General features: G+C 37.8%; 3 protein-coding genes and 2 long non-coding RNA genes across 14 annotated transcripts; 2 read left to right on the forward strand and 3 right to left on the reverse strand.

Annotated features, from left to right (window-relative positions):
• Positions 1-75,587: 75,587 nt before the first annotated feature.
• LOC116428793 (uncharacterized) lies at positions 75,588-78,385 on the reverse strand. Its single transcript, XR_004235354.2, has 3 exons — positions 78,270-78,385; positions 77,707-77,845; positions 75,588-76,174 (listed from the first exon to the last, which is right to left on the reverse strand). It is a non-coding gene; the product is annotated as an uncharacterized LOC116428793 (long non-coding RNA).
• A 6,572-nt stretch (positions 78,386-84,957) lies between these two features.
• Positions 84,958-130,712, reverse strand: LOC116428655 (unconventional myosin-IXa). Of its 10 annotated transcripts, XR_004235301.1 has the most exons (17): positions 130,192-130,712; positions 128,439-129,348; positions 128,026-128,328; positions 127,329-127,943; positions 126,966-127,264; positions 126,645-126,904; positions 126,241-126,548; positions 125,800-126,137; positions 125,650-125,710; positions 124,370-124,696; positions 122,255-123,181; positions 121,980-122,060; positions 119,266-121,514; positions 117,878-118,888; positions 116,552-116,810; positions 102,013-102,135; positions 84,958-85,419 (listed from the first exon to the last, which is right to left on the reverse strand). XR_004235301.1 is itself a non-coding variant. In XM_031980567.2 (15 exons), exons 3-15 carry the CDS (start codon positions 128,316-128,318, stop codon positions 116,746-116,748), a joined length of 6,834 nt encoding a protein of 2,277 aa, XP_031836427.1. In that variant the 5' UTR covers positions 128,319-128,328; positions 128,439-129,348; positions 130,258-130,712; the 3' UTR covers positions 113,332-116,745. The 10 variants fall into 10 exon arrangements, 8 of the variants coding, with proteins under 8 accessions (XP_031836427.1, XP_031836426.1, XP_076227416.1 ...); XR_004235302.1 differs by lacking the exon at positions 102,013-102,135; XM_031980567.2 differs by lacking the exons at positions 84,958-85,419; positions 102,013-102,135 and having other exon boundaries at positions 113,332-116,810; positions 130,258-130,712.
• Positions 130,713-140,763: 10,051 nt separating this feature from the next.
• On the forward strand, positions 140,764-142,292 carry LOC116428659 (uncharacterized). Its single transcript, XM_031980587.2, has one exon. The coding sequence runs from the start codon at positions 141,609-141,611 to the stop codon at positions 142,290-142,292; it is 684 nt and encodes a 227-aa protein (XP_031836447.1). The 5' UTR covers positions 140,764-141,608.
• Positions 142,293-143,770: 1,478 nt separating this feature from the next.
• On the forward strand, positions 143,771-242,656 carry LOC116428818 (protein unc-13 homolog A-like). Its single transcript, XM_031980931.2, has 6 exons — positions 143,771-143,896; positions 185,034-185,063; positions 193,935-194,037; positions 196,925-197,042; positions 241,225-241,348; positions 242,374-242,656. Exons 1-6 carry the CDS (start codon positions 143,875-143,877, stop codon positions 242,400-242,402), a joined length of 426 nt encoding a protein of 141 aa, XP_031836791.2. The 5' UTR covers positions 143,771-143,874; the 3' UTR covers positions 242,403-242,656.
• LOC143174979 (uncharacterized) lies at positions 212,122-213,902 on the reverse strand. The gene is made up of 3 exons (XR_012999534.1): positions 213,687-213,902; positions 212,606-212,729; positions 212,122-212,507 (listed from the first exon to the last, which is right to left on the reverse strand). It is a non-coding gene; the product is annotated as an uncharacterized LOC143174979 (long non-coding RNA).
• Positions 242,657-268,948: the final 26,292 nt, after the last annotated feature.

Raw genomic sequence — 268,948 nt, forward strand, 5'->3', positions numbered from 1 at the left:
TCCATTAGCACGATTGCCGCGACCGGCAGTCACGCGTTCACCGAGTAGCACGCCGCGCCAGTCACGGGTGTCGGCGTCCCGATGCCGCGACGCGTCGTTCATGGTAGGTAAATATTTGAAATTATTCGCTACGAAGCGACAAGACCTTCGTCGTATCCCGGCGTCGGCCGGAGAACCGTCGCGTCGTGAGCTGACCGTGCGTAAAATCAACGTTTATTCCTTTTGACGTGGCTATCTTCTAGTCAGTTTCGTCGCTACTCGCTTTCCTTTCAACGGAAAGAGAGCGAGGCTGGATAAGAAAAAAACACGTTGGATGGGGAAAAAGCGGGAGGAGGACGGTGGAGAGGACGATATATCCGGAGCAGAGACTCCAACGTCGCGGGCAGGAGCGCCGCATGCACGTGAAAGCCTTTCGCGCAAAACTTTTCCCCCGAATGGCTTTTCTCCTGCGCCCTCTTCGCTCATAACGCGGAACCGGCCACTTTGGAAACTCATTATATCGCCGGGTCTCCTGTCCCTTGGACTGAGGGACGGTGTTCGTAAATATTCCGGGTGACTAGAGCGAAGACTCGGCCAGGAACATTTAACGATATAACGCCGGGAAGGAGGGCGGAGGTGGTTATTACTAATCGTAGCCGGTCCAGCGAGTTCCTTCAACGTTATCGGCAGTTCTCAATGCGGATGATCGTCGTAAATTCGGTTGCCGATCGCCCGGTAGAATAATTACGATCGTGATTCCCTTCATTTTCCCACGGCTCGGATGCTCGGGTCGCGGGGATCCGTTTCGCCGAATAGGGTAGGCGGGGACGATCCGCGAAGAGATCTGGAGCTTGAGTACGCTTCGGTTTTATGGTAAGCTTATCGTGTTGCTGTTCCCGATCCGACGGGAGATCGGGTTTTAGAGCGATTGAACGAAGGGCTTCCTTTTTATCAATTCCTCGCCCGCCCCGCGCGATAATCAAACCCGCGTAAAACGTGGACTACCCGGCACGATATTGAACGATTGCCTGGTAATTCGACGTTTTTCTGATTTTCTTTTATTTGTTTCGTTTCGGTATTTGATTTTCGAGTGTGGCGGTGGTGAAGTTTTATTTGGGAACGCGAGAAATGGATAGATTTGATGATTTTTTCTTTTTAACACGTTGAATGCCGCGGAAGTCACCGGTGACATCCAACCAAATCGAATTTGAAAACATGTTTACATTAGAAATAATGTAAACTAAAACAGTGGCGTTTAGCAAGATAACCGAGCAACAATGGTAACGCAGTTCTATCAAATACTTTGATATTTTATTTATTTCCATTTTGTGTATTTTGCTCAATGAAACCGCTCGCCATTCAACGTGTTCATAAAAAAAAATAACATATACAGCAATGTTTCTTGAATGAATTTCTTTATATGGGAAAATGTTGTGATGTATTGATTGAAGATGAAAGGTACTATTGTATTTGTTGGTGTGTTATAGTGAATAGGTGTAGATGCAATTTTCAATATTTTGTGACTATATTTTTCATGAACTGGGATTGTTAAAACAAAGCCGGGCGAAGGAAAATGGCGGTTCTTGAAGGCTTTCGGCACGATCGCTGTCAGCGTTTTTTGGGGGAACGTGTATTTGGTTTTTAATCAAACTTATCTAACATTATTATCGGAAGCCGAGATGGTATTTTAAATAAGCGATCGAGTCGGTGTTATCATTATTTTACATGAGAACGGTTCGGGGTTCTGGATATACGAGCCATGAATAAGGAAAACTGGTCGATATAAGTTTCTCAGCTCTGCAGTAAAATACCGTACGACTTCGAGCGTTCTCGGACCACTGTCTACAGTCCTATTTTATGTTTGTCAGTGCCGAAATAAAGCAAAGAGAAGAAGAAAATATGAGCATCGTTTCTTCCTCCAATATTTTCCGACTCAGCGACAAATGTCGACGAATGCTTACGATTTAAGGCTGAACATTTCACATGGGATGTCCAACCTTAAATTCACTGTTCTACTGAGAGTTCACTGAGGGTAATTTTCGCGAGCATATATTTTGCGTGATAAGAACTTTTGCGATATGCTAGAAACTTTTATTCTGAGTTTAAATACTAACTTAGTTGCAAAAGTTTATTTATTTCTTCATATGAAAAAAAACAATGGTTTGTACTTACCTTCTACATATCAACAGTTTAAGTAATTATTGTATATTATGATAAATGCTAATAACTTTTAGAACTTTTTACTTTTTTTTATTTCTGTGCAGTGCAGCACTCATTTTCCAGGATTAGATATGTGGATTCAAAATACACTCGAAGGGGAAACCCAGGAAAAACAACGTTGGACTTTTAAACCTCGAGTAAGGTAAGCTTAGCTGTAAAAGTGGTAAAACAGGAACGTCAAAGTATTAAATCCCTCATAGTAGCATGAGATTACAGCTCGAATGGTACAACATTGTACTGGTAGAACTTGAATAGAGTGATTTAAGTTTTCTGGAGACTCAGCAGACTGACATCGGGTTCGTGGAATGCGTAAAGGGTAATTCCAGTTTTGTAAGGGAGTGAGAAGAATGTGACTGGCAGGTGGAGGGGATCGTAGAATTTTAACACAATGATCCCAGTCTCATACTAAAAGGACTAGACAGAATCATGTAGAGTTTAAATTTAATGAGATGTAAAATCATTTCATCGTTCCATTTTTTCCAGAACGTAGATGATGGGTCTGAGACATCATTGTAATTCAAAAGATTCTTGTAACCAGTGGGATTTTAGGATCCACAAAATTCATGAAACTTTTACACTGTAATACCCATTAGGACTCTTAGGACTTCTGAAGTGCCTTAAAAGTCTTAGAATCTCAGTGGTCCATTAGGATTCCTACGATCATCATTAGAACCTCTGAAGTCTATTGGAACTCTCAGACCTTTGAATATCTTAGGACTCGTAGGATCTTAACGATCCATTAGGGTCGTTACGACTTCTGAGATCTATGACTCATTAGAATCTTTAAGGTCCATCACGAATGGTTAGAATTCCTAGACCTCCGATGTTTTCTAAAACTCCTGGGATTCCTTATGGACTTTGGGACTCCTAGAATCTATTAGGACCCTTAAGTTTCCTTAGAATTTAAGGATTCCTAGGATCCTTGAAAGGGTCTCATAGACTCTGGAAACTTGACTCTGGATAATTCTGAGAGTTGAATATTTTGCTTATTTCACTAACTAATGTATTACAATAATAGATTATCAAGGTTTGACTGTATTTTGATTTAGATTTTCGTAGATCTCAATTAACTTTATACCTTTCTATTGACTATATTGGGTTTAATAAGAAAATCGATATATCTAGCAGAGGTACATTTAGAAAGATATTAAAAAAAAATTGTTAACTAAGAATTTTAATATTTCTAAACATCGATGCCTATGAAATTTATAAAACCTTACAAAATTGGAAGCAACGAATTTTCATAGTTCTAAGCATTATCATCTAGAAAATCGTTAAAAATTAGTAACTATGAACTTTAATAGTCTTAAACATCGTTGCTGATAAAAATCGTAAAAAATTGTCTGCTTTCCGCGGATTACATATTGCAACTTTGCAAGGCTAATAATCAAACCACAGAATAGCCTTTGACGAAGAGTAGGCAAGTGGATGGCCGGTGTTTCTCACTCGGGGCACTCCGGCCCGAATAACTCTTCCATCGACGGATCAATGAAATCCAAATAAGAGGTGGTATCCCGGAACAGCCTCATCCGGCCTCTTTTCTTCGACAGTGTCGGGCAAGGGATCGCGGAGGCTCTTTTCCCACCCGGGTTCGAAAGCACGAATGTAGGGCAGCCGGTCGACCAGTCGGAATCTATCAACTATATAAAACACAATGTACTGATGCACGCGTCCCGTTTTCAACACGAACACCTCGTTACATATGAATGCGACTGGGTAAATACCTACTCGTGTAACGCCACACGCGACACAATAAGGCGGCACGTACGCTGGACGTTCATCCCTGAAAAAATGCCCGGGGTTTGTTCAGCGGTGGTTAAAAACGCAGCGATACTCGTCTACAGCAACGGTTCGCAAACTGGGGTACAAGACAAGATTTTTTGAGGATTCGAGTACGTCGTGAAATTTGATATTATAGTGATTAGGTGATTTCTGAAAGTTTAACTACGAAATAGTTTAGAGTTTTTACGACTTTTGTAATTTAAGAGTTAATATTTTTAATTATTATAGTAATAATGTATTACTGATTAAATTTCAAGAAATTAAGTGTATTAATAAATTTACTATTCTTACATTTTCTAAAAGATAATTCTTATAATTTTGTATAAGATTTGAAGGTTTTGTGTAAGATAAGTAATATACATTTAAATATATAAAATTTGTATATCCATTGCTATTCTTTAGTTATACTTATATCTATATAACTGACATAATTTAGTGTTATTTATATTATCCAAATTACCGAAGAGTTTAATTTATGAAAGAAAGGAATGTCTTGCAAATCATTTTGAACATGACAAATTTGTTGCCCCAAATATTGTTTCGTTTGGAAAAACATCTGTTAAGTAACAAGGAAAAGAAAACTCGGCACTGAAAGCTTTCATGAATGAAAGTGAATTTTGTGCTACATTTAAATTTAAATAGCGTTCATAAGAAAATAAAATTGAACATTAATTATATTTTATAAAGGTTGCATTTATGCTTAAATAATGGGGTATTTTAAAAGTTAAATTTGTATGCGTTCTATTCTAATTTTCCTTAATTAATATATGAGAATGGGTATTTGCACAGGCATCCACAATATACTTATTATAGCTTTCATTTTATTATGTGTCCGTCGGTTGCATGTTCATGAATACATGAAGACCTCAGTTCATTCATTATTACTCCCCTGTCTCACTATCGCCATCCGGAAGATAGAGTCGAGAAGCGGGCCACTGAAACGATCACAGAATCGTGACTATTACTATCTAAATTCACTCTACCATTTTCGAATAGTTTGATAATAGAAAAGAAATGTATATACGTGATGTCAAAATGATTAATATTTCACATCAGTTTCACCAATTTTATGAATGGGAATTGTTGATTAAATAAATTACGTTTGTTACAGTAACTGGCAAGAACATTTCTTGATAAATCGTAACATTCTTCTGTAAAACGTTACATTTTTCACGTTTCCTCCAATTATTTTATTCAGAAACGTGTTCAAGTCACGCGTGAACTCATGAAAAAGCAAAATCATTTTGAATTTTCACTTCCACAAGAATATAAGCGTTGCCTCAACGCATACTGACAGCCCGCGCATGCGCGTTACTTTCATTCCTATAATAAATATTTTTTGTTGTTAAAGAAACAAGTTTCTCGTTACTCCGGGAATGTTACGAAACGCCCGGAAAAATTTTGTAAAGCCGACACCTCAACTTCCTACAAGAAATTCCAAAAATTCGCCTCATTTCGTATATTACACGAAATCCGCTTTTTACACAACCATTATTTTCATATAAACTATAACGTGTTCCAATTCGAACAAAATCTCGGCTATCGAGCGTAAAGTGTAATGGAAAGGACGTGGGATAGCTCTTGTATATAAAAATCCGGAAAAATTGCTCGATTGAACAAAAAAATACATGATATTCTATGTGTAACAACGCCAGCCCTGCTACTCGCAAAAAATAAATATGAGGGGAGGGGATTTAAGTTGGCACGTCCGAGGGAAATTTCTGCGCTCGCTGGAGATAAACGTTGAGACGCGTGTCTAATGCTGCACGCCGAGGCTTATCAAACCTCGTGCCACGTTATCACGCGCGGAGGTATAAGTAGGATGGTCGAACATTTTTTTATATTTTTTGTTCTCTCTCTCCCTTCGTGTACACGCAATGCTGAGCGGCGAAAATACGCTGAAAGCTGGAAATCAAATGTTTGCACACAGTTTTATTTTTCCCAGGAAACGATAAGATAAAGTGCTCCTCCATTTATTCGCGCAACGACGGGTTTACATTAATTTTTATTCGGTGAAACTGTTATCATTGACAGAGGAACGAAATATATGCGATGCACGATAAAATCGGAGAAGATAGGTGTTATCTCTCTCTGTAATTGAAGGAAATAAAATGTTTAAATACACTTCAATAGTAATAAGGGAAATGTTAGTGTGTATGTGAATATTTTAAAGTTTTTCTTCAGGGAAGTTGTTTAATTTTCCGAAAATCGTTGAATAAAACTAAGCATTGTTAAATCAATATTTCGACAGAAATATTACAGTCATAAGTCAACGAATAGAAATTACCACAGCAAATGAATAAACCATGTCGTACAACGTAACCTTAATAATTTCTTCCGAGACTATTCATCAGAAAATTAAGCTCCCTTTTAATACCACAAAGCCGTTACAGAAGCCTGGTAATTGGCTTCAGCCAAGTAAATTCACCATTTCATGTTACTTAAAATAATCCAATATTCTGTAAAAAAATCCTTTGAAAACAAAGTTCCGAAAACAGAGCTTCCCAACTAATTTGCATACACGGTAGTTCCCAAACAAACTCATTCCCCATTCTCAACAAAGTAATCATTTCCTGCCTCGATGTATCATTTTTATTTAAAGCAGAAAGCTATCGAGACTTGTTATGAAATGAGCACGCACGCGGGACCTCGCGTTATGTACCTCGATACCGGATGAAACCGGGAACATAAGTTTACATTATTCGTCGAAAATGTTGAATCGAAGCCTGAACTATTGCCGGGATCCCGTTGGAAGTGGCGGAGTAAGGCTGAAATGATTGGGCCAACGGCATTAAACACAGGTAGAAACACATTGCCACGTTCCATTCAGCCGAGGTTCTCGTTAGAAACCCATTTCCGACAAAAGGGAGAGGTTTTTACTGTATGAGGTTCGAAATCGTTCGGTTAAACGTTCGAGTGCTCATCGATTTCCGGTTGAATGGCGATCGTCCGCCCCGGTATATTCAGAACTAATTCCGACGGAAGAATAATGCCGTGGCGGCGACTGGTAGGCGGTTGGCAGGAGGGAGAGCACGACACACGGGGGTAATTGGCCCGAAGGCTTGATCAATGTTTTAAACAATAAACCGAAAGGGGTTGTGCACAAGGGGGTAGAGAGGGGGCGCGCGCGCGCTGGACAATTGTAGCGGCGGCACAGCGAATCCGTACGCGGAAATTTCTCCGGTGATTATGCTTCATGAATTTCAATCGGTGTTCCCCCAGATTAAGATCGTTCAAAATTGACCAGCCGGGACCGGCGCAATTGGCCGTACAGTCGAACTTCAGTCGATTTGCGTATTTATGATGCGCATATCCAACAATTGGACCGATGGTAATCGTACCCACGGTGATGGCTGAAAGATTGACCAAGTGATCGTGTAAATTAAAGGGGGGACCGAGGCTTCGATGCTCGCGTATTTGGACACGATGGGTCTTTGCGATAGGATCGTGGGTGAATTCTGTGATCCATTTGGGGCGGTCTTGGAGTAGAAGTTTGCGGGGGAGCGTGATGGTTTTAGGAGTGCACGGGTGGAACAGGTTGCATTGTTGTGTTTCGTTGTGCAATTGAGCAAATGAGGTGATTGATGTGTAACACATTTTCTTACATCATTTATTTCGTTTTTCATTTTTATCTTTTAATTTTCATCTTTTCATTTTCATCCTTTCATTTTCAACTTTTCATTTTCATCCTTTCATTTTCAACTTTTCATTTTCATCTTTTCATTTTCATCTTTTCATTTTCATCTTTTCATTTTCATCTTTTCATTTTCATCTTTTCATTTTCATTCATTATGTATAAAAAACATTGGGACTATTTTGACTCAATCATTTCTTATCTTTCATTTTTTAGTGCTTATACATTTATCCTTCTTTTGATTTTTCAAGAATACTTTTAAATCCGATGAAAATACAAAAAATTCTTATTAAGATTATAAACTTTTCAAATATTATAGCGGGATTCATGGTAAAAAAAGAAGGTACCGCAAATCAAATCGGAACAAGGTATCAGACGCAAACCAATAAACCTACCGCAGAAAAGGAAGACTACTCCAATTACAAATCATTTTCCGCGTACGATCTCAATGAAACTACCTGACCGTTCCAATTAAACGTGACGCGGAAGTGTTCACGCGAATTCGTTCTCCGATATCCGCGAAAAATCGAACGCGAGTGAAAGAGTCGGTCCGTTTCGTCGGCGATCCCGTCAAAGGTGGCCACGTATGAATTAAATTAAATAAAGAGACGTGAATTCAAAATTATAATAACGAATTTTTGTCCATGACCACACGGCGTCAAATGTGACTTACTTAGAAAACAAATAAAAAACATATTTTTTATTTAATTCTTTTAAATTTCATAAACTGTTATAATTCCGAAACATTAAAATATTACTTTATCGAAAAATAAATGGTAAAAACAAAATGTGGGAGAAAATAGGTTAACCAAAAAATTAGGGCCACCCATAAGTTTTAACATTTTCCGCGATTATCATAGTATTAGAAATCCAAAAAACAATTTAATAATAATGTATTCATCGTATTGTTAAGACTGCAAGTTAAGCAAACAAAATTAAACCTGATTTGTAAACAATTAATCAGATAGAAGTATCAAGTAAGCAAGAGGTTTCGTTGCTGATCTTATCAAAGCTGACATCAATAGCTGTAATTCATTCAGGGAAAAATTATCATTTATGTATCATTAGAAACCGTTGAATATTTTCAGTGGAAAACCTTCGTGTGTTAGGTCTCTGTCCTTTAATTTCTTTTACAATTATGCTTGATAATGCTATTTTATCGTTAATAATATAATAGAAAAAGAAAAAAATTTGATGCTAGTTTTGTATCCACATTTACTCTAAAAGTTGAAGATTCATTGAAGTCGAGTGATATTTGATTTATATGAAAAACAAATAAATAATATTTAGATTCATCAAATTCTGTTAAAAATTCTCATCGCGAGCCTAATTTAATATTGCAGGAGACGGAGTTAAGTCAAAATCGTGTAAAAACAAAATAGGGTGCCATTCTGTAATAGAATCGGTGTCTGTCTAGTGCGACCACTCGACTTCGCGCCTGCTTCCGGCTCCGTTTGGCCAACGCCCCGGGGAGACGGAAACTTTCCGCGTGTCACTCTTAATAGTACTATTTATCGCGGTAATAACCGGCGGCCGGGCACCCGGCCGCTGCCGCGCGACGCCTAAGCACCGACGTAACAGGAATATCGGTGCAATCCTCTTATCTTTCCGGGTACTTACGAAGAATAGCGCCACCTCTAATAACTTTCGCCGGTGGAGAAAGACAAATGCCGACACCGCAGGCTTGTACGCCGCGAGTTTGGACGTTTAAACGTAAACGGGACAAGGTTTTTTGGTGGCGAAGGGTGGGAAGGCTGGTTACGAGCATCGGTTACTGTTTGGTACAGACAGACTGCTAAGTATATCGGTGTGATGGGTATACAAGGGGAATGGGGATCGACTGTGTATGCTTGATTATTCTTGCAAAAGATTTCATCTGATGATATAGATTGAATAGAGATAAAATAAAATTTAGCTTTTGATAAAAGAATAGGAAGAAGCTGAAGTCAAATCAAATTTTGTATCTTTCGAGAAAAGCGAATTTTTAAGTGATTACAGGCAAAACGTAACAACGCTTTAATCAGTTAACTGCGTTTGACGAATATACACGTCATCTTAAAGCTGAAAATGTTACTAATTCTTGTAACGATAAATTCTTTATTTTTTCATATAAACATGTAATTCTTCTTCGGTTTGCTTTGGTTTTTCATTAAAATATACCTTAAGTGCTCTCGTCCTGCGTTTGACGAGTATACACTACATTTCTTGATTTTATTGCGTGCAGAACGACAAATTTTTGAAACTAAATTCCACAGTTAACAGGTTAGTTACAATGTATTTACAATTTTATTGCATTTCAAACATTCCTGTATTTATATAAATTTATATTTTCTTACGAAACCATGTTCTCAGTAATCTGGTATGTCGAGGACTTTTAAATGTTGTCCAACGTTTTACGAGCGTCGAGGATTGAATATTAAAATAAATTCTTGTCCATTTATTCTAACACTAAGTTCAAACACTTGGAAGGAATTCCATGAATATTAATATGCATTTGGCGGTGCGGTGAAAGCGAAATCCCGGTTTGCAATTCCGCTCTCTGCGATGGCGTTTTGCCGACCTCCTCATAATCGGATCACCATTCCTATCTTATCATAGGATTAGCTGATAGTAGGCCCTGCTTCAATTCTGCCCATTACAACTGAAAGGGAGCAAGACAGAAGCCGTCGGCTGATAAAACGATCACGTAATGGCGTTCACTGCTCTCTATAATCACATTCCCGGTCCCAAGCGGCGCGACTATACGAAAGCAATACTGTCAATGACATCGGTGAACTCGACGCTCAGAAAAATTCGAACATTACAAACTCGTATTCAGCACATAAAAATCCTCTAATTGAAGTAACCCTACAAGACTTCATTGCAATTTAGCAATGAGTTTAGAATCGTAGTTCAATTTAATTTTCACTCTTTATATTCCCTATTATAGTATATTTCTTATCAATATTATCCAATTACAATACTTGTTATCAGCGTATTATCTTTTTATATATTTCTTTATTATTGTAATTATATTTATGTTGACCGTTTGAAAATAATATAGCATCTGTTTAAAAAGACACGATCCACAAATGAATCTACTAAAATTCACCATTCGCAAGATCAAGATTAAAAAATTTTATATAAAACATCTCTTCGTTCAATTCCTGCAGCTAAACTCAGAAACCTATGAAGCAAATTCTCGCAATCAGCAATAATGCTGTGGCGGTTTTAATTACCGATCGCTGTATTGAAAGAGTACTCGCAGATCGAACAGACGCGGACGTACCGCATTTCCTGAATGGCGTTCAATGTAGGAATGCAGGGGATAGGAGGATGAGGGTATCTTTCACAGAGGCCGCATGAAAGGGCAAAGAACGAAGGTGTAAGATAGTATGAAAGGAAAGCATCGACAGGTTGGATTCATCAATAAGGCTGCCTAGCAGCCGCGTATGTCTTAGACGGGGAAACGGTCGGTATTTGAGAACGCGATCTATTTGAATAGATCTCGATGGTTAGGTACGGAAACCGGCGGGAAATAGATTCCGTGATGATGATGGAAATCCAACGGTATCAAGTGCGGATTCGCCGTCGGTGGTATGAAATAATGGCTCCTATCGCGTTCGGTATAACCGGGGTCATTGCTATGCAGGATGCCGCTGTTCGCTGGAAACAGGTTACTCTGATATCTTCCGTTGAGTTTGATATTTAAAAATATTAGGCCGGAGGATAACCAATTAACGGTCGAATAATCCGCATTGCTATCTGACGTTGTGTAACATGTTATTCGTTATAATTCCACATTTCCATGGATAATATGTACAATAATTCTATTGATGTCCGAACCGGATAGGTTAATGCTTCTGGTAACTGATCTAGGAGTTTCAGGCATGAAAATCGACGATTTATTGTTTACTAACTATCTGATCGCTAGTTTGCTATGCTAAGAGACAGAGTTTATTCTGTCGAGACAGTTACTGTCGAGAATGACACTTTTAGGTATTCATCGCAGCTTGTGTACTAAATTCGGTAGCTAAGATATTAGTGTATTGGTAATTGATCTTTTATACAAGAATTTCAAACTGTCTATTTAACTGCTCGGCAGTTTTAATGTTAAATGAGATGATATATTTGAACAAACTCTTCGTCGGCGTATTGTTTCATAACATCGATTCAATGGAAAATATCCAACGGATTTTCAGCGGACCATCCGGAACATTCGATTCGAGGATTCCGGACGAGAGCCGAGGTATCCTTGTAACCGATTGGAAAATAATTAAGCGAACTATTAATGCCTGAACTTCGTGCGACGTCAATTATAGCCAGAACTTTTCGCGTTTTTTCGGTGGTCGGCTAGTTTCCCGAAACATTAAAATGAATTGATAGAAAAAGGCAGTAGCATATGAGACTCGCGCAGTAAGTGCTTTCCTATAATTGAATGATTCAATCTAAAGTTCCAGGCCAGTTATTAAAGCTTAACCGGGAGCGCCGAAGTTCCCCAGCCGCTGAACGCATTAAGACCAGTCTTATGCAACGCGCGGAGGATTTCGCGGCAATTTAAGATGGAAGTTACACTCACCATCGTCGCCCGTTTAAATGTATTTGAGCGATAACACGCGTCGCGCTCGATGAAATAATTAAGCTGAATTGAAATAATTGCAGTCGCGCCTAGCCGGAGAATTTACTGAACGCTGATCGAAATATAATGCCGACGCGCGTTCCAGCGCGAAAATCGTCGTTAAAGCTCGCCATTAAATTAAAGCGGGAAATTTGCCGTTCGCGAGGCTCTCTTTGTCGCGCCAGAACAATCCAGTATTATTTCAAATTAATTAAAGGAGAGAATTCCGTAGTAATCGACATCGGCTCGGCATCGAATCAAAGGCAAATTTTTGCGAACGTAGAAATTAAAAGCACCTCCCCGAATCAATTTCAAATGAACTTCAAAATTCATTTCCGCTGATAAGTTTTGCTGAAAAGTACACGACGGCGACGATTCGTTTGTAACGGTGTATAAACGGAGTTGGGTAAATTGTAAAATACGAATCGAACGATGCGGCACGCCACGGCGTGGCGTTGTGCAAACAGGATAAAATATAAGAAATTGAATGGTCAGCGATATCTGTCGCTCGTATCTTTGGTTATCAATAGACTACGAATGTTCGTGCATTTATAGTGTATTCGACTGGATGAATCATAATAAAAGTTTTGACAATTTTTCGATCGTTTCTGCGTGTAGGTATTGAAATTCTTAACAAGGAAAATGAAATTTCCCGTTCGACCTCTGAATTGAGAAAATAAAGGTTTCATTCGACGCCGGTTCTCAGAAACTTGTTTCCGGAAATTGCGAATTTTCTGCGTAGACGATTCGCGGTGTTGTTATGGAGAACGGTTACGGGGGAATGGGGAATCGATCTTCGCCCGTGTAAATTCGAGTGTGACACGATCGAACGACCGAATATGGTCGACAGCCGAGGAAACTATTAGGGGCGACCAGTTTCTTCAGAAGGACGTAAATTATGCCATTCAGAAAACGAAGAGAGCAATCGAAAATAATACGTCTGATAGACGCGGCGCACGGAAGCACGGCGAGGAATGGAGAACGTGGGTGTGCAAGGGCCACGGTCCCGCGAACGAATAACAATTTGATCGATAAGCGTTCCGCACGAAAGAAGAATCGACGCCGAAACGAGCGTGCGAGCGTGCTCGTAGCGATTTAGGGGTTGTTGAGCTTGACAAAACAGATTTTCGTTTCAGCGATTACGTTGTCTCGATCCATGATGTTTTATTTGCTTTTAAAGCTCCACGTTGAAATAATCGTGTTTTCAAATATCCGTGAAATATGAAAAAGAGGGTGGAGCATGAAATATTTTAGTGATATTATCTACGATATATAAGGGACTAGCTACCCGTAACTAAACTTGTCAAATTGTATAGAAAAAAATGTCGATTCGAAATACATATAGACATGAATGTCGAAAAATTATTAAAAGATGACCTTACGCTATTAGAGTTGCTTGTGTTAATTGTAGGAAGCATATACATAGTTAAAAAACAATGTTTTGATAAGTAGAGGTAATATCATGATGCGAAGTCAAATAAAAAATGTTTTCTGGCAGTTTCAATATCCGCACAAGATTCTTTTGAAGAGTACTGAGATCAGGGTGCTAAGAAAGCCACGCTCACGATAGAGGCAAAGTTTCGTGGCGGGATAATCTGTAAGTGAAGCACTGTCACGAATCCACTGCCATACAAATACTACTCGACTAGACCCACCCTACAAGCTTCAATCACACGACACCCTTAGTCTCATTCTTTCATGAGTTTAGATCTTCGCGTGACTTATCGGCTGATTCGTAGACCTTAAAGACAGCTTATGCTTAAGGAAGATATACTTAAATATTATTCCTTCTATATATCTTGAAACGTGTTCAATATGGATGTCAGTTATTGCTGTATCTCCATAAAGTGATTTCGTAAATGTTTTTTGTTAGATTTTAATAAGATTAGGGTTATTCCTATTAAAACGATTAAATAATGACATTGTTATAGTATTTTTTTAATAATTTATTACAAAACACTCGAAATTAGAAAATTACGGACTTTGAATTCTAGCATCAGATAAATATTTTTCTCCGTAAGTTCATGTCGAAGTAACCAATAATTTCTCGCTTAATAGATCATCATTACATAGAGTTACAATCATTCAACCAAATTATATTTAAATGTGAGATGAGTCAGCTAAGGAATCCTTTTACCAGTAGCTTGGTACCATTACTAAAAAGGCAGGCAAGGAAAACATGCCTCCACTTGCAAATATAGAGTCTTACTCGATTCATTTATGCATTCTCAGAGCCAACAAATTCTTCTCCCATCAAACGCACACAATGGCAATTTACATGATCATTTCTCTAAATCCACAAATCTCAAAGTAAAGATTGAAGTTCAAATAAAAGACCAGTAACAACCCGAAAGTCATCAAAATCAGCCTTAATTTACAAGTTCCATAAACAAACAACGTGAGCGATTATACTTAAGTCCTCGTTACAAAGCTGGCTAAAAGAGGTACTTTCCACATGTTGTAGTCTCATCGGGACACTCACCTGGCCGACCTTCGTGTTTCATAGCTCCGCGATCGTTATCGGGCACAAAGCAACTCGAAAGAATCACACGTGGCCAAGAGCAACGCGAAAGTTCTGCGACAATAAAATAACTTCCAAGTCTTCGCTCGGTTAAGCTATTCAAAAAGTTCCTACTGCTCCAAATTGTTCGCAGAAATAGCGTAACTCGCGTCCCAGGCGCCTAAACTTCGTTACGACTTATCACGAGTTTATCAATGCGAACAATTCGACTGGTCTCTAACGAATTCAGTTCCGATAATGGTAACTCCGCCACCGAACTCGAGAAGGTAACGCAACAATCGCGGTCCGTTGGACGTCGACACAATGCTAACGACCCGCTAACAGTATAGCCACTGTGAAAATGATCTTACCGATCCAGTGGACCGACGTTAACGACCGCCATCGATAGTTGTTCTTTTTCTCCGACCCTCTCTCACTCTGTCTATCTTTCGTCCGGTTAATTTTTCATCGCCCCAGGGCGGACGCCGATGCCGCCGGCTCATGGTAAATGAGACAGGAATGATGTGGAGAGCGCCGTTTGACCCATATCTGCCAAAACCCGGTCGGATAATGAGTTTCGGTAGCGCAACGACAACGTCAATTTCCAGTACGTCTCACTTGTGCCACTTTTTGTCGTATCATCGGCCCGTGACGTCGATATGATTTTCAGTTATTCATGACGCGCCGCGGAACTTCCTTTTCGATACCGCCCCTTGACGTTCGCCGGGCCGAGCCTCGCAAAGGGGCTGGCGGAAATGGGACTGAGGGAAGGTGCAAACGGACACGAAAGTTCCGATGAAAATCCCGCGCAACGATTCGCTCGAGAGAAATTCCCGAGCAAAAGAGAAACCGATACGCCGAGATAACGTCGAAAGCGCTCGTTTTAATGTTGATGGTTAAGCTCTCTCGAGTCGAATCGATGGGAAAACGGGGCCGGGAGGCAGGGAGAAGGAAAAGGACGAGAAGAGGAAGAATATATCCTATATATGTATCGAATTATTTATTCGAAGATAAATTTATTGGACGTCGCGCGTGCCGCGAATTTCATTTCTCCGCGGGCACCGTCTACGCCCGGCGGAAGTTCAAAGCGTATTGACTGTCCCGGATGGCGAACGGGAAGGCAAAATACCGGACCGCGATAGCATCTATAATGGCAACGGTGCCGGTTGACACATCTACCGCAGTCTTTACGGAGTCTCGCCAATTTTTCCGCCGCGGAATAGTCGATGGGTGTATAAAGAACTGCTTTCCAGTGGGTTTTCATAGTGATTCATTTTATTGCTGTTACTGTTTTTTGGTGTTTGTTGTCTATACGGCGTATAGTTAATTTGGGGAATAGGGAATGAGAAGTGAAAGTTTTACGTTGCAGATAAGGTGTAATGGGGGAATATTTTAAAACCCTTTCTTTTAAATTTGAATTGATTAGAGTTAATTTATTATTGGTAATTTTCTATAAGAAGACGCAGATTTATGGTGGTTTTAAATATTTGTTCGTTTTAAATTTTTAATGTTGATAATAGAAAAACAGTGTTCTATTTCAACTGGAAATAAATGCATAAGGTTAGATCTTGTTCTGTCAATTATGTAGATTCTTTTGTTCGATGTTCTGTTATTTTTTATGTATAATCTAAAGTTAATTTTGAAAGTCCAAGGTGAAAGAATGATAGAATTTTATATTTACTGATACAGTTAAATATTTTGTGTTGCGTAGATTCGCTGATAGAATGTGTCTCGTTTTTTTAACATACTTCTGATTTGAATGTAACCAATTTACCTTTCAAACGACAAAAGAAATAAAATTATCATAGAAAATAAAGACTAAGGGGTGAAGGAAGTTCACACTATTAGTGATCAAAAGTAACTACGGTTACAAACAAAAAGTAGAATAAATTTATATCTATAAAGACGAAGGTAAGATGCGTTTAAGGACTTTTTATCCAAATGCCAATATTTCTTCTATCGTTCGTAGCTACCTTCAACAAATGACTTTCTGTTATTTAAACACACTTCTAATTCAATCTAAAACAATCAATCTTTCAAGCAAAGTCTAAAACAAAATTTACTTATAAAAATTCAAAGATTTTGTATAAGATTTATAAAAATAGAAACATGCAAACAAATCCATGTTTGAACAATTAACAGTATAATAAACTGCACGTCTTCTTCAAAAATGTCCCCAACACTGTTAATAATACTAATAAAGATAATGCATAAGCGTAACTGTAAAACTATTTTCTGTCATAGAGTGACAAGCGTCATAACATTGCCCACAAAAGAATACTTATAATAAAAATAATAAAAATAATGCATACGCATAACTGTAAAACTATTTCCTGGCACCAAATCCAAGAATTACAACGTTCTCCACAAAAATCGTCCTGCAGTGCGTCACGCCTAATGCACTGTACCGCGAACTATTTTTTAAAATCATAATCAACGGCTGCGAATAGCGACAAAACATAGGTCATATGGCTCATTTCTCTCGCTACTCTTCTCTCGGAACTGAAAAGAAAATAAAAAGCATAAATCCTCAATGCGACGTTATCCGACAATTCATCGGCGCGATATTAACGGTTAGCTTCATTTGCATACCGTGAACAAGGCAAATAAGGGGGACCCGATAAAAATCACGGCCGGCCCTGGAGATGAAATAAAACATGTCATAATGGTTTAATAAACGTCATGTGATAGCAGAGGAACATTATAGGTCATGCAAAACGTAACGTCGGTAATAATCCACTCCGAAGCGGATAAGGATCGCTGGTTTCCCGGGAAGACGAAGTTTGGGTCGGGTTTCGGCGACAAAATTCGCGTCAATACAAACACACCCGAAGGTATGGGGTTGAGAATGTTATATTCACTCGGGAAGTTACATGTATAACAGTGAGAAATTCTCGGACTTTAAACACAAGTCGAAATTATTTTCGTAGAAGAATTTATTGCACTAAAATTACTGGCTTCTTGATATAAACCTGTGAATTATCATAAAGATTTTTATCGAATGCTGTGAACTCGTTCAAGGTATGTCTTGTATAATTATGTAAACACCATGATTTTCTATTTGAAATCAAAATGAAAGACTGTTATTACATATTTTATTTTTGACTGCATTCCTAATCTGTCCTTTACGTTTAATGGTGTTGCATATAATTTTTGTGTTGAATTTTAAAAGTATGTTTTATATGACTATTTTAAAAACCTGGTCGATTACAAATTTTAATCTTTAAATTTTTGTAAAACGAATGCAGAAAGTATGTAAAGTGTGGTGCGTGTTATAAGGATGCTCATACGCTTGAGCATCGTCTCAAGTAAACAATACGTTTTTTTTCTGTGTGCTCGTGAAATGGACACAAAGTAATACAATTGTAATCTTGACATTTTCAAACTAACTGAGGCATTTGAATAATTATGGACGGTGCTGTATGTAAAGGAAAGGAACTTTAATGTTCCATACTGTACTGATTTATTATTAGAACGACGCGTATGTAGTTTAAGTATAAAATTATTCAACGTCTCGACATGCGAGTAACACTCGAGAGTAGGTTTCGTGTGTTTCCATTTGAAAGGAGACCCTCGCGAGTGTTGATTGTACATTTAAAGTCACGTAGAAAATACGAGAAAAGATGAAACACGATCATCTAAAATTTACACTCCTTTATTATTTATTATTAAAAGATCTTCAACTTATTGGGCCATCCTTTAAATGCGTTCTTTTCACACCTCCTTCATTCTTTAAAATCATTACAAACAAAACTTTTTTAATTTAAGTATAACAGTCTAATTTTAGATTAAAAAGCTTTTCTCTTCATTTTTAAAAATAAAGGAAGTACACAAGAAACCCTATATTTCTGGGACAACCCAATATTATTGAAATAAATAAATTTGGGCACTTAAATCATCAAAGAATATACAATGTTATTCATCCATGTCCAATATTTTCAAGAAACCAATCCACATATTCAACTGTTGAGGCCTATTTCCACCATTTCTTTTCACTAAAAAACAATTTCTTCCAAACAACCGCACGTAAAACACTTTCATCTAAACTTTTTCGCCAAGGTTCATAAAAAATCCTTCCCAAGCAAAAAACTTACAACGTCGTAGACAGCGTTAGTGTTTCAAGGGCTAGCAAAGAAAAGAAATTCTATGACAGTTCGGCGCGTGGAGGAGCGCGGAGAGCGTGGGCGCCAATTAATGGCGTTTTCCCGATCGCTTACCGTCAAGTTCCGATCGGCGCGCAGAGGACTCACGCGTTGGAGCGGCGTTAAACGAGGAAGTGGAAGTCATTATCAACGAATTGCCGAACTCCGGGCCATCGGCGCTCACCTCGAGCGATGCCACTGAAGTTGTATTAAAACTTTTTAATTTGAAGACATCGTTGAAGTCTTTCTCGTAACAGGAGCGCGTTCGCTTCACATAATATTCGAGGTGTGTCGAATTGCCGCGCCGATCGCGAGCTTGTGCCTCTTTTATTTTTATCCTCTCGAAACCACCCCCTCCCTTTCGCATTTTATTTCCCGGCATCGCGCGCTCCCTCCGCGTGGAAGTGGACGACAAGAAGAGAGGGGCAAAAAAGTCTGCCGCTCGCGCGTGGAAACGAATTGGCGAGTAATATCGTGTGAAAAGTAAAGTGGAACAAGAAGTACATCGGGATCGGAAACAGAACGCGGAGGGGTCGGTGAATGCGGGACGTCGCGATTGTACCGTACGTTTGCATAAATAATCCTTCTGCAACCTCGCCCTCCCGTCCTCGTCCAGTCCGCTTCCTTCTCTTCTCTCGCCTGTTTAGCGGTTTTTTCCCCTCAGCGTCGTTTTATCGGTAACTTGATTTATCGTTCGTTTAATTTTACGTCGCCCCACGACCATGTGTATTTTCCTCCAACACGTGAAAAGTACTCGCGCCTACAGGAGCCCGTCGCCAGCTTTTGAATACTTTATGAACCATTAGAACCTCACGGCAGGTAAATATGTAACGACCGACGACGGTAATTACAAGCCCGCGCGTTAACTTTGTTCGAAGAAGAAAGGGGAAAAAGGAAAATCCAGAAGTGAAGGAGGAAACGCAAGATCGAAGTTAATTCTGATTAACTTTCTCGTGGTTCGTATACGATTATGTCACAGCGAAACGTGTCCATTGCACGTTGGAATGCAAGGGTTGGAATGAAATGTTGGATCGCGCTGACTGGAGCAAAAATTGGAGGAGAATGAAGAAAAACGGGGAAGAAAGAAGAAAAAAGTAAAGAGGCGCGTTTCATCCCCGTTTCCGTTAATGTCCCGCTAAAGTGGTCTCCGGGTGCTTCCGGTACGCGTAACAATTCCCCGGGCGTTCTTTCGGTCCGCTGGCGAAGCGGTCCATTAATTATCGACGTGTGTCAGGCCGCCTTCCCTCTAACAGCATCCTCGAAAAATCGAATCGAGCATGCGACCGGCCACCTGTCAACGTCAGCCGGCCTCAATTACCAATAAAATACGGATGAGTCGCGGAGTCTGTTGAAACAACACGGAGTTAACGTTGTATCGTGGTGCACCTCGGTGATTCTTCACTCGTAACCTTTAGTCCGACAATAAGACTGCGTTTACACTCGAATTAAACTACATATATTTGTTATGAAGGCGAGCGAACATTCATATACTGCAAAGACACGAGATGAATTACTCTGTCTCGCTTAACCACTTGCCTTACGATTTATTTAGACTCATGTATTTGTCTTTATGCTATTTAATTTTGTCACAAATTTTTGGTCATTGTTAATTATAAAGAAAGTTGAAGCATCATATGTTCAATAAAATTTCTTTGTACAAGTAAGAAAATAATTCTGACTGCGATACGAAGAGAATAAACTGCAAAATCATATTTCACGCGAAAGGTATGTGCGGGTGAAACTCGTCGTTTTCACTCAACGGGTGAAGCATTTGTCTCTAAGGGTACTTTTATAACGAGCTGCGATACTCTATAAAAATAACAATAGGAAGGAAACGAAGAAGTGCATGCCTTTGTTTTAAATGAAAGCGTTCTTGCTGAAGCAACGCATAAATCTGAGTTCAATCAACTGATCAACGATACAAGTGTTGTCAGTCGACGCTTTCTTCGCTTTTATTGCAATCCCGCTATAAACGTACTTTAACGTCGAATGAACATTCGGAAATATTCAAGTAAAGCATTTGTTTGAAAAATTTAATCAAATGCTCGTTTGAATTTACTGACTGATTGCTTCGGGAAAATATTGGGCTTAGATATGAAAATCGATAGAATTCTTAGTAATCTGTGGTTTGTTGAGGGCAACAGATTTGTTGGATTTCTTTATAACGGATGGACAATGGAAAAGTTGTTATATTTTTAGGTAGTCTATAATATAAAAAAGGGAATAATAAGAATCTTATTATAGTTCTTGGGAGTCAATCACTACTTACGTATTATATGGACTACCTTTGTTTTTAAGAAATAACAACAACAACAACGACGATGATGATGATGATGATGATGATGATGATGATGATGATGATGATGATGATAATGATAATAATAACCCAAATGACTGTCCAGCGCTACCTTCAATTAAGAAACAAAGGTGCTCCGCATAATACGTAAGTACCAGTCAATCTTCCCTACAAGTCCATTTTTTTCGGACGACAACAGTAACAAAACAAGGTTCAATGACAAATATGGACGCAACGTAAAAGACAAAATAATTCAAGCGGAAAGATTTTGGCGCACCGATACCATCTATGAAAATATCAGTCGGTCCGTGAAAAGAGTGCACGAACTCTGCGTGTATCGAACACTTCGGCCCCGTGCGACCCTTTTAAATCCCTCCTACAGCGGAGGGAACAGAGCCAGGAGGTCCGGCAGCTGGCGCACAGTGTTTACCGTTTTCCTTTCCGGCGATGCGCGGATGAGAGAGGGAAGAAGTCGTTGATTCCGTGGTACGTGACTGACCTGTGTGTAAGCAGTCACGTTCTAAAATCGTCCTTTTCCTACGGCTGGCTGGCCATCGATCCTGGGGAAAGGAATTGGGCCAACCGGCGCGCTGACGTATGCTCGCACCCCTCTCGATTATTCCTCGTCCTCCGGCAATTATTCGTACATCGTCTCCTTTCTCACTCGCCTTTCAACCGTCCTGTCCCATCGAACCGGCCGTTCGACAGCGATTTTTCTCTCTTCCCTCTTTCGCCCTGTCCTGCATCGACTCTTATAACGTCGTTGCTCGTTACGTGAAATAAGTTCGTTCACGCTTGAGCGTTTCCTCCGCGTGCCGAAGCCACATACGGGACGAAGATTTATCGCTTTAAATCGGTGCGATGAAAACGTGACGCGTGCTCGTTACTCTCCGCTCCCGGACACACGTGCGTAAATCGAGGCGAATGAGGCTGGCGGGGGTGGCTCGGCAAGGGGACGATCCGCAACTTAGCTATTTGTCGACGTCCTCGTTGCGGCAAAGAAGGAATCGAAGCAGCCTCGATAGTCCTGCTAACCGAACTACCCTCTAGCTGCCCCCGGCCTCGCGTCGGCGCGGGACTTGTATTCCTGTCACGGAAGCGAGGTCGCGAGTATTCCCGACACGGAAGCGAAAGGTAACGATGTCTTTGCGGAAAACGACATCGACGTGATATCACACGTGATTCCCGTGTAGCTACATGCGGCACCGGGCTACGCCGCGCCGGCTCCTTTTGCCACCTCGCTTGTATTCCAACGGCGTGATCTGAGACGCCGCGCCCGGTTTCCGGCCTGCCGCTTAATGAACGTATAATGCACCGAGCGCACTTTTAGCAAGAATCTCGCAGGAGTAAATTTGTATAGTTTTGCTCTCGCGTTAGCCAAGCCAGCCACTGGTTTAAAAGTGCACAGAGGTAAGGTGACTCTTCTACTCACGACGCTCGGGCTTCGACGCGCGCTAATAATGATCGTGCGTCGAAAACTGAGCATTGTGAACGCAGGAGTCCCCTTGCCCCTCTGTATTTTGAAACCTTTGGTCGGCTTAACTAACGTGAGAGGCGGATTGTAGCATGGGTTATGCGAATTAGGTTGGTGAGAGTCGTACCAGCAACGAGATGCGTTTTGTAGGTACATAGGTGTTACCATTGTTTGTGGGAATGGTCTGGGTCAGAGGTGGATGAGGGATGATTCAGAGGTTGGGTATCTTATGATGCTATATCACTGTTGGTTGCTTTACTTCGTAGATTTGCTAGTCCCATGAATGCTGTAATACACTGTAGATTGCTGTAACGATGTAATGGGAACCCAGTGGTGCTTCGAAGAATTTGGGCTGGAGGGCAGTGTGACTAGGGAGGGATGAAGTCTGGGTATTGTAAATTAGGTAGAGTTTAGATTCGAGGAGATTGAAGAATACATTTTTTGAAACATTTTAGTTTTTTTCAGAGATGAATTAAGTCTTTTAAAGGAAGTCTTTTAAATATCGTCTTTAGGAACTGACGATGATAATTATAGATTGTGATTGAATTAAGGGAAGTAATTATGAGCGTGTTAATGAAACAGGGTTTACATGTGTGTGATCGTTGAAATTTAAAGTTAGACTAGAACTAAACGTACGCATTTACGCTAATATTTTTAGATAGATTCGAAGCTTTTAGAAAGCCTCTGAGAAATGTAAGCAATATTTCCAAGCGTAAGCTTGACCAAGCGAGTTCGAATATTTTCCAAATACTTTGACCAGAAAAAAATAATGAACTCGCGTGAAATCACTGTCTATATACGTTTCACGTAATATCTGCAGTGTTTTGGCTCTCATTTTCAGGGTCCGAGTGTTATCTTTACGAGATTCGATTTTTTCATCTGTTGAGTTACATGTACATACATTTCCGAATTTATCTTTCTTACTTGAAGCTTCGAAAATTGTGTTGAAAAGTGAAAATTAAAGTTATTAATAAGAATCAAGAAATTATAGAACCACGTTTTTAGAGTAATCTTCGAATTCTTTTTAAACATTTAAATTAATGTACATATCACAAAATTATTTGAAAATTATGCATACTCTATTAGTATATTACATACGCTGCATTGCAAGAATAATTAATAAAACACTATTTCATATAACTAATATACAAAATCCTTAAAGAAAAACTTGGGTCTACAATTGACTCGAATGCACGAGTAAAATATCAAATTTAATGCCATTCCAGGTTATACTAACCAGAGAATCACATCTCAATCAGTGTTTCACTACAGCCTTCTCTTAAATTAATGCCTCTTTTACATCCGTTCTAAAAAATTTTTAAAACCTTCCAGTCAGTACCGAACTCGAAGAATCTAGCTGGCCAGGATCCACAGAAGGTGCTTCCGTTTATTGTTCCGCTGGGTTTACTACTCCGTTATATCGTTGCCTTCACATGTACCGTACTACTGGAACAAGTACAGTGACTTCGGAAAACGCCGCAGGATGCCAAACAGAAGCGCCTCTGGGCATTGAAGGTCCACAGTGCAGGACGGAGCCAGGATTGATCCTTTTCCAGTACCCCGAGCAAGCAAGCAACGCGGGTAGAAAGTCAAATCGAGATACGGGTAACGAATCCCGTGGACCCGCTATTTATGGCACCGATAGCTACGTACCACTTTCCTTGGTACGGACATGACCTAATGCTCCGAAAAGCTGAATTATAGATGTTAATGATCAACGAACCTAGTTTCCCGAATCCGGGCATTTCAAACTTACGGTATAATTAATCTTTGACTTTACCTTCACATTAGCCCTAATACTGTCAATTAAGAAATACGTGGTCTTAAGAAATGATTAAATAACATCGACGATCGTCATATGATCTTAGAAATAACTTGAATTAAAATGTTCATTTATATCAGCATATTAACCTTTATAATTAGGTAGACATTAACTATTATCTAGCTACCCTATTTTCATTTAACATATTCTTTTCTAATATTTTGATTTGAATAACTAAAATTACTTTTTACTGTACCAATATATTTCATTCTAACAAAGATAATTTCTTGCCACTTAAATTGTAAATGTTTTTAGCTTCAAGTGACGCACGCTGTATAGGGGTATGAAAGCACTGCAATAAGTATGTTCTAGGAGGAAAATAACTTCCTTGTCTTCTTCTTCTTCTGGTATGATGACACAAAAACCCTGTCTGAATTTGTGAACCAGTATGAGTGTAACATCAATGAATATTAATATAATAATTAAGTTGTCTTTTGTTTTGCTGTCATGGTTGGCACTTTATCATCGAGCGGTTTCCCTGACCACGTTATTATGGTAGATGAAAGGAAGGTTTGAAGTGGCAGCAGGCGTGCGACGGTCCCTACCGCTGGTGGCTCCGGTATAAGGAGTTCCGTGGACGGCTCTAAAAGTTTATGCAACCTGTCAAGCTGAGTGTATTACTCTTGAGGGTAAAACTTATTAGCGCGTGTATGCCTGAGTGCAGTTCTCCGATAGCTATTATTCTTCAATAAATGTCGCTTCTACTCCTGAGAATATAAATTGCAAGAATTCGTTCTCGAGCGGAGACAGGTGTGCAAACTAGTCTGGAGACCTCTTCGTCTAGATACGTAGCATTAGAATTGTCCCCCTATCTTGTCTGTCGTAACTCTTCATTCTACTTATGTATCTCACCTCGTTCATGAATATTAGACCATTTCCATGAACTGCAGGAATTAATATAGTATATCATTAGGCATATTATATCCTTTTTAAGATAAAATCCTCTATTTACAAAAGTTTATTGAACTGTTTCTAGTATCTTTTTATTCATCTTTCCACGCGTGTATCTATTCTTTTCCTTTTCCGTAATATTACTTTTTTATACAAGAATTAGATAATTAGCGTAATTAATGTAAATTGCGTAATATTTGTTTTGTTTTTTATTAATAATGGATCTCGTATTACTATATTAAATTTCATATTTCAATATGTTGCTTTACTTTTTATCCTTCTGTAATTGAAATGATATCAATCAATGTCAACCAAAATTGCAAAAGACTACTTATAAAGCCTGAAATCCATTAAATTGAAGAATATCATAAACTGAACGTTAAAAAATTATAATCGCAGAAAAAGGCAGTTGTATGTCAAGAATTGCATTAATTGTAATGTTGTTGTATGTATTGACACGAAATGAAAAGGAACTGTATGCCGCGATGTGATTTTAATGAAATTTGCAAAGCCACTGTAAACGTATCACCGATAGTATGTGCATTTCTAGAACTGTAATTAATCAGAAATTACGAAAATTACCGATAATTGTGAGTAATTATCGACGATAACGATACGAATATAATCTGAATGAATTTAGCAAATTTTCAGATCATTTCATGTGCCAATAGAGTTTTCTTTGCACGAATAATAAATTTATTAACTACAAGTCAGCGTAAATGTTATATTTAAATAATATATATATCCTTTGTCACTTTTTCCTGGTCCCATTGTGTTGTTAAATTATTTCATTAACCTACAAATGTACAGTTACGGAATGCCTTTATTACATTCACCAAACGTACCACCAATTAAGAAACATTACAGACACATATGAATAAGTAACAAATTGGATGTAATTAATGTAATTAATTATATTCATTATTTTCAATGTTTATCGCATATTGAATAAATTTTGTTAATCTGCGATGGTATTTCTGAAAATCAGGAAATCATTGATTCGTGTACAATAACGGTACGACATTTCAGAATTGCCCGAATGAAACATGAAGCTTTATAATAAAACATTTCACGAAGTTTAACCGCCTTAGCACGTTCGCCTTAGCGATCTTTTGCCAGGATAAACAGCCTTATTGTTAACAAGTCTTTGGCAAGCAATGAACGTAGGCCCCGACAATAGTTATGGAGTTAACTCTCGCGCTGACGTTCCGGCAGGACTAGTTCGAGAACATCTACGTTCTGTATGCTGCGGATAGCTAATCCCGCAGGTAACTCATACAATCTCTCGCGTCAACACCTAGAATTCGATGCGTTTGCATCTCCATTTTCCCGTTTCTCCAACATATATACAATTCAAATTTCTTTGGCCGTACCTGTTGCTTATCGAAAAAGATGTCAAAAATATTTAATCGGAGATTCAATACATAATTGGAAATTTATAACGTCAAATTAGAAAAAAAATATCGTTAAAGTATCTACGTACAGAGAAAGTAAGTACGATACCGTTAAAATATTTTAGCCCCTCTCACCATCAAAGCGAATTAACTTTCCCGAGCACAATATTGATTCCAATAAAAGAACTCTAAGCAGGACATTATTTAATCGATGGTTAACGCGCACGGCAAATATTTCTCCAAAACGGAGGTACAGTAAAAACACAGCTTCATCATACACGAGGAGGATCGCAAATTCCAATAACGAAAAACGAGAAACATAAACTACAAATTTTTCTCTTCGTATATCGGTATTAATATTGACCCCGTAGTTTGCGATATCGCGCGACGCGAGACTCTAATTAATAATATTCAATGAAATCCGATATTGCCGTTTCTCGCTGCAGTGTTTTTTCATTTGTCCCCGGATGCGCTCGAATGTGATGTCGCGTCGTGTCGCGCGTCGCCCGTATTTATTTCCGTTCGAGTGCAGTCCTGTAATGGCCGCGGCGCGGTAGCGGCCACGTCGTTAAAGCACTGGCCGGCCCGGTCGCATAATTACCGTTCAATTCGAAATCTATTATACATTGTTATTATTAACGCGATCGGCGTCATCGTTAACGTGGGCGAGCGTTAAATTTATTTACGTCCGCCGTGGATAAATATTCATGGTCCCACCGCCGCCGACGCCACTGCCTCTGGTTACACAACAAACACGGGAGGCGTGAATTTGCGCCCCTCGGTGGATCGTCGGTTAGGGACAACGGAAACAACAGAAACGGTCGGACAAAATGTTCGGCCCTGAACGGGGAAGTTCGTTCGCCGGTGGGCTGGCGTGAGTTAAGGCTATTCCAGACTTGTGTGTCACTGTTTTCCGCGAATTGCCTGGGTATTATGCGTTGACAATGGACTTTTATTAACACTACAAATACCGAGCAGTTAAATTGACTTTTTACAATTTCTCCGTAGAAACTTTAAGAGTGCATCTACCGAGAGTTCAATTGATTTACAATTTCTTTAAGAATTTCGCGAAAAAATATCTATTATCTTTTTAACACTTGCAAAAAGAAGACATCAGGAATGGGTCATTTTGACCCGTTTGGAGGTTTAATGTTGATACTAGATTTATAGAACTAATTTGTCGGATATTAAATTTTGTAAATATCGTTTGATAGAAAGTAATGTCGATTGTATTGAAAGCACATTCAGAAAGATAGAATTGTGAGATTTTGGAGGAATAGAGGTAAAATAACAGATCAGTATGGATCATAATCCAAAAACATAAAATAATGTGATTTTAATTTGTAAGGGAAAATGTTGTAAGTAAATTATTGAAAATAGTATTGAAAAAGTAATATAAACAGTAATGTTGAAAGAATCTTTTTGGACAATGTAATAAATCGTCTGACGATGTCGTTCGACTGTTTGTAGTTAATATATGTACCATTGACTAATGACTTCTTATCTAGCGAGACGGTACAAAGACAATAGTAGTTTATTGTTCACTTGTTAGTAACTTCAATTAGTTATGCGAAACTGCATTAATGAATTGCAAATTACTATAAAAAATGAAATGCGAGCAGAACTAACCAATCAGACACATACACCTCAATATAGCTTTTAAGTCAGCTTCTAGCCTTTAACCCTTTGACTACGGCAGAATTTTGCGTCAACGCATATTTCTAAGAAAGTGTATTAAAACTATGAAAACACTCAATTGAACTAAATTAAATCAATTAAAAATAGTCACATTTATATAACACATGACTAACGGAAGATGTAATTGTTGAATTAAAATTCACTTACGTCAAATTTAAGCGAGCTTTGCTGCAATTATTGTCATTAATATTTTCCGGGCGCCTATAGGCGCCAACAGTACATCGAAACCAAATTTTTCAAGCACCTTTAGGAGCCAACAGTAGCCAAGGGGTTAAATCTACAAATACAAGTTAAACATGCTATTAATTCATGCGTGGCACATAAGAATTCATCTTCTTCCAACTCGGCCAAGGGGAACTAAAAAGTTGAATATCCCTGTTCTATGTGACCTCCCAAATGTAGACAGTCTACCTGTTTGGACTAACCTTTACAGGGATACGCCGGTTGGACAGAGTACACGAGCAAGTCTGAAGAAGAAGAGAGAAGTTCATCGTCGAGCGATTACGCGGCTGTCCATCGGCTCGAACGGTTAACACACTTATTGCGAAGGTGTATCGATAATCCCTTGACAAGGTTCGACCGAAGCTGCATTCACCCCTGACAGCGTGCCGCGTGACCTTTTGATCCTCCAAAAGCCATTTTTCTTCCGGCGTGTTCGTACTCCTCTCTCGCAACTCAGTCTTTCATCTTTTTCCCTCGTAGCCGTCTGTTGCTGCCGTTGTAGTTCGTGTCAGTACGCTCCCCGTTAGTTACGCTAGTCAATCCTTCGGGGAATTTCCGGCGCGTACGACCGGAAACATCCCTTTTCCCGCGTCACGTTGTCTCTCTTTCCGTGATCGTTCTCTTTGTTCGCTTTTCACGCACGCGATACATCGGTAATTAATATTTGCACTAATTTTGCCGTTGTTGTCGCTTTGATAGAATTAATGACAACCACGAATTGGCTTGTCCACAATTAAATTTTATATTACCGGGACAATCGCGCGTCAATTAGCGACGCGACGGTCAATTTGCATGGGTTTCTGATTGAAAGTTTTTATATTATTAATGATGTTGTGTAATAACTCGATGATTGTAACGAGTAATGGGTTTGGATCGGTTTGTCTTGATATGTCTGCTGCAGATTCTTCGAGTTTTGTTCTAGGATTCAGGGTGTTAGTGCCTTAGGAAATATTAAGATTCGAGAATGTAATTTCTAATAATATTTTATTATAATTTCGAACCAGCTTACAGTGCGTTTACGAATATAATATAAACCTTTCTATGATTAGATTCTATTACAATTAGATCTTTGTTCGAATTTTCTGTAATTGTTTTTGGAATTTCAATTCAACCACATATTATGAAATAGCTACTCTATGCACGCGAAACGAGATCCAGCAGCCCATTACAACGAATACGATAATGTGCCGGGAGCCATCGGACACAATCTCGCAAATCTCGGGATCAGTGTACCACATATTGACAAAACACAAGCTACACCGATCGTATTCACTTAAAACTTAACAGACACGGTATCGACAAGCTAGAAGTCAGTCATCCTGATCCCATTCAGAGCTCAACAGATACAAGATAGGGACGCTAGCCAACAATATCCCACAGAGGATTGAATAAAATTACGATCAACGCCGATCAAACGGTCTAATCTCTTTTCTCACATATGTTTGAGAAACTTTGTCTGTAAAATTACGATGGTAAACAACGATTTTGCGCCGCAGATTTAAGATGTCTCAAGGAGCTTGAGCCTCGAGTTTACTAGGCCTATCTACGGATTTTGAAGGGAATCTTGGCTAGTCTGGCTGGTCTCGAGGGTTCAGATGGTCTTGGAAATGACCTAACCTTCTCTGACGCTCTTTGGGCTCTGCAGACGTCTCAAAAAGTTTGAGACTAACGTACTTGGGCAGAATTTTTACTAACATGTAGAAGTTTTGTGTACAAGTATTTATTTTACAGGTTCAGACTAGTGTGACTCCAATAGCTCATGTTAAGCTCAATGAATATTTCTAAAATTAGCGGATTGAATGTAGCAATAACTCTCTTATCTTTTATCTTATTTCATATCTAGTATGTGCAGACATTTTTATATTTTCTAATAATTGGTATTTTCAAGAAAATAAAAATTATATTATTTTTACTTCAGAGTTCAATGTGTCACTCAACCTCTTCTCGAACACCTTCGATTAGAATCCTTAAGGTGACTGAATATCGAGACACCTCAAAGCTATTGTAAACGTTCGAGTTCTCGAGACACTCGAAACTTCGGATCTCTCAAACCTAGTTCTGAGACTCCTCAAAACTTTCCAAAATTAATGCAAAGTCAGAGACCTTCTAATTCCGTTGGGATCTTTAAGAGCTTCTAACACATAGGTATATGTCTCGAAACCACATATTTCCATAGTCACCTAAAATTCCCAGTCCTGGAAGACTGAGTACGTGATGAGTATGAAGTCTTCAGCTCATTATGTTTTTTCTGCGTACACTATTTTCTAGTTACACTGTTTCACAAGAAATATGCAATTCATATTATTGCATCAAACATTACTTTATTATAATTATTCTATCTCAAACAAATAATAAACTTAAATTCATGTAAACAATTAAAGAAGAACTTCTTTAGAAGGTGAAAGCAATTAGTAGTGAAGAATTACTCTAGACAGATTGAAAAAATTCACCACTAATCACCACTATTAATTCGAATTCAACTATTCCTAAACACAAAAAAAAACATAGAAAAGGTGTTCAAAGCGAATAATATTTATAATACGAAAGAAAATTTACATTTTCCCCATAACATTCAATGTTATCCATCATTCCTTCAGCTCGTTTTGCGAACAATCCCAATAGATCAATTTGGTAATGCCCCATAACAGTCTATCCTTATCTATTTCCACATTGGTCACAGTACCCCCTAAATCCGCAACGGGATAGTCTGCATAAGAAAGTCACGACGGATCTAACTATCGTTTAAATAATTTCAACTTAAAGCTGGCCACCCTGGTGCGTGACTGAGCGAGCCTCCGAAGTCTGAGCAGCTCTTCCTTAACCCGAAATTTCCATAATCGATCAAGTACGTCTCGCCGGAGCAACGTTAGCTGCACCACTGTGGTCCCAAGTATCTATCCGCTTTGCATGATCACGGGGAAAAAACAGGGCTGCCTTCGTACGCGACTCAGCGCATCCCCCTTACGTTTCGCCGCCGTACACATCCTTCCTCTTCTCATTCGTTCCTCACAGTTTTCTAACCCCCTCACGAGCTCCTCATTCAATCTTCTCTATATCTGCCTCTCATTCAGCTTACCCCCATCTGTATCCTCTCACCCGCTCCTCTGCCACCTTTATTACTCTTTTCTCGCAATCTTTTAAAATTCCATTTCTCCCTCATTTTTCTGTCACATCTCGCCCGCACTGATCCCCCCCTCGCAATTTTTCACTCGTACTTTATTATCAGCTACGGCTGATCTAGATTGTCCGCGCTTCGTAACACTCGCAGCTTATGCACCTACCGTTGCACTGAAATGTCAGTAATCTCGATGTTGATTCATACTGTTTTATTAACCCTTTGTGGGAAATAAATTTTCGCAGATGTTGAAAGGATTTGTTGTTTGTTGAACGTTGTTAGTCGGGGACAGAATGATTAATTGATCGGCTGTGGTAATTTTAAATGTATTTTTCCTTTTATTTAGTAGTTTTTAGTTGTAGTGTTGTCTGAGTTATTAGACACAATAATTTCCTCTCTTTTTATTGAGAAATAAAATTTGCTAATTGAAAGTGTTTCGAATTATCGGGACTTTTAATATTATTGCTACTTCATGTGTACCAGTAATTTATAGTGTTAATATTAACTCTTTATAAGACAAGACACCTTAAATACGAAATAAATTTGCTATTATTAAACATTCTTAATTAGACATTGTACTTTCTATCATAAAAATTTTTCCCTTCATTTACTGGTTTTTAATAGCATCAATGTCTACAATCATTAACGCATTAATTTGTTTCATTTTTATCGACAAGTTAAATTTTCAAATTAAAAAGTAACAAGAACATAAGAATTGAGCGTTTGAACTTATCAATGTTAAGTTAGATCTTCTGACGTTATTAGTGCGTCATGAACTATGTATGATCAACTTGAGCATTGTACTCTACTAAATCAATATCGCACAATTATAGGTATAGGATGCTGCGTTTCTTGCTTACCTACTTGCACCTTGAGTCCTGCCTACTATACGTATAGTTCGTATCTAACAAGTACTAATTAATTCTCGACCTAAATATACCGAGATATTCAGTAGGTAGTAGAGTGGCTGACGGATCAGTAATAGTTCGATATCCTTTATTGAAACTTTCCGACGTATAAGTTCCATGTTAGCAACAAGTTACGTGCGAGTAGAGTATCGGAATTTGAAACCGGTGGCCAATACATCTCTCAGGACGACTGATTGCAACCAATTCGTCTTGACATATGACGTATAAGTCGCTATCATACAGTTTGGCACACCGAGATACACCGTGATGCACTGTGATACACTTGCGCGAGAAGTCATATAATAAACTGGCAAGGTTTTACCGGTCTTCTCTATATTACGTCACGTTATATCATTACGGCCGCATGTTTTGTCTCATCACTGTTATTTCCGCGAGACGGGCTGTGGAAGGACGAACTTTATCTGTCTGAAGCGACGGAATGCTACTTTTCTTTGAAAAATAACAAAAAGGGTAACTTGAATGGGACCACTTGCAAGAATAATCATTTTTAAAATACGGTTTTCTTTAATGATAATAAATGGAAAGAATACAAGTGAGAAAGTAAAAAGACATTCAGTGGAGCGTCAAAATGTAAAAACCGAGATACCAGAGTTCTATAGTGCAGCGTTTTAGTGGCGAGATTTGAAATAACTGTGGACGAAATAAATGATTTTATTACAAGAAAGTATTGCGCATACTCGACATTCAGATTATTATATCAGTAAAATTGGAAAGAGATGTGTTCGATAATTCCGATAATTAATTTAATAGTTTCTTAACTCACTTCTCATTTTTACCGTCGCAGTTGGAAACTCCCTTAATCCATACGCTTAGGTTGAGTCTGGGATAGTTCGAACGCATTTGCACAAAGTTTTACGCGTATTAAGATTGGACATAAAACGTAATTACGATAATTATCTTCACGAGATCTATAATAGACCGATCAATTTGTTTGTGCAAAGAAGACAAAGAGTCCTCTCATGCTTCAACTTTTTCCAAAATATTACCACTGCTCTCTCCTTGTTTTCAGACTATCCCAAACCTACTACATTAATTTTCCACGCCAGTATCGACTAAAAATACTACAATCCCCCAAAATATGTTACAAAACCCTCGAACATGAACATCAACATGTTAAACAATTTTCACTAAAAAAACCTCGAATCCTTTTCATCCGCCCTCGCGCGCAATCTTCATTATTTTTATTACCACCCAAAGGAGTAATTCTCCGATCCCGGTTCATTATAAATACCATCGCGGACGAGCTCCCAACAAGCTCCTTCCTCCATCCAGCTCGGCCCGTCGCTCGTAGTCACGGCCAATATCCCGCGTGTTCCAGTTTGCGTATTTCTAAATCGCCGCGGCAATTACATCGTTAGGTCCATACTGTTCAATTAAGCCTAGGCCAGACGAAGCGGCCAATTAGGCGGCTCGAGGATTTAATTGCGTCGGCGTGGGCAGCACCGCACCGCTTCGCGCCACCGCACCGCACCGCACCGCGCCACACCGCATCGCGCCGCTTCTAGAGGGCAGACATCACGATGGAGGAGGCGTTTTCCTGCGCGTATCGGCCGGCCGCGGCTTTCACCGGAAGTTATCATCGAACGCCGTCAGAGCGACGGTCACCGGCAATGTTTCCCGCACGAACGGGGGAACACGCTCGCTATCAGCGTCCCCGGTGACGTGCGCGCGCGCGCGCGCGCGACACCGCTACGGTGTCGTTGCCGATACAAATTGCGGAGGAACGTGGAATTATTGCCGTCACTGCTGCCAGCACGCTCAAATACACGCACACTAACTAACCGATAAAATGTTTCAGCACGCCAATTACGCGTACGGCGGGGACATAAAGCTCTCTCCGTTAGTTCGGAAAAAGGAGAATAACGAAAGAAGGAGAGGAGAGAAGCGGCACGAAGGGAAAAAAATAGAAACGAGTCGGATGGAAGAATTTCTTGCGCGAGGCAGCGCATTAACGATAAAAACGACGGTTTAACGTACTTCAACGGTTCCCTCTTTTCCTTCCACCCCCTTAGCAGTCATCGTCCCCGGCAGCCCCTCACCTTTAATTTTTCGCTCGCCACCGACGTCGTCCAGATAAGCAAGCTGTTTGTTCTGGGTAAACGGCGATCGTGTCCGTTTAAACTGTTCTTTTTATGAATCGTAAATAACGATGATTTAAGGCAAGCAGGTTATATTATACAATTTCACTTCTCGGTCGTCCTATTTCGTGCTCGCAGTTCGCTTTCTTTCATGCCGTTCTCATCCGTCGACCCTTGCTCCGCCGCTTTTCCGCCTGGTTTCTCCTTTTCCTTTCATTTTTTCGCCTATCCTATTCGCTCCCATTCTACGTCCACGTCCCGGCCCACGGCGTCTCGTTGCGCGCGCGCCGCCACCGCGTTTCTAAATGCACTTGCGTATAAATATTCCGTTTCAATTAAAACGCCATGTACACAAAGCGCGTCGCTGCGTGCACGCGCGCTGCCCGGGAATAAAACGAATCCTAGGTGTTCCCTGTTTTTTCGCTGCGAACGCACAATCCCTGTGTTCGTTAGCAAAAAACGATGGTACCACGGAACCCCCGGGATACGTCGAAAGAACAAAACTACCGCCCCCTCGAGGGGCGTGGGTCGATGGAGGGAGGCGGAAAGCAGTTCACAGCGGAGCCGGTTAAAATATAATTAGTGGAGCACGATTTCTGAGCGCGCGTCGGACTCGCGGCTACAATCTTTCTCCTGTTACGCGATGTTACTAGACACACCGCGGCTGAACGAATGGGGCGCTCCGATATAAAATGAACTAATAAGGGGGAAACAATGTGAATTATTCTTGCTCGGTTCCCGTTTGTTTTAATTAGCACCGCAGCTGAGGAACGATTCGTGTTGGAAGAATTTGTAGAGTCCTTTTTGCAACGGTTGTTTAGGTTTGTGTAACATTTGTTGAAAGGATTTGTTAGGATATATTTTGAATAATTCTAAAAGGATATTGTGCCAGGAAATATCGCTTCTGATCGTTTTCGAATTTTATTTTAAGCATGAGCATTCTTTTGGCGAAAAGTATATTTTCTTTATATTGTGATCATCGATGCTAACGAAATGAAGGAACTTCGTTTGCACAGTCAATGAAATAAATAATGAATTGAGTATATATGGTTAAATATTAACTCATTTGGTTGGTAATGTATAAGTAGGTAGTTCTTTTGAGAGGATCTGGCAGCGGCGTGGAAAAGCGAGGATGTCTTTCGGTAGGAAAACTAGGTTACATCGCAAAGTACTTAGTCCAAAACCTTAAACGAGTACAAATCCGTTAATCTTAATGTTCTACACAATGCTAATAAATCACAAACAATTCTCATACGAGTTACAATTAATCATTTGTTCTTTGCATCGCAATCAACCTTCGATTATCCAAGACCCCATTACAATAACCTTCACCATCCACCATCAACGTCAACTACCTCCAATACCTCCACACGCCCTCAACAAAGAAAATTAATTCCAAATTTACTTTGACTTAATCGCCAACCTAGTGCCTTTAATCCTTTGCCAATTACCGATCGCACGGAATTTTCATCTAGCTAGAGCTTTCTCATCCGAAACAAAGAGCGTTCTCCTCACGCTAGCAGACGACAGATCCAACAACGCAAGCTTCTCGACCAGAGTCCTTTATAAATTCCAGCCGCTTGAAATTTCTTTGCTCGCGCGCAGCTCCCGGCGGTTACCTGCGTTTTCACGGAGAAGCCTGCCACGCGAAAGGCGTCGGAACTCAACCACTTGAGTGCAGCTAACGGAAGTAGACGAGCTATGTACGTACGCCTCAGGTGGATACAGTTACGTAGACCACGTTGGTGAGTGGGCCCAGACGATACCCGGGAAATCCTTATCCTTCTCGGTTTAGCATCCTCCTTCAGCTACACCTAGCGTCCTCCCGCCTCTCCGTCCCTCCAGCAGCGCTCTGCCGCTGCGGCAGCCGCCGCTTTCTCTTCCGCGCGACCCGGACAATCCCTAGTGAGCCACCGGTGCCTCTACTCTCGACGGCGCCCCGGGTCGTAATTAGTTTGTGGCTTCACCGGAGTCCGTCATTCCCCTACTTTAGCCCCTGCTGAAAGAGGAACGAGACGATGGTCTCGTTCAGTCGCGCTCTTTCCCTCTGTCCCGCCCTCTTTCGCTTTCTCTCACTTTCTCCGGGAACCTCGGGTAGCTGGCTGGCTGGCTGGTTGCCTGCCCGACCAATCTACGAGGGTGATGTCGTGCCGCCTAGAAAAGGAACGGGCGAGCGGAACGACCGCGACCGCGACCGCCGCGGTGTGCTGGTACGTTAGGTGTACGTTCGACGTCGCGAAGACGCCGCGAGAGGAGAAGGCGAGAGAAGAGGCTCGAGACGACCGCGTAAGGGAGCTGTCTCTGGAAATTAATAAATGAAGAGGCTGCCTGGGAAGACTCTCTTGCGGAGACGGGGCCGTAAATATCAGGCTCGTCGGGTTCAAGAATCGGACTGGGGCGCGACGCGTCGCCTAGCCGTTTGTTCCGTGATTCTGGGATGGATTGTGCTGTCGAGGATGGATGGTGTGTAGTCTCTGCGGCTGAACTTTGGGTAGTTTTTAACCCCGCGCTTTATAATAACGCGCCAGACTCGGGTGAAGATTCTAAACAGAATTTAGCTGTATAAATTTTGCTCGATTCTGGTGAATTCCAATTAAATATTGTTCTTCTGTTAGCAATTATTATTTGTTACTTTGTTCAGAGCAGACTTGGGTATTGTATGTTTCTAGAGCTTTTCTCTTTTTTCAATGAATTATTTATGGCAAAGCAGTTGTATCAATCTTGGTTAAGAAATAAATCGTAGGGTAAGGGGTTAGTGGTTTCTTCTGAAGATTTTTAATAATAGAGTGTTTAGCTTCTGAGGAAATTGATGTTAATTTTGGAAAGACGAAATGTGTCTTGGAAGTACGTTAGATAATGAGTGTTTATACCATTGCTTGAAAGTTTTAAATCAGTTTTATTATTGAGGATTTACGGGAAAGAACGGAGTGAAGAATAATATGGTGAAATAATATTAGAAAAAGTAATAAATGTTTTATGATCTTTATTAATTTATCCTGCAACCAGGTTTTCATGGTCAAATGGAGTATCTCGAGTTGCGTCGGATGCGAAGAAGGAAATTTAAACGAGCTATTTCCAGTAACATCCCTAATGAAATGTTATGGCCAATTTTGCATCGGTTACACCGCGGACGTGAACAGAATGGTTTCCTCAAGGCGTGTACATGTGTATGAACACATGTCGCACTGTTTCTATTGTGTCGCGACAGTTGTGACCCGAATATTCTACGAAATCGGGAATATAAACTATTAGTTTGCTTCGTATTTCATGCATTCGCGGTTTACGAAAGTATTGACATCTAGAAATTTAGAGGAATTGAAAACGATAAGTGATTATAACCACGGCATACTCCTATCGATCTAAAAGATCAAAAATAAATTAAAAAGTAACTTGTTTTACCATACCACGGATCGTTTATAAATCGACACGCCTCGCCCAATACATACAATTCAAACTCGATACTCTCGACAAAAATCTCAAACGTAAAAGCTATGTGTTCCTCGCAACTACAAATTCTATTCATCATTCCAGAATCAATCAATAATTCAATGCGTTTTAACCAATATACGACGTTCAAACTTTCCATCCCAAAACCACAAACAAAAAAGCTGTACTTTTTCCCTTCGGCTTCTCTCTACAAACAAACTGAACTTCCACCAAATTCTACTCATCATGTCGCATCTATAATTCAACGCGTTTCTCCCAGTACGCAACGTACAAACTAGATATCCCGCTAAACGAAGTCTGAAACGAGAAAACCGTCTTTTTTCCGTCGACTTCCGTTTGCACACAAACTACCCCTCCAAATTCCAGGCATTGTTAGATAAACCATCTATAATCTATTTCCAGCACAAGTTGTTACTCAACATCATCCCCAATCAATGCAACGCGTTTCCACAAACCGAGGGCATAACAATAACTCCCGGCCGGTCTCCCGTAATCAAGGAAGAAAGGAAAAATATACGGGCAGGCCCCGGGGGGAATTCCCGGGGAAGCGTGAGATCGAACAAAAGTATCGACGGCTACCGATACCTCCCCAGGGCAGCCAGGGTAAATTGTTCCCGAAATGCAGCGTCTGTTGCCCGACCACTTTATCCCTTCTCCTCCGCCGCTCTCCGTTTTCCTTTCCTCACGACCGCCTTTTCTTTCAAGCGTCGTGAGATCGAGGGACGCGAGTTGGCAGGATTTCACATATATCGTTGCCCGGTGATTCTATGCAGCTCTAACGATTACCTCTCTCCTGCTACCACCGAAGCTACCTCTTTTTCCTTCTTCGTGTCTCTAGGAGTCTAGCAATATCCTTGATACAGCCTGACGGTAGTATCCTAGTTGAAAAGAGACTGCGAGACCCATATGACACTAGTGATGAAGTAAAGTTAAGAGATCGCTTGATGACTGAACTGAGGGATGCTCAGCTGACTGGTCAGTTTTCATCGTTTCATTTTATTTTCGATTCTGGTTTATTATTCTTCAATACGGTTACACGTAACTAATCAGAGCTACGAAGAAAACAGTTATCGAAAAAAGGTTTAAGAAGGTTGTTAACCCTGTACTGTCTTGTTGGATATCATGTCACCTCCCAAGGGTACGTATAGTCTGCCCAAAGAGACGAGGCAGTAAACATAAATAAAAATGTGTGATGGATATTTACTGCTAGATGTGACTGGAATAACGTTCGTGCCAGTCGCTATGCTTACGTCACGAATGATTTGTTTAACCCTTTGCACTCAAGAAGTGATTTACAATAGTCATTTGATATGAGACAGTGAAATTACAAAATTCAATATTCAATATCAAACTTGATGTAATGTAGTTAAACATGAAATATATTTTACTAGGAAATTCTGAACATATGTAGCCAAGGAACTTTCAACTGTAAATAATTAATGCTTACTGCTTTGTTTCATTGGACAGATCGTAGCTAGGACATTAGCCATGTAAAACAGGATGAAACTTTCTACCTGCATTTTTTTCCAGCTTGCTGGGAACTGGAAACGCCGTCAGCAGTGTATCACATAGATCATCGTCTAACAATTATCTTTTCCGCTATCAAAACCAACCTCCCTCCCCCCTTTTCTCGTATCTCTAAGACCCAAAACACAGTATTGACACTGCTCGTGGTACCGTAGGAGAAAACTGAAACCCACCCGTCCCCAGCGACAAAGAACCTGGCCAGGTACTTCTCCATGTAAAACAGGATGAAACTTTCTCTCGACCGTTTCTTTCTAGCCTCGTGAAATCGTGAGACGCGAGTTGGCAGGGCTTTGCGTAGATCGTCGTCCGGCGATTCCATCTAGGTCTAACGATTACCTCCTCTTCCGCTACCGCTGAAACTAACCCTGCTCCCTTTTCCGTATCTGTGGAACCCTGGAAACAGTCTTGACAGTACTCGACGGTGGTACCGTAGGTGGATAGAGACTGTGAGACCTGCACGACATCGGCGACGAAGTACCTAGCCAGGTCGTTTGCCGTGCAAAACAGGATGAAACTTTCTCGCGACATGGGGAACAAACCCGGGGACGGGAGCGGAGGGATCGAGGAAACGAGCGGAAGGGAGTTTAGTAGGTGGCAGAAGCAGAGAGGCCGGGCTTGGTCTGGTATGGGGTTATATTCATGGCGACAGCGCCAGATGTGCAGTAACGGGCGCCTGGACGCTGAACGTCCCCGCTGCTTCCAGAAGGATATTTATTGTGCCTCGGACACGTTACTCGCTCCTTGCCGAACGTACGTGCCGGCATGTTCCTTCCGCCGACCGAATTCTTCGATGTCCGAGGCCCTTCCCCTTCCCCTCAGTCTTTCCCGCCTCGATTGCAGTGATTTCACGAACTGCTTGACTGATGTCGATCACCCCTCGGACCGCTTCGGCTGAAGGCTGTCTGAGCAATGCGCGAACTGTTTCACTGCGAGCTGGATGAATCGATCGCGCTCATTTGTAGTTGTAGATCCTTGTGTGTTTGAAATGCGTGGAAGTACATGAAACGGGAGGGATGCGCAGCGAGAAAAATTTGGAATATTTTGATGGTGTTGTTAGGAAGGGCTTTTTGAAGGGTGAAGGAGATTTTTGTTGGGTTTTTTTGGAACAAGTGGAATTAACCTCTTGACCTACAATGTCTTGTCAGACTCGTGACGAAAATTTTTAACTGAATTTGACAAATTTAAGTGTTATTTACTTTTTTTTATATCTAAATTAAATATTAGCTTTCTATCATCAATCGCTACCATTTGAAGCAAACGTAGACACAGAGTAAACATCAGAAGTTTTCTTTTTTTAGTAAATTATTGTTCATAAAGTAGTTGTATCGATCATAGTTAAGAAATAAACCGTAGGGCAAGGGGTTAATGAAGAAAGGATATTGCTAGGAGTGTGAGGAGAATAGTGTATAAAGTATAATTTATATATGACGAAACTATGTTGTGGCAATATGTGTGCTATGTGAATAAGAACTGCAATTAAATGCTTTGAGTTTTGATTACCGTACGAAATTATTTGAATACTGTGAAACATTGTTTACTAGTTTTAAAGAATTAGCACACACATGTTCATTGACTTTATTTCTTCCCTGACATACGAGAGTATCAATATTTTTATGATACTTGGTTTTAAAGGATGTTTTCCGACCGGAAACATAACAAAGATAGGTGTACTCCACGAGATCCCAGCCCCCTAGTCTTTCACACAACGACTAGAGGCGCTGTCTTTCTCGGGTTAATGCCCTGAGAGTTGATTATACTCATAGACATGTTTTGTTGCGCTCGGTATCTATTGATTGGCTTGTATAGAAACCTCGATGAACCTCTTGGAAAAAGTAATTTATTAATTATTATTACATTTAATTGCAAACTTAGTTACATAATAAATTATAAATTAAGAGATAATAATGAGAGATAATTATTATTAAGATTATAAATTAAAATTTAAATTAAAATATAAATTATATAATTATATAGAATTATAATAAATATATAATTATACAAAACTATCATATACATATATACATATACAACCGTATGAAAATAAAAAGTATAAAGCATTTAATTGTTCGACCAAAAAGAAACGAGCAAAATAAAATTTAAACGATCTAAAATTGATACTTTTGCAATGAATTGTATGCACTTAATATTTTCAATAATGATTACGTAACTTTCGACAGCAATTTGCTATTTGTTTCTGCTTGTACTGCGTTACTCCAGCTGTCAAAGCAATAAGCGCAAAGTGTTGCAAAACGGTAAGCAAGCATCAACTTTGAAAAGTTCAGATCTCCCGGGGCTTCAGTATTAAAACTTGGTTTTAAGCATCGCGTCGTGCCAGCTCACCGTTAAAACAAAGCGTCGCTGCGTTCCGGAACAGTCAGGTATCTTCCCTACGATTTTAGCAGATTTACGATGCGCGCTTCTTGACAATTGTTACCTCGCAGTCTTGCACCGGATCCGGTGGGAGAACAGCGCAGTTCTTGAATACAGAGTATCTCTTGAACGATACTGTTCCCTGGAACAAACTGATGCGAGATTTAGAAGTCATGGAGGAATAGCAACGCCGCTCGCTGTTAAAACCATCTAACAGACGTACACTTTTAACACCGGTGTACGGAATGCTTCGCCAAAAACGAGCAACCCACTTCTTTCCTTCAATTGTGATTGTATGAGAAATACTAGAATGATGCATGAGGTATGTGGTGTTAAGCAGTGTTGATACATGTTGTTATTGGTACAAACATAAACCGCTGCTTATCTTTTTCAATTGTGATAACATAAGATATATTAAAATTAGAAATATGTAGTGATGTTAGAGTTATAGATAAATATTATTTAATTTAGGTGTATTGTTACAATGCATAGGATATGTTCACAAGAAAATGATATAATCAATTTCTTATTAATGGAGTGCAGTAGTGCAAGTAAATATTTGTACAGTCTACTTTGCAGAACCTTAACCCCTTGACCTGCAATATCGAATGTCATCAAACATACGATGAAAATAGTAAACTCAATTTAAGGAACACGATGATTGTACATTTATAGCTAAAATGTATACAATAAAAGTATCTCTTTTAATAAAGTAATTTTAATAAGTACAACTGTGAAAGGATTCCAAGAAATTTGAAAGAAACTCTTTCATTTTATTTGAAATTCTATCGAGTTTCAAAAATAAAGCTATAATAAAAAATAAAGCAATAATTAAGCTACTCTCAAACTTTGAAACGAAAAATTTATGCAATTAATTTAAACCGTTGAAGTTGGAATAACACTTTGACTGATCACATAATTTAAGTTCATTAAAAAAAAGGAAAAATCGTTTACAAATAAAAAAATTAAAATTATAATTTAGTAGTATAACCATTAGAATTATAACTAACTTGATTTCATTGAAAAATGGACTCAAATCTCTTTCGAAATAAACGGCTCATACGTTCAGTACATTTATCGATGTCCCTAATTCGCGGATTTATCAGGATTCTAATAGCAAGAAACAATTTCTTATTTGGCGTTATTAATCGCGCGTTCCTCGCTCGACCGCATCAGTATTCCTCGAGAGGATACAGTTCCCGTATTGTCTACATGATCGTTTGTCTTACAAATCGCGGCTGAATGTAATTGACCGCGGCTGCTCGATCGGCATTATTCGGTCACAGATTTATTTCTGTCGGTAGATTCAATCTCGTTTTCAGATCCGTTCCATCAGGGGGATAGAAATTGCCGTGAACGCAATAATAATTCTATGGACGGTCCCGCTGTTATGCAATCGAATCTATTGGGATGCACATTTATTGTTACCCTGGGTTTTATCGCGAATTGTGTTCCTCTACTTTTGTTCCACTTATTGGTTGCTGTTGTCATATATATGTACACGTGCAGCTTTTTTTTCATTCGAACGACCAGGTGCGGTCGGCGGCTCGCGTTGTTCGATTTTTCGTGAGCATTGCACGGGATGACACAAAAAATGCCGTTTCTTCTAATTCCTTCAAATAGGCGATGAAACCGTGTGCAAGTCTGCATAGGACTTACGATGCTTGTAAAATAGAGGATTTTATAAAATTCATCGTACCTCATTATATATAGCAATATTAGAAACAGATATAGGTATACAATAGTTGTGTTTTGCTACTTGCATGCATAAAATTAATATAACAACAGAGTTGTGCGACAGTGTAGTTAAACGGTACTCAATTAATTAATGCATTATTATATATTGATAAATAAATATCCTCAGTAATAAATTTTACGTAACATTTTCGGAAACGTTAATCCCTTGCTAACATCGGTTCAAATTCATTATAAAGACTTTAAAACAGTCTAGTAAACGTGGATATTATTCAATTTATTTTAAGTCGAAATAAATACTACTTTTACAATTATCAGCGCTCAATCTTTCAAACACAAACACACATACAACAAACATTTCATTTTCCTCTTGGTCATTTAACGACAATAAAGTAGCCCTAACCCATACAACTGTAAAATAAATCATGGTTTAATAATGAGGCAGGGCGTTAATAGTATTCCACAGCAACTGCGTGACTATAAATACCAACGAACCGTAGCAAAAATCGTTATCGACTAATTCACCCGACTTACAAATTTCAAGTCATTAGGCAGAAAGGACATCGTCGTTTGCAAGTAACCCAGTAACGCAGCGGTAATAGATACACGATACATTAGAGGCATGCGTTAATGGCCGATTCGCGGGTAAAAAAGAATAAACATTTCCATGCTTTTAAAAGGAGTGCCGACTGTACGGGCGCAATTTCTGCGGTGTTATCGGCTGGATTTATCGATACGCGGTTTAACGAGGACCGTCACGAATTTTCCAGCTCTAGCCGCTGCTTGAATTCCCCGCGTTCTCCACCCAGGCTTGTTTGCTACGCGGTTAGACAGACGAATTACGCGGAAGGACTTCACGGCCGACACTTCCTGAACTTTGATGCCTGCGAGTAACTCGCCGGGAAGTTTCCGGGTACAATTGTAGCAGGGATTTGTTACGCCTCCTGCGCTCTTTTCCACGAGAAACAAAGTAAGCGTCAGGACAAACGCGGTCACTGCTCCGCCGTTAGGCGATGACTTGATTTCTAGTGGATGCTTAACCCTGAGGCGGTATCCTGTTATGTATTCCGTGTTGTTCACGAGAAGAGCTCTGGTAGGAGTTCGGGTCTAATTGGTCAGCTTTCATCTTGTCTCATCTCGTGTTCAATACTAATTTGCTAGTCGTCAATGAGGGGTACTTGGGTGTTATACAGATTACCTTTACTTTTAAGAAATGAAATATGAATACCAATAGTAATGATAATGATAATAATAATGATAATAATAATGATAATAATAATGAAGTATTAACTTATTGTTGGCTGGTCACAAGTTAACTCGTGTTTGCACTTGCATTAGCTACTTCAATTTTTTAAAAGCAGGATAATATAGAATATTGCAAAAATAAAATAATCAAAATTATATAAAAGGTACGTCCAAAGTTTCATATCAATTTAGTATGTATAAAAAAGTACACTGGAGTTTATTTAGATTTTCTCACTTTCATAATTAATTACGGAATAATAATCGGTGATGTGGGGTAGCTTCTGCGTAAAATTGCCAGTCAACAAAGTGTTAATAATGTATTATATTAAATAAATACAAAACTAGACCTAACCCAGATGACTGACCAGCGCGACCTTCAGTTAGGAAACTACTAGACGAGTCAAAATGACCGACTCCTTTTCCTCTTTTTACAATTATTAAAAAGGCAACAGATGTTTCTCTGAGAAATAATTAAAGAAGTTGATTTAGCAATACGTACACTGAATTGTAAATCAATTCAAATCTCAATAGAGGCACACTTGCGGTTTCTATAGAGACATTTCAAAAAGTCAATAACTGCTCAATAATTTTAGTGTTAAGTATAAGGATGGTATATGTCGGAATTACGGAAAGTATTTAGACAATACATTAAAAGGGCTGAGTGGAAGAGAGAAAGGCGAGTAGGAATAATAGCCTTCTAGTGGCGAGGGTAAATAGTAATCAATATAGGAATTCTTAAATTTTGTAGAGTAACCTGTACTTATTCATTATGTTTAAAGAATGAGGTTCTATTATTATGTTTAATGCATACAGAGGAGAAGGATAAAAGTGGTCCTCATTTGAGTAAATGAGGTCCATTTATGGGAGACGGAGTCTCTGCGTGAAGTTGTGCGGCTCTCATTTCGGGTAGATGTGGCACTGAAAGTGTTAATGTAGTTCTTTGTTATGTTATTTTTTAAAGGTCATTGTCATGGACGTGGACTTACGGTGTTTTAACCCTACGAGGACGGATATTTTTGAGGACTTAGCGAGCAATAATGTTTTGGAATATTCGAATTGATAGTTATTAATTTCTTCATATATTTTCTTCAAATGTACAAGACGTGTCAATCTTGTTATTTGCTATGATGAATAGCTGAGAAGTTAAATAAAGTCTTTTCAAGTTTGGGTCGAAATAGACCTAAGCATCGTTCGGTCTCAGATAAAGTCTATTTATCTGGATATACATTCCTACGTCACTTTGTATTTACTTAGAGTTTTTTATTCAGATTTAAAATGATCAAAGATATTTATTATATAAGAAATGGCTAACTACGTGTGATAACACACATGTTTGTTATTGAATTCATTATTATATTCTTTTAACATTAATTTGATATTAAGTTTCTAATTGGAATTTAGTATTAAATTCAGTGTGAAATTATTGTGTGCAGTTTGTTGCGCAATTTTATTTAGAGTCTTTTATTTAGGGTCTTTGAAGTGACCTTTGACTGTTAACAGTTAAATTAAACATAGAGTGTATTTCCATTTAGATCGAAGCTTTCAGCAACGACAGAAGAGAACATGGGAATATCCTCATAGAGAATTTTCTTGTTGAATTCTACAGTTTCAGGAAACGTGAAATCTCTAAGATAAATAAAAATAATTCACTGAACACAGTAAATTCAGAATACAAAATAAACAAACCCGATTCACGGAAATAAATAAAATCCCTCATTCCGATTGTTTCTGCGTCATAAATTGAAAATATAACATATCTGATGTATCGTCGGCAGAAAAAAGTCCGTGTATTGTTGGATTTGTATAGAAAGCAATGCCGATTTTTGAACGTTTCAATTAATTACTGATATTTCATTACAACGTAAAAAATTCATAAGAAATTAAACAAGTGTGACAATGAACAAAAATCATAGAATAAAACATTTTTCATTCGAAGCTCAGGTGTTGAACAAATTGTTTTTATAAATTTGCCGTGTACACATTGCGAATAAAAAAATTTTACTGTGTATCTTATATTTATTTCTATCTAACGAGCCTCTTTGTATAAAATATATTTAGCTGAATCCTACACAATCACTTCAAAAAAAGAAATTCTACCACTACAATAAATTACACCTATACAACCAAACTCGAATCCAATATATCGAACTTTGACAATCGGACAACAAAATCAATCACATGAAAATACACAAACCGATTAAAAAAAATCTTCAATTCAATTCTCGATGAACTGAAACTTCCCACGAACTTGTTTGAACAAAACCAAACGATGAACATGGCTGAAATCCCTCGTACCTTTAACATCTGTGAACTATAGCCATGTTGCAGTACCAAAGATTCCACGCTCGTACACACGAATTCTCGAAATCGTTTCTCCAGTGCCTTTATGCACGAGGTACAGCGTCAGATATCGAGCGTACCGTATTGACACGTGACCGCCGAGTTAGTCAAATTTGGATGGCACAAATTTTCAACCATACTCGGAAGTGAATATTTACGATGATTTATTGAATGAGCCAAGCTCACAGATCCTTATAAGATGTAACGAAATTCGGAAAATAACGGCTATGACTGGTAGTCAGTTTTTTTATTCGTTATTTTGAATAACTTCAGTGCAACGCTGCATATAATAACATAAGGAACGTAAATGGCGTTGCTTTACTGCCAGCCGAATTTGAAAATATGAATAACAGATGATGAATACAGTGAAACGAAATCGAATAACAATTAACAACTTGTCTTATAATATCGTGTTATATACGCGATGAAAATTTTGAACAGAGGCAAATGCCATTATATTTATTTGCGTTAAAATTAAATGTGATCTTCCTATTATTATTCGTTAATCATTAAAGTAAATATAGACTCCATATAAACATAGACTTCTACCTTTCTAGTAAATAATTAACACTGTAATTACTTAGCAATTAGATTTGAAGCTTCATGTACTACCATATCTATAGAAATATATAAATTTGCTCTAAAATTTCTGACAGAAGCATCCTCAAAGCACAAGTAATTGTTAACGTTAACGGATTGACTGCCAGTGATATTTTTAGTTGTCAACTGGAGTGTCGACATTGTTTTCTCAAATATTAATTGTTCAAAGTAGTAGGGTATTCAATATTTTTATTAAATTTTTAAAATAATTAATTATTTCTTTATTTCTCAAAGAAATACACTCCGATCAGAGTGAGCGGCATTGATCCCAGAAAATTTTCGGGAGTGTTTGACGCTAGCGAAAGATACTAAAATATTGTTTTTTTTTATATTTGCTAGTTTATAGTTTATATTTGCTATATCAAAATAACAAGGGTTAACACTAAAACTATCGAGCAAATAAATTGACTTCTTGAAATTCCTCTATAGAAACTCCAACAGTACATCTATTCAGACATGAATTGATTTTCAATTCAGTTTGCGCATCGCTACATCAATTTCTCCAATAATTTCTCAGAGAAACATCTATTACCTTTTTAATAATTACAGAACAGAGAAATCAGGAATGAATAATTTTCACCCGTCTGATAGTTTCAGTGTTAAATATCTGTTCGCCACTGTTATTCGGACAAAGTTTCATTCGAATAATACTCAACGCCGATCATCGCCGCTAGTCTCGTTCTAGGGCAAGGGGTTAAATCGATCGATGCCATCGATGCACGAATATTCGACGTGACTGCGGCGTGGGACGACGCAATCCGGCTCGCATCCGGCCGCGGCACTTTGCTCGCAAGAAGTTCCGAGCCGAGGGGCTGAATGCACACGGCGCGGGTCCAACGCATTGTGTCACGATTCACTTTTAACCCACTTTACCGTCTCAGTCGGGGGTCTCGCGTGCGCGCCGCATACGCCGCGCTTATTAAGTTCCGCTGACGAAAAAGAAGAAAGGATGAGAACTAATGCACGCGCGACCAACGGGTTCCGCATTCGAAACCCACGCGAAACGGAAATCTGCTCCTCTATTCCGTCGGCGTGATGCGCCGAGTCGACTTGGTGCCGCGTGCAACAATGCATCAAGCGATGCAAATTAACACCCTTGGAAATGACGCACGAGCGCGAGCGCGAGCGTCGTCGGAATTACTTTCTTTTCATTTGAGAACTCGTTCGCGAGGCCGGTGGCCCCGTGCAATCGAATTAAAATTTACAAGCGGCGCGCGAATTAGTAGAATGAGCACGCGCGTGACTTACAACCGGCGCGCGCTCGCCGCCGACTTGCACGGTGATTATTCGTTTCGTTGGGAAACCACGGGTCGACGACGCCGAAGCATCGACGCGACGGAATTTATTAAACAAGCATAAATATTGAATTGTTGCGGGACCTGTGTCAGAAATAATAAACACGTCGAGGAAATTCCATTTTCTTGGAACCGTGTTTTCTGCTTGGGCGTACGCCCGCGTGTGTGCGGTTCCTGGAGAACAGGGCGAATACGTAATTGCTTTTTGCTGGGTTGTATACGCGGTGATGTATTTGAAACCGGGCTCTTGAATGCATGTCCTGATCCTTGACGGCTGGGAAAATTGTGTTCGATCGATTCTGCTTGGTTTTAAGGGATGTACTACGGTTGAACATTTATTAAATGGTGACGTTGTTGGGAGTATGGACTTATTGGAATGTTCTTAATGGAAACACTGGTTTGGAATTTAATTTTCATTAACGCGTCGAGTATTCAATTTGTTTAGTTATTATTGTGTCAATCGTGAAAGCTGTACCATCGTTTTTGCAGGAAGTGATTTTATAGACCTTTTTGTATATAACGATGTATATGTTTACAAATGTCTTTTAAAGAATTTTTAAAACGAGCGCACGTGTCGAGACAATCTCTATGAATATTTTTCAATTTATTTGAAAGACCAATGGCCTACAACAAAAGCTAACTGTTCTAACTGATAGAGCAGATACTTTCCGTATGGGAACTATCACGAAGAACTATAACATAAATTTTGTTTTTTGATCGATCAAATATTTTTGGAAACATGAGGTGCTGTCAGTGGTTCTCAACGTCGAGGATACTTTGATATTTCGGTGAAGACAGTAACTTTGCGGCGAGGTCTCTGTGGTACTGAGAATGACTGGCAACGTTTTACGTCTTGCGGAAATACTTTATTTTCACACCCTATAGATCTTTACTGTCGAAGGATCACATGTTTCTTTCGGGTCTCAGATTTTTTCGATTTTTTCCCGTCTATATCGGTCACTTGAAATATCTATTGGGCGAAGTTGCAAATTGCTTCCATTTTTTCGAGAGAGGGACTGCCTGAAAAATTGAGGAGGCGAGGAGAGGCGAGAGAAGAGTGTAGGATCGTTTTGTCCTGGGATTACTGCTGGACTCGACGATAACGCCACATGTCCACCTAGGAGTTACTGCGAAGCAAGTTTTAACGCTTCATTTTTTGGGAATCCTAACTTTCGATTAGAATTCATGATATACGAGTGATACCATTATCGTGGACGCTTTATTTTTTACATAACTGACTTCGAAATGTCACCTATGTAAATACATGTTATTTCTAATACTTACAGACATTTCATTAAAACAATTATTTCAAAAATAAAATTACTTTTTGTATAGATTCTCATCTTTCCGGCTGTACCATAAGTTATGGAAAACTCCGTATATGAATTCACGATGAAAATATTTGTCTGAAATTTAACCGTATCAAATGTCACTGTTTTATATCACAAATAAATCTGTACAAAACTGAACTTTTATAATCTAAATTTTTATTCTGATTTCAGGAGCAGCCAGTATTCACGTAGACTTAAGGAATTGCCACGCGTGATTTACGGTAGACTACTCAATTCTCGAGCAATTGAACAAGCACTTCAGTACGGGGAACTTTTATAACTCGCAGTTCCCGTCACCAGCCAGTCACGCTCGTAACCAGGGGTTCTTGGGTACCTAGAAAAACACATGCAAAGCCACCCGCGATCAACAACTAAAGTTTGCCAATACTTCCCCTCCTTGATTTCTATGAACCCCCTAGAACTGTCTGAACAAGTGGAAGCAATTGCAGTCTCTATCTCTTTCCATCGAAACTACAGAACGTCGTCAACGGAGGAGCGTCGTGGTACCATCGTGCCCATTCGAGACAGTACGTCTTCCCAGAAACGTAATTCTGTTTTTGGTTCGTCCGGGGACGAGCCTGGTAGGATATAGTAACGGATCTCAGCAAGTTCACGACCAGCACAGGATTCGCACAAATACGAAATCCTTCGAGCGCCCAAATGTACCCGCATCCGTGGCAATCTGCTGGGTAAGTCTTTCTGATGAACCCAACTAACGGGTCTCGTAGGAATCTTTGTCGCTCCTTTTTGTTCCTCTTTGGACGTTTTAAGGTCATAGCTTTATATAAAGTAAGTAGGTCTGCGGGGTATCACTTTGTTGCAAGTGCTCGTACTATTTTTGGGAACATTATATAAAGATTAACGTAATTTATTGAATAGCTTCTGGTCCTTTCATTATTCCAATTACCTTATTAGATGATTATATAATATTATCTTATAATATAATAATTAAAAATTATTAATTAAATAATATGAGATCAGTAGAAAAAGTCTATTAATAAATTTGCTGATCAACGAAGATTAGGATTTACGGTTTTTTTTTGTTTCTGATTTTATGCTTCCCGAATGAAATTTAATTTATAGTGGAATATTCTTACAATTGACTTGCTCTTTTGAATGTACCTCGAAATTATTAATGATACGACTGTAGTAATATGCTGAGTTTGAAACAGCTTCGTAGAAAGGATTATAAAGGATCGATTGGGTATACAGTCCTCATAAAGTCCGCATAGCAGCCATTGAGCGTTGGCGTCCTGCAATTTATGGTTTTTCGATTGAAATGGATTAAGAAAATAAAATCGAAAGAAATATAAATAGCAAAAAAGATAGGAAATGTTAGAATATTTTGTATTGCTGTAAGCCTGTAACAATATAAAAATAAGCGTTATATCAATAAATATTGAAATTCGAAGAAATTTATTTAATATTTCAAATATAGGATTCGACTGCTGGATAAGTACATTATAAACTGTATTTTAATAAGCCGGTTATTTGAAAAGAATGTGATCTTGAATAAAAAACAAATCGAAATAATATTACGAAGTAAAATTTTTTATATGAAGTTCCATTCTCGAAAAAATAAAGGTACAACGTGTTCTGTCCACAGTTACGTAAATACAGCAGTGCTCGACACATTTTCAAACTGAATTTTCTCGAATATGAAGTTCCAAACGAAAAAATTGTATTCTACATATTGGACATATTTTTCATGTACAGTAACATTCCGTATGTTATATTACCTGTATTCAGTTGAGTCACCTATATTCAAGCACTCTACAAATTTTCTATTTTTCCTGGAAAAAGAAAGTGTCAAATGAAAAAAAATTTATTCTGCGTATTCAACTTATTTTTTTCACGTGCAATCCTCTTCTTTTTGACAGCGCCAGCGGTTACACACTTCCCGTATTCCTTAGTTAAATTCTGAATCTCCGATTTTGGACGAGTCGCAATAAACAATGTATCAAATAAACATATTAATCTAATGAAATATTGAAAAATCAATAAAGTAGTCTATTCGATAATTCTAGTATTCGACAAATTCCGTTCTACAATTTTTGTCTTCGGTTGCAGAAGTATTATTTTTTAGTTGCACCGCAATATTCGAAATAAGTTTATACGAGAGTAGAAAGCTAGAGATTGCGATAAGCGAATATGGAAATTTGATTTTGTCAGTAGCGTATCTCTACACGCAGAAATTTCTGACTTACTTTTGCGCGAGGGATCATCCCGTTTTTCGTTTGCGCCGCGAGTACTGGGACAGGGAATCTACATGAAAGAATTGATCGCGGGCGGGACTCGCAGGAATATGAACTGATAAAAAGCCCTACGGCAGCAAATATGAGCAGCGGCACTAAACTTTCTTTAATTACTTACATTTCTCCAAGAATTCGAACTATCCATCCTCCCCGTAGCACACTTTTCCACCATTTCTCCAATTAACCTAAATTCATTTAATAACGAATCATGCACAACGCTATTTATTATACGAATAATGACATTGTTACGCATCGACATTCTGAAAAGTAAATCTAAAATGACAAATACAGGTATAGAAAACGTATTGTGTTGTATTGTTTCCCATTTCTCTGGTTTCATTTCCCTAACAATTAGCGATAGTTAAATTTAATATACTTCCAGATTTGTTCACAAAGAGCTGCCATATTTATATTTCCACGAAATAAATGCGTGGAAATGCATTAGAAATAAATGCTGAATGTCAAGGTATGAAGGTGCATAGTACTATTATATAATAAATTAAATAGGAATGATCCACGCACTATTATATCAGTAATATTAAATAAGTAATAAGTCGGTAATTTAAGATACCGATCAATTATATTGCAATACCATCTCCCAATACTTAAATCAAAAAAGTAAAGACTAACCCTTTGCACTCCGAGTTTTTTTACATGTTCTTTTCGATAAATATGCATTACTTTAATTATTTTATTTTATATCTATTACGAAAGTCAGTCAATACAAAACGGTGTAAGCAATTCTGTTTACTAATACAACCGAAAGTACTCTGATAACATACACTTTAAAAACGCCTCAACGAAAGAGCACACTTCTAAATAAATCTCACGCCGAGTCACATTCGACACATGACTGCAAAGAGTTAAATACTTAACAACCACACCTTCAGCTTCTAAATCACACAATCCGTATAATTAAATTCAAACTACCGTTTAAAACATTTTACGCCAAGTCTGACATCGCGTTGACCCACAATCTCGCGTCGTCGAGCAAAGCAGATATCTGTTTACCCTCATCGAAATTTCATCTCCGAGCAATTTAAGGGCGACCCTAAAATCAAGTTCTACAGGTTAACCCCCGGTCGCCATAAATCCCGTTTCAATCGTACTATTATCGGGACAAATGATGTAGCGGCGATAGGGCACGCTCCTCTGCCTTTGTTGCGACGACGAAACCGCGACTGATACGATTTATCGACGAGCCGCGAGGCTTACAAACTGCGGAGCTTGTATCGTTCGCGGGTGAACGGGACGAGCGTCAGAAAATCGGTCGGCCGGCGAGAGTTCCACGCGTGACCCCCGTCCCTTCACGTTCTCGCGTGTGTTATCATCTCGGTAGCGTGGTCTTCGTGGCGGTAGGAGTCGGCGCGATTTCAATTTCACGCAATAATTGTCATAAACGGCGCGAATATGGAAATGCGACGCTTTACGGGCACCCAAGTTTCGGGACAACTTCGGGGCGAATAGTCGGTATAATGGCTTCCCATATAGAAAATTCAGTTCCCACCTATTCAACAGTCTAGTTCTGCCGCGCAGAAAATTCCGGAAACACGCATTGCTTTGCATACATTAAAACTAAGTGTGCCGACGGTGTGCCCGCTACGGCTGCCGTAGTACTCGCGATATCATAAGTATATGCGGGACCGGTGAATCGCTCGCAGGGTTCCGAGAACAAGTCTTCCGTGCACGCTGGAAGTCGTTTAAATTGTGTTATTGCGGCGCGATAAATTACGGGTCCGCGAACGGGGGTGGTGAGAGGGGACCAGCAAATTTTTCGTAAGCGAGCGCACAACTTCTCGGCCCACCGACGGTTATAAGTTTCCAAAGGAACGAAAGCGGCCGGGAACCAGGGGCGCACGGGAATTTAACTTTCGTCGTGATCTCTTGAATCTGTTTAATCTTCGCCACCCCCCAACCCCCGTCCCGTCACCACTGCCGCGTTATCTGCTACAAAACAGATACGTACCCAACGGTTGCCTTTTTACGAAATTCACTCGTAATTCATGAAGCTCGCCCTGGGATCTCATCCTTTGCTCTCTGTTTACGACCCCTGAAATATCGTTACATTTTTTAAGGATTCTTCGGGGAACGCGCGCCACGGATTCTTACGGTGGAGGTATTTCGCGTTAGTCGTTTAATATTTTGCTGGGAATGTTACTGAAATGTGTTTACGCTTTGAACTTAACGTTCGTCGATCGAACTTGAATTTATAGGTCCCTTTTCGTAGGTTTGTAGAGGTTTATTCGTGCATTCTTACTTTGTGGAGTGTCACTAGAAGTGAAGGATACACGCAGTGTCGTTTGATGTTATCTGTACAGCAGAGAAGATTTGTATTTTATTTTACGTTTACGTTTTGTCATTTATAACCTTCCTCTAGGTTCAATAGATTCCAACATATTTGATCTTATATATTCTTTATCCTTGACTTTGAGGATTCTTTTCACCCCCTCCATATGAATGATGGCCAATAAAAAATACGCGTCAAAGAATTTTGTAAGAAATACTTCCTACTGATATTTTATCAGAATCGGTGGATGTCACTTCGGTATGGTTTCTTTTTAAGAATGGCGGTCGCCTCGAACTTTCACCCCTTGTCTATTCCTCAGAGACGTAGGATAGTCCCTTTCACAACTTTCTAACTCCAACAACCTTTCCACTTCCGCTTCGAGATATTTCTATATCCCATTGTATCAATCGCAAAACTATTTCATCCGTGAGCGTAATAGGCGTTACATCTGCTAATGTCAGCTGGAACCCGCTAATTAGTGGTAGGACATGCGTAGTTCTTGATGGAGAAGTTTGTCAGCCTTGATCTGAGTAAATCGAATAATTTTTAATCATGCATACAATGGAGAGAATGTATAATAATAATTATTGTTACAAAAACAGTTCGTTTTTCATTAATTGTGTAATTAATATTTAATGTCTCGCGAGTATAAACAACTATATCTAATTTTCCTGAATAGTATTGATCTGATAGAAAATGTTAATTTTTTATTCGAGTAACAGACAATGAATTTTTATTATTAATTATTTTAAGACTGAAAATTTCTGTGGAAAATATGTAACTGATTAAATAAAACAATAATACGTAAATTCAGGTTTGCTTGCACATAATTTTCAGACCGAGCCATGACTATCTCTTGGAATACACTGAAAATAGAATATATTCGAAAGATATAAATTGTTGCGAGTACTATACAATTTACATGTATTTATTATGACTATTATTCCATTTCCCGTGCTCTGTTTTCCGTAGAGTGGCTCGCTGAAACCGAATGTACAGGGATTAAATGATGTTGGATTTCCGATACAGAGACATTAGCGTTTTCGAGGTTTCTGAGCGCGGGAGGTGTTATTAGTTTATGGCCCGGGGAGGTTCAAACTTTAATCAGGATTTTCCAGAATTTGCCTCTGCTCCGCTAAATCGCGGGAGACGTGTCATAACCCCATATTCGGCACCGAAGAACGGTCGAGGGTTAGGATGGCCGAAACGAATTTTGGGATTACCAGGCTGGTTTCATATAATTAGGATTCACCCTGTTTTGCATACTTCGCCGTTTGGTTAACTGCAAGGGTATATAATGCATCGGAGATTATTAAACATATTAACTAGTTTGCAAGCCTTATTGATATTGAAGTTATAAAATAAATTTTGCTTGAGTGATCCTAATTTGTTCTTTCATCGTTTTTAATTAGGGTAGATGCAATAGTCTATGTGTATTATATACATTTTCAATGACACCTTCATCGAAAATTGTATGCACACTCTGTGTAACAGTTTCTATTTGGTACTTTCAACCTGTTTTCATTCGAAAAACATTGTTGCATCTATAATTATATAATTGCAAACATGTGTAATTAAATATTTTGTCGGTTGACACAGTGGTGATAGTGGAAAATGACAAAACTGAATTTTATAATCAAAAAGGATCTAAATTAGTTCATCGTACATTCATAAATACAATAGATATTTATTACTGTTCATAGATAATATAGTGTAATAAAGATTTGCAGATTTATTAATAAGTCTACAAAGATTTTAAGATTCGAAAATGGTTATAAAATTCAGTATACCTTCAAAAGAACTTGGTTAACCCGTAGACGCTCAGTTTGTTTAAACTTTCTAGATCTTTAAGGTACCTCAATAGAAGTATCAAGTAACTTTCTCCTGGTGCTTCATAGTGCTTCATAGTAAATATACTCTCTCAAACTTTGATACGTGTTTCCCAATGTTCTTGTACACTTCCAAACTGCAGTAGGTACAGAAAAATGGATATAATGAAAGTTTAATAGCTTTTTATGCGCATTAAACTTCTATCAAATATTCCATCGAATTAATAAACCTACAAAGTTTGGAATTGATAAACTTTCAAGTTTCCTACACAGAAGAAGACCCTGAAAATTCTTCTCCCCGTACTTATTAATATTCCACTTATCAACATTTCCATTCAATATCCCACAAACGTCTTTAACCCTCGTTTACCAATTCTCCGTTTGACACAGTCAACTAAAAATCAATTTGAAATAATTTATTTCTATTCCAGATATCCACTTGCCGCGACGAAGACACCGAATCATTGGGTCAGAAGTTTATCCCGGCGTCCGGCGCGAGGCGATTCATTAATCAGACTGTCCCGGCACGTGTTATCGAAACGTTACCAGCTACGTATTCGGAAAAGTTATAATCCTAAACTAAATTTGGCACTGCGTCCGGCGGCTGGCGCGGAAGCATAACAACCGGATTCGGGCGACGCGACGCGAGGCGACGGAAAGTTCAGCATCCGTCGACCCTGTAAGCCCGGGTAGCGTGTCAGTGCTTCGGAACGTAACGATCACGGTCGTATAAGTCTCCGGGCTTGATTAACTCTTATCTGGCCGGCGTTCGTCCCAGTGCCAGGCAACTCGATAGTACTAAAAATTGTTTAGGGGAGTAGAAAAGGAAAGGTAATGAGCGGGATAAAGACGGCGTAATAGAACCGGGGTGAAAGGTAATGACAAAGGAAGAGACAACCAGGAGCATCCTTATTTCCAGGTATTCAATTAATGTTTTTACGTCGAAAGAGCGACTCGGCCGATAATTACACTGCTCGAAATAATAGGGAGCGAACGGTGGATATTATAATACTCGCGCTGATAATATTAACCCCTCGATTTATGATTTATTGCTTAACTATGATCGATAGAATACTATTTTATGATCTATTAAGAAACAAAAAATTTTGATGATTATTGGATGTTCACGTTTATTCCAAAAATTAATGGTTGATAATGAAAAAGTAATATTCAATTTATATTTTTAAAAAGTGAGTAACACTTGGGTTTTTCAGATTCGGTTTAAAATTTTCATCACGAGTCCGACACGATATTGTAGGTCAAGGAGTTAATATCTCACTTCTTCGTCCTACAAGCAGGAAAAATACATTCGGAGTGCCGTTTAACCATTCACGACACGTAACTCCTAAATTATGAAAGTCTCTTCGAAAATGTTTAACCCCTCGGTTAAAATGTTATTCACTTTTGCTACCAACCTCGTATAATATTTTACTATCAACAATTTGAAGGAAACGTTAACAAATTTTCCATTCCACTGTTAGGGCAATTTTACTTCAACGATGTTGAATTGGCGATAGCAAAATAATTTTTTCCTTTATCCCGTGGATGGTGAATAATATTAATTTTTGTTAACACTAAATGTACCGGCACTTTGTTTATAAGTACTTACTTCTATAGTAACCAAGTAAATAACTGACTACAAAATAAAGGAAAATAAGTTCGATGACGAATTCTTTTTTAGTGGAAATGGAAAAAGAAGGAAAGACAAAAATTAAAAATCTGATTATGGATTTATATAAAGTTCAATTTGATCGGTTCACGATGAGGTTAGTATAAACACTAAAACTACCCAGCAACTAAATTGACTTTTTGAAATTTCTCTATAGAAACTCCAAGAGTGAATATATTAAGATTTTAATTAATTTAAAATTCAGTTCGCGCATTGCTAAATCAATTTCTTTAACCATTTCTCAGAGAAACGCCTGTTATCTTTTTAATAATTGCAAAAGGAGAAATCAGGAATTTGTCATATTGACCCATCTGTTTTAGTGGTAAATTAATCTAAAAATCTTCGTCACGAGTCTTACTCGTCGTTGTATGACAAGCGGTTAAATAAGGTTTGAAATGTTGTAATATGACATAACAAATATGTATTTTTCAGTTGGAATTCATTATATGGCTCCAGATAATAACGGGAAGTCCCTCGCATAATTAAAGCCACTATGCAGATTGAAATATTGTAGTATTACAAATTCGAGAAATAATAGAAAAATTTCATGTTTACTAACTGCAAACACTTTATTGTAAAGGGTTACCAGAGGAAGACGCCGGAAAGGTATTTTTCTTCGCACGTTTCGTTTGTTTCCTTTTACTCCGTCGATCCTGTCGTCGGCAACGGAAACGATTAAGTTTTATTAAATCGCGATACATAAAGGCGCCCTTTCGTGCTTTTATGAGCGAATAAAAAAATAGAGTTAACCCCGCGCGTTGCCTTTAAAATTGCCAATTTTAGGATCCCCAGGACGGAAGTTTTTCCATTACGCGAACGCGGCGCGTTCTTACTTTTATTGTTGCAGAAACCAAAACGTAACCGCAAGTGAGCGGGCGGGGCGGGGTAAGAAAGCTTGTACCCCGGGCCGCATTCAACGATGTTTTTTTACAGAAATATTAACTAAAAACTTCCGCGCAACAGATGTTTGCAGCTGCAGCGAGCGGTAACTTGAATGGTACTGGAAGTTTCCTGTCCGGTGTTCGCGCGGAATGCGGAAAAAACGAGGGAACGCAGGTTTCAGCAAGTGTAGCGACGCGTGGACACCGCGTAAATAGTTTATTCTGAAAGTTGCTGTAACATTCCGGGGGATATTTTGAATACCTTATGGGACTAGAGGGTTTCGCATGCACGCTGTTGATTAAAGCGATTCCGTTTCACCTAGCGGCGGAACGGTCAGCAGTTCGCGTTCAATCGAATTGAAAATTTTTGCAAATTATATTTCGTTCTCAGCCACACTTCTACGAGTTTAACCCCCTCGGACCGGATTTTTTAATATAGAGTTATGTTCACTTATCCAGCAACAATGGACTGCCATTAGATGCACCATCAGTAACGACATTGTTTCGAATAAAATAGTGATAGTATACTACTTTTCTGATAGAAATAGACTCAAAGCAAAGGTATATATGTGCCCATAATTATGAAAGTGGTCTAAGAAAAAATTGAAAACAAAAATGAATTTATCAGTTATTTCACGTCACATTATTTTAAACCAAATTAAAACAAAGAAAAAAGAAATATGACTTAGACCGCTTTTATAATTATGGGCACATATGTGGTCGCCTGTCACTGTTCTAACCCCTTGGCCTATAATATCGTGTCAGACTAGTGACGTAAATTTTCAATTGAATTTGAGAAATCTAAGTGTTATTAATTCGTTGTAAATATACATTAAATATTATTTTTCTATCATTCATTAACTTTTAAAGTAAACGTAGACATACAATAAACATTAAAATTTGTTTTGTTCTTGATGAATTATTAACGATAAAGTAGTTGTATCCAGAAATAAATAAATCATAGGGCAAGGGATTAATATTCTGTCAGATATTGAAGTAGTAAAAATTGAAGTAAATGTAATTTTGTCAAACAGATATTTCTGTAAGATTCGACTGAATCAAACATTAATTTTTTAGGAGGGAACGTAGGTATTTGAGGGAAAGTAATTGATTATACAAATATTTTTTTTTTAGCATGATCTGAAGTAGATATTGTCTTACCGGGGGGGAACGCCATATTGCAAGGACGTTTTAGTCAGCATACTAGAAAAAAAGTAATGTATAAATTTATTATTGTGTAAGTACTTTTCTAAGAATCATCAGAACTAGATATTAGTATTTTTCAGATGAAATATAATATATGGAAGATATTAGTTTTGTTCGACTTATGGAAATAGAGTATATTTTTACCCGTAGTTGATTGGTGTTAATCGTTTTAATTTTCAGAAGTAAAGTGTATGGACTGTCTTACATTTGCAATATATTCAATCTATAATGAGACACTTTGACCTACTGATACATTTGGAAATAAAATGGAAGATGTAGACCCCAAGTATTATTAGATTGGTAGATTTTAATTCAAGCCGTAGCAGATATTGATTTATCAGTTGAACTGCAAATTAGTTACGTAATAAAATGTAGATTGGCGTTAATAAAACACGATATCTGTATAAATATTTAAATCAAGTTAATTTGAGGAATACGCAAAAATATATTCCTGTAAATTTGGAATTATACGCATACGTGCTCTTCGATAATGAATTGTTTGCATCACTTCATTGGTAGTATACAGAGCTTACTAAAATAAATTGTATAGGAACCAATCAGTCACACATAAATATACAATAAATAATGCTTTGATTACATGAAACAAAATAAACCCTTCAATGTATAATTGAACTAATTGATTAAATTTACGTAAATAATTAAATCATTTAAATATAAAAATAAACCAAATTTATTTTACCCTTTGAGAGATTACCCTTTGAGAGATACCCTGCAGAGATTTTCGAGATAAAAAACGACAACTACAGGTTCAGTTGAGGTGAGTGACACAATTCATTAATTTTGTTGGTGCTCAATAAAATCAAAAGAATAATTACTATGCCAAATCTTAAATTCTCCGTTCCTCTTTCATTAAATAAACTGCCCCGAAATAACTTCATTTAAAACAAACCAAATACTCCAAACAGAATCTTCTCTTACCATCTGCCCACATTGCAAATAAAAATCACAAATCCAAAACTTAAAAAGTATATTAAAAAACTTATCTTCAACAAACAAAACTCTAAAATATCAAGCAACGTTCAACAATTTCCTACGAAACCCAATCAGACTTCGCAAGTGTTCTTCCAGCTCGAAGTACGAAAATCACTTCGTCCCATTTGCCTAATTCAAAATCTCGATCCGCCCCGTAAGAGGGTACCAAGAGAAAAAGCAAAAGAAAGAAAAAACGCCGAAAAAGGAAATCGAAGGGGAGGAGGAAGCAAGAGCCAAAGACAGAGGGGAAGCAAAGAAGGAGGAGCCGAAAGAAGCGGAGGGAACAAGAAGATAGTTAGCTTTCATGAACCACAGGGGCTCGAGAATGGTGCTCACGGTGGCGAGCGAGTGGTTTACGTGTGTGCGAGCTGGTAGCGAGCCACCCCGTTCGGTAAAACGTGTCGAGAGGGGCGGCTGGGGTCGGGAGTTATATCGGGTTACCACCACCAACACCAGCAGCTGCAGCCGGCCGGCCGGCGAACTTCGCTTCGATGCCCGTGTCGTAAACAAGCCGGGCTGACCGCACGAACACGCGAGCGGGATCGACACGACGGAAAAGAAAGGGAGAAGAGGGAAACGCCGGCGAAACGTTTTGCAACCGGCTACTTTCACCCCCGCTTTCTCCCTTTCGCGCTGTCCCGCAGCTATCCCCGTCGCCTCTTCAACCTAGTGCTGAAGCTTCCCGATTCGCGCGACCATAGCCCACAGTAAATAAATCATGGAGAATTTATTTACTGAATTATTGCGACGCGCTGAACTCGAATACGATTCGCGGACGGTCGGCATTCGGACGTGCAGCCCGCCCCGACACGATAAAACGTGGCGTAAAGAATAGGCACTGGGATCTAGTTGCCGCCGTTTATATAAATGTGGAAGGCGTACGGGGAACCTTTCTCTCAGCTGGAGTTACGGACATCGTGAAAGGTATTTGCGGAGCGTATCTTTTGTTTGTGGTGGTTACCGATAAGGTAACGTTGAACGGTGAGTTACTAAACTGAAGTGTTAATTAGTGATTCATACTGAAGTGTATCAGGGACTTATATAGTGTAATGGAAGATGGCAATAGTCGAGGGATGTAAATACTAATTACATATGAATGTTTGTTAAACTCGTGTTTGCACTTGCATTAGACAATATATTATGTTGTCCCATGAGTTCATTTCGTGCTCTGTCGTCGATGTCTGGCCTAACAGAAGCTTTGGAAACATGGTATTATGAGGCGTCCGGAAAAACAAAGGAAGGTAATAGATGGGAATGTATTATGCATAATTCAATGACATGATATAGAACATAAAGTATGTACTGAGGAGCCATTATGTATGAATAAAGCGAAGAAAGCTATTGAGACAGCCTATTAGAATATTGCAAAAGCAAAATATGAAAAGTTATATTAAAGATATGTCCAAGGTTTCATTTCAATTCGTTATATATAAATAAAGTATACTGAAGTTTATTTAGTTTATTTTACTTTCATATTTAATTACGGAATAATAACCGATGACATGGGATAGTCTCTGCGTAAAATTACCGGTCAACAATGTGTTAAGACTACAGGGTGGAAGTGTATATAAATTAAACTGGATAACGACTAGATAGAACACGCAACGCACAACTTCCTGCCGTGACGGTCAATACACGACTCTATACAACTTATTGCTACAAATGCCAACGCACGACTACCCAACAAAAACTCTTTTCGATAATCACTAACCAAAAATCATTCCCTCTCCCATAGACATTCTTCTCACTCGCACTCTCTACAAACTCTCAAGGGCACCCGTTCAAAGCTAGACTGACAACCGGGGACCTGCAACGTTGCGCAGGACACGTTCCTTCGACCGTAACAATTTTTCCCCTTTATTGCCCCTTTCTTGTCCATTCGTTCACACTCGTCTCCACATTCATGATTCTTAAAATTATTGTAAATTATGATAAAATATACGAAAATTTTGGATACTACACTTACATTGAAGTGATATACGTAACTTATGTTGAAGTAACATTTAGTCTTATCAGAATATTTAGGAAAAGGATGTTGAGTATTTTTTTCTTTCAGTGAATTTGACTCGTATCGATGTTCAGAGAGTTGGGAGTGAGAAATGTATGCGATGAAGTTTTATGTTACTTGCTTCAATAAATACTTTTTATATTTATTGTGGCCAATAAAATCTCAGTTTCTGCATATTTGGACGTCGAACGTATATTTACAAATAAAAAATGCGGGTAAATTGGTACTTTTATTTGTATAGTGGAAAACTGATTCCGATGGAAGCATACATCTCGGGAATATTGAATTTGGAAATTTATCCGGCACGAAATTCTTCCGATATACGAGATACACTCGAGCAGTATTTTGTGGTTACGTATGATTATTGTAGGCTACTTCTACTTAAACGGAATGTATCGAAATATGATCCGGTAACTTTATTGGAACTTTGGTAGGAAACTTCTCTTACGAACGTATTTGATATGCATTTTTATATAACTGAAAGTATGAAAGCATTTATGTATTACTTGAAATAAAATTTATACATTTATTTTAGTGTTTACAATATTCTTCTAACCTTTATAATGTTCAGGGAATTTCATCAAATATGTTTCTCATTCTAAGCTTTGACCTCACTCCATGAGTTATGAAGGCAGATAAAAAGGGATACAAGTCGAATACTTTTATAAGAACTGCGTTCGATCAAAGTTACATGAAAATCCTCAAGACATTACTCCGATACATTCCCTTCTAAATAGAAATAATCAATAATGAACATACCTAAAGGGGAAGAGAAATTCAAGTGAATCCGAAGGGGAAGAATTTTCATTCCCGATTTTCGTGAGACTCAAGTGTCCCGCGAAATAAGTTCATTTCACAATTTTTACTTACTTCCATTCCAGATATCATCATCTTTTCAGATCAAAGATAAGAAAAAGAAGCTAAAGCAAACCTGAAACGAACTGCCACCCTCTTTCCAATTCTGATTTTCAGTCCGGAATCGCGCAAGACGGTAACAGAAAATGGCGCAGCGAGAAGAGTTCTTGCTGAAATGATATCCAGAATACAAAATGTCACACCTGTGCGCGGATTTACTAGGCAAATATCGAAGTACACGGAGAATTGTCAATAAATGTTACAAGCTTCGCGAATCGATAAAATATAAGGTACTGCGCAAACGCCATGAAACAGTTAAAAACCAAAGGACGGGAATAAGTAAATGATGATTAAACTTGTATCGTTTTATTATAACCAGAACACGGACATTTATCAAAATTCAAACGTGAAAGAACATAATTAGAAAAATTGAACTAGAGAAGTGAATTATTTTAACTCCCCTAAACCTGATTTTCGTATAAAATTATGTTCGCTTATTAACAACAGAGGAAGGCCATTCCATACTAAGCAATACTATAGTAATGACATATTTCGAATAAAATGTAATATTTAAATAAATATAATACACTATTTTTGGAATAGAAATAAACTCAAAGAAAGGGTGTATGTATGATTGCCTGTCACAGTGTTCATATTTTATCAGATATCGAAGTAATACTCGTAAAACAGTGTACATTATAATGTATGTCAGGTCTGAAGGTGTTAAAGGAGATTATAGCTAAATTAAATATGTGTTTAATCGAACGAATTACAGCTACAATTTTACGTTTCTGTCGAATCTCGTAACCCAACACCTTTTTGAAATCGAGGGTCACAAGCGAGAAACATTGCTTGCAACACCATCGCGCAGAAATAATGTTCAGCCAAGTATATTTCTGTACTGGACGAATATTACGTTTTTAAATGTTTCGAGGTATCGAATCGGACGTGGTCAAGCTCGCTGGAAAATGGACATGAAAGCTTGTAAGTATACATATTGCCTCCAAGGCAGATATGAAATAATCCCTAAAAAAACATCCGAGCGAGAGCCACGAGCCAGGCCGCGGCAGTGCTCACGATTACAATCCGTTGAAAGCTTTGTTTGCGCGCAAAAGGTAAACTCTATCCTGTTTCTTTCTCTTCGCCTAAAACAATGATCACGTAGTAACAATTACGCGCGCATAGCCAGCGAAGTGATTCCCATTCGGAAGTCCGAGCAACCACAGAACAGAGGCCTGCGGTTTCAAAGGAATCTGACGGGCTGAAAAGCCGGAGTCGCTAGGTAATTGAAGTAAGGGCCTACAGTGTCCTCCGAAATTCACGATACTGGATTCGTGAGTTCGTGATAAGCACGAATTTAAATGAAATAGAAGTAGGTCGTTCCATAAGTCGCTCATATTATTATATTCCTCCGGACAACTAAAATATTTTCAGTTGTATAAACGTGGTTGTTATGATATTCTCGTGAAAATGTTTTATTTTCGAAATATAAATTGATATTAAAGCGTTGAAAAAATGGAAAGCGTGAGGAATTTTATAAAGGTTTTACGAAAACCTAAGGGCTGAATATATAGAATGATTAAACGTAGATTTAATTTTCATGGGAAAACATAATCGTCCCATTGTTTTTTTAACTTCTTATCATTTTATTCATAGAGCAATTATTCTATCTTCATTAAACTTTCTTTGTGTTTCTTTAAAATATTTTCGTAAGGGATAATGATACCAACTTTCTGATGGTAATATTTTTCTATTTTTTACCTACTTGGAAGTGTAACGCATGGAATAAATAATGGTCAGAGAAAGAACGTCTTTGGAACATTTCCAAAAGAATGTTTGCTTTAGGGGAAATAAAATTTCAAACTTCAGTATGCTTTGTTTTGGCACTGTGCAGGCTTGTGTCTGACCAATGCTTGTTGTTTCTACTTTTAGTGGATGTATCGAAGATGTCCTGATGTTATTCTTTTCTATTGACGTCGAACCTTCTATATATCAATTCATATGTGAATATTTATCACGACAGAGAATACTGCAACACTTCCTGTAACGTGAAACGAAATAACCGCAAGTAGAAAGAATCAATACTGGTCAAACATGCGAATTAAATAATCTGTGACAATCCTAATCAATTGGAACAATAATAAACTGGAAGTAATAGGATATTCCTCCCAAAAGACTCCTTTAATTATTTAATTAGATAAAATTTATATTCGTTCTATTAGAAGCTCGCAAACAACAACCATCTCGTCACGTATTAAGATAAAATTACATTGAAAAGAGTTCACTTTTAACGTGTCCTCTTCACCTTATTAAAAAAGCCTTTCTATGCAAATGTGTCGGGAGGTCATACATCACTTGGTCATTATAAAAGCTTGCTGCGACTTGGCAAACCCCGAAAACATTATAAAATAGGGAAAATATAAATAAATCAACACACCACATAACTATTGTACAAACAGTTACCATTAATTCCAACAAACAAAGTAAATACGATGCTATAACAACTATAACACCCACAACAAAAAATTGCGTACCCTTTATTGCAGGCCCGGTAAGGGTACACTATATTTCAGGAGTCACATATTCCAACTTCCCCAATAAAATTTCAAACGCGCGAATAACCTAAGAACCATAGCAAACTTAACAATCATATTTAACGAAAAAGGAGTATCAATAAAAGTGAAACTACTTTCCCGTGAAATATCCGATCCCGTGAAGCTCGCGGGGGAAGCGTTCCCGCGCGAAAAGCGTCGGCCGTAAACCGACGGGTCGAGACTGTCGGCAGGTGGGCGAAATTGCGTCATGAGCAATTTGCGAACATTATCCGAGCAGAGGTACGAAGACGTTTGGCAACGGAAGGAGGGACATTCTTTCGAATTACCGTCGCTGTTGTCTGCCAGGGACGGGGCGGGAAATTGCATTATCACGGAATTGGCCCGGTTACGGGGTTGGGGGATGCGAAGGAGGCCGCGGACAGAGCCACGGATTCATTTGCGTGTGTGTCGTCGAGGAGGGGGGAGGTGGAAAACAATTACCGAGCATCAAAAGAAAAGGGAAGAAGACGAGGAACCTAGGGGTTGCAGTTGAAGGGCAAGGGGCCGGTAAGACGTCGAGGGATTGGGGGGAAAACACTTCTGCCGGGCGAGAGACGCACGGTGTCTATTGAAACACGACTGTTCAAAAATTTAGCTAGACCCAGAAAAGAGGTTGGCGAAGCTCGTTCGTTTTACGGGGCAACGGCGCATCCCAGTCTTCGACAGCTGTCGTGTAAACGTCGACTGTGAAATAGTAGCGGCCCTAAGTCACCACCGGTCGAAACTTTCGTCGTCGTCGTCTGGAGAGAGTTCGGGGGATGAAATTCTTGAAGTTCGACTTTAACGCCGGTGACCCTATTTCGCAATAGACCGTCTATTAGCGAGGCCTTAATATTTCAAGGGTTTCTACGGAATTTTTAAAAAGAGTGTCCCAACACGGCGCCGTGCCATCGACACCTACGTATCATCCAACGCGCGACTGAAAAGCCGACTACGAGCCATTTACGTGGATACCGGGCCATATTAAATATTGGATTGGTCGGAAAGTAATGACGGTTTTGGACGGTACTAACGAGCAGCCGTGCCACCAGGTTCAATATGTACTCGAATTTAAAAGACCGAACGATTCGACAGCACACCAGCTTCGGACCCCGATGTTTGAACATGTCTTTCGCGAGTCTGTTATTATTAGCATTAAATGCTGTCGTCCGCGGAGTTTTGTGATGTACGAGACCATCTGCGGTTTTCATTTTGTTTAGTTACGATGGAAATTGAGGTGCTGTGGAGTGAAATTGCTTTGTGTGGGTTTTGTTAACAAAATTGAAATTAATTGTTTTAAACTGCTTTGTGATAGTTATTCATTTTTAGTATCCATTGATTTTTAAAGTATTTTGTGGTTTTCTTATTGAAGTACATAAATGACTAATTTTATGACTTTTTTATCCTTTTTCTTTTTCCTCTTTGGGTAATATTGGTAGAGAATTTTAGCTACTGGATGTTAAATCTTCTATATAGGTTTTTAATATTTTTTGTGTGAATATTTGTGTATACTTTGTTTAAAGAAACGCGTTTCGAGACTGGATCGTTTTACTTTTATCCGTAGATAAAGTTCTTATTAAGATTTTGAATGTTGCTCATAAAGTATTGCAGATGCTTTTATAAATATTTTATAATATTTAAATTTAACCGTAATAAATTCTTGGATACTATATCACGAAGCATCAGAGGATAATATGTTAAGAAAAGAGGCTTTGTTCCAGTTAGCTGATAAACTTGTCAGTGAATATAAAAATATAAGAGAACAATCTTTAACAAAAGCTTACGAGTTGCTCTCAGGTAAAGAGGAAAATATGCCAAGAAAAGAGGTTTTATTTCAGTTAGCTGAAGAACATGTCAGTAAATATAAAAATATAAGAGAATGTTCTTTAAGAGAAGCTCGAAAATTGATGCTTTGAAACATACTACCGAAAAGGACCCGTATATTATTTAATCATGAACAACATAAAACAGAAAAGTGTATAAACATTAAGAGGAACCGTTTCAAAACGACTACAAAAATTGAATAAATTTCTTGAACACAAATAACGAAATGATAATGCAAAGAAAAGATTGTACCACTTAGTAATTATTATATTAAAACTCCGTGTAAAGCGCAGGCAAAAGTAAATGAAATGTAGTAAAAGATTAGAAAAATAACACCTAATGTAATCAAGGTACTAAAAAGACGTAAATCTGAGAGGGAAGTTGGTAACGAGCAGACTGTGGATGTTGCAAATTACGCAAATTTACGCATTTCAAGAGACTGGCATTAAAGAAAATTAAATTTCACTCAGGAATGCTTTCGTAAAATTACAAGAAAAATAAAACTATCTTAAAACGATTAAAGTGTCTACTTCGTCTATCTTTGAACATTACTTTACACCGACAAAGATACACAGCAACCTGTCAGTTGCGATGAGGATGCGAATGTTCATGCAAATTCAGAATTGAAAAAGTTTAAATTTGTTTATTGTATTCCAAATTTCGCTGGATTAAATACAACGTACAGTCTGGTAGAGTATATTTATGATTTCGTTTCACTGTAATTTACATATTACTGCGTGCCACGGATGAATTAAGATTCGCCATCTAATAGTAATACAATTTTATTACATAACGTACAGCTATTTCGACGAAAGAAAATACGAGCTAAGACAGGAATCTAAAAAGGAACCGAACACGAAAGTAGTGAAGGATTAGAATACGAAGAGAACAAGTTGCTAACTGCTAATAGTTGTCTCCTATGAAACTGAATACTGATAATGTTGGATACAACAGGTTAGTTGATATGAACTGATAGTTGATACGAAACTTAATCCGGATCAAGTTGCACACAACAGCTTAGTTACTGTTAATAGATGGTTACTGTTACACTTAATCTTAATGGAGAATACATCAAATACAGCGTTTCCTTGAAACATACCGTGTTGACTTTAAATTTCGTGTACTTTTAATTGCGCGGAGATTAAACACGACAAAATCTAATCCAATTTGATATTCGAACGAAATTCTCATTTGATTTTCAATCTACCGAGAGGTTCCATTGAAATGTAAAAATAGTCTTCTTTTCATTCGCGCATAAAGAATTTAATCTATAAAAATTCGTGTATCGCGTAAACATCCGCATCCCCCGGTTATTGCGAATATTATTGTCAAATGTGGCGCATAATAAAAATTTTTCTCATGTCAGAAATTATTTGTACCTCTTCTGGATTCCTACATACTTGAAGAACAGTGGCGTATACAGCGTACGAGTTCTACTTGGCACACGGTGCGCTTACGTTCCAGAAGGCCTTGCCGTCCCGTTACCTTCCCGAGCGATATAAAGCTGTTCCCTCTCGTAACCGCGCGTTGGTGGTAGATTTTCGTGAACCAACGGACGATTACTGAAATGCCTGCCGACATAGTCATACGAATTGCTCGGCAAAAAGTGAGCGTACATTTTTTCCTTGGCTTGCGAGTTATTATTAAGCTGGCGAGAAATAAATGGTCTATAGCAGCTCTCGCGTTTTGCGTGTTATCATTCACGCGTGATTTATATAGTAATCATAAAGTAGCGCTGCGCGAATGAACCAATGTTCATGATGAATCATTTCGCATGTGGAGGTAACCTTAAGAAAGGCGGGAAGAAAAAAGAAAAATTAGAATATTATCAATTGAATTGCTTTCTATTGAATTTCGTTTAATACATTCCATGCCATTGGAAAATTGGTACCACGAATAATACACGTGGCATGGAAAGAGTTAAATTAGTTTCAACTGTAACTATACACAGTTATATTGTGATAATTGTTAAAATTGTTTGTATTTGGAAAATATGTTATTTTAATAGTCTCAAGGTTTCTACGATAAAGATAATAATAGAAAAATAGGTTTCACATATTTTATAACATTGAAACAACTAATATTATTGCTTGCAGGTAACTAAACTTGCGAATTTAATACTTTTACTGTGGTTGAAATATCTTTGTGTCTTTTTAGTGTGTAATAAAGTAATTATATTTTTATCCTACATTATTGTTATTAGGCCATTATTATATCTCATATTCCACTAGCACGATTAATTGGATAAATCAGGATATTATTTATAGTAATTATTTTGCAACGATTTATGATATTATCGAATCCTTAATTAAATTAACAACAAACAAAACGATTTCCTTTCCTCTCTGGGATTAATATACGATGACGAGCCTCGTACCGCGTACAAATAGAATGGCTTCCAGTATGAGATGCTGGAGAAAAGAAAAAGAAACTGCCGATTGGATTGCTTGTCCGGGACTCTAACTTGGATCTTTTGTTTGCCGGACAACTGTCCTAACAGATTGAGCTATTCAGGCCATCGACGGATTCTTTCCAAGGTTGATATTCAGAATGGCTCTTCGAGACGGTTAGATAAATTTTCTCTTTCTTCTTCACGTTCGAATATCGAACATGGGAAATATTTAATCGTGACGATCAATTTGCTTCTGTAAAATATGTATTTATCAAAATCAGCGAGCGAATATCTCGATACGGATTTAATGGCATTTTTAATCATAAAAGGAATCTTTATGGTACGGGTTTCTACGGTTCACGATGTTAATAGCTAAAGGAATTACTCTAATTTGTATAGGAATACACCTCGTGGATTGTAATTAAACTAATTTCTGTAGCAATTTTATAATAGAATACAATTTTTAACTTTGAATGAAAAGTGAGTTATCCATGTACGGATTATGAGACAGTTAAAGTATTTAAGAATGTATTAAGAATGAAAGGTTCATATCCTTAGTACCATGAAATGGAGATTTAAAAAAGGAGCAGTCAGGTTGTGATGTTCAGTCACTTTCAGATCGATATTTTAAAATATTATTACGCCTTTAATTAGTCAAAGGTAAAAGGAAATGAATACAGTAATATCTGATCAAACGTCAAATTGGTAGTGTTAACATTTTTCGTTTTATTAACAACTTTAAAAAATTGAAATAAAATATTGAAATTTCCGTACGAAATACAGAAATGAAATGAAATACCATTTAAATGGAAATTAAAAATTTTCTAAATGGTGTGTATAAATAACCTGATCTAAGATCATTGTGGTCACTGCCGTGACTGATATGGGCACACCACACCTGCAGATTTGTGCGTGTCCAGCCATGATACGAGTTCCTCGTTTACTCTATCCACCGATGCAGACGATTTATTTGATGGTATCTTATCTCGAGAAGTATATTTTCTGCTACCACAACAGCTTTCTGATGACTAAATAACGATAATTGTAACGGCTGCTCCTACTATCATTTCCACTAGATTGAATCTGTTTCCATGTGGATATCGCAAACTTTTTTAAACATTTTACTGTGGCTTCCTTAAATATGCATATTTAATTGAAACTTGAAAAATAATTATACTTTCACAATTACTTACAATGTAACAGCTTGAGAAAAATTTTTTATTTTTTACTGCGTTATTGCCATATTATAAAGTACTCAAATAAAATGTTTGAAATTGAAAGAGCTTTCAGAAATTCATAATTTGTAAACCTTTGATATTAGACCACTGAAAAATGAAATAATTAAATTTATTTTTAATAATTGTGTCCGTAGCTAATTTACATTCAAGAAGTTTTCCAAATTTTTTAAAAATGTCCTCTCGTTAATGTAACCTTTGCCTTATATTTTCGAATCAGATCTATGATGAAGATTTCGACACAAATTTAATATATATGAATGTTATTCATTTCATTCGAGTCGAAATGAAGTAGTATTTTTCTGTTGTCAATATTTCTGTGGTCAGATGGCGAAACGTGATGTGTCCCCGTTTCGATGTATACCGCTTTTAATATTTATTCGGTTGAGAAAAATCGTAGTGTTCCCAAAATTACAGTTTTTTAATAAACGTTTGTTAATTTGATTTAAATAACTAAATGCAAGTGTTTTAATTTGTAAATTAATTCTTCTTCGCAAATTATATACCATCGATATGACATTCTTAATAAGATAAATAGTGAAAGAAATTGAAAAATGGAAGATTGATTTAATATTATTATTAAAAAGCTGTATACTAACTATAATAATTAGTATTACGTAATATAATATCTAACGTTACTATTATGAATCTCTATGATAATATCTAATTTATTCTTCTCAACTATAATAAAGTAATTTGGTTATAATTTGAGCTACGAATAATAAACTCATATGAATGAAATGAAATTGTTATATTCGATTAATTTAATCGAACGGTAATTATTTTCTTTGTGCCTAGCATTTTTATCGCAGCTTCGCGATTTTAAACCGAACACAATCACTAGATCCTACGAGGGTCAGTGTAAAAATCAATATTTCTTTTTATCAGTCCATAGAATTCGAAAGGAGCGAACAGCGCACGTTTCGCAACAGAGAATCTTAATAGTATCCATTCTCTCAATTGGATCGATTTAAATCGTTCCGGGTTAAAACAGCAACGAACGCAATTCGATAGTGTCGGACGGAGTCGAATGGAATCAATTAAAATCATCCAGTGGTTGGAATGGAGATTTCTTCCTGGCTATAAGCTCGTTTCTCTATATCTCGGATCACGGTGTGTATAACTGGAGTGTATAATCATTAGAGCACCGTACACGGTATTCTGTTTTAATTTTTAATGAAGTCGTTCGCTTTAAGTTCTCTTCGACTCCTGAGCAATTAGTATTGTTACTAATGTTTCTGTCTTAGAAATTAAGTGTAAAACACCGCAACGCGTTTGTAGATCGACGATAATTAATGGTCACGCGAGTTCAAGCGAGACTTGTTTCGCCCGTTGCTACCGAAACTGTTCAACAAATCGCGCCTACTGTTCGTCGTAAATTACGTAATATATATTAGTTGTTAGAAGTACATAAATACAAATCGATCTTTTTCAATATATTTAAATTACAAATATGTTGTAACTATGTTCTTGTAGAAAGTTCCTCTTTTATTAATAATTTTAACCAGTAATGTATAAACTAAATCGAATCAATAATTGATCGAACTGAGAATATATGATTGGACTGTGCATAAAACAATAACGTTTCGGAACAACTTTCGGGATAACCTAACATTGGCTTGTAACATAAGTACGTTCTGATATATTCAACATTTTCCTTGAATTATTAATTTCATGAAGTGGTGATTTGATTTCAGTTATCCGCATTTGCAATAGGGCATAAATAAATTCTCAAAATCAAAACCGGTTCATGTCTGCAGTCGAACTTTTGATATTCATTTACATCGAAAGTTTGATATTCAATGTGAAGCTTCGTATCAAACGTCAATGCGTGAAACTTTCAAACAAAATTTGATTCCGCTTTTGACTCCTTGTTGACTTTTAGATTCTACCTCTCATCACGAAAGATTGAGTATTTTTACTAAAGAAACTTTTGCAGTGCAAAGGGTTTACTCTTTACACCCGAGAGGTAACTTTTACTCGCCATATAGATTGATGTAACAAAATTACAAAGTTTGATATTCAATATTAAACAAACAAAATATCGAAATAAAATACCATTGTTTCCTAATTTACGTATGATTTCCCGTTAACACTAAAACTACCAGACGGGTCAAAATTACCCATTCCGGATTTCTTCCTTTTGCAATTATTATAAAACCAACAGATCTTTCTCTGAGAAATGATTCAAGAAATTGATTTAGTAATATGCAAACTGAATTGTAAATCAATTAAATTTTCAACAGATGCACTCTTGGAGTTTCTATAAAAATTCTATAAAATTAATTTAACTACTTGGTAGTTTTAGTTAAGATACCTTCGAAAAAGAGTCGCCTATATTTTACCACAGAACCTTGAGTATTCCCACCAAATAAGCTTCCGCAGTGCAAAGGGTTAAGTTACTCCCTTATTACACGGAGACCCACGAACGTGCCGTGTTGCGAGCCGTACGCGCGGAGCAAATTTTCGAACGCGAATCAATATGGCACGCGTCCTCGAAGTAGGACATTCGGCCCGGATGCATTCCCCCGTATGTTCGCGTCGGTCGCGGTAAACATCGCTGGATAAAGCGGCGCGTGGCGAGGATCGTCCATCCGGGCGAGATTGGGGGTGGCGGTGGTGGGAGGCATGAAAAAGGAACAGAACCGCGCCGCGCCGTCGTCCGAGCATCGGAACGACGTCGAATTTTATTCACGGACGTTTGTCACTCGGCTGGATCGATCGCGGCTTAAGGTAACACCTTACAGCCGCGGTTGGGAACAGAGAAAGAAACGGGTTCTTCTCGGAAAGAAAGAACGAAAGGGGTGAAGAGCAGGGGGAGAAAGAGGGAAACGGATCGCTCTAGATTTATAGCGTTATCGAGCCGAGGTTTCACGGATTTCGAACTTACCTTAAGACGTCGGTCCCGACTCGGCGCTCACTGAACCCCGAGACCGGTCCCCTTATCCCGATTCTTCTTCTTATATACCACTTTACTCAGCTGCGCTCGTCATCGAGACGCATAACGGAAATTCGATTCGATTCGATGTCGACATCGATTTTCTCGTAAGAGGAGGCCGGAACGGACACTCGAGCGTGCCACGGGCGCCGATAGTCCTTGAATCTCTTTAAAAAATGCTTCTTCCTGCCTCCTTTATCTGGCACCCGCGTCCTTGGGAACCGAATGCTCTCTGGCCTCTTTCGGCCAACCGCGGTGACTGGGTTTATGGTACACGAACGCGCTGCTGCACCGATACTTTTCGAGGCTGTGTACTCTACAAGTTCACGTGTTTTTCTTCCTCGAGGGTTAATCGAAAGCTACTTCGTGTTTTATTTTCTTGTTGGAAGTTGCGTCAACCGGTACTTTGTATCTTTTGCTGAGAGGATGACGTGGAAACAGTAACTTTTCGGAGTAGGATATTTGTTGCGATCACTTTTGCAATGTGTTTGTATTATAGATTTGTTACTGGTTATAGGTGTAGAATAGTTGTTGAATCAACCTCTTTTCCTACGATTCATTTCCCAACTGTGATCGGTACAGCTACTTTGTCATTAATAATTTATTCTGGAAAAGAATAAAATGATAAGCATATTCTATATTAATCGTTATTCCAAAGTATAATAATTGATAATTATTAGGACAACAAGGGGACAATTTTACGACACGGGAATTATTCTTAGAGACGTTCGTGACCATCAGCTTTCCGTCCGGTACTTTAGCAGGCCGGCCTGCAGCCAATATGCGGCACATAAGGGTTCAGCGTAGAAATCAACCATTTTCTAGTTTTTTCACTTCAGTCCAGGTATCGTAAAGTCGTGTTCCAGAGGGTCTGTTAGAATTTTAGAAAAAGTGTTCGTGACAATCGGAGTACTTTACAATAATAGAAAAGTAATATTTAATTTGCACACGAAGGAATCGAGTAATATTCATGCTTGTTAAATTCTATTTAAAATCTTCACCACAAGTTATTAGTCTTCTATTATGTATCGTTAATCCTCACAGCGAACGTAGGCATAGATTAAGTATCAAGATCTTTTCTTTTCTTTTAACAATAAAGTACTTTCATTAAGCACACTTGCAAAAGAAATTATAAGACAAGGGGTTAATATGCAGCTATTTTAGTGTACGTTTGATTTAGAAGTTGGAATCGGTAGACAAAGTTTGGTGATACGGTTTAATGATGGGTGTAACAAATATGTGTTATACTTGTATATGTGATGTCTTATGATTGATTATGTACCGCTTTCCTGTGTGTGCGTTGAAGAATGGATTGAAATGAAAAATCTTAGTTGTTACTTTTTTTCAATAATTTTCCTTTTATGATATTTAGTTCGTGTATTCTATGCTCAAACTTATATCGTTTTATTGTTTTTTAAATATCTTGAGTAAAGTACTGTCTATATATTGTTATGTATCATTTAATGTTATAGTAGACCATTGAGTAAAATAATAATAAAGTTTTAACTAACTAAAGCGTTCCACTAATCATAGAGAATACCGTATCCGAGAAATTGTTGAAACGAACCATCGACAAAACGAATTCACCTTAATCGAACAGAACTTTCGTGGCTTTTTGCAGCTCAAAGATGAACTCTAAATTAGATACAACGGTACGGACAATTTGTATGCGATTTACAACTTCGACAAACGTCGGGCCCGTCGCAATTAGCCGTTATTTAATTACCAGCATTAAATTCCTCAAAAACAAGCGGGGCGGAGTTCGTAACAAATTTAAAGAACATCTGGATTTCCTCGACGCAGTGGATATACTGCAAGAAACTCACCCCGGAGGGCTGGAATAACTTATAAGTACCTTAACGCAAAGAAAACAAACGTCAAAACGCAAGACAAATGTACAGCGCGATATCAAATAAACCGATAATGCGAATGATAAACTTCGAAACGTGTGTGTGCACCTGAATTACGGTATCGATCAATCATTCGGGATCACATATCGCTGCAAGTATTTGTCAAAATTCATACGTTTCTCAGTTGAAACCAGCTGGGAAACGTAATTCGACCTCGCATTCTTTCCTCGAGATAAATTTCATTGCGAGCATTGTTTGATATTTAATGGTGTTTCTTAAATCTCTTACCCGTTTATGTTGCGCAATTCCGAAGTCTGCAGTATACTCGCAGCATTCGTGATTTATGAAAGGAAACGAAATAAAAGATAATCTTGCACGCTGTTCCACGCTTGTTATTCCACCACTTTTCTCCGGTTACGCGAATTAACTGGGAAAGAGTAAAAGCACTGGTTTTCATTTATGAAGATCACATGAAAAATTGTTTAATATGCCTCGCAACGTATTACTGATTTGTTAAAGCAACATATTAAATTGCTGGGAAACATCCGGTTTATTATCAAGACACATACGAAGCTTTTGTTTGAACGCGTTGAGCAACTTTGTATTCAACGAGGGAAGACTAAAGAAAATTTTAAGAAAGAAAAATAAAAGGAGGTTCGTTAAGTTTCAACAGTTACATTCGTTGGATAAGAATGATAAAAATATTACAATTACGGTGTATGCTATCTTTTAGTGTAATAAATTAGCTAACTGAAAAAGGAAAGAATGCGAGAAAAGATACAATATTTGTATGTATTTAAAAATCGTGGTGAATGTATCAAAGAATTTTAAAGTGCTATGTTAGACTGTACATAGGTGTGCCTGCAAGTATTTTAGGAAAAATTAATTCCAAAGACTCCGTTTATAAACAGACTTCGTTATTCCGGCTCGGAGAGCGTTACTATCTTCACCACTTTTAAAAATGACCGGCATCGGGCGACTTCTGGCTGACAGCCAAACTTTAAGTTAAAGATGATTCTCCTTCCTCCGAGCAGCCTTGCGCGCGGTGAAGCGCATAAAAGACTGAATATGAGCACGTGAAAAACAAAGTGATCATACACACAAAGTCCGACAATGAAATTTCCAGACAGTAGCTGGACGCGAGTGCTAATATTTTCAAAGCATATTTGTGCATGTTGACGACATCTTACGCATCCTTCTTCTAAATGCTTTAAACGGCACTAATTTCATTCAGTTGTTTGTATAGTGAATGAAATAAGAGATAGCCTAGCGTTCATCCTGACGTCATGGTCTTAAAATGGAGCAACGAGTAAACATTGAATTGCGCTTCAAACGCGGAAGAACTGTTCCTGAAACTTATGCAATTTGTTACGGTGCTTTTAATATAATTCTGGAAACAGCGAAATTTAGAAAAAAATATTTAAAAAACAGAACGAATTATAAGATGAAACATAAAGAAAATATTGGTAAAGTAATATTTTAAATTGAAAACAACATTTCGGTAAATAAAATAATTCTGTTTAAATTATTCGAAGTGTAAAATAAATAAAATACTTTAAACTTGTATTTTGGCATATTTTTTGGCAAAAAATAAATTGAGCAAACAAATGGTAATAATACATTTTATTTCTAGTTCAAGCATGGCCATTCGTATGCAACAAAATGCATCGCTGAAAACTTTCATGGTTTGAGCTATTCTATGGATACTTACCTAAACATCCGGCAAAAGTAAACACACATATTTCAAAATGTGGATAAAAATATTTGTAGCGCTCATCAAATAAAACAGTGTATATATATAGTACACACACGCGCGCGCGCGCGCGATTTTTAAAACGTAGTGCACAAATAAAGCTTTTTATTTTCATACTTATACGCACGATTTGAAGAAAAAATATTGTGTCTACAATGTTCTGTATAAAATAATATTTTACCTAGCTCTGTCTGAAACTAAGAATCACTCCATGCAATTTTTCACAAAGAGCTCTCTAAGGTTAATATAATGTAACATCAAAAATCAAAAATAGAAACTCTGGTGATCACGTTCTTTGATTATAAGAGAAAAATGTTTATTGTAAATATTGCTCTAGAATACATTTTTATTGCGAATTTTCAATTTCCTGTCATTATTTTTACTATTTAAAAGGAAACTACGCATTATTCACATACCCACATTTAACCACATTACTTACCGTTTTCCCCGGCATTTCACGGATAAATGATAAATAAATTATAATATTTACTCCTTGCAGCGCTCATTATTATTTTTCAAGATTAAATTTCGATTTTAAAATTCGCTTGTTTTCGATATTCCTCTTTTCCGTTAGCATGGTCAACACAAAATTATTAATAAACACACCGTCGGAACCGGGCCGGATGTTTATCAACGAAACGAACCGTATCGATGAGCAGCAATTACCGGGAACGCATTGAATTGTTCCAGAATAAATATCGAGTATCGTTGCTCGTTGTCTGCAACAGAATCCCGATAGTCTCCCGCGAATCAAGATGAAAGTATAAACAAATTCTTGACTCGAGAATTGAACTGTGCTTGTCATCGAGCTGGCCCGGCGAAGTTTCCTCAGCAACGTCGAGTTCATGACTCTCCAAGACGTGCAGAACAAACTATTTTGCGGGCTCGAGATAAATCACGCCCGGGACTCCGTTACCAGGAACTTTAGCCTGCTTGATTTTGCATTTCTGTCGATAGAACCGGGTCCCTGTTTCTTGTTGGTGCCAGCCTCTAAATACGCCGCACAGTATCGCATCCCACAGCGAAATTTCCCGACCATGAAAAACTGTTAACACCTTATTGACTAATTTTACCTGAAAATCGTCTCTTTAACACCAGAATTACTGAGCATTTAACAAGGTCAATATGCAATCCATATAAAAATTGTGGCAACAGATTTTTTTTTTTGGTTTCTTCATGTATTCATTATAGCATTCAAGTGAAATTATTTATCGTTAGAATCATTTAAAATTTTTAACATTTTCAAGATACCCATAATTGCGGAACACGAAAATTGAAATCCACTATTTTGATGGATACGTATTTTTAATGTTAACACTAAAACTATCGGAAGAGTCAAAATGATCTGTTTTAAGATTCTTATTTCACAATTGTCAACACTTTGCATTTGAAAGTGTTTCACTTGAAATATTCCGCATTCTTTTTACGTACATATGACATTTTTTGGAACTTACTTGAAGAGAAATAACGCGTAAATTAATGCACAAAGCTATTTTATTTTGATATTTCATATATTGAGTACTGTGATACCAAATAGTTAATCATTGTTTCTTTATTTCGCAATTATTGATGTCTAAAAAGCATGAAATGTCCGAAATGATTCTAAAAATAAATAATTTCCATCGAATACTATAATGAACATTTGCAGAAACGGAAAAGAATCTATTGTTACAATTTTGATAACGATTACTTTTTCAATCATATTAAATGCTCGGTAAGTCTAGTGTTACATAATATTACATGTATAAAACGCTCAAAATTCTCGTGCCAGTGAACGTGTTAACTCTTTATTTAGAAGAAATGACACCGGTAACTGATTTCGAATCACAATTTCTGGCGCCATGGTTCCGTCGATTACAATTTTTCGCGGGAAAAAGTATTTTCTTCGAGCTTACATTTTCCACTCGAATCACGGAACGAATCAAATTTCGATACTTTGATTTTTGCCGTTTTGCTTTTCGCTTGCTTCGAAACTGTTGCGTAATGAACATTGACGTTTCCTTCGTTAACCCACAATTTTGGAACGGAATGGACTTTGAATTATTTAGGTCGATGATTCGGATTTGATTGGATCGAATGTACAAGCATAAACAGAAATAAAACTACAGTGATATTCTTTCATCGTCCGAAATAAACAGTTTTTCTTATCAGTAAGTGAAGAGTTTGCAATGTGAAAGAAAGGGGGAAACAATTAGCTGACCAAAGTCATTTAATGTATTATTTAATGATTTTATGTAATGTATGATGTATTGGAATTGGAAAAATCTAGACTTCAGTGTTCATATTTACACACATATTTGTTTTACAAAATTATATAGGTAAATGTATTTTATTGCCAAAATTAATAGTAATAATACATAGAATGTATGTACATTGTACAAGGTACAATGTTAAAAGGATCGACACGGTTTGAACAAAATTAAGAGAACGATCAAATTACACAAATACGCAGGAAGGTAGAAGAATAACAAAGTTCTAATTCAGTATAACTTAAATAGTAACGTCGAATGAAATGTAATTATACAAATTGTTTAAAAAGAGTGTGTAAAACGCGGGTCGTAAACTCATTTGCATACGGAGCTGTTGTGCCGTGTAATTAACATAGTTCCTGTACCCCAGTTTTATTATTTTTCTCTGAAACAGGCTGCGTATGAAAGAGAGAAATAATAGTATTTGTCTTGTCCAAGAAATTCACTGCTTTTGTCTAATAATTTGAAAACACTGTTTTCATTGACATCATCATAAAATGTTATTCCAGTTATTATTCGAATAAAATTATTATTTCATTTAATTAATTTCTTTATCTTATTTAATATTATTTGAATAACTACACGTTTGAACAATAAATTACTTTAATTCAAATAAAATTCAGGAATTTTATAACAGTTGACTCTAATTGTACATGAAAATGAAAAAAAACACACCTAACTGTACGAAATTCGTGAAACAATAATCAACTGTTCATTAATATATTTAAGGAGACCTTTCCTTTTAGATAGAAATATGTTTTCCTAACCTAAAATAAGATTCTGAAACAGTTCAGCGGCAACTAGAACACTATACAGTGTGTGCCTTGCGGCGTCAAGAAGGAGCATGTCAATTATAATGTAATTCGTCGAAAAAGCATCCGTCAATAAACGTGATTCGTTTTGTAATCAATCGTTCCCGAGCAACTGGAATGGATTCCGAGATTGACCTCCTTTCATGTCCAACTTATATTTCCTTACGACCTCTCGTTTAATTGGACAAATACTATCTCGGCCGAATACCGATGTGGATAGCGTTTCCCTTCGGCTCCGTCATCAACGTAGAACTCCCCTTTTTTTCAATTACCTTTCGAGGGCTTCGACCAGCGGATAACATTTCAAACGCTGATTACTTCTCCCTACAGTTATCAATTACAACGCACCCCATAGGAAAACCTTCAAACACGAATCAGTTTGTTATCCTCGTTCATCGCACAACTCCTTATCTCGTGTTCGCGTCATCAAACCACCCTGAACTTGTTCAAAAGGGCGTTCCATTAGGGTGTCCCGGATGATATCTCGTCTTTTGACACATTAATTTACCAAGTTATGAGCGTAATGAAATATACAGAGTCATTTAAGAGTTTGCGAATACCGATACGATGAGAAAAGAAAATACGGACTTTTCAACAAGAAACATACGATTTAATGGTCGAATTTGTTTAAATTTGTATTTATATTTATTTAATGTTAATCCTTTTAGAGTATACTATATCCATTTTATAGAAAAAACGTTTCTTTTCCTTGATTTTTGAAAAGAAATAGAATGTTAACCTTTTCTTGGAAAATTTGTTATAAAAAGTTTATCCGATGAAGAAATGAGATCTAATGACTCTTTTAATGCAACAATAATTTCAAGGAAAAAGTATTACTGTTCTCTGTCATAAAGCGCGAGTAAAACAGTGAATTTAAAAACTCTCTAAAAACCATACCGCGGACAAAAATGGTAAATTATATTATTTTTTTATTTTATTTTCTTTCGTGAATCGTGTGTATTCAGCGTGATTCCAAACTTTAGAGTGGTAGTTAATTCCAGTCGTCGAAGCATTTTACATTCCATTTATCGTTTTACGGTCAAAAACGTGTCAAGATGCATACTGAAAGTTAAAATCACAGACATATTTTAATCTCTCCACGTGTACACGAGCATTATTTATTTCAGTACTTTCAACCCGACGACATTTATAACGTTTCACGAGTCCAGAATTCGAGAGAAAGAAAGTGATAGTACACAGCATTAATACAGAAACCGAAGAAAAGGATTTTTACCGTTATCATCATTACACCAACTAACCAAAAAAATCGTAAAGATACTTTCCCACCTAACAGTTAATCAAATTAATCAATCATTTATAAACTACAATTAAAACACGCTGACGATTTTTCCAAAAGCTTCAAAACAAATCACTTCAACTTCTCGATAGTCCCATTACACCCCAGAAAACAAACATCAAAGTACAAAGTAAATATACACAGAATCCAAACCTATACCAACACGAAAACCGTGCAACCATCGAACAACCATAATAAACTCGAAAACAGCCTCATAAATCATCAAGAATTCGCAAATCCCGTTGATAGTCAGACATGTTCCAGCATCCCCCTCGAATAAACCATTCGCCGCGTGACTCAAGGAAGCCCTCTTTCTGAAGCAGCCAGTAGCTCCACAGTAAACACACGATAAGATCCCGGCGTCAGACGATCCGCGCCGTCCCGACCTAATTCGGCAGACGATGGGGGGGGGGGGGGCTGCTGCCATTAAGCCTAAGGATCGTCGGTAATTAATTCGCCGGCGTAACGTAACTGCTAACGTCGAATGGGAGAAGCCCGATGGATCTAGCTACTCGGCGGGCTCTCGCGTCCCCGTCGCCGGCGACGACGGGCGCGTGCCTCTCGCCCCCGTGACGCTCCGGATCCTCTTACCCACGGCCCGGCCTGTGCGCCCCAGACCCGGCAATACGGGCCTTTTCCTCACGGACCATCGGTGGAGGTTCGTTCGCAGAGTTTAACCAGGGCTCGCTATCGACCTAGCCGAGCAACCTCGGCGTCTGCGTCGATGTCTGCGTCGCGCAGACGCCCCGACACGGGCCGGGTGGTTCTCTCCAATCGATTTCAGATTTTCCAGCATAACGAGGCCGACTGCTGCCCAAAAATTCCTGTACGCGCACCTACTCTCTCCCTCTCTCTCCCCTCTCTGTCTCACTCTTTCTACCTTTCTCTCTCTCTCACACGCACTCCCCCCCCCCCCCCTCTTACTCACTCTCTTCCTCTTTATCCATCGCTCATCCCCTCCCACGAGCACATTCCCTCTCCATCTTTCGCTTGCTCGCATAGTTTCTCTCTTCTACCCTGTCCCAGTCGGCTGTCAACCCTTTTTCACCCTGCTACGTTCCAGCTTCGAGCGTTTCTTGCCCTTTTCGTTTCCCTTCTGGGTTTTCTGGTGGACCAAAGTGGCCCGCAATCGATTGTCGATATAGATAATTGGGGTATCTACTTCGCGTTCTACCATTGAAAATTTCGTTCTCTCGCCATTCTCCGTTCCACCGGCGACCTCACCGCACCCCCGCTCCGCGGCCCTCTGCTCACCGTCGTCCCGGTTTTCCTCTACAACCCGGAATCCCCGCACCGTTGCCACCGCCCGCGCTATTCCCAGCTTCACGGGCCGCCGTACGTTTTTGTTTCCGCGCGTTCGGATCGTTTGCGCCCCTTCGTCTGCCTCCGCCTTCTCCCACCCCACCCCTCGCACCCGTAATCCGGTAGATCCTTTATCGAGCACGTAAAAGAAATTTCGCCGGCGGAGTAATGCGATTCATGAAACCGACTGCACTTGTTTCCCGCGCGGCCCGCCCGTTCGCACAGTAACAGATCTAATTTGGACCGTGATAAGCGGCGCCTTCGGGAATATCTTTTGTCTGATTTAGCCGGGCCGGCGTGTCGCTTCTTTTCTTCTGGGCCGTGATCCGATCTTCGGGAGCCGGGATTCCGCTCCGCGCTCAACCGGATCCCCCTTTTTCGGCCACGTTTCTTTATGGTGTAAATTCGCGTCGGCTGATTCCCCGATAAATTGAAATCGAATCATCCTTTCCCCCTTTGCCGCGGAAGTCTTCCTTTGCTGGAATACCGAGTTTTCGTTTCCGGAACGTTATGTTGTATTATGATATTGCGATAGGTGGTTCTACTGACGTGAACGTAGAAGCTTCGTTGAAATGTAGTCCCGATTACCTGAAATTAGTTTCAATTTTATTTTACATTTTTTTGGTGATTTGTGTTGGTTAATGATAGTAGAATAATTATAAATAGTTTATGGAAAATAAATTATTCTAGAATTATTATTATAGAATTTAGATATTTGTGGATTGATTTTGATGGAATGCAAGAATCTATTAAGGAAACAATTATTTATTATTTTGTATAATGTAGAATTATCCAGTATTCTAGGAATAAATCACTCGTTAGAATCGGCTTACTTTCCAAAATCAAATTTTGAAGCTTGTCATACGCGATTATTTATCTTCTTTTTGTTGCCCCCGCGTCAAATAAAACCTGGCAAGCTGATATGCGCGTCAAATAAATTTCCAATGTCGATTTTTTCGAGGAAAGAGCAGCGCATGTTAAAAAAATCGCGCCGCTCAATATTTTCATTTTATTTTCGGCGCGATGGATTAATTCCTACGAGTTCCGCTGCCGTCATATCTGACCCCGTGTATCGTTAAAGTATTGGCTTTCGGCGGCCGCGTTCATAAAGTGTTTACTAAACTTTTACCAAATGAAACGAAAGTTTTTAGCAAACGTATTCTGCCGATCGCATTCGCGGAATGCTCAACGAGGTAAAGGCATTGGGAGTTGTACTGCGACGATTCTTATCAGCCGGATCATAGGCGGGCCGGATAAAAGCGAACTCCTGCAAGAACGGCAAGAATTATTGGAGATCCGTATAGATTAGGGAAAAGGAATTTAATTTGAATAAATTGGAAATATTGAATAGGTCTGGGGTCCTGAGCTTTCCGCTCGAAAAGCTGAACTACACTTCACCGCGAGCGCTGCTTTCGGATTTTATACGTCGCTAATGTAAACGGAGAAAGACGGTCCGCGTAGTGTAACTACGCGATCTGGGTCGACGCGCATAATGCCATCTTCCTTTCTTTTTTTTTCGAAAAGGCATAATTTCTCAATGCGTCGGGGAAAAAAGTGTCCGCGGAAATATATTACGTTCGTAATTAGATCCCGGACAATCTCCAGCGGGATTCGAGATTTCCAATTCCGGTCGAGTGCATTTGAACACAATTAAATTTTTCGGGCCAGTATTCCTGGTCGATGGAAAAAAAATAAAGTGTTCATTCTGCCGTTCAAAATTGTAACGTGGAAACGTATGAATCATTGATAACATCGAAAATATCGTAGACCGATTTGTATGAATCAATATGTAACCGTGAAAAATTAATGAATGCACGCAATGAGTACGCAAACATTTTCCACCTTTTCGAGATGAATTACAGATATGTAACAGCCAAAATAACCAATCACCATGTGTGTAATGATTACGAATTTCCATTATCAGTTACTAGCGAAAAACCAGCTTACTTTGTTGACACACTGTTGACCGGAAATTTTACGTACAAGCTATCGCCCCGCATTTCAAAAATTGAAATGGCTAATGCAAGTGCAAACATGAGTTAACTCGTAACCGGTCAACAATGTGTTAATAGTAGATATTAAAGCCGTGCAAAAATTAAAACTTGTATCCGTTTCCAACTAACAGCCCAAAAAGAGTAACTCACAATCAAGATTGTGAAGATTACAAAAGATGAACAATAATGGTGAAAGCGACAATTCGAAGTCTTAATTCCTAAAGTCAGATTCTCAAACTTAAATAAGTATGTAACACACATTCGAATCGAAAATGAAGAAACCAAGTATTACAACCCACGGAAAGAGCAAAATTCATTTTCCAAGATGAAACCGATCGAGTTCGAACAAACAAACATTCCCATTGTCAATCGGTAACGTATCCAAGAACCCAAATCCGTCGAATATTTTCCGTGTTCCGTGTCAGCGGATTGAAAAAAAGACCGCGATGCAACGGGCTTTCATTAAAATAGCGGCGAAACTCTCGACCAATCAGCGGGATCACACCGATATCCGATGCGAGTCGAAGCCGGAATCAGTACAGAAAGCAAACAGGATCGGTAAATCCTGGGGCACCAAGAAAATCGATCCTTTTTCTCTTTCCGTCCCTGTTCGTCCATATGTCGTGTCCCTTTGCGGCACTTCGTCGTGTCCGCTGTATCATGTTTCGAGAAGATAGTAGAAACGTCCCGATTATGGTCAGACGTGTCCCGCATATAATTCCCGTGCCTTTCACTGGGAGGGTTAAAGTGATCGCTATCGTTTCTCTTTTACCTTTATCATGATCCTGACACGTTTGACCCTGCCGGTATCGGTACATGAAAGCTGTGTGTGTGTATGTGTGTATATACATAGATACATATATATCGATATACATATATATCTGAAAAGTGCCACGGGATTTTCCCGGAAGCTACGGGACTCGGCTGAATTTGTAATACAAGGCAATCGATAGCCGAGTGGGGTCTCTTGACGAGTCAACCGGAGATCGCGTATCGAGTGACACTACCGTTTCTACCTGATTTTCAAACGAACGCGACTCTCACTTAAGAGAACGGGGAGCATATGCTTCCCCCAGCGTACACGCAGGCATGGCTGAACGGTGTACACGTGTTTTCCCAATTTTTTCCCTGTCGTTCGCCCGGCAAAATACGTTCCATAAATCACGGCACATTTATAAAAGGGGCTCGCGATCGAGACTAACGCTCCTTGCGAGCCATCTAACGCGCTGTATGAAGAATAATCGGAGTAATATCGGCTTCCATTACATGTCCGGTGAGCTAACTGTCGCATCATTTAATGGCAACGGTGGAATTTGAAAGTTGAGCTGGATTACGTTAATCTTATTAGTTGCTTTGATCCGAGTCTTCTTTTACCCTATTGTGTTTTCATTTTTTGAAGGATGTTTCAATTGAACGTTTTAAGCATGATGTTTAAATAACAGATCGAATATGTAGATGAATTGAAGATTGCATTTCTTTTGGAATATTGGGTTATTAATTACTATTTTTTTTTATTGTAAGTATATACTGATTGAAAGCAGCTTACACTATTCATTACTCAATTGCAAACTTTTAATTCCTTATCTTACAATATTTTGAAATCAAAAATTAATTTCGGCATGTAGAAGATATTTAACAGTAAAATAAAATTAGTAACACCATTATAATCACTGTCAATCCACACATTTCTCGAATTTTGTAACTTCATATGCGTCAGGACAGTATAAAAATCTTAACACTAAAACTACTGAGCAGTTCAGTTGACATTCTGAAACTCCTCTATAGAAACTCCAAGAGCCTTTACTGGATTTTCAATTCAATTTGCACATTGCTACATCAATTTCTTTAATAATTTCTAAGAGAAACATCTGTTATCTTTTTAATAATTGCAAACAGAGGAATCAGAAATCGGTCATTTTCAACGGTCTGGTAGGTTTAGTGTTAAAGAAGTTACGTTATTAATTGACAAAATTGTTAGTGTAGGAAAGTTACCATGTCCTTCGAAATGTCAAGTGATATAAAAACTTTCCCACTAACCTAATGTATCCGTTATCGATCGAACCTCTCCGGTACGTGCCAAATAATCTTTATCAAAGCCTACAGCTTCCGGAATCTCCCTTCTCCACTTTGCTGGCCGCGTGGTCTTCGTCAAAATCACGAGCCTTTCATATCTATGACGGGGAAGACGAGGGCCTTTATCCCCGTTCAAATGACCGACATCAAATGACTATCAAAATCTGGGGTCGTGATCATCGAGGAGACCGGGTCACTCGAGGATTCGTGGCACGGCCACAATCGTTCCCCTTGGTTTCGCTAATCGAATCAAATTGAATTACCATCCTCCCTTTGTTCGCGGGAACCCCCGGCGGTTCTCGATTGGATCCGTCTCTCCGGGGAGTCAATAAAAATTAACAATTGATTCCGACAAATAGAATTGGTGGATCGAGCATACGTAATGAATAAACTTGCCCGATACAAATTAATACACAATGGACACTCGCGAGACGATGAATATTGTTCCACAACGTGTTTCTATAACTTTTAACGGATTCCTGGTGAAATACGCACTAGGTAATTCATTAAAAATTGATGAAACGAACAAGCTGCAGTGAAAGATGTCTTCCTCTTAGATTCTGTCGAAACGTGATTTATCTTAGAATAAACTTGAAACAATAGTTTAATCAAAAATCGAGCTAGGAATGTTATTTTTCAAAATTTATTGCGTGTATTCACTTCTTAAACGTTCGTGTATTACTCCTTCACCTTCTGTCGCCTTGCTATTAACTATATTTACTCTTTTCTAGTTTCAATCACACGACTCGTCTTACTGCTTATGTAACTATGTTTGTATTAAAGATACCCATAAGTTAATCTTGTTTAGGTAGCTGAGTTAATTTAAGCTGACTTAAATATATTCATTAGCGAGGATAGGTTTTTTGTGTTATTTTGCAAAGTTTGAATGTGAATTTATATCTTTTAGCTAAGTAATAAAAAAGATTATCCTGAAACAAAATGGCGGATTATCAACCTATTGAAGAACATATACAGCATTGCGTGTTTCACTTTTGTTCAGAATTCAATGCAACCACCACAACAACAAAAATTTGTGATATATATGGGGACGTTTTGAAGATCAATAAGTGTCAACGTTGGTTGAAAATGTTCGTTGAAAATTTACCAAAGATGATTTTTACTTGAATGACGATGCTAGAAGTGGAAGACCTAATGAATTCGATAATGATGCTATAAAAGCTCTGGTAGCATCAGATTCCACATTATACATGCAGAAAATGGCTGATAAATTTGGTAATACTTGATCAGCAGTATTAAAGATATCTTCATGAAATTGAGAAGGTTTTTTCTGAGTGAAAATGAAATAACATGAAATACCATATATGGCGGTTAATAAATTGGCAGCTCGCCATTTTCTTTCAGGATAATGTTTTTCTTATTATTCAGCTAAAAAATATAAATTCACATTCAAGCTTTGTAAAATATCATAAAAAATCTAACCTAGCTAATAAATATATAGTCAACTCAAATTAACTCAGCTATCTAAAAGCTATTGCCTACTTATGGCTACGCCAAATATTTCCATTAGAGAAATTCACGATTCGATAACACATCGGAGTAACGCCATCCTAAGGATCCGAAATCGTCCGAAAATACGCGAAGAAGATTCGGTCCTTTTCGACGGACGCGGACAGGAGGACTTAAACTGTTTACGCGGAAAAGATCAATGCGCGAAGAGCGCACACGCGAGCGGACAAACTGTTCCATAATCATAAAGGAGCACAAGATTTCGGCTAACGACCGACGTTACCGCGCGTGTACGTTCGATCCAGCGAAACACACGGTGAAACAGACGAGTGCTCCCCACCGGTAAACAATGATGAAACTACAAAGGAGGTCAGAGACGCATTTGTCGAACCTCAGCTTTATTGTTCCTCCGCGGCGAAGATCTGAAGCAGCGAAAGCTGATTGATCGCAATCAGAATTTCCGTGTTCGGCATTGGTTAGTAATCGTATACGATGGCCGGAGGGCGGAGAACAGGGAGAAAATGGTGGAGGGAGGGATGAAGGGATGGAAAACCAGGAAATTGTAAGGTTGAATCGCGGTCTCGGATGCAAATAAAAAATGCATAAACATGCAGCTGGGATATGATATCGGGATGGGGCGAGAATCTCGGCGTGGCGGATTGGGAACGAAAAGAGGGAGGGGAAAGCTCGGGCGGAGTGTTGGTCGCAAACGCATTTGAAATTCCGTAGCAATATTGAAAATTAAAATTCTAGCGTGATATTTGTTACGCTCGACTTGATACGCTTTAATATTTACACACCGTTTACAAGCTTTCGAGGACCCGTGTACGAGTCTTACCCAAGCCTGCGCGCGCGCAACTGAGCGAGCGAACGGTACCCGTAAGTCAACGTGCACTTACTGCTCGCTTGTTTGGCTGGGTGTGCACCGCGCTTGCAAATATTAGATTGCCACGCGAGCGTTGTCCGCGGATTACTCACTGCATGCGAAGTAAGCGCCCCGCTGTCTTAAAGAAATTACATTGCAAATGCTCATAGGGCACTTGAACCGGCTCGCGCGTGCGCACTCGGAACAAACAGGACTGGGAATTAACCGGGAGACGAAGAGATCGCCGTTTTCCCGGGGATCTCGTCGCCCTTGTAAATATCCGCTTCTAAACGGATCTTGTGAAACAGTTTTGAAGAAATATCGATTGTGGAATTGATGCTCCGGATATTGATAGGTAAACTGCTCTGGGCAGCTACTTGACTCGATTGCTTCGTCTAAGTGGAAATTACATGAACGTTTGTGTGAAAGATTTTTAATACGTGGATTAACGTTGATTAGGATGTAAGGTGTTTTTCGACTCAAATATGGATTAATTTTTGCTGTGATTTTGTTTAAGAGGTGGATGAAGGTTAAGAAATTGAAATAGATTTTTTTTCACTATCTCGGATATTATATTAAACTATTATGAATGTAGTAGTAGTATTTTAGGAATTGAATTATATTTGACGGTAATTTCGAGAGTGAACATTTCTGATAAAATGTATAATTGCCGTGTTAAATTCCAATATGTACCTTATCGTATATTGAACGCGTAAACTCGAGAATATTACCTATAGCAATGATTGAATGAAACAGCAGTCAACGCGAGAAGAACCCGAATATCAATTTTCAGATCGAAACGTTCCTTAAAATTCGCGTTTAGTAAAAGAATCACTTATTAAATAGGTAACAATCGCATCTGTAAAGGATCAGATGCAAATCCAAATGTTCCTAGAGACAATCGCTTTAGTAATACCTACGTAACGAGCACACTCGAGGCTAATTATGGAGATACGCGAAATCGTTGATGCAGCTTGATCGATGAAATCGGATTAAAATCAAGTACGGCTAGGCTGGAAACAAAAACCCTCTGACACCGCGCAGAACGAGTTACCTTGCACGGGATATTAATTTTAATTCTTCGGCCGGCTATTGACTAAAAGATGAAGCGGCGTGATACAGGACAGCCGCGACACAAGGCCAATTAAAATCGCCACCATCCCCCGTCCGACTCCGCCAGCAAAGAACGTTTGACACGACCGTCCCCTCGTTTAAAGTTTCCGCGCGTTGCCCTTCAACGGCGTTCAATTTGATCAAATTAGTGCTTACTTTGAGCGTAAAGACGTGTGGCATCCGGCCGGTTTCTATTTAACTTTCTATTTAAACCTGGCCAGCCGAATTCGTCCACCCACAACATCATCGGGGTGCATCCTTTTAATAATCCAGCACGCGCGTAGTCCGGCCGGCGCTCGCGTAGTAAAGGTAAATATCAGATTGGCACCGGAATACGGCCGCTAACTATTTCGCGGACGCTTATTTGCCGGGAACAAATGGTTTCCAGCTGAATAATTGGCGTGACCCACTTCAAAGGGCTTACTAATTATGGCGAAGATGTTATCTCATTTGCATAGGACACGCGGCAGAGTATGTAACTGACCTGGTCGACTTCGGTTGTAACTAGAGGCTTATCTTCGGACAGACGAAATTTTCACGAGCGTGGCTCCACGCTTGCGTTCACACGCATACGCGGCGTATTTTGTTTAATAACGCTTTCATAAGGTTTCCGAGGGTGAGACGCGCGGCGCTGACAGTATCCGTCCTAATTTCCTCGCCCCGTTGCATCCGTATAAATAGATCACGGTTTAACCTGAGCATGTGGGACGGGGCAAGATCACTTTCCTTTAATTACTTATTCAATTATTTCGAATTGGGTATCGCTGTATCGTCGATCCTTGACGCGTTTCTCTGGCCGAACCGAAAAAATAAATCTGACTGTTGCCGCGTTATCGATCAGTTAGAAAAAGGGTTTTGTTTGCGAACTTTAAAACTGCCCGCCCGTCATGGAGCTGTATTTGTCGTTCTAAATTTAGGAATCTTGGCTGGGTGGAATGTAATGTCGGTTTCTAATTGAATTAAGATCTTACGAATAATTCAAATTAGTTCTGAAATTGATTAGGTTAGTCACGTCGTGCAAAATTCACTTACGCATTCGTGTAACCAATGTTATTTTTACATACGCCGCTCTCACAAAATTTCGGGGACTGCAAATTGTATTAATTATAAGTTGTTAATGTTATCGATGTAAAAAATATTTTGTACAACAATACGCCATTTATAAAGAAACTTCGCGGACATGTGAAGTTTTATAACAACCCATATTCACGTTTAGCGAATAATATAGTTCCCTGGCTGGGTACGAAATTTTATGAAATTTACTGAATCTTTTATCAAATCTACAAAAAGTATTCCCATTTTATTAAAGATGAAAGAAAATAAACAAAATTTATAACGATTTATATCGACTGCTGAAGCAGTAAATATACCTCACATAATTCAGTTACACCTGACCCTCCTTTTATGCGAATGAAAATCGCGTGAATCGATTCCGTCGGTATAAGAGAAAATGAAATACTGGGAAGAAAATCTAGTGTAAGTTCTAGAAATAAATATTCCTACCGCAGAGCCTAACAAAATAATAATAATGACATTTCCAAAACCGAAAGTGAATTTTACTCGAAGTCACTAATTACGGATCGCGTAAATTGATACCGCGCGTAAACAGTACCGCGTGTAAGGAATACCGCGCAAATGGAAAGTCAGGTGTACTTCATCCCCCACAAAAGTCCATAGTTATATTTAAAAGTATCGTTTACCACCCTCGCTTTCCAAAACATTCCATGAAACAGGTCACGCTGCAAATACGAGCGGAACCAATTAAAAAACATGCACGAAAAACCACTCTCGAATTACATGCTCCTTACAAAACCCAAGCCATAAACCATTAATTCGCACGACGAAAACAACGCGCCTCCCGTCTCCGTTGTTCGCTCGGGAGATCGCATATTTAATCGTCGATTCTTTTCGGAACGCAGCTCGATCAGTTTCCATCAATCGAGGCCGGGATTAAATGAAACGTCGATCGCAAATCACATCCAGAACATGGGGGGGGGGGGGGGAGAGAGAGAGAGAGAGAGAGAGAGAGAGAGAGAGAGAGAGAGAGAGAGAGAGAGAGAGGCTGTGCGGAGGGCGCATATTACGTTCCACGTTTGACGAAGCCGGGATAGGCAGATCTCGGCCCGGTGATCACCGATCACTGCCGTCGGTATTAAATCTCCATTGTCCGGGCCACACTGTCGATACTTCTGCATTACTGCTCGACGGTGTGTATTCGCGCCTCAGCCCCACTAGAATTTGTAAAGCATAAATTTACTTTGATCCGCGGCCGATTCCCGGCGTTCGGGCTTGTCTGCCACCGACTCGCCACCCCCTCTAACCACCGCTCATCCCGCAACTTCGCCTCCTGAACCAACAGCTCGTCGCAGCCCCGTTCCTACGGCCAATACCCGGTTATACGACCAATCACGAGGGACAGAGCAATTCGTTCGGCAAATTAGGTTAAATCTGAATCTTGGTGGTCTCGTTTCCCTGCGGGCGCTTCCACCATCGATTATCCCGCGGCGCGCGCTCGAGCCTCTTCGGACCCGACTGCTCCGAAAGAAAGGGACACAAAAGGGCCCGGGGATAGCGGGATGAATAGGGCAGCGGCGCGTGTCCGGCCGAAACGGAAGAGGAAAGACGGAAGAACGGGCGGAGTATGAAAAATTATTTGAAATCCATGAGCGACGCCCGGCTAGTTTTCTTATTGGCGTGAAGAGTTATTAGACGGGCCGGAACTTTTGTTACTCAGCACTACCGGTGCGCCCGATTTCGCGACCGGTGAATGGGCGTGCGTTTAATGGCCGCGGTGTCCCATCCGCTCGCCGCTATTTCCACTCAAGAATAGGATGATTTGTCAACATGCACGCAAGTGTTTATTCCCCCCGTTTGCTCGTAACCCGGCGACGTTCGCGATTATTTCCGTGTTTCTTTGGGTTTCTTTCGAATTTGTTGAGTGCTTCGGGGGATTTTAGTTTTCTTATGGGGAGGAGTGAGGGTACAGTTTTTCGTTAAGGAATTTTGAAATGAAATTTAATGATAATAAATATTGAAAATCGAAGATGTTTTTTTGTTATGGACAGAAGAGTTGCTTTGTATTTGTATTAAATTTGTATTAACTGTAGTTCTTAGTATTGAATAATTTTCTGTATTAATGATTTGATCTGTTAACTGTGTAATTTGGTTCCAAAAAAATTCTCGTTTTGCGCACAATAAAATAAAAAAATTAAGTGTTTACTTGTCAAACGCAGGATAAATGCACCTAGGATAGATCTTAATGAAAAACCAAAGCAAAACAAAAAATTATATGCTTATCTGAACAAATAAATAATTCATCGTTGAAAGAATTAGTATCTTTTCAAGTTTTAAGATGACGCGCATACATGTCAAGCGCAGTTAATTGGCCAAAAGAGTAATAAGTTTTTGTGTTAATAATTTAGTTATTATACGAAGAGTAAGGAAACGCGATAATCATTGTAGTTGAAGAATATAGTCTAAATGTTACTTTCGAGTATTAAGATGTTACAATTATATTTCGTAGTTCAGTCTATCAATTGAAAGAGGAGGTCTAAACTTTCTATGAATGTTAAGTGGAACTAAAACGGAAACTCCATCTTGTCAAATATTAATAGAGCGGAGATGTCCACTAACAGAGTATACTTACAGCCCCGTAGTATACTTTACGACTATCAAAGGGGTAATACGACGTCAATAGTTACCGAAAACTTGAGTGCAGCTTCAGAGAGACCAATACCGACACTAACCGCGTAGAGAGTTTCCAGATAGATACCAATCTCTCTATAGCTAGCACTAGGGCTAGGCGGTTTTCAATAATTATTCGAGCTGGACGGCTAACTTATCACACTTATGAAACAAATATCTTTTACAAATACTTCGTTCCTCAAATCGAATTATCTCAAGTGTGCTCAACAAATTTTTAAAATAAATTTTCTTGAAAGCGAAACCTGAAATAAAAAAACGTTTTATTCCATATGTTCAACGTCAAAGAAACTGGTATACATGCCATATGTATCAAACATTTATTCAAAAGTTCACATTTAACAAGTAACAAAATTTTCTTTCGATTCCCAAATTATATTCAAATATACTCTCAAAAATATTCTCAAAATAAATGTACTAATATCCACCATGAAAAATGAATTTCTCACTAACGGCACTTTTAGCTTCCAGCAAACGATTCAAAGAAACGAAAGTACTGAACAAGTGTTTGTCTAAACACCCTACTATTTCTATACACGTCACCCCAATCTTCTCTAAAAATCTATTTAGCAACGACACATCCAACAACTTCGCATTCTATCTTGCAGTATCTGAACGTCATCCACCAAGCAATCGTCTCCGAAGACACACAACTCCGTTTCTTAGCACGGACTAAATACACATCTGTATTATTGTCGCTAATCAATCTTTTTACCCGTTCCCCCAGCGTTCACCGCCACGCAGCTCTAGTAAAACCCGAATGGTACCGTGTGGGAACTGAAAACGCTGTCAACGTTGTCGGGCAAAAAGGATCATCGTCTTGGTACGTGGTTCGGTGAGGATCAGACGCGGCCGGCTGACTCCGGCGGAACCAAAAGAAAAGAAACGGCGCACGTACGCGGGAGAAGAAGTGGCGTCGCCCATTTATCGGGACGATTTACCGTCCTCCCGTCGTCCCGCCGGCGTTCAACCCCTCCTCAATCCCACCCCCGGCACTGTCCGTGAATTCGAACGGTTATATCACCGGAATTTCATTTCTGTCCGACCGCGGAACATTACCGTCCGTTCGTTCTGTCGCACGAGTTGTGAGAGATTTTCCTGCCCTCATAATTCCCTCTACAACCGGCTCCGCCGACCACTCCCCTCACTGTCCTTCCTTCATGGACCACCGCGGATTCCACTGGAACGACGTACTCAATAGCCGCCAAAAGACCACCTGTATATTTGTCGAAAATAGGAAGCCTGCGGTAATCTTGCATCGTTTCCTTGTACACTCGATTTGGCTAGTATCTAAAGCGTTCTATCGCAGAAACAATGCTACGTCGAATTGCTAGGCTTTCTGTGTAAGTCGCAACGATTAACACTAACCGTATCAGCAGTTTGTATATAAAGGAGAGTAGGGTAAAACGAGTCTTTAATGTTGCCGAACGGTTCGACTCTCGGTCTTTCTTTCTCCTTCACTCCCGTTGCCTTCTTCTATGTTCGCCATGCTAAAATCTTCGTTTTTTAGGGTGGATTCGATTCTACCATGATTACAACCCTCCGGTCCCGTTAAATGTCGCAATTATCTAATGTTCACTATATGTACATATGTAGGGAAGAGTAGGAACACTAACGGAACACTAACGTTTTTCTGTGATAGGGAGCTCGTATCGAGCTGGTGTCGCATAACATAGATCGAATAAGTTCTCGATATAATTTGTGATTGAAAAATGTTGGTATTTCGTTTTACCCTACTCTCCCTACCTCTTCCTGTCAAAGTCAAGTTTTTCCTAGTGAAAATGAAAACGGACGAAAAGGCAACATTTGAAAAACTGATTAATCAAGCAATATAGAAACTAATGTAAAATTAAATAAGTGTAATAAGACGTAGAATTTTAAATTAGATTTTAAAACCTGTCATTTGACCGGTTCGTGGTACGGTTAATATTAATATGTTGATCATACAATAGGCACTCATCGAATTAGTCAGAGAATCCGAATAGTTTTCCTGGGGAAATAGAAATTGCAAAGATAAGACTATTCACAACCATTTCTCTCTTGATCTTCTTGTGTCTTATAGATCCTAGAAAATTCGATTTGTTTCATTTTAAAACTGCGCAAAAACGTTGTATTACTCTTATCTGCTGTTATTATATGTAGAAGAGTAAGTTTTATATTTTATCAAAGTATATAGTGAATTTTTTAATTGAACTTTCTCGAAAATTGAACATGGGATAAAATAAATTGTATTTTTCTTTTATTTTCTCATGAGAAATCACCTTCCTTCCGCTTGCCGTGTTCTTTGGACGGGTTAAATCCTACCTGTTCTAACTATTAACAAAAAAATTACTTTAAAATTGAATAAAATTGATCCGGCACGATTTAACTGCTTAAAAATGAACATACATACGATGTGTGGCGGTAGAGAAATCAATAAGTCTATCTAGCAGATTCTGCTTTCGATGCGAGGAGATCCGATGATTGGTCAAAGAAAGTATAAGTAGGAATCAGAAACGGATCGAGTAGCAGGGGAAAAGGTATCGGCTCAAGATTCGATAAAGATAAAAATAAGTATAAAAAATGTATCAAAAGATATCGCCAAATGCAAATAATAAGTCAAATAATAAGTCAATTTTATTTTCCAGTCAAGTTTATTTTCCAGTGTTGTTGAGCTAAAATCAAAAGTTCTTATGTGTCAGTAATCTTGAGTTTTCCTAAAATTTTTAATAATAGTACGTTAATTTTTGCAATCTATACATATATAAACTGTCATCATAAAATATATCTTATAATATTCGTATGAATAGTATGATTATATTACACTTGGCGATAATAATATCTAGCAATCTCAATCTCAACTGAATAGGTAAGAGAATTCATTCGAATATCAATTTAGAACCAACAGTAGTGCAGAGATATTGTAACCGCAGCTCGAACCGCTAGCTGGTGGCCAGAACCATCTCCGTCCATAACGAAAGCTTCATAATAATAATAGTCATAAATAGTAACTTTTGGAAACGATTCGACCTTTCATTAAGAATTGTATTACGTTAGCAACATATTTGTTAAATGCACTGTTCATACAAATCTACGCAGTTATCAATATATTTCTTAATTATCTAATCAATAGCACAGTCATCATTTCGCCAAAAAGAAATGACAAGCACAAAAACTGTTTTTTGGCCAGATGGCTATTATTTGTAACGTCGTGCTACCGAAATGACACTTCACGTTGCTTACTAATTGCATTCACTTGGAACTTCGAATGATCGAAGAACGTATTTCAACGGCCACCGGTGCTCGGCCATTTTCGCGAAAAACTAACCCCGCTCCCTGTAGATTCATCCCATGTGGTCACATTGCTAACGGGTTTACAAACCTATATACGGCTCGTCATGACTCTGAATTAAAGTTTATAAGTCACATGTGGCCGAGGATAACAAGCAATACAAATACAATTAACCTGGAAGCTATTCCGAAGGTAATGAAACGATATTTTGTTGTCCTTGAAACTGGACCACTCACCATTAATATTAATCTTTTAAGAAAACCACTCTAAACATTTATTGACTAATATCATTTCAATTTCAAATACCAAATAAAAGTTCAATCATTCAATTACATATTTTCCAACAAAAAGTTCCCTTTCCCTTGTCAACCCCTTATCAACTTTAGAGCATCAATAACAATTCACACTTTCTTCGAATAATAACCACTATCTTTCCGTAAATTAAATCTCAAACATCCACCCAATAAAAGTGTCATCACTTCGTATATGCAGATTCCCATTATGATTCCCTCTACGCGTCAGAAAATTTAATGCTCGCCGAATTTACGAGTACTCCGGTGGCTCATATTTCGTCCAACACTCCCATCGCGTCACTCGGTCGCTCAAATAGATAACCTCGATACCGTCGATCATGGACTGGTCCTCTCAGCAGTCAGCTTATTAACCATAATCTGGCTCCTCCCACCCTGGCCCATCCTCTTCGCATCGACGAGCGAATTGGACTGTAATGTCAGCTATCGATACATTGTCAAATAGTACATATCCAGGCGAGATAAACCTCTTCCCGCCGTTTGCTTCCGGCGAACACAGATCGCCACTTTTTGAACGGCTTCGACGGGATATCTCGCTGGGCCGGCGACGTATTGGCCTGCTTATCGCGGTGGCTAATTAATTGGCCAGGACATGCGGGACGTGTGGATGGCTGGGCGAGAGAAAGGGAGATTCCAATCGCGATATTAGCGTCCATGTTAATTAACGGGCGGCGGTTAATCGTCGCACCTATATAGACGCGGCTCCGATCACGCTGTTTACCGACGTTCTGTAAAATCCATGCGACCAAATATTTTCGGTCGATGGTTACGATCGCGCTAACGAGACGCCCGATAAGCGCTGCTTTGTTAACAGTAGCCCGGCCGCGAGTTCTTCGGTGAACCAGTGGAATCAGCGAGGGGGACGGGCGAAAACCTGGTTCCAATTATCACCGGAACGCGGCCACGACATCGGCCGTTTTCGCGAGAGGGTCAACGTCGATCGCACATAACAGTAATAACATTGCAGTCTATGACGATCTGGATTACAGCGGCACCGCGCCACGGAACCAGTTCGGAACCAGGAGGAAGGGGCAGCGAGTCGATGCGCCCGTAACGCGCGCGCCGTTCCGGCTACGATCGTAAAGGATAACGCGAGTTCGAGGAACCGGTTTCAATTTCTAGTCCGCTTCCTTTTTGCGACGGGCGTCAACGGAAATTGCCGGGAACCACGCCGCGCGATGCCGTTACGACAGCTGATCTTTCGCCATTTTCGGAATGGGAAATACGGTATTTCTTTCTGCTCTGGACGTTCCTTTTATTTCTACCGCCCCGTTGTTTGGGAGGGGGTTTTAATAGTTTCAGAAGGAAACCGTTTCAACGTCTTTAAGGATTGAGACCGTCGTTCTGCGTCTTTTTAGAAGTTGGTACTTTGGAAATATTCTGAAGAGAGAATTATGTGAAGATCTGAGGGGTGACGAGGGGGTAGTATTTTGAATGAAAGTATTTGGATTCATCAGTATGTCTAATAGTAAACGCACCACGAACCGATTGAATGACCGATTTTAAAGTTCAATTAAAAATTCTGCGTTTTCTTTTGTTCGACTTTATATCAGTTCATATATTGTCTGATTAATCAGTTTTTCAATTTTTGTTTTTTCTCTAAAAAAAATTTATCGTTTAATTTGTTTATCTTTGTTTTACAATCAATTATTTGATTGGTTAAGGTGATTATGAAGCAGAGGTAATATGGAAAGTGGAAAAATTAATGAACTTGTAACATTTCGAACTATACAAGGAGCTTTGCGATTTGTTGAACATTTTGAGGACACATAACTGTTTCAAAATTGAAGCAATTCATTGTTTTTGGGCACACTTTCAAAGAAAACAAATGAAGTTCTTATATTTTGAGTTATACGATCGACACCGTGGTTAATTATAAATTCAAAACGCCATGATCACTCAAATATTTCAAAAATTCTTTTTCTGACATTTTTATAGATTAATATTTTAGAAGCATGCCGAGACAAACAGATGTTCAACAAATTCACGGATTAATAATACATTAAACGAAACCATTCGGCTCGCTCTGTGGTTAAATCAGAATTTCAAACGCGCTTTTCTCAAAACCGTTTTTTTTCTTTACGCGAATTCAAAGTGAAATTCTACATTTATTAACGAGATTGTGTTTCAATCAAAGTTTCCATGCTTTAATTATAGAGCGACGAAAAATTAATAACATCCGGTGTAGAAATATTTACTTTTTTTGAAAAACTAGTTTTTACGAAAATGATAAAAATTCTTATCCAGATTTCGTGTAGCCCGTGTAGCACTATGTATATACAATAGTGCTCACTTAATAGACGTTTTTTTCCTTTCTCAAGAGAAACGGATTAATTCCCGGCAGTTCACGAAACAGCTCGATTTCTTTCCCTTTATTTGACTCACTCTGAATGTTTCTTGCTCTCGTCTCCGATGCACTCAAGAAGAGTGCAAACCGAGGGGAGGTAGCAGCTGGCAATTCCCAGAACACCTTCCTCCCCGGATAATAGATGCCACGTGGACCGGAACCTGCGTTTATTAAATAAGGGTTACTATAAATGGATAAATTAATTCATTTACTAATTTAAATCAAATCAATGAACTTCGATATTAACCCTTTGCGAAGGAAAATACCCGAATTACGATCAAAATTTGTTCTTCATTGAACGCTTCAGATAGGGGTGTAACATACGTTTATTTATACGAAATGTTAATACTTAAATATATATTTTAAGTCAAAATAATCAAAAAATGCATAAGGATCTTTTTTTATGTACAAACTTTGAACCGTAACAATAGATAAAGTAATTAGCAATAATAATTTGCTTTTTTCTTACAAAAAAATACAATTTAGAAATAAAAATTAGAAAATGTTTTAAAGAACTATCACGATCGGGTTAGATCCTTGGATGTTACGCGTATAGCATGTGTATTAGTGAATTGTAAAAAGCAAAACTTTAAATATCGTGATCTCCTTTTCGGGGATGTTTCACAAAATCTTCGACAGAACCAGAAAAATTTCAAACGGTAATCAGAATTTCGAGCTGACTTCCATTTCGCGATGTTGACAACGTTGTCGTCTTCCGCGTGTATTCAACAGCGGTGTTCGCAGACCGGTTTATCGATAACTGAGAACGCGTTGCCAAAAAAAAATATGTAGAATCTTGTAGCATACGGAAAATTTAGGGAACAGTCCAAAAATTTCCATTATTTCTAATTTCAATCCCAGGAAAATTCGCAACCTGCATCTACCGGTGAAGAGCGTAAGAGTGGGAAGGATGGAGTGGCGGAGAGCCGGTTTACTTTAGAAATTACAATTAGCATTAAGATTATACCGGTTCAACAGTCGCTGGAACTTAGCAACCAAAACGAATTACGGGCCTGCGGAAAATAGGAGTTCGCGAACTCTTGAAACGTTGGCGCTATCGAATGAAACAGGACTTGCTGAAAATGGTCGCAATACCATCGAACTTAATATTTATGCACTTTTCCTTGCTACGTGTAATATGATCTTGAACTTTGTAAGTAGTTTGCCTGTGTTGGGCGAAATGGCGAGGAAAAAGTTAGAACTCTTGGAAGTACTACAGGTATTTGAAATAGTAATTGACTACCCACCCGTTGTGCTCGTCCGGCATTTTTTCCTTCTGAGCAATAAGCTGAGTAATCAGTAGTCTCTTGTTCGTAGTTAGTACCTTTGAATTAAGGATTTGTGTCATTTGTAAAATATGCTGTAATAATCAAATTATCAATCAGTAAATAATCATATTATAAATGGATATTACATTCCTTTTACTTGATGCTCACGAATTATCGAGTAACCGATACCTTTCTAAATACCGTCTATTCACAAAATAATATATCTTTCAGCACTCAAAACATTCACTATCAAAACATAATGAAAACCATGTAACAACAAAATTTGATAAATTATCTCTACTATATATCATCGATACTCCAAAATTTATCATAAATGAAACTTTTATTCGATATGAAGCACTGAAAATTTCATTTCAAAAACTTGTTAAAGAAATGTACAATCCATCTTCGACAAAGGGTTAACGTCACGAAGGTTTCCAGAGTTAACCAGCCACTGAAATCATTGAAACAAAAAGAAATATCGGAGGTACGAAAAACGGAGGAAAGACAACGAAATTTTAGGTATAAGGTAGATACTTATTATTTACTGTCAGGTATGCTGTACATAATATTTCTTTTGCCTTACAAATATTATATAAAATTACAGTCGATCACGGAGAGTAACCACGCACACCGTCTTGCGAACGCACTGATATATCCACGCAGACAAGCGCACGAACACACGCACACGCCGGCCACGCACACTCACGACCACGCCAAGTAAACATTATTACAGATTCGCGGATGAAATCGGTAGACCATTCTCCTAACACAAGCACACAGATACATAGATAGACAGAGACAGTGTTAGCGATCCCTCGTAGCCGTCGAACGGCGCGGGCGCGCGTTCTCCACGCTGTCCTCGATCTCTTCTCCTTTCTCCCGGTTCCCGGAGCTCCCGCGATCGAAATTATCCTCGATCCGGAGCCGTCGATCGCGAGACCGATAACTCCGAAGTCGTTTGTCCGATGGAATGGAGTGGAATGGAACAGAAACATTCGAAAGTGGGCAAATATTCCTCCCCACGTTTATGAGACACGGTGTATCGGACAGGTGAGTGCGGAAAATGCAAGGAATCGATTGTTCAAGCGTGACAAGGCGCGAGATCTTGAGACTGCTATGAATTTTCAACATTTACCGGCTAGACAGTTCTGTCTTCCTATGAAACCGTTGGATTTTTGTACGGTAGACACGTTTGAGATCGATAACGATTTCCAGACATTGATCCTCTGTTCATTTTTAATAATGATTCTCTCTTACTACGATTATTCTTTTATCAATTGTAAACGGGAATTACACGCTTTTATAAGAATTAATTAAAAACCAACGTTCTTGTTTTATCGATCCTTACATTCCTCTATTCTGTCCTAGAAATATAGTATTAACTGGATGATGGGAATAGCTTTTTGTGCGATACTGATGTACTTGATATTTCCGACGATTTAAACAAGCACACGCTCTCCTTTTCGATATTTACGAAACAATTTAATAAACGGTGGTTTTTCGGAAATATTTGTAATCTGCGAGATTTGAATTCCAGTCACGTTTGCAATCATTGTGTGCTTCTCTGTAAGTAAATTTCACGTCCGAATTTTTCCGGAATGCTTTCGGCACAATGAATCGTTTAATTCTCGGAATTCACTTTAAATCATTTCACGCGGTGGAAAAAATCATAAAGGAACTTTCTGTGCGTAGTTTGTTACACTGTCATAAAATAATACGTTTCTTTAATTATTCTTTTCCCCAAGTTTTCACCCAAACATTTCTATTCCAAAATATCACCGTATCAATTTCAATTCTTCCACGTTAAATTCGCACTCGTCCTCAACGATCTACAATATGTTTTTTTGTCACCGAAATTTTCCACCGTGTCGTGCCGCTTAATTATTTCCCAGCGTTCAACTATCGTGTAAGTTCACTTGTCGCGCGGAATTTTGTCACCTCGTTTGTCAATGTTGGCCCATGAACACCTATAAGCGTTCGCGCCGCATTTCCCGAGAACGGGTTAACTTATTTTCTCATTCCGCGCGTCGCTGTTTAACCCCGTCACTTTCATGAAAAAGAGAAACGGGAGCGTGCAACTCGCCCGAACCGTTCCATCATCCTGCAATTCCGCGCGCGCGTGGCAAATTAAAGCAAAAGAGGCAAAAAAGAGGATAAAGACATACATATATATGAAAGACCCAAGGGAAAGAGGATCAGCGCAGAAAGGGGTAGGAAAGAGAGACGGGAAGAGGAAAAACTAAGCGCGTGCGTTGCGTTATTCAGTCGCGGAACTGTCTGGCCGTTACTTAGTGCGGGTGGAAAAAGAAAAAGGGTGTATCTCAAGCGACTACTCACGGCGCGCCTCGAATTCTTGTCCACGTTTATTGCCGGCGTGTCGTCGGTTTACTGCGACGGGAAAAACGTCGGGCTGGGAGCAAGGTTCCACGCGGCACCTTGCCCCGATCCGATTCGCCGTGACCTCGATAAATGCTCATTTCGCGGCCCTTGGACAAATTTAGCAATTAGTTGAACATCTCGTGCAAAGAACCCGAGAAGCTAGTAAGAAGTTGAAGATGTAATTTATGTGAGAAATTTGTGAATTATCTAGAGCAAAGATTCTAGGTAAATTTTTGGAAAAGATGTTGGAGGAAGATAGTCAATGAAATTAATATTCTTTGAGGAATTGAAAATTTAGATACTCTTTTGGAGAACGAGATGAAACTTGATTGTGGAATGAACATTTTTTTTTGCGTTTCGTTGTGTCTCGATATTCACTGCGATCTCGATAATAAAGATTCGTTTCATGGACCTCGTGAAAATTCAATGATCGAGAGCGTTGAAGATGGTCCGCTGATTCAGAGAATCCGGAAATCTACTAAAAGAACTCATTCAGGATGCTAATTGAGAGTTTGGGAAGTTGTGAAAAATAAATGTTCAAATCGTGGCGAAATTTTCGAGAGAATCTTTGGCAGAATTCGGTCACCAGGATTCTTCAAAGGCTCCAAAAATTCAGCGAAACGGAATTAAAAAGATACACGGTTGCTAAGTCTCATCGTGTTTCGATATTCCTCGCCGTGACCTCGATAAATGCTCGTTTCGCGGTCCTTGTAAAAATTGGACGATTCACGGAAACGGGAGAGATCCATTAACTGGAATGTCTGAAGAAGCTAGCGGAGAATCGTTTGGGATGCTAATACGTCGATGTAAAAGTAGAAAAAACAAATGCTGAAGTTGTGAGGGAAAACCTTAAGAAAGTTTAATAATCTCACAGGAATACGAACCCTCACCTTTGGCGTATCAATTAAAAATTCATTATTGGAACGTTGCACAAAACTTAAATTCTAAAAATAAAATTAATATTAAAAACTGTATCAAGACAGAACTTAATGTATTTTAATTTTCCGTAACATAGACACATTCAACGATGTGTCGCGTAACCCGAGAAATTAGGAATGTAGATGTTAAAAAAGAATTTGTAACTATCCAAGATTCAAATAAAAACTGATTAACTTTGCAATGAGTGATTTTAATTTTAAAGGACAAAAATTATAGTCAGAGGTGAATACAAAATTGGAGCAAGTTTTCATGTTTCGTATTTGTACAATAGCTTTACGGTACTTGGAAAACTAGAATCTTCAAACTTCAAGAAAAATGGAAATCTCCTTGGTGAATGTTATCATGGGACAAAAAATTACGTGTTCTTAATAAATGCCGATTAGAGAGTGTTTTGCTGAACCGGATGAATCAACTGTAATTCCTAAAATGATCTGTGCAGTAGAAAAAGCCAAGAGTGATAAAATTTATACATGAAAAGAGAATTTAATGTAATATTATTAAGGACAAAAGTCTGAAGAACTGGATGGTGCGAAAAGTGAAACGTAAAAACCAAAATGACCCGGGACCGAACCACCCAATCCCGTCGGTCGCAATTATCTGCACGCGCGACCGAAGGAACGCCTGCTCTTAATACGCGCCCAAAGATTTCCATTGAATCCGGCGAAACAGCCATCGCGAACCCGCACCAAGTTCCATATGCCCGGAACGACCATTACGGTGTGAAAGTTTTCAGTTTCAAGTTAAACTGCATTGTCTGTTTCGAATTATGTAGAAGACGGAGGGTGAACGCTGGATCATTACAATGAAGACCCAGCCGCGGCGTGCCTTAGAATACTGCTTCGTAACGGCACGTGTACACACGTGTAGAATATTTTAAAGGGAAGCACTCCTGTGTGACGAATCGAAAAAGTCAACCTTTTTGCATAATTTGATGTTTTAATATATTGGGAATTCGTTTCATAAAACCTGTAACGAAATTCGAGCAGGTGACGCAACTGTAGATGATTTTACTGTTGTGCACGTGTATCAGTTATCTATAGTCAAAATGTGACAGTGAGTTGAGATTAAAAAATTAATATAGGTTAAAGGAATCGATACCCTAGACTCAGAGCTGAACGACGACAATTATCAAGGCAAACGAACGCTTCGCGAACTTCGACTATTGATACTCAGTAAATTGCGTTAAATCTCATTGAAGCAGATTTGAAGAATAAAAGTTACTCTAAAACACTGAGATTGAATACCAGATTTTCCAAGGAGAGGAGTATCCTTATTGTATTGCAGATATTCACGCAAAATTCAAGTCTGTTACGAACTAACCTACAAAAGCTAGTATCAAAGAAGACTTATTTACACGCGACGCGGCTTCGTTACGCTATAAAATAAAACAATACCGTCGTTGTGTTCGAAAAAAGAAACACGACTATGGCAAAAAATGTACAAAGTATGATAATAAATGCATTTCAGTCCCGAGTCGATTTCCCTTAAAAGGGGAAAGGAAATCTGGCTATTTTACAGTGACACCCTCTGTACAGTCGCATTCCGGCAACATCGAGGGAAATGAAAACGAGCGTGTGTCCAGTAAAACGTCGGAAATTATTAGGAATTCAGGGTGGAGGGCAGGAAGGGTGGATCGAAGGGGGAATAATCGAGGGAAAAGGGTGGAAGAGAAAGGAGATCGAGCGATCGTGGAATCGTTGAGAAAGAGTCGTCCCGGGGGAATTGCCGGGAAGTCGAAGAGAACGAGGTCGAGCCGGCACCGCGGAGAAACTTGGAAGTCGAAACCACGCCGACGGGAAACTACCTCGTTCTTTCCGTCCTTTCGCGTGCCTCCTAAGTATACTATAGACGCACGTATATCTATGTGGATGGCGCTTTTTGTTCGGCTTTTCACGCAGTTTCCTAAAGGCGATCTCGCGATACACGTCGATCGAACGATGTAGGAACGATTCATTCGAGATTCTCTGTTCGCCCGTATGCTCACGTATATACTTGGTATGTCTCTACATACACAGGATGGTTCGAAAATTTGTCGTAGAGTCGAGAAACGGGGAAACCAATGAAAAATCGTGTACCAGTCACTCCCGTCAGCCTTCGTTCTTTCGAAAAATCGAGTTCTTTGTTTTGTTTTATTACACGTTCGTTAACGTTCACGTAGAATTCTTTTTTACGACGGACGTACTTACAGAAATCCTAATGAAAATAAGGATATTTAAAATGCATAGGAAAAGTAAATTGAGCAAGTGAACAAAAATGTGATTCGCAAGGTTGAAAGGAATTAAAAGAATTATACTTATCGATAGCGATTATCTTTGTACACAGAGTGTCGAGGAAAGTTGGGATCGGCGTATTGCATCGTTAAAACAATCAAATGCTTAAAAACTCCTAAAATTACTTCTTACACAGTCATTGTAAAATAAGTACAATGTTCACGCGCGCGCACGTGCGCGGTGATTCGCCGCGCATTTCGCGAATTCCGACGAAACAAACGACAAGAAAAAGAAAATAATTCCTGGATCCTTGATTAACAACGTAACTAAAAATCGAACATCTGGATCCGCATTTGCTAAGCACTTCTATCTTAATGACTAACAATACAGAAAACTCTGCGCCAACTTCTGGGACACCCTGTACAACAGTACCTCGATAAAAGTTTATTAACCGAGTTAAAGTCAATCAACGTGAAAACGAAATCCGTTACTTTACACTTACTCTCCCTCGTCAACGAGAATCCTTCTTTCACCCAACTATACCACACATTTTGAGTCACCCTGTATATATGTACACCTCGTCCGTGTATTCGTTCCCCGCACGACGAATTGCCATGCCCCTTTCCTAACTTTTTTTTCTATGTTATCACACGTACACGCTCACTTTTTGTTCGAAGAAAAATAACAAGTATGTATATATTCATATATATATATGAATATATAAATACGATGAACCGCAGGATCCATGCTCGCCGCGTCGACCGTCAAAATCGTGTATTAGGCAACAATCTTTTCGCAGAAAAGCGCTCACGGTATCCTCTTTCATCGAGTTTCCCGGGCGTGATCGATCGACGAAGTACCGAGCAGTCGTTCGCGCGGAGAGGTCGGAAGCCATCAGCGATCGAGCCTGGATCCCCGGTTCGCGATCGTGCCTAGATTTCACGCCACAAGATACAAGACGGAAGAGCGTTCAATTGCCGCGGCGTTTCGTCGATCGTCGCGCGATCGGACGACGATTCGGTCCCTCCGCCCCGTGCCATCCTCGATCACGGGACACCTTAACTTCCGACTTTATACTACCGCCAGCATCGATCTTCCCCGACATTCGCCATACATCAGTCCGTTCGCGCGAGAACGAAAGCAGCCACGCGTATCGCGGATACACGGCAAGCAAATGATTTTTGCCGCTATTCGCATTGCCACGTGCGAACTAGTCGGCAAGGATCATTCCATTGGTGTGTCCGTTACAGTATTCCCCCGTTACAAGATCGTCCGACGGAAATTGGACGTTAACGCTCTTCGGCGCGTAGGGATACTACAGAGCGGTCGCTAGGGTAACTGAGATGAAAAGAACGTTGAAACAGCGGTACCCTCGTTATAGGCTCATCAAAAGACCCGACCCAGCGACTTGTAATCGGGGAACACTGCTCTGATGGATGTGCAGGGGAACGATCGCCGAGAAAATCGGCGCGGATGAACTAGATAGGCTTTCTCGACGACAATGTGGTACCAGCTGTCGGACACTATTAACTGTAATAAGCGTATTGAAAGAATTCGGCCAAAGCGGAGATCCCTCAGTCCTCCCTTGTATCCGAGCTCCTTTCGTTTCTCGCGCGGCCAGGGGAAGATCGACGCGAGCTTAATCGCGGGGAACGGTCGACGGTGATCGTCACGCGAAACGTCGCGAGCCAATATCTCGAAGACAAAAATATAGAATGGAGTTTATGAGAGTCGATCATCGCGGTGGCTGCACACGATGGAGCTACTTAGTTAGGACTTTAGGGTGTTCAAGTTTGGGGGTTAGAGGGTATCTTTCTTGGGGGTGCGATATTGTCATGAAGAGCTTCCATCGTTTCTCTCTTTTCTCTTTTATTTTGCGCGCTACTAACTTGCGTAAACCTTAAATCGCCTATTTACAAAGGATGCGTGTTCCCCAACTCGCTCGGAAAAAGCGGGGGAAGCTGAAACGCAACGACGACACAGGCGCCGATTCCGATGGTCAGCCGTGCCCGTCCGTCCTCGCCCGGTTCAATTTCGTTCGCCTTCGGCCGCGCGCCGTTTTCAGGCTGGCCTACGCGCTCCGCTCGAATCAATGGCGAACCGAGGGGGCGGCTGCTAATGTCGACAGAACGTATCGATCTTTGGGAAAGCGGCTTCCGCGGATCGTTCTCAAAACATCGTCTTCATTTCCCTCCACCACAGCGTCGGAAAGGATCGAGGCTACCGTTTCCTTGCCGTTGTCCCCTCGGACCTCGTTGTTCCCTTCTCGCCTCTTTCGCAATTGAGATTGGGATCTTTTTTATCTTTTCTTAATTGGTATCGTTAGTGTTGTTCTCTTCTTAACGGTTTCCACTTTTTTAGTTTCCCCTTTGTGCGCCCGATCCCCGCGCTAAGCACCTTGCACGATAGAAGCGTAATGCGTTTTGCATGAAACGATAATTTACAGATTAACGATTAGCGGTTCTTATTTGTAAGCGGGGGGTGGGAGAGAGCCACTCTCGCGTTAATGTGTTGTCTAAAACGACCTTTCGTGTTTGGAAGTCGTGGCGAGAGTTGTCTCTTTAGTAATTGGACTGGCGAATGTTAATGCGGGTTGTTTACAGTTTTATACACTGAATCGGTAAAAACGAGATGAAATAGAGATTTCTCTTTTATTCTCCTGCGTTCATTAGGTTGAAAGTAAGATAAAGATTGTGTGGTTCTCGACTAAAATTAGTGCCTCATTGTGTTCTACGTGCGCGCGCGTGCGCTCCTATAAATGCATAAAATTTGCAGTCTACTGAGGAATTCCTACTCGAGGAGAAAATATAGAAACATGTGATTCGCGACGCGAAACAGTCGACAAATACAACAACCAATAAAAAGGGCAACAGATTAGTCGAAATGAAAATCAACCTTTTCTTCATTTCCTTATTCCCTTGCTATTTTTTTAGTCGACTCTTGCTCTTTAAGGAAGACGCTTCGACGAAATAACAAACAGATTGCGAAAACTTTTGCAAGACGCCTACACTGAAAATAACAGTAACACTTTCAGTATGAAGAACAATTAACGATTAATCAATGATGATTCACGCGTACAATGCCAATTAAAAGTCTGAGTAACGGTAGAATAAAGATTTGTACAGTTTAATGCATCCATGTTTTTCTCATAGTTTTTCAAAGTGTTTCGAATTGACGAATTGGTAAATGTCAAACAATTTGAAATTTTGAAAACCAAGAAATCGTTAACACTTTTTATAATAAACTGTATTTTTATGTATAAAAATGTGTTAAAGTTTTTTATATAGTAACGAAAATAACGGTGCAAAATAAGTATAACCAAATAGCAAGTTTGATATAGAATTGTTACCAATTCTAATTCAAGCAATAGCCACTGAAGCGGTAGTAAAATAATATTTTTCATATTAACTGTTTAAATATTATTTTACTTGCATTTTATTCAATACTTACCGCTTAACAGATTATTTCACACATTTGTGCCACAAAAAAATAAGCTATAGTATATAAACAATCATCTTATAAGAATTGTAACGTACCGCAACTGTAAATTTGATCGTAAATTCTGAAATCCTCGAGTGTTTTACATAGATGAATGAAAATTAGATGGAAAGCATTGGGATAATTAAAACTGTAATTACCATATGAACGAATATTTTACCATAAAATTCACGCAGTTCGCATCACTTTCGCGTTGAATTCATCTTACCAACCAATAAATTCCCTTACTAGATTACCGAAACTTTTAAATGGCAACGGACGCGCGCGTGGGGATTCCCGCGATGAAACTCTCGAACAATTCGGGAGTGTATAATGAACGAGAACAACCTTCGACATCGTTTATTCGAGCCATCGCACGAGATGTCATGGTTTCGGACACCGCGGGAAATGAACGGGAGCAACATTTCAACGTTAAAAAACATTGCGATCTGGGACGGTGTAGTTCCCGAACGAAACGTCACAACTACCTAAACTATCCTAATCTCAGTAAAAATCGATCAACCGTAAAATGAAGAATCTCAACCCGCTCCGCGATTCGAATACGATCCTAGATGACCGAAGACGAGCTTTCAAAAAAAAGGAGAACGACATACACGAGACAGGGAGAACGGGACATTTAAAACAGTCGTCGTTAATCGATCATTCTAAAACGAACGTAACACGAGTACACGGTGTCCCATTCATTTCTGACCGCATCGCCGCTGTTGAAATTTGCAACAACGTTGAAATATACATAGATATTTCAAACTGAAAATAAAGATTTCTGTACAGTGTAATGTATACACCGAATGGATCGAACAATCTGTTAAACATATTTCTCATCGAATCTTCCGTTTTCAATTCAATACAAATTTCAATGTATATATATATATAATATATTGAAATTTGTATTATATATATATACATATATATATATATACATTGAAATTTGTATTGAATTGAAAACGGAAGATTCGATGAGAAATATGTTTATATTTCAATGTATATATATATATATATATATATATATATATATATATATATATATATATATATATATATATATATATATATATATATATATATATATACATTGAAATTTGTATTGAATTGAAAACGGAAGATTCGATGAGAAATATAAAACCAAAAAAATTGCAATTGAAAATTTCTCTCTGAAGCATAATGAACTTTGTAGTGCTAAAGAGGTTCAAGTTCAAATATTTTGTGAAGTATAAAAGGATGATCCATCCGTTTTCAATAAAGAAATATAAAAGCCTTCAGTACTCAGAATCCTTATCAACGCGTCCGTTTCTTTCTCTACAACTAAATAGTAACGAGTCCATGGATTTCTTTGTTCGAAACTTTTCAATGTTCATCACGTACGGGCGCGGAAACGCCGTCGCGGATCGTTAAAAAACGGGACACCCAGTGCACAGACTTCGCGAGTCGATAGAAAGAAGAATAGAAACGCTTTGGGAGAACGTGCCGTGCGCCCTTTTCCGAATTTTTCCCGGCTTAAACCTAAGTTAGTTGGGTAAAAGTCACGCGCGACCCAGTCACGTAACTCAACGCGAATAGAATTTGATTCGACCGTTTCGAATTGTTCGATTACGCGCCAGTAAAAGAAATTCGTACAGCTTGCAACATAACGGCGGAAAGATTCTTCTCCTTTTCGCGTAAAGGAGACCAGCCGTGTGAAAAACAGTGGCTCAATCGTTTTCTTCCGCGAAACACGAAATGCGTCGGCAAGAACTGAAAGAAGAATTCGAACGGCCGTGCGTGAAATAAAATGAAAAACAATAAAATAAACGAAACAAACAAGAAGAACGCGAATCCTAAACATAAATAGAGGACGAATGGATGTTAGAGAGAATTGTCGGTCGAAAAGCTCGCCACGCGAGACTTAATTAAGCGCTTTTCCGGATGCAAAGGTCATTAGCGATGAATGAAAATACATTGAAAATGATCTCCCCGGAAGCAGTGACTTCCAACGGCAATTAAGAAATTCAAGGCACAGGAAAAAGAAAAGAAGGGCGGGAAATAAAGTAGAAGAAAGATTAAAAGAAAACGTGAGGCCTTTTTCTAAATTGCACGCCGGTAAGTTGTGAAATTGTGGAATTGATATGATTCACGATGCGGTTAAAATGTACGCAGTACGCGGTTCGAATAAGACCGCGAAAGGATTTCGCCCTTGCGGTGGACTTTATCAGGAATTGTATTAAACGCGACTGTCGGCACGAGATAAAATTACATTTAATAATCGCGGCGCGCTAAGCAGCATATTAAAACGAAAGGGAAGAATGAAATCGGAAAATAAGAGAAGGAAATCCGGAAAGCCGCGAATTCCGAAATTTCTCATTCTAATACGGGCTCGTTCGAATTCTTTTATTCGACCGCAAACTTTTGTGGATTATTAAGCCGTTCGGCTCCGCCTCGAAATGCGAGAACTTCATGAAACAAAAAGGAGAAGAGTCGACCGCTACGGTGAATTAAAAACTGTTGGAAGACACGAGTATAAAAGAAAGTGGGAAACTACGAAAAACAGAAAAAGAGGAGAAAATCGAAAAGAAAGAAAAAAAAGGGCATCGGACGACAGTGGAACTAAAACGAAATTGCGATAAATCTCAAGTTTAAAAAAAACCGTCTGCTCAGTTCTGTGCGCGCAAAATCTCTGTATATACACGTAAGTACTCGTACATATATATATTTATAAATGTCTTCGTCGGTGTACACGTTTCCTTGCACATACTTGTTCGCGGACACGTTCGTACGGTACAAAGGGGAGTCTCTGCATGAAACTATATAATATATAGCCTAAATAAACAATTAAAAAAAGAAGAAATTACACATGGAAATGAGACAGTAAGAGAGAAGAAAAGAAAGTTAGAGAATAGATTTGAGTGAGGACGAACGAAAAAATTGGCAGTCCCTGTGTGTATGCGCGTGTATGTATGTATATATGTATGTATATATTATCACGACAAACAGACGTGTGTGTAAAGCCCTACGCGAAGAAATATATCGACAATAGTAGAAATATAAATCTTGGTAACGTCTCTCGCGAAGAGTTAACAATAATAACAGATTCTCACGAGATGATCATTAATATATAATATGTACAAAGCTACAGTTTTGGTTTCCTCTTTCCCCCCTCGTTTCCTTTTCCCTTTCCTCCTCTCCACCATCTAGCTAACTCTATTTCCCGTCCGTTTCCTCTCTTCACGCCACGTGGAAGCTGGAAACCGCTTGGGAGAGACCAGAGACTCCGATGACCGTCGACGACGAGCTATCACCATGCGAACGAAACCTCTCTCCCGCAGGAGAGAGACTCTTTTATACTTCACGGCAATAGTCTCGGCGCCGCGTGCGTTCTCGAGTCCTGCTGGAACGGAAAGACACCGAACGCCCTCGCGTCCGAGATCGGTGATTGTCGAACGAAGCGGCACACGCTCCCCACTTTATCGATAAGGGGAAAAGGACCACGCTCACTCAGCGTATTCTCACGTCTCTACGTGTGTGTATGTGTGCGTGTGTGTGTTGTGTGCGAGTGTTTGACTTCGTTTAAGATTCACGCAACAGTCTATAAAATCTGTAAAACAGCGGATAGACGAACAAGAACGAACGTCGTCCCCTTAGAAAACGAATTGAGTCGAGAGAAAAAGGAAAAATAAAAAAGGGGGAAACACGCGGGAAGAACGAGAATCGAGACGCGACTAAAACGCTCGTAACAATGCAACGAATGGAATCGTCGTTCTCCGCGTCGCTTCCTCAGCGAGGCAACCAACACGGTTTCTCCTTCGTGAGAAACGAGTAATACGCGCGTACGGCAACGACGGACCGAAAGAAAATTGGGCGCGGAGCCACAATTAAAGCGCGTCCGAATGGATCGCGGGTCTAAACACCTACGCATATGTGTATGCAGCCTGATTGGACAGTCTTCGGATCGAAGAGAGGAATGCGTTCTCGAGAGAAAAATAGATTTATAAAATGAACTTTTAGCACGCCCTTTCCCCTTCTTCTTTATTCTTCGTCTCTACTTCCTGTTCTTATCCTGTTATTTCCTTTTCCTTCGAGGGAAGCTAACCACACTCCCTTCAACTCGCGCGCGCGTAATTTGTTAAATCGTTCATTGAAAATCTCTGAAAGCTTTGCGACAGAGTGAAAAAAAATATATATATATGTATATATATTTGTGTGTGTGTAATCGTGTATACATATATATGTATACATATATACATATACATGTACGTTTTGATCAAATTATCAGCTTAACTTCGCGTGGAACAAATTACTAGACCTACCTAATGTCGTGTTTTCTTGTTTTCTTTGCTTTTTGTTTCTCTTTTAACTACTTAGTTTAAATTACTAGCGGCTCGCCGATGAGACCAGAAGTGAAGACTCGTCGATTCGCTGCCGTCAGTCCGACGCTTCACAGCGCGTGTCATGTTGCTACACGTATCGATCATCCGTCGTGGTAACGTCCCCCCGTCGATGATCATACCATTACCATGTCTTCGTCGGAGCTCTGCCTCTGGATCAGTTTCTTCCTTTCTAGACCGTCTGCGAACAGCCATCAAGCTAAAAGGGTTACTGTTTTTCTTTTTGGCGTGTCTTTAATGTTGCGGAAGTCTCGTTACACGGACGCCTATTATCCGAATAGGGCGCGCTATCCTTTCGAAACATTTTTCCGTGACGATCGCTATTAATTCCGCTCGTAACAAGGTAATATGAAACTAACAGTGCTCGTGTATTCGAGCGTTACGAGCGGCGATTCAACAGGAACGCGTAGTCTGACTGCGAAAATGGAATGGCAACATTGTTTCGCACTAAAAACATTTCATCAGTTTCGACAATTTTGAAAATGAACAATAATACAGAAGCTTTCGGACGTTGAACGCGAAGTTCGTTGCAGTATTCGCCATATTCAGTAGTTGGAAGTTATAAAATTGGGAAATTGGAAAAATATCAGTTTTTTTGCATAATTAATTTGGATAATACACTTTAATGTGCGCTACGTATTCCAGATACGTTTAAATGAGCAAGATACGAGGACTTTACCATGGATATCACATTATTTTTATAATAGTTAATTAAGTTGATGGACGTTTGATATTTAGCATAAATAATTCGCTATAGAAAATTAAATTTTTCATATGTACTATGCCAGATATTACGTTATAAATATATATAAAATGAATTCTTGTGAAACCGTCGACGATTCAAATAGCTTGAGATTTGATCGCAGTAGTCGAACAAAAGACTCGCCTTTGAATTTCGATACAGAAATTCAATCGGTTGATACCCTCCCTTTTCCAATAATATAAAACGTGCTTTACTTTGAAGAAATCGTGTGTCTTCGAAATTATTGGATATATCACAGAAAATTGGAATATTTCACCTGGCGCACGTTGTACAATCGATATATCCTTTTACAGTTGAAGCTTCTTTATATGATTTATTAATGTAATTCCTTTTGTAAAAGAATATAGGAAAAGAACATGATAAATTTAAATATAAAATTTGAAAGAACTCTGCAACTTTATTACTATCGATTCTCCTTGACCGTTCCTATAAACTAAGTACCATGGGGTCCCAATTCTAACATAAGTAAATGAAAAGAAATTTACCGGGGGAGGATGGACGCAGATCGTCGAGAGACCCATCATCCAGATCTGTGGCAGAGGGGTGTAGGTCGTCGTCCGAGGAATCTCTCGTTAGGCTGAGAAGGTTCGAGGTTAACAGCGCTTTCTCCTCCTCGATTTCCTGTATGTGGTCGACAAGAAGCGCTTCCTCTTCGTCGCCCCGGTCCCTGTCCCGATCCGCGGTGCCGCCTCTCGCGGCCGCGTTTGAGACCGCTGCATTCAGTTCTTCTGGGCTGAAGATCTTCGAGGATCGCAGGCTGGACAAACGATGGGTGGCCGTGTGACAAGCAGATTCGAGAGTGTTTATATCGGCCAGGGTGGCACGCACAACCCTCAGCTTCTCTTGCACGATTGTCTCGACGCAACAGGTTTGCCTTCCGACGTCTTGCAGCGAGTCTTGAGCGGGCAGCGTCCTGTTGGTACGCAGGATGCATGGCGCGAAAACTATCGCTAAAGCAGACGGGGACATCCGATTGTCGACCTCGTGGAGCGCCACCCTCGCCAGGTGGACGATCAAACGTTCCATCAGGTCGAAGTTGGGTTTCGGCAATTTCTTCAGTATGGCAAACAATGTGCTGATCCGGTCCTGAGGATCAGTCAGGTTTGCGGCGTGCAAGAAGTCGTCGTAATACTCGAAGGTCAATAGAGGTTCCGGCATGTCGCGAAAGAAGCTCTTCAACACTGCCGCGAGCACATGCACCTGGTAATTCTCGAAATCCACCTTCTCCAGATCGCCCTCGTCCATCTTCTGCTTTAGTTCCTTCACCTTTGAGCTGACGCCGCTCTTCCGGTATATACCCTCCGTGTAGAGACCGTGCATCTCTATCGTAGTAATCAATCGGTCGACCACTAGTGGCACCTTACCGTCTCCGCAGTCCAATTTGTATAGTTGCACGCCAAATACCTTCCGCGAGTTCATTTCGTGCAGCGACCCGTCCTTGCCACACTCCGCGGACGCTTTCATGTAGCACTTCTTGTGACACGTCAGCTTGCAATCTAAACGCAAAGGTCCATGACGAATGATTGATCGCGAATGGCGCACGGCGCGGTCCGTGTGTCATTTAGGTTGATTCGTGTGGTTGTTTCCATGCAATACTTAGTTCTGAATGCAATATATTCTATTTTTATGATATTTTGATTTTGTAATGGATACTGAACGCAATATAGCGAGAACGATACAGATCTTCTGAAAGAAGGAAAACAGATTTCCCTTGTTTTTGGAAGACTTAACATTTTTATGCGACTTCAATACACGTTCTATTTTCTGCGCATTAATTCAGATTTAATTATTTAAAGATGTTTAGGTAGAAAAGGTCAAGAAAGTACCATAATAAAATTTAAAACATAAGAATTCTTAGTTAAAATATACTTACTTTGACAAACGAGTCCTCGTTCAATAGGCCACATGAAGAAGGAGGTGCAAACTTCGCATGCGGTGGGTATATTTATGATGGTCAGCTGGAACATGTGATTGCCGTGCCGAGTCGGTTCCTCTTGCTTCCGTTTCTTTTCTTTTTTCCGCTTGCTTTTACTTTGTTTCTCCGGAGCTTCGGTTTTGACTAGTGTCATGAACTCGTTCATGAAACCGCGGAAGGCATTTACCCCCATCGTCACAGGAAAGTCTTCGCTGGTATTTTCCTGCTTGCACACTGTTTCCATCACATGCAAAAAGTTCGCGATCAGGTCAGTGTACTTGATGTTGCCTTCGACACCCTGCTGAACAGCAACGCTGTAAGTGATCACCAGGTCGTCCTTGAACTTGCGAAGAGCCTGTTTGAATACCCGGTCCACCTCGCTGGGTTTCCTGCCCTCTTCTTGACCCTCCATTATGTAAATCTTCTTAGTGATGAACTCTTGCATCAACGCCAGTTCTTTTGCATCCGATATGATTTTATCCGTACTATCCGAGAAAGCGGAGGTGCCGGTCAAGCTGAATTTCGACGCAACCGTTTGCTTTGTCGCATCGTACGGCGTTCGAGGCGGCTTCCTGTTTTTCCGCCTACCAGGCGTGTTCGTCAGGAGACACGGCATCTTCAACACGCCTCCATTCTGAATACATTTCACATGGTACAATTGTTTACATTCAAGACACTTGTACCCTTGCGTAACAAACGCGTCCATCTTCTCGTGGCAGCAAACGCAAACGTCATCCTTCGCGAACCTACCGACCTTCCTGAACCGATGCCCGGCCAATGTGAACAGATTACCCTTCCATTCTAAGAGATTCATCCCAGGAGCGAGTTTCAAGTCGTTTGGACTCGTATCGATGCCGGCTTTATCCTCGCTCAAACCTGATATCTTCGTGGCTGGGTCGGAGTTCCTTCTTCTAAGCTCTAAAGTCGTTATAGCGTTAGATCTCATACGCTTACCAGGCTGCTGGGTCTTTGATGCCGATTCCGTTTTGTTAACAGGCCAGTCCGTCACCGTTCTCGATGGAGTCTCGCGCGGACTGTCCTTGTGGGTCCATACGTTTGCCGACTTGTTTAAGTCGCTCTCCTTAATCGTGCCCAAGAAGAGACTCTTCGTTTCCCCGCTATTAGGATCGGACACGCTCTCACCCATGGACCAACAATGGAATTCTCGGGGCGCCCGGTTTCTTCTCGCGCTTCTAACCGGCACATCAGGCTCGGACTTCTCCTTGGGTCTCGAATTTTTTTCTTTAGGCGACGTTCCTCTGAACAGGGAACTCTTCAAAGTGTTTTCATCGTTAACGGAATCCAACTTCATGGATGTGTCTCCTTCTGAATTTTGTCGCCTCAAGTAGCTGAAATCTTTGAGATCTTTTCCGTGGCCGTATCCTTGATCTCGTCTAATCGGTGATGCCGAGACGCTGTCCAATTTCTCGCTAGACATACTGTTGTCGCTGAGTCGACGCTGGTCTCTGCTGATCGCTGTGCTCTCCATATGAACGAAACGCTCGTTTGCGTCCAGTTTGACGTTGTAATTCGACGCCTCGTTCGGCTTTTCATGTTGCGTCTGTTCGTGCGTGTTGTCCACTGTGTTTTTATACTGCGTGACATTCGGTGAACGCGTCAGCGTTGTCTTCTGAGAGCCAGACAATGGATAGTCACTGTAGTTGATGGATGAGAAGTCTGCTCTGCGACGCCAAATGTCAGAATTCGGGCTGTGAGTTAAATTGATGTTCGATTGATGGAATTTAACGTCTCGCGGATTCGGGAACGGTGGAGCAGCGTTGAAGACCGGCGGAGCACTTTGCACTGCACTCGGAATTTCCGTGTCGGTCTCACCATCACTGTACCCCGTCGACGAACTGTCCGCTCGTTTGCTGACCGATGACAGTTGACTCGATGCGTGTACTAAGTTCGTGTTCACTGTCACCCCAGGGGAATGATCACCACGTTTCGTTCTAGTGCTTGGTACAGGTTTGCAGTAATTTTCTTGAGACTCGGAGCTGTTCACGCTAACTTGAGATTCGTAACTCCTTAAACTAGTCAAGCTCTCCAAACTGCTTTTACGTTCGTTGAATTCTTCGGAAGAATAGGGTTCTGTGTTCTTTAGTATTGTATTGGATTCGTACAGCATTCTCGTGTTTCGTCCAAGTTTCCGTTTGGAGTACGTCATGTTTGTGTCCATGGTGCTGTCCCTTGCTATAGCGTCCGTTCTGTGGATTAATAAATGGCTGTAACCATACTTAATATGTTTCGCGTCGCGTGTATCACCATGGTATACGCTGAATTTTCTGTTCAGGCCATTTTATTATTTAAGCATAATTTATAGAGTATTGGCAGGAAGTATTTCATGAAAATTGTTAACATGTTCACTGGATGAAGAACTGTTTGCAAATTTAGAAGATAAAAGCAAAATAATAGAATATTTTTAATATTCCAAAAAAGGTGATAATAGAAGTTAACAAACGATTTGTTATGTTTGAAAATGAATGTACAATTCCTTAAATAAATTCATTTTTACAACAGATGCTCAGTTTCTTTGATTAAATACCTCTGCCGGGTAGTATATAAAATATTACCGATAGTACATACGATCTGACCAAAACCACGTGAAATATAAGCACATCATGGAACATATTAAAATATTGGTAAATACAAGAAAAAAATTGTTTACTTACCTTGCTGGAATGAAACGATTTTGCGACTCCACTTTTCGAATCGTATTGAAATCCAATAATGCATGGTCTTCTGTAAGTGACCTAAATAATACATAAAATTATAATAATATTTATATCTATGTATGGTAGTCTGCACATATGTAAATATACTACTTCAAATTTTGTACCAAAAATGATTACGAAAAGAATCTATTACTATATGTATTACTTAAAACATAATTTGTATTTGATATAAACGATATTTATCCGATAAAAGACACAATATAAGTACTTACTCTTCACTGCTCCTGAGCTTTGAGTACACTTTATTGGTATCATACAAAAGTTCCCTTTGATCTGGAGTTTCTTTATATTCTCCAATTTTATCAACGAGTATGTTCTTGCGTTTCTTCAGCTCAGCAAAAGCTTTTCTCGCATTGTTCCCTCTGACGTGAGCTTGAAACGTAATCATACAAGACCTGAGCTTTTTAAACCACGTGTGTTGTTTGTACGCTCTCCAAGCGGATTGTATGTGAATAGCAGCATCAATCCTAGCACGTAGAGATTGAGCAACAAGCCTTTGAGCAATGATCATTCTCCAGAAAGACTCTATTTGTATGACAGCATTTTTCAATCTCAGGAACTTTCTCCTCTCTAGACAAGCACGGAACCACTTTTGTATAGTTGTAATACTTGTGATGATTTGCTGGTGGAGTTCTCTATCCAATTTAATTTTTTCTGATTCCCTTAAGAAGACCTTAGTCGTTCCAAGCTGATAATTGTCTCTATTAAGATTCAATGTCAACAAGAAATCTCTAACGTCAGATTGTGAACTTAACAGGCCCTTCGGTAATAACATTCTGTACAATTGAATAAATTCTTCGTACGTTAATCGAACATTAAATCCGGCTTGTCTAATTCGTACTGTCTCTAACATTCCTGTGTATCTTAATTGTCGTTGCACAGTTTCTTCGTCAAATTCATTTGGTACTTTGTTTGCATTACTTTTAATGCATCTGATGAAAAAAGGGTTCGCTTGATTTAAAGTATCCATAAGACTATGTAAACTTTGTTGAAACTGTGCAGACACTGTCATTGGCTGTTTTCTTGCTTTCCCGGGTCCAGTTCCATAACTCTGTGTCCTACCCGCAAGAGTTTTTACAGTCTGAAGATTTTTTAGACCCTTCTTGCCACGTTCTCTTGGTCGAAATGATTTGTTTTTCCTGTAAAAGCGACAAAATTTAATGTATTAGTAGCAAAATGATTTAAAAATTCCTTTTCCTATTTTTAAATCTTTTTATTCATGAATATAAATCTCAAAGACAATGTGTTTGCATTCTTATAATTACTTACATGTTTCATTAGGTCTTCTAGTGTGTTATTAATTTGACACAATAAAAAACAGGAAAAGGAGAATATGTATTTATTTCAATGACATTTATGGCATTGCAAATATATTTAACAAACGTATTATGAATTATAACAAACATTTAACAAAATGTTATTATGACTGCTGTAACTTATGATTGCAAATATAAAAGCACGCGACAGTAGAGATATAGTCCGTTAGCGGATCTTTTGGAAACTGTCAATACTATGAGAGAAATGAAATTTCCTTTTAAACTAAATGTGTAATGAATCAACTATAAATATATGTAACAAGCAGTTAGCAGATTCAAAGAGCTACTAATGTTATTATTCAATATCGTCAGGAGTCTATCAGTGTATAAGTTATTAGAATTCTGTCTCTTAAATTCTATAGTAAAAGTTTAATATCGTGCAATTAGTTAGAGTTAGATGCTAGTAGCAAGAGGACATAAGTTTCTAAAACGAGAAGCTTGTTCACAAAGGATTATTTGAAGTGATTTTAGTTGCTGCACCGAAGAGCATGTAATACAAATTAACACATTAGTATCCATTGAAATATAAACCAACAGTTTAGCAATATATTGTTTAAATCTTTTCTAATATGATAAATATGCTGAAATTGTAAATGGGCTAATTTGTATACGCTCAAAATTTGAAAAGTGAAAGAACTACTCTGAAGTCAACATGCATAGACGCAGTTCAGATTATGACAAACGATTACAACGTGACGACTAAGATAGTACAAGTAAGGGATAATGATCGTGAATATTATAGCACATTCAAAGGAAATGACTTTTATGATGTACTTCTGAAAGACGTGAGATTGCTTCCTAAAGTAATGAACATATCCATGAAAAGCTGTGATATTATATTGCATGGGAAGACCATTAATATCCTATCAAGATGCTGTCACCTAAGAAGAAGAAATCCTTTACCCAGAAATGACTATAGAGCACACACTACCTTTATATCGTAGAGCAGTGAATGTTTGTAGCTTAAATTACAAAATCTTATTGAATATTAAGTAGCTGCGATTTACATACATGACTATCTGATTAGCGCGTTCCATGACGTTTGCTTCGTCTTTTGGAAGCACCCTCTCTAGCGGAGTATGAGTATCTCGTCTGAGTTTATTATTACTATGAGGCTGGTCTTCCCTGCCCCTTATTAAGTAACCCTTCATCATGGTCACATTGGACGGGTGTTGCGTTTGATTAATGTTTCGGAATTGTGGCCACGACAATCGGTTGTTGTTTACATTGTCGTTGTTTTCGAGTTGTATAGAAGATAATGTGGTAGTGGGTATTGTTGATGGTATACAGACACTGCGCTGCTTCTGATAACTTGGTGGACGATTATGTTTGTGCGAACTGAAAAAGTCTCTCATGCTTAGTTTCATTTTTATCTTCTTTTTTCGATTCACTTTTATATGTAACTACGTACTAATTAATATTTAGGTCGAACAAAGATTAATTTTATCAGTGAATTCGGAAAGTGGAACGGTGACTTTTCCAAAAGTTGGTCTTGTGAATGACTCCAATGGAAAAATGCGAATTTTAATGACTGAATATGAATTGTGTAAATAAAAAGTTACTTCAAACTGTTAATCATGCCCAAGGATAACAATAAATATATCATTAAATGACAAAATGTAATTGTATAGCGGAAGTCATAAGGATTGCACTCTAATCACACTTAATACAGAAGGTGCATACATATAATTCTAAAGAATATTTTTAACACACAATACTGAAAAAAATTGTATGGATTTACAATTTTGTGTAATTTGATATTTTCTTAGTGAATCTATCGAAATTTCGATTTTACATGTTTCTAGTGTAAACTTAATGTTGAGAACGAACATTGTAAATCCATAAAACACCTTATTCTAAGAAGAATGTAATGTTTGCCAAAACGACACATACAGTGGATCTAAAAGACCACTTACGCGATTCGGTTAATAGTTAGATTGACGGTCGACAACGTCACAAGATGGCTACAGGGACAAAAGACATGTGGCCAATGTAAATATAATTAACGTTTGCTTGAATTTTAAACACATAGGAACCTCTTCAGCTTGATGCAAATATTATTAACGCATAACGTATATTTATATTTTTGTAGGGTGAGATAAAATATACAAATCAAACATAGTCAAAAAACAAGCGCAACAACATTGGCATTTGTTTATATCACGATCATTATTATTCAACCAACAAATGTTGCTATGTTGTGAGTATACAAGCATTTTAAACTTTCTTTTTGAGTCACCCTTTTATGAGAGAAAAAATAACAAAAAAATAAATAGAAAAATAATGTATACCTTATCAAATTCTCGTTCGGTGTCCTATACCTGTTTTGTACAGATGTTTTTGTACCGTCAACTGTAAACGAAAAGAAGAATCCTTAAATTTAATATTAATATGAATACGAATACTAAATGTATTATTATGAATATTGCATGATACTATACCTCGACCATGTCTGTGAACCCGACCAGCTTCTTGAAAAGCAAAATGAGCACGAAAGAATGCACGGAGTATCGCCCATCTAAATACTGCAACAGGATCTGCACCCACTAATTCTCGAACAAAAGCGAGGGAAGAATTTTTCAGTACGCCAACCACACCATCAGGTCGCATTAAATCCAGGTTTTTTTCTCTCATATTAGAAGCTTGATATTTAACAGCTCCTGCATAATGTCGTACAACGAATGCTGCTTCTCGTCGCTGTGGTGCTTCATAAAACCGATTGTCTTTATGTACTGAATTAAATTTTTGTAATAATGTCTCGTTCGTTGCGCCCGGAAAACTATTCCAAATATATATATATATATATATGTATACATATATTTTTTATATAGTCGAGCATATTATATAATCCATATGCAATGAAAAGTAATTTGAAGACTCACTTGCACTGATCATCTAGAAGACAAAGAAGACCGTTTGGTTTTCCTTCTATTAAATTTAAACAACCTGAATTGTCACTATATCCTATATCTGTCCATCTAATTCCTTGTTTCCTATACTCTCGTTGCTCATATTGAAAAACATGTTGATTGAAATAGTGTTGTAATTGTTCATTTGCATAGTTTATACACAACTGTTCAAAGCTATTGCACGTTTTGAAATCTTCAAAACCAAAAATATCTAGCACACCAATACTATTTCCTTGATGATCTCTGAGAGTATCTTTCTTTGAAAGCAATGCATGATTGACCTGATGTATAAAATTTTCTATGTTACTGTACATAGTTTTAACAGTTTATTAATTTATTAAAATATTGCTTCAAAAAGCTAAAAAATAAATTCTTGCCTGCAGAACAATCCAATCAAATAGAGCCCCATATAGACATTTAGCCATGGCATCTCTTGCTGCAATTGCTTCTGGGAGCCTATAATTAATAACTAAAGTTTCCCCAGAGGCTCTTGCACGCTTCGCGGTAAGCGCTGCCAAAAGAGTCTCTTGTTTAACTCTAAGAAGTTCAGATATTAATGCTACTACTTCGGGATTTTTAACTCCTACAGCTTCATCGTGATGATGATAAGATTTTCTAGGTTGAAATTCCACATTGCCTAAAATAACAAAATATAATTAGTTTTATTAGATAAAATACTAAACTAATTTGTTAATCACCGAGTAGAAGAACAGCTGACAGAACGGCGAACAATCGCCTCTGTTTTTCTGGCGTGAATCCAACCATTTCCATAGATTGTTTCAGTCTTGAAAATTCATGTCTCTCATCGATATTTTCCAGCCCATAACAACCACTTTTATTTAAATAATTATAACGATCACACTTTTCTAAATGCAGAAGTTGTTTTTCTTGTTCACTCGCTCCAGCCAAAAGATAATAGAATACATGGTAATTTCTTTCGTTTCTTCCTTGGGAGACTATTCTAGACTTTTCCAGAAGGTATTTTTGCACCACAGCCCTGATAAATTTATAGTAAATTCCAATGTTTTACCAAATAAATAATATATTCATTAATGTCTTACCCATGCACCATTCCATTTTCCTTATAGTTCACTTGAATAAATTTTCCAAAACGACTACTATTGTTATTATGTGCTGTTTTTGCATTACCAAATGCTTCTAACACAGGACCAGCACTAAGTATTGTCTGTTCAACTCCACTACCATGTGAACCTTTTTGACTGAGTGCTGTTAAATGGTGCAGTAGAAAATTTGTTGATTCAGTTTTACCTGATCCACTCTCACCACTAATTACAATACACTGATTTCTTTTCTCCTTAAGCATACAATGATAAGCAGCATCAGCTATGGCAAATATGTGTGGAGGTATATCTGGCCCCAATCTTCTATTTTGATAGAGTTTTACATATTTTGGATTGTAGATAGGATAAAATTTGAATGGATTTAATGCAATCAAAATACTGCCAACATAAGTATATATGTTCCCAGCCAAAAACCTAGCCCGGAGGTTGTCTAGTAGCGTTTGCTCATTAAGGTCTGGAAGTTGACACAGATCTGGATATTCTTTGTCACGTGGTTGATATAGGAATCTATTAAAATAGTCCTTCAGGAGCTGTGGATCCATTGGAAACCTACTATCCGACCATAAATCTGGCTGCTTTTTTCGTAAGTAAAACCTAAATCAAAAAGTATTATACAATATATTAAAATGTTAATGTGATTTTTTTAATATTAGTTGATTAGTGACTTTTTAATAACCTATAGTATTCTTGTTGCGCTGCATTTTTGGGCCATAATAACATGAGTGCTACAGGGCACTCAGTTGGCCCAAGTCTTCTTTCCTTACATTCTTGACCAACAGAATTTCCTACTACTTCTGCTAATTCATATCCATTCGAAATGTTAGGATCAACTAAACCAAGTCTTTCAATGATGCACTCTACTATCTCAGCTGATGAAGTTTGTTTTGTAGCTTTAATTGAAAGTGCTTCATAGTCTGGGCTCCATTCACCCACAAATACTTGCACCACTCCTGAGCAACAGCTGTCCATCTTTTTAACCCTATAATAGTTAAAAAAAAATACATTTAAAAAATACATAAAAGAATAAAACACTTTAATGTTTCAGTTTACATCAATTTTGTATATATTTATTTTTCTAAATTGTTTTACCTTATTTTAAGTAGGGTTAACAAAATTGTCCTCTATCATCCATGCAGAACTTCAAATGTATTGTTTCTTCTTCTTTTTGTTTTTCAATTATGTACACCCACTGATGCAAACGTTTAAAATAACTTTTACACATTTTGTTTAAAAATGTTCACTGTTACAGTCTTACAGATTACTGGACTTATTTACAGGTATTGTTTACATTAACTTATTTTTATTTAATTTTGTCAAATGCACTCAAAATTATTCAATACTCATAAACTAAAATGACCATATTTATGTACATATATATCACGTCAAGTCTTACATATGAATTGGTTCAACAAAATAAAAATTTGTGAATATTAATTTTTCTCCATTTTAATATGTAGTTTACAGAAATAGTAAAATATATCCAAATCTGTTTTAAAGCTTCCTCTCAACTTCATTGTTTAATCAATAGGACAAAATACCACAGAGTATTATAATCATTCGATCATATACATTCTTTTTCAGTATAATAAAATAGAGTAAGTAAAGTTCTCTTTGCTTTTTTTCTAATTTTATATATTCAGTCAATTTTATGTATATCCTTGTTGATATTGTTCCTAAGCCCTTGGAGTATTTTGAATTTATAGAATGACGCGTTTTAATTCAAGTATCACATATTCAACACTGAATGTCTAGCAAAACTTTCCTGACAGCCATTATATTTTGTCATGACATTCACTGTATAGGTGGAAAGAATGTAGGTGTGCTATTGTTGGCAGGCAATAACTCAGTTTTACCGCTGAGACAATAATCCAAGGTTTTCAATGCTTTATAAACATTTTCATGCCTTTTGAGTATTGTAGTACATTTATTGCAAAGAATTACAGTCGTGTTTGCATTTGTATGTATTATAAAACTTTTGTGCGTTAAGGAAGTATCTTATCTGAAAAAGAAAGATACATGCCACATCAGTGTTTGATACGAATTAAATTATTGCATAACGTAAAAAATGCTATTGTCAATATTCTCATTGTGTCAAACCACTTGGTAAACATCAATATTAAATCCTATCCTTTGTACACAATGTATTAGTTATTCTTTTCATTTTGCATGTTACATACATTTAAACTAATGAAAATTTGCAGTTAAATGTTTAATAGTATGAAGACAAGTTATCTGTCACACGTTATCATATCGATATAACGTGATAACAATAAACGACAATTACTAACTCTAACCTTAACGTAAAAAAATTTAAGATTTACACGTGTCTTTGTTCCTTGAAAAATTTTTTGTTTCTATTCCTGACTTTTTTTCCCACCAATATATGGTGGGCGAATTTAAAAATATCTCTCGATGTCCCCTCGCCTCTACCGGTAATTTTTCAATTAAACGAATGTCGAATTTATCGCGTCACAATTGTAAAAAGTAACGCAGAATAATACTCCGAGTAATCTCTAATGAATGGTAATCGTAATACACTGATCATTCGTTGGAAACACAAAGAATTGCGAAAAACGACATACGTTCCCAAGATACCGATTTGCCTCGGACCTGACGGCTAACATTCGCAGGAAAACCGTCTTCCGATGCCGATTGGCGGGTCATGGACCATACCACCAATCAGCGGCGATCTGCGAGTGTGAACGTCAACAGAGTAAACCGGGCTTAAAGTCATCAAGAATTTCTCGTCCAGGCATGACACTTTACTGGCCGTTACGTATCATCGTCAAAGAATGTAATGAAAACATGTAGGACTATTCGAGGAATACGGTCACACTATTACCTCCTTCGCTGATAACAAGATGCTCGATGTGACACATTCTTATAGATCACTAAAGCTCTCACATACTTGGACATGCTTCCGTGGGCTTGATAATTTTCACTGTAAATGCACTGCCGTCTGTTCCCGATCCCCCGATTCTCTTTCCTCTGAATCGTTTATCCGAGAAATATATCGCCGTTTCCGGGCACCGTTGTGTTAGCGTGCCATCAAAAACAACGTTACGTGCAACTGTGGCTCTCGCGCACTCGACACACACTGTCCCTCTGTTTTCTCGCACCTAAAGAACACACGTACAATACGGGCGGATTGACACTTCAGTAAACAAGAGACACTGTCACTGATAATTCCGCGCCAGTTCTGTCGTCGCCGGTCCACCTTAATATTACACCAATATTCGCGGTTAATCGTGTTCCTGATTTGATAATACCGATGTCACGGATGATGGGCCCTTGCCCAGTTTATCGTCCTTCGTCTCCTCTCGGGATCCTGCGTCCCGATACGTCCACCATTTCGATTTTTCCAATCACGTGGTACAAATGGTCGGCCCTCATTGGCTCGTCCTCTGTGACCACGTGACTGAACGCTACAGCACTAACTTCCATTGAGAGGAAGGTTGCAGTCGGAGCTATCTGTTGATCGTTTCAGGAAACATTTTGCGCACAATGAAAGCTGTGCATTTTTTATGTTGTTCCGCATTTTTAACTTGCATACGAAGATTTTGACCATATGTTCTGATGCACAGGTGTTGCTATTGTGACTGAAAACAAACCGTTTACCAAAAGTAGCTGTTATAAGAACATTTAAGAGAACATTAGAAATATCATATGTATAGTAATAGTTACTCGTACTTAATGTTTACTATGTAATAATAAATATAATAAAGAACTATACACGCGGAAGCCATTATTAATTTTCTTAATGCCTTGTTTTCATATCGATAACGTAGTTTACGATGTAAAATTCGGAATCTACTTTATCAACATTGTTATATCTGGGATCACTGTTATTTGAATTAATAATAAATAATCAGTTTTTACAAAAAATAACTAAAAATATGTTTCATATTTTTCAAGAACTATGAATTGTATGATATACACAGGTTTTATTTAGATTTCAGTATTTATACAAAGTCTGTTAATGCATTTGCTCATTTTACATTGAAATAAAAAAAAGAATATGATCACAAAATATAACATAAGACTATTAGATGCATTATTTTGCAAAAGGAAGCATGTTCTATAAATCTTTATGTTAAAAAAGATTAAAAATTTCCGTTCTCACCTAATTTGATTTTCATAAATTGGAAGTTGCGCTTTATAGAAACTGAAATTTCTTATCGCATAAAAGATTTTAAAGAATGTTTACATATTCTATTGTTGCATCATACCCAACAGAAATTTCAAATTTTATTGTAGACGGTAAAAGCAAAAGATAATTTGTTAGGCGAAAATTGTTTACGAAGATCAATGAATGATATAGGTTTATTGATGACCTGCCATACTGTTTTCCTTTCAGTTCGTGCGCTACTTTGATACATCAACGATCTCATACATTTTTAAAAAAACCAATTGTGTCGAGAAGAAACAGCACAACCATTCTGTTCAATAAATCGAAGCTGCTGTCATAGAATTTGCTCGACTGAAACTACAACGTTGCAAATTTCCGACGTATTTAAACAACTAAACCTTAAAAAAATATTTGGAACATCACTCATTTACAGCGTACATAAAAATTCAAAGTTTATGAAATGAAAAATTTCACAATTAATCTCCTATAACCATTTATGAAGGAAATAAAATTTTATTAAATGTCCGTTTCTTCGAGTTTCTCTGTAAAAATGCAAATTTGTAAACAGTTACGTAGTCTAATCATCAATAAGCATAAAAAAAGTAAACGATAATAAAATTTCTATGTCGCCATAATATAATTACCACTTACACTGAATTTTTCTTTGAAAACGTTTAATCTACGCTGTTATTGAAAGCCTCTCGATAAAGGCTAATAATCTTTCGCGACGTATCTATGCTAATTTAATACATTTCACCAGAGCGTCGTTATTGAATCGGGATAGTTCGTGTTCGGATTCTTGATTGATACCATTAGCCAACGTTTATTAATGTAAACACGATCCTATGCATTTCTTTCACGTACCATCGTATCTCGTGCACTTACAACTATGATAAACCACGGGATCGATCCGCGCATCGCGAAATATGCGATTTCCATTGCGCCCGACGAATCTGATTTTCCAGCGGCAGTTTCTACCATTACAAAGTTCCCTCTTTCTATTCAGAATATATTTCATTATTGTTACAAACTTATCTCGTTACTTCTTATTGGAGCGCCGGGGCACAGACACGCGTCTAATATGGCGCAACATTACAATCTGCCTACTATACATGTGTGAATATATGTTGCCGCATTCATTGGGAAAACAAGCTTAGAGGTGGTTATATGTAATTAACGCCCGTGCAGTTTGCTCCTAAAATCATTACATACGTTGTTACGTTAATACCTGTGCCGATGCATTTGTATCAACTCGTTACATGAAGCAAGTGTATGGTTGGTTTTAACAACCACTGTCCAGTTCGCATTAGAATCCGATTTACTGATTCTGTGTAATAAAACTGATAACAAAGTATCGATAAGAAATGAATTGGTTTTTGGATTAATATTTCTTGGTTTTCTCGTCGGTTGTATGTCAATGTCGTTCAGATAATATTTTTGTTCAACCGTATATTTCATTCCGTTGTTACGGAGATATTCTCATGGCGATCAATGATGGATAGACGTCATAACGTTCTAACTGCTTTTCAAATCGAGATAGATATCTGGAAACATAGTAATGGAATGTTATACACGCCCAATTAATGGATAACGTGTAACAGAGCCTCGGTATTGGCGTTCTCTTCGTGCTAGCGTTAAGGATACAGGATTTCCCACCAAACAAAAGTTATTGTAATTACTGATATGAACATATTTTGAGATTTTTAAACGTATGAAAAACGTATTTGAGACAAAAATCACAATTCGATTTAATCTTCCTTTGATTTCTTTTGCAATTTAAAAATTTCAAATATTTTTCAAAATTCATTAATGGAAAATACGAATAATCTCGGAAATGTGAAAAATATTTTTTGAAAAATTGGTCTGAATTTATATAGAAAATAAAGGCAATATGAATTACAGGGGAAACTAAAGAGAACTGCGCGGGTTTCAAATTCCTCATGAAAAATACACGTTAAAGGAAATATTTGCTTTAATACGAAGCAAGTCTATGCACACACACACGATCCTATAGAATGCCACACATTTAAAAGTCAAATCGATTTCCTACTGCTATGTACAAGAAGTATTTGATCTAAAATAGATCTGATTCTAGTCACCCACGGATGTATTCAGCAGTGGCTACCTACACCCGATAACCCCATCCTAGTATCATCTACTCAATAGACCCGATATTAATCGCACACACCTAATATACCTAATTCTGCCCGCCTACGACTTCATAGATCCGATATTCAGTTACGTACGCTCAATGAACTCGATCCTAGTCAACCACGACTAGATAGACCCGAAATTCGCCACCTACATTTGGGATGTACCTGTGACTTGGAAATCTTCGTAGTTACTCAAGACTATATACTTAGAATTGTGGTTTGTTTTCCGAAAGATGAGTCTTAAAATTCACCAGAAGGCACTAAAATACAGGAGATCTTATTAAAGTGTTTGAGACTCTCCTTTCTTGGTTAAATAATGTACATTCATGTTTTTGTTGCTTTCTTGTATTTAAATAATTTTTATACTGATTCGTAATTATGTTTTTTATTTCCTCCTGACCTGTCTCAGGTGTACCTATTTTTCGATATTATTTATATTCTGGTGTGTACCATAATGTTCATATTATGTTATACTATCATTATGCTCTTGATATTGATTTCTTCGTGCATGAAGTCGTCGATATTGCCCTTTCATATGTCGCAGAATCTTGATGTCGGGTTGTGCTATCCTAGGTTCTTTGTTTTCAATTCTACATCCGTCTATGTCTTTCGTATCAATACCTACTAACTTATAATACCCGTCATACGAACCACGCATCGGGAATCCTCTGCATTGTATTCTGCGATCTATAATATTTTAGATTGTGGTAAGCAGATTCCAATATCGGTTTCTGTATTTATTCCACTAATGCGTATTCTTTGATTTCGCGAAAAATTGGATGGAAAATGTGTTGTTTCTAGAAAGTATTTAATACGATTTGTGTAGAATTAATATTTTTTATAATATAAAAACAATTGAACGGTTACAGCCGTCGTTTGCGTCAATCGGTAAAGCAATCCCGAGCTCTCGAGTATATTATAATGTTTTCCCTCAATTCCCTTAGGATAATTTAATACTATGGAAACTATTTAAAGTTAAACAGCTATCTCAAATTCACAAGGTTTTTATCATTTATGTTGCTACATCTGTTATATGTTATTTATATATTATATTTTATCATAAAAAAATTAAACATAAAAAGTTCTTTACCAAAAATAAAATAATTCTTAGAAAAATGTTACTAAAGAAGTCATTAATCAAAAAGTTTAGCACATCTGAGTCGATAAAGAATGGGCAAAAAATAGGCAGAGCATTTTAGAAATAGCATTTGTACTTTGTGTCGCAGCGTGTATCAGATAATAATCGGATCTAGACATGCAATAATAAAAGCAGCATCAAATTCAAACTGACTGCATCTGATGCCCTTTACTGATGTCTACACACTGTGTCTATTCCTACAGGCAATTCATCTTTCATATCTTAACGTGCAAATGTAGTTACTGTCATTATTGTTAAATCCCATCTGTACTTAATACCCAGTGTTTGTCACGCAGGTTTACATGGTCTTAATGCCAGCTGCATCATGATGTCTGGCTTTGTTGTCATTAGTATTCGATTTCCTGATTGGAAACCAATCCCAGAACTTGTATGCTCGCTGATATCAATGTATATAATCGGAAACGTTGTCACGGTAATTATGTTTGTTACATTTCCGTTTTCCAGTGATTATAAGTACCATTACAAAGTAAGGACAATCTCGACGTAGCTTATTAGATAAACAAATATCGAAGAATCCAATATGTATTATTTATTTCACGGCCATACTTTACACGGAAGAACGTTTGCAATTGCTTAATAATAACGCATTTCCAAGCTCGATAATTTTTTAAAAGTTTATGCATCTTTTTTTTTCATAACTAAATGTTATTGAGTTTCATGATTTTATATTCGCATTATGAACAAAAATTTTGATTTGTTTAAATGTCAACCAAATAATCCGTTTAAAAGTCAAACACAAAATCCCCATATTTACGATTAACGCATCCGTTGCGCTACGGTATGTGTTGGAAAAGTCCCGTGCACGTCCTCACGTGGGACGAGATTTACTTTAATCTCGACACGCCCGTTTCCGTTGTGTATTTGCTTTTAAACGAGGAAAATTTTTCATAACGGCCCACTCGGCTTTGCGGGAACCGTCCTGTTTCGCGTATGATATTATTCCCAATCCGCTTTTTTCATCGCTTTAAAGAAAATCCTGGCATTGTCGTTGCGCGGAACACTCTTATCTCACGCTGTATCCCCAAAAGCTATATTGTGTGGGACCGGCAGGCAATCAAATTACGAAATAAAGCTACAACGAACAGGGATACTCAATTCAAGGAAAAGGCAACGTATCACAACGGAACCCAGGGAAATCAGTGGGGGAAACTTCGTTGGCGAAGTTTCGTCAAGTTGGACAAAGAAAATGAACGAACTGCAGTTTCTATCGCGAGTTTCAGTCTTGCGGTAGACCACTTGGAACCTGCTTCGAATATTAATCAGTTTCTTTGTATAACTTCGTGCCCATAATTCATTATAATGTCGCGAGCCGGCTCCATTATGAATTTTCTTCGTATCTGTACATCGCGTAGTGGATTGAAATCGTCAAACGCTGACATTTGACGGAAAAATAATTTTGTTTTTGTAGTATTATACTACTTTTTTACTTTTACTACTATCGTTGAACAAACATCCATCCAAATTTTGTAACACGAAATCATATTCTGCTTATAATTTAGTAAACTTCATTTGAAAGTCTCAAAAATTACCTAAAATATTCTTAAAATTTTTGTTTATATAGAAGCGTTATTTTTGTAATTTATCTTGGAATAGTTTTAAGTGGTATTTTTCTTTAGTGCATAGTATGAATAATAACATTTATATATTTTTTATCATGTATAATTTATATATATATATATTTTTTATATACTTAACTATTTTTCATTGAAAATGAAGAGGTTTTATTATCCTTAAACGAGTTACTACTCAATGTATATTCAGTGTGAGGAATGTGATGAAATTTTCTTAACGGTTACTCCAGATTCTTCGTTCTGGAGTGTGATCTTTTAGGTAATTGTTGATTCTTTCTCTAAATGGAAACTGTCTCTCGCGCTGACATATGACGTTCGTAATGTGAGAAGCGCGTCATCCGACGCAGGGGGTTGTACGGGATATAAATAGACAGAAACAGAACGTTCGTTATTAGAAAATAAGGAATTGGCGTGAAGTATCCGACATCGATTTGGATCTAATTTTGTAGGTTTCTGGAACAGTTAAAAATAAGATGTACGTAAGTACTTTTAGCCGCGACTCGAGTTTCAACTCTGCGGAGTTATTATTTAAAGTTTGAACAAAAGGATATTTGTTTCATATTATTGAACGAGTTTGTTTGAGATTGAGAAGTTATTTGAGGCTGTTGAACGGGTTTATTCTCGACTAAGAACTTGTTCGAAACAGTTAAATGTGTTTGTTTGCACTGAAAATTCGTTTGAAATTACTGTGTTGGTCTGTTATTGATAGTTCATTTGAGACTATCTGAGTAAGAATTAAATTATTTAAAACCATTCAGACTGTTGAGATTGCTGTTTTATGATTTTCGAAAAATTATGATAGTTGGGAAATGTATACGCGTAATGTTTCACGTGGGGATTTGTTTGTCAAAAATTGTTGCGTTTTGTTTGAAGAAGTTTGTTTGGTTCTAAAAAACGTCTTTGTTTTAATCGAAAACTCTTTCTGCATTCAAATATGAATTGCTCTGCGACAGCTCATTTCCGACGAAAGACAGTTCAATACAATTTCATGAAGACTTAATTGTGACGTAAGAGAATTATAATTATAATTTCTCTTTAATGAAAGAGGTATGCACGCAAACTTCTCACATCTACTGTGATGAAAGAAACTTTCATGGTAAAGCGGATGTGAAAATTTAATTAAGAAGGTGATCAGAGTTCAACTTAGCTGCACCAAGTTTGTGCTTATCTCTGAACGGTGTGGTTTTATAGCGACAATACTGAAATGACGCGAAATGATTTAGAAAACGTAAATCGTAATCGCGCGAATACACTGGCTGACGGAAATATTTTCAGCAAAATAGGTTGAACTTTCAAAATAAATCACTTGTATATACTAGAAATCCATAAAATCCGCATTTAATTGTAACAAATAACGAATAATAACGAATATTCTATGAATGTCGTTGCTGCAAGACAATTTCACCATTTTCAGAGACATAGGGGCAGAACACGTACCAACAAGAAAGTGTTTACACTTTCAATATCACAGATGTACGGTTGGATAAAATATTTATACACTATTTCCAAAACAAAGAAGGACGGTGAAACTTATCGTGCTTTCAAGACAAGTTAGTATGTCTCTTTACAATAAGCGGCTGCCTGGCCGCAAGAGGAGCGTCTGTGTATTACGTCATTCTTGCACTTAGAACGACAGACGTGGGCGAATGATCAGATGTCGAGCAGGAGTTGAGAGAGAATCCGGGTAAAATGGTTTTCGTGTGATGCCTGAGACGAGTAAGGCGACCGCCGACACGACGCATTGAAAGCAAGCCACAAAAGTTCCGCTTTTCTTCGACCGTATACCGACTACTTTTCAGAAATATTTTTCTCGGTTCGGGGCACGAGGACCGATGAGCCCGTTACATCCCGTATACCCAGCTATATATTTATACATACATGGAAAGTTCATGTAACAACCATAGCCAGGTCGGCCGATCGTTATCTATAGACACGGAGAAATATAAGAACTGTGTTTCTTCCTTCTCTTTTCCATCGCCGGTTAGAGAACGCGACTCCAATTAAACGAAAGTATCTCCGATTAAAGTGTATCTCTTATTGATAACACGACAGTGTGCCGGTCTATTTATAATGCTTGCCGTTCTTGCATCCCTGAGACGCGTTGACGTTGTTCCTTTTTAAAGAATCCGGACGTCCAACGGACGCAGTTATGTAAGAGACATGTATCAAATATTGTATGTCTGCAACGTAAATATCTATTTTCTATTCATAACCTGTTGCCACCGTGGTGATACGCGCGGCATTCTTTCGCTCTTTCGCGTCTATCTGCGTTCGAATATGGGAACGCGATGTCTCGGCTAGTTCCGCGGCTGCCTGCGCGATGCGCAACGCCAGGTGATCCGCCGGCTACCAGGTCAGATGTGTCACTGGGTACGTAGGCACGTTCCACTGTATCGGGGATACGAGACGGCGCGCGAGATTATCGCGGAACAAGGGAAACGATTTCGCAGTAGTACAAGTCAGCATTTGATGCGTACACTTTGTCGGGAGTAATGAACCCGTTACCAATGCCAGGAGATTTCCTCGGGTCTGTTTGCGGATGTCGGCTAATTCCGGTGCTCGACCCTTCGCTAACGGAGGCAGAGATTGCGAGATCTACACATTATTGGAGTTTTGATAATTGGATTCCTTTTTTTTAGTATAATGTTAATGTTTAGAGTGTCGGGAGTTGAATCCTAACGAGGATTAGATAATTAGAAGAGTTGTCAAAGGTGTAAGCTTCCAAGGAGATGGGCAATTATTCGAGTGTGTGAATAATGAAAGAGGAAATATATTTGAACGAGGTTTCTGTTTAATTTGAGTTTCTATTTAAGTTTATAATTTATGTACTGAAGGATTTTCTTTCAACAAATTTCCTTTCTTTTATCGTTGTAGTGTAAAAGAGTTTTACGCTAGCGCAGAGTTTTTACAATTGACTCTGTCATGATAACGTTGAGAATATCATTAGTCCACCGAATGATATATAGTTCCATTTCGGACGCGATTCCCCAAGAACTGAAAATTCCAGACATTGCGTGTCCCCCGGCTCGTCCAATTTTATATTACGGTCGCTTATCACGCGAACCAGAACACTTTACGTGCAGTTATCCGAATGAACCAATTTCCTTCCTAAACTGTGCGCGTCCAAACTATTTCGGGCCTAAAACATTGTTCGAAGTTTAATATATTATTAATTAGGTGTTAATAGTGCGTTCCAATATCGAAAATTTGATTACGTTCCATTGTGAACAATTTCGAAAGCAAACATTTAAAAATATAAAACAAAAATATAGAAACAAGCAATCCACTTAAAGCGTTTTCAGACTCCAGAATCAATGAAAGATGAAATAAATGCTTCTATTAACTTTTATACCACAAATTCTCGAATCAGTCAGCAAATGCATGTGTCCTCGATACGTTGTTTATGAAAACCCATAAAAATTCCACAAATTGGGGCAAGCAATTTGATGGAACACGAACTGAAAATTTAAGGCCCGTAAAATCGATTACTTCCTTCGTTCCTTTAATCACAATGAAGTGCGGTTCATCGGATGCATAATCGTAAAAATGAATTCTCAACTGCGTCCACGGAATTATGTCAATCGCACGCGACTGACGGAGTTAGTCGAAGCGTAAATGTGGTCGAATTCGATGGGATCCACGGCATTGGGAAACCGGGGAACAGCAAGTCGTTCTCGGGGGTGTACCCGATGCGTCTTGAATCGATTTCATAACGCTGGGAAATTAATTGAAACTCGACAGGAAACCGCTTGAACACCTTTTCCCGAGGTGGGAGCCGGCGCGTGGAGATAGCGGCGGAACTGGTAGAAACGCCCGTTGCGTTCGAACGGCAGAATAAGCGGACCGCTCGGTCGGAAACCGAACGAACGAACCCATTAAAGATACAGATTCCTGGTCGGAGATGCGCGAGAGATTGCGTTTAAACGTTATCTGGCACGATGCTTGTCAACGATAATTAACGGCGTGTATACGCGACTACGTGTTACATAGCGGGAAGCAACACCGATTTTAGAAAAGAGAAACAAGACAAAGAATAAGGATAAGAAAAAAAACAGTGAAAGAAGATAAAGCAAACCAGCTAAAACTAGTCGGAAGTATCAAAGGGGTTGAAAAGAAGACGTACAGTCGGAAAGGTTCTAAACAGAGAGAAACAGGAAAGACCTGTATCAATCAAGCGTGTAATCGTCGGCGGTAACATCGAATTAGTAATGAAGGGAACAATCGTGGCGATTGGCACGGAAGTTCCGCGGGTTAGATCCGCGAGGGGGTGTCTGAATCCGCGGCGGCCACTTGCCGAAATGATCGTGGTCGCGGCCGGCAGAGGTCGCTCAGAAAAGGCCTCCTCCGGTTAGACACGGCGCCGGCGCTATGCTACCCGCTTGACGTAGCAAGATGGCGGCGGCGAGTCGGAGGCGTCTCCGTCCGCACAGTGCTCGACGTCGAGCAGTCCGCGTACGTTCGCAACAACGTTTCACCGCATTAATGTGGTAGTGCATCCGGAGCACCGCACACGTCCGCGGCCACGGTGCAGCCCTCACCTCTCGTGCACGACCGTGTCAGAGAATAATCGACGATCGAGATCGGTCAGGGGGAAAAAGGCACAACGTGCACAGAACGTCGGGATCAGTGCTGGCACGATAGAGCCACGGCGTCCGAGGCAGTGTGAAAATCCCAATCGTTTCGCGACACACGAACCCGTCGATCATAATTCTTCTTCGTGGTGCGTGTCCCTAGCCGCCCCTGCGTCCCTTGCCGTTCCTACTTCCTTTTTCCCTCCGTTTCTCTCTCTCTTTTTCTCTCCGTTTCTCGCCCTCTCTGGTTCGACACCTCCTCTACAACCACGACTTCCGACTCCCCGCGAGTTGCACCCCCGCCGCATAATATAAGTAACACAGGCACACAGGGATACAGAGACACACGTACACAGACAGTCGGACATACACGCTAGAATACACACAGACGAACCTCGTGCGTCCCTTATTTCTTTTTTTTCCCCCATTTTCCTCGGCCCAGCGCGTCCCGGACACGTTCTTTCGCCGATAGCTCTCTTTCTCTCCCACCCTCTCCTTTCACCGTTGTCGATCCCGCGACAGTCCCCCCAAAACGTCACCGAGTTCGCGGTGAAATGCCCGTGACCGGTCGTGGCTCGCGGCGACGACGAAGACGAGGCGGGTGTTGTTGGTGTACGGTTCCTTGACGAGCACGGGTTACGTGCGAACTGGCGCATGCACTGCAGCCCCTGCTACTATGATAATAACGAGAAAGGCGGCACGGTGGGCGCATCTCCTGAAGCGAGAGGCGCTCGGCCGAACCTACGCGGCACAAGAAGACCGGTCCGAACAGGAAGCGGAACCAATAGCCACACCACGCGTCGTTGTCACGGCGATGCTGCCTCGTCCTGGCCGAGTGTACGACAACGACAACACCGACACCGCCGTCAACACCGTGGCCACCGACCTGCCGACGAGGATAAGCAGCAAAAGCGTCTCGCTGGCGCTGCCGTTGCCGTTCCCGTACTACCGACGACGTTGCTGCTACGATTATTACCGCAACCCCGACCACTACCGTCGCTCTTATCCTAGTGCCGAGACAATCGACACGCTGCCGAGCAAAGCAGATCGCCCGCAACACGGCCACGAGGATCTCACGACGCTGGTTCAACCGAGGATCGTTGGTGAGCGACGCGCGGCGACGACCGTAGCACCGTCGTTATTATCATCGCCGGCACCAGCAATAGCGGTAGCACCGCCATCGTCGACACCCACGTCGTCGTGCACAACGGAAGAGCAACAGGACGCCTCCGACGCGGAACAGGAAACGGGGAACGGGGCGAGCCTCGCGATTCAAGCGGCGGTTGCAGCGGTGACCGTGAGCGTGGACAGTAACCGACTCAGCCGGCGAAACGTGCTAGCCGCACGATTTTGCGCGTGACCAACAGCCCGTTCGCTGTTACGCCGAAGTCGATAATAATCGCGGTGTCGCCGATCCGCGGCGGACTTCTAAGCCGTTTTACATGTCACGGTTGCGATTGGAACGGTACGCGTTCTCTCGTGTGTAACTCAGTGAATAACGGTTATATATATATCTAATATATATACACACACACAAACACAAGTACACGCGCGTATACGAAGCGAAGTTTATCGGTGTACCGATCAGAAAACCGCCGGCGAGCTTTCGCCGGAGATACATTCCCGCCCTCCCTCGCTCCCTCAATCCCCGCAACCCCTTCGTTTCCCAACTCCCATCCTTCACGCACCGGTTCACGGTGTTACGGAAATTACGGAACGAGGGTACACAACGCGCGTGATCTTTTGTGCATCGTGGAAGTACCAGTGTATGTACAGAGCTAGAAGAGAAGGAGGAGGAGGAAGAGGAGGAGGACGAGGAGAAAGGAGGAGGAGGAGGCGCGAGTGGTATATTATCGGAGAGTCCGCGGGGCTAAGGATCGTCGTTGTCGTAGGCGTCGTTCGCGTGTAGCCTGGCCGGTTCTGACGTTTCGTGTGCAGAGCACGCGCGAATTTCACGCCGGCAGCGTGATAGATAGACCCACGGCGCCGGCCAGAGGCTATAGCCTGCGCGGGGTACACGACATCGTCAGGGACAAGAGTGCCGGGTTGAAAGAGGACTCGGCTCGCCTCCGAGTTTTGTTCGCGGTATTCGCGCGTGCCGGAACAGTCGAAATCAAGTACGTGTAATAAGAGGACGAAAAAAACTCGCGAGAAGGGACACACTGTGAACGAGAAGAAACGAAAAGGACTTGGGATAAACGAGGAGGAGAAACGGAGGTGCAGAGGACAGACGAGAACATAGTGGGATATCGTTTCGACTTCGTGCTCCTGAGAAATTAGTTGAACTGTGTGTCGCGATATCGCGGTACACACGCGCATATTCGTATTGTATCTTTCTCTATCTCCGTTTATCTGTCTGCAAACACACACATACACAGACATACAGACACGAACAGGAACACACGCGCGTACCCTCTCGCTATCTGTCTCTCTAAAACGCGCTATCTCTAAACACTTTCTTCTCTCTTTCTCTTGTGCTCTGTAATATTTACATATACGTTACATGTACGTACGCGTCGTATGCATACATACATACATAAATACATACATAAATACATACATACATACATACGCATACGGCTCGATGAACACACATATAGATAAACATATGCACGTATAAACGAACGCGAGTACGCGCGCGACCGCACGTTACCTGGCACCTGCAGGCGCACAGTACGAGAGGGAAATAGAGTAAATATCGGGGAGGGGAAAAAAAGAAGGAGGCTTGCACGGCCAAACACGCGAGTGTGCTCCTTCGATCCGGCGTGTCTCGTTATACGGCCGCATCGTTTTTCCTGCGGATCCCTCAACGCCGCCGTCGAGAGCTGCCTCCGGCCAATTAAACGAGAACTCTGTCTCTGTCTCAGTCTCTCTCTCTCTCTCTCTCTCTCTCTCTCTCTCTCTCTCCACGTTAAGCCGATTTGCCTGAAACATCTTCGATCATGTCGCTGCTCAGCGTCACGGGTGAGTATCCGCGGATTTTACCGTTCCCTCCTTTGTTTCGTCGCGTTTCGATCCGGCGCAGCGATACATGTGCATCTGAACGACGCGCCGGCTCGAGACGACGAAACGAGTGGCTGATTTTTACTGGAGTCTCCTGAAAACTATTCCTTGCGTTAGCAACCGGATATCCGGGTACCGAGTTTTTCATTTTCTTCTGTGGAATTTGTTACGCCGGAAACTCGACGAAATTGGTTTGGATCACAATTTTTTTATTGTCGATTTGTACTTTGGAAATAAAATATTTACGTAGAATATTGGAACATTAAAGTTTGGACGGACGCGAACGTTTCGCTTGCTAACATAAAGGTTGAACTCTCAGTTGGCTTTCATACCTTGCTCTTTGATTTTTTTTCTTTATTATGATTGATCTGACTAATTTATCGTTAATAATTGGTTGAAACGAAGAGAAGAATTCTAGGTGTATTCTGTATTTATGTTTGCCGAGTCATTATTAATAAGAGAACAATATTTTGTTGTACATGATGAATTAAGTTGTGTGAGTTGGGTAATTTAATACAGTATTTTATGCTAAATTTTATTGTGTTAATATTTTGGTGTATACTCAATATGTCTTACAGGTGTCATTACAAATTAGTGAAAATTAAGTTTTTTTACAAATTAACATAATTTTTATTTTTATTCGTACACACAGGTGGGAATGGAACAGTAGATATAGCAAATCAATATCGTAACAGATTGTTAATAAAATAATGTGACCCTTGTTATCTATAAATCGCGATGTTTAATTTTTATTCTAGATTACATTACTATTTTTTATGTATCATTAAACTAAACATAATATCATTTAAATAAATATCATTTTCATGGAGTTTTATTCTTCTTCGTCTTTACTATAAGTAGAATTGGTACGCATTGATCAGACACGATGATCTCTTACATTCTATTTTCTCCAAACAGAAATCTATACAAAATTTAATTTTGCACTTTCAATTGATCATTTCACGAAAAATCACTTTCATATCTTTTTATATCAGTAGGGTTTTAGTAAATTTTTTAAGGAATCAGTTTATCAGATACTACACTATTCAAGGAAAATATGTTAAAGCCAAATTGTGTAACTAAAAGATTCATGTTCCTGTTATATGATAAAACAGTTGCTCATCGGAAGATATTTTTGTGTTTCTTTTATCAGCAATATTCCGGAAGACGGTGAAATACAGTTATAGAACCAACGATGAAGTAGGGTTAGAATGCCGTGCAAGGATGGCTGCCGTGAGACGCGCCGAATATTTTGCGATATTCCCGTCAGATTTCAAACTTTCCCCTGTTTTTCGGAGTAAGCTATTCAAAGGTTGAACGTATAATCATCGTTGGAGCTGCGGAAACGCAGAAACCGTTGAAATTGGTATTTAGAGAGTTTTTACAACAAAATGGAATTTTTTAAATGAAAAATATAGCGGTAAAACGCCAAAATTAATTAATATTAATGGCGCCGTCCAATTCGTTTTTAAATTTCTCATTACTTTAATTTTCTAGCATTCAACTACTGTAAATCTTGTCAATTTTCGTGGATTTCAATAATTATATTTAGTTTCGCGATAAGTTTTCATTCTTATTTATTAGAACCAGCTACCTTGCCGACATTTTTTCGACACTTTTCCTGTCCCTTTTACGGGTTGCACTTGCACCGATTCTTGACACGCATTTCGCAATCTGGCGTTCCGCTTTTCGTAGTTACAATTAGAGCACATGACGCATTCTGGACACCTAAGAAGAAACATATAAAAATAAACACCATTCATGAAATAACATATTTACGTCTTTGAAATTCATTTTATTGTAAAATTATAATTTCACTTATTTTTATTTGGAGTTTACAATCGCCCAAAACTTTCCTGACGAAAAAACTTCTCTTATGTTTCTCTTCCCTTAAGATCCACGAATAACTTCAACCTAGAAAATGAATTCCTCCAGCCGATTAAGCGATACGTTCGAATATCGATATTATTTTTCACGATATGGAAAAAATATGATATGCAGCATTTTCTCCTCGAAAAAAATGATTTTCATTTTCAACGATTGAATGGAACGCGGTTCTCAAGTTTACTAGAAACTTTCTAACGATTCGATAATTTCTACTTCGTCTTTTTTCCCCTCGTACAATTGTGTCTGTGCAACGATGCGGACCACGCAGATCATTTTTGAACTTTAAATTACACGCGAAGTTTCTCACGCATGCAATTACTGCAACGACCAAAGTTTGAAATTATCCTTTGGACAATGGGCGGACGCGCAAGGCAGATAGGGGTTGTCCTTTCCATCGGAAAGCCGTTCCAAAGAGCGAGTTGGCGTAAAAAATGGGCGTGATAATTTCATTGGTATCGAGCAGCACAATTCGGTTAGCCTGCTTCTATTTCTATTAGTAAACGTCAGAACGTGTATTTCTGCATTCTATCGCCTACGAGTGAAGAGATAAAGATAATTAATTCCCGAATCTTTTATCGACTGATGATCTTGGCCCTTTAAGGATTCATTAGGTTTTCATGTTCTACAGTTTTCGAATAATTAATATGTTGGATCGAAATATAACTTTGAAAAGATAAAAGTGGCAAAGGATATTCAAATATTAATAAGCCTTGTAAAAACGAGAGATCTTTATTAATACAGATACTTTTTAAAATTTCTGTACAATCTGACTTAAATAATCTTCACATTCAATGTTATTTTCAATTTGTCATTTCATTTTGGTGTGTCTGCTGTGCCCATTAAATAATAGTTAATTAACATTTATTAATTTTAAAGTTGAAGATAAAATGTAAAGTAATCACTTAGGAAGTTATTAAAGTTATTTAATACAATCTCATAGTGTCAGTATACGTTAATTGTTAAATAAATCCCTAGTGAATTTTAATTTAAAGCGAGAATATTATTTAAAAAAGAGGGAAGCATCAGGACTCAATATTTGAAGCTCTTTCCTCCCTCATGAATATTATCCTTTATTTTATTCGCCATTTTTTCTGTTTAATAATAGCGGGGCAAAATTCTCTATTTGCACATGCATTAACTTTATACTGAAATAGGAGGGATTTTCCCCCGAGCCTGACTTTTGTGTGCGGCTCACATGGCCGGCGTATTGAACGATTTAACCGACTAGTATAAACCCAACAGAAGAGTTACTTTGAAAAGATATTTCTGGGCTAGTCAGGCTCGACCATTGACCACTATCGTCCCCCTAATGTGTCTTTTCAAATACACTCCACGAGCTTCAGCGTGCATTGATCCTGTCTATGAGCAAACATGTCCGTGCACACATTGTGGGCGATATTTGAACATTAACGGACGATTGATTTTTCAGATTAGCATTCACTGATAAACGTACAATTTCAGTAACCCATTTCAAACACTTTTATTGTTTAACCTGTAACTTCGTAAATATTTACAAAAGAATATTGTCCTATAAAATAATTAAAGTCTGAATAATTAAATACTCGTTTATTCAATTTTTATTTCATTATTTAACGATAAACTACAAATAATTGTACACTGTATTACAGTCAATATTCTACCATTAATCCCATCGACTCTGTTATACTTCAAAATCGTTCCCCAACTGTAAACTCAAATTTCAATCTAATTAAATCGAATAAATCTAACTAAATCAATACCCCACTAAAATATCAACCTCAAAAATCACCGATGCAACTATCCGGATAAAATCACGACAAACCAAACAGCAAAACAAAAACAAGAAACCCAGAAGTCCAATCAAAAATCGATCAACGAAGCGGAATCTTCGCGCGATCGATTCGACGTCAGACGCAAGCGTGACGCGCCGGCGAGCGGGCGAGGATCCGAAACGGGTTCGATGAAATTCTCGCAGAGCCCGGTCACGCTCTTTCCCGAGAAAAATCAATGGCGACCGATGGTATGCCTAGAAGGAAACACGCCTACCACGGGCCGGATCTTTCTCGCGGGGATCGAAAAAAGCCGGGCTAAACGTACGGCGATGACGTATTTACCGGTTAAGTAACGAGAAATGATTCGCGACGGGTTCTTTTATCTTTGTCCCATATCTGCTCATAAATATCGCGAAACCCGTGCGCGCCGGAGTCTTCCCCGTTCGTTCGGTCACGTAGACGCACGTGTGGCGCGGCGAGGTCGCCCAGGCTGGCCGCGCGCGCGTACATACGTATATAACCGGCGTGTACGTGTAAGCGGGCTTGTAACGTTCCACGAACGGTGTGCAGTCGGTATACACTGATAACAAAGCGCATGAGTGTTCGGCGTCCATGGCTACGGGACAGCCAGCGGCAGCCGAAAGAGAGCGAAAGAGACGGGACTAGCCGGAGAGAGCATAGTGCAACGGTTGACCCCGGTACACGGGGTCATTCCCTTCTTCAACCACCACCACCGCTGCTACCACTACCACCACCACCAGCTACGTTTCTCCGCCAACCCCTCGAACGGGTTCAACCGTTCACCCACCGTCCCTACTCCATCCCCTTCTCATCCCTCTCGCATACTCCAACAACGCTGCCATCACGACCACGCAACTCCACTCTCTTTATCCTTCCCCCCCCCCCTCTCGTGCTCCCCTCCCCCCTCTCTCTCACTCTTTCTTTCTTTCTCTCCCACTCCTTCTCTGTCTCGTTCTGTGCTCTCGGTTGCCCGGCCAGCCGATCTAGGAACGAGGTGCCATGGGAACGTAAACTCCCGTGCATACATACGTCGCCTGACAGAGACGATCTCAGGAACTCCTAGGCTCCGCCTAGATCTTCCTTTGCCTGTCAGTCCAGAGGACAGGTAATAACTTACCAGATGTTTGATTTATGGTAATGTTGATACTGACGGGCCGCGGAGTGTATCGAATGATTGCCGTTACTTCTGCGCCCGGGGCCCGAGTTAATGATCCCCGCCGATCGATCACGTTAAAGTACACGGTACCCTTGGTTAATCAGTTTGAAATTTGCGAAGGGTGGCTTCTGGGCTGACTGTTTCTTTTTTGTTTTTTTTAGGAGGTTGTGGGCAAGGGAGGCAGGATATGGGGGTGTGTCGGATAATCGAGGGTATTTAATTAGGTTCTTTGGTTGTGGTAACGAGGGGGAGGTTTTTGTGTGATTTGGCCCTTTGTAAAGCGAAAGACTCGTAAACTTTTATTTTCTGAACTGCGTTTAAGTTTTGTTGCATTGTATTTTTAAATGATTTGGTAATTTGTTTTTAGCGTTTGGCAAGTATTTTTTATAGTTTGTGACGTGAATCGGTGAAATTATGTGGGATGTGAAAGGATTATTTTGAAGTGTGAACAGTGTTGAATTTTTTTACAAATGTCATTATTGTAAATTTATTTGGAGATATATAAAACGGAGGTGAAAATTGTTAATCGTGGAAGTTTCCTTCGTTGAGATTTCAGATTTTAGCGACAACGCAAATCGATTTCAGAATGTAAATGAACACGTTTACTATCTCTCTAGAAGGATTACAATGTTATCTATCACTGAATCGATAAACGTTTCACTGTGCGTCACTGTAAGCAAGGGGAAATTGAAATGATTTCCATTTACGATGAAAGTTGACGATATTTATGGGAAGCAGGTCGACTACACACAGAAAGATTTCCTAAACATAGAGATGTTCATCATATTCTGTATATTTGCAAAAAGTGGTGGTTGTAAAAATATTTTTCTTCTAAACCGTGTGTCCTTTGGAAACATTTCTATTACATATACAGCATTTTCACATCATTATTGCTACAAAAATGATTTATATAATCTTCTTCGCGTATCTTATATTTTCTAATTAATCGAGAACCCCAAAAGAATGAAATAGAAATTTTCGTAGATATTTCTTTTTTATTGGCTACTGTTAATGCACTGACACCATTCATACATGCTTCATAAAATTTGCAGAACGATTTGCAGTATAATATCAAAGATAATAAAAAATTTATTGCGTGTACAAGTGACCGAAAACAACTCGGTCAGTATGTCTGACTATTTCGAGGTAATTCTACTTATTGTGAGCTGCAGTGGCGGTACATGTTAAATGTTTATACGTTATTGATGTTATTTATATCAATCTGATCATGTTGCTCTATTTTGGCAGGCTGATAATACTTTATCGTCGTCAATATTTATAAATACTGGAACAAGTAGAATCACTAAGTGATAGCCAGACATACCTGCCAAGTCGTTCTCACTCACTCGCCCACTCGACAAGATTTCACGATTGATGTCATCTTAACTTGCAGCTCGTGCAGAACTCCGTACCAAATTTTTAACTTCCTTTAATATCAACAATTATATGTTTTTACTAAGTAATCAGTTTTATAGAAATTACAGGACATTTCTTAAATGTTGAAAATTATTCTAATATCATTGGTCAAATAAGACTATTTCTACCTGACGTTAAATTTCTACCTAAAATATTAGTACTTTTTTATAAGTACACATTTTTAATGCCTATTTTCCATATCTTATGTAATGTTTTTATTTCTCCTTTTAAATCAAGGTTTAATATCTAAATTAAAAAAGGCTCCTGCACTTCTAGTTTTCAGTAGGCATTATTGTTTTACCTGTTATCATTTAAAATATTGCAACAAACAGAAAGGTTGTAATTGCTTTATCAAAACTTCTATTGCACTACCGAAATGTATTATAATATTAAATATACCATTAAAAAAGCTACCAAAGCTTAAATTAGAAACACATAGGTCTACCAAAAACATATAGATTAACGTTCTCACAAACACACAATGTTCAAAGCCTCTTCAAATATTCAAATTCAAAATATCCCAGTTATTTTCAACCATGCCGTCTCAAATCCTCCCACTCAGCTTCATAACATAGTTCACCGTAACAAACTGCAACACCTTGAACATAACATTTGCTGCAAAGTGAATGCATATACATTTCCAGGCTACATAATCCACGAAAACGTCTCGCCTCGATAGATATCATAACCGAGAACCGTTCCCCGGCAAAAAGCTGAGGTTGAAAAATTGGATCCAAGAGCAGCCAATAACCGGACCGCCGATGTTCCCCTCACCCCGAATTTCTTGAAATCGACGGGCGGCGGCGGGAACAGCGTCGAAAAGCCGAAGAAAGATTAATAGGAAACTCCTGCGCGATTCGTTGCCGCGGAGATTACACGGATGAAATTTAAATGCAACAAGAATTTATGTTTGCCGCGATATTTATTGCGAGAGCCGGAGCGGCGCGCTCGTTCGAGCTCCCTCTCGCGAGCTTTATTCATTCGGGCGCCGGTGAATCGACGATAGAGAAATAGGTCGGCCGATGCGACGAAAAACGTCGACGTGTGGACCACGTTTCTTCAACGTTGCCTCGCCAGCGACGCGCGCCGCGCGCCGGTGCCGTTTCTCGCTCGAGGAACAGCCGGGGCTGTTTATTATCGGAGAGGAATCGATTTCTTAACACATTCACGACCGCATATAATTTCCCAAAGTCTACAGCTGTATATCCCCAGAGTTTGCTACTCGAATGTGTATCACTATAAAATATATGTGATGGAATTATGTTATCAGTTCTTAGCTACGAATTTTGAAATGACGTTGGCTCAATCTATTCGTTATTAGTACTTCCTTCTCAATAACAGTCGCCGCGATTACAATGTTTTATTAAATGAAACATATCATCTTTACAAAATACAAACAATAATCAAGAAAAAAAATCTCCGAAATTTCTTGTATATTATACCACGCGTTACAATATTAGATGAAGACACACGTAAATGTAATTTACTGTTCTTTGCATAAAATATGAAACATTGATCGTCGTAAATATACGACGCTGATAGCGAACGTGTTAGGTGGCCGGAATTCTCCTCAAAAATGTAAAGTAACGTACGACTGTGTTACCAGTGTTCAGTTAAAAAAATAAAAAACTGTATATGTAAAATTAAAAATCGTGGAATTACATTACCAGTGTTTTTCTGGGACAATTTAAAATGAAGTCGGACTACATTTCCAGTATTTAGCTGAAGAATTTGAAATAACGTAGGACCACGTTATCAGTATTCATATAAAAAAATAAAAAATGATGTGGTACTATGTTACCAGTATTCATATAAAAAGATAAAAAATGATCTGGTATTATGTTACCAGTATTCAGTAGAAAAATCTCAAATGACGTAGGACTACGTCACGAGTCTCGAATGTGTTATCTAAGAGATTGACGACGTCGCGTCGTAAACGTCCGCGGATACGTCGAATTCGCGGGATCCATTTCCACTCAGCGTGTATCTTTAGACCGGTGTATTCTCGCCGCGGTGGCGGCGGGGTGATGCAGGTTATTCGGGTCACCTCGAAATCCAAATACGTCGGGGGGAAACGAGACTAATAAAAGGGAATGCTCTCGCGACGCTTCTGATTACGCGCGCGCCTCCCGAGTTATTAGAAAAATGAAAGTGAAGCGAGAAGACGCGGTCCTTAAGGGGCGCCGGCCCCGCTGCCGCGTTAATTTATTCGTGATCACGAAAGTGCGAACTACCCGTGAGAGCGCGACAATGCCCGGCCGCTGCGCTGGAACGTTGGAATTGAGAAACAGAACGGAAAACGAGTTCGCGGAGCGACACGCTGTTTCGATCCTGGGAACGATAGGAAACAGACGCAACGCCATTGGTTCACGCTGCCAGCGTCGACGTTCTTTTATCCTTTCAGCTTTTGTTTCGCGATTGATTTTTTATTCTGTCGATTGTTGCAGTCTCGTTACGCGTTTGGGTCCAGTTGGCTGGGGATTACTCTATTTTTCGGATTTTTAGCGAGTGCCATAAAGAAATTCATGTGATTGGAAGCGATAAATTAGATGGATCGTAGAATACGAATTGGGTGCGGTAATAAAATATTAAAATAGAGAAGCATGGCATTTTCGTTTTATCGAAGGTTTTCAGTATCTTTGCATACTCTGAATTTGAAGGAAAATATGTGAGATGAAATTGTTTAATGAGCATCAGTTTGGTCCATTGCGATCAAGGAAATGTTGAAGGAAATATTCAAGGGAACATGTAAGTTGTATACAAAATACTCTGTAATTAGTAGTTCAACAGAGTACGCTGGAATTCTATATAAAACGATAAGTAAAATAAATTCTGTTTTACACGGAATTATTTATCGCGTCCTAGTCACTAAAATTTGTTTTCAGTGTTTCCTAGCAATTCACACAAAAGCCAATATTTTATTTTTTATCTCCATAAAAGAACATTATACATAGTTACAGCCAGTAGGGACCATCACCACAATTATAATGAGAGATAGACATGATTCTGAGATCATTTCATTGGCACACGATTGGCTTCTTCTTATTCTTCTTCTTTCTATCCTCACTGTAGCACGACTCGCCCAGTGATAGTTGGCCATACGGCAGCGACGTATAATCGCAGAGGAGAAAACATTATATTTCATCGAAGCGGCGGTCCCTAGATAAAAGGGTTCTCACTTTTGCGAAATAATTCACGTGTGTATAGGTCACTATCGATGTATGGCACGAAAGGTTAAAGTGCCGTTGAATGACGAATATTGTCCGAGGTATAAGGGCAATTTGTTGAATACTTTACCAATGAACAGAGAGATCGCTGCCAGAACAACAGCCTGTTCACTGTTTACTAGAATTGCCGTGTTTCTCCGTTTCAGTTTTGTTTTCTTTTTCCCTTTCCCCTCACGCCCTTCTTTTTTTTTATTTCACGCTTCATTTTTCTTGTCCCCGTCTATATTCTTTGTCGCTCGTTCAAAGGATGAACGCTCTCGCGAATCCCACGCTCGGGCATTCGTTTTTCCTCCCTTCGCCCCGTCACCCTTCACCCATTCACTGCGTATAACATTTTCAATGACAATGTCTCCGGCAGAGACCTACTTTTTGCAACTCGCACTTAGAAAGGGAACAACGTTGCATTCGAACGCTGCGTTTTTCACCATGTCCGTGGAAATGTGTCATCGTTAATGGAAATGCATCGCCTACAATAACGAGGACAATCTATTTTACACTCGTAAAGGCCGGCCAAACTTTATTTCGGCTTGACTGGGAGAGGGCGGGGGCCGCTGGATCGTTAACTTGGAAGAATCGAAATATACTACCCCGCTATAAATTTCGTCCGGTGTCGGTTTCCAGTAATCGTCGATTAATTTCGGTGGACAGCGGTCAACGCGAATTGAATTCCTCTGTTGCCGTTGGGCCCACGTATCATCCGGAGCAAGTGAAATTTCTGTCACGCATCAATTATCCACCCGGAACCGTTTTAAACTGATATTTGCTGGAATTTTTTAGTATCTTTTACACGACGTGACTTGTATATATTTTTCAATCAGTAAACCTTATCGAAACAGCTCTAAATTCTGTGTCACACATCAATAACTTTCCGAGGACCATTTTAATATAACGTTCACCTAGATTAACCTCTTCTAATATCGTGTGGAACTCGTGAAGGTTTCAACAAAAATTTAATAAATACCAATGTTCTTCAGTTTCCCCAATTTCAAATGAAATAGGGTCTATCTATTATTTTTTCTAGTAAATAATTAATCACATATAGTCTTAACGAATATAGTTACGGAAGAAATCATAGGGCAAAGGGTAACTAAAATTTTTACGTATACCATACAAATCCATTTCTACGTTAAATATAAAAAATTATCATCATGCGATTATGAAATATCTTTCTTCCGAAACGATCCCGATATCAGCTGAGCACGCAAATATTTCAAAACTGAGTTTCCCGGAAACCGATTAACGAAAATTTTGTCGTCGATCTGCGGAATTAATCGGGGTTCGAAAATAACCGGGTTTCGTCGAAAATCACGTTAAACTGGCGGAATGATCGACAGTTAGCGAAACAATAAAACCGAGTCGAAAAGTTCGAACGGGAATCGTGAATTTGCCTGCGTGTCCAATAGAGAACGAGCCGTATTTACATACAGCTCGCTCGTGGAAGACTCAGGAAATAATTGGGAAAGAAAGATCGCTCGTTAAAATACAGGATGACTGGTTTTCTGCCGAACGATGGGTGAAAAGTGGCTTCGATATCGGATACGCTTGCTGTTTGCCGAAGAATTTAATTCCGTGCGTGCTAGGCGGTACACGCCGCGACGGTAATACGAGGACTGAATTTTCTGCGCGCGTTATACAGGGCAATAAACGTTTCGATTCCGTGAATTTCCCTTGGTAGGATCTGCAGAACCCGAGAAACGTCGATGCCATGCAGCGCTTTCTCCATGTTTCCGCCATTTCTCCTCGTTTATCGAGTTCAGAATGCTCAAGTGAGAAGTTCCGTTGGCGATTCGCGGCACCACCGATGCTACATAGATAATTTATAGGATTTGAATACATTAATATTCGTTAATAACTTAGTAGAAAAAGAAAAGGATTTACGATTATTCTGTGTCTACGTTTGCTCTACAGATTAGACATTGATAAGGGACAAGTAATATTTCATTTATATGAAGACTAAAGAAATAATATTTAGATATGACGAATTCGATTGAAAATTTTCGTCGCGAGTGTAACTCGATATTATAGGTGAAGAGGTTAAAAAAAATGTTCATTATGTTTTATTAGAATATTTCGAATGTTCTTTAAACATTTTCGGAGATGTTTTCGTTATTTAGAAGTTACATGTTACAAAGGGTTAAATTGTGTATTAACATTTACCCACAACTGAGCTGTTCATTTGTCAAATTAATTAAGTCTACAAAATAAAAACTAGAGAAATCTGTCTAACTGTTTGTAAATTTAAGCATAACGCAGACAATAATACAATCGATGAAATCGAGAAAGTAGTTTTAATCGCTTTGGTCTCTAAAATAAATTTGGTATCATTCCGTGTTTCAAAATGTTTTCATCGTTCTGTGATTTTAAAACAATTGCCAAGGAAATTTTTTTCAAACATAAAAAAGGAAGTATCAATCAAGTGCTTTGGCGCTAGCATCTCAAAACAATTAGAAAGTGGACTTCATTGTTTTAATTACTTCAACATCGTTTTTGGAAATATTGCTTTGTTATGTACATGTATGATTAACACTAGGTCTACAGACATTTACTGTACAGTTTATTCTATTGTTTCTAAACAAATTGATATTCATTTATTCAGGGCTTGGAAACTAGAGATCTGAAAATACACAATTAAGATTCACATTCTTATAATTGCATCAATTATAATTGACATAAACCAAATAATGTTTGCGTCGATTTCGATTGATGCAGTTACATAAATATGTAACCTAATTATCTACTTCTAAATTTCTAATATCTAAAATCAAAGTGAACGAACATCATTTCTTCTAAGAACAATAGTAAAATCAAAATATATTCAATGGTACCATCTGTACAGCTAATATCTATGAATCTAGTGTTAAATACATGCAAACATGTCCCGACGTGAATGTGTTAATTTTACCTGATAGATATACACGTTCACACGAACGAAGGCAAAGACAGAGAAGATCCTCGGACTTGGTGTATGGGAATAGAGTCCGTTTCTGCAGTTCCTTTAGAACGAGAATAGGAAACGTTATCGCGCACGGAAACCGTCCTGTAGTTACTGTTCGCAAACGAAGGTAGATCTTGTCTTCCTTCGCGAAGGATATTTTCCGGTCATCTTCATCTCCCGGCACGGCGAAACAGGCCACTTGGTCCGGCGCGATTGTTTCCTTCGGCCGGGATAGCTTAAAGATGTTCGTTTCGAATAGAGTTTAATTTTATTTCTTCGCCGAGAATGGAGTCGAATGCTACCGGCATCGACGTGGGAATCGCGCGGAACTGTTATCGGGCTTGATGAGGAAACATAATTGCGACTGTCTAGTAAATAAATGAAATGTCAATTGGATCCTTTAATTGTTTTTCGAAGCGGTCCTCGTGGATTTCGACAATGGAAAGGGGGAAAAGGTTTCTCTGTAAAAAGTGAAATACATTTTACGGGTAAGGTCGGTTTAGGTTTACGTGGAATTAACGTAAATTGATTTCGGATACCTTTTTTCCGGTTTCGTTAAATAGACAGTACTAACATATGTATTTTGTAAACTTTCAAGCAGATATATTGCAATTCTGTTTAATTATTATACGAAAATGTATAAGGAAATAATCTATGATATATTTGGTCAAAATAGTGAGAAAGCAGAAGTAACAGGGAACGGAAAATAGTTTTTATTAAAATTAAATGAAATAGACAACTTACGTACATAATTTCTATATTTTTACTTACAACTCCGAAACTCTCAAAAGTACCAGTGATGGCAAAGCTATACAACGCAGCGTATAAGTCACTTACAAACCCTTTAATGCAAATTCACATCGCCAAGGACTGTAAAAAGGACAAAAGTGAATAAACATTACCTTCGTTTCCTTATAAGGAAAATAGAAACACAATAAAATTTCGTATATCACAAACCCTTGCAGATTGTCTAAGACTTTCAGATTCATCGAAATCCAGGATCTCCTAAGAAGTTCTTGCTAAAAATTCCCGTATAGCCGTACACGTTTTTCTTAAAAAGTTAGGTCCACACCTTCATGTCCTCTTTTATCGCTTCACGCTTCAAAGAGCGGCACTGGGTACACGTACACTGGTGCCCGTGCTCAGCTCCTGCAATATTTTTCAAAATCTTCTCTCATCCTTGCTCCTCGCTTCTTGAGGGCTTCGCTGAGCTGGCCGCTTTCGGCACAGGTCCACTTAGGTTGATTGAAAGGGCGGGCTTCGCGGCAGGCAAATAGGAGGCGATTTTGAGAGGCTGCCTACTAAAAATAACGTCCGGGCGCATCCACCCCGCCCCGGAGACGGTCCAGCGGGTCGTTGCGACTCCGTTGCTCACCTCCGACGGGTAACCCGGTGGCTATGGCGTCATCAGCGATACCTACGCTGTGGACTCGGCCGGAATGAACTTTAGGAACGCTTTGATCTAAGTTGCCGGTGGCACTTTGTGCCGCTTGCCATCGATACGGGCCGGCGCGGCGTCGATATATTAGAACGTCGCGAAAAGGTATGCGCTCTAAATCGAGCGCCGGCTAATGCTGTGCAGCCGGCACGACAGGTGGTTCGATGAAACTTAGGAAATTCCTGGCTCCCCGCTGACGCCGCAGACACGCGAATTCTCTGTTCCCCGAGTTTTAAAATGCACGAACCACATTCGCCGAATGCCTCCCCATCGTGTTAACATTAAAGCTACCAGACAGATCGAAATGACCTGTTTTTGATTTCTTATTTTACAATCATTGGAAAGATACAAGCGTTTCTCCGAGAAACGATTAACACATTGATGACTAGCAATTTTACATAGAAGCTATTCCATGTAAGCGGTTATTATTTCGTAATTATATATGAAAGCCAAATAATTTGTATATAATGAATTGAAATTAAACTTTGGACATATTTTTTATACAACCTTTAATATTTGACGTTTGCAATATTCTATATTGCCCTGCGGTTCAAAAATTGAAATAGCTGATACAAGTGCAAACACGAGTTAACTCGTGATTGGTCAACAACGTTTGGGTATAAAAACACGAGTTAACTCGTGACCGATAAACAGTGTGTTAAATAACATGATTTGGTAATGTACGAACTCAAATGTAACCCATTGAAAATCTTAGTAAATACATTCTCATATCTTTTGAAAAATAAAAGAAAGTCAATTTGACTGCTTGATAGTTCTAGTGTTAAGTACTGTGTGGTAAGGAGTGTTCTCTTAAAATAACTAGGGTTAGACTTTCGATTTGTTGTTTGCATTGTAAACGATAAATATTGGGAACGAAGAGATTATAATGTAATTATATGCAGTACGTTGTTGGGATATTAACTGGATTTTCGATCGGTTGTTTGTATTGGAAATTACAGATCTTAGAAATAAAGGGTTAACGTGTAGTCGTTAGTAGTATGTTGTTAGAACATTAAATAGAAAAGATTTGAATATATTAGAAGTTTCCGCTGAGGTATCTTTGAAAAAGAGGACACTAATTTTAAATGGGACAACATGAATATTTCAGATAAAGAAAATTATAATAATTAGTTATTCGTGTCTTCTTAATTAGTTACTATTTAAAGATTGTATAAATTAAACATTTTCTACCTTGAAAATATTTTTTTTTAAATTAACAGTTAAATTCTTTCAGTGCTGGACAAAATTACAGGTATAAGACACTTTAGATATTTCTATATATCATACATTTGAAAGAAAAAAATACATTTTATACGTCCTATGTCTTAAGATTTTATATACACATTCTAAAGACGGAATAGTCACCTTCTAAAGTCACCGGAACACCTTCTAAAGTTCGAAGGAAAAATATTGTTGAAGCTGCAGAAAAAAATGTCAAATTTTTATCCAGCACTGTAGATGTTTTCTTATTTCTACGTACCTTCTGCATAGTTAAGGGTATGGTTAATAAAAACATCAATTACGTTCATAATAATTACAATTGTTATCTTAAATATAATAAAACAATACGGAATACACGATCTTTATATTCCTTCGCGTGTGAGAAATGTGCTCAGTCGACAGGAATTATATAATTGATCCCAAGAAAGGCTAGTCAACCGTCGCAGCAAGGCCATAAACATATTTCGAGGAAAATAATGTGCTGTAGAAAAGTAAATTCTAGGAAAGTGCTCCACGACACGAATAATACGACGATTCCCCAATTATGAATACCGTTTAATGGCAGGATGCCTAGGTTTTTCGCGTCCAGGACATTTTTCTTCGAGGCGCAGAAGTTGCAGAAGTGCACGCGAAACGGAGTTTAATCTCTGTCATAAATATGCATTACCTAAAAGCCATCTGAGGAAGCGGCAGTTAAAGTCGCGACGAGTGTGTTACAGATTACGATTCTGCAAGCTGCCCGTACTTAAATAAACAAAAGATTCACGTAAATATTTCAGACGCGTTGGCTTTTTTGTTCCACCGTTAACGATGTATTAAAGTTTGAAAAACAGAATGGGCAATAAACATTGAACACGTGGATCACTTATAACTTTCTCAACACCAGGTTTACGGATAATTATTGTACAGTCTATTCTATTGTTTCTAGAAAAATCGATGTAAGTTTCTAGAAAATCGACGTAAGCATTTATCACATAACATTTGTCAAATTCAATATGCATCAAATTTACGCATTTCGTATACCTAGTGTTAATAACAACACAAAGTAAAACTGTAGGTGTAGCTACATTATGAGAAAACATCATTTCCATTGACTAAAGTCGCTATCTTTTCATATTTGAATTAAGTAAATTCCGAGAATAATAGCAACGAACGCGGGAATTTTAATTATACAATAATTTTGCACAAATACATTCATGGCTGAATATTAATTCATACATTGTTCGTTTAATCAATACAATCACGATTGAATTATGTAGTACTTCCGCGTTCAATAAACAACGGTTGATCTATTAATAACCATTAACTAGAATTCTGTAATTAAACCGATGTTCCAATATGAATTCAGGTATGTAAATTACTCTATTACTCTATTAAAAATATTTATTGAAAACACAATTGTTATTTAAATATACAATATTCGCACAGTGATTACCAAACGCTGTCTTCGCAGGTTACATGTATTACAAAAAATAAAAGAATTAAAGCTAAAAATTTTATGCAAATATTTATAGTCAAATATTCTCGAAGAAACGACATCTTTCAGCTCTTTAAACGGACTAGATAGTTCCATACATATGCCATTAACAGAACATTTCCGAAAAATCATAAAAATCAGATTTATTGCGTATAATTCCAGAAAATAAAAGAATCAAAGCTTACCTATAACCTATTAGGTTAGTTGCAGAAAACAGTAAAACTTGTTCCTCCTCCATTTTCTCCGAGCAGTAACCATTTACGAGTGAAACCACGGGTAACTGAAAGATCTCTGCCGATGATTCACTGACTCAGTGAAACAGCCAACGGACAGTCAGACGTTTCGTCAGCATGATCACAGGTCGTTAGTGAAACCGTCCTCCCCGTGTCGCTAACTCTCGACTCCACTCCCAGCGGACTAGCGCTCGGTAACTTATTAATAATTAGGTATTAGCCGGCCGCGTGCACCTGTAAATGATACGACGCACCTCTATTTTCGAGCGTTCAGCGCTCGGATAAGTAGGTATCGTGGGGTTTCTACGCGGCTGAATAGGAATCCAATATGAGGATCCTGCGGGAGCTCGTGGCCGGAGGAAGGATCGTCCTCGGTTAAAGATGCGGGCATCGTCATTATAAATGGGATGCTTTGAGCTCGCGGAGGGGCGAGGTTTGACGAGGAAGGGGTGGAAGCAATAGCTCCACTGTCGCCAGACAGCAAGCTACGGATATTCTCCTCTTCTTTTCCCTCCTTTCTACACACTCATCGGTCTCCTGTCTCACCCACCCTCGTTCTCTTCCTATCTTCCTATTTATTTCCGATAAACGAGAAGAATCCTCGATATGCAGGAAGCAGGATAGTTGCATGGAAACTTTGAAGCTGATATTCGAGATCGGAACGAGAGTTGGTTTAGATACTGTTATTACATACCGTGTAAAGTGGTTTTCGATCTTTCAGTTTCTTACGCTATGACTTTCTCCATAATTAACCCTTTGTGGACGGAGATGTTTAGAAGCATTCGAAATCTCTTCCATAGAAAACTAAATTAAATATCGAACTTTTAAATACTGGAAAATAAGAAAATTATGTACCACCGATCTTTCACTGTTTACATAATTGAATTCTTTGATTGCATTTTTCGATGCCAAATATGTAAACCTCATGTGATTAATAATATGACACCCGCGCTTAAAGGGGTAAGCTAGTGATCGCGATCGATGGAGAATGAATGATATTAAATGTATGTATTAAATTTAATGTAAAATCTTTATTACAAGTTTGATCCGATATTATGAGACGAGGGATTACTTCTGATACCTTTGAGACTTTTATACGAGCTTTTTACGCAGTCTTAGGTAATTGTGAAAACTGTATAAAATTGATAGTAAATAATATTAACTTACTTAGTATTGTATTTGGCAGTATGAAGACAATTTTGCGTACGTTAGAAGTATTTTTCCATTATTTTCTGAGCGAATAGAGAAGAAAAGCGAATTATACAAGAAGAGCGCAACTTAGTAAGAAACGCACTTGAAGAAAATCTGTTTTTGGATATAACTGCTGAAGTATAATAGCTCGTATAAAAAGTTTTACGGAAGTCAGACCTTCAAAAGTTGAATAACAAGAACACTTAAGTGTATAACTTGTAGAACTCCAGATTTTGAGCTTCTAAGTGAACAGTATTCCTGTTAAAGCCGAATAACCGCGAGTACTGATCTTCATCATAAAATTTGTTCTATTAAATGCATACTAATAAAGGAACTTATATTGACATAGCTAACTGGCTCAAGGATGCATTATAAACTTACATTGACCAAACAGATAAAAAATTTCTTACAAATATATTTATAGAACTTCACAAATGTAGAGTAAAATCGAAACATTTGATAGATATACTATCATCATATGATTTTCAATTTCTTCAATACCTCTAACTCCTTATCAATTACATTGACAATACTATGAAAAACATTCCTCGAACTTCCTTTTAAACAATCTCTTCAAAAAACATTCACAAGAAGTCGTTAAAAAATCATTACCTCTGCAATCCTTCCAGTTGAGCAAGTGTCACCCTTGACAATTAATCATTTCGTTGTGTAAATGTAATCATCTTCCTATTCCAATGCTTACATCTTAAAGTAGATTTACGGACATTTACTATACAGTTATTTCTATCTTTAATGTTGATCTAAATCGATATTTAAATTAAAAGAATCGAATAAACGAATGTTCTAAGTATATTTGTAAATCATAAATGACAGTGTATTAACACTAAGTTTACGGCTGTTTATTGTATTATGGATTATTCTATTGTTCCCAGAAAAATTGATGTTCGTTTATTTAGATTTTAGAAATTAAAGCTTTAAAAATAGACGATTCAGGTACATATTTGCATATCAATCAAAATCGATCCAAGCATCTATCGAATAATGTTTATAAAATTCAATATGAGAAAAACTGATTAGTTCCGTAAATCTAGTATTAAAGTAGAATTCTTGAGTTTCTATTTAACCCCTCACACGTTCAAACGTATTCACAGGAAGGTATTGACAAATCGGGAACTTCCTTTTCATTTTAGCTTACACAAATCAATGTGTGAGAATGGAGATTCACGCAAATGTCCCCGGTGTAGAGTGCAAATAACTATGCAAATATAATCTGAGCGGAGTGTAAGGACCCCGATTTGAACGTCAGGTACCAGGATTCCTCAGCTGCAACAAAACGTGTACACAGCACCCTGTTTAGAGTTCGATTTCTCTTCGATTCGCCAAACCGTTTCGCTTTTCTCTCGGGGCATCCAAAACAGAATGGAGCGCGACGTTTCCATTTACCGTCCCGATATTTTTATTACAACGCGACCGTTTATTTTGTCTGACGGGACCAGCGAGAAACCAGTTTCCAGAACTCTTTCCTCGACTCCGCCTTGATATATAAAATTCTTCGGAACGTCGACGCCATTTATGAGAGGAGCTGAGAACGGCGCGACACGTTCCCGTGTCTTTCCCCTATCGGCGTCGATCCGTATGTTCTCGTTATTTCGTGGAACGTCTCTCCTCGCTTCGCCTGCCTTCGACTTTTCCACCGTTCAAACGGTCGCCAATAACATTTCCATGATTCCCTGCGCGCGAATCGCTATTACGCCTAGTTATGTTACCATCGTTTATGGTATTTTATTATGGCTCATATAAATTGTGAATTTCCCTTAAGAGTTTTGTATAATTTTATTGAGGTTAATTATCATTTTAATGTATTGTAATTTTAACTTTTGGTAGATGTAATTGAATAAATCTTTAGAAATATTTATCTGTTTAACTATTGCGTGGGTAATAGGATAGCAATCTTTATATTTTCGTTATCAGCTCTTTGAGCTCTTATGGAAACATTGACCAATTTTTTTTATATTCTTTTTCGATACTTTTATGTTGATTTATGTGTTTAACAGGAGAATTCATGCAAAAAATTTGAAATATTTAAACTTTAACCATCGGTACAATTGTTAGCCATTTTAGAGTTGAACGATGTAGTTACGTGAAAGGTAATTGCCCGAGAGCACGATGCAACATTAATCCCTTAACGTACAAGTTTTCTCAATGTACAATGGTTAGTTAACTGGCTTCATGTTAAGTATTACAATTGTTTCCATTTGGTTACCGGCACAAGTATCAGCAAAAATAAATCATATTCTTGAATTTAAGTAAATCAATAATATTTTATATTGTACTCTACCAATCCATGCCAATCTGTGCCACGGGCTAAGGCGTTATGGGGTTAAAGAATGTGAGAAATATGAAAACGATAACTGCTGACGTTAAGTTAAGCTCAATAACACTATCTATAGTGTGCTACGAATAAAGTGTCACAAGTCGTTTCCTTCATAATCACATAAGTAGCTGCCTTTACCTTTTCCTAATGGAATAATTAATTTTTAAATATTAATTACTATACCTCCACGCTGAAGCTTTATTTTCAACGCCCAAATCCTTCATTTCTAAACCAACAAAACCAGCAAAATCTCAACTCTCCCCAAAACAGTTAATAAATCACGGAAACTCTCATGGTTGCATATCAGATTCAAGACATCGCAACAAACTTGTTCGCGGTTCTAAACCGAAACGCGCGAATGTTTTCACTTTGAGATGTTGCAGTTCAAACTTTCAAATGAGGCGGCTCATTGTTGATTCCGATTCTTCAGCGTTCGTATTTCGGCTGCACGATGTTTCTTCGATGTGTTGTCCGTCTCCTCGAAACAGGAATGCCAGTTTCTACACCAGAACTCACGAGTATCCAGGGTAAAATGGGTCTCGCACCAATATGTCTACGGTTATTGGTTTTATGGCGGAGCGAGCAATCGAAAATTTCACGACAGAAAATAGAGAGCTGGAGAAGGAGAGTGAGATGCTGGCGGACTCGGTTCGCGTGCTAGCCGGCGAGTTAATTACGCGGGAAAACAATATTATCGAACGAATTATCGGACAGGAGAGAGAAACTCCGTTAAGTGCTGAGCTGGGCCGAGGGCCGCTCATTACCAGTCTCCTCCGCGTAAATGTACTGCGCGGTATAAATTATTTAGGCGGCCAGCCAATTGCCTAGATTCAACCGTTCCCTTGTTCCCTTGAAAATTTTATTCCGCTTCCGCACGCTCGTTTAACCTCTTTACCGTTGGGCTCGGCTTTACCGGCCGAGATTTTGAGCGCGCCGCTCGGAAAACTCTTTTTATTGGAATATATGGGGGTGCCGTGCAACCTGTACACGAAATCTGGGACAGTGTGTATCGCCGGGGCGATTAGAGCCACGATAAAAGCTGTGCCACTACATTATATCGTTTTTTTTCTCCCTTCCCTTTTTTTTTGCGCCGGCCTCATAATTTACCGCGTTTACGCTGCTACTGTACAACGCTCGGTACAGAGCCATTGATACGGGGTATCAACGAATTAGTAAGGTGTAATCCGATGAATGGTTTTACCGGGAATAAATGAATGGAGAAGATAAAATGGAGATTTTTTTATGTAAGGCTTCGCGTTTGTACGAAAGTTTTCAATGTATATTGTAATCCAGAAAGATTTGGACTTTGATTCTTTTAAGGATTGCCAGTTTTTAATTACTAAATTTGAATTTGTAAAAATAATATGAACCTTTCATTAAAGATTTTATAAGAATCATAAATAATAAGGAATTATACCATATTTAAAGAGAAAAATTGTTGTCATGTTTCGTCATTGATTAGTTGTTTCCACCTGTCATATCGATTTTCAATATTATTCGTGGGATGAAGTTATTTACTCTGTGTTAATTTAACGTACAAGCAGTATTAGCGGGCACTGACCAAAAGGCAGATATTAGATAAGGTAGACCGAGACAAATAGGATCAGTTCAGATGTAACAGCGAAAAACTAATAGTTAAAACATAGAATCAACATTTTTTCGTAGATTTCTTATTAATAGACATTCAGATTTAATATCAGTAAAAAAATGATTGAAAAGCTTAAAAACTTTCGTTTGATAAGCAGACAATTGAAACGGTTATTTCTCACTTTTCAGTGTTGCCAAATTCAGATCATGCATAAAAATTACCATTTAAATAATGTTTTAATGTACCGCGTAAAAAAGAGACTCGCAGGAAATAAGTCCGCGTAAATCGAGGATCAGGTGTGTTCGTTATATGTACCGTTTTTATTGTGGCAAATTAGACGGTTGAATATTTCGTATTGACCCATTTTTCGCGCGAGGTCGTCGACACAGGTGGCTAAAATGGATCAATGGTGGAACTGACTGAGCCTTCTACAGGGGACCGCTTGTTATAGGCGACTGGAATAATATATTTACTTCTAATAAACGGGAAGCTTCGCGTCCGTCGTTCCGATACCTGATAAACAGGATGGTAACCCGCAAGAAAAATTAATTTCCCATTTAATTACCAATTTTTACTGGGGAACATTTAATAGGTACGCGTCGTGATTGAAAGTTGGTAGCTAAGGTTGGAAGGTAGTAACTATCGTTGTTCATAATTCACTCGTTCAGAAAGTTTTACGTGTATCCGTGTTGTAGTAAGACCACCATTTTACATATTCAACGGAACTTATCGACTACTGCTGTATTACCAGTTCATAGGAGATTTTGGCAAAACGGTAGCTTGTATCGTTTGAATTAATACTCGCTAACAGCGCATCTAATTTGCATACGAATTCTCCATTGAAAACCGATTTCATGAATTGTACGATTTTGTAAATGTTAGGATTTATAGCCATCTATGTGAATTATATTTAAAAATAATGGGATGCGATTTCTCTAGTGTGTGTAGATTTTATTTATAGTTTCAATTAAATATTAAAATATACTTTGGAATACATTGCTTTCTAATATTAATACCCAATAGTAATAATCCTGTATGATACACAAATAGGTTATTGTCTAAGCAATGCATACTTGTAAACCGTATATTCTTTTATTAAACTTATTCCCCATTTCGTTATTTTATGTACGTATTATACGAGAATTGTGGTTCCTTTTTAAATGGGTTCTTGTTTTATGCATTTGAATACTCTTCGATGTCAACAATAACCATATTTCAATACACTTTAAAGCCCTTGAAAATACGTATCTGTGCCTCGGTCAAGAAAGCAGACAGAAAGATAAAAAGAAACGTTCGGCTGTTTCTAAGAGTTTCGTAACGAGGGAAAATAATACTGATCATATTTTAGTAGAACTGTAGGAGTTATTCTAGTTCGGAGATTGTTCGGTCTTTCGCTCTGATCTTGTAATTACTTTTCCTCTTATCAGCATGGTTCCTGGCATAAGTAGCTGCACAATTTTCCAGGCTAACTGGCTGCAGTTTATTACCGCAGAATACGCGTTGCTTTTCGGAAGCTCTTGGAATATTTATTACCAGTTAACGAGAAATATATTTTTCCTTTGCTGAGAGCGGGCAGCGTGTTAAACATTTTACTGCTTAGAAAACGAGTATACCCAATTTTCTCGTTTCAGTGCTGCACGTTTGCTATAAAATTTCCTGTGACATCCAAATAATCCTATGTTGAGGTTGACATTCAATTTTCTCTTGAAAGCTTTTATGCATATTAATATTTTGCAAATTTTTTTGAATAATTAAATATTACATAAACAACAGAATATTGATTAAAAAGAGGAAACTATCGACAGGGCTTTTAATAAAATAAAATAAGAAATAGCTCAATAAATAATGATGAAAACAAAATTTCTTATATTTTCACATAGTGGAGTTTTTCGACAGTTAAGGATTAATTTGAATTAGACATTAATATAAATCTCATTGAATTTGAACACTAAATATTAATAACGCGACGTGTGAATCTTCAAGTGAATGAAGTAGCGTGAATACAAGTTTTAAAGTGAAAAAAACAGGAACACTTCAGAGGTTAATTGACGACGATGGCAATTGTTTCCAGCAGATTTAATTAACAAGGAACAATCCGATAAAAAGAGTTACAATCCTCGGGGAAAATCGACAACCTGTACTCGACGAATAGTGTTCCGTGAAGTCACATGTTTCGTACAATGAATTCTTAACATTCGATGGTCTTATCTCGCACGAAATAGACCGGGGCCAGCGATATCGATTCGTCTTAGTTTATGAGTACAACGACCCACATTAATCGAAACGATAGACGGGGACCTGAAAAATTCTCTGTCGCAGTTAATTTATCGTCGCAATAAGCAGCACTTGATTTTCTTACCATTTGCATTATTGATGGCCACATTCGAGGACGAAGATTTATCGATTACACGAGACGCGAATGTGATTCTTAATCAGGCAACGCGAAATCGCGAGTTTCGCATACGAAGATACTGGATTTCACGGCGGGATCACGGCAAATAAACGTTTGTCTTTATTTCCGCGTTTTAGGGAAAACGGAAAGAAATAAAAGGCGGAAGGAATATCAAACGTTATAGCGCCGTTTCAGTAGCAAGAGAACGAATCACAACCGATTGCCTTTTGTTTTCGAAAACCGTAGTTTGCAAGAGATATCTTGAAATACGCTGTTGGAAATATTTATCGCAATGTCTGAAATACTACACACGTTACAGCATGATTGCGGATGTTAAAGAAAATTTATATTTTTGGGTCATTTTCTTGTACGCGCGAATGTATAAAATTATTCACAGTGAAATGTTAATAATATCTACACTTAGTATCATTATTGGTAATTATATAATTCAGTCATTCTTTATCAATTTTGATGACCGATTTTCAGGTACTTGAATATATAATTATCTAGTTCTTTGCAAGAAGAAATTAAATGTTTTGTGTAATGTACAAATTAATACATATAATGTTCAATTTATTTTTATTTTGCTGAAACATTTTCATGTTTAAAAGAAGAATCAAGAGATAAAGATTTGTTTACAGTAGTAAATGTTATAAGATTCATGTAATGAGAAAAGAATTGTGTACACGTGCGGTAAATATAACACTCGAAGAAAGATCGAGCGTAGTGTAAAATTAATATAAGGTAAATACGACGTGCAAAGAATCGTTTTATTGCCGTGAGTTAGGCTTTGAATAAATTCGAATCTCATTCGGGGACATCAAACTGTTTGACTTTATCGAGGGAGGAAACGGTCGGGTTTTATTGGTTTCCATGGGGTTTTAGGGACCCTAAGGATCAAAGGGGATAAGACATCATATTCCGGATCCTCGTAATTTGCTAGATTCACTTTGTGGAAAGCACACAATCCTGTCCCGTCGTTTCAAGCACGAAGCACCAATAAAATTCAACCTTACGTTTACATAATCCACAGTTATTAATTTAGTAATATCCTCTTATCAAAAAATGCGTTTACGTTAATCTTTAAGTATGAACGTGAATTTAACTTCCAAGTGTGGAAGTCTGAAAATTACCGGTTAATGTTAAATATTCTCGTTTGTAGCAACTAATAAAAAAATACATCGTATTTATTTGTTTTTACTTATTTAAGTATTTCTATATAGCAGTAGTATCGACTATATAACGAAAATTTCATTGGTTCCAAAATTTACGATATTTTATATAGAATACTGACATTTCACTAGAAATGTTCAAAATTTTCCTATGAAATATGGACGACATTCTTTGAATTTAACTAATGAGAAAACACGCGTAAATTAAGGAACCAAGCTGTTATATTTCAGTATTTCATGTACCGGTGCGTCGTACAAAACTTAATATTCTACATAAAACCTTTTAACTTTGTCATATCGAATCAAGTGGTGAATGAGAGTCATCTCTAGAGTGTAAAGGGTTAATTCATTCTTTTCCTTCGTTAGATGTAATTAGAAGCATAGCAGAAATCCACAATTAATTGAACGATACTAAAAGTCTTAGCTGATTATTTCTTAAAATGTACATGTCGCACCAATAAAGCCATATGTTCACTTAAGGGTGACTCTGGAAAAACTGTGATAGACGATTATCGCAAATATGGTTATCTTATCTTCCTCATACGTCGTGTCTGGGACATTTAGAACGCCATTGAGTCAGATTTATAGCCACGATTGTTCCTCCCGTGTACGAACCGATCGATGGAATCTCTCTTTTCAAAAATCATTCCATAAATTCATGGACTTTGATGTTACTCTTTTCCCACTTCCTTAGCTCATTAATTCGCAGAACAAAATATTGAAAAGTGTGTATATTAAAGTCTCCAGAATAGTAATTGTTACTTTATTACAACAACTATGAACAAGTTACAAAGAACAGCGTAACAGTTTTATCGTTATCAGTATATCTCTAGAATTTTCAGTTTTATATAGATACCTACTTATTTAACTCATTAACTCGTTACTTTTGGAAAAACAGAAAAATTATAGGCATATTACATGTTTATGTTTCTTCTAAAGTGTAAATGATAATAGAAGAATAATATTTAATTTGGATTCAAAGGGATTGTGTAACGTTTATACTTGTTAAATTCTGTTTAAAATCTTCACCACGTGTCTGACACGATATTGTAGAGTAAGGGGTTAAATCGTAACTTAACGTGATTTGTATTAATCATAGTATACGGCTTAATAGAGTATCGTTACATGAAAATTTTCATACCAGGATTCGCGTGCATGATTTAACAAGACGGTAATGTTAATCTCATCAACGATTCAAGTATACACAATCAGTGAGTTATTTGATTCAATATTCGATTTAGAATAATCCGCACGAGGACGATTAACTTCGTGGACCAAGCTTAAAGTGGAGCGGCCAAAGCGCACTATTGATTCGACGTAATGACGGCACTCATTAATGCCTACCATCAGGTTTTATCGATGACGAGTCGCCATGCGAATCACGAGTTAGATCGTCAGCAGAACATGTAACTTCACGACTGAAGTAATTAATTCGACCCGTAGTGTTGGTGGGCTCCTTTGATTTATCTCATTAGCGATTCTGTAATTACGACGAATCTTGGCCGCTGCATCTGTGCCCCGCTATGATAGAACACTAAGGTCAGTCACGTGAAATCCACGTAAAAGTTAACAATCCCTTTAGGCAAATGTGACTCGCTAATTAAATCACTGTTTCATAGAATACAACAAATTTAATAGCTCAGTGAAGATTTCATTTCATCTTTAACTTTGTCAAGCTTTGAATCCCTTAACCTACAATATCGTGTCACACTCGTGATAAAGATTTTAAACTGAATTTAGGAAACCTAAGTGCTATTTATTTTTTTGAAATTTAAGCTAAATATCACTTTTCTATTATCAATCGGTAATCTTTGGAGTAAACATAGAACAAGCATCCAAATGTCCTTTTCCTAAAATTAATATCATTAATAAATTATAAGTGATAAAGTAGTTGTATCGATCATAGTTAAAAAAATCATAAGGGACAAGGGGTTAATACAGCAAAACAAAGGATTGTTTGTATCTCTCTTTATATATGACTTTATCCGTGTTTTACGTTTATTGTTTAGAAATCGATAAGAGACACTTAAATCACACTAAACAAAATTTGTTCGCGCACTTTTATATATATTCAACCTTTGTCTTCGAGACGATAAAATTTTCTTCCTTTGATTTCATGTAATTCGCGAGTAACAATGGTCGTACTAAAAATACGTTCACCGAAATTCAGAACGAGCTTAGAATTCTCGTCGTTTTCCGTGAATTGGTTCTTTTGAAAATCAATGGCTTATCTAACCAGACCACGGTCTTTATCTTGCCCCGATATCGCCTCATTAACCTTTCCGTTCGGCCCATTTTATCCCTTTTTCGTTTGTGTAACGGTTACGCAGGGCATGTTCCGTTAGCGGAACAAATTACAGTGCCTTCGGAAAACGCTGCAGGCTGCTAAACAGAAGCAATTTCAGGTGCGGAGAGTTCAAAATTCAGGAGCGTCTTAGGGTTGATTGTTTCAGGGTGGCCTCTAAAACAGTTAGGCGAGGATACACCTCTAATACAAGATTATAGTTAGTGGATAAGATATGGCAAACCCATAAAATTACTCCCTTGGGTATTAGCAGTATTGATGAGGCTAAACCTAATTGGAACCTAACCTCCCTTCCTTGTATCCGTTACGGTATACCATACATTAAGAATATATAAGAATAAGAATTTATAAGGGTAATTTCCGGTTTAGAGGGTGAAATCGATAACATTTTAAAAATACGTTAGAACAACCATTAATTCCTTCTCCTATAATATCGAGTTAGACTCGTGATGAAAATTTGGAAACGAATCCAATAAATCTAAATTTTATTTATTTATTTTTCATAAAGATGAAATATTATTTGTCTAATATCAATCTTTAACCTTCAGAGTAAACTTGGACACAGAATAAGCATCGAATCGTTTTCTTTTTTTATTAACTTATTAATAATAACGTAGTTTTATCAAACACTGTTGTCAAAGAAATTATAGGACAAGGGGTTAACCGGATTTTTATTTTTGATTGATTTCGAATTATGTACCAAATATTCAAAGATTTTTAGATTGCATTTCGAAATATGTACCACCAGATTTTGCAAGCACGATTAGAATTATCTTTTCTCTGATCTCCGTTTATGTAAACTGATAGTTGCTTATTTAAGTCGGATAATCGAGATCCTGTGGTAGATAAAAATTCATACCTGAAAATAGTACCAGTTTTGTAACGTTCGAGGTTTATAAAAGTAAATGTAAAAGGTTTGAGTGCATACGTTAGTTTATTTAAAAAAAAAAATATTTTAAAGATTATTCTAGAAACATGCTTTTAACCCCTTGTTTTATGATTTGTTTTATAACTCTGCTTGATAAAACTAGTTTGTCGTTAATAATTTAGTAGAGAAACAAAATAATTCGATGCTTATTTTGTGCCCACGTTTACTCTGAAAGCTAAAAATTGATTATAGATAAGTAATATTTCCTTTATACAAAAAATAAATAAATAACGTTTAGGTTCGTCGAATTCGGTTGAAAATTTTCATCACGTGCCTGACACGATATTATGAGAAAAGGGATTAAATTAAGAGGCATCTATAAGTAAAAATTAGTGGCAAATAAATTGAAATCTAGACATTTTTCACGAATACGCACAAGTTTCGAAATCTCGGTGTTTCATATTTCCTTGGAAAAGGATTTTTAACAGTCGCCAATAAAAATGTTATGTACGCAGAGTACCTAAACCAGAGATTATAAAACAATGTATAAGGTTACGAGTAACAAAATCTGCACTACTTATGGTCTTGCAAGCAGCGGATCATTTTTCCCTAGTGAAAAGTATTTTCGGTACTTTCAAAAGGTATAGCTTGCAGGGTTGAGAGGACCTCAAGGGAGTCAATATATTTGTTACACAGACAGGTGGTGTATTATAGTCTAAAGGTATCTTTATTTAGGAATATTAAAGGATGAATATTAAAGTATAGTCGAATCTGTGATAAATATTTATAGTCTGTATACCTAGAAATCGTATGCGTATTACGCTAACTTGAAAAAACTGTGAATGCATTACCAGAGCTTCGAATATTGAAAAGTGATCATCTGGAATCTGTGCCAGTTACAAAGTCATAAAATAATGTATCGTATACTCTGCATTTCGAAGGAAGACCTGAGGCGAAATGCGAACTTCGAATATTTCGTACTTGTAGTATAAATTTCTCTCACATCTAATATTCTAAAACAAATTTTCTTCCTCCCTGACACAGTGATCTCATAATTTACATTTACTTTCACGTATTTCTGAATTCGCTTTCCAATTCGCATAAATAAATCGTCAATTCGTTGATAATAAAGCCACGTATTATTAAAAATGTATCAAAGAAACTTAAAAAAAAGTATGAGTAAAAAGTGCGATTTGCCTATGATTATATCATTATCCCACAAGTTTCTTTTACGCTTGACCTGAATTGTGTAGTCTGATAGAAATATTGTAGGAAAGGGATAAAAACGGAAAGAGACAATAAATCAGAGTGTACAGTTCATTATTTAATAACAAAACATAAAACATGAAACATTCCCACCCATGGTAGACTAATAAACCAAATGAAACTTTCGGAATAACTTAATGTTTATTTCCTTTGTGAAAACAATATTACTCTCACTATTGAAAACGTTAAAAATATGAAAAGTCAAAAACAGCGATTGAAAAATGGCTCCTAAAATGAAAAATGTGTTTTATTTACAAAACGTTTTCGACTTTATTTACATTTTTCACTGTAGGTTGAACGCATTTAAATTTCTGCATTGTAATCGATCAGTATTTGAATGTATATTAATTTATTTGGGGTTTGATACAGGCTTCATTGAAAAAAATACATATTTCTCGTTTTGGTACACTTTTCAAATCCGGTGTTTCATATTAAGCGCAGTTATCCTACTAATATACAAAAAAAAAAACTTTCGGAACACAACCTAATATTTTTGTCTTTCGTGAAAACAATATCATTCCTGTTATTGAAAACGGGTGACACAGTTAAGTAGTGCTCGACTTAGATGGGACAGTTTGTTTGGCGAGTCAGCGCCGAAACGATCCAGGAAGATGGTTGGTACGCCGAGCACATGCGAACCAGCCGTAAACCTCGGCGTCATGCGACCCCGGTAAAACGACGTGGGCGGCGGCGTTTCATACGGAAACAACGACAAAGCGCTGGCACGCTTACGGACTTACGTATCGCTGGAATCTAATAAGGGAACTCTTCGAGAGGATTCCTCCGTTTTTTGCATCATCCGCCGCACCGTCCTCGCGATCCTCTTCTTCTTTCGTCTCGTAATGAACACGGACGACGGTACCAGACCGTCTCCGGCATCACACTTATCTGATGAGAAGCGCGAGTAACATTTCTATTTGAACAGAAACCAGATAGAGAGAATACGGTATGCGACAAAAATCGCGCTTCGTCTCCTCGGCATTGTCTGCCGGCGAAAAAATGCCGGTTCCGGTATCCGAAGTGGAATTCCTTTTGCCACCGGTATTTCCTTGACTCGCATTTCTCAGTGCAAACGCATTGATGCTCCTGTAAAAGGCTTTTCTATCCTTCGAGTGACGCCTCCAGCCGGGAAAATAAACTTTTCTTTGGTGAAATTTCCATTCGCTCATTCTGCATTCCTTTGTCCCTGCCACGTGATTTGTATTGGTATCTTTCGATTCATGTAAAGATGGAGCGAGCAATACCAACGGTTTACTTTCAACGGTTAGAGGCCGCCATTGGTGAGGTTTTATCTCTCGTGATTTTTGTTTTCACATTGTTGGAAGATGTAACGCTGTTTGGTGATATTAATTTTTTTAGTGTTTATTTGGATGATTGTTTAGGGTAATGTGGCTATAAAAGTATTTCTCGTGTTACATACGTTACTGGAAATGTAACAGTGATAGTATTAACTTGGTTTCCCTTGATGGTAGCTTGCAGGGGTTAACAATCTACGTTTGTTCTACTAAGAATCTATGTTCGTTCTGCTAACAATCTACTTTTTTACCATTAAGTTGAATCTTGTTACGAAGTAATATCTTGTTTCGTCCTGATATTGCGGATAGGATGTGTTGGTTAACTTGTAGAGGAAAATAGTCGTTTCTGCTTGTTGGAGATAAAGGTTTATGCCATTTACAGCAGTGCTGCATGTAAGCTTGAGAGTTTTATTCTAGAGAACTGGACTTTTTAGTGAACATAGACGTTGGAGGCAACGCTTTTCGTAGCTGTCGCCTCTATTCTGTGGAATAAAGCCCACAAGAGTCTACTTTCAAGTGGATACGTAACATAAGCTTCCAGCTTATGGCCCATCCTCTACTTTATCTCTGTCAACTTCGCCATTTTGCCTCGATTAGAGATTCTTCTGGTACCGTAGATGTTGTATTGTGAATGCGTGTTCTACAGGAAAAATGAAGAAATTTATTTGCAACATGACAGTCGAATATCGAGTAAATGGTAGAAAAAGTTTGATGTGACCTATTATTTAAAAAATAACCATTGGGAATTGAATATAAATTGAAATAATATTTCATTATAGGTAATTAGTTATGTATCTAATGTCCCAATTTAATTAAATATTATTTAAGTTCAACAATATGTAATTCTAACGAACAATATATTATGTGACGACGATATTAATGCTTACATATAAATTTGAATGCATTACTACAGCACTGATGCAGATGCATTTTATGTTGGCTCAAGGTTCTGTATTTTTCCTCGGAGATCAATTCTGCATGACATTCTTTCATATTATGTGACACGATAAAAGATTTAAGGGAAATATATACCATGTATTTATACACCCACAATTACACGATAAGATCGATAAGATACGGTGACATGCATATTCTGTCCTCGATAGTGACACATTCTAACAAAAACTACATTTACACCGTAAACTTTTACACAAACATTCACACAAATACATTAATACACGAAAAGGCGTTAATTATTAATCAAATCAATAACATCCAACACTTATAAATACCTATGTACCTACTTCACTACAAAACAAAATTATGTTAGATTTAATTAGAATCTTTGCTCTATTTCACCGTGCGCATTTGCATTCAAACGCACAATATTCGTGGGTAAATAATAAAAAAACGTGCTTTTATAGAGTTTTCTTTAACGCGGTACCGATGTACAGGCGACCACAGAATCTAGAGATACCAGTTAACAAACGCGAATGCTCCAAGCAAATTTCACCAGTGCCTACCGTGAAGAATCCCAAACCCTTTTCTTGTAAACCAGACCAACACCAAAAGAGGTTCAAAATTGTCTCTCGTCAGAAGGAAAACATTTTCATTCTCGCAGAAGCAGACACTTAACATTTTTCAGTGAGCAAGATGACGCGGGGTTAGTTTCGTTGGAAATATACACACTCAAGTATCCACACGTAAACACATCGGCCATCAGAGGATCCGGGATAGCTTGATAAGGCGCGATAAGGTATCGGATTTACGTGTCACGTAAATATTGCCTCTAATATAGCTGGGTTATAAATAAAGGGCCCAGGTTTTTCCGCGATCGGAACGGTCGCAGCTCTCACGTATCATTAAGAACGGGGTAGGAAGAGCTCTTAAATTCAATTGGTCAGGTCTTCTTCCTTGTGATATTAATCTTAGACCACCGATAGCTGTTTCTTGTTCACAGAAACCTTTTTCCATAAACTGACTAACTACAATTAACTGTGGAATAAATTGAAATAATTATAATATATCTTGGACCATCGATGGCTTTTTCTTGTTCACAGGATTTTTTCCCACGAACTAAGTAATTAAAATTAATTGTAAAATTAATTGAAATAATTATAATTAATTTTGTACCACCGATGGCTTTCTTTGTCTATAGAAATTTTGTTAAAAATGTTGTACATCAACTGAATAATTAAAATTAGTTAATGTTATGTTAATTAAGTAATAAGAAATTACTGTTTGCCCATGAACTAGGAATAAGTTAATATAAATACTAATTCATAATATATTAAGGGTAATAGTGGTGCCAAATACATCTGTATAGTCACGTTTTTATTATTTCCATACGAAGATTAACACTAGAGCTAACATACTCGTCAAAATAATGTTTTTATTTAGCAAATATTGATACCTTAACACTTTCGCAATCGTGCTCCATATATATGTGACACAGTGATTCGTGTAGAGGCCCAGCACCACATATATGTGACGTTGGTTACCGTATTATACCATATTAACATATATTCAGCATATGGTATACTCCATTACTGCTTGAGCTATATCAAAATATCACACATATGTACATATATACCATTTATGTAATATATTTTATCTAGCTTACTTACTACGTTCCATGCGTGTAAAACTTATATAAATAACATACTACGCGAATTACAAAAACGTCACAATCCACAGCGAGAGTATATCAAATACTACGGCGGTCGCAAATGCGTTGGAAGTGATAAGTATCCGAAATGATTTGAAAAATAAACAGCTCGAATACTATAACGAGCATACAAAGAAATAGAAAAGAATATATTATTAGAATTTTCAAAACCATTACATATTAGTCACATCGAACCTCTAGTAGTTCCAGTGTCAATAACAAAAACGAAACGTCTTTCCCGTACCCCTAATGTATACATGTATGCATATAAAAAGGGCAAGGAAAGTAGAGGAGAAAAAGAAAGAGGAGCGAAGAGGGGAAAGGTGGAGAAAGTGGAGAGCGTAGGGTGGAAAGTATCCCATTAACGTATGCGCGCTCACATACGCGCGCATCCTCTTCATCGGTGAAGCACGAACGAGCCCCTGGCCCGGCTGGGTAACAGATACAATGCGAAACGTGGCTGCAATACAATGACGACGGGAACGCGGAGACAAGAACTTCTCGACCGGTATTCATACGTAGACGGCCATTGTCTCGAGTTGTTCGCGGGTAAAAGACACCACGCGTAACTTCGTACCCTGAGAATACAACCGACCCCCTCTCCCATGCACGAGCAATCCCCATTCTCCCTCACTCCCCCTCCCGCTGCTCTTCTAAGTACTCGCGTTCTCCATGGAATTTGTCGTTCCCCGTCCATCGCAACTTCCTTATTTCCGGGCCTTTTAGTTTATGACGTTTTCGCTTTGTCTCCGGCGTCACTCGAAGACGTCCGGGCGTCTTTGACGCGACCGAGACGTTTTTATTTCCCTCGTACTCGGAAACATGGAAGAGGGACGGCGCTCACAAAGCGACTCTTTCGGAGCACGCCACCCTCTACGCGCGCGCGCTACGTTGATAAGTTTGCGCGCGAGACGGGAATCTTCAGCTTATGGCGGATTGTTACGCGGATATTTTCTGTTCTTTGTTCTGCAACCGTTGGAGTTTTGTACCCACTTTCATGCGCCGGGCTCGTTTACCTTTTTCTTCTTTTGCTTCCCTTCCCTGGCAAGACATAATTGTTTTCGCGTTGGTGCCTAGCGGAACGCGATGGTGACAATTTTGCGCGGTTTACGGGAACCGAACTGTGCACCGGTCAAATGACTGGTTTCAAAATTCAGTTTAACGCTAAAACTACCGAGCAGTTGAATTCACTTTTTCAAATTTAAATTTCTTTATAGAAAGTCCAAGGATGCATTTGTTGAGACTGTAATTAATTTTAAATTCAGTTTGCGTATTGCTAAATCAATTTCTTTAATAATTTCGTAGAGAAATATCTGTTATCTTTGTAATCATTCCTTTCAGTCCTTTAATCAATATTTACATTTAAATATTTATATTTGATTCTTCAATACCTCTTTCAAATATCAAATATCGTAATATTCTATAATAAAATCAAACAAATAAGGAATTCTTACCAAGCCCTCATTCTGTAAAAGAATTCAGCATAAATTCTTCTTTTCTGAGATTTAGAAACAGTTACTATCCTTTGAAGAAACCGCAGAACTTTCTGCATATCACATCCAATCTGCATATAGCAATTTTCGACACGATTTGGTAGCAGCAGAATTTTTTCCGTCGTGGTTTTCCGTTGCATATTGGCTTTCAATCGTATCTGGCCGGACGCCAGGTTGTACAGATATTAAATGGCATCATGTGCGCGGGGCGAAGGTAATGTTAAGTGGCTCGGAGTAATTAATTCGGAAAAGAAAAGGTAATTAAGTGATATGCACCTGTTGGAGGTGGCCGAAGCCCGCTTGTTGCTATCTGCGAATACATATTTCGTCGGACGGCCGGGGAGTATGTGCCGGCTCGAAATTATTATTTTCTATCCGGGTCACCGATATTGTTTCGCTCGAACTTGGACAGCATACACGAGTTTTTGCGTGCCGCTGCAAACAACCGGGATAAATGTTGCGCTCCCCTGTTCCGCCGGTAGATCGTATCGCTCTTGTTCCACCATTGTGCTACTCGTACGAATTAATGTTCGGCTATTGAATTATTGATGAACGAACGAGCAGAAATACACGGTTGCATTATAAAAGAGAACGATCGTTATGGGAACACACGGCTGCAATAATGTTTGCGATCAACCCTCGCAAAGTGTTAATCAGGAGAATTTTTATGTATGTACGCCTCGTGTAACGTGCCGGGGTATATTAGGTTCCGTATCCGTGAATCAGGGCGACTCGAATAAAACTTGTTTAGACAACTTCACCCGGGTATGATGTTAAGGTTTTGAGGAATTGTAACGCGGTCTCGTGTTGGTTTCGCGTATTAATGCATCGGGGAACTGTGTTACTATTTGCTTCGGTCGTTTCTTGAGCTAAATATAACCATTTTCGTTAATTCTTCGATAACAAAGAAAAAAGAATTATTTGAGTGTAAGCGACATTGTTCTACGATTGTATCATTTGAAAAGTAAAATTAATTTGTGTCGTTGTTAAGATTATTGTAATACGTAAATTAAAATCAGTTGAATGAGATACTTTAAAACACATTTTAAATAACCTTGTAAACATTATTTTCGCATAAATAATAAGTTATTTAAGGTAACATAATAATAAAGTTATTAATAAATTCACGGTATGAAACTTCATTTACTTTTCTGATTCTTGAAACTCGATAGCAAAGTACTTTTTCAGATGACAAAATAAACACTATGAACGGTACGGATTACACGCTCACCTGTGCGAATGAACGCCGCCTGCGCGTATGTACACCATGGCAACTTTGCTGAAGCCATTCTTGTGTGTCGCAGTTAACCTTAGACCAGTTACTCGTTCGCGTAGATTCAAGAGCGTTGCCTGGCATTTATTAGTACAGGTCATTGCTTGGAAGCTCTCTTGGTTCGTTAAAACACTGTTTACTCGCCTACAAGGTCGCGCAATTGCAAGAAAGCGGGAACTTTCGATATTCATTAGCGGTATTGGCCCGTGGAAAGGATGTGCGGGTCATTTTATGACCTTTCCATTAAAATGATTAACCGATACCCGGTGCCTTCGTAATTGGAAATGTTATTAAGCTTTCGTTAATTATTTCGTTGACTAATTTGTTAACCATTTCGTTGGTTAATTCGTTAATTACTTCGTTGATTATTTCGTTAATTATTTCATTGTACATTTTGACCTTTAACAACGTTTGCCAATAGTTCAGCGTATATACATACATCGCCTCTAACTTAATAACGAATAATGTCTAATTCAACTTTACTACAATCATCGTAGCTGAGTAATTGAAATATTTACTTAATTAATATTAAGTTTATTAAATGCGTCAATTTCGCGTGTATTGTTTTTAATAAATATTCTTTGGTAAACGTTTACATCGATTTCGATTGATGCTATTACGCGACTATGTTTCCTAATAATCCATTTCTAAACATTTAATTTCCAATATCTAAACGAACGAGAAATTTTTCTAGAAACAATAGAATGAACTGTACAATAAACGTCAGTAAACCTAACGTTGCTGTTGTTCTAGCCATGTCCATATGATGTCCTCTTTACAGAACATCATTAAGTAAATGTCCTCATTGCCAACGACAACATGTGCTCAAAAGCATCATAGAATCAACATATGGATTCAGATATTCAACAATACTGGTTGAATTCACTCTTGCCTTTTCGTATTCGACTTTCTTCGTCACTTGAAGTTGATTTTCAACAGGTAGAGCTTAGCTTTACTGGAACGTGCGAAATATGAGGTTAGACGCCTCGAGGATATGAAAGTCAAAATACTTGTTCGAGCGGCATTGAAGCGAATCAGATTCATATTTTAGCAGCGTTGATTTTTACTCGAAGAAGAAACATCGATTTTTGACGGTTTCAAGAGACGCTTTAAGCGCTCATTAAGCAAGTAACATTTAACATCTAACTTATTACCTCCCTGAAGTAGCCGAAGTATTAGAAGCTCCATTAATTAAAAGCACCATTCAGTCCACTTAATTAAACGATTACTCGCAAACTTTACGCTTCACGTGTAATACCGAAGCTCTCTGTAACACATTTTCAGTTGGTAGTTCGTTATTAACTCAATTAAAGCGAAATTATATCTCGCATAACCAATCCTTATGTCAAATTACGCCGTCAAACGAAAGCATGTTTGTATAATTGCTTTATGTAATCCCACAGCAGCGCCCTAATAGCATTTGGTGAACCGGGACACTGGAGCAACAGCTTATATTCGTTGTTTCCTGCTGTGAGCCAGCGATTCCGCGGCATTCGTCGAGATAATCATAATTATAATTTTCAAGTGTGCGCATTGATTGGTTCGTTAGCGAGGACGCTCCCTTTTCCGATACTAGAACAATCGGTCAAGTGCTTTTTATATGTCGTTACCGATGCTTCTCTCCAGAAGAAATTGAATTCTCCGCTCGTGCTCGAATACTTCGATCGTCGTGCGCCCGTGCAACCGCGAATCTGTAGAACTACTCTGTCTACGCGTTTGACGGATGCATATATGACGACGTTTCAAGACAACCTCATTGTCGGTGAAGTGTCATACTTGAATTGCGGCGAATTGATTTATTCAGGTAGCAGTCCGTTCAATAGAAAATCGCGGAACGTCGAAATCGTATTCACCAGCCCCGGCTTCAATTTCCGCGTGTATGTCTTCGATCTACGGGACTCGTTTAAAAGGCGCCGCCATTTTTTAAGCATGACAGCTTCCGCCTCCATCAAGCAAACGTGTGTGAATTCAACGTCCCTTTCGTCTTCGTCGTTGTATGTCGAGCAAACTGGGAGATACTTCGGTTCTCTTCGGTGAGAGGAGTTTGTAAAATTTGTCGTACCATATAGTTCTTAGAAAAGTTAGAAACATGAGTGAATTCTTTATTAGGATTTTTTGTTATGGAAGGAGTTTGTAAAATTTATCGTGCCACCTAGTTCTTGTGTATCATTATGTATTTCTTACAAATATATGCACGAATAGTAGTGATCACTTTTGGCTGTCATTTATGATTGTTAGGAACAACGTGAGTGAGTAAATATTCTTTATTCGGATTTTTTATGTTAAAGTGGAGTGTTTAATGCATTACTTCACAAAATCTGGAATTAATATAAAATACAGTTGAGTACGTTAAGCGTTTATGAAAATTGTTGGTTCATCGTTTCTTATACGTTTACTTACATCATAATTGCATATACTGAACTAAGGAATACTTGAGGGAAGATTAACGTCATTATTTACCACTTAAGACTTGTAATAGAAGAAATGTATTTTTGTACAAGAGAATCGTGAGATGTACGATTACATCTGCATTATCCTCTTAATTGTCCTTAAGATTCTAGGGCACTGTTGCAGTTATTATTGATTTGCTAGTCTTTGTGCTCGAACTTAATTGCTACCCGCAATGCATATTTCATTGTCATGAAATGTAAGCAATATCTAAACATCCATATAATGCTTGAGTAAATTTTACAGCTCTCAAGACTTTTTCTGTCGCAAAGAATCGAAGCTTTATAACCAATATAATGATGTACATAGAGAAAAGAACGTTTTCATTTAAACAAAAAAATAAACAATACTATAATATTAATTTCACAAATGCATCTTTTTATACTAATTTTTGTAGTAATATACTTCCTGAAACAATATCGAACACAGTGATTTTAATCAGTATTGGACATATATTCGTAAGTAATTAAATATTTCATATCGTGTTTAATATTTATTTTTAATTATATTTGTGCTTTTTCTTTACTCGGTGCAACTGTTATCAGAGAAAAGTCGAGCGGTATGCATTTCATTTAAATGGTACTTCATTACGAGTGAAAAGGAATGATCATCGTACCTAACGATATTAACCGCGAAACGAATCAAAGTGTAAAACATATCTATTTACGGGGCAATTTAAATCGCGAAGCAATGCAGAGAAGTTTACACAAACATAATTATTCCTTCATCCGCACAATTTGTCGTCTCTGCTATTTCACCCACAGGCTCATTCGCAGTCCCAATGAAATTACCCATCAGCCAGTTTACGTTAAAACAAATAAGTGGCATAACCCACTTTCGTTTTAATTATTTCGAAAGTCCTGACGGGCTGCGCGTGCTTGTAATCGAGAGCTGGCCGCGGTTTAATTTCATTTATGGACATGCTCCGGTTCGTACGCAGTTGATTCGAGTTGATTTAGCGAGATTAAGTGGCTCGCGAACTGTTAATATTGTCTACGAGCACATCCCTCTGATAGGTTCGCACAATTCGATTAGCTAAGGAATACCCAGGAGAAGAACTCGCGGTTGATGCTCGAGATAAATATTTTCTTACTAGGAAAATTGATTTCGTTTGACGATGCTCGGTCGTTTTAACACTTTGACTGCCACGCCACTCAAATTCGGGTGACACCATTTTTTACATAATCTTAAACATTCATTTTCTTGGTGATATATCGATCGAACCGAATTTGATTTGTAGATATAAGAGAGATAGCAGAGCAATCGCCACGAAGAATTTTCATTTCTTAGTTTCTGATTTATTAAAAAAACTGTTTCAACTGCATATGAGTTTAGATGAATGTTCAATTGGTAGTTAAAGTGTTAAACGAAAAAAAAACAATTAGCATCTACTTAATATCAATATACAATACATTTCGATTCTGAACGTTATTATAGACACCTCCAATGAACATATTTCTTACAACTATGAAATCAAAATAATGAAGTTTCGTTGATTTTCGAGATTGATTTTCAAATTCCTTCACCGTGTTTCCTTTTAAACTAGTTCATAGTTTCGCGTATTACGAATACTCAATACATATACGAGGATTACTTGTATTTCCAATATTATTCCTCCAAATTTTATTCGTTATTCTTATTTCTCCTTACATTTGTCTGATTTCTAAATCTCTTATTTATTTATCTAGATACCCTTACCCTAAATTATACTTTAACACACGTAGAAATTCAAACTAAATTACACCTATAGTCCTTACGAACTAAAACGCTTCAAATCATTATTGTTCCACAATATTTGTGTCAATTTGTCAAGAATTCAGCTGGTTAATATCAAAACCACCAAGCAGTTGAATTGACTATTTGAAATGTCTATAGAGTCTCCAAGAGTACATCTATTCAGACTTCAATTGATTTTCAATTCAGTTTGCGTATTAAATCAATTTCTTTAATAATTTCTCAATATCTGTTATCTTCTTAATAATTGCAAAAGGTAGAAATCAGAAATGGATCATTTTGATTCGTCTGGTAGTTTCAGTCTTAATAAATAAATATATCCACGATTCGTATATTCTCAATTGCCATGCGTCTGGTTTCTGTTACAGTGAAGAAGGCGCGGTTCGTCTGCGAGGAAGGTTCGTACCAACACGACCGGAAGGAGGAAGAAATCTAATCGGCGCGGGAACCAGAGAAAGGAACCACATCTGAGTTCCTTGGCTGGTCCTCGTAAAGCTAGCACGAGCGGGGCGCAGCATTCGTCCAGAATCTTCGAAAAGAGAAAGAAAAAAATGGCGGCGATCTGTCCCGATCGTTGTCCGACTGTCCCGAAAATTGGAATCGGACCGATATACTTTCATAAAACCGGCGCCTTTACTCACGCTCCAGTTCTGAGGTCCGCGCAAAATTTGTTGCACTCCGGTTGGAACCGTTCCAACCGAAAGGTTGTGTGACTCTTCAACCGGAATATCGTGATGTTCTGCTCATGCCGAAATTATTTTTCCGCGGCTGCGGCGGAGATCCTCGCGACAGGGTGACGTGACGAATACCAGTTCCGCGGAATCTTTTCCATTACCAGTGGCGTCTGGCGTGGCTTTGTCTTGAAACACGCGAGGACTGCTTCGAACCCTGTTTTTCTCGGAGACAGATAACTTTGAATTCTTCGTTGGATTAACCCATTTGCATCATTAGCAAATATTTACGTTCTAAGACTAGATTGTCAATGAATAGTGTAATTAATGTTACCATATTATTATTATGATTATTGTTATTATCATTACTACTGTTATTTACTATATTATTATGATGTTATATTAAGATTTAAGTACTACATTAATCATTCGACTAAAATTTAAAAAAATTTGGAAATAATGGAAAACTTTTTATTTTGTCATATAATGCAAGTGGGTTAAGTTTCATGGTATATTGGAAAAATTTAACTGATTTTTCTATAACACTAGAACTAACATACTAGTTACAATGACTGGTTTCAGTGTTCTTATTTTCTAATTATTGATATCATAAAAGTGTTAAATATCCAAAACTAAACTATAATTTTAAACTATAATTCCACAATTTTTAGTTCGTCAATTGACATTTATTTTTTTTATTCGATCTATTCATAGATTATTCGTTTTGTTGATTTAGGATATGTAAATATTATTCGTATGGAACAGTTTATTAAGGAATCTTCAGATCTTAATCGTTGGGTTTTAAAAGACTTTGAAACAGGAAAACCGTTGAGTTTGTTCGCAATAATGATTAAAAAATAGATTACAATTATTTTTCGCTGTTCATTTTAACTTATATTCACGAAAGCTTAAAAAAAGTGTTTGGAAACGTTAACTTTCATTGTCGGTTTCATCATTCGCCGAAAAACTTTCCGGCACCACCAAGCGGAAAGCTCGGCCGATTACTCAAACTAGTGCAAAGACATTACTGCACTTTTTACCGGACTTATTTTAAAAAAGAACTTTAAACGTTCTTACAATCACCGGAAACGTTGATATGAATCTTAAAACGTTCGCTTTACGCGTGTCACGCGACTCGTTGAAAGCATTCCAACCTAAACGTGACGTTCCAAACGCGTCTAAATTTATTATACCAAGTATAAAATGTACCGATTTGCATTCAACAATTTCTCACTTACTTGTGTCACGTTGCCACCCGTTTCCTGCCAGCATACATCGATCGAAAATAATTTTTATTTCTTCCGCTCTTTGTTGAATTAAAAAAAAACTGGAGATGTTTGCAAAGCTACGAGCAGGAAACCAGAGAAAATCAAAAGGGAAACATACAAAAGGAAGCTTAAAAATCTCTCAGAGCTATTCAACTGGTAAAAGGAAACGACAACAATTTATTTCTTCCCGCCGTAAATGTGCAACTGACTCCTCAATGCAACTAATCTGCGCTTTTCCGTGCAACGTCTTGCCTCGCTTCTCCTATTCTTGGGTACACCACCAAGTAGCTACGGTTCGAGAGCTTGGTCCCTGCTTGCAATTAACACTAGACTTACGGACATTTATTATGCAGTTTATTTCACTGTTACTAGAACAATTGATGTTCGTTTATTTAGATCTCGAGTATTACGGGTCCAAAAGTAGACAATCAGGATACGTATGCGTGTAATTGCATCAATAAAAATCAACGTAAACAGTTAACAGATAATGTTTATAAAATTCAATGTGTGTCAAATTAACGCGTTCCATAAACCTAATGTTTAAGCATCTGAACGCGCATAAAAGATTACGCGCATTACAGATACTCGACAACGGAGGTGTACGCAGATCTGATTATTTCGGTTTTTTTTCGCATCTTGCCGTAAAGGATATCTCGTCAATTGCCTACCACAAGTTAACACTCTTCATTTTCGTACTTTTTCGTTACATTCTTTATTGTGTCCACTGGTTCGCTAATCCGTCATACACGAAAGCAAAATTAACTATTTATTACTTACACGATGCCCGGGTCCCATAGCGTTGAATTATTCAACAGGCGATAAACCTGCACCGTTGAGAGCTGACTTTTCTATGGGATGTTAGCGTTTAAACTTCCCAGACCCTGGTCATTTTCTGTCATGTCATGACGGTTTACTTTGCGTTGTTCCAGGCGGCTCCGATCTGACAGATAAAAGCTCCGAGACCTTCCAGTAACTTTGTATTCGCGTTGCGCGTCTTTTTGCAGCCTGCGAACGACGCCACGTGTGCCAGCCACGCCGACTATACGCGAATCATTATTCTCCGTGAACGTCGACCGCGAAAAACGGCTACAGGATTCAACGTATCACAGTCAGCGTTTTCCGTATGCTCCTCGACGTCACTGCTCAAAGAAACGCGAAATTCTCGCCACACTCGTAATCGTAGATTCGAATCCTTTCGGTTCTTGTAAATCTATACTACGTTTCGCTATTGCCCTCTCTTCGTGAGTAATGGATACAGAACGAACTCATTTTTATACTTATCGTTACCGTAGGGTAAAGCGAAGAGAAATGGCACACCTTTTTAAAAAGAATTATTACATCATAAATATTATTGACACCTAACGAAAATAAAATGCATTTATAAGAGGAATAGTTAAACAGGTCTCTGCACAAAATTCAATATACCATTTAAAAAAATTGGAAATATTTGACGATTTTAATCAGATTTTATAGATGAAAGCGTGAATACAAACGAAAATATATTGAACTTTGCAATTTAATATTTACGGTTTCTTGAAAATTAGTTGGTACATTTTCTTATTCACTGAATGTTCATTATCTGCTTTTGAATTTCTTGGCTTATTTTAATGCTTTAAAACTGCAATCTTGCTGAATTAAGGATTTTTTCATTAATTACAGTTACACTCTTTCTTAGTATATTCGAATTACACGAATTATATATCTGAATCGTTCGGTACATTTCACTTCCCCTGTGAAACTGAATTACCACAATTTACGGGCCCATGAATAATTGTTCGGAGTATCGCGAAGACAGGCAATATATCACCGGAGTCGGACCGGAGTGTTCTTTATTCGCGACAACGTGCACCCGGAAATGCAACAAGACTTCAGTCGCGTCGGGGTAAGGCTGTAATAAGTGTTTTAATTACACGGAATGAGTCCTGGCTCACGGCTGTACGTTCCAATTAAACGGCAGTTTTCGTGATTGTTGTTAATAACTCCCTTTGCCAGCCGGTGCGTTAACTGCATTTAAATATTCATCGATAATTGAAATATCTTCATTTTACGAAACGAATTGTTCCTGATAACCATATTTCTCAGTAAAGCAGACATTTCGCACCTGCATATTAATTATTCGAATTCGTTACTATTATAAATTAAATACAGCGCACTGTTCGATCGTTATGACGTAATTATTTTTCCCGAAAAGTATACGACCTCCATTTCTTTACGAGAAACTCCGATTCATAATTTTCCGTTTATTGCGCAGATCCGTTTTGTTTTGAAGACAAACCTACAAGTAGTTAATTAATCCAGCAGACATCTTTTCGGTCGATCGAGCAACGTTTCCCACGAGAAAATTCAGAGGTCGGTGCTGTTGTGGAGTCTCTATTTGCCGGAACAATTTTGTCGAGCGTAAAGCAAAATACCGGAGGTGACGCGTACTATGTGAAGCATATCCGGGCATCGTAAGACCGCGTTCGATCTTTCCCTGTGAGTTATAGAGGGCGAGCTTTCGAACGGTACATTTCACGGCAGCGACTCCTTCGAGATAACATAATTCAACTTTTTATCGATTGAAATATAATTATCGGCTATTATTCAGATACCAGCTGAAGTTCAGTGAAGAAATGTTTAAAAAATTGCAAATTTTTATCTTCATTTTGATTGATTTCTAGAATCTAGAATACTGTAATCAAATTCCATATTCCGATTAATATACATAGTAAAGCGAACTGTCTAACTTCCGGTAAAACGAAAATTACAGTTGATACTAAAGTTTCTTACCATTTACCATTAACAAACATTTCTTTTCAACTTGAAAGATCTATGCCGTCAAACTGCAAAGTAAACAGACAATTTTAAATTCTCAAGCTTTAAATGAAACTATTCTTGTTTTATCCGTAGTTACGTACTAAATGTTTCTACTACCAATACTTCATTAATTGTTTGAATATCACGGGTCTTCGCAAAAATCTAGTTAAAAAGTGCCAAACGATGTGACTTTTTGTTTCAGCTCAAAAACTGAATTACTTTTTTAGTGTCACATAAAAAGATTCTAAATAGAACGATCAATTCATTTTTGCATTTCTAAGCAGATGATAGGAAAGATAAAAATAAATAACTAAGAAGGAAACAAATAATTAAACTCAGTTTAATCCTTTGAACCGATAAGCTAGCTCTTTTGAGTAGTGTAACGGAGAAGAGCGATCGCTCTGATTGGAACTAAAACGGTTAAACGTTTAAATTACTTTACACACTCACCCGCGTTCTCGAAGAAATGATTTCACTCAAACAAATTAAAATTTCCTTCGAATTTATGTCAAAGAGGTAAAATGAATTAGCAGGAGTCGCTGCTGCGAGTAAAACTACCCAGTGGACGCAAACTTGTGGACAACTTACTATCCAATAGTCGTCGGTAGAATCCCCTAGAGTAAAATTCCAGGAAGTCCATTCGAAAGTGGATGTCAAGCGTAAAAACTGCTTTAGAGAGTTACTATCGCGTAGACAAGTAGCGCGAGGGAAGATCGAACGGGAGACTTTAGCGAGGGTTTCCATCCGATGTACCGTTATTTGCGAGTGATTCTTACCGTTCGTACGAAGAAAATCTGTAAAATGACCGGCAATAATCATTTGATCATCGTCCGCGGGTTTACGGACCCTCGCGGTTCTACTAAGTCGCTTTTTAACTCTTTGCACGTCAAACGATTTTCTTCGATAGGTGTTAAAAATGCAAATATATTAACCCTTTGTTCTATAACATTGAGTCAGACTCCTGATGAAAGGAGGGTGTTAAAAATAAGCGACTTTGGGCGACCTCCGGAACGAAAAATGTTGTTTCAGCATGATTCTTCACAGCCTAAGGAACAAAAAATGTAAGTTCATTATTCCGAGATACGAAATATATTAGGTTGTCTCATAAGTTCGTATCGATTATTTCTCCACCATATGAAATAATATCGCTTTCGAATACCTTCTACCGATTAAACCGAAGCGAATAAATCGAAGCGATTAAACCGAAATGTTGATTGGTCACGAGCTAATTAGAGTTTGCACTTGCATTAGCTATTTCAATTTTTGAACCACAGGGCAATATAGAATATTGCAAAAGCAAAATATTCAAAATTATCTAAAAGATATGTTTAAAGTTTCATTTCAATTCATTATGTACAAATAATTATATATTTAATTACAGAATAGGTGACGTGGGATAGCTTCTGTGTAAACAAACTTGTGGGAGAACCTAATATATTCGCGAAATTTCTCGTGATAATGAAACTTACGTTTTTTGTTCCTTAGAGTGTGAAGAATCGTGCTGTAACAGAATCTTTTGTTACGGAGGTTGCCCAATGTCGCCTACTTTTAACAGACTCTTTTTATTACAAATCTAACTCGATGTTATAGAACAAGAGGTTAAGGTGCACGAATAACAGCGAAAGTCTGCTGGCATCCCCTGTAAATTGAGGAACGATCGCAGATCCTTCGAGAAATGTTACCGTTATATACGCGCTGTCTCGTCTCTTATCGATTCGACGACATCGGCTGATAAATGTTCCCCGGCGACACAGTTTGTTAGACTAGTCAAGTCGGGCCGGGCTTCCAGGGATTATTGGGAAATATTTTCGACGATAATTGTCCGCTTCCGTCTAATTATGTATGGAAGAATACTCGAGGCTGCTGGAACTCTCCATAAATAACGTTTAATTGTCCCCAGAAACAGCGTCACGTCACGTGTACGTCGGATCCTGCGAACGTTTCGTCGGTTCGGCAACATTTTGCCGGTTTATTTGTTTTTCTTTCTTTTTTCCGAGATCGACGCATTCGAAACGCGCGACAACGTATGCGATAATTAAAATATTTTTTAATTAAAACCACGCAACTGGAGCAACCCACGCGCTGTAACTGTAATTTCGTTCGGATGTATCAATTAATGATTTGACGTATGGCCTGCTCGACGATTTTTATTTATTTCCTTCGAATGGGGCGCTCTGAAGTATTTGTCAATGGATTATTATTCGAATTATCTTGACAGCGTTGAATGTTGGGCGTTTTGAAATCGTTTTAAAGTTACGATTGGTTTAGTTACAAAAGGCAGATGTTGCTTCAATCACGTCACAATTGTAAATGTCACAGTTACAAATATGACGACGATAATTCACGAACAAGGCGTATTGAGAGCATCATAGTCTACATGATCCAGAGTTTTATTGAAAAACGGTTGTTCAATATATGAAAATTACTTCCGAGAGTTCGTAAAAACATGAACAAATTAAAAACATTGTTTACTTTCAATATTTAATAATGAAATTGATATGGAATTCGGCGTTGATGTTAGGAATATATCTATACCGATGAAAAATTGCGAAAAAATGTGATACAGTTTTAAAAAATATTATTTCTTAAAATGTAATTGAAGTTAACTAATTCAAATGCTCACATTTTGTTAAAATTTACTGAAACTTTCATTTTACTCAGATTTGTGCGTTAAAAAATACAATACTTCAAACGCATAAACTTCAGAAACTAGTTAATTACAGAGACAATATGAAAATGTAGTAGAAGTACAACTAATAGAAAGTAGAAAGTCTGCAGAAGTAGGTTACTTCGATACTGATTGTCTTTTTTAATAATTCCCAGTAATCCGAGTATGTTGAAAAAATACAGGACGTACACGTGGATATTAACATTTCTCCGAGAGGAGACAGGAAAAGTTTAAGTTTTATGGTAAAAGAAATCGTAACTGCGCGAACTTAGTAGAATCTCGTTAAGAAAACTGACTTTTCATCCGGTTCCGCTTTCTATGGATACTAGCGTAGCCGTGATCGCTTTAATTAAGGAGCGCCATGCGCGCGGAAATATCAAAGATACTCGGCATTCGTGTTCCATTCAAAGGTGACAATCAGCCCACGCGGAAGAGTCAAATTCCCGGCCGCGTTGGCAAACTACCGTAACCTATTCCTGTCGGAGTAACATTTAATTTTACCGGTCGTGCAGAATAAATTCCAGTTTATCCGATCGTAAATAATTTTTTACCGCCGTGTGGCTAATGCTACATCGCTGCCTCGTAGCTCCTGGCTGACGGTGAGTCGCGTATTCATCGACGTCGACAGTTTCATTTCGTGTCGGACTGACTTCTTTTACGGGTTTGGCATGTGTATGTGATTTTCCTCACCCCCGTGATGAGTCGAACCTAAGTGCTCTAGCGATTTTTGACCGACGTGCTGCGAGACTTTCAGATGAGAGTATTTAACCTATTAACTGTGAAATTTAGTTTAAAAAATCAAACAGAGGGCAAACGCATCTATAATATATTCTCACGAAAACCTAAAGCAAAACAAAGAAGAATGAATGGAACTGAAAAAATAGATAATTGATCGTTGAAAAAATTAATATCATTTTGGGTTTTAAGATGACGTATACATTCGTCGAACGTAGTTAATTGGTTAAGAATTTTGATGTTGCCTGTTTTACACAAATGTGTGCATTAATTTTGTTTATTAATCATTTTATATTGGGTGATACATTTCTAAATAATCTAGTATATGTAATGTAACAAAATTATCGATGTGTATAAGACATTATTGGCAATTTTGGAACAAATACATCTCGACGCGCGTGGCACGCCTTTCCAGTGCAAGAGATTAATTCAGCAGCCAATATCTTAACGTTGTTCACCAAAATTACATAAGTAGAAACGATTTTCTCGATAGAACGGAAACTGGAACGTCAACATCTGTTATCTTTACTGTTCTAATTTCGCGTTTCATAGATCTAACAAGATTCAGTTCGTTCGATGTATTACAGAGGAAGTTAATTTTTTACTTTATACAGGAAGTCGTGTCACCTGAATTCACATTGGCACGGTGAGAATTTTTGTAGCTATCCAATTCTAATTACTGATTCGCAATGCGTATACGTTAAAATTGTTGATTATGCTTAATAATTCATCTATCGTAAGCCAGTAAGTCACTCCAATTGCTGGGTAGTTTTAATGTTAAAACAAAAGAAATGAAAACGACAAAACGAGGTTCTCTTACACTTTGATTTTAAAGTTACAGAGCTTTGCAAGTAAAAACATATACTCCTGCGTCTTAGCGAAAATCATATTATCAACTAGTAAGTGGTTACCCTGATCAGGAGCGGTATATGAAGAGTTAATAATACATTCAACAATAAAGTTTAATTCATTCATGCTTGTTATAATACTTTAACGAATACTATAACTGTGCCGGGAAAGCAAAACTTTGAAAGTCGCCGTACTGAGACATGATCACAGCTGCGCCTCGCTCGCGAAAAGCGTAACAATCAGCAGAATCACGACTGAACCGATCCCTGCAACAATTTCCAGCGGGCCAGTTCAACTCCTACGTAACACTGAAGCTGCAGAACGTCAAGTCAACGACAGTCACTGTGAAAGGGGCCAATCCATGCTGGGAGCAAGACTTTCTTTTGTAAGTATACATTTTGCGGGAACCATTGTACGCGCCCAAGGAGGAGCGATTTCGCGATGGAGAAATGATGGAGGATCATTCGCCAAAGTTTGAAGAACTTCTCCATGATTTTTTCTCGCGTATTGAAGCCTCGAGACCGATGAGAAAACTGAAAACCTTGATCCTCGATCGATGATCGCGTACCTGTGCCTCAATTTACGCGGTAAATTAGAACACTATTTATGCGGTAGTTTTTATGCGTGATCTTCATTTACGCAATCTGAGTATAGTAACACCAATGAAAATGTAGTTTTGTTTTCTGAAATGTCCTTATTATTATTTCTTTTGTTTGACAATGTGAAATTATATGTCATTATTACTACTTCTTTTGTTTGGCTACGCGAAACAAACATGTATTTCCAAAACTTACACTAGTTTCGGTTTCCAATATTTTGTTTTCTCTTGCCCCGATAGACCGTAAGTGATTTTCGCGTAAAACGAATTCACGTGGAACGGATTTTCACGTAAATTGAGGGTCAGGTATAATATGTAAAGGCAGAATGGGAGAAAAACATTTTAATTTTCAAATTGGAATTTTGAATTCGCAGCTCACTGTCGAGGTACATCCCCGTGTCCGATTTCATGTTGCGTGGAAAGTTTCTGTCCAACTAGGTAATGCCGAGTGGCCGTTGTTGAATAAAAATGACTGGGGTCGGGGAAATTGTCGGAGGGCAGAGTTGCGCGCGTTTATCGGGACACGTTCATTACTGAGTTTGCGTGAAGGCTCAGAAACGCGGAGTTTCGCGATTGACTATCGAACCCCCTTAAGAGGTAATCCGATCCATAGCTGATATATAAATAGGTGCTTAGCTAGCAGAATGGGATAGCGCGTTCACGGCGCGACGCGACGTCGCGATTAGCTAATTACTAGTAATGTTTCGTGTTTTAATCTTTTTTTTCCCTTATCCCCCTGATATTTTCCGCTACTCTCGTGGATATCGATTTACCCGGTTGTTCGCATCGCCGACGAAAGTGGTCTCACTTTTTTGCCTCGGGGTATAATTACGTACTTAATAATAATTTCGTCGATGACCTTTTAATTGCGACACGCGCAGCGTTGATCTTGTTGATACGGTGCCACTGGATGTTCGATATCGTTTGTTCAGTTTTCATGTCGGTGAAACGGGATTGTTTCTGAAGCAACGTTATTGTTTGATGAAATTGGGAATTGAAAGTTTTGACTGGTTTACGATGTTATTTCAATTCGAATATCTTAATTTTCTTTTAAAACACAATGGCATCTATCTTATTGTAATTTTTCGGAATAATTTGAGCGTCGGTTTTTATATTCAGAATTTCTTGACACTGAGGGTTTGTTCATTTCTTGTTGCTTCGATTCGAGTACATTAGTTTTTATTTAAAACTCCGTGGCATTTGGCTTATTATTATTTTTCGAAATATTTTGAATATCCTTATTCCTGTTCAGAATTTCTTTGCACCGTGTATTTGTTTATTTCTTGTTATTTTGATTCGATTTGCAGCACCAGTTCATTATAAAGTCATAATTGTATTATATCTTACAGTTTTTAATATTTGTACTGGAAATATGCGCGTTGGTCTACGAACAATAACTGTCGCGAGTCCATGTTTCATCAGCAGACGATTAATTTTATCCCGGACGACATTTTTAATCACACTCGAGCGTTCTCTGTGCTATAAGGAAAAATAAGAGCGCGTCATGTGCTCGAGATGAAGAACATGCTATTGATCGAGGCCGGGAAATATATAAGGAGGACAATCGCGGGAATCGCGACGGAAGAAAATAGGAGAATTTTGGATCTTAGCTTTCTGAAATATCCCTACTGGCGCCGCTAAATCCTCACTTGCCAAGTTGCGAACCTTTAACCTACTTTTCCTTTGACGAGCAGCTACGTGTGCCAGTGCCGCTTTTAAATCGTATTTATTTAACTTCCGTGACGAAATAGCTGCCTAAAAATACGAAACGCGGGGATGTACCGATCAATTTCTCTCTATTTAGAATATTCGCATCAACTATGCAAATTCTGACACGTATGTATCCCCCATCGCGGTCAATTGTCAACATACGTTCTTAAAATAGACACAAATTTTACAGTAGAATAGTAACATCGAGTATAAACTATAGAAAACCCACAAGTAGATGTCCCTGTTTTCAGAACGTAATCGTTTTATATGGTAAATGACGAGAAATTTAAACGAACTATAAAATATTAAACATATATGACTAGTTGTTAGAAATATAATTATAATTATTTAAATTTATAAATTACCAGATAAATTTGCCGTTTGCTTCGGAAACAAGAAACAAGAAAGCTTCATGAATTATTGTCCTTTTACAAAAAATTAGCTCTTTCTTGTTACAACATGTTCATAAATACCGTAGAAGTGAAAGTTTCGAAAATGAAAAAAGAAATGCTTTCCAACTAAATTATCAATATTGTCCTTCCATCATATTTCTCTCTCCCATTTCTTTCAATTTAAATTTAATCACGTTCGGAAAGCAAAGAATCTCCTCGATTTCCCTCTATAAATAATATACATATTTCACTCAAATTAGAAAAACAAACTTATTTATTTCCCAAATGAATCACTCTGTTTAAACTCGTCCCCCAAACCCCATTAACTTCTTTAGTTTGCAGAAGTCAGTCGAAGGTTGACGAAATGTTACGAGAAGCATCTCACGTCGCACTCGAGGCTCCATATTCTTTGCGCAAACATAATATGGTTCGACGTGCCTTATGTATAACTCGAGTGAACCCATCACGTTGTCTAATAGAATTCGAAACGACCCGTGCCGTAACATTTCGCCGGCCGATTTCAATCGATCGTTCTCGCATAAAATGAAACGTCCGATCTGTTTGCTGTCTAGCGAAACGAACGACATGAACACGGGCCTTCTGGTCGAGGTCTGGTGCAAGGGTCTGCTATGGGATCGTTTCCTGGGTTACTACTACGTCCCACTATCGGAAGTGTCCTACATGAACGAGGTAACGTCTAAGCAGTCCTACAATGCATCCAGCATGGTATCGTCAGGCCAACAAGAACAACAAGAACAACAGCAACAGCAACATATAAACCCCGACAGCATGCGCGACACGAACAGCAATACACAGGCACCAGATATCACCAACACGGTACACTAATTGATACACGCACCTATCTAGAATCTCTGTCTTAGCGTTCAACCCCTTTACAGATTAATTTCGACTATGCATTCAACCGCGTTCCCATACTTTCGAACGTTCCCGGGTAAAGTCTCGATTATCCCCACCGACAAGAGGGATTTCTATTATTCAGGGGACGTCGATTAAGCAATCCCGATATTCCGTACACGTGGCACGCTTATCGTGATAGACCGAACCTATCGTCCACGTTCGCGTTGAATACATTAGGCCACCCCTTGTTTCCTGTTCCGATGCGGTTGACATTAAATTGATAAAGAGGAATGAATACAGGAAACCGATGGGGTCACCGAACGGTACTTTTATTGAGTTGTAGTCGGAGAGAAGTATACCCTAGATGATGGATTGCTTGTAAGGGAAGGAACTTGACTGGCGATCTTCGACTTTAATAGGTTTTTGTACGCGTTCCTAATGACGTATCTGTAATATTCGGTGTAGATTTTTGGTAACTTTAGAGATACAATGAATTAAGTAACTTGTTATTGTGAATAGTAATTTGTATCATTTACTTTCAATGTTTGAGGTAATTGGTTATTTTGATTTCTGATTCACTTAAAATTATTATTAAAGCAGTTTAAGGTTTATTGAAGTATTTTCCGCTAATAATATATTCCAGTCAAATTCACCTAAAAACGTAAACAGATGGAAAGGTTTTAATAGAAAATGTGTTTAAAGAACTGTTTAGTTTCAGAAACGACCAGATACACGTAGAACTATACTTTAAATCAAAATTTGATTTCTTCTTATCTCAAAATGCTAGATAAGAGCTCAAAGGAATAATGAATCTCTATCAGAGACAGGATCTGATCGAGAAATAGATACGCGCAGTTTAAGCGTTTCGAAGGAACTGTATCTTACAGTCAATTTGGATTTAGTTCTAAGCAACTATAAAACGCGAGTACGCACGTTGGTAAACGGTTTCATATTCCGCTGGTAATACGATACACCAGAGGACAATGATGACGAAGTTCAGCGAGAAGGTGCACTGTTATTGCAAAAAAGAGATAGATAGCCGCAACGTTTTATGAGGGAAAAATCTCGTTAAAGATATTAACGCATTACGTACCGGCTAATTATCAGAAAACTAAATTTTCAGTGAGATCCATTTATATCACTATATATAAAAAGCTCAAATATCATATTGTTATATAATCTATTTTATGGACAATTAACTCTAACCGAATTTAATATTTTTTAAAATGCTCTGATAATTAGCAAAGTCATATAGCTAAGTGACTTCATATAAAAACGAGATTTCTCGTTACCAGTATGCAATGTGTTAAGAGGCATTTTAAATTGATTCGTAATGGTTCTCTCGAAACTTCATTCCCGCCACGTCACGTGGGTAGTGAACGGACTGCGCGCGCAGCATAGTCCCGTCATGGCATGGTTAAGCTACGGAAATTCTGAACTCGTTCCACGAAATCGAACATAAAATTTGAAATCACTGAAGATGTGTGTTAATATAATAATATCAGAAGATTATGTGTATTTGATGAATAAGTGTAACATGTTTGTGCACTTCAAGAATGCAGTTTGGAAATATATTTTTTGGTTGTATGGAACTTTAACGGTGGTCCTATAGATCAACTCCGGGTGAGACTTAATAACTTCAAAAAATATTATATTTTCATATGATTTCACAGAAAATAATTTTACTTCTAAGTAATATACATACACTTTAAAGTTTTCTATAATGCTTTAGAAGGATTACGTTATTTTTTAATACATACTAAAATTTATAGGTATTTTCTACAACGATGTTAATTTTGTAGTTGAAAGAAGTTACTACATAATTCAATATAAATAGTCTCGATTTAAAAAATCAAAACGTCATTATCAATTCTCGGATTTAAAGTAAAATATTCATCGTCCTATTGGGAACATTTTGTGTTTCTTTTGTTGAAATTTGAGTACTTTTGGGAAATTTTTTAAAGAAGTAATACAAATATACCTTCAGCTGTTTCTTTTCAAGACCTATAAAAGTGTAAATTAGGTCAATTTCCTTTTTATTTCAAATATGTATTTACAACATTTCGAGGCAATAAAAGAAATATTAAAAGTAAACGATATTATAGCACAAAAGATGAGAAAATCAGCAATTTAAATTTATTTTTAGTGTAAGTACCGTTATTTAATGTAAAAACGTTCATATTCCAAAAGTTTCCTTTCTCTTCATGAACGCAAAATCGATTCAGCGCGGGTAAACAAGAACATTTGGAACTAAGGCCAACCATATTTTTAGTTCATTCAAATAAAATACTGTTTTCAAATTTATCGCGACGAACAAGATGTTTACTTTGTTTTCGTAGTTATGTTAGCGATTTGAAGTAATATACATTCTTTACCATTTTATATGTTATTCTATCCAGCATTGGTGTTTATCTCTTGCGTCAGCTGAAAACAGTCGGCGCACAAAACTAGCGCTAAAAGCGTCATGAACTTTTTGTCTCGAATGAAAATTGACGACCACACCCCTTCGTTCATTCGTTTCTCAACAGTTTCATCGTAAATAGTACTGGATCGCGCTTCATTGAGCTCGAGTTTCTAAGAGAGAACAAAAAGTGTAGTAAAATAGGGATGTGGAAAATACGATGCTGCGGTGATATTTAAACGGATCCTGTTTCAAACCCATCGTTTACGGGGTTTGTGGAGAAAAGTGGCGTACGTTTGACGTTAAAAAATAGAGATAGTTAATTGGGATATTTTTTTTCGGGCAAAGGAAATATTGCTACTAATATGGTTACTTGACACTAGGTTTTCGGACGTTTACTGTACGGTTTATACTATTATTCCTAGTAAATTGATGTTCGTTCATTTGGAGCTTGGAAATTAGGAATTTACGAATGGACTATTAACCCCTTGCTTTATAATATCATGTCTGACTCGTAATGAAGAATTCAAATGAAATCTAACAAACATAAATATTATTCAGTTCTTTTGAATTTTACTTAAACATTATTCTTGTTTTATCAATTATTATACTTTAAAGTAAACATGAACATAAAATATACTTGTAACTTTTCTCTCTTTTCAATAAATTACTAATGGTAAAATAGTTATATCTATCACAGTTAAGAAAGAAATCGTAGGGCAAAGGTTTAAGATACATAATCGTGTGATTATATCAATCAAAAACGACATGAACATTTACCAAGTAACGTTTATAATGTTCAATATGCAGAAGTCATTGATGACTACCATCCGATTCATCGATAGTATCATGGTGGTTGAATATGTTTGAGAACATAAAATATATTTGTTATCTTTCCTATACCAAACATGAAACTACATAAATCGGCTACAACAATCGTACAAAATATTACAAATGCCAACTTCGAAGTAATCTAATAACTTTCGACAAAGAGGAAAAATTTACAGTTTCCTAATTTTAAAATAATTTTGTTATATAATGTAGTAAACAGAATGCTTTATATTTCATAATGAGGATAATTAAAATAGCTGAAAGTTTCAACAAACATTAGAGTTTATCTCAGGAAAAAATTTAATTTCTATAAGTTAAAAAAATTGTTTTTATAAGTCCAAACAATAGTTTTATAAATACCACATTACACTCTGGTAACAGAAAAGTATCTATGGGATCTAATAGTTACAGCTACTATTACGAATAGGTATTAGAGGTATTATCGGAAATAATAGGTTGCATCACACTGTCACTCTGTCTCATATTACCACTCCAACCCCTAATAATAATCTTGCGGTTTTACCACGCGTTGAATGACAATGAGAGCATGCAGTTTTACAGTGTTAACATTTATATGTACACGTTAACATTTATAACATAGTTAAAAAGTATTACTTTCGTTAATTAATATTCTACTGACTGATAAACTGACGAAGCCATTTCAAAATATTGTGAAGTTTCGCTATGAGAGCAGACCTTGAAGTATAAAAAGGCTTGCATTGGGAGGGAAAGCGTCGAAGACATGAAACGGTATTAATAAAATATTATATAATCTCTTAACGTTCTTTATCGAACATTTGATCGCGTCTGGCTTTAAACTGTGTAATTTGCGCTTATCACTCGTGGCTGTTGCCGTCAACACGTGAACATTACCACCGCATTTTCTTTTTTGTTACGTTGGTCGTTTATCTGATAACCTAGCGCATTCCGCGTGACCTTACCGGCAGAAAAATTTCTGCACAACAGATTTTATAAAACGCGGATGTAAATTCGCGGTTGACTTCGCTGCATGAAATTAATAAGAAAAGTTCGAATAAATGTTTTGCACTCTCTAACCTCGTTTTCGAATTAGGCCATTCCAGACCCTTCGTGCCTGTCGCTTTAAATTTAACGATCCCGTTTCATATTTTCTTAACGTCTACATGGAATACTTAGTTAGATTATGTAATTTACATAACGCGAATATGCACTTCTTTTTGAAGTTTAAATTTTAAGTCATCTTAAGTTATTTATTTACATCAATGACTAAGTTCGGGTTCTACTGGATTTAGCGATCTGGAGTATCTATAAAAAATAAGTCCTCAATTTTTTCAACATAAACAGAAAATAATTCGTCTCTCCCAATTTAATTTTGCTTTTTTCCTTTGTTCCACTTCAATTCCGTTCATTTGTCTTCTTCCTTTTGACTTTTATAACATCCAACCACCAATATGCTCTTAACGATTAAAAATTAATTCATTAGCAATTACTGTTGAACGGACATTTCACTAGCACTCACCATACTTTCACATAAGCATCATTATAAACCACTGTCAACATTGAAATTATCATATTTTCTCACGATCAATAGTCTGCCAGTTAAAAACTATATAGCAATGAAATGACATACTTTAATTTCATCAATAACCTCTTGCCGTATAATTTCTTTCATAACTGTTTTCCTTAGAACCACTTTGTCATTAACCTTCTAGCTACTGTATGCCACTATCATCTCTTCGAACGATACACAACTGTAGCGGCACAATTCTTTCTCTATCATCGATAACTGTGCACATTATAGTCTAATCTAACGTAATTGCACAGTGGAAGTATTATCAGTCTCAAATCGCAGTGCTACATTTATGATACGCAGATCTCGACAAATCTTGTAGTACAGACCTTTACGATTAATAATTCTCTAAAAAACAAAAAAAATTTCATGATTATTTATACGGAAAGGGGAAAATAACAGAAAAACTTTGACAAAATTTTAATTGTGAGCAACCTGCCGTACAGTGCGCTGAAACGGCCGTTTTTTGGACAAAACTTAATAATTTCAAAAGTATGAGTGATAGAAAAAAGTCCCTCAGACAAAAGTTGTAAGGTATAGAGCTAAACGTATGGTGGTTACATTTTTTTATATTATGAAGTTTTTTCAATGGATATTTTACGTTCCGGTTTAAACGTTATATAAATAGAGAAACAGAAGTTCAGTTTATTTTTAAAACGAATATCATTTTGTACAGCAGAGACTACTTAGCAACACATTGGTGACCTTCAATTTTCGTTATGTGAGTAGTCAAATTTTGGGGTTTTGTCCACAAGCGGCCGCATTGTGTGGCGGTGCGAACTAGTGAATATTCGATCAAATCATGAACGTCCGAGTAGTATGAGTCAAGCCTTAACATCGGCCAGTTCTCGATCGGCCGAGTATAACGAGCGTGCGTCGAGTGGATCATCGAGACGACTCGAAAATATTCGCGAATCCGGCGTGTGCGAAGCCGTGGTACGCGAAATGAGACTCAAACGAGTGTGTTTACACGTGAAACGAGTCCGAATCAATTGGCGGCAGTGGTACGCCCGATGGAAGTGTGTAACGAGTTTCGGGTTAGCTTCCATGATGTCATCGACTGTGCCGGATTGGTCTGTGCATCGGTCCAACCCGGTCGATAATGTGATTACCGGTGGTCACTGTGTTCGTCCCATCCGTAATCATCGCGAAGCCAGGAAATAAAATATAATATCTTGAAACGTACTAGCTGGTAATTAATTTCGTTACCTTCAGAGCTAACCTTGCTGGTCAAACATGAAACGAACATTCGTCGGAAGAATGACGTATACGATAATGTTTAGAAGCTTGACATCGCTTCTGGCAGTAATATTGTCGATAAAAGGAAATGTTTCTTCTTTAACCTGTTAACTATGGAATTTAGTTTAAAAAATCTCTCGTTTTGCACGCTATGAAATCAAAAAATGAAATGAACGTGAAAATGTGTACTCATTAGGAAGAACGCATCTGGGATATATTTTAATGAAAAGCAAAATAAAGAAGAATTACATGTTTATCTGAAAAAAATACATAATTTATCGTGGGAAGAATTAGTATCATTTTAAATTTTAAGATGGCGTGTATACTCGTTGAACGCAGTTAACTGGTTAGATCTTTATTTAACCCTATCAAGCTTAGCCGTGTCGCGACAATACCACCTTTTAAAATTCTATTATTACAGTTGTTCACTGTTTTTATGTTATTGCCACCGCTGTATTTCATACTTAGGCCTCTACCTCAGTGACAAAAGAAACTGTTTCGTAATATTTCACGAAAAGGAATTTTAAGATGTATTCTTAAGTTTTTGATAGATTTAATTTTTGCAACAAATCAAAATTACAGCTTTGGCAAATGTATGATTGTTATTGCTTAATAACTACACTATACCATCTAAAATTTTCTACAATATAAAAGAAATATTAGCCTCTTATAAAATTTTGACACTTACTATATAACTGTATATGTGTAGAAGAAGATCATGTAAAATACAAACTGGAAATTTTGCTTCGACAGAGTTAACAGTTTCAAAATGAAAAGAAAATTGTGGAATGATCAGCATGAAACGTTATACGATAGCTTTGCGTTGGAATTTAATGCAAAGTTTAATAGTTTCCATTCGTAAACAGCGAAGCAGAGCCACGAGGAAACATTATACTCAATAGTGTAATATTCTCTCTATGGAAATAAGATCTCTTGTTTTGGCAATGTACCTCTGAAGAGATGTATACAATTTCCGAATGCTTTTGCAGAGAGTGTAATGTATTTCTATAGAGTTACATGCGAAGTACAAAAGCGTTTGAAAAATTCAAACTGTGTGCTGTGTACAGTTTTATTTACTTGTTTTATATTGGTTGGATTGTTCGGCATGGGAAATGGAAAGTTGAAGACCAGGAAATTTTGAAATTCGAAATCCTCTTCATTTTCGAGAATCATACCAGCTTATCGCGTTGCCCGCGATACACGTCCAAACGATCGGCTTATTCGCAGCTCGAGTTCGTGCTCGTGACGGAAACGCAGGAACTCCGATAGCGCACAGCTTGCTGGCCATCATAATCGATCCCTGGATTAGATTCGCTTCATGTTAATGCTGAGCGCCTCGATCGGTTGTCACTCTAGATACTTTCCTGTCATGACTCCTTTGTGAAGGACAAAAAGGCCCTTTTTTACTGCAGTGCCATTAGTATTCTGTAAACGTTAGAGAATTGTAATTTTAAAATTTTTGGAGAGCAGAAAATTTGAGAAAATATGGTAGAAAATATTATAATAGTTTTATACTTAAAATATAATTTCTGATAATAAATTCGGATTTTGAACTAATAATAATCCTTTATAGAGGTTTAAAGTATTTCTCCAAATAACAATAACTTCATTACTTGAAATAATTACGAGGCATTTTTTGCATTCAATAATAAAAGGGAGAAATAATGAAAATGAAAATATTAGCTTGGTGTAAATGAAATTGCTGTTTGCGCCGGGAAGTTCGAATGAAAATATTTTTTGCTTTTTAATTAGTTTATTTCATTAAAACTCTTTCCATTACACTGTACGTGTCCTTTCCAACGACGAACTAAATCATTTATTTTGCATCATTAAAATTGATTGCACTTCATGAAACGAATTTTCCAAATGCATTTCTACGTTTTCTTTACTTTTTAATTAATTGCAAAAAACTATCCCAGTTACTTTGTATTTTTAATGACGAGCTGCACTTTATGTTTACAAAAGATAATTAAAATTTCTCATCAAAATGTCATAAAAATATCCTATTTATTTAAAAAAAAAGCTTATAGGAATATATTATTTTTCAATATATATTTCATTAATCTACTTAAATGTTTAAATTTAAAATTTAAAAACACATAATCCATTTATTTATCCAGTTAACCGTGGAATTTAGTTTGAAAAATCACTCCTTGCGGGTACAATAAAATCAAATAATAAGGTGTATACTCGTCAAACGCAGGGCAAATGCATCTATAATATATTTTAACGAAAAACTACAGCGAAACAAAGAAGAATTACAAGTTTATTTGAAAGAATAAATAATTCATCGTTGAAAGAATTAGTACTGTTTCAAATTTTAAGATGACGTGTATACTCATCGAACGCAGTTCACTGATTAAAAATCTTTCATCACGGTCAACAGATTTCTAGATTCTCAGATATTTCATCAAACACACTTTTCATCTCCAATTGCAAGGGCTGTTTTCACCCCTTTAAAATATAACGATCGAAGACACATGAAAGTACATTCGTGGAGTATTTTTTCGAGACACTATATCAAACTGGAAAGCGCACGAAAATCTGCCTGTGTCACTCGGCCGACTTCCCTTATAACTTCAGAAACAGCCTGTGCTTCGTTTCATTCGCGACGGCGTGTAAAATGGATGGTTTTTGAGGTAGCGGAGTGTCACGATTCCTCGCGGAAAACGCGACCGGCGGAGGGCGAACGGATCTCATGAGATCCTCGTCGATCAATAACGTTACTGCCCCGAAGAAAGAGAATAATTCAGCCGGTCCCGTACTTTTGCCCGGCGCGGAACGCCGGAAAATCGGACGCGGAGCCGAACGATTGAAGTTTCACGAGGGAACTGGAAGTCAAACTCGTAAAAGAACGAGATGTCTGCGCGTCGAGAGCCCTTCCACCAGTCAAAGGAACCGCCTCTCATTGTCCGGGGCCGAATATCAGGAGCATTCATTCGCGATCGATCGCGCGATCAAAACCGTCGGCGGTTATCGAACGCGGAATAATCATTCCTGTGAAAATTGCGAAAACCGTGTCCGACGTCGGCCTCGATTATTCTCCTCCTCTGATTTTATCCGACAGATTTACAATTCATATTATGGTAATTAGGGCTGTTAATAATTAACGGGAAACCTTAATACCGGCTCGATAGTCGCGATCTTTAGGTACCGTGCTCTCCGCCGTGTAATGTTGGGTGGCAACCTAACACGTTCAGTGCCACGGTGGTTACTGATGGCTGGAGCTTACAAATTGAAAACAATTAAAACTCGTAAGATAACTGATGTCGAATATAAATGTCCAATAATGTAAATAAACAGATAATAGTGTAACGTGAGACTCGTGAGGCTAAATAATTGATAATTACTTCTTTTTATCTCTGCTATAAACGAATAATACATAAAACGTTGAAGCTTTTCGTGGCAGTCAATGTGTTAACTTTTTGAGACCCTGTACAGACCCAGTGCACATTGTAATACATATTGTTTTAGTACTTCATTAACTAACAAAATATTAAAACTGTGATAGGTAAGCTATGCTTTGAACGTATTTCTATCAGAAAAGTATGTACCACTATTTTATTTGAAATAATGTCGTTACCGATGCATTAAGTGGCGGACCGTTGTTGTTAGATATATGAACGTAATTTTGTACGAAAATCTGGACTGAAGGGGATAATGTCTTTCGAGTTTTATTTATTGTTTCGAATGGTTACGTGTAACCTTACTGACGAATAGCAAATTAGTATCGAAAATGGGATGAAGAAAGATAAAACAATTGACTAATCAGACTCACATTCCTCATTCTAGCCGTCGAGTGATCTCTCAACTTTATTTCTTCGATTCGTGGGAATGCGCGGAATATAAAGGCGGCCGTTACTTAAAACTCGTGTGACAAATTGTCTCTGTTGAGTGATTTCACGCGACGAATGATACGTTCGTTATATAAGCGAGCGTACAAGCGCGCGTCGCCGCTGTGCTATTGTTTCCGCGCGTTTTTGCGTTTTACGGATGGCCCGGTTAAAAATCACATCCCTTTGTCATCATCGTGAAGCCGTTTGCAATATTCTTTATTGGCTTCTCACGGATGAAATATCCGTTTCTTCGATCAATTTTTCGAATCCGTGATTCTTCATTAATCCTTTGCGCGCCTAAGCGAAGAAATTCTACCATGAACTTTCGCGGGCGATTCATCAAATTGTCGATCGTTGCACGAGATGTTTCACTGTAGTTTAGTAATTCAGTGTTACCAGGTACTGTTGTTAACCCCTTGCCCTATGATTTATTTAACTATGGTCGATATAAGTATCATTAATCATTTATTAGGAGAAGAAATAATTTTTATGCTCGTTCTATGCTCACAGAAAATAGAGTAATATTTAATTTATATTTGAAGAAAATAAATAACACTCAGATTTCTCAAATAGAGTTTAAAATTTTCATCACGAGTAGACATGATGTTGTAGGTCAAGAGGTTAATTTATTGTTCGTGGTATTAATTTCTTAATAATAAACTTAATAAGAAATATAGTTGCTTTGAAGATTCTTTAATTTGATAATGTATTTCGTCGAAAAATATTAGAAGTATTACTGAGTTAATACAATTTATTTGAATACAGAAAGAATGTTAACTTTTCACTTTTGTTCATTTGATAACTGTTGCAGCATTAATTATATTATTTTTAATTTCCTTTCTGCAGAAATCTGAATTCTATATATTTATGTACTTATTGAATCGGGCTATTTTTATTAAATACAGTTGAATAGCCTCCCTTTCATCTTTTAAATCAACATTTTCATTCGCATAATCTTTGATCAAATTTTTCGAGGACGGTAAAAAAAAAAGAAAAGAAATCTGCAGATTTCTTCGCGGCTACGTCTTTGAAACAAAAGATGCGAAAGGTGGGACGAAATTAAGATCCCTCGCTTGTCTGGAATCTACTCACTGGTCCCGGAGGTTCTTGAACCCCAGGACTATGTCCCCGGGAGGAATTTCGACCTAAGAATTCTTTTATCTTCCATTCTTTCTTCATTTTTGTGACACGGTCCATTGCGCCCTCGCACGGCGATAAAGGCGAATTCATGCTAATTAAATTGGACGGCTTCTTTATCAGAGGGTGGCCGAGGAGAGAAAGGAGGCCGTGACGAACTGTGCAACCGACACTTATTTCCATTTTTTTTGCAATTTAAACGAGCTTAACTATTTGAAAACGTTTATCTTTGGTAGACGTAGTTCTTGTTTTTCTACTTCCTTCGGAATAATAACGATTGAAATTTACCAGATAATTATTTATTATGTAATTTGCAAAATGAGATTATGCCTAACGTGAAAAATGATTTAAATCTCGTATCTACTCTAATTATATACTTAACATTTACTTGAATCCATAATTCTGAATTACAGATGAAATATTTATTTCTTCCTGGAACTAGGAAAACGTTTTATGTAACATAAGCATTAAAAATTGACATGAATAATTAGGATCAAGTGGAAATAATCCATTACATGTTTTCCACTTAAATTTTCATGTTAAATCTTATTCTGACTGATTCATTATTATATATCAACCTATCTATTCACAAATTCATTCTCAATCGATTGAATCGTGAAGGTGTCGCCGTTTTCGTATGACTCGTCCAGTATTTAAAAAGCGTGATCCGTATCTGAATGGCAGGTTCGTGGGGTCGATATGGGGGCACCTTTAAATAGAACGTTCACGTCCCGAGTTCGTGAATCTTAAGCAGCCCCATGACGAGCAAGAAGAAAAGTTCGGGAGTCGGCCAATATTGCCGGGAAGTGCAAGGACGCGCAACGGGGAAAGTGAAAACCGAACGGCCCTGTTTGTTTTTTCCGCACGAAGAGCACCAAGTGCATCTTATCTTTCGACGGAGGGTCGGACAAATTAAATTAGAGTGCAGCCTTACCTCGGATAGGGGCGCAATTCAGTCACGTGCGATAGTCCGACCCCTTCCACAGTCTCGAATACTCGTGTCGCTCTTTGGTTAGCCTCCCTCTCGCGGAGATTCGTCGTAATCTCCTTCTAAGCGATCAAGCAAACTATAGACCTTAATCTTACGACACAAATTTCGTCAACTAACACGTATTCATTGCGGAATGCCTCGGTCATTATAAAATCATAATTATCGACACACTCTATAGGCGTGTGGAAGATTTTGTGTATTAGAATTGTTTTTTGGAAAATTAGTGGTTTCAATTGGTAACTTGGAATAGAAGAAAAATTGTTCACCGTACTGAGGTTTGTTTAAGATTCCAAGTTTTGGAATTGACATTCGTCGATTTTAACGACATTTTAATTGAAGTTTAATTACCATTAATCAAGATTTAATTAGATAAAATTTGAAGGACCATCATTCAAATTGAAAGGTGAAAACAAGTTTCAGTATAAGAAAGAATTTATTCGATTAAGTATATAGAAAATTGTTTGAATAGGCTATATATTTATATAATGAAAATGTACTCAAATTTCTTAAAAATAAACACTGAAAATAAGTATAAGGTATTGAGATAATGAGAAAGAAAATTACCCGTCGAATGCAATGAACAATAAAAGGAAGCTCGGTATCATTAACAGCAGTTAACACGTTAAGCGCGACGCAGTCACCGGTGACTGACGCAGTCTGAATGGAAATTATTGTGTATTGACAATAAACAAATACCATATTTATTAGTAGAGTAATATTTATTATATATTTGGACATCAACTCGAGAAATAGTACACAGCGTTTCTATATACATGAATATGCGACAAAACAGGATATTTTATTTGTTAAACAATATTTTTAACGACACGACTCACAATATAACGCCACAATTCGGCAAAATATACAATGCCCCAAATCCTATCACTCGCCCAATATATACATTCGCATATTTCCATCTCATTCGCACATCTTCCAAAACATTCTTTCGTCAGCATGCATTAACTTCACGTATGTTTGGAATATTCTAGATTCATTGAAATAAACAGTGTTACATGCAAACATCAATATCTCAGATAATCAATATATTCTAAAATAATCCAAATGACATAAACGTTCATATACACACGTACAATCGCCGTTCAGGGATAGTTTCTTTCTTTAAACCCATTACTTCTTCAACTGGGGTTAAATTATAGATAAAGTAGTAGATCAAGTTCCTTATTATCTTCCTACATTGCTTATGCGGCTAGGAAAGTTAATACAGAAACAACTTATTATCTACCAGACACTGAACAGGACTGAAACACTTTCTTAAATGCGATGAAAACTAAATTAACAAAATTTTCATCTAGGGAATTAAATGAGGAATCTATTCAACTTCTTAATCTTGAATCTTACTTATCTCTAGTTACATTCTGCGCTTGTTGCAAGGGCCAAGCACAGCTGGGCAAGGTGTTCAATAAGAAACTAATAAAAATACATCTAAACAACTTGGTTCAAAGGCTCATTGTAGCATTCTACAGTCTTCCTTGCTCATTATTCTACTGGGCACGAAGTACCAACGACGGCTATTTTCAAGAGTATGCTGCGAAGAATCATCCTTACCTAACAGGAATCTTTGCCGGGTTACAGGATCGGGAGGAGAACAAAATGATTTTATACTAACCTGATACACTAAAACGATTAAAAGCAAATCTATACATTTACGATCGAATGAAAGAAAAATCCGTAAAGAAAGCACAAGTGAAGAAGCGAGACGAAAAAATGGAAACAAGGAAAATACTGTAGATGTCAAGTAACATCAACGTACGAGCATTTCGCTGCAATACTTGCGGAATATGAGAACATGAGGAACAATTACCGTTCATCTATTCATCTATTGCACGCACGTTCATCGTTCATTCGCACATCCATTCCCACATGTTGTACGTTTAGTGATAATAAATATATATATTAATGTACAGATTGCGATATATTTACATATAGATTTATCGCAACCTCATCGGCAATATTGATATCGCGGTCTAAACGAAAAGGAAGACAAATAAGCTTGGCGCTGAACGTGTTAAACAGAAATTGGATGGTATAATTAATTCCTGCATAGTTCATGCTGTAGATTTCATAACAAACGAATATTTGTAACGGAATATAATTAATTGCTTGTAGAAGTTTTTTTTTATATTCTCGGTTTTACGCACAAACACTTTTGCCATTTTCATATAATTAACTCAGCACAGAAATTAAAAACAACGACCGTATTGTATTATGAAAAATCGAAAAAACGTTTCTGGGTACCCAATATTGAAAACATTCATTTGCTGAAACGAAATTGCTATGCAAATATACTCGATACTCGGAAACAGAGTTTAGTCTGGAATATTTAACGGACGGTAAACGATTTCTATCATTGAACAGTCTAAGTTATTCGATTTCACAGTCGTTGGATGGCTGCTATAAAATAAGAGAAGCGTAGAAATTCGTTCAGTGGCTAAGGTAAACGAGCAGCGTTTTCTGGGGATGTGAGGCGAAATTTCAAAAATGGCCAATAATAACGGCTCCTTTCTAGAGTATCGAGGGTAGGGGGAAGTGCTTTGTCGCTGCATTTACCAGAAATTCCGTGGAGAACGGGGTAAATTGAATTACGAGGTAGCGTAGGTTGATGTATTCTCGGTGGGACAAGTATAGTGACTTCCGTGGGACCTCCTAGATGCTTCGTAAGCGATACTCCAGTTAGAGGATGTTTAAAAAGTGTAATTACTTTAGAAATATATGTAGTAATTGCAAGTAAATATCGTTCTTCTTCCTAATTTGTTGTGTAGTTTAAATTTGTATAGTTTAGAAGTAAATACCTAACAAAATCAGCTCAAGTACACTTAATCAAAGACATGATCAATCTTCAGCAGAATATCTTTCTAGATCAACTTTTATGTATTTCAACGTAAATGTGTATCTGCACAATTTGGATAACGAAATATTTCAACAAACATATTTATCGAACTATAATTACATTTTGAAGTGTAAGGAAAACTAGGCAAAATATTGTTGGAACAAAAATAGTGACTCTAATTGATTCTCATTTAGTCCCTTCACAGCATATGAATTACATATGTAGGATTTATTGGAGTGATCTAAAAACATTTATACGCTTTCTTCACAATTCTCTCTCTCTCTCTCTCTGTCTGAATTCGCTTTGCACGCACGATCTATTTCACACCATTGCTCTTCACAATCTGCTGCGATCCTTGACGGTCCTCTAGTAACGCGTGGGCTATGGAAAACAAGTCGTTGATAACGCGTAGCGACAGTTCACGATCGTCGTTTGTCTCCAGCGACTCGTTCCTACGGCTCGTTTCTAGATATATAAAATATTTTTATTATCATCAAAACACAGAAAGATTTTGAGCAAGCTTATTTTGAGACGCCCAGTATACCGGGCTCGTAAAGTAGAACCTTCATAAGCGGATTTCATCGATGTTGTAGAACGCAGAATTGAGCACGTCATTCAGCTTCAGCACCTTGAGAATATGGTAGTCATAACACACGACGATTTCCTTGACATTAAGAAACCTGCAAACTTTAATTAACATTCACTCCGCCGTATTTTTAACATTCTCGTAATTAATGGTATTTAATAGAAATGTTGAGGCCAAAATGCGTCGTGTTCCATATTTCTGTAAATTCTTTTGTCCTATTGCTTGAAACGCGGGTACTTTAGCTCCTGATCGATTTTACGAGCTCACTATATTGCTCCCAGCAAGAGTGATGACATAGTGAAGTAGTAAACCAGCGGGGCCGTAAATAGAAGCTCCTTTCACGGGTCTGATTCAGTTATGTTCCACAGGCCCCAGACCGTTTTTGGTCTTCACAAGTTTCCCAGATTTGCTTCAAGAAGAATTTAATTCAAAATGCTTGGATGGTCAGTGTCTTACAGCAATGATATCACTGGTCGACGGAATTAAACCTCAAGTGAAGCTTTATTTACGGCATCACTGTGTTTATTATCTTTTTACGTCGTTATCTTTCAGTATACGAGCTACTAAATGTCTTTTTGATTTTCGACTCTCATTCCCAAGGAAATAATGTTGATAATTTATAATGTAGCTATGCGACTGAGTGCACTTCATTAATGGGTTTATGAATATTGTCTGTATAATGGTTTTACTTACTACCAACGATCGTTCGAATTCTCCGTTAAACGCTAGGCAGTCAGTACTAAATAATTTTTTTAACGTGTAGAAACACCAAACAAGAATTAGATCCGGAATGAATACATTCAAAGTATCACACGAACGAAGAAAACAAATTAAATAAGAATATCACAAACTACCTTATTATTTCTTAAATTCTTTTTCTCTTTTTAATGTACTATTAATTTACTCAGTGTTCCAGATTTTATATAAATTTTTCATTATCCCTTATAGTTTCAATTTTCCAATAAATTTCTCATTATCCCTGAGTTTCAATTTTTAAACAAATTCTCACGTCAAAGTGTTATCGTAAATAAACTGCATCGTAGAAATATATAACTTACGCAGAATTATACGAAATAATCTGACTCTACACTTTCGACACATTTTTTCCCAAGTAATTTCCTTCGTTCCAGTCGCGTCACAATTTCGTGCACCACCTGTGTATTCGTTTCGAGGGTTTCAATTCCTTTTGGTTTTCCCGGCTCGAAGTCAACTCGAACCCGGTGCCAGCAGAAGCTATCCCCTTTTTGCCTCGACCAGCCGATCCCGTCGCGGTTCCATCAGCATCGTCGCTGACAATCCCCGAGCCTTCTCCCCCGGCGGTGACGTCACTTGGCGCATAGCCAGCACGGAACGCTCAATGAAACAGTCGGGGAAGCCAAGGCGACGTGGTTGACGTAGTTTTACGACGGTGTTATGCTGCGTGCACACATTCAAGCCGGACTGTGGCAACGACCTTGACGAAAGATTTCCTGGATTCGTCGGCACTCGCGTTCTTCGCATTCCCCGAGGTTCTGAGTTGGGAGATGACATGATGTCTTGCAAAACGGCACAGGAGTAATATAATAGTATAAAGTGTCTTTATAGTTCACAGTTTTATAGGTTTGATTAGTAGCGTGAAAACAGGGATTGAAACGCTCCTGAAAATAACTGTTTGAAACTGTTATACAGTGAACATTGGATAATTGCAACGTTGGGGACCTCTTCATAATTGCAACATCTTCATCACCACCAGGTTTCTTATGTCGTAGTAGATATCCTTGTGCGCCCCTTTTTCAATTTGCTCTGAGACTGACTAGAATTAATCCCTTCAACTCATTACACTACATCCCTTTTAGGGATGAACAATATCTAATTTATGTATTCGGTAAAAATATCACCCTTTTCCGAAACTCAGGGACTGCAGCGATGGTAGTCCGAAATAACGGGCTACAGGACCCAAAATTGTGGGCCCTGAAATAACAGCCCCGCCAAACCTACAGATCGCTGCAGCCCCAGTTTCTCCAAACTCTCTTTTCCCCATTCCTTTAAGCTTGATCCCTTAACATTAAAACTACGGAGTAGTTGAATTGACATTTTGAAATGTATTTATAGAAACTCTAAGAGTGAAACTATTGCTACTTTAATTGATTTACAATTCAGTTTGCGTATTGCTAAACCAATTTCTTTAATAATTTCTCAGGGAAACATCTGTTATTTTTTAAATAATTATAAGAGAAAAGAATCAGGAATGGGTCATTTTGCTTTAGTGTTAAATACAGGAGGAAAAGCTGCAAAAGCAGTTACAGTTTTGGAAACAGTTAACACTTACACGACTCTTTATTTAATTTTGCACAAAGTTTTATTAAATAAAGTTGAGTAAAATCAATTCTGTGAAGTTTTCTTCCTCGAAGCGTTCTTCGAGAGTCACCTCGACGACACGTACAACACACAATAGCGTGAGACGACTGGCAGTGGTAGAATGGTGTAACATGATCCGACTATTGTCTAGCCCGACGATTTCAACGTTTCTTTCTTTTATTCGCAGTCCTCTCCTACATCCGAAACTTCAATCGCTTATCATACAAGCAATTGTGATTATTCGGTGTTATTGTAACTATAAAAACATAAGCACGATGGTGAAAGTTTCACTGATCGAAAGTTAAAACTAAAAAAGTTTGATTTTTGATTTAAGTGTCTGAAACTCATCGTGAGCCTTTAACAGTGCTGAAGGCTTCGACTGTGAATCTTTCTTTCTCTTTCACGTGCGTTGTCCTTTTCTACGTCCATCATGTTAAAATCTTCATTTCTTGGGATAGATCCGATTCTACTTCTTCATAATTGCAACCTTTTGGTCTCAACGAGTGTTACAAGTATTCAACGTTCACTGTATATTGATTACATTTGAAACAGACACACAGAACCGAAACAAAGTCATAACTATTATTTGGTATATGGGTTCTGAGCTATAGCGGTTTCGGTTCCGGTTCTCGTGTTTCCAACAATTTTCAAAAATCTATGAAAATTAAAATTAAATAGAAATATAATTCCTTATAAACATATTAAATTCAAAATGAAATCATTGATGTGTATACTTGACTGTATTGCCGTTTTTGCCGCATAAATAACCGTAGTCTAATAATCCTGGCAACGTAAGCAGAGGACATACAGACGCGACGTTTCGTATTTCGTGGAAAGCTATTTCACAGACAGCTGCCGTGAACTTTTAACGCGCTCAGCTGCCAGTAAATAAAAAAAACAGGGAATCGTTTGTGTGGTAACCTCCTCGAAATACACCATGTGATTCCATCGTTTCATCGGTCATTTTTAATCGTGCGAGTCCGCTCTATTACGATCCACTTTACTAGCTGTTGGCAACGTTGCTTATAGAAGTATTTGCATTTAAAATATGGAAAAAACTAGAAATCACGTGTTTTAAAAATAAGAACAAAAGAATTCTTCTTACGTTTTCACTATAATCTTAATGACATATTTTTGTACATGCATGTTGTAAAAGATCACGGGAAAATTAATTATCCCCACGTAATATCTTAAGTTTTAGTAATTACTCTTGAAAAAAAGCTATTATCAGTTAAAAAGAAATATATATATATATCCTGAAAAATTAAATTTTGAAAATGCAAATTGTAATCGCCTAAATCGAATCAGGGTAATGAAAACAGGAAAATTTTGTTTTTTGCAATTCGATAATTTCTATTGTTTATTTGAAAAAAACTAATAAATTGATCTAATTTATTGAAATATGAGAAAGAAATTCGTAAATATCTGAAATCTGAGCTTTATGTTGAAATCTCCTCCACTCGAGACATTGTGCGCCGTGATCGTGGCCACGGAAACAGGATTGATGAATCACGGGCAAACTCGTTCTTTCATGCTTCTAAGCGATCGATCGTGGAGCATGGCGCTCCAGCGTAAGCGACTCTGACATCAAGAGACGAACGACAGAGCTATGTAGAGAATGCTAAAACTTGTGACACAGTTGAATCGAAGATGACTTTTCGTTTGATTGTTTAGTTACTTATTCCTTTTACAGAATGAACTTCGTTTTGAAAATGTGTCAACTATTTGCAAGATTTTACCACTACTTAATTAAGATTTAAGTAAAGTGAAATACGAATGCTTTCAGTAACAATGTGCACGCAGAAAAAATTAATGATGCAATATTTATAATTAGTAGAGAGTCTTTCATATCGGTACATATACGATGTAATTGAATGAATAAATATTTGGATAATTAAATGATGGAGCAAATAATTTTTGGAAGATCAGTAACATATAATTGAACAATGGATAATAAGAAACGTAAATTAGTAATATTCCACGATAATCAGATACTTTATCCAGTTATTCTTTGCGAAAAATCTTATTTGAGACTTTCGACTTTTGCCCGAGGAGTTAGCTCTCTTTCGCTTGTACAACGTTATGCAATATACTCTCTATACGTTGAGAGTAAGAGATGAAGATATATATAAAGAGAAAACACTACACTACGAGAAAAATAATAAGATAAGATAATAAGATAAATATTTAATTTGGAAAGTGACTCGCAAATACACAACTTTTTGAAAGGTTTGGATGTAACAATATTATTAAATTTTTATTATTCTACCAACATTACAAATGAACCTTGTATCCACATAACGAGCAACAAAATCTCTGATATTCAGCAGACAACGCGCTGCCACTTAATCCTATCCAGTAAATCACCGACACGCATACCTCTTAATCTTAGAGAGCATCAGCTTGCGTTTAAAAATTTAAGGCATCAAGATTACACCATAGAAACAAAGTAGCGCATAGAAGTTTCATAGAATATTATCTCTCTTTAATCATGCAATAGAAGAAGCAGTGGCATCAAATGTCTGTCAAAATCCAGAACCTTGACGTGTATTATTTAACAAATTACTATGAAAGAAGGTTCAACTTTATCAGAGAAAATTGCAGATTCATCTCTACTAATGATTATTACCGAAAGAAAGACCAATTAATTTCTTCATCAAATTAACGATCCTGCAAGTGACAGCGCATAAGAAAGTCCCAAAGGAAAAAGACGAAAAGGAAGACGAGACTCACCCTGCGGAAGAAGCTATTACAAGATGACGAAGAGGATAACGAAGGGACTGTGACAAAAACGATCATTGAAGAAATTGGAGGGAGGAGTCGGAAAATGGATAAACACTTCGCCGCGTGGGAATGAGGCACGGAGAGGGCGAGTGGAACGAGTGAAAGAGAGTAGGAAAGAAGTAAAAGCCGAGGAACTAAGTGAGCCAAGCTCGGGAGCCGAGGCCAGGTTGGTTTTCCTGTTGCGAGGACAATCTGGGTCAAGCCTGGCTTAAAATATTCATAAAGCTGCACGCGAGATCCACGTACGACCGGTTCGATTCACATTAGAAATGCGCTGACTGGGGTATGTCAAGTAACTCTAGAGGGATGACGATGAGACACCGAGCCGCTGATTCGTCCTCATGTGTGATGTACGGTGACTGGTGTGTTCGCGCACACCCACTCGCCTCTGACAGAGGCTTGACAAAGCTCTTAACAACACCCCGCCGCCGCCGCCAACCATTTTCTTGTCCCGGGCGGTGACGGTCTGCCATTTCTGGGCTCGTTTCGGGACTGCCACGCGTGTCCCGGCCAGGACCGAATCTTCGGTTACGCTCCAACAGAAGACGACAGCGTCGATACAGTAGTGTGTTTGCAGCATCCATACGAACACCGTTTGAGTTGGATGAAATGTTGGCTGATTACGTGTTGCCGATGGTAATTCAAATAGAACAGTTTATTCGATAACGTATGATCTTTTATGAGTAATTGCTATCAACACTCGAAATACCAGACGGGTTAAAATGACCCATTTTTCATTTTCTTGTTCTCGCAATGATTAAAATAGTAACGGACGTTTCTCTGAGAAATTATTTAAAAAATTGGTTTAGCGATACGCAAACTGAGTTTTAAATCAATTAAAATCTCAATAGGTGCACTCTTGGAGTTTCTATAGAGGAATTTCAGAAAGTCAATTTAACTGCTCGGTAGTTTTAGTGTTAATTTTCAACTGAAATTGAACCGGTCACGCTGAAAGGGAATTTTTTCCACCAGCATATGCTGATTTTGATGAGATTTACGTGAGATAGTTTCCAAGAAAATCTTTGACGCGTATTTATCCTTATCGGTCAACATTCATTTTGAATGAGTGAAAATACCCCGCAAAATTAAGGGTTGAAAATATATTTTTTACAATGCCTCTAAAACTATGGGGTGTAGAAGAAATCTAAATTCTAAGTTCATTTTAAGGCGAAAATTCAATTCTTTGAATTCTCAACTTTCAATTTTCAATTCTCAACTTTGAGGAGTGTTTTTAGCTCTTAGCGGATATTAGCCGATAAGAAAAATATGTTCAAAGATTTTCCTCAGAACTATGTCACACATAAATTTCATAAAAATCGGCATGTGCTGGTTGAAAAGTTTTTCTTGTTAGTTCTAATTCCACCTCTAGGAGTTCTAATTCCTCGAATTTTTTCACAACTGTGCTCTGAAGAACTACTTTGACGTTAGCGATTCACAAAAACAAACAAAAAAATGTCGTTTCATAAATGTATGTTTCATAAACAAAAGTTGAGAATTTGATAGTTTACAATTGAATGAAAATTGCATTTTAATTAATATGTGTTATATGTAACAACGATAATTCCAGGTTTCTTCCAATAATTTTATATTCCTTTTTTCCCCCATCGAAGATGTTACCATAATTTGTTATTAACTTGCCTTGTAATAATGTACCAGATTCATGGTGAAGATTTTAAACAAAACTTAACAAACATAAATATTATTCAATTCCTGTGAATTCAAGTGCAATATTATTCTATTAATATCAATTATTACACATCAGACCAAACATAGGCATCGCATATATCTAGAATTTGACCTTTTTTCGATGAATTATTAATAACAAAGTAGTTGCATCGATCACAGTAGAGAAATAAATCGTAAGGCAAGGAGTTAATTTAGGCTTTTCATAATTCATATCTCTCATAGTAAACTGTCCTAATTTATACCAGTCCAGCAAATAGGAAATGTTTAGCGAGTGAAGCATTTATCTTTGAAGCCAATAATCTTCGAATGTTGGTCAAATCATTTACCGAGAACGTACATGTATGACTGCTCGTTTGGGCTTTAATTTCGTCGAAGCGAGCAGACATTCGTTCGGTTGATGTAAACGTACCAATACGGTGAATTTCGACATTGTCACGTCTCCGAAATGAAAATTGGACTTTGGCTGGTGGAACCCTACCGCTAAAGATATTCTGGCCGCTCCAGGAACCCTCTGTTCAACCCCTGAACTCCGTCTCTGTTCCGTCGTTATAAGCGTCTCGTCGAAATATTTCCCTGGGTACCTGGAACAATGTCTTCTTCTTCGTACGGGCGGGCCGTATCGCTCGTGAAATATTTTCCTATAAATTCAGGCTGCCGCGCAGCTTCAGTGGCTACGTGTTGCTGGCCGGATAGTTCCCGTGTTCGTAAACTACTCGAACTGTTTGCGTTTTAAGCGCCGCGAGGAGATTGTACATCGCGACGATGTGTCGATATTTTCGAGATACGCGCGCGTCGCGGACGTTGTTGTTTGAGTTTGGTTATTTTCTCGGAGAACCGGAGAGGCGACGCGACGCGACCGATTTATAGGATCCGTGGATAACAATACAATTCAAAAGCAATTCCAGCTTTGGAGTCGCGTGGATTTGCTATGGACTTATTGTTTTCTTTGACACTAGATTGACGGACATTTAGTGTACAATTTGTTCTCTCGCTGTTAGACAAATTGGTATTCATTAAATCATGGAAATTAGATGTTCAAAAGTAGGTAATTCAGGTATATTTGCGTAACTCGATAAATCAAAATCGATTCAAACACTTACCAAATAATTTTGGTTCACTGGCTTTTTAGCTTATCAATTTTTAATTGGTCGTTAAGGGAAAATAATGTCTTAGATCGATCGTTCATACTTTCTTATTCAAAGCAGGAATTTTGGTGTCTTATAGAATGAATAGGGAAAATGATAGCAATTAAAGAAGAAATGTGAATACGATTTGTAGTATTAAAATAGAATTTGTTTGAAAATATACAAAACAAATTGAATAATCTATAGTGCGGTACGCTTGATAGGAAGTTTGCTATCGATTTCTAATCTAACAATTTCAGAGTTTAATAAACCTAATAACTTGCTGAAGAAGAATGATAAAAATAGGTTCGTTCAGAAGGGAATTATGCTGCATCAGAACTTTTGGTTCTCGATCTGGACCTAAATTTGCGTATTGCTAATATTTCTTGGAACTTCATAATTCTGAAGCATGCTGATTAAATGAACAAATCAACATGCTGAACTCTTCCATCTTACTTGCCTCAACGTTTGCCTGTAACGTTTTTTTTCTTACCTATGTTAATTTGAAACGCCTCGCATTTACACATATTTGAATATAGGAATGGGGAGTATTTCACGTATAATGCAAACTTCTCAATTCGAAAACGTAAGCAATTGTTATGTTGGTGTACGTGAAATTTTGGCATGTGTTCAATAAGACTAATAATTTGAGTTTTACTGTAATACAATAAATTAGGTGACCAATGTTTTTCTAGCTAATACTAATAAGTAGACTGTAAGAACTTCATACAAGTTAAAATTTTTAGAAATATAATTAGAGGAATAGAATCACAATGGAAAATGGTTTTTCCTAATAAATGTTATAAAAAAACGCTACATTTTAAATGTTTTGTATATTTTTCATATTTTCATAAGAACCGCAGGTTATTAATGAGAAAGGTGAAAAATCAGACGCAAAAGAACGTTCTTCAAAACTCGAGCATCACGCTGATTTAAATTATAGCCGAGTAAGAGACTGGCTAATTATACGCAGCTGACCTACTGCCATAACAAAAGTAATGCCCGAGAAGTGATTCGATAAAGAGATCGATCTCCTGGCGATTCGAGTTTTCACCGAAGAAGATTACTTTTCGGAATTTGCATTTTCATTAACGGCTTAAGTCTCGTTCAAGAGTGCTCCGTCAACAATGTCTCCCTCCTTATCGTCCTGGAGAAGGACTAGCCGTTAATCGGTAGGGATATTCGACTGCTTTTCTTTCTTCGATCGAATGTCTCTTAATTTGAGTTGTTACATGAATGTGATTTCGCTGTTCTCAGAACTACCATAAAACATTTATATCCTTCTTATTATTCCAGCGAAAGTAATTTTTAATCCTTATTCAAAATAATCTTAATCGAATCATCTGAAATTAAGGTACTGACGAGGTAAAAAGGAGAATAATTATAATACTAAAAAGCGTCACTTAGGTAATAACGAAAACACCACAATACTATTTCAATTTAAATAATATCTAACACAAAACTTCCCAAAATCATATTTTACAATCAAAGGAGCATCAGTTTCATTAACCTTGTTACATTTTTCTGTTCTCTATTGACCCAATCGAGATGTTATCTTTTTACCACTTTTTTATTCATTCAATCCTTTTCGACTCACCCGGATTCTGTAGTTAAGACTATTTCGAACTTAAAAATGGTACAAAATTGCTACTACACTATTTGCATCTAGGTTTCTAAGCAATATCTCAAATGCCTAAATGCATACCGTATCGGAGTTAACATTAGAACTATCGACCGTTCAATATAATTTACACGTAATCCTTATAAAAATTATAATGATATATTTTTGTCGGTTTCTTCATACATTCATAATAACATCCTAATGAAACTATTTCTTTTCCAAATCATTTTGAATATTTGATACGTTTAAGATGTCAATAATTCCAAAATAAAAGAAACTGATACTGGTCAGTTTGACATGTGTGGTAGTTCCAGTATTAACAGAAATGCCAAATATCCGAAGTTATCTAAAAGATATAACCAAAGTTTCTTTTCAATTGGATAGCTTCACATAGAAAACCTTCGACGTAGTATTACTGGTCAACAGAGTGTTAATACAATATATTTGCAAGAGTAGATTCGCAATGTCCACCCATCGCAGGAATACTAAAAAAAAATATTCGTGGTTGAATAAGTTCCACAATAAAACGCCCCGCCGGGGGCTAATGGAAAAAGGATCCAGGATCATCTTCGTGATCCATGGTAGATCTCGGACTGATTGATGATTCTGAACCGAGCAGCAGTAGGCGTGCTGAGGAAGAACCGGGAGGAAGTCATAGTCGTCGGATCGATCGGCTCTCCCCGTTCGCATCCCCTTTTTCCCGTTTATTCCACTTTGCTCGCGGCTGAGGAAAGGCGGACCGGTTGCGCCCTAAATCGTCCCCCTAATCCGGGAGGAATCACGTCCGGCACGTGGCCCGTAGATCTGGCCAGGCTCGACTCTCGTTAACGCTTCGGTCCACGGTGAATGGAGTTGTCAGGAGGTCGGTGAAACGTTTCGCCGGATTTTCATTTGTGCCGGGCAAAGCCGGAGCTTCGGTTACCTGTTTGCTCGTCACCCGTCGACGTCGGCGCGCGGTTCGCGTGTCGTCGCCGCGCGAATTGTTGACTCGAGAAATTGATGAACGAGCCAGCCAGTACCGCGCGTCCCTTTCCTCTTTTCCGTCCGCGCGCCAACCGACGCGACGCATATTTGATCAGGGAATCGCGGTTGATCTTGACCCATCTATCTTCGCCGATGTCGATCCTGCAATAACGCCGAGTGACAGGTGTTTAAACAATTAAGCGGACGGCCCGTGTTTGTCTTAATGGCCCGGCAAACTCGTTACTGTCGTTCCGTGAGCGATGGCGACGCCGTCGAGGGCTGTTGTCGATGATTCCTTAACGGAGGAAAGAACGTAATTTCGTTGCTGGCGTGTTGGGAATTTCTGTTGATTGGTTGCTTGGTATTTAAGCGATGAGAATGCTCAACGGTTGTTCATTTAAGGTACTGTGTTTGACGTTAGGCGTGACTGTAGCTTGATATTCGTAAAGTATATTCTATAAATTTTTCGTTTATGTTCGTTATGCAATGCGATATTTTACAACGTAAAATTATTATTACGGTATCAGTTATCTACCATTTTTGTTTTATTTTATTTCAAGATTTATTTACATTTTTAGCGGAGAGTTATGAAGCTATATATGAAATTTATGTGAAGTATAAATAATTATCTTTTTCTAGAATACCGTAGACTGCAATAAATTGAACGTACAATTTTTCTATCGTTCCTTTCACATTTATACTTGATTTGTTACAATTATTTTCTATTTAATAACTATTTAAAAGGAACTGCATTGTAACGTATACATTAAACTAATTTATATATTTATCAATCTAGAACAAAGATTTATTTTCAGTTAAAATTCAGTGCACGATGATTGAAGAGTACATTAGACCTCAGTGTACGTGTTACTTACGTTCGAACGGTTAATTGGAGCGCGGTAATTCAGATAGTCCGATCAATTTTAATTCGTCATTCGATTAAGGGAACACGTTATCGTTCGGCCTGCTGACGATTTGCATTTTGCGTCAACCGCCGAGCGAAATAATGCCTGCACGCAAGGAGAAACGGCGTTGCACATGTCAGACGGATCGTCGGTCTTGTCGTGTGTAACAAATGTGCCTGTAAGTAGATGCAGGCCTGCAAACGTCAGACGTACCAGCGTGTGTCTTCGGATGCACGTGATGAATATACACGTATCCCGCTTAAATAGCCAAGCGGTATCCTCGTACCGCTATATTTACGGCAACGCAATTTCCACCGAGGGCTTACCGACTGATTATTCACTGACAAGAACTCTCCACTTCCTTCGGCAGTTTTTATTTTCGACCAGTACTAGCCATTAACACTCCTCGCTGCAACCGAAACTACATTTTTCCTTCTCAGAAGAGCTGTAACTTTTTTATGTTTGCATTCTGGCACGCAACTTCGTGATCAATTATTGCTTGGGTGAACTAGTTAGCAAGAATCGATGTGTATCCACTATAAATGACTGTAACGTAACATTCTTTTAAATTTTTGTCGAATGAGTTTTTTAATAAAATACTTTAGTTTCAATGATTATTTATAATTATGATAATTGTAGTTGTTAATGATTAATTAGATTGCAAGTATTGTAATTGGAAAACTACGCTCGCATAAATATTGGTTTGTAAAAGATTAATTATAGAATTTATAACTGTCTGTTTATACAATCTGTATTTACTAATTGTGGTCCTTACGAACGAATATCTGTCTAACATAATTATCCGAGTAAAGTCTTGTTATTCCAATATTACTAACGTACAATAATTGTTCGTTATCCGTACCAGATTATTCCTTCTCTTCATTCAAGTAATCCGTTTATACTGATTCGAATAAATAATTCGAATGAATCATTTTTATCGTTCCTCAATAATTCATATATATTCATTCAAATAACCTATACGAATGTTTCATACGTAATTTATTCGAATAATGCATGTAGACTCATACGTATAACAAGGTAAATAATGTCAAACAAGAATAACTTCTTCACGAAACTAACAAGACATCACATGACAATCAATATAAGCACCAACTTCGAACAACGAATAAATTCCATCAAATTCTTATTCAAATTAGAACTTCATTTATTCTACTCACCTTTCATTTCTTATTATAATATTCTGTTCAATATTTCTCCTAAACAATATTATTGAATGACAAACGAAACTTCTGTTATTACATATTTTTCTCGCAAGATAAGATAATATAAATAAGAACACAGAATAAGATACAGCACAAATTGAAGCTATTCTAGAACCTTATTCTACAACTTAATTATTTTTCATTTCCCTTATTTTGCGATGTAAAAGAATTATAGCAAAAGTTGAATCCGTCGACAAATTGATTTGACGCGTGAATTTCTAAGCCAAACGGCGAGGGTCGCGTGTTTTCTTTGAAGCACGTTCGAACACGAGAAAGGGGGCGGCCGCGTTAATACACTCGAACCCGGAGCTCCTTGAACAGAGACGGAAATCGTCGCATTCGTTGGCCTTGCGCGACGAATCCGCGGCCGCGTTCGTAATCATTTCTAGGCTGGTGGAGTGTCATTGTGTCGTCGGTCGCTTAATTGCGGGGGCGTCTTGTCTCGCTGGCGAGTATCCGACACCGTCACCCTCCGCCGCCACAGTAATTCTTTTTTTGTTACGACTCCCCTGCGAATCTTTGCGCGCCGAGCGAAAAAAGATACAAGAGTGTCGCGAAGAGGGTCGGAACGCGATAAACCTGGAACGACATTAAGAACCGTGTCGGTCGCAGTAGTCGCGTCTATGAAAATCTGGACTGAAAGACACTTGTTCTGTTTGCAGCACGATTGACTTTTCTTTGGCTTCTTTGTCTCATCATAGTAGTTGTGGACTTTGAATCTAATTTTTGCAGTTTTGTAATTATTTTTCTTTAATTTATTGGATTTATGAACTGTGAATGGAAGACATTGGTTACTATATGTGTTTACCTGTGTAATTTATGGTTTTTTGTTTTGAAAGTGAAATTTGAAATTTAAAATGTAAAACTTGAAATTCGAAATTTGACATTTATGAGATATTTTAAATATGAGCAGTCTATGAACTTGTATTTGTTTGGGTGAATTATGTTATACGATTCTTCTGTAAAATGATCATTATAATACACCAAAATTAAAAATCCGTTTCAGTCTAGAAATCTGGATGAATTATCAGAAATTTAGAATCCATCGCGAGCGCTGACAAAGCATATTGAATCGTCATTTCTATAGTGACCTTTCGGTTATAAATAGATTGATGTATGGGGGTGAAAGACAGATCTCGACATGTAGGCGTTAAGAGGCTGTCCGCCCAAGCTTTAGATCACTTTCGGTTTTACAAAGATGCTTTATAGCGAGAATTGCGTGTGGGCTAAGAGGTTTATCAGGAACATCCTGTACATCGAGTATTTCTATTTGCGCATTATAATTTTCTCGTTCTAAAAATATCCACTCAATATTATACTAATCCTCCTTACGTGGAGTTTTCGATAAAATGACACGTGGGAACAACACGTGGGAAATCTCATTGAAAAGTTCTTAGAAGAGTTAATCTATATAAGGGAAGAGATATAACACTAACATTAACACTGTATGTAGTTCTTTCGATTGCATTCTAAAAAAGAATTCCATTTTAAGATTTCTTTCCAATTCAATATTTACTGTTTAGAAGCACAGTTATATTAATAAATGCGTGTGTATATACAAATAAATTAATATAAATAAATAAATATTCAATGAAAAATTAATTTATAATAAATTATATAAATTTTAATAAAATTAATATTTCTAAAAACTTTTGTGAATCTTTTAATGAATGTCAGAGAATTATTTAATATCAGCATCTATCTTTTAATTAGTTTCCAAATGTATATACGATGTACATAACCTAATGAATATTAACGAAGAGTTGCATTCGTATGTCAACGTGGAATACATGATCGTTTGATTCCGGGTTGACACCGAATCGACGATGCAATCTCGCGATTATTTCGAACGATTGTACCATCATATGGGCCAGATAATACGGATATCCGCATTATTGAACCGATATGGACATTTGTGCAGTTCGAATAAACGGATCCGAGACCTGTTTGCGTTTGTTTGCATCATATTTCATGAGGCTCACTCGTTAGGGACGCACAATTTCGTTGAGCATCCCTTTAACCGTTCATGTGAATAGAATACAAGCTATCGAACAATAGTTTGGAAGTCAATTCATAATTTTCATACATCAGTTAGTCTTTCATTTATTTTCTGAATTCGTTAGATCTTTTACCAACGAATATTACTTGCAATTATTTGAATATATCCCGTTTGCAATTAATCAACTATAGGGATTTTTTAAACTCGATTACCTCAAAAACAAAGTGTTAAAGAATAAAATTTGATTTTACATTCTTCACTTATTTGTTCATATACAACAACTTTTTGCTATTCATAATATTTGTATTTAATCGAAGAAGGCTAAAGTGATCAATTTAAATTCCAGCTTTAATTGTTTCTTTTCCACGTCACACGCTAAGTACTTTGAGTACCCATGATAATAACTTCAAAACAATGAAACCAAGGAAAAAAATAAATTTCCTCAAAATAATATACTTTCAATAAACAATAAATAGTGTGAAAATTACTTTTCCTAAACATCACATACATTTTAACACAAACACACGAAACGAATATTTGTCAAACACACACACATGTTTCTTCATTCTCTATTTCATAGCAAAAAGCTTCAATCTCACGGCATCTCCATGAGAAAAAAAAACCAAACGGAACGAGTACCGCTCATAAATCGAAGAACGAATGCACATATTCAATTCGGTCGCATCGAACAATGTCAATGGAGGAACGAAAGAATGCGCCGGACCCGCGTATCATTGCGTCCGGCGGAAAGGAACGAACGCGGCGAAAGGGCAACAGGCGACGGTAGCCGATAAATTGAAGAAAACTTGTTTCCCGGTCGGCGAAAACTGGTTGAGAAATCATATTGCTCCCGACGTCGGACAAAAGTATATATTGGTTTCGTAAGTGGGCAGGATCGATCACTAGATGCTGTTTTCCAGTCACACGTGTCGTACGTTGTTACATTCAATTTACTTGTCATGAGTCATAAAGGAATCGACGACGAATAAACGTGCTGAATGCTTAGTATATTGACTTAGAACGCACAATTTATAATTGCACACCACGTTCAGGGGAACTGAGGGTCGTTTCCGAACTCTTGTTAATTTTTACGGTTACCGTAGCTGGATGGTTTATCATAAAACATACGGACACTGCGTGCGACGCAGTGAAAAGTTGCGATCCGCTGAGTGGTTGTAAGTCATCACAACGACGAGACGAGACGTGACGAGAAGAAACTATTGTCTGACTTAGAAGGGTTGGTGGCTCCCCATGAAGACGGATAGTCAAGGAGGCAAAGAGACTCTTCCAGTCCCGATGCTCGGGCTGCTACCATCTTCGACACATGGTGTTGGCGCGTGACAGTAACACAGAACCCATGGTTATTATTGGTGCGCGGTAATAAGAGAGGGCGGAAGCGAGACCAAATGCGATGAAGTGAGACGAGACGATAGAAAATAAAATTCTCTGATCTTGCTATATTGCAAACGTACGTGCCCTCCTCTTTTCTTCCTTTTCTTTAATTCCCAACATGTGTCCCGATTTCCAGTTATATTAGGTCATGTAATATGAAATGTCGGATATTGTGGAAAAAAGGAAACCTTACTTGATATTCTAATAGGCGTTTGTTCAATCAACATATACTTTATTCGATTCGATACACTTCTGTCAACGTGTTTTTAACATGTTAAGTGCCACGGAAATCTTGGCCGTTTTCCCGTAGAGTTATTCTTTCGTAGCAAAGAAAAGCAGGAACAATTATTGATTATTTGATTACTATCCTATATTATTATCAGCTTAGTGACACTACTAAACATTTTCATTGGACATCAGTTTTCTTGCATGTTACGATTGTTTTCAAGTAACTCAGAAGCGTTGGTCATCAGTGACTGACATGGCGCTTAATGTGTTTATGAATATATCCCATTTTGAGAAATTTGGAATGTTTCGAATGAATCAATTCTAAAGTCATCGTTACAAACTACTGTATGGGGTTTACTACGCGCATCATTTTTAATAAAACATCACCGAAACGAAATGTATTATCCCCAAAAGCGTTGTTCATATTTTCAGCGGTTTTGCAGCATTATTTCGAAGTTTGAATTTTATATAAAAAAATTACACGAACGTTGCCGGCGTCCATGTTTCCGAAAAACGATGCAAGGAATATTATTATGCAAAAAGTTACTCTGATAAACGATAATGAAATTGTTTAACGCGTTGAATGCCAAGAACTGTTTAACGTGTTGATTTCATAGAGCAAAATATACAAAGCGGAAGAAATATAATATTAAATCATTTGATTGAATTGCGTTATTATTATTGCACGTTCCTCTACCTGAATGTCATTGCATTAGGTAATATTATTTATAATATAGAAATATTTTCAAACAATCGTCGTTTCATTGAATGTACTATAATAATTCGATTTGGTTGGAGGTCACCGGTGACCCCTTGGCATTCAATGCGTTAAGAAGTTATATGGAAAACAAAGGAATAACAACAACAGTTACACAAACATTTATGAGTAAGAAAAATTCGATATTTCATGTTGCACGACCGAATATCAGCTTGGACACCCAGCGTTAACCTAATTTGCATCACCTTGATACCCACCATAATCGCGAGGAATTAAGTGGGACGGGGTTTTCGTTTCGCAACCTCGTCCCCTGTCTCTCGGATTTCCCGTCGGTCGAAATGTCGGTCGTCCCGGTGATCAGCGGTCGGAAACGAACTTGCGACTTTATTGGATTCGCCGCGAATGGCGTTTGGAATATGACCAAGTTGTCCGTGTTACCGGCCCGCGTATTCTTGAGTGTCTTTAATGGTCCCTCCTTGCGGCGATAAAGATAGGATTCTAGTGAGTTTAAGTGGATCGTGATGGGCCGCTGTTCTTTGTAATAAAATGTAAAATATGAGAAGCGAAGACGGAGCGCTCGTTTGGGTAAACAAGAGTGGCTACTTTTGTTACTTTTATTGGGTTCGGGTGGTGTTATAAAAATGTCAAGGGAACGAAATCAATGTAAATATGAGTGACAATATGGTACTACATCGCTATGTTTACTTGGAATTTCAACTTCATTTTCAATTAATATTGTAATGAGCAAAATGAAGATAGGGTTTTTGATTTTTACTGAAAGTAAAAGTTGTTATTACAAATATGCTAATATTATCGTTGCCACGTTCATAATATGGAAGTCAAACTGATCTGTCTTATGATAACGGTACCATTATTGTTAGATTCAATAAATGCCCAATAAGTTATTGCTGCCAGTATGCACGTTTCTTATTGATATTGAAACAAAATCCCCATAGTATAGATCTCACGGTTCATAGCTTCTGAAGGCTAAAGGAATACAAAAATGAATACAAAAGTTGCAAATATTATATCCACTCAATCCACTCAAATTTTTTTTCACGAAAAATCCCAAATATTACTAAAGACAGAAGATACATTTAACACGATGAAACTTTCGAAATCACTGCCTGGAGAATCTAAATTCCTGCTTTCCCGAGTTAGCCAACGAAAACGCGATTCCTCTGGAATTAAGCTGTCGAAGATTTCCGTGTAACGAGCGATTCACTCGCGCGCCGTTCGCTCGGCGGCATGTTACCGCTACGGAACGGACATTTTGATTAGCGCGCATCAGATTATTCTTCTTTGGTCTTCAGTATTAAATTTCGCCGGATTTTTATTTTGGTCCGGGAACCCGGCAACGTTTTCATCCGTTTGTCTTTCTCACGTCCAATCGAGAAAATTAAATCCTACGTCGGACTCGCGAGAAAAATCGATACTTCGAGCGTCCACAATTTTCACGCTTTCCCGTCAAGAAAGGACGCGATTCGCCGGCCAGTTTCGACGGTCGATAGACGTTAATGGAAGGGCCGAGACGACTGTTAGCGAGGGGTTCCCTGTGTTCTTACCAATCCCCATGGACTGTTGCCGGAAACAAAAATTTCGTAATTAAAGATAACTCCTCGGGCAATAACAATAATTCCGGACTGCGTTTCCTCGAGCGCGGAGCGACGTTTCCCTCGGCCGTCTTTGTCTTTGTTTCATAATGCAGTCCTATTGCGTGTAGTTGACAAAATTATTCCCTGTGGTGCAGTGGAAGGCAAAAGATAATTTTAGAAGATCAGTAATACCGTAGCATAATTATACAGAGAGGAATAAGATTTTACGACAATAATTAATTTTTTATAGATACACGTGTTGCGTGAAACACTAAATGCAAAAATTTGGGACAATGGAACAAGCGGAATAAGAATGAAATTAATTGTATATGAAATTGGTTTGTGTATCATTTGAACAATGTTTCATGATTTTAGTAGCTCTTTAATGTATTATGTCTCTTTGAAGTTAGACATTACATTTCAATGTACTCCGATTTATGTTAAAAAATGGAATAAATTAGAAGTATATGCTTATTGGCAAAGAAATAATGATGAACTGATTGGAATTTTAAGAAATTGGCCATAAAATGTGTTTTATTTATGATAGTCCACTTTGGAAGTTATTCAAAGTGCATTTGAAATAGAGAAGATGGAGACAGTATTTAGGTATGAGATTATAGATAGGACATCCTGTGTATGAACGTCAATATTAAACCCTTTATTCCCAGTGTGTATCGTGTCCGATTAAGTTGCACGCGAATCGAGGGTAGAAGTAGAACAAGTAGAAAACATATTAAATAGTCATACGTCACCGTGACACGTATGATGAACTTTCAACTTCATTAACAAAGTATTGAACAATGCCGCCTACACAAAACCACGTGAATAACGTTGGTTAACTTCGAATGCCCGCACTATCTCGGAATCATTGTAAAAAGTTCAGACGTATCAAGAGTCGTAAAAAAATTTCATTTCAAAATTATGAATAATGGTCGCTCTCGCGTGACTTTGAACCCAATGTTTGTCGAAGTATAAATTCTGGGTAGCATACATTGTAATAGGAGTTCATGAACAGTAACGTAGATTATCCATCAATTCAAATTCAGTTTACTGTGATGAAAAGAATGTATGCTTTGATTATAGTCACAATAAAGATTTCACCGATAACAAGGTATTTTAGAAACTGTTAAAGCTTTATGTGTAAAACAAGATAAAAGCGAAATGATAAAAAATGTCACGCTAAGTAAATAATTTAAAAAATTATGATCGATTGTAATCACAATAAGAATGCCAATACCAAGGGTAACATTTAAAAAAATGTTGTTATAATTTTATACACGAAATAAGAGAATGAATAAATATTAAATTAATAAATGTTGAAGTAACAAAAAGTACGAGTTAGTTCAGTAGATATTATAACTGTGAAGACTATAATTGATTAAAGTTTAAGAGAACTGTGAAGAATTTATAATTTGTAATATTAATTAGTTATATAATTAATGAGTTGGATAACGATAGCTATTTCAACTTGCAAAGTAAGATGCATACGTCGCGTTACTTTCGACGATCTTCGTTGCAAATGAGAAGTCTTGTATAAGTACGCGTAAGTCTCATTATCTGAGGCTCTCATTAGCAGTCGGAGTCTGAAATACAAAATAACACGGGGGAAACTTTCTGTTTGGTGGCATAGAACGATAGTCACACGAGTTCGCGTGACATTCAGGAATTGCGAAGCACGATAGTCTTTAATAGTCGGGACAAATACGTTTCATTTCCTGTTTTCTTTTGTTTTATTGTGAAACTGGGTCATAGACGCGTTCAACGGTATTGTAAAACGCTGTACGCGTTATTACGATGTGTCAACTAGTACTATACAGTGTACAACAGTCTCAATTTACGTGACGCAATCCGAAATTCGATTTATTCGCCAGCTGAGACCGATTACATTACATTATCCGATGTGTTCATGCCATTCGACTATAGAAACTTATCTTTCCATTAATGAATTTAACACTAATGATAACAATAATTTTGGTCCCTTTAGGCCTATTATTTCCAAACGTAATAATTAAGCAATTCCACTATGTTTATTTATACAATAGTCATAAACAGTTACTTTATTCATCCCTCAACAATAGGATTTTGATTTTTGTTTAAATAACCTTCGTTTATATTAAAAAAGGAATGCAAGAAATCTACTCGAGAGTTAATCCATTGTTTAATCACCAGTATATTACTCTCGATAGTAGTATTTTCAGTAATTCTTAGTACACTGCCTAAGAATGAACAGAAGAAAATAAAATGTAATATTTCACAGACAACTTAATTTCCAATATAACCTTATTAAAGGCAAAATCAGTTTCCGCGAGATGAAGATTTTCTAAACGAATTGCACACCTCTGATGTCTGGCAGGTTGTGTTAAGTAGAGGTTTCGAGCGATCTTTAAATATACGAATAGGTTGTCGAAAAAAAAATCGGTCTCGCGCGTAAAAATCCAAATTAACGAGAACAAAGGTCTCGCTCGAGCGTGATTGATTCGATCGTTCAGCCGTCACCAAGCGTTTAAGCCGCAAATCCGCTGGAGCTTGAGGTTACGCTCTTTTTTTTTTAACTGCCAAATATATGGAGGTTTTACGGCGCCACCAAATCCAATCGGGCAATCTATTGAACTTTTTACGGTTCTGTAATCACACATAACAATCCATTTAATTTGATAACGATCGGGATTCGATCGCGGTTAATTTTAATGACTTGTCCGCGTTTCAACGTTAACCTGATGCCGGTGACAAATCGCCGTTACAGAAGAACGATTTTGATACAATACAATGCATTCCTCTAGCCCTTTTAACACAAAACTGTTTCAACTATTTAAACCTGTAAAATGTCAACCCTTTGCCTTACAATAACGTGCAAGACTCGTGATGATGATTTTAAATAGAATTTAACAAACATAAGTATTACCCAGTCCTTGTGAATTCAAATAAAATATTCTTCCATTATCAATTGATATACGTTAGAGAAAATTTCGATATAGGATATGCATACAATTTTTTCTTTTTTTTCAATAAATTATTAATTACAAAATAGTTGTATAGGTTACAGTTGAGAAATAAATTATAGGGCAAGGGGTTAAGTACAATATAACTTTGTTAATATTATCAGACGTTATATTTAATTTGAATTAGATTTTGCTATGGAAGAAAAATTTATAAAACATTTCAACGGATTGTTACAAACGTTAAATTCTAATTTGTTTCTTCAATGCTAATTTTAATTACTCTTTCTAATCTTATGTAACATTTTGAAGTACAATCATTACATAATCGAAGAATCGTTCTCCGTTAATTCATATAACCGTCTTAAAGCAATACATTAGACAAAATCCTTTGAAAGAATCTAATCCACTAAATGAGATTATCAGATACATTTTCATAGTTCTGCCTATATAGTGTACTTATTATCCGAATAACCAACCAGTCGTCGCTTCGTTTGTAACAGTTAGTTTAAAATACCCGTGGTTTTTTGCAAGTCATACACCAGAATTGAATTACCAATTTAAAACCTTTGAGTTTCAACCAATTTTTTTAACGGTCTAATATATTATTTGGTAAATGCTCACATTGATTTCGATTGATGCGACTACATGAAAGTTTATCCTAATTGTCCATCTATAAATCTGAATTGCTCGGATCTAAATGAAGGAACATCAATTTCCCTAGGAACAATAAACTGTACAATAAATGTCCGTAAACCTAGATTTTTATTTCTTAATTATCCATATCTTGAAAGTGTTAAATATCCGAAATAATTTTCAAAATAAACAGTTTTACTTATATGCTATAATGAATAGACGAAGAAATCGAAAAAAATCTATTGCTACAATGTTTGGTAGGATTACATATTAACCCCTTGTCTTCTATGACTTCTTTCACAACTGGGCTTGATAAAACTACATACTTTATCATTAATTATTTAGTAGAAAAAGAAAAGAATTTGACGGGTATTTTACGTGTACGTTTACTGTAAATGTTAAAGATTGATAATTGACAAATAAAATTTGAGAGGTTAGCACTAGAAATGGGTTTCAGTTTTTTTTTATTTCGCAATTGTTAATATCTTAGAAGCGTTAAATATCCGAAATAATTTTAAAAATAAATAGTTTCACTTCAATACTATGATGAATATGTGAAAGAGTGGCAAAAAATTTTACCATTTTTATAAGGGTTATTTATTAATCTTATTAACTGCTCGGTAGTTCCAGAGTTAACCCCTTGCTTTGTAACAACGTGTCAGACTCGTGGTAATGACTTTAAATAGAACTTAACAAGGACAGATATTACTCAATCCTTTTGAATTTAAATGAAATATTATTCTTATATTATCAATAATTATACTCTAAAGCAAACACAGACATACAATATGCTTGGAATTTTTTTCTTTTCTCAATAAATTATTAATTGCAATTTGGTGGTACCAATCATAGTTAAGAAATAAATTATAGGGCAAGGGGTTAATAAACTCGAACGTGTGCCGTTGGCCTAGCCGGATTTCGGAAAATTATTTGCCGCGGCCTCACAAGACTATCGCGTGTGTGCCGACCGAAAATCAACGACGGCTGAATGCATTCCGTTCAAGAACAACAGGTGCAAGCAGGTGTCTTTATCTGTAAAAGCGCCGCGATAAATGGGAACCGACGTCCTAATAATACAGTTGTACGGAATGTACGTTCCCCCTTGTCACCATTATACTTGCAACATGTCGTAGCGAATCGTGGTAGCGCGTTACAATCCTCTCAAAGAGATTCCGTGTCGCTTGACTTTCGTTTACTTCGTCAACCTAAGTGTGTCGGAACGATATCGGTGATTCGATCTCACGCTCCTCGTCGGTGCGAGCCGCGGGAACGTTTCCATGGAACTTTAATTCGAACTTACTCTTTACGGCTGAATGGAATTGATATTGGTGGAAACACGCAGATACGAATTAAACTTCCGACCCCTCTACGGAACTGTCGACGCTCTCCCTCTGTTGATTTATTATCGTTGTTTGGATGTCGAGCACACCGATTCAACGAACGTATTATTGAAAATAACGTTGCGTATCTCGTTCGTTTGTTGTAAAATGAGAAGCGTATGTAACCCTTTTGCCAGCGATGTTTTGTAATTGAAATTTCAGTTACATGATGTTCCGTTAATTCTGGAAACGGGAATTCACGATGAGAATTTGTTCGCGATTTCTTATTGTACGGTTATTAGTATCACACATTGTCGTGAGGAATTATGGGACAAATATTTCTACATTACATTTTTGTATTTCTGTATAGATTTGTTTTAAACGAAGACGACAAAGGAATGAAAAAGAAATCCAAAAGTTTCCACTGACAATGTGGATATTTCCTTAACTTTTCCCTTGTCTTTTAATATCGTGACAGAATCGTGATGAAAATTTAGAACTAAATTTGATAAATCTACATATAATTTACTCTTTTTTGAGTATGAACTAAAGATTACTTTTCTATTATCAATCATTAACCTTTGGAGTAAAGGCAGACACAGAATAAGTATCAAATTTTTTCTTTGTTTTCGTACACTATTAAGAATAAAGTGTCTTCATGAAGTACTATTCTGAAAGAAATCATACGGCAAGGGGTTAAAAGCATATTTCCAAAATAATCTGTAGAAACTTTTTTTAAAAAATTAAACTAACATATGTACTCAAACGTTTCACATTTACTTTTATAAATCTTGGACGTCACAAAATTGATTTTATTTTCATGTATGAATTTTTATTTACTGTAAAACCTCAATTATCCGACTTAATTAAACAACCATCAATTTATATAAATGGAGACCAGAGAAAAAATGATTCCAATCGTGTTTACAAAATTTGGTGGTACATATTTCGAATAAAATCAAACAGATCTTCACTAAATGCTTTTTCGCAATAAACACAATTTCTCTCGCCATGTCCTGCACTTTATAAATAAATCCTTCAACGATGCGTGCACTTCAAATCCAATTGTAATGCTACCTTACTCGAACGTCTATCAATGCGAGTGGTGGGGTAGAGATGTGCAAGTGGTAGGGCGTCGAGCCAGTTGCCAGCCAATGAAACGTCGCGTAATCGCGTCGCTGTTCTGTATAGCAGCGTCGACAGTCCCGAGCGGCTGAATTAAAGGCAAGGAACTCAGTTTCGCCACGGATGGCGTGCAGCTTGTCATATTTTACGAATTATCGAACTAGACAGTTTTATAGTATCATTATGGGCAACTTGTCAACGCGATCTCCTCGTAAATAATTACGACGTTGAGTCTGGCGGCGTTCGCGTATCTACCGAGAAATACGATCCGGCATACGTTCCGGTTGTAAGTCGGTGCGGCGGGCGGCAGTTACGAATAAAAGAGAATTGCTTTAATTACGGCGTGCCATTTGCAAACAGCCGGCTGTGCACTTTGATAGCCATGCTTCGCAGCTCATTTCTGAGGGCGCGGGACGTCGGTAGCACGGAAAGAGACCTTTCCAGAATTTATGTACGCGTGTTATGTGCCTTTACCCGCGCCGGGTACATAGGCCATTACTAATCCGCGCCGCTGCGCCCGCGGCCGGCATTAATCCTGCACGCCGCGCAAAGAATGGTTTCAACGAGGTAACGCCAGTTACATAAATTTCGCTGGTCTCCATATCTAATAATTACAACCACTCACTACGCGAAACCTTGCGGACGGTCTTGGGTCAGACGAGGAGTAATAATAAGAATGATACGCGAATTTTGTCCGGAAATACCTCGAATATTTAAGATATCATGTTTAATACTTTGTAGTCGAAAGTTTTTCATTAGAAATATTCAGATTTTCCGATGAGATTTAGACATTTCTTAATAAGGTACCCAGAAATCATATATGAATTAAGGAATATAGTTATGTCATTTCATATTTTACATAGTTTGGAGTTTTTTTTAACAGTTTGGCCAAACTCTGTAATTTTGATATATTGAATCCTATGATAACTGGATGTTGCCTCTTTTGTATAAAAAGTTAACTCATAACAGTTGACTAAGTGCAAATGTAATAACTTTTGCTCTCATTTCTATTTAGAGATAGAGTAGACTAATAAGAATTAAACCTTGTTACTATGGTAATTTTGTTTTTAATTAAACACAATGTTGCATAAGGGAAAATAGTGTACAGGATTTTATGCAAAATTAAATGATGACGCGAAGTTGGTATGAAAGTTCGTTATTACGCGAAGTAGGCACATTTTTTTCGGCAGAGAAATATTAAATTAGTTAAGGTTCCCTTCATACATCAGAATTAAAAGTTTTGGAAGGAACGTTAATTACTCCTTTCAGTTTACGATGTTTTTCAGGTTAAACACTGCTTGCACGTGTTGCCGCACGCACCGTTCAATTACACAGTAAAAATCCCAAAACGTGGCAGATAAAGTTTCCTGGACATTATAAAATTCCAAACATTTATTCTATATTTGTTTGAATATTTAGTTCCAAAAAGAAATTCCAAAAATCTGCCTTACAATGAAAAATGAATAAGGCACGTCAGAATTCAAATACTATTCCACTGGCACTAAATATGATCTCCCTTAGATTACATTGATGTAAATTTATACGCACAATTTGCACTGGATGGTCTGTTAACTTCTATAAACAACGCACAGTTGGCATTACTTGTTCCATAGAACCCATGTATCGCACTTTAAAAATGTGCAACGATTTTTACAAAATAAAATCCTATACATTTTGCATGAGGAGGGTGGTTACGTTGTCAGCGGTCCTCGGCGACTCAGCAAACGCATTAATTTATTCATAGCATTATTTGAACGATATCAAATAAGATATCGTTTTGGAAGCGATTGATATTCGCCGCTCAGCATCGAGGCGCATACCGATTCACCGGCTGAAACGAGGATTAGAATTTAGATGGAACATTAGCGTAATTCAGCGTGGTCGTAATGCTCGTTGGTAGCAACCAGCGTTCCTATATTATATGCACGTCTCGTATTGTATTAAACGTGTTAACGCGAATCACTAATCCGAAGAGAAACACGGCTGACGATCTAACCGCGCGGAAACACGCGCAAGTTTCCTGTTGCCAGCCACATGACAGATACGTTCTCGTTCTGAAGGTTCGGTACCAACGTTCGCGGACGTTATGTGAAATTGCGTGTGCAACAAAAATTTGATTGTTCTTATTAGGTCGTGTAATATGAAATGAATTTTGCGTGAAAAAGGAGACCTTGTTTGATGCTCTAATAGAGGTGTATTCAATAACATATGCTGTATTTGACTGGATACACTTATCAACATGTTTTTAATGAATATATTCCTTTTTCGAAGAATTCTGAATATTTAGAATTAATAGGTTCTGAATACGTCGTTATAAACTATTGTTTTGCAAATCAACACTGCACTGTTCTTTCAGTGTGTCCCCAAATGCTTTGTTTATATTTTTGGTTTTTACACCATTATTTCCAAGTTTGAATTTATATAAGAAAATTACACAAACGTTGGTGGTATCCATGTTTTTAAAAAATAATGCAAGAAATAGTTATTATGCAGAATTCATGAGATTATATGGAAAACAAAGAAATATCAATAGCAGGAGCACGAACATTTATGAGTAAGAAAAATTCGACATTTCATATTACACGACCTAATAGAAACTTAACACTAGAACTACGTATCCGCCAAAATGACGGGTTTTAGTTTTCTTATTTTGCAATTATTGATATTTAAAATGTATTCAATATCCGAAATGAGTTTGAAAATAAATAGTTTCACTTAAATACTGTAGCGAACATATGGAATAATCAAAAAGAATCTGTTGTCACAATTTTAATAAGGATTACATGTTAATCGTATTAAAAGATCGTTAGTTACAATATTATTAAATAATTAAGTAATCATAAAGATTTCCGATTTTCTGGATCTATTATTATCAATATTAACGAATATCAGAAGAAATTGAAAAAAAATGTATTGTTACGATCTTTATAAAAATTAAATATCAAGATCAATAAACGCTCGGTAGTTCTAGTGTTAAAAATCACCGAAGAATCTCAATTCGTAGAAATTTGATTTAATGAAAAATGAAGCAGAGAATTTTGATGGGTAGGTTTGCAAAAATAGAACTAGCTTAAGTGTCTGTTAGTGTAACAAATGGTTATATCGGTTGGTCAAAATAATTTACTCGTCTGTTATAATTATCCAATTATAGTATCCATTATTGTTATGTCAGTATAAATCATATTTCAAACAGATGATCAATACCATTGGCATAAAATTTTTCCATTCCACCATTAATATATGAATCGAAAGCTGACGGAACTTTCCAAGGAACCTAATAAATTCTTCCAGTGACCTAATTAGTAAGATCCCTCCTTTATAGTTTATCAGAAGTCATTGAAGTCTTAAAAGTGTGAGATCAATAATCGATGATTCATTAGTAAGCAGTATTACCATAGAAAGTCTTCAACTGCTTAAGAACTTAATAGTTATCAAATCCTTTCAGAAGTGTTCCAGTTCAAGTCTTTTACATACCCAAATTAATAATTTATTCGAACAAAAAATAGCCTATCTCGCAAATCTTCACAAAGCATCACACACTATCCACATCTATGCAACACTCAACACATTAAATACCAAAAAAGAATTTCAAAAAACCAAGTACAACATTATTTCCTTTATAAAGAATTTATTCAAAGTAGCAACACAATTCTAACGAATTCCATTGTAATCGTGTAGCAATTATTAAAATTAGTTCTTCTCACAATCTGCGAACTCGAAACGTGTATCGAAGGGTTGTTCCAGAAACAAGTACCAGTAATTGTTTCGATAATACATTCGGGCGCCGTAGCAGTCGATTTGAATATTCAGTCACGCGATAGGAAGCCGAATCTTCTATGAAATTTTATGAAGCACAACAAGTCGAAATTGAGTACGCGGGGAGCTTGATTACCGCGCATTTGCCTCTCCTTGTGTTTAATCCGTCCAATTAGCCCGTAATGGGACGGCGCGGTTTCTCTCGGGACTTCTTGTTACTAATGTTTGGCATTCTGATTTTCTTTTCAGGAGGGCTCTGGACAATGGGTCAGTCTCGATTCGGAGCTCGAAATGAGAGGCGCCGAAATCATTGGCACGAAAAAGCCGACTGGCCACTCGCTTCTCATAGACTGCCGTTTGGAGCTTCCGTTCGGTAAGTCGGTTGGAAGTTTCCCCTTATTCGATTGGTAGACCGGCGCGGCGGTGAAGCATGCTTGTCGTATGTAAGCGTATACATGCCCGCGATCCCTGTGTGTGCCCGCATCGTAATGGTAAATGAATAGAAAGAATTTGAATGAACAACACGAGGCGAACTTCATTCGCCTAGAATCGAGCATTAAACGTCGAAGAAGTAACGTAATTATTCTCCGTGTGCGAACTCTTATTTTCTTCAGTTAAGATGAGAATTAAGGAGAATCTGCTTACATTGGTATAATTAACGCGCCGAGTAATGGCGATATTATATGAGAAAATCGATTGAAGATATGGAATAAAATTTCTTTCATTTGGAAACACATGCTTGAGGAAATTAAGGTTCACGGTACTTTATATGAAAAAAGTAGGTAAAAGACGTGGAATATAGCTTTTTGTTTGAAAGCTTGTTTCAAAATGAATAGGTTGAAAATGATGCGTTGATTGATTGTCGATGAAACATGTTTAAATTCGATTTTAAAAAATAAAATAAAATGTTTGATTTTATATTCCTTGTTTATTATTGTACGTAGAATTGTTTGTTTATCGTGCCAACGGTGTTTGGAGAGAGATTTATCAAATGCACGTGTATTTGATAAATATTGAAACTGTAGTTCCTCGTAAACGACGTTTGGAATGAAACAATTTTATTAAATGTTTTTCATGTATTTTTTCCGCGTAAAAGAATAACCTTTTCCTTTTCGAGCCATCAGTTTCAGAACATTTGGTATTGATGATACAAAACGAGTGATGGCATAATAATGGAAACATGCTGAAAGAAATAACAGTAAAATTTCCATTAAAACGTTCACTCAATGTTTTCCATTAGCTTCGTTCGAGATTCATTGAGAAAATGATTATTTGCAAAGCGTATTGTTGGATACGGCGAATCGTAAATGTGTAATGAAAATCACGGCAAAGCAATATCCCGCGTCTTCATTGGTTCCTTTTATTGCCTCGGTATCGATTCAGTATTTATTATTTCAGTCATAAGGCAACGCGAGGAAAACAGTTGACTCGACTCGCAGGAATCGAATGCCGCTCGTAAATGCAGAACGCTCGTCAAGACGGCGTTCTGCAATTCAAATGGAAGTGTGAATGAATTGCCTTTCACAAGATCCGCGTGTATTGATTGAAAGTGATGTTTCAAGACTAGAATTTCATTTGCGCGAATCGAGGCATTTTATGAAATGATTGGATACGAATCGGGATTAAATATTTGATATTTTTCCGCCGATGAAATAATTTTATTAGCCGTTCCGCTACTCGCGTCCGAGGGGGAAGTTTTAACAGTTCGCTTCACCTGGAATGAGCAACGATACTTTAATCGAATGATCAATAACGAAAATAATCGAGGTTCTTTCAATGCACATTCCGAATAAATTTACGAATTACGATCAAGTCAGCACTTTATTTCTGATAATAGTATGTACATCATTGACGTCGTATATTATTACTATTATTAAGTAAAGTGTTCTGTTACTGTCACTAGCTTCAAAAGTAAATATTATAAAATAAAATAATAAAACTATTTATACAAATTTATATGTTTATATCTAAGTATTTGTATTGAAAATGTTTATAGTTGTAACAACACCTTGTAACTTTGATTTCATCGTTAAAAATCTGTACATAATATAAAATCTGAATTTATATTATGTACATCTACTGAGAGTAAAATCAAATTAAAATTTACTACTTTCAATAGGTATAACGTGAAGTAGAAACAAAAGAACAACCTTAGTAAATTATATGTAAGTTTTTTGAAAATCTGAAACTTAGTAATCAGAAATGGTGTGGGAATATTTAAGAAATCAAACGAAATCTGTATCTACAAAATGATAGATCCATTATCTCAAGGAATCTATACACCTTGAGTACAAACTTCACTATCTCATCACTAACAGAATACTTTGCACAAGTATTAGTATAACAAAATAATTGTCTATTTAATCTTTGTTAATCGATAAATATGAGTAAAAGATCAAAATTATTTCTATTCATTTAACCATCCCCCCCCTTGAAAGAGACCCTTAATGAAACGTGATCATGGTGCACGCAATGAGCGCCATGCTTTCCACACGAATTTAACTAACGCTGACGCGGAACAAGTAGACAGCTCTTTACTGTGCGAGATGTCTGGAAGCGCGAAGCGATTGCCAAAAGCGTCACAACCTAAAACAGAGCTATTAATCATTAATGGCGTAATTACTATGCACGTCTAATTGGAGAATCCATACGTTCTCTATCTTTATATTGCAACGACTTATTAACTAAAAACAACGAATCGAACGCATTTAATCATAAGTAAGGATTTAACTTACATCGTTGCATACGTCCCGGAATAATTGAAAATTAATTTTCTTTTGAAATATACAGTTTTTGTGCATGAGTAACGATAATACACGAGAAACTATATGAAAATATTAAATACGAAATAAAAGAAAGGAAAATGAACTTTTATGGGATGTAGGTTTAATTGGTATGTGCAACAAATAGTTAATGGTGCTGATCTAAATATATACATGGTGGTAAAAACTGTATCGAACTTTTCAAACTTTGTCTTCGAAAATATTTTACATTAGAAAATCTCTATAGTAACCCGAGAATTGTTTCGAATCAAATCCTCTTTCCGTAGATTTCACTTAAATAATTAATATTTTTAAAGTGGGTTATTATTTACAAACCTAAGCTTTATCAAGAACTTAAGACCTGCTCGAGTCTTATTATATCGCTACCGCAGATTCCTTTATTTTGGTATTCTATCCAGAATTTTCTTTTCCAAAGCATCTATTTTATACTTCGTCTTCTTTGTCTACCTTAATATCTTATATACCATGATCCTCAAATCAAGTTTAATAATGCAATACAAATTACGATACATACGTACATGCAATATACATTTACAACATTAATCATAATTATATCTTTCTTACTATTCTTATTACTTCTTCTAGAATCTTTTTTGTGCATGCAATAATATGAACTTGTTCTTGCTTATTTTCTTCAACTCGCTTGTAAAATTTACTATAACATTCTGCTCGATAAATCTATTACAATAAATAAATGTAACATATAGCCATTTTTAACACTATTCATACCGGTACTTTGTACAAACTTATTCCTATCGTAACCTGTCAAATAACTGGCTACAAAATAAAGGCAAACAAGTTAGATAATAAATTGTCCTTAGTGGAAACAGAAACAAAAGGAAAGACAAAAATAGAAAAACTGATTAATCGAACAATATAGGAATTGATATAAAGTTAACGCTAAACGTACCGATACTTTAATGCTCACATTTTTACAAAAGGACTATAGGTGATTATTAATTTAATACGGAAACAATGCGCGAAATAACTTTTGGGTAATAAGACTAAGATTATATATTTTCATTTGTCTTTAACGAGAACGGAAAACTATATCTGCATTTTTTAATTTGGAAATATGGATCATTTGACTGAGCATGGTACGTTTAGCGTTAAATGGACGATAGAAAACGCAGAATTTGTAAACAGCTTTAAAATTGGTCATTCGACGGTTCATGTTAACATTGCGTACCGATAAATCTTGTTTTTATATAAATACCTACGTTCGCAATTGTGTTAATTACCACACCATTTAAAAAAGTATTCAATTTTACTGCAACTAATTATTTGTTTAAAATTTATGAAATGACAATAAGATATTTGAATATTTTGTATATAGCGATATAAGTTGATCTCGTTGAAAATCCTCGTTTTCTAAGAATTAGTCGTTACGCAATGTGTTAAGAAGCCGATACGACCGAACGCGGGCACGTTCAAGAATTAAATTCCGCGCTTGTATCACGAACCGCGTGCAAGCGAAATCAAATCGCACTCGAATCGGATTGATGATGGGTATCAGACAACACGCTGAACGGTACCTGCAGTGTTAAATCGCTGGAAGAAAGAGGTAGACAAAGGTTAAACGGTGAATAAGGAATGCGGTTCCATGGTGTAGGTGTTGAAACGAGGGATGCGTTGCGGTGAATCCGAAGGGGGTCGAGTGAAATTGCCTAGCAGTAACCAGGGCCACTCGTGTAATCGAGGCGATAATGAAATGCCAGTAGATTGTGCCCTGTTCCCTGTGATCGACGTAGATCCACTCGAGGAAAAAATGAAGACAGAACATCCTCCGTCCCGCGCCTCCGCTACTTCGTTCGAGAGGTTCGAACTTTTAATTGAGTACGTCTAGAAACTTGTCGAGGCTTTGGCATGGCGCCCTGCATCATTCCACTGTCGTATATTCAACCCACGATGTTTCGTGCTACGGGAAATATATAAATATATGAACATCGAAATATATAGAAATAGGGAGATTCATAAATGTTTGAATACCTATGTAAATGTAAAAATATAGAAGAACATGAATACACAAATAAGTAAATGCTCGAACGTACTCAGACACGAAACAGACAAATGCGCAGCTACATAAACACATAAATATACGAATATACGAATTTTATATTCGAACAAATTTTCATAGCAACTGAGAAGGTTAGTGCATTTAATTTGAATGCTGGAATAGAATTTGTGTATATGATGGTACGAAAAAACTGTGCTATCGTACGTGATCTGGCAAACTTGAATTTGATCATTTTTTAGCTTAAACATGTTTAAAATACTCGATTTAAAATATATACTGCTATACTTTGAAACTTTTCAATCTCATACTTTTCTGTTCAGAAATATTGTTGACAATTTGAAGCGTAATGTCTCAATATTTCTCCAAGGCTGTTTTAGTAATTTCAGTTTCGGGGCACTAAGAGCATATCTAGATTTCTCTGTGCTATTCCGTATACTCGGGAACTAAACAGCAATTTATTTTCAGCCACGAGCTTCGGGAAGGAAAGAATACAGCAAGAACTTCCTCAGATGTTCTTTGTAGTTTGTATTCCGTTCAACACGCGCGCATACGTTGTAAATATATCAAATCATACGTTATCGCCTTCACCACAGTCAGAATTCTTAACCAGACTGAAAAATTACTTTACATTTGCCACGGTGAGCACTCTGTGATTTATTGACGAGATTGTACGTACTCTGAAGAGTATTTTCGACGCCTCGAAAGAAAAGTACTGGTGGAGACACTGCAAGAAGATGTTGAAACGGGTTCCGAAGAGAACGGAAAGAAGAGCGAAGTTTCGTTCCGTGAACTTTCGCAGTTTCCAGGCGGCCTCAGCAACAATCGAACTCCGTGTCGTCGACTTAAAAATTAACGTAAAAAGGGTGCGGGTACGGTGGCTCTCCTTTTCGCTTCCAACGTGTGTCTTTTTATCGTAATAATAAATTCGTTGTCGCTGGGAATTCGTGAGTCATAATTTCATTACACTGTGCACAATAGCTAAGCAATTAAAACATAACCAATTGTAATTCGTAGGATCGAATAATTATTCGTAATAATTTATAACTTCTTTGTACAAGTAATGTGTAAAGATGCAAATATTTAACCAAATTTAAACGCTTAAACATTGACATAGTCAAATAATCAAATATTAAGCCAGCCAACAGTCGAATATTTAAAAATTCAGGCAATTAAAAATTCAATCGTTCGATCAAACATTCAAACACACGAACACTCAACGCTTACAACCAACATATTATTTGTGTTTTATCAAGTTGTTACCAATAAACCGTTGACAAACATAACTGCAGAAGAAATTATAAGGCAAAGTATTAATAATTACAGATAATCCATAAACACTATTTCACTCGTGACACAAAAATCAACGATACTTTCAACCCGACGAAACCGGGAAAACCTGAGCGAAACGTTCTAATACATTCCGCAATTGTTCCAATGAATAAGTCTCGAAAGTCCAGGCCATCGATTCCGGAATACTCGACATCTTAAATCGGTTTTCATGAAAATTACGATTCAGTTAGGACACCCGACCCCGCGAACTAGGCACAGAGAACAACGGTCACTGGTTTCCTTAAGGGAAAAGCGCTTTTCACGGTCTATACACAAAACTCGATTCAACGTCCCGTTTCTCTCCACTTTTGTTCCTTACGTTGCAACTTTCTTAATTCCGGGCCGATCGATGCGGGAGCAGCACGCCGCGCCGCGACGTTCGGCTTCCGTGCCGCGCCGGAGGAACGCTGTAAACACCCACATGAACGCGTCAATCTGTTCCGTTGATCAATGCTACGCAGTGTAACCAGCGGCGGCGGCATATACATTATTTATCGACTCAGCTGAATAACTGCGGAAAAATGGAAATCCCGAGCAGCAGCTCCTCGAGCGGTTCCAGCCCGATTTAGAGCAACAGATAAACGTTTTTTCATTGGCGTTTTTTTATTCCCACTGGAACGGTCGGGTAAACAATATAGGGTTTGGAAAGGAAAGGTACGAGTCAGCATCAGCGACTCGACGCGATACATAAAATCGCGCTCCGAAAGCGAAACGATTCGCGTGAACTTTTGATTATCCGGCTATTACCGCGCTATTTGTTTCGGATAGATACCTCCTGCTTCTATCGTTCTTTTTTTTCCTCTTCTCTAGGTTCAGCAACAAGTTCAGCCTGTTCGTTTCACGAGCTCCGTATAAACACGCGCGCGCACGCTACGCGACTTCCATCGAACTTTTTTATTCCCCGTGGGACGGGCAGGGAAGTAAAGATCCCGCCCGGCTCCACGTTCCCGGAAATAGCGTAGTTTCATCCATTCCCCGGTCACCGGCACATCAACGATCCATTACCATCGATCCCTGGCACTCTCGAAATAGGGTTAACGGCACACTGCGATTTCACTGTGTTTTTCAAACGACCGCGCTCGGATTTCTTTGACTCCATGGATTGTGAACAATAAGATCACCAAAATTACTGATTTCTCCTTGTCGTGCTCGGGGACCGTGTATTCGTTTAATGCCCACCGCTATTGGAAAGGTTAATCTTGTTGGACTTTACGACGGCAGCTTATATGAAAAGCTTCGAGTACTGTTCCATTTTTCTTCGTGTACTTTGGCTAAGATTCTTTTTGGCAAAGTGGTTACGTAAACGCGATGTTTATCGTTTAGTATACTTTGTTGAGGAATAGAGAGAACGCCTCAGGTTTTGTTAACATGGTATGAAAGGATATCAAAGCATTTATATTAATTGGCACAGAAAGGCACAGAAATATTCAAATATTTGCATATTTAGAATTTAATCATTAAAACATTCAGACATTCAAACATTCAAACATTCAAACGTTCAAACGTTCAAATGTTCAAACGTTCAAATGTGAATACATTCGATCATTTGAACATTTAAAGATTCAAAAATTCAAACATTCACAACAACTTCAAAACATGTCGCTAATCATTTCGAACATGTCCAATAAACTAAAAATGTTTAAAAAAATCTAATAAAACCTATTTACACACATTCATATAGTTGATAAGCTACAAGTGCTAATTCTACTGCAATGCAAACTACAAATGACACGTATCTATTTAAAAATCGGGGCAGTAATAAATGTACAATCATCTGAACTTTTCTCTCATTTGGACGGAATTTTCATGCCTTTAAAGTTTCTCCATTGAAATCTGGAACAGTTTGTATGAAAAAGGATCAGCGTTATACGAAATGAGTTGAAGCCGACTCCGCCGACTCACGGTTAAAACTCACGAGAGTATTATCAGGAAATCGATGTTCGGGTAATTGGAATCCGGTACCTCGAAAATCCGAATCCGTTCGTGTACCTTTGCGCGAACGATACGCGGGAACATCTGCTCGAACGGTAAATTTTCCCTTTCCGGGGTTCGGTTAGCCGGGTTTTCTTGACGTAGAGGCGCAAATTATTTTTCGCCACGCGATGCTCCACTTGACCGTGTTGCGAAACGAGGAAAACCAGGCCGTTTATAATAAACCTACCCGCAAGGAAAGCCGACGTTTCAGCAGCCGCTCCTTTTCCTTTTTTTCCAGCCGTTCGGAGTACTTCTCCAGGTTTCCCCCTCCTTTCTCATTTTCCTCTCGGCGTGTTCCTTCGGTATCCCGATCCGCGCCAACTAGTTTAATGGAATTTCGCCGAGTGCCGCTCACTGTTCCCCTCTCCCCGCGACCGCCGTTTTTCATACACGTTCCATTGACTCCCCGTGCGTCAGAACGTGGACAGTTTTCTCGTTTAAGTATCATGATTAAAGAGGACCGGTGAAAGCGAAATTTAAAAGGCTCCGATGCTTTGCTGGCTACTTACAAGCGGATGGTTCGAAATGTTTTAATCTGGAGTTAACAGAGTGAACTATCTTCTGGTTCGATGAACAATGAATTGGCACTCTAAATATTTATATTTAAACGACAGTTTGCTACTGAAACGTTTCAAATTTGCGATAACCTTCCACCTGAAAGTTCAAACACTTAAATATTCGTTGATGAGTTGTTCAAGTGTATGAACATAGTAATTAGTAATACTCGACACACGCAAACGATCAAACATTCAAACAAACGTACCTTGCCAAAGGCAAAGTGTATAATATTTCACAGCAACAAAATCATTTCAACCACTTAAGTTCAGGATCTTTTAAAACGCCATTCCCAAGAGCCAACACTCTTCTTCGATATATTGAAAATCTAAAAAAGATCTTTAAGGTCTTTTCAAAACCCATTTTGATGTCTTCACTCTAATTCGATACAAGTTTTAATCTTTACGCGCTTATGATTTTTACTTTATTCGTATATGATTTGTCTTTTGCTTGTGTTAAACACCTGGCGTGCAATTCGTCTTGAACGGGTTAAACGATTTCCTCCGGGTCTCCTCGCCCCGACACTTCCATTCTGACGTCATACCTAGATCTCGTATCTCGGCGTGAACCCGTTCCGCACAATAGGCCAAATCCGTCAAACCGAAAAGTCGCTTATGCAAAGGTATTTCCGGACGGCACGGTCAGTCGAATTTCCTTCGCTCCTCCCTGAATCGCAATTCACTTATTCGAAGCATGCGGGAGACCGTATCGAGGCATCGGCGTTACTTCCCGCACTCGAAACCCCCGGCCGCACCAGGATAAGATCTCTTCTCGCGAAAGAATCAAGCGACCCGCCGCTACTGTTCCCCTCGCCAATGCTTCCTTCGCTGCTTCGTCGTTCCGCCCTGCTCGTCTTTCCCTTTTCATTGCTCTCGAAACGTCCTCCTCCGGGGGAAAAATCGACCTGGCCGCGTTTCGCCCTCCTCCGGCCCCGCGACATTCCGCCGCACAAAGACCAGAGAAATAAGTATCAGAAAATAGATAGAGGAAGAAGCGGCGGCGCTGATACGATCGGCCGGGACGAGAGTCTGTTTATCGTGGATAGTATCGGCATGCTCGGGGGACGCGATCGCGATCACGGAAAACCGAGATGACTATCGGGCAGCTCGCCGCTCCCCGCTAAACAGAAAGTTTAACCCTTTGAGTGCTAAATACTCCCAGCCGGAACGTTCTATGTGGACGGAATACTTTTTCTCTCATCCGAAGATCGATGAATTATGTTAGCCCGTTGACTGTGGAATTAAGTTACAAAAATCTTTTATTGTGCGCGCAATAAAATCAAATGATCAAGTGAAGTCAAGTGTAGGCCAAATGCGTTTGTAATATATTCTAACAAAAAACTGAAGCGAAACGGAAAAGAATTGCATGTTTGTTTACAAAAGAAATAGTCCACCGTTTACGAAGTTAGCAACATTTAGAGATTTAAGGTGATGCGTATACTCTTTAAACGCGATTAACTGGTTGAGTCATATGATTAAGTAAATTTTGTGTTATGTTACCAAAATGCACAGGAGATCCAGAAGAAAACCAAAGTTGTTTACGTTCAGTGTGTTTTGTTGTCTTACAAGATGGCGAGCCCTAGTTGGAAATATAAGATAGAGGTTTTGGTTTATTCTTGACAGTTGCGCGGTTAGGATAATTCCGTTCTTCTTGGTGGATGAACTCAAGAAACCTCCGGAAGGGAGAATTTGACAGTAGAGAGGGCGAACATTTGAGTCTTGATGATTCACGTTGGGGCTTGGAGTGTCTAAGGATTTAGGCGTCGGACTGTCAGCTATGTTTAGGATTCGTCAGGTGTACAAGATATCTACAGAGTTAGGTTTACAAGTAAACGCTTATAATCCTAACGGAGCATTTCGGTATGAATAATAGTTGTGTTTAGATAGACGTGATGATGAACACGTTTTCAGATGGCCGCAGGCATGGTAAGCTGTCATGATGGGTGTGATTTCAATAATAATAATAATAATAATAGTAGTAATAATAATAATAGTTATCATGAATATATAGGGCGTTTAGTGGGGTAGGATGTAACATTGTAATTAAATTGTAATTATAATTCCTGGGTTTCACGGAAGTAGATAACATTAAGAAACACGTATGTTAACTTGCTTGGACGTGTCAGACGCGTGATGAAAATTTGAGATTGAATTCAACAAATCTAAATGTCATTTATTTACTTTTAACATAAATTAACACTAAAACTATGGAGCAATTGGATTATCAATCAATTGCCCATTATCAATCTTTTACATTTGTAGTAAACCTAAACGCAGAATAAGTACAAGATTCTTTTATTTTTTTACTAAACTATTAACGATAAAGTTATTTTATCAAGTACAGTTGAAAAATAAATCACAGGGCAAGCAGTCAATATGTACACTTGTAATTGTCACCGCAGCACGTGTGAGATTGAAGAGATTGAAAAATTCATACATGCGCGCATAGTCGCAGCGATGACTTTCGCCAGGTGCATATTTGCTCCACAGGACTCAAAGGGTTAATCACGTCGCATCGTTGCGCGGATAAGATGAGCCCGCAGATGAAAAGTCGTGGGCCTTGCGGTCGGATTGTCCTGCTCGGGCTTTTTGTCGGCTCGAACACGAAGATCGCTCCGTCAGATACACGCGGCCGCTAGCATTTGATCTTCGGATTCCGTTTCGCGGAAGGAACTCGCCCTCGACGCCTCAGAAATTTAATCAATCCCGTTCGAAACGTCCTATAGTAGAAATTATTCAAATGTTACGGCAAAATAAATGGGAAACCTGCTTGCGGAGTATGTGTTTCGGAACGAGCGATACGCGAAATATGCGAATATAAATGTGTACTGTTGGAAAAGTTTGAGTTTATTGAAAGGAAAATTGGGAAACATCAAGGTATTGCTTAATCTGTTAATTGTAGAATTTAGCAAAACAAATCTCCCGTGTCGCGCGCGATAAAATAAAAACGTGAAGCGTGTACTCGTGAAATGCAGTACGAATGCGCATAAGGTATATTTCAATGAAAAACGAAGAGGAATTATATGCTTATCTAAACAAAATAAAGAATTCATCGTTGAAAGAATTAGTATCACTTGAAGTTTAAAGATGATGGGTATACTCGCCAAACGCAATTAACTGGTTAATTGGGTATACAGAATGAATATGAAGTCCCTGTACTCGTTATATGTTATTTCGTACATACATGATATTAAGATACTCTTTTCTAGATGAAATTAACTCTGCTGAGTTCTTCTGGTCTTTTCTAACCTAATCAGGTTTTCATTTTTTTTAGCACTGGTTTGCTCGTCTCACCTTTTTTGGTTTAGTTGTGTCCTGACTTTGTTAAGAATACTTTAAATCTGAAAATGTTATAAAATAATTGTTACTGGACTATGTGCTCCTATTTTTTTAATAATATTCCAAATCCATAGATAAGTTAAGACTCGTAGCAGGGTGAATACATCAGCATTACCTTTTACAAAGTTACAATAAATAGTTAAAATTTCATAACAATTCTGTCTTCCTTCTTATATAATTAAACGTTTGTAAATTGTGTATTTACTTCCGAATCGATAATTCATGTAAATACCGTTAATATTTTCATCTGCACTCACCTTGAACCTTGAATATCTTGATACCTAGAATATATTTTGCTGGAGAGACTAACCAGAGGAGCAAACATCATATACGTTGCACCGTACATACCTCTCTTCGTATGGATTCAGATACAAGGGAGACGAACAGACAATTTCTATAGCTCCGACCTCTTTCTACCTCTTTCTCGTGTAAGGTATTGTCGTACATTGTCCAAGTTGGATCGAAATAACGCGAGAATGTCGGGAACAAATTGAAAGTTCCATTGTTTCTCTATATTCTCTGTTCCCCACGCGACGCGGTCCGCTGGCCGTCGGTTCTGTGCCATCCCGCACGAGTGTCGCATAAATTATGTAAGTAGTTGCTTTAAGGTTTCCAACAAACAAACAGTCCATCATTCACGGCAACAGTTAATACTTTCTTATTCCACTGGAAGAAACAACAATTTTACTTCCCGTTGCAAACACTTCGTAGGTAATCTAATGCGAACTTTGAAACGATTGCACTTTACAGGGTTGCCGGTTTATTTTTAGCTTCCGGTGTACTTCCGTTACTTTCACGCACCAATGATATTAATGGTCGCGAGACCTTTGGTAGAATGTTTACGAGCAGGATGTAAGTTGTCCAGTTTAATTAGGTTGACGGAAAATAAGTGGTTATTCGAATTATTTCCAGGTTCCTATTTTCGAAGAAATTGTAGGACCGTTTTGATTCTTAAATTTCGTATATATTTTTTACATGTTACCAGCACTGTTTATTCTATCTGTACAATACATAATGTATCTTGTATATTCTCTTTGTTACATATAAACGTATCATTTTCTTAATAATACTGTAACACTGCGTTTTACAAAAATTCCATGATATCTACTTATTTCTACATTCCGTTTATTTTAAATAATAACCTCCCATTAAAGTGAGTATTATCTTCATATATCATACTAAACATTACACTTTACTTTTCAATAACACAGTAACACCAGTTTCTACAGAAACTGAATAATCCCTTAACAGAATAGTCTCGTTATATGAAAAATTACAAAGATCAATTAATATAATTAAACAAACCACCCTGTATAATACAGATTGCAAGAAAAATGTTCAGTCAAGAAAAGGAGGTGCGTTAAAGAAAGATCGCTTTTGGTAATCGCTCTCGCGCGAGGGATCTCAAACGTTCAAGAGCCGAGAGAGAAAAAATACGAAATAAATTAGGACATGATCGCGACTCGGATCATGCATGGCCGATCTTCAGTCTGATCAGTCTCTGACCAATCAGGAAAGTGCGAACAACGAACGAGATGGAAAGCCCTGCTAACGAGTGAAACGGCAATGCAGTTGCGAGCAGCCCGGCCCATGTGTGGCTCAGGTACCCTCGTCAAGATCCTTGGTCCTGATCGTAGGACCGTCCTGATTTCAGGATCATCCTTGATCCCGAGATCGTTTCGCTTAATATCCTGGTTTTTCTGACCAATGCATCTGACTCTTTCCACGTCATTGTGGATTTCTCGTCGATCGTGCGGTCGCGGTTCACGATTAACGGTCGACCGAACCCAGCGAATCTGCTTCCCTCGCGAAACGTAAATTCGCAGTGTCCTTTCGTTATACGAGGTGACCTACAATTGTCCAGTCGAAATTCGAGCATGTGTGACACTCGTAATTATCGGGAATACCGGTAAAAACGGTTACTCTGTAATTTCTTAATATTCATATATATGTCTGTGAGTTCTTAAATTTTTCTTAACTTTCTGTAACTTCTTAGAATGTTACTGACATTTTTATGTAATGGTATATGTGAACGACTTGTATTTATTCTATTTCGAATCCCGCATTTTTACTGCTCTTGTAGAAGTAGATGTTCATTGTTCGTGTCCCTAGTGTTTCCATGAATTGAAAAGTTTTAGTAGGATGTGTACAGTATTCCGTCTGTATAATTGTTGGTTTACGATCCTTTTATGGCGGCAGTGTGTCTTTTGCTGCAATACACTGTATAATATACGGGTGGCACGATAATTTAGTCCCCCTGGAAAATCTTCTTTATTTTTAAAGATTTTTAAAATCTTTATTTGCAAAGACTGTATCGTACTGGGAAGGCCACAGCGCCATAGAAATATTTTTCTTGTGAATTCTGAGCTTCTAGAAGATTCTAAGGTCACTCCTACGTTTCTAAGTGACCCGAAATAATGGTTTGTTCGAAATAGTAAAGTGTTTATTTTATATTATTAAATAGCATAAGGAATTTTATTTCATATATAATGTAATTAGTATCTTTGAGAATTTATTATATTACTGTATAATATAATAATATTATTATACTATACTTTGCTAATGTAGTAATTATAAGATTCACTCATTTTTCTTCGATAATAATTTGTAATATTTTAATTATCATATCGGTTTGATACGAGTTGCAAAATCCGTTGTTAAGATTTAAAAATGAAATTATATGAAAATATATACAGTAATCATTTCTATCAAATTTTGGCAAAATGAGTGATATTCAAGAAGGTTAAAAGAGTAATTTCCATAATGGTTTCTTATTCCATAGTTTTTATTTAGTACAATAGATTGCTTCGACTTCATAAGATTTTTATTGGTACTTATTTGAGAACTAACATTCTAGAAGATAAATCATATAACAAAGTGATATTCCTTCATACAGTATTGTCATAAGACAGTTGTTTCACCCTGTACATTAACTAACAACAATTGTGTTGTAATTCTACTACTGTGGTCAGCAAGAGGCAAAGAAACAAAGAGCGATAATACCAAGGATGTAAAAGAAACAGTGTCAGTCCAGTTACAGAGACGGAATACTATATATAGAAATAAAGCAATTAATCGAATGAACAATTTGAATTAAATCACAATGAAAATTGTATGTTTAAATGAAGAAAAAATAGTTTAGCATTTTAAAACTAATATAAATCGATCGTATTTCGAAGAGCTCGCCATAGATACGTTATCGTTCAAAAATATTTGACCGCCGATGATTCAAAGTTTAAAACAAATGTTAGTTCCACCTTTCAAAAATTCTTTACAAAAATTACTGTATTTCTTTATTCCATCTTCTGTCTTGTTAACCTATACATTGATAACCATTTCGTATCGACATTTACAAGATTAACAAATGAATACAAAAGATCAAGTAGAACCATTTGGCTTTAGTCAGGCACAGGTTGATCAAACGAACGATCAAATATTTTTCAACGCACAGATACACTAGCGATTAATTAAAATATTCTTCCTAATAGTGACTTGCAAAGATTTCTACACTTCAATTTTATTTTAATTACATTACTATCACAAGCGAATTGTACTCGTCAATCGATTGAATTAAACGATAGAATAAATTAACAAGTATCAATCTCAAATGCGTTCACACATGCCACGAGAGTTGCTATAAAAAAAGATGTCACAAATTCCTCGCTACTGTATCTGCACTTATAGGAATCATGGCATGCTCTTCACACGCGACACGTATTTTGCATCCGTTGACGCGATCCTATTCCCGACTCCATCGTTTATCATGGGACATTCGGTATAACGAGAGAATACTGTACCCGCGGTACGCGCGAAGGGCGTCGAAACTTTCCTGAATCGCGTACGTGTTCCTCGGGACTAACGGAGATATCGCAGTTTCCACGGCGTTATCCGTGAACCCAGCTTTGTTCCGGATTTAGAACGACGAAAGTTTCGGGAACCGAGTCACGCGTTCACGATCCACGAGAAATAGAATCCACGCTGTTTGTACGTAATTAGCGATTATGAACCCCTTCTTGCTCGTCAGCCACTGCACCTGAGATTTCTACTGCGATTTCGACTTCCACACCTTCTCTGTTCTTCTCTATCTCTATCCACCCTCTCTTTCTTTCGCTCTATTCTTCTATTCTATGAAACTTTCTCTGTGTCACTCCCACCTGGTTCTCTCTTTCCCTCGCAGTATCGAATGCATAACGGTGCATCGACGATCGGTCGGTTCTCCGGATATCGAAAATTGAATTCGATTTTCCTGGCCTGCTGAACGAACCCATCATCGTTAACACATTGCGTGTCAAGACTTCTATGGAAGTTTTCGTGGTACTGTTGGTATCGTAATCTCTTAACCTGTTAACTGCGGAATTTAGTTTAAAAAATCTATCGTTTTGCGTGCAATAAAATTAAAAAATAAAATGTGTGATCGTTAAATGCAGGACGAATGCACAGAGGCTATATTTTAATGAGAAGTTAAAGCAGAACAAGACGAATTATGTGTTTATCTGAAAAAATAAATAATTCATCGTTGAGAGAATTAGTATCATTTCAAGCTTTGAAATGACGTGTATATTCGTCAAACGCAGTTAACTGGTTCATAAATAAATTCGTGTTTTAGGTAACAAACGAATATCTCTTCGAGTATTGATGATATCAATAAAATGTTTGTTGGAAGTTATATTTGGATTTAGTATTAAATAAATTAATAACATATTTTATATGTTACGGTATAAGTACATAGTGGGATGATGTGTATATTTTCCGGCAAATGTATAGATTCGCTTACAACTGAAGTAAAAGTGGATTGTAAATAATGAAATACTGTATGTACAAGTTCACAAGGAAAATGTACACCGTAACTTCATTGCTTTGGAAAATGTGAAATTAATAGGGGACAAATAGATAAGTATGTGCTTAAAACCTACCTATAAAAATAATAAAGAGGAAAATAGTGATTAAATATTTATTTTCAAACAGTAATTAATCACAAACAAATTTTTATTATACTTTATAAATGTAAGTAAATAGTTATCACATTTTTAAGAAAGAGTTTAATAATAACTGCAATAAATGACATACTATAATAATACAAATAGAAAACTATCTTTCAAAATGGCGTTGCAAATCATATTATACAAAGCCTTATTTATGGCTCGTTCACACATTCACTAAGTACATATGTTCAAAGTGTGTACGTACAATGTAACTACTATTTCCTCATTTCCAGAGGCAAATGTGTATCGACTGTACACACAATGTACACTTGCCAAATGGAGTGATAACAGTATACATTTGCCGGAAAATGTAAACATTATTCCGAATATGCATTTATATCGTAACACATACACTTTCCCTTTTGAAAGCGAAACTTGCGTCATTTTCATAAGTTATTTAAATGAAGAAGAAAATACGTAACTTTATTAAATACTCTATCGTATATTTAATACATTTAGAGAATTTCTTATCTTCAAATACAGATACCCATTATATCATATATTATATGTATGTTATACAGGGTGTCTTAGCTCAAAGAAGCCACTTAAACATCTTCGTTTATGTTATGAAGAAATGTAAACAATTTTCCATTCCTCTTCCGAAACTGTTTAAATCAGGCTATAAAGTTTCTCCATAACACAGAGAAGAAAGGAGATTATTTAGATGGCTTCCTTTAGATGGGACACCCTGTATATTCATGCGTATATGAATGAAATGGAACCGAAGGAAACGTGAACTTAAATTTATATACGAAGCACATGGCACGCAATGTTATAAACAGAAAAACTATTCATCATTCGCGGAGAAAATAAACCCCGATGTTTTTGAATAATTTAAATTTCGGATTTAGTTTTATTTGTCACGGGACGCGACAGCGTCGTTCTCCTTCGCAGAAATTCGCTTTTCGAGCGCGGGGCCGTCGAGATTGCCGCGTTAAACGTCAACTACCGGTGAAATTTATAAACCAGGAAACCTAGATTAATTGGGGCTGCGCTCATTTGAAGATGCATCCGCGGTTCACGCGATCTTCCGCCGTCACGTATAATCATGTAATATAATTTCAATGGGGAGAATTGTAGCCGCGCATCGGGCGTTTTTTACGGTCTGATGGTTAAAGTCTACCTGCCCAACGAATGGCGACAGCAATGCGTGTTTCGAATTACTGCAGGTTTTATGCAACACCGCATCCCCTGACTTCGTACTGTTCATCGAATTCGCACAGTGTGACGTATGCGGATTTTATGATGATTAGTCTGCATACTCGGTGGTTTTAAAGTAATTAAAATGAAATGAAACGTATATTCGATTACAAAATACTAGGTAGTATGATATTCAATGTTTGAATTGATGGTTATTGGGACATGATTGTTTTAAATGAATTGTACAATGCAAAATTTTAGGGAGCACGATTTTTAATGCTCAGATTACTAGAATTTGGGAAATAATTGAGAACATGTGGAATATTTACGTAATGCATTATTAATAATCACGTTTTGTAGAATATTGTTGCTAGAATTTAAGAATGTATTTAAAGAAAGACACTATAGCTTACTTCTACTTCTATTAACTTTTGCTAACATTATTAGTAATTCTTTTAAACTCAACATTAATTAGTACTATCGGACGAATATATTCTCTGAATTGCCATTAAAATCACTCATTACAACTAAAAACGATCTCTAACAGACAAATCAAATCCGGAGGTCCCATCGAAATTCCATATACTCGATTAATTACCAAATTCAACCCCCTCGCCGGCGAAGTTCCACAGATAAATTCGTAATCAATTCCTTCCACGTAACGCGGCTATTTGCGGAATTCACTATATAATTAATCCGGAAGTTGCATTTTCGATTACCTTACCACTCGCGGTAGCCTCCCTGAAGCATTTAAATTCGATCGTTGAACGGCAAATGCGGGATCCACGGGAAAATCGGGGGTATCGTCGACGAAATTGATGAATGAAAAGTTAATGAAACCGTAGGAGCTTAGTTAGCTGAATTATTCAAGGTAATTGCAGAAATTACGCAAACACGATTAACCATCACATCAGTCACGTCTCGTCCCGATAGATCGATAGGAAAGATATTCCCCTCAACGGCGTGGCTGGATTATTTCGAACTCCCCAGGTTATGACACAGTTTTCCCTCGCCACTGAGCTACCTCTCCCTCCCCCACGCCCCTTGGACATTTCATTTTTCATTCTTGTACCGCGAATTTTAGTCTCTCGAGTGTTCCTTGTTTCGTACACACACGGTCCACCCCCGTTCGACCCTGTTCTATTAATTTAATTATAGAGTCTCCTTTGTGGTCCCGTGCACACGTGTGTCGGCCACGTCACCGCGCCCGAGAGTCACGCCATCGAAACTCGTTTGTCAGTCGTACTCGGCGAACTTTAATACGATTTCATGCTTGATTAAACGGCTTTAATTATGCTATCACCGGTAGCTGCGTTAGCCAGAAAGCCACCCCAGCGAGATCCCGACCGCGGAAATCACTGCCCGTTGTAATATCGTTCGAATCGTGTATACATCCCCGTCAATAAGTCATCGAACACTTATGCTGCAGGTTCTGTGCGGATGTACTGTGGAATATCGCGCGACGTTCGCTGTCGGAATAAAGATGGTTATATATTTCAGCTTCTAATACGTTAAGCGCCATGTCAGTCACTGATGACCGACGCTTCTGAGTTACTTGAAAACAATCGTAGCATGCAAGGTAACCGATGTCGAATGAAAATGTTTAATAACGTAACTATGCTGATAATAGTGTAATACAAGAATTGTAACGTCAAATAATTAATAATTGTTCCTGTTTTTCTTTGCTACGAAAGAATAATTATACGGAAAAATGGCCAAGATTTTCGTAGCGCTTAACGTGTTAATTAGTGGTTCTTAACTTTTTAGCGACCGGCACCCCGTTGAAAAATGTGTTTCTATTTCTTTATTTAGGAACTTACATCTATTGAAAGATAATTTATTCATTGAAATATAAACACATACATTTGCATATACATACAAAACAATATCGTCACTTAAAAAAGACACAGCCATCACTTGCAATGAAGGGATTTCTGGCTTTCGTTTTTATTTTAATCGAAAATTTAGAAACATCTTTCGCACCCCAGGATTCGAACCACTGTTCTTAATGGACAAATTTTCTGGGTGCGCAATGTTATACGAACTTCATATTAACTGTTGCTCATGTTTATATTTGATTATCAATTTAAAATTGTTGTCATTTAACACATTCGCGTCGGAACATGTTTCTATGTTTAATCGTAAGTCGTAATAGTAACAATATTTGTGAAAATAATGTTGAAGTGCATTCTTTTGTTACATTTCTAGTTTTCTGACTATAGTTGCTAATTATGGGTAAATGTAAATAAATAATGTGGTAAATAATCTCGTTATTAATATTGATTTATTTTAATGTTATAAATTAGCTGTATACCACCGATGATACATGCTGACATGAATGAGTTATTTCCTTGTGATGGAAGCTTTCTTTCTACATAGAAATTAATGAGGTTCGATATTGTCTTCTATCAATCTGTTATACCAGTGTATGTCACGAAGCTGTGCATTAAGCGGTAAAATGAGGAAAGGAGTTTCTGAATCATGTAAAATTTGTTCGTTAGTTTTGTTGTTTTTTATTATATGCCAAGGAACGAATTTTGTGTAAATTTCATTTTTATACAGTAACATGTAGGTTGTCATATATGTGAATTGGGTTGTATTGAATATTTTTTTATATTTTCAATAGAAACAAGATGTGAACAGTGACAATGTTGGATTTATATTGACTACAAATAGATTCTTTATAATTTTAATAAGCACTTTATTTATCTACCTAATTGCATACATATAATTTATAAATTATATATAAATATAAATAAATATGGTTATTAATTATTAAGTTATAAATAATCCGCAGCACGAATAATTAACTAGAATATATTTATTCGTTACCGTTGATTACTTGCTGTTCTATAAACTATATTCCTCACATTTCGTATTACAGAATCTATTATCTACCACTAGCAAGAAGCACAGAGTACATATCAAAATCGAACCATCTTCGTCAACGTTATTTTCGATTACTTTTCCGTACCACAATCATAATTTTAATTTTAATACACAAATAAGTGTGCGATGATTTATAGATAATACTGTACTTCCCTGGTCGTTTCTGTTATTTCTTTATCATCTTCTAGATCATTGGAAGAACATGTATCGTGTTACCACCTGCGAACTGCCTCTAAAAGAAACAGACCCCGTCTGCACAGCGTTTCTGCCAAATGAGCTCCCTTCTTTCCCGAGACACTCGTGTAACCACTGTGTGAATTCGATCAAACGAGCTGACATGCTCCCCATGTTCTACAATACTTTCACGGCAGGGATGGGAGACCACGAACTCGCGGACACGATGATTGCCTGTGACAACGGGAGAGGAATGTTCTTGAAAGAATGTGATCTGTTAGACGACTCGATTACGGAAGATAAAAGTGTCCGAATAACTAATATTTTCAATCGCATTCTTCGAGAGACATTGAATTTAATGTTTTAAAATGATATTTCTGAATTACGAAGCTTGTCTTTCTTTCTATGATTGACAAGTAATCATTTTGAAAATGTTATTATACACAGTACTGCCCATGTAAATGTTACACATTATAATCTTTTCCTTAGATCAATTAGACAAAGGTTGTTAGTAAATAAAATATGAATGACTAAAAAAATACAATAATTAATACTATCATATGTCAAATTCCTTCTTGTTATCGTCTTTCATAAAAGAATATTGAATTAAACGAGTAAGAAATATAATTATTTAATAATATATTCGAAATAAATTCGTCGTTTTCTATCACATTTTTCCAAACTCATCGAAACAAGACCTATGACTTGCATAACCTGTGTGGACCACCCTGTATACAGACACAATCAGCGTCATCGAAATGTGTTGTCGTGCCCATCCCTGTTGCGCAATCTTTCTCTCTCTTCAATCGTCTTTCTTTCTTCTATTTGTCTTTGTCTCTCTGTCTTTTAATCAGACCTTGTCACAGTATTGTGACACATCGTTTCCATACCTTCTGTCGTTTTCTCTCTCTGTTTCTTTTTCCCCACTCTTTCCCTCTCTCTCTTTCTCTGTTTCTCTCTATTTTCACTATCTCTGTCTCTCTTTTTCTCTGCTTCGCGGGGAACGATAAACTTGCAACCCGCAAACAGGTAGCGTTTGCAAGCTGCTCGGGCTAAAATTCTTGCTTCTCTGTCCTTCCCGTATCCGAAAGTTTCTTGAAGCACAACACAAGCGGTCGCAGTAGTAAAACCGAACTGTTGCGCGCCTTTTTTTTGAAAGAGAAGCACCGTGTTGTTGAGTGAAGCACGTAGTGTCAAAGAACTTCGTTTGATTCCCAATTCTTAGGAGTTTCTTATAGGGTAGTAATGAGTTGCGATGAAGCGAAAAGAAAGATTCATCCTCGGCAATCGGTGTTCCTGTACTGACTTATCCTTCGCGTCTTTATTTCTGATACATTTCTCGTGGCTAACATGTTGCGTGCCAAAAGAATTTTTTAAAAACGTTACATTGACATATAAAATTAATGGATTTTGAATTCTTATGGAAATTCGTCATTCTCGGCAGTAATTTATAAAAAAAGAAAATAGAAATAAATAAATAAATTTATTTTCTATATTACCAATTTCATTGTGTATATAACAATATAGCAGTATGAAATTTGATTTAAGAACTTCCTTTCCATGAAATATAACATTTTATGAAATTTCAACCCTTATGTTATGGTCTCTAAGAAGATGTATTCGAACTTATCTCTTTAGAATATATTTAATATCAATTTGACGAATATATTTATAATTAATAAAATTTAAATCACATAAGTTCTGATAAAATGCCTAGTGTTACATCCCACCGAGTCGAAATACTACTTTACATAAAATGAAAAGCAATTTTAATTTTCCGCTAACAGCTTAACGAAAAGTTTATTCCGTATGCACTTGCAATTAGTATTATCAATGTGAGTTACACCTATTTTCAGCTGAATGCATCTGTGACATATACATGAATGGCACGACCTGGAAGGAAATATTGTGGTAGGGCGTTCATATGTGAATGGCATGGCACGCAATGTGTTAAAATGAGAGGACTCGTTTCGCCCTAGAATTTATTTGCATCTTTATTAACGTTTATTTATCTCGAGAATCGGCTGCCGTCTCGCGGGCCAGCGAGCGCGTGCGTCGTCAAACGGAACCGGGTCGAGTGATCGTTTCATTTTTATTCGGAACGCCGTTTTCCTTATTCTTTTCTTTCCCGGTGTCTCTCCCTTCCGAAAAGAACGGAAGAACGACGGAAGAATGCTTTATAATCGCTGAAACCGGCCACCGCGATATATTTTACATGAAATCTCATAACACTAGATTTACGAGACGACTTTTATTACATTTCTACTGAAAAATTTCAATTTACTCTGTGCATTTTTTCTCAATGGAGGATATCCCATTTATCTCGCCCATTCATAAAATTTCCGTTATTTTCGACGTCATAAGAAAAACTTATTGAATCAAATTTATATGATCCCAGCGAGGAAATTTGGACTTAACCTGTTAATTGTGGAATTTTGTTTAAAAAATCTCTCGTATTGTACGCAATGAAATCAACGAATGAAGTGTGTACTCGTTTAACACGGACGAATGCACCTAGGGTATATTTTAATTAAAAACCAAAGGAAAACAAAGACAAATTACGTGTTTATGTAATAAAATAAAGAATTCATCGTTGAAAGAATTATATCATTACAAACTTTAAGATGACATATATACTCGTCAAACGCAGTTAACTGGTTAAACGTTTTTTTGAAATTTGGTAGCATCCAATTTTTTCCTTTAAATTTATGCAACATTGATTTGAAACTTTCTTTTGCGTCATCAGAAATATTTGGAAATGCCTGAAATAGTTGATGCATTGCAGGAATTACGGAAATTACAGTAATAATACAGTAAATTATAAAATAAGTGTCAGTAAACCTAGTGTTAACTGAATCACTCGTATGTAAGAACGTTCAATGAAAAAATGCTCTGTTCAATTGGTCGATATTACAGCTGAATCGACGACTCAGGCCAAAGCTCTTCGAGTTTTTCCACCCCCTTCAGGCATAAATTTGTGTTTACAGCACTTGATCTGTTCACCTTCGGAGCACCATAATCGCACGTGCACGCAGTGGCGCGGCGATAGCACAAGGGGGAGGGTGGGGGTAGATATTGAATTCGAAAATGAAAAGAGAGGCAAAAAGACGAAAAAATAACAAGGAAAATCGATAGAAAAGATACCGTATGATAGTCTGAATTGTTGCTCTAGGGAGATCGTGGTCTGTTCTAACAGGCAGACGCGTTTCTAACGTGCAGAATGCGAATGAGGGTACCTGCAGATGCATCGAGCTATGGCTGCGACACTGTAATCAGTTATCAATTGTCCGTAGACGTTCTGTCTCCTTTATTTCTCTTCCTACGATTTCTGTTTCTTGCTCTTATTTTTTTTGCTACACGACTATACATTACATGCAACGATTGTTCCCCATCGTGGAACGCGTCCACCGCGTGCGCGGCTCGCATTTACCGGAAATCAGCGGTATCCCACGCGCGCTCTTCGGCAACGTTCAGACGATTGAAATTAGATTTACGTACCCTTAGATAGACCCCGATCACGCATGACCTAGCATCGTGAAGTGTATTTTTGCTCGCCGGTACGCGTCTCGCGGGTCCTGTCGCGTCGTTTTGATCGTGCACGAGGCACTGGCTTCGTCGAGCTGATCGTACACGTTGCTTGAAAATGGAAATTGAAAAATATGTGTGGTAAAAGCACAGTACGCTAAACTGAAGATTTACTGAAAGAAGATGGAAAAATCTTGGAAAAAGATGAAAAACTTTGGAGAAAAGTAAGGGGAACATTTTCCTCTGAGTGGACCTAACGTTGCAATACGTTACGTTGAATGTATTGTATTGTTGTGTTATAATGTCATCAGTTCTTGAATTGTACACTTCACAGAAATAAAAGAACATTTTGTAGAGAATAAATTGGGCGAAGTAGATGAATGAGACTGTAGATCTTGTGCATTCGGATATTTTATAGAGTATTCTGTACGGTAACTTTAATAAAGTACATTAGATTTATTTACTTTGCAAATTGAAATTTTTATTGAAATTTTTGTTCGAAAATTGCTTTTATATAGAATTAATAATCCGCAGTCTAATAAAGGAGTTGCTAGGTTATCTCGAAATTTATTGATCAGCAATTAGAACAGTTTGGATGTAGTTCAAGGTTGATTACTTCTGGCAAACTTTGTAAATAATCTGAATGTTTGCAATATAAACAACTTTGAATTACTTCAACTCATAACTGATTTTTTCAGATGAATTTATAAGTTGGAAAACAATGAGAAACTGAACATATTTTGGCCGCAAGTCAAACAAATGCGTTGAATTTTGGAAAACGGTTGGCTAAAACGAGTTTGTCCGAAAACTGACCTTCTTAAGATTTTACGCTGCGTTAATTTCTATTGAGTGGGAGAACAAAAACTACAACTCCTTCAGTTCCTAATTAGGATTCTGGAGATTTTTCTCGCAGTGAACACGCATATGCATTTTCAAATTTTTGTGGTTCGGGAAAAGTTACCAGGTAGAATGTAACTTACCGGATAGTAATCAATTTTTTCTTGTAACTCACTGCATAGTAATAGATTAAATAAATTTTTATTTAATTTATAATACTAGTCTTTTTTAAAAATATATCGTTTCATTATGCTCCCTTTTTTCTTTGTCTTATTTGGGATTCCCTATTTATTAAAGTCACGTCTTAAAAGCAACTGCCGTTGTTGAATCTTGCCCATTTTTCATATATCTAATTAACTTCCGTCTGTTAAATAATTAAAAAATTTTTCATATTTATGACTAAAGTGTAGATGTTTATGTAAATTCATAATTGTAGATGCTAATTTATACGAAACAGGTTCAAGCAGAATTTTAATAACGCGTACACAGTCAGTCACCTCAGACTAGAATATAAAACATCAGTTATTCTTACTAGCGTGAACGAAGCAAGGAAAAAATATATTTTTGAAAGGAACAAATACTTTAACACAAAGAATATCTGTCCAAATTTTACGAAATGTCAAATGGAAACAAAATCTAACATAGAATCGTCCTTAATTTCTGACAAAGTTATACTTATAAAACTATATATCGTATTAGAAAAAATGCCTCCCATTTCTGTGGTGCCATTTCATCTGTTTAGTCCTGTCAAGTTTTCACGTTCTCATTCCCTTTAGGATTTGAATTTCACAATATTATAATAAAACTACCCAGCTAATCATTTTCAAGTATTCTTCGTTATAATTTATATTATTACGTTCTCAAGAACATATAACTAAATTACTTCTCTTTTATACTTCGTCACCCCCTTCACATCGATTTACACTTTAAAAGAAACAAATTTATACAAAATCACTGCGATACTAGATTTCGAGAAAACGCAAACATTTCGGCTGTTCAGATAAGGGTTAACTCCTTGCCCTGCAATATCTTGTCAGACTCGTGGTGAAGGTTTCAAATAGAATTTAACAAATATTTTATCACTTAAGTCCAAATTGAATGTTATTTTTCTATTATTAATTGTAATGCTTCTGAGCAAACGTAGACATGGAACAAGTGTAGAATTTTCCTCTTGCTCTAATGAATTATGAGCAGTGGAATATCTCTTGAGCGCAATTGGGAAATAAATCATAGGGGAAGGGTTAATAACGTTTCAAATGTTCAGGTAACTGGAGTAGCGTGGCAGGGTTGGTTATCTATTCTTTATCATTATTCAAGTAAGATTTTATTCATATAATGGTCAACACCGTCTTCTACCAGCGACCGTATCACAAACATCTCTTCGTTATTCTTGCGTGCTATGCTCGTGTTGGTAGACCGGCACGGCGGCGCGCCTACTGTAACAAGTTAAACGAGTTCTCTGTTTGCGGGGGTTGTTTCTGTTTGCGGCTGGCCGGAGGGGCGCGTGCCTTCTTCCACGGGCTGCCCTAATTTTCCTAGCCGACGACAAAGTTGCCCTGGCAAAAATAGACTAATTACACGCCTTTGGCCGTGCAACGGGTCGTGCGGACAACCCGAACGACCGGAGCCGGATTTACGAGATTAGGGGTCGGTGAGTAGCAGGAAGATGGCGGCGCGTGATTAGCGGAACGGAAACGATTTTTCAGGGATTTAAACCTTTCCGCCAGTTCCATATCTGCGCGGGATGCGGGCGGCGTTACTCTTTTATACTCGAGACACATTTATCCGCCCCGGAGTTATTTCGATTCGATACAAACCGGCGCGACAGTACCGTATAATTCCATGTAAATCTCGGGAACGTTCGCTTCTGCCGTGTTCCCGCCGAAGAGAGTAATGAATGCGGTGCACGGCGTGAATAAAGTAAAAAATTTATGTGTCATAATCCTAATAACGTGGACAACGGTTGTGTGCTGTTTGATGATTACCGTGCAGTAGCAGAACTGTTGTATACAGATTTGAAATGTAATTAAGTGCATGTAATCCCCGCATAACACGGCACTTCTATAACACGGTTTCACTCTAGCACGATTTGAGAATTGAGAGAAACCATCGTGTAACGTAGCATCCTAGAACACGGTTTGAGAATTTAGAGACACCTCCGTATAACGCTTAAAGTTTTCAAGAGTAAAATTCGAAAATTAGGGACATCCCCATACAATACAGAATGAAATAAGAGCTTTTAAGTGTGCAAGATATTTCATTGAAAATTTTTCATTTGAGAGTGTATGTCGTATCAGGTTTGCCTGCAGAGGTTTGAAATTTATTAGAATTTGAAATCCTATTTTGTTCGTGGAGTATTAAGTACATTTTTTAATTTTATATTATTAATATTATGAATATTATTAAACCTTTCTTTGGAAATGGTAATTA

This window comes from Nomia melanderi, chromosome 10, assembly GCF_051020985.1.
Source record: "Nomia melanderi isolate GNS246 chromosome 10, iyNomMela1, whole genome shotgun sequence".
Lineage (NCBI taxonomy): Eukaryota > Metazoa > Arthropoda > Insecta > Hymenoptera > Halictidae > Nomia > Nomia melanderi.

Bases quoted from the DNA above. Each gene is read 5' to 3' on its own strand.
- LOC116428655 (XM_031980567.2), bottom strand. From the start codon at position 128,318: ATGGACAGCTGTTGCTCAGGAGTGGTGCAAGTATTTGTGGGTGAATGG. The intron at 126,905-126,965 runs GTGATTAACAAA...TTGTTATTTTAG, and splicing joins GTCAGCTGTTCTTCTACTCG to GCAATGTGGAATTTCAACCT. The intron at 123,182-124,369 runs GTATGTAAATCG...TCGCTTTTACAG, and splicing joins CGCGCTAATCAGATAGTCAT to GAAAAACAAATCATTTCGAC.
- LOC116428659 (XM_031980587.2), top strand. From the start codon at position 141,609: ATGATAATAACGAGAAAGGCGGCACGGTGGGCGCATCTCCTGAAGCGA.
- LOC116428818 (XM_031980931.2), top strand. From the start codon at position 143,875: ATGTCGCTGCTCAGCGTCACGG. The intron at 143,897-185,033 runs GTGAGTATCCGC...TTTCTGTTACAG, and splicing joins GTCGCTGCTCAGCGTCACGG to TGAAGAAGGCGCGGTTCGTC. The intron at 185,064-193,934 runs GTTCGTACCAAC...AACAATTTCCAG, and splicing joins GCGGTTCGTCTGCGAGGAAG to CGGGCCAGTTCAACTCCTAC.